We start from the raw sequence: 221325 nt of genomic DNA, 5'->3' as shown, positions 1-221325 counted from the left end.
GCAGTTATTCTGACAGCACATCGGATACCTGGAATATAAACAAGGTTGCTCACACTCCCTACCCCTACCCCCAACACAACCTCAGGATTGTAAAGAGAGTGCCTATTGTTTACCCCATAAAAAGTAATGGATGGTAGCCATTTGGATTTGCAAAAACGAGGAAAGGCCACATTCATTTACATCTCCACTTCTCAAATGATAAAGGATGTTTACCTGCACATCCCAAGGATAATAATGTTCACTTAATCCCCCAACAATAAAGGGATGTGCACATCCACATGCCTCAAAGGATAAAGAAGGATTTACATCTACACCTCGCCCTCACAGATTAAATGAGATTGTCTAGTTTACCAAAATAAGGGATAAATTAAGGTTTTAATCTGAACACCCCAAGTATAGGGAGTGGAACTATTCTAAATATTCCAAAATAACGAAGGTTGCACATTCACATGACCCAAAGATGAAGGAGGTTTATATATGTATCTAACCTCCACGTAAAATAAAGAAAGGCTCATTTGTGGCCTTTCCAGTGTAAAGAAGGATGTTTATCTGTATACCTTTCAATCAATGACTCTCATCAAAGACGCCCCCCCCACCCACCCACCCACACACACACACACACACACACACACACCAATAATGATGGAGATACCCATTAATATTGGCAACTTTCCATCCCCCTAAAATTATAAAGGATAACATGAATCTGCCTCTCCAAAAGAAACATGAAAGAGCTCTTATCACACATGTTTAACAAGGGATAACTTAGGGTCCACATTCTTCAATATATACGGGGAGATGGTCATTTGATATCACAGAATTAAGAAAGATACATCCTACAAAAACATGCTGAACAGTGATTCAAGGCATTAAGCACTCTTATTAACAGCACTTTACCTGTGGACTCAACACTTTTTTATCAGACCTTCAGTATAACTCAGTTGGGTTGTGTAATGTGTTATATAATCTTAGAGATTAATTGATCAAGGACAGTTGTTCATTTATTTTAAATACATTCATTCATACAATACAATACAATACAATACAATAGTCTTAATTATGCCTTCCTTTCCAAGCAATGATTTAAAAAAAGAAGAAAAGAGAAATGAAGAGACAAGAATAGTGCCAAATATGCAACAGGTTATTAACAAAATGACTTGAATTCTTACAGCTTTTGAATATGACCAACTATTGCTTTATGGAGTGGTAGTTAAGAACAGACTGGAGACCGACTGGAATATTCACTGCTTTGCACCTAAAAATATCTGGATACACTCCATCCCTGTGACCGTGAACTAGAAGTGCATGATGATGTCACATGTAGTCCATTAATGTCTTAAAGGTAATGTCTTCGTGTATGGAGTTGTATGTAAACTGTGTAATAAGTGAGCCTTCTCCTTGATGAATATTACCCAGGGTGAGGTATATTTCAAACTAATTGCTGAGTTGACATAAAAAAGAAGACAGGACTAGGGAAATCTGTGGCCTGTGATGTTTTTTTCTTGACTGTGGTAGTTAAGTGAGTGAGAAAATGAGAAAGAAGCTGTTCTTTAATCAGTTCAAGAGAAGTGCAAACTTGTTATTGAATACACTTAAGTAGCAGCAGTGTCAGCTGGTAAAAAGAATTGGATGAGGGTGTAGTTTTTGGGAGGTAAAACGGAAGCAGCACTTACATATTATGTAGTGCTTTTCATTCTTTCTGTTATATGGTGCCTTTCAATCTATCTATCTATCTGGTCATTCCACTTGCTCTCGTGATCCTCAGCATAGTGTCCATAATGTCTGCACTCCCACATATGTAATCTTCCAATAACGTGCACTTCCATCTATCCTATAACAAATCTATAGCATAAGTCCAATCCAAGCCTTATTCTGCCCCTGCTAATAGAGTGTCCAGTCCTTGGACATTTACACTGTATTCCATAAATCCACTTCATACAATCACTAATCATCTGATTTTTCTCAAGTCTTGCATCCCAGTTTATCATTTAAAAATATTTTAATTTTACACTTGCTGCCAGTATGCCCAGTCCTATGTAAGTTTGCCTCATCTGGGCACAAATTCATATTGCAAGATCCATCAAACCACCCCAGATCTTAAAACATAACTCACCCCCCAAGCTGTCTTGTACTACATCCACAGGACAACTCCAAACTAATGTTTTTCTGTCTTTACAATCACAATATCTATATTTCCTTGACCATAAATTTTGCCCTCCTTTCCTTCAGGCCTGAAAATATCTCAATTACTTTCTGATTAAATTGAGTCATTTTACTAAGCTTGCCAAAAAATGTGGCCTAAAACTGTTGTCTACATCAGTGTTTCTCAACCTATTTCTTTGGTTGTACATTTTTTGTAATCAAAATCATTATTTTACTAACCACAAACACATATATCGTGTATATCTCATACACTTGCTTGAATGCCCAAAGGGGTTGGAATACAGCAAAAGCTGATAAAAAAAATGAACTCCAAAACCAGCGTTCACAGACACAGGACTTAGTGAACAATTTGGTGGCATCTACAAGCCGCATCACCCCTTTGCCAGCTTCTCTTTGCCTTACAGTCAACTCGTATGCCCACTACACACCAGCCCTGTGACACTCGCTGGCAACCACATACCCAGAGCAGATGGAATCTAGCAGCCAGGAGACACATCCAAAGTGCTCTGACACGGTGATCACAGCTGCTTTTATGCAGTCTTCTTCAGGTAGACCTATCCTCCTCAGAAAGGTCTCAACCACCTGTGGAGTTTGTCTCTCTCAGGTTTAGACCCAAGTGCGCTACACTATTATTTTCATGGCACATCTACTGCATTACTGTGCCACAGCACACTGATTGAAATACTGGTCTAGATGACTACGGCTATTTTCATGCTGCTTGCATTTTTCAGAAAATTGTTTTGTGTCTCGTACCCCCATCATTGTTCACAACGCATCGGTAGGGTAATGACACTTTGAAACAGCAAACAGAAGGGAAAAAAGGCATTACTTACACCACATCCAGTTAACCAACACTGTTTGTCATAGCAAGAGTGGAAAAAAGTAACTGTGTAAATTTGTCCTTGATCTCTTGTTTGCTGCTGAATTCTTATGGATTTTTTAACTTACCACCAACTCCTATCCTGGATTAAGTACATTCAAAAATTAATGGATTCATGGGTTAAAGATGGTGTTGATAAAATGCTAAGGGCTTCCATACACTGAAGAACTGGATTCTCTGTTTAGTAAATTAATTTTTCTAATTTCAAGTAGTACCATTCATCCCTTTACCACCCTAATACAGTATACAGAAGATGAAGTGAGGTTCTCTTAGTTCAGCAAAGTAAGATATCTAATTACCACTGTAACAAGAACTTTTATGGTAGAGAGCTATTTGAGCAAAAACTATTCTATGGCTGCCTTATTAATGTTTTGATAAATCTGTAAAAATACCTCAGAAAGCAGTAAGCCAAAGCCATAGCCATGAGATGTGGAAACATTTCTCAAAGTTAAGGTCTAATCCTGGGTAAATTTTTCAGTCTAATTTGAAAGAAGTATTGTTATGACATGCTGAGTGACAAGGATTATTGTGAGCACAAAATAATCAACAGATTATTGAGACACTAGAAATAATGCTAAAAAGATAAGCAAGGGGCAGAATAATAGAGAAGCCTAAACAAGAATGAGTACCCAGAATCAAAGAGAGAGAGAGAGAGAGGGGGGTTAGGAGCACGCACTGATACAGCACATTGCCGCACCCACCAAATGACAAATCAACTCAGGATCCCCAGATTAGGACCTGAGTGGACAAAAAAAAATAAAAAATTAGATAATGAAAAAAGTTTTTAACCAAAACACAAAATCCTAATGCTGGGGCCTACTTTGAAAGAAAGTTAACCATTGCTATGAAGGTCAAAAACATTCTTTCATCCCACAAATGATAACATAAAGTGTTATCGGCACAATATTTAAACTGTAGCATCCACTACATATCAGCATGATGACTGAGGTCACATGACCTTCAAAATGGCATTGTGTTAATAAAGAAAACTAAGACAATGAAAATTAACCTTTAAATTGCAAATCAAGACATGAAAATAATAGCAGACATGGAATCATCATGATGAAAAACCCCAAAATAGACAAAAATACACATATAAACAAACATTAATACTACAGGTATACTCTATTGAATGAAAAATTTTGAAGCAGATTATCTATAATGACACATTTAGAGTATAAAGTACATTTGCTGCTTATTTACATTAAACTAGTACATGACTTAGAAGAGCAATGAATAGTACTGCCCCCTCATTGTTTCTATACACTGGGTAAAATTCCTTGCCCTGTCTTTAATACACATGACTCTAATTTTCTCTGTAAATACACAATAATTAAATTACAGAGGTTGTAAAGGGAGATAGCAAGATTTTGTTGAAAGCTGTTACTCCATCGTCTACTGATAGCTCTACCCAATACCAAGCCTTCACTTCATTAAATTAATCCCCTTTTGTCCTTCTAATAAATTGTACAATGTAACCAAAATGAAAAACAAAAATAAAAAAAAAACCTGTAAATCATTTAACCAGGCAAAACCAAAGGCCAAAAGGAAATCTCAAATTAAATTAAATTGCTCAAGAAGGTAATGTTTTGTGCCAAAGAGTCATTCTCTTAAAAAAAAAAGATTTTTGATCTTGATACAGTTTATTAATGTTAATGGCCTTGTTCGTGGGAGAAAATACGTGTTACCATGTAGTGAGCTAGCCATCTAACCCATTTAAACATACAGTACGTCAAAAAAGATTGAATATCCTCAGGCATTGATGAAAGTATGGACTAAGCACTGCTACCCGACAATGAGTTGTGGTAGATGCCTGACAGTTGGCTAGCTGAGCATGAAGCACGAGAGTAACACACAGACAGAACAAAGAAAATTAATTGCAGGGCACCAGTAAACAGAGCTCATACTGAGAGAGTATGCCATCTCAAATGCCACTGCCCAACTGTTGAATTTAACTATAAGGATGATTCTTATTTTCATTTTTGGCTACTCCACTGTAAACTACTCCCAAAACTTAGTACAGTAGTAGAATTGATCAGAAATGGCCATTGTAAAAATTAAAAGGACAATCCTGAATAAGGACAAAGCAGAGCAGTCACACAGGTAACAGTCAAAACAGTCAACAAATTGAAATTCAGCTAACAGAATAAAGTCAATAACAAAGAGATGAAACAAAGGCAAAAAGAGAGAACCAGGAACCCAGAACAAAACAATAAACACATCGATAAGACAACCACTGCAAAAAAAAAGCACCCACACAAAGGAAAAGACAATGAACTAGTATTTGTAAAACCTTTTTTAAACTATATAATCTCAAAAAAGAGCCTGACTAAGGTCATAGGTCATATGGTAGCCACAGTGGGATAAATATGATACTGAGTGGGATGAGTATGACCGAAAACTGAACTCAAAATATCACATCAGGAAAATGCATCTACCCTTTTCCACAACTTTTTAAAAGTAAAGCTCTGTATATATTGATTTACACTCATCTTCACTCAGAAATGTCAACCCAGCTCATGTCAGGTCCACACTGATCACTTGAAGCTATATAACAATTAAAAAATATTTCTGGACCAGGATTCTGCAACAGGTATAAATTTACATGCCTTATGTATTTTTCAAAATCCAAGCCAATGTGTATATGTTAAGCCTGAAATAACATCTAAGTGAACAATCCAAAATCAGTTTTCAGACATTATGTGAATAAAAGAGGGATGGAGTGATGTCATTTACTTTGCTTACAATGTGACCCTTGTTAACCACAGCCACAGAAGAAAAATTAGTAAAATAAATGATCTTTCATCCATCCATCCATTTTCCAACTCGCTGAATCAGAACACAGGGTCACGGGGGCCTGCTGGAGCCAATCCAAGCCAACACAGGGTACAAGGCAGGAAACAATCCCGGGCAGGGTGCCAACCCACCGCAGGACACACACAAACACACCCACACACCAAGCACACACTAGGGCCAATTTAGAATCACCAATCCACCTAACCTGCATGTCTTTGGACTGTGGGAGGAAACCGGAGCGCCCGGAGGAAACCCACGCAGACACGGGGAGAACATGCAAACTCCGATCTTTCATATTGTTGGTTGATTTCTTGTTACATTAAGTTTAATTGCTTTATCCATTGTTAATCTATGATTGCAAACGTATTAATTATTACGTCTTTTCACTTGTGGCAATCACTTTTGTTACCTGCCCTACCACACTTGTTGAACGAAAAGGTCCTAGCCTAATTTTACTCAATTACGTTGACCTCTTTTGTAAGTCGCTTTGGATGAAAGCTTCCACCATGTAAATAAATATACAGTAAATATATATAAATATATAAACCTATAATAAATAGCCTTTAGTTTCTCAAACATTTTTATATTCTTTTGTGATCATTAGGCATTAATGAAAAGACAGTAAATGCTGTGCAGCTTAATTAGGTTTGACACAGTGCCTTTTTGATTTTGTTCATTTTGCATAGTCTGTTCAAACGTTTTCACATAGCTGACCCTCCTTTTCACCCATTTAGTATAGACTTCTTTCAAGAGAAACATCACAGACTGACCAACTTGAGATCCCATATTTTTTTGTATTCTATTTGTGTAGGCAGTATATAGTAACAGAAACATAAATGGTTTCAAACTCTGTGACAAATAAAAACTGTCTAAGGAGCTGGACATAAAGGCACAAGGTCTCAGGAAGAAGTCCCACTTTTGAGTAAAGCTAACAGATCGACGGAGGATGCCATTTCCCACGTACTGCACACCACTCTCAGCCATGTGGACAACAAACAGGGGAACTATGGGAGATTGTTGTTCATTGACTATAGCTCAGCATTCAATACAATAATACCCTGTAGACCGTTTGCGAAACTGAGGGACTTAAGACTCAACAACCGCTTATGTGTGTTGGTGCTAGACTTCCTCACAGGCAGAACACAGGCAGTGAGGGTTGGTAACTGTGTTTCCAACAGCATCACCATCAACACAGGAGCTCCACAAGGGTGTGTTCTTAGCCCCCTGCTGTACTCTCTCTACACCCATGACTGCACGGTCACGTATTCCTCCAACACTATCGTGAAGTTTGCAGATGACACGGTGGTACTGGACTTCATCGTGAACAACGATGAGACAGCCTACAAGGATGAACAACTTAGAAGTTTGAGGTCTCTTCAGGGATTCTAAAGACTTTCTACTCTGGTGCTAAATTGGTCTGTCCTTTAACTAGGCACCTGTCTAACTTTGGTTTTGTATAATAATCACCGCACTATTACACCTTAACACTTAATTCTACTTTATTTTTTATTTATTTTATTTTAATTCTACTTTATTTATTTTACTTATTTATTTATGTTCTATTATATTGTTATCTTTCAATATAGGACTTTTTGTTAATCTAACTGATATTCTTCTAACTTTGCACAGTTTTTGATAAGCAGATCAGGATGCATTTCATTGCGTGTTGTCCTGTATAACTATGCATGTGACGAATAAAGAATCTTGAATCTTGAATGTTGAGCTCTTATTTTGAACTTGTTCTAAATTTTGGAATAGCTATCTCAGTAAAACTTTTTCATTCAATCTATATAACTTTGATATAGTAAATTTTCCTTTGACAATGTTAGAGTGCTGTACAAATATAACAGAGTTAAAAAACACTATACACACAAATGTTATACAGTAACAAGTATATTTCTAGACATCTTGCTTTTGTACTGTACTGAAAAATTAAGGAAGTTTTAATGGTAAAGGAGTTATTTGTGCTTTGGCTTAACAGCTCCAGAATCTTGGTTTGAAATCAAAGCTGACACACTCTGTCTATATCATTCTTACTATCTCTCCATTGTGATTGTTTTTTCTTCAGGTGCTCCCGTTTTCTCCCCTCATTGCAAAGGCAATATTTTAGGCACTTTGCCAACCCTAAATTGGTCCCATATGAGTGAATGTGAGCGTGCCCTACAGAGGTCAGGCATTCAATTCAAAGTTGGCTTCTCCATCTGCTTGATGCAGCCTGGCCCCCATGAACCTTTTCTAGACTAAGAGAGTTTTGATAATGTATATACGGATATGTAAATCTCTTTTTTGGGATAATGATGTATATTGTAGAGTTCTTTATCAAAACTGTTTTTTTGAAGGCTAAGTAAATTGCATCTCTTTTCAAGGATATTTTAAGGTAATTGTGTCTAATCTCAAAAATACAGGAAATTTTCTAAAACATTTTTGGGCAGATAAATAAACCATAGGCTAAATTTGTATTCATAACATAAATTTCTGATACCGATGGGCCTGAGTATGTTTACGAGTGCATTATGAAATTACTTCCATTAGGCAGATACATTAACAAAATGTATTCTTCTTTCAAAAATCCCAAAAAGTAGTTTAACTCTGATTATAGTCCACAGAATACAGCTTACTCCATGCTTAGCTTGCTTTCAAAAACAACATAGTGTGTGCAATACTCTGAAGCCTTTAAAATTAGAAGTGGAATTTCCCACAGTTACAGATATTTGAGTGTTTAGACCTGAGCTATTGATCGAGGCATTTAATCAAAATGAGGGGCTTTAGTCTCCTTATAAAACATTAAAAAACTACTAACATTAACTCTAGGTGGACACCTGCTTGTTCTGCTTTTTATGCACCTTTCAAATGAAATATCACATATTTTCTTTTTTTAACAGTAATATACATTAATGCTGGACTTTCCAACTCTTCGGAGAATCAGTTTTGCTGGAGGTTAAGCTAGCTCTCATTGAAATAATGCAGAAGAAACAAACCTCTAACAATTCAGAGTGGTCCACAGAACATATATTAATTGCTAAGAGTAGGAAAGTTGAATTTTATGCATTTTGCATACTTTTCTTATTTGATAAGAATATTAGCAGTAATTAAAATGATACTATAGAATAACACACTACAAGAGACAAGCACAAGCAAAACATGTAAAATGCAGGACCACATACATTATCTCTGGTGTCAGTTTCAAGCACTACTTGGTCACATTTGAATAACATAATATTCATCATACAACAAATCACTGGTCATTTCGAAGCCTTTTAAAGCAGCAAGGAAAGGATAGGTGAGACTTTGAGAGAATGAAACATTTAATTTAACTTCCAATTCATTTTGGATGTTGTCATTCACTCCAGTGCATATTGTCCTCCTTTCTGGGGTCATGTAAGTTGTCACCTAACAGCCATTCCTTATAGATAGATAGATAGATAGATAGATAGATAGATAGATAGATAGATAGATAGATAGATAGATAGATAGATAGATAGATAGATTGGTGCTATCAGTCCATGATCTCAGTCACTAGTCCACACACCCTGCCTTGCTCCCCTTGATGAAAAGATGGCAACCTTGTCCCATCATTTACAAGTTGTGTATGAGGTTACTCTCACTTCACCAACAGCATTTCTGTTAAAGTACCAACAGAAAGAACATTTAACTATGAAGTGACACTAATTGAACACTGCGGAACACGGTATCTAAAACAGGCTCCTCCTGCAAGTTTTTGTTTTTTTTCCAAATCATATTTTTTAAGATTCAAAGCCAAACTGTCATACCTCATTTATGACATTAAAACATGCACTGTCATATTTTCTTTTACAACAATAGGTTGATTTTCATGACTTTACCTTCTTTTCATGGCTCCATTTCTGCTAGTGGTGGGTGGGCAGGATACTTTGAATATCTGGTTGACACTTTGGGCACAACAGTTGTGCCGGCCATAAACTGAAATAAAAGCTCAAATTCCTTGGGTACACAAGCAGCACTTCCCTCTCCCCTGCACGACCATGATAAGCACTTCTTTTTAAACCGTCTTCTGGCTAGTAACCACGATTTGTAATTTGTCTTCATAATATACATTTTTACTAAAACTTTAGGTGCTACCCGTAATTTTGCTCCTCCAAATTCGTGGTGTGAATGCAGCGTGGAAATAAAGACGCTTCGATGACGCCACTGTGACGTCACTGCTCGGTTTGCCGCAAACACTTCAAGCGTTTCTTAGCGCGCTGTTTTGAAACACCCCGGGTGAAACGGTGTCGGGAGAAGAAGAGATTTAAAAAGCTGTCGAAAAATATGAGTGTTGTAATTTATTCAGTATCTGCTATGGGTACGTACGAAAATATTCATGGTATAGTTTTAACTTAATAATTGTACAAGTCAATACTTCATTTAAAGTACAGTATTTGTTTGTAGTCCAAAAACTCGTTAAGACCAGACCCTCGTCTTCTTTCCTGGCATTGGCTTTAGAAGCAAATGGACAACTGTCCTCAATAACGTAGCCATACGGTAGTCTGTATGCTTTCAAACGACTACCAACTTCCAGCTTATAAATTGGATACATGCAGTTCTCCTTTTTGAGTAGTACTTTGCGCTTTGCTTTACTGTCCAGTCAACAGCATTTCTGTCCAAGGTTAATTCACTAATTCGCTCAACGACATATCTAAGGCAGTGGCTCAGCGGGTTGATGGGATGGCAGTCTGTCCGAACTTGATTCCTGCCTTTCGCCCCGTGATGCTAACATAGGCGAGGCACTGGCTCTCCGCGACCCTGAACGAGATAATGGGCGAATAGATGGCTCAGTGCGCCGTTGAGAGATTTGAAAAGAATATCCATCCATTATCCATCCATCCATCCATTTTCCAAACCGCTGAATCCGAACACAGGGTCACGGGGGTCTGCTGTAGCCAATTCCAGCCAGCACAAGGCAGGAAACAAACCCCGGGCAGGGTGCCAGCCCACCACACACCAAGCACTCACTAGGGACAATTTAGAATCGCCAATGCACCTAACCTGCATGTCTTTGGACTGTGGGAGGAAGCAAGAGTACCCGGAGGAAACCCAAGCAGAGAACATGCAAAGTCCACGCAAGGAGGACCCGGGAAGTGAACCCAGGGCTCCAAACAGCAGCGGTACCCACTGTGCCACCGTGCCGCCCATGTTAAGAATATACTTTCTGAATTATTCAGTATTTAATGCTTTAGAATTCTGTCAGTTCATTGCAGTAAATTCGCTGCTTTGCTTTCTGAGTTGTTTAGCATTCTATTCAGCGGATCTTTTTTTAAATCTTTTCAGTATTCACTTCACTGTTGATTAACTTAAGCTCCACACTATCATTACTGTATTTTGCCCCGTCGCATTTTAAATCTGAAACCAATTTGGTGTATAAATAATTACAGTGCTTTACAGCACATGAAATGCCAATTTTTATCAAAGAGCAAAATACTGTACATTCATAGCATTGTAAATGTTATCGATAACAGTCCGAACTAGTGCAGCACGTAAAGGCGTTTACAAAGTTTAAATGATATGTTTAAAATTATGCTTATTTGCCTTTTTAATTTCAGAGAACAAACACATACAATAAGTACAAAGTTCAGGCAAGGATAAACTTTTAAAAACGGGCCAGTTATTGACCCAAAAAGAAAAAAACAACAACTTCCTTTCTCAAATCAGAGTTCTACAGAGCAAGGGCCCAATGTGTTTCTTCATATGCGTTTAAACAGCAACAAATATTACACAAAAAGGGAAAGAGTATAGTGAACAATGGCATTAAACACCTCCAGCAAAATTCAGGAAAATTAGTGTCTCACTCTTAATGAAAACTAATTTAATTTTCTTCCAGTTTAAAATATTATGAGGGGCGTTCAATAATTAGTAGGAAAGAAAGAGTTTTCAAAAAAATGTTTTATTTTTCAATATAGCCCACTGATAACTCCATACACTTCATCCACTTTTCCTGCAATGACTTTAACCCCTTTGAAAAAATCTTCTGTTTGACCTTCAAACCAGGACGTCACATCTGCCTAAACGTCTTCATCACTTGAAAATGGAGAGATTTTTTTCAAAACTGGGAACAGGAAATCATCTGAGGGAGCCAGGTTAGGACTTTAGGGTGAGCGGTTCAGCTGCTGGAACCCACATTCTCGGATGGCAGCCTGTGATGAATGTGACATGTATACCATCGCATTGTCTTGAAGAGGCAGCATGCCTGCTGTGAGTTTTCTCACGAGGACTCTCCTGACATCCTGTCTCTCGGTATCTTAGACTCCAACTGAACCACAACTGTGCATGAATAATCTTGAGACATTTCACATCAGGCCCAGGCTTGTTTCAACATGCTTGCTACTTTCTTTCATACTCAGCTAGATAAATTATTGAACACCTAAGACATCACTTTCTCACTGAAATCCCTATAGGATGTTTTAGGATTCTTCCAATTATATAAAATAAACCGTCATTGAGGCAGAATACAATGGATTTTCTCTTGGGGTGGTACGGTAGTGCAGTGGTGCCACTGCTGCATCGCAACAAGGAGCTATGGTTCACGCTCTTGGTTTGCATGTTTTCCCCGTGTGTACGTTGGTGACCATCCAAAGATTGGCCCTAGTGTGTGTGTAAGTCTACGTGTGTGTGTGTGTGTGTGTGTGTACGTGTGTGTGTGGTGTGTGTTCGTGTTTACCTTCTGATGGTCCGGTGCCCTGTCCAGGGAACTGTTTCTGTCTTGCGCCTAGTACTTGCTTGGATAGGCACCTGCGACTCTGCTCAGGATATAGCAGGCTTGGAAAAGGGATGTCTGAATATTCTTAGCATAGTGTTAACCCACTTGTTGTTACCTCGAATATTGCTGTTGATCTTAGTTCTGAGCATAGCTGAGAGATACAGAAAAGCCAAGAATTTAACCATATTGGTGTAAATTCTATAAACTTTTAGCAATACATTAAATCCTCTAACGGGATATTATCAACAAAGGAATATGTAAACAGTAAATAGTAAAATAGCAATAGTAATAATAATAATAACAATAATTATACATTTTTTGACACTGAAGAACTCTGTACTGTACAAAGGCTTTTAAAAACAAACCATTAAAAATTAACTTGTACACTTTCAATACTTGGTCTTTTGTTGTCAGGCATTGATTCATGTAGTTTCCCATCTTACAATATTGGAGAGGCCAACAGTGTTTAAATGTCTTTCGTGGAGTTGCCATGGAAAACGTTTGGAGTGCACTGCTATTTGCTATAGTAATGAAGTAATGAAAACTGCACTACTTGTATTTTTCAGACTTGAGAATGCATGACATCGTCAGAGGCCTTGGATCAAATGCATCACTGTAAGAACAATATAATTCTTGTTCATGAAAACAACATGTTTTCAGTAATGTAAAAATTTTAAACTGTTGTTAATGTTATAGAAGACTGCACTATTGTTCTATTTTGAGTTTTATTGGCTTTTGCATGTGTGGAGTCTCAGAGGCTTTAGAACAAGTATACTCCCTAAAAATGAATCTAGTTATCTTTTTTCTTGTTTATTTCAGTACACTTCAGTTTTGTCATGACGACCCTAAACTGATCCCCATCTTTTACTGATTTATTCAGAATCTTAGTACACCACGTGGTAATGCCATTGTAGAAACATTTTTGGTAAATTCAGTTACACTTTACTTTGTTTGTTTTTATATTATGGGCTGATCTTGTTTTCGTATTCAACACATTGCTATGGAACACATCAATTCTCAGAGTTATTCTGTGCATTTAATTAATTCAAATTATTAATTCAAAAAGATGATGTGAAAGTGCACATCAATGCAGTAGTTCATGACTATCTAATTTTCTGGCCAAAAAAATCACAGAGTACTTAGTTGGAAGTTTTTGCATAAACGTTTAAACTAGTTAAATTTTTATTTATGTATTTGTTTGTGTGTTTGTTTGTTTGTTTAGTACCTATATGCAAAGTTTCAACAATGTGCATTGTACGTCCGCTTCTTAACCATTTCATTCCTGTTCTTTCAATGCCTGCTGTACCCCTGACTGTATGCCTCACAGCTCCAGATTGTTCTATTCAATTTCTGTCATAGTCAGTGTTTTAATGGGATTTGTATATTCATTCCTTGTGTACAATGGTTTTCTCTATTCCTCTAGTTTGCTCCCTCATTCCAAAAGCATGAAGTTTTAGGTAAATAACATCTCTTACTCTGTGTTTTGCGAGTCAGTGCATGCAGGTGTGTGATTCCCTGATGGACTTACACTCCATTCAGAGATGGTTCTTGACTTGCAATTTGTGCTGGCATAATTAACCCAAGCAATCATTGGTTCTGTACTGTAATAAGATTAGAGGTTATAAAAACATTTATTATTACACGAGCGATATTGTCACGTAGTGGATCAAATTAGTCAGTTTCTTATTTTAATTACTATTCACTGCTTTGGATTGAAGCAGTATGTACAGCTAATCTCATCCCTATAGCTGTCTCTTACATGCAAGAGATAAACAAACAGAAGTCTTTAATACCTTGACTCAAGATGGTGTTAAAATTGTGCCTGGAGCTGCTGGCTAATGTCAAATCTAATCTGTTTTACAGTAACCTAGCTGCTTGTCTATCTCTCCTCTTCTGAACTGCTTACCATCACATTTTCCCAGAAGCTTAATTGGTCTGGCTCCCAGTATCAACTTACTGCAATTAACTGAATTCACTGTTGTGTGCTTTGAACCGTTCCACAACCTTAACTTGTGGCATAGTGTATCATTCTTCTAATAAAGCCCATTCACAGATTGGCACAGTTCTATCAATAAGGGCTGTACCAGATCCTCCACAATGTTCAGATATTATGTTAACCCGAAATGTTGTTGGCTGTGTTTTTGTGGCACAACTATAGCATGAGCCTGCACTGTTAAAATCTGACCAGATGAATTAGTGAATCAATGGGCTTTTCTTTGTATGCTCGTCCTTGCACTACTGTAAAAACTCTACAATCTAGTATTTATATTGTTTCACTCAGTGCATATACTGTATAACTTCTTGTTTTTCTTTGGTAGTATGTCTGCAACAAGCTATGACAAGTTATTCATTCTCATGTGGCTCTAGGGTTTTGTTCTAGTTACCAGTTAGCTGGAGGACTGTAGTGTAGCTTGTAGCTTTATCTGTAGTATGGTTTGTGTCAATGCAATTTATTGTAACTACAACAGAAAGGTGTTCCTGAATCTCATGGAATGTAATATATAGTACCCAATACTATATAGCAATTGAAGCAACTCGAGTTTTTATTATTTTCTATCTGAACTGCATATATTGTACACTCATTTCACTGGTCTCTGCTTGCTTGCTTTAAGTAGTACCTGTATATGTGACACTTTTACTAACTAAGCAATAAACTATTTTGAAGGCCAGGATCTCTAAAAGCTACACATGTTTATATAAATGTCCTTCATTGTGAGCATTATCACAAGGTGCTTAAAAATCAATTGACATCACAGTACCCAAGGTAGCTAGTCAGATGCTCCTATTTTTGAAAGATCTATACATGAATTATAGCTGGAATAAACACAAACATACTGGTTTTGGGTAGCCACCCTGTATTCTAGAAATAAGCAATGAACTGAAGCAAAAACGGTCTTTACAGACGAAGTTCAAAACTGAGTACACTAAGATGCTGTTTATATACTGGGTTGACCAGATGTGAGGTCATGGGAGCCGGAACAGGAAGTGAGGTCAGAACAGTCAGGCAGGATTTCCTTCTGTTGGTCTGCTGAAGAAAGAGAGAAGGCATTAGTGGACAGTGCCACCCGCTGGTCTGTTGTACAATTACAATTATATAAGCCCCTCAGCTGCCTATCATGCTCACGTGTGACAGTATCTCTGTAAATACAATATGCTATATACATTTGGTCCAGTCTGACTAAAAGAAGACTTTGCTTTAGAGGAGTCATTTTATATGAAGTCAACTAGTTACAAGGAAATCTGAGTTTAGTCTTTATATAGTTTATAGGGTCTTTATTGTAAAATGTACACAATACAGGTGAATTCTTAATTGAATTTGCTAGTCAACATGAACATTGGCACGTTATTCAAACAGGTATTACAGTTTATTAAGCAATTAGCAATCTTTATTTTATTTAGCACCTTTTCATAGTGGGTAAACAATTTTAAAATTTTAAAGATCAAAAGAGTGCTGCTGGGGAAAGCTCTGAAAATGTATTAGGTGGGCTCAGTAAATGGATGGATGGAAAAAACTGTGGATTTAATTATGTGTCCAGATTAATAGAATCAAGATATTTTTGTAAGCAGAGTAAAAAAAAAACTCTTTCTCTAATTTCAATGGTTTTGCTCCCGTAGTCTGACTAAACTCGAGTACTAAATGCTGTTTTTTATTAAGTTACTTTTTTAATAAACTTTCTGGAATTCAAATAAAAGTTTATTGTTTCATGGCTCTTTTCTGGTGTGTTTTGATCTGCTGTGTTTGGCCAGTAACCAAAGGTGTTGCCTGTCCAAACAGAGAAGCTGGATCATATGAAGTGTTTCGAACCCACACTCCAACCGCCCCTCACACCCAATGCTGCTGTTCATATGTTCTGCACCTTCAATGCAAATTGAGAAAGGCTGGCACAAAGAGTTGGATCAATCCAGACTCTGGAAAAATTTCAACAGTTTGCAGCCTTTCATATAATAGGAGCCTTTCATTTTTTTTTTAATTTCACTCTGAACAAACCAGCCAGCACTTATACCTGATCTTTGCAGTGATCTCTGGACTGGCAACATAAGTTGAGAGTGACTTCCAGGGCCTAATGCTTCTGGCAATAGGACTCATTCTATTATATTTGTCTATATTAGAGTTAAGAAATTCCAAGTAGGAATGTGATGATTGTGTAATTTTTCTTCAGAAGCATGCCACCATTCTGTGTCAAAACGGCATGTTACTTCTAATGTTTCCATGGAGCAGGGAGTCCTGGTCCTAGCAAGCCACAAAGTCCGCAGTTATTCGTTTTATTTAAATCCCACTTGTAACTGAAAATCTGTTGTATTAAAAATGCTGTTAATTCTGTTATTATTTCTTGATCTAATTTATCTAAAAATATACATTGCATTTTATTCACTTAGGATGTCTGTATCAATTAAACATGCTATTATTTAACTCTTTATGCATGCATTATGTTGATCCAAAAATTCTGATAATGGTTTAGTAACTTTTTATTGGAATTTATTAATTATGAGAACACATTGCTATTTCATTTATTTTCTTAAGCGTTTACATTTATTTAGATTTTAAATAGTGAAGAGGAAAGCTGTAATTTAGTATACTTACTACTTGTTTGCCTCTTAGTAAGCAATCCGCAGTGGCAACTGATAACGGAGCAGCCTAAAGAAAAAAAAGAAGAAAATTTAAGAAAAATAAAAAAATCTTTTCCTTACAGAAAGAATATCATGAAAACTTAATCATACATATTAAATTCTTATAGCAACTAAACTATGTGTTAATATTTTGTTCAACAAAATAAATATTTAAACAGAGAAATAACAATATGTCAAATGTCAGTTTTAATGGAATGGAGTCTATCTGAAGCAGAAATGAGGAGCACTGTAACTGGAACATATACAGTTTCCTCCCTAATGTTTGAGACAAAGACACATTTTTCCTTAATTTATCCTTCAGCTGCACAGTTTAAAATTACAAATCAAGCAATTCAGACACACATTGCAGACTTTAATCAATGTGTGCTGCCCCATTTCAGGGCATCATAATGATTGGGACATAGTAATGACAGGTAACAGTCATATTTAGTACTTTGTTGCATATCTCTTGCATGCAATGACTGCTTGAACTCTGGAATTAGACAGATAATAAGAAGTAAACAAGGTCAAAACCAGAGCTAACACAGACGGAAGGAGATTCACTCTTATGTGTTCAAATATAAGGGTAAAATTACCTCAGTCATAATAAAAAGCTACCATTTCAAATTATAACATAACATTCTCGAATCTTATTAATCCATTGCAAGGTCTGTCTTGGCAGCATCCAGGGACCAACTCTGAGTTTAAATTTGATTGCAATGCTCACTAATAAATATACTTAAACTCACTGTGGGCCAATTTAGAATTGCAAGTCAACCTAAATCCCCAAATTGTACTGTACATGTTTTTTTTCTCCAGGCAAAAGGAAAATAAATACATAGACATGAAGAGAATGTGCAAATGCTTTGTTCCCAAATTATTAAAAATAGTAAAATGCATTTATAAAGAGGAGAGATCTACATTATGTTTTAAAATTGAAATGTGTGCATACAATTTAATTTGTACTTCTCAAAAGTGCAGTCCCACTTCCTTCTTTAAGAATCAGTGTAGCCCCCAAGTAGTGGTGTCTGTGTACAGTTTGTTACTGCATTTATTCAAATCCAGTAAATATAATTATAAACACACAATAGACTGTTTTCAGATATAAAAAAACAATACTGTCCAAAGGGCTATCCACATTTTGCATATGTGTCCCTACTGATTAATAACACAATATTCCAAGAACTCAAGACCTACACCAAGCTGCCATACCACATGGACTTCAGATCAGGTAATCCACCTGGAGCTAAGCATGTTTGGGTGTGGCCAGTACTTGAATCGAGACCAACCAGGAAAAGCTTGGGTTGCTGCTGGAGGAGGTTGTTGCTGAAGCCAGCAGGGGATGCTTATCCTGTAGTCTGAATGTGGATCCCAATGTCCTAGTACAGTGATGTACATCCTTAGGATGAGATGTAAAATTGAGGTCCTGACTCTCTGTGGTCATAAATGTTTACTGGATATTCTTTGCAAAAAGTAGGGTGTGTCCCAATGTCCTGGCTAAACTGCCCACCACAGCCTGTGTGTCCTTGCCCCCTAATCATCCCATGTCTGTAATTGGCTAGCTTTCTCTCACCCTTCACCACCTAACAGCTAATGTGTGGTGAGTGTCTTGGCGCAAAATAACTGTTGTCACGTCATCCAGGTGGATGCTGTACATTAGTAGTAGTTGAAGTGGCTCCAAACTTATATGTTTAAAGAAACTTTTTCAACAATATTCACTTAATTATTTGAGCATGAATCTGAGCATTTCTTTGTGCAGGTGAAATTCTGTAAAAAGTTTTTGTTTATTATTAAAATAATTAAATTCTACAAAATTTTTAATTTAGTCTTCATGGCATATATATTAATGGATAAAAGGACATTTTAAAAATAGATCTTATTGATTATTTTTTAGTTTAGATTCATCACAATCTGAAATATGCATTAATGATAGCAAAATGTGATATGCATTCAGTAAAACAAATTAAAAATATAATATTATTGATCTGAGCCATTGTCTACATAATGTGCATGTTCCCATTGGGATAGCATGGTTTTTCTTGAATTTTCTCTCTTTTCCTGAATGTCTCCGAATAAACTGTTCTGTGACCCAAAACTGATCTCACATCATCAAGTGTCGGTGTGTCTGTCCATGGCTGTGACCTGTGATGGACTGGCATCCTCACCTAGATTCCTGCAAATTTCCCCAGGATAAACTCAACCCTCCCCAACCCTGAGCTGGAAAAAGTGAGTACTGGAAACATGATTATTAGGCCAACACTTTGGCACAGAGGTTAGTGCCACTGGATTTTGGCATGTTTTCCTCCATGTATGCAAGTGTTCTTCTGGTACTCCAGGTTCCACTTTCGCAATGAAGTTTAATTGGCAAATCATAAATGGATTATGCATGAGTGATTATAGATGTTTAAATCAGTATGCCCTCCAACTCTTTAGCATCCTTGATTGATTCCCTCTTTTTCAATCTGGTTTCTAGGATAATCTCTGGCTCCCCACAACCCTATTCCTGAAAACTAATGGGGAGAGTATAATAAAAGTGGAAGGTTTACTGTTTCTGGGTTCTAGAACTCAGGATCATTCGACTCATATTGTTCTCCATGTTAATGTGGGTTTTCTTTCCAGTATTTAATTTTTGCCCAGAACTTTAAAATGAGTAAGTGTGGCTGTGTTTGTGACTGTTTCCTACAGCACACTGGCTTTTCAGGAAGAACATTATAGGAGCATTTTTTCCAAGACTGAACCAGGCTGGATCACTTTAATAGTGTCAGGATAAAAATATGTGAAAAGAGAAGAGCTGTGATGAAGGATCTTTGGTGAGAGGAAGGTGGGATCGGAGATGTAAAGGAGAAAGAAACAGGAGGCAGAGAATGGATATTGTTTTGGTGGTACCTGGACATTGGACGAGTATAAAAGTCACTCTGTAAACAGACATTAGGTGATATGCTTGTATAGCAATGGCCAGGGAGGAAACCATTGGTGGTTTTGAGTCATCGTATTTATCACTCCCTTGTGTGCTTGACTGATGTTGAAAAAATACACAATTTGTAACACTTTGAGTATTGCTGACATAATTCCTAGTTTGGCACGTCATCATGAGGATGCTTTCAAAATGTATTAAAGAATAACAGGCAGCTAAAACTTTTTGTATAGTGGAAAAGTATTTATCTTCATATAGATTTTAAACAACTTTCAATTACAATACATTTACAGTGATTAAGTCAGCCAAGAAAAAAAACCTGAGGCTGCAGTGGGCACAGGTTCACCAAAACTGAACAGCTGAAGACAGGAAAAATGTAGCCCAGTCTGATGAATCTTAATTTCTACCCAGGTACAACAAGGTTCAGGTTCAGAATTTGGTGTCAACGGCCCATTTTGATTGCAGTGGTATAATGATGTGGGAAATATTTTCTTGGCACATTTAATACCAATCAATCATCACTCGAATGCCATGGCCTACATGAGTATTATTGCTGACAATGTGCATCTCTTAATGGCCACAATTTATTCATCTTCTAAAGGCTACTTCCAGCATAAAAATGCACCACGTCACAAAGCAAAGGTTACCTCAATCTGATTTCATGAACATGGCAATGAGGTCAGTGTTCTTCAGGGGCCATCACTGTCACAGGGATTGAATCAAACTCCTTTGTGATGTGGTAGAACAGGAATGAATGTGCACAGGACAGTTCTGCCAAACTTTTGTGACGCAATCATGTCAACATGGACCAAAATCTCAAAGGAATGATTCCAACATCTTGTGGAACTCATGACACAAAGAAATGAGGCTATTTCGAGAGCAAAATGTCTACTCAGTATTAGTATACTAATAATTTGCTCAGTGAATGTATATTTCAGAATTTTATAAAAAATTAAAATCTGAGCATTACTTGATTGGTAAGCATTCACATTCACATAAGCATTCACATTCATAGGATGAGGTATTCAATCACAATAAATCACACAACAAGAGTTAATAAGGTATACCTGTGTTCAACTGTATAACTGCGCCCACATTGTGAGGTCTCATATGTAAACAGCAGGTCAGATCAGTTCTGCAGTCATGAAGACTAAGGAGCAGCCCATGGAACTTAGAGATAATTTTCTTGGAAGAAAAAAGTTGGAGAAGGTTTTTAAAAGACTGACATCTCTTTGAATCTTTCTTGGTGCAATGAAAATTTAATTGTACCAAAATTAAAAAAAATAGGCAGTACCAGAATCAGGCTGTCCTACAAAATCTAGTAAATAGGCAAGAAGGAGGTTACCACATTCAGAAAGTTGCAGTGCTCTCTGGGTAAAATAAGAGAAACTTTACACATCAACAATCTCTTCAGCACTTTATAGATGCAGCCTCTTTGGAAGAGTGTCTAAATCTAAATCCTTTTGAAAGAGAATCTTATTATTTGATGAGATGAAAAGTTGAGCTCTTCTTCCTGAAAGCAAAGTACAGTGTTTGGCATAAAATTCCAAAACAGTCCAGCAGGAGAACCTGCAAATGGTCCAAGTAACTATAGTCCAGTAAGTGTAATGTGTATCACAGGTAAATAACTGGAAGCAATTATAAAGGAAAAGATTGATCAGCACATGTCTAGAAAAGTATTTGCAAATATTTAAAATGGATTCTGATTAGAAAGATTATGTTTCTGATATTCTGAAATTCTATGACGAAGCAACAAAAGAATATGGTCATGGGGTACATATTATATTATTTATCTTGATATTAAGAAGGCTTTTGATAAGGTATCACATATAAGGGGCTGCTGCTCTTTATAATTTACATAAACAATCCAGACAAGAATATAATCAATAAGGCTGGTTTGTAGGTGATACCAAATTAGGTGTAAGGGCAGATAATGTAGAATCAACTAAATTGTTGTGGAGGAATTTGGACATCATACATGCTTGTGCAGATTTGTGGCAGATGAAATTCAATGTAGGGAAATGTTAAAAATGTTAGATTTGAATACACAATGTAAGGCCTGAAACTTGAAAGTTCAACTTATAAAAAGGACTTTGGAGTCATAGTGGACTCATCACTTTCTACTTCAAGACAGTGTACAGAAGCAATCAAGAAAGCTACCATGATGTTAAGCTATATACCACGCGTACAAGTCAAGGGAGGTTATGCTTAAGTTATATAATGCACTAGTAACACCTCACCTGGAGTATTATATTCAGTTTTGGTCAACATATAACAAAAAAGACATAGTGCAAGAGAAAGTCCAGAGAAGAGCAAACAGGCTGATTCACTAGGGCTAAGAGTTATGAGCTATGAGGAGAGAATGAAGAAGTTGAACCAAACAGAGATTAAGAGGATACATGACTGAAGTTTTTAAAATTATAAAAGGAACTAGTACAGTAGGTCCCAATTGTTACTTTAAAATTGATTCTACAACAAGAACACAGGGACACATTTGAAAACCAGTTAAGGGCAGATTTCACAGAATTGTTAGAAAGGTTTTCTTCATGCAAAGAACAATACACACATTAAATAATCACCTTGCAGTGTGGAGTATAGAATTTTAGGGACCTTCAAATCTTGACTTAATGTTATTTTAGACAATCAAGTTGAATATAAGCGCTGCTGCCTCGCAGTTGGGTGATCTAGGGACCTGGGTTCGCTTCCCGGGTCCTCCCTGCGTGGAGTTTGCATGTTCTCCCCGTGTCTGCGTGGGTTTCCTCCGGGCGCTCCGGTTTCCTCCCACAGTCCAAAGACATGCAGGTTAGGTGGATTGGCGATTCTAAATTGGCCCTAGTGTGTGCTTGGTGTGTGGGTGTGTTTGTGTGTGTCCTGTGGTGGGTTGGCACCCTGCCCAGGATTGTTTCCTGCCTTGTGCCCTGTGTTGGCTGGGATTGGCTCCAGCAGACCCCCGTGACCCTGTGTTCGGATTCAGCGGGTTGGAAAATGGATGGATGGAAGTTGAATATACTGTAATTGCCAAGCTTGTTGGGCTGAATGGCCTGTTCTCATCACAACTTTTATAATGTTCTAATGTTCTCATATCTTCCAGTTTCCCACCACTCTTTCTTGGAAACAAATAAAAAGGAAGAAAACAGGAACTCCACATAGTCATTGGCATTCTAGACATGATTGGACCCAAAGAGTAATAGGATGTACTTAGCACAAAATGTAATTAGATTAAAATATCAAAGACCCAGTTATCATGATGCTGGTTCATTTTTGTAATAAATTCTTAACCAACATTTTTATTAACTATTAATGAGGAAGAGATTTAAGTATAAATAGGGTGACTATTTGGATGTGGAATTGCAGAGTCATCATAACAGTCTGTGGGCTCCCAAGAGAATGTATTCCCCAGGACTGGGACTAAGTGGAAATGATACAGCAGAATCCAGTGAAATTTTGAGATAGCTCAATGTAGTACATTTTGAGGTGTGGCAGATCACCAGAAGGGCTCTACACAAGGGTTGCCCAAAGCTAAGGAGACAACAGAACTCAGTCTTAAAGAACTTTGGAAATGCTGAAATTCCATCTTTGAGCAAAAGTATAAAGCAACAAAAGGTCTGATGCATTTTCCAGGTTTGGCAGGTCAGTATGAGCACCACTGGACTTCTATGTGTTGGGCATACTTATATTTGTATAAAATATGTTTGTTTTTTTAATGAAATGCCCTGAAGTGAAACTTAAGATGACAGCTTTAGAGTAATCAACACATGCAAATAAAATAAAATGTTTGAGGTTTTGCCCTATTGATACACCAGGTGATTTTTGGATTGCCTAGACAACCCCTAGTTTGCACCCCTAACCTTTCAAATCAGGCCTAGTTTCTACCAGACGGCAAGTCACAATAGCTAGCAGGATCTCCAGGTACAAATGGAAAGCCTTCCTTTTGGTAATAAAAATCTACTTCCTTCCTCATCATGTTTATAGCAGTGAACTGGCGCAGGCGCTGCTCTGCTGTGTCGCAGCTTGCAAACGGCTGTGAATGCTTTTTGACTTTGTTCATGTTGAGTCAAAGCCAAGAGTGCCTCAGGGAGAGCAAGCACTGGCCAGGCTTACATTTTGAGAAAGTGCAAACTTAATTAACAGAGCATCAACACCCACTCCCTTAATATAGGAACCCCCAACAACAAAAGTAAATTCAAGACAGGTGAGTTACAGACCTGACACGTACCACTGCTGCAGAAAATGACATCCCTACAAGTGCATTTATGAGACTGCCAGACCCTGAGGTGAAGACAGTGAACAGAAGGATCATCTATAATATTCTAATATCTGAGCAGCGTTTGTCTTTTGCAAATAAATGATCCCTTTCTGTTTTCCTTTATACTTTTATTTATTTGGGTGATTTGAAGAGTGAGAATAGAATTAAGGCATTGAAAGTTTAAAATATGTATAGAAAGCAAAGACATTTTGCACTATGTTGTTCATGTGTCTGTCTGCCTGTTTGAAACGTTTTCCTTACATACCAGAGAATGACAACTACACATAACACTAATGTGAAGAAATACTAGTTATCACTGAGTCCGTTTTGAGAAGAATGGATTATAGCTGACCTACTGAATCACTAGCAAGAGAAATATTACAACCAGCTGTGTGGTTTAACAGCAATGTTAAAAGCAGTGGAATAGCAAAGAGCCCCAGGAGATTAAACCTCCTCACGCTCTGCTTCCGACTAGCACAGCCACTGTAAATAAAGGTAATTCCTTGCTTTGGCTACCTTTTAGAATTTGATCTGTCTCGTGTTACCCATTTTCAGTCTGGAAAAATGTGTTGATGTGGCTCATCAAATAGAAGAAAGTGTTTTCATGTAGTAATAGAACTTTAGATGGGTGTTCTCCATGTAAGGCAGTAGCAGTCAGACTGAAGAAGTGTGACTTTCAAAAAATGGTTAGAAATCATTAATTTTAATATCAAATTCACAATAATTTTTTTTCTAGAAAATTCTGAGCTGGAAGACTAAAGGAAACTACATTAGCATGATGCTTAATTACTGTAATTCAAAGTAATGTTCTCTTCACAAAGTTCAAGATGGAACCCTCTTCCTTTCCCACACTTGTCATGCATTGCAGATATCTCTAGTACAACCTTGTGTAAGGCATCTCACAGCCCTCATGTCTATTTGAAGGACAAGTTCATTTTTTTGCTTTCACCTTATGTTTCCAAGATATAAACTAGCAGCCAAAATCACTGGATTTAACAGAACTGTGAACAGGCTAAAAGTTAGATGCCAGGAAGTCAGAACAACCTGGAAAACAAAACTCAAAATTCCAAACAAAAACATAGTAGAAATAAATTCAAAAAACAGAATAACAAAGATTTTCCCTGCAAAAAAAAAAAAAAGATTTTTCCATAAAATGGACTTGGAAAGGCAGACCTTGTATCAGCAACATTGTACACAACATATCATTTGTCAAAATTCTTATCTTGACAAATTCAAAGTTAATTTTGGGCTCTTGCACAATTTCTGATTATTTTCAAATGGATATTAATACAGGTTTGCCCCAAATTATGCACATACATTTTATGAAAATAGTTATATCAAGAATCTCCTTTAATAGTCTTTCTTGTCTTACAATTCATAATAAAGCTGAATTTATGCTGTTACAAAGACAATTTTCAAATGTAAACAGCGAGTGCTAACACTCAATCACTTTTATACTCTTTCCAAGTATGGTTCTCTGCAACCTTCTGAATAGAGCAGAGCTGGATGTTTGCATTTAGGGACTGAATATTTGAGATGGGGCTGGATTTTGGTGATCTGCAATCATAGTCTCAGTTCTTGTGGCTGATGCTGTATTCATATACTATGATTCAGTCAACTAGTCACTTGTCTTCTTACTTAAAGGGGAGCAATAAGATGGTAAAAAATTTGAAACAGTTGCAAAAGCTGAAGAAAGATCATAAGGTTATATTCTATTAAAAGCAGATAAACAGCTTTATTAAGCAGCATTTAATGAAACCTAAATTAATTATTAGAATTTGTTTTGATGACTAATACTGTTATTAAACTAAGAGTTTTTTTGTATAATTAGGTGTTATTTGATCAAAAATAAGGGTCATTTTTGCAGGCAGGGAAAGGTAAAAAATGTTATTCATTTAAAGTAATGAAACTTCAACTTATGAAGGGGTTTTCAGGAATGTAGTAACATTGCAAAGTGGGGAAAGCATTAATCATATTGTTATTTTGGGTTTTTTTATCTCACATTTATATATTGTGTTATATATGTTATCTGTTATTTTGTGGTGTTTTCTGATAGCTATGGTGATATAGCTTATAGCAATGGTACCCATTGCCAGTCATGTGAACAGTAAATCACATGATATGATGTCATTATTCCCGCTTATAAAGGTGGTGGCACACAGTAATTCGTGTCCAAGTTTTTTTTTATTGAATTCTAAACTAACAACATGCTGTGTAAATATTTTTGTTAGGAATTCTATTAATACCTTTGGCAAGGAAACTTTTGCTTTTGTTTTTGAGACTAGAGCTCCATTTTTTCTCTCACTTTTGACAATAACCTTTCTTCTGACTCCTCTTTTGGTATTCTTTCATATCCCAGTCCACTTGATCCATATCTAATAGTTCACCTAAAATTGCCATTGTCACCTTTCGGACAGAACATCATCAAGCACTAATTATGGGTGCAGACCACCTCGGGGCACAATCAGGCACACTGTTACTGTCATTCATAACAGGCCAATTACCCCCATCCATCCACCCACCCACTTATTCTGCTATCTTAATCTAAGTGGAGGTGCTTACTCGAACTGAAAAAGTTGCTAGACAGGATTTCCCAGCAAAATTTTTTAGAGTTGATTAAAAATATTCTTAAAAGGCAATGATGCAGAGAATCCAAAAGCTACTCTCAATGACAGCTATAGACAAGCTAAGTTTGTAAGGACTAGTTCTTGCATTACACTTGCCTTTATAGCCTCTGGCTGTTGATATATGAATATTTGTTTCTGAATATAATAATCTTCATACTTTTCAAAAAAATTATTTGAGATTTGGAACTTTAGGGAACTGAAATGCTTTGAAAACTAAGTGAAAACTAGAAAAATTTTATGAGGAATGATCTGGAGAAGATCATAGCAAAGATCAAAATCAGAGATCAAAGAAGGAAGCACCAAAACCTGAAATGCTAACTCAGAATCAAAGTCAAAGCACAGATCAAAAGTTTTATCCCAAAATTTCATGAAAAAAAGCAGTAGTTTGCAAATAAACTCAATCTCAGATGAACTAGAGGCCTAAATTGTGACCTTTAAATAGGCACACTAATGATTACATCAAACAATCCCAAAGTATTGTGAGATGTATTACTATGGTAACAAGTGCCACAAAACCCTCAAAAAGCAACCCTTGGAAAAAATATATAATGCAGTTTTAAAGCCTCAGGAAATCCCCCAAAAATTAAATGTAAATGAAACAGTTATCTTTTCAATTCTCCTGTGCCACCATTTCCTTTTCTTTGAGTGCCACCATTTTGTTGTTCCATAGCTATACCTGTAGTCACAGAAGTAATGCAACATAATATGTTCAGCACAAGCATATAAAGGTTGGTGAAGTGGTTAACACGTTGTCCAATATTAGGCATTCTTTCTAAAATTATTTTTTGGGAAGCAGCCCGGACACAGACAGACGGACATCATTTTGTCACCCAACACACGTTTATTTACAATATTTACAAGTCCTTAAATTGCACAAACCCCAGTGCCACAGCACCAATCACCCCAGTCCAGGCCAAAACCACAGTATGCCTTCAAACCACCTCCTTCTCTCTCCTCTCAGACCTTGACCTCTTCTACCCGAATCCAGCCCTGAATAAAGGGAGGTGGCCCCTTTTATTGTCCCCCGGATGTGCTCCAGGTGTGCTCGGGCAATCTTCCACCGACACGCCCCAGTGTGGCTGAAGTGACGGCTGTATCCCCGGAAGCACTACGGGTGTCCCTGCTCCTCTTCCCCCCAGCACTTCCTGGTGTGGCCGAAGTGGTGAGGTCCAGGGCTCTGTAGGCACCGGGGGGCCCCCTGGCGGTGACCACAGGCCCCTACAGAGTTGGGCTTCCAAGCCCAGCACCCGTGGTCCCCAACGCAACCAGGGCGGTCACCCCCTCGCGGTCTGGAGGAGGCGCAAGCTTGGTAATATTTATTACCAAGATTGCTTGGTAATAAATAGCAGAGGACACTAAGCACAGGATGTTACTAGAAGGACATGATGGAGAACATGTATAATCATATACTGTATGACCGTCCCATTTGAACAAACTTTATGCGCTTGGCTTAATGTCCATTCATATTGTTAATCAAAAAGATAGAGAGAACCTGCCTACTGACTAATATCAAATATTAATTCCTGTAAATTGAAAACATTATAGTGGAAAAGGCTGACAACTCAGTAAAATTATAGGTCAAACATATAAAGGATGGTGAGAACATTTCCTGTTTGTCTAGGTTTGACAGATTTAAAGCAAAGTGCTTTTGTTTAAAGTTGGTTGGTTGACAATTTGCTCCAGATTTCCTTCGAATACAAGTTAGTTCAGAGAATTGGGTTTTGATATTTGGTATTTATCTTATATTTTTCAACTTAGTTTTGTTTTTGACTATGCCTTACCCACGTTCCCTTTTAAAAATACTGTATTCATTGATCTTCCTGTACATCCTTGCACAGATCATAACAGACATTCCCAAGAGTGCTGAAAGTGCATCTCTGCAGTGTTAACCATTGTGTCACTTGGCTGCCCTATTACGTTATCCCCACCTCATGGTAAACGTCTTGGCTTTTTTAAGGCTTGCCCACAATCTGATTGATTTAAACTGTGTCATTAAAGTTAAATTATGGTAAGCAGCTAAAGAACAATGGTTCTCTCAACTATAATACATATGCCTACAAATTGTATTTCTGGTGAAAAACTATTTTTGACTCTAATTTTACTTAAATACAGAGAAGACATTTAAAACAGTCAGCAGGTGTATCAGATGACAGAGCAGATGTCGAGCTGAAGAAAATGCTGCTGTGCTTAAAAGCCTAAAGACATAGGCTCACTCCACCCATCCTACCAGGTGAACCGGAAAGAAGATCTTTTGTGATATGCATCTGGAATCTAAAGCAGAAACTTTTGCCTCTCCAGAAGGGCTGCACATAAAGCAAAGCCCAATAATAACTGATTACTTTTCACTCTAAAGCACAACACACAAATCTAGCCCTTCTTCTTGTATACAACATATGGGATTGATGAAAGACCCTCCACGACGCAGACAAGCAAAGGCAGCTTTCCAGGACACATGATGAGAATCTTTGAATATTATACTGTATAACAGTGTAATAAAGGAGATGGATTCTGACTTCAATATCCATCCATCCATTTTCCAACCCGCTGAATCCGAACACAGGGTCACGGGGGTCTGCTGGAGCCAATCCCAGCCAACACAGGGCACAAGGCAGGAACCAATCCCGGGCAGGGTGCCAACCCACGGCAGGACACACACAAACACACCAACACACCAAGCACACACTAGGGCCAATTTAGAATCGCAAATCCACCTAACCTGCATGTCTTTGGACTGTGGGAGGAAACCCACGCAGACACGGGGAGAACACATCTGGATCATACAAAAAACAAAAACCAACTCTGATAGGGGTGCCAATTCATCAGAGGGCACACTCACTCAGAGTGACCAGTTAACCTGATATGTACTTCTTTGGCATGTGGAAATGACAGCCTCTGTATAAGATTAAGATAGCTTAAGATAGATTAAGATAGGTAAAGATATCACCACAGAAATCTCTCTATTAACATAAATAATGTCTTTCTTTTTGTTTTGCCAAAAACTTCAGGGAAGTAAAGGTTCAATATAAGAAGTTTGGTGAAGTGGTCAACATATCCAGTAATTGTTTTACAAATTCATGTGCAACAGTATTCATGAAGAATGTTATATAATATACATATTTTTTTCTGTTGTGTCTTATGATAGTGTTATTTATTTGCCTTATGATAATATTAATGTTAATTTGTCTCTGTTTAAGAAAATAATATTGCTTTAATTGTATCATAAAGTTGTTTGTGAGGAATATAGAGACTGTATTCATCAATTCATCTTTTTATCCAATGGCTTAAAGTCATTTTTAGGTTGCAGGTACTTGTAGCCTACCTTAGCACTGGGCACAAAGTTCTCAGTTATGGAAGAATTTCTGACAGTTTTCATAAAATATGTTACATAAAGTTGAAGTTAATTTATTGCATTGTAAAGTGTTTTGTTACATTATTCATTATTAAGTATTATTTAAAAGTAAAGGACAATGAGGTGCATAAAGAGTTCTTGTTTTAAGTTTTGTCCGAGAACTCCATTTTGTACAATTAAAATAAAAACAGTCCAAATGAAAACCCCCAAGATAGACTTATATAAATAGTTTTTTTTCAGCTGGGATGTGAGCTTTGTGGATTTGGTGAGTCGAATGACAACTTTCTTTCTTATGTAATACTCATTAAACATGATAAGGATGGAAGAGGAGGGATCAAACTGGACTGTATGTGATGTTGTGAATTGTTCAATCTGGACTTCCTCGGGTTTGGGAACAGGAATGGAAACTGGTATTATAAACAATGTAACTCACTCTTCAGTTCCCATGGTGTTCCCTTAATATGGTTGTCATGGGACACTCACTGTGATGGACGCCAATCCATTCCTGCTCCCATGCCTAGCTGAGTGGCCAGTACAATGGGTGGTCAGAGGCAAGGCATTCTCTGCCTCAGTCAGAAGGTGGGCATGCCCTGCCAACATGGAATGGTGAATGGATGGGCTGGGGTTGAAAAGAAGACCCTTGCCCATCCAGGAAGTAATTTTGGTGGATGGACATGGGCTGACAGTGAGATGGGTGGCAGAAGTCCTGGGTTGGTGTACCCATACACACACCCACAGGGTATGCTAGAAACTGTAGTCTTGTGGGGGCAGCCCTGATGGGTTCCTTGGGGTAAATGTACCTACTGTGTGGGGCTTCCGTGTGACCCAGAAGTACTTCCTCCATGCAGAATCCTGACATCAGAAAAAGGAGCCACCTATAATCATTCAGGGAGTCCAGAACAAGAAGACAAAACTTGCCCGGAGGAGAGTTTAGAAGGATAAAAAGAATTAAAAATGTGACTGTATTGTGGAAAAAGAACCTGTAAATGGTATCTTTTTGGGTCTTTTTGCTTTTCTTTAGGCATTTTTGCCTAAGTTTCTATTTTTTTTCTAATAAGCCTGATACAAGCCGTGAGTTCCTGGCCATCCAACCTCTTGTGGGGCTTTCTTGATATTTTGAACTGTTAAGACAGTTTTCCTCACTTTGGGTCGAGCCAAGCCAAAGCTGACAAGTAGTAGTCTGGGGCAACCTGGTCTGGGCCGAGCCAGTGAAGATCCTTGCCTGCTTTTTGACTATATTTTGGAGGCCTCACACCCATTTTGCTATGCTCGGGACACCTAATTACAGCACTCCAAATAAGACCAATTAGTAATAATTAGCCAAGCCACAAACTTAAAATCAGGTTTTATGTCCTGCACAGACTAAAATGGACCTGACTGAAAATAAATGAAAAAAAAGAAACACTATAAAATCTCAGTTTCCATTTTGTGTTTCTATTTGTTTCATGAGGGTTTCGTTCTATCAGATAATCTGGCTTTTTAATTTACTAAGTATTTTTATTGTGTATGCACATGAAACACCACAGAAAGTGCACAATGCTGAGAGTTGATTGGCATTGTGAACTTGATATCAAGTGGAGGTGGCCTTGCCTCTTTCAAAAAAAGTTTTGATAAAACATGTAATTTGTATAGTTCAGATGTATTTTCATGTGTGCAAATTGAATGAAACTTGTACTGTATGTGCATGCTTGACTAAAGTTGTTGCTAAGCGTGAATTTCACTCTGTAGCGCATGTAAACTATATCAACAAAGAATGAAATAGGTGGAAAATAATTCATGCTGCAGTCTAACCACCCTATGCATTCCATTTGTTTACATGTCCTGTTGGGTAAAATAGACTGTATACAAAATCACCATTTATTTAATGTTTTTGCACACTCAAAGTAATTAGCACACAGCCTGCACCAATTTCCATGAGGAAAAAAGACAGGATGGCACAGAGTGGATGACACAAGCCATGTGTGAAGAGCACAATGCTGAAAGGAGCATGCTCACAGACACAAAAGTATGACAATGTATGAAAATGTGACAATAAATATTTATTTTTCTTTGTTAAATGCTGATGCACATTCTAGATTTTGCTGTGGCTGCAGTTGGAAGAAACGATGTAATGTGTAACTTGACAGTATATGAAGCATTACTTAAGGAAAAAAAATCATATTTGTCATCAAACCACTGGGTCTGAATGTGATTCTGGATGTGTGTTAGCACTGCATATAAAGGTATCGTTTGAGCACATATGGCATTAGAAAAATATCATTTGAGCATGCATGTGCTGCCAGAGATTGTTTACATTTTGAGTCTCTTTTAGTCCCAATGGCTTGACGACAGATGTTAAATGGCAAATGATTTAATGGGATACTGACAGCTCTGCTGCTATATGAGATATTCAGTGTACTTTTGTGCAGAGCTTTATTTTTTACAAGCATTGGCATAATTGGAGAGTTGAAGGAGGAAAACAAGTGAACAGGAATGTATCCTTACCTCAAAAAATAGTACCAACAATATGTGATAAAATTTATTATTTTCTGTTTACTTTTATGTCATAAGCATACCTCTGAAAAGCAAAAGGCATGTTGTCCTAAATCAAAATCTTTGCTGCTTTTAAGTGGACATATTTAGTTAGTTTTAGGGACTTCCTGGAATTGATAAAAAAAATTATTATACAAATTACAGCAATTCCATTTTAGTCACCCTCAAAATACTGCCCTTGAGATACAATACACTTGTCCCAGTGCTTCTTCCATTCCTGTTAACATTTCCTGTACATATCTTTTATTAAAATGTATAGTGCCTTCTGCAGTTTTTTCCGGGATTTCTTCCATGGTATAAAATTGTCTTCCCTTCAATCTCTGTTTTAATTTTGGGAACTAAAAGAAGTCACAAGGAGCAAGACGTGGCCAATTTTTGGGGGTGCAAAATAATAACCACATTGTTTTTTGTCAAAAACTCTTTTACTGACAATGCAGTGTGTGCAGGTGCATTGTCATGGTACAAAGTACAGCTTTGTGTGCATCACTGAGCCGGACATTTTTTCCTGATGCTTTCCAGCAGGCGCCTAGGTGTGGAGAAAAAAAATTGCCAAAGTCACATATATGATGGCAGTATAAATGTCAGAAATATGCAGAAATTCAAATCAGGACACTATCACTTGGTAGACTGATTAACAAGATTGTACTACATTTTATGTTATAATCGAAAACTAAAACCTATTCATATGGTATTGACCAGTTCCAGGAAAGGATCCTTTCTTAAATGTATTTTTAACAATTTGTAAAAAATACTTCACTTCAGAAGACAATTTAATGTGACCAATTAAAACATATCATGATTTTGAAGAAATACATTTAACTTGAAAAATACCAAACTTATCCTTTAATATATGGAACCATTTTAAAACTTTAAAGACAAAGCAAGTGAAATCTTGCTTAAAAGAAGAATTCAAGCTAGTAAAGAGTGTTACTGTGAAAATGCTCTTTTGGTACAGCCTTGCAAGACTCGTATTTCAGGATCCTGTACCAAATCTTTTTCTAAAATTACTCTGTTTGACAACTGTCTTGCCTGAATCCTCAAAATTCTGGAAATTCTTTCTGATTTGCCTGTAAGTTGCAAAAAGAGGTAATAAACTTCACTGAAAAGCTAGTGGCACATACCAAGAGTGACTGATTTAAACAGGAGAATTTGAAGCTTGTGCATCTCTAGAAGACCTTCAGGAGAACTGCATTGTTTATTCAAGAAGAAACTAAGAAGTCCAAAAGCAGTCACATAATGCCAGAAGGGGATGGGGGTGAGTGGATAGAATTAGATGAACCAGAAATACCATTCAGTGATCCACAGAGCCTAATGCGTCATGTGATGACTAGAATGGAATCCTCCCTAAAAATAAAACAAGCAGTAAAGACATGGTTAAAAGAAGAGATAGAATGGTGGGGGGTTGGTGGCTTTTGCAGATACTGCTGTTGCCTGAGAATTGCCATTCTAGGAAAATTTTCCATCATACACCACAACAGACATAGCCACTTACTGGAGCCAATAGCCCATTTTCACAAGACTCGGCTCACTTACTACGCAATGACTCAGATTGCACAGACGACGTGACCACAGCAATGGTACATTTCTTCTCCTCAGCGAGTTTGTGAATTTTTTTGCATACATTTCTATATTTCAGACAGAAGTGTAAATCTTTTACTCCCCCCTGAAAGCCCTGTAGTGACTGCATAATGATAATTCAGGCTGTCAAAAAGTATCCAAATATATCCAGATGTGCCATATAATGCAAGAAAGAATCCAGATGTTCTCTTGTATTGCTGCTGATCATAAAGGCTGGTATTTTCATTGATGACTTAAATAGTATAACTGAGACCAATGCGTGTTCTTTATGGAGGTGGATCATGATGTAAATATTTTTGGGAAACAAGGATATGAATAAGCAATTGGCAGATTTTTATACTAATGTGAATCAGCAGGAGAATTCTGCTGCTGCTGGTATATCACTATAGACATGTGGAGGAATGGCTGTAACATTAATCTCAATGGAAATGCATAATTATAACAAACTGACAGAGGATGCTAGCCCATAACCTGGGGTAAAGATTTTGTTCAAGTAATGGGCTAACCAGTGATTGAGCCCAGTCTGGGAACTTCAGTGCCTATTCATTTGCGTTAGGAAGAGTCCCTATGAAATGGCAGAATACACATCAAAGAGTGCCAACAGTGTGCTGAAGAAGACAACACCATATCACATAGAGGCAAATGACCACTTGGCAAAGACAATGAGTCCACTCCACTGCAAACAGACCTCTTTACATGACATGTAACTCCATACTGTAAAGTCACAAAACTTTTTATCATTGCCAACATCAATTTACTCTAAGTAGCTAGTAAAAAGTAAGTTAAATACCCTTTTATGCTTACTGAAAAAGCTCATGATTAAACTGGGTTGGTAAAGGTCTAACTTTTACAAGCTATTAACTAATCTGAGTCATAACATAGTAGTAGTTTAGCCCTCACTTTGTAGCTGTCACACACTAGAGCAAGGGCAAGTTGACTGTGATGTCACAATAAAATTCTAAAAGTGAAATGATAAAAAAAGGTTGTAAATTCAAAGAAATCCAGAAAACCTTTAAGTAAACAATAATAAGTTTTTGTGCCTCTCTTCCTAATGCATAAACAATGTAAAACAAGAAGCAGACAAGAAAAAAGGTTTGGGGCACATCTGTAACCCAGTATTATGACAATGCAAAAAGAGAGCTATATTTTTTATAAAGAAGTGTCAATGTCTTTTCTGGTGGTAGTCTGATGTAGAACTGATTCAAATATGGCTGAACCACTGGTCATATGGATGCCAGACAGAAAGGGGTGGGTCTAAGAGGACAGAAAATGAAAGAGACTTCAGAGGTGGAGCAGCCATCAATCTTCCTTTCCACAGAGGTAGGAAGACAGAAGGCATTATTAGCACACTGCACCGACCCCTGGTTCGGTAGGTAACTTCCATCACTAGAGCCCTTAAACTGTCTCCCTATGCACACATGTATGACAACAATTATCATATTTCTATAACCCTTGAGTTTATCAGTAATTTTTTTTCATTATTCTGTTTCTAAAATCAGGGTACTGTACTTATCTTGATGTAAGTTTTAACAGCTTATAGCTCCATCTAAAGCAAAAGGTAAGGAAAATAAAAGTGGGAGCTTTATTGACATGTTTTATTAAGTAACTGCAGTGGGTTGGCACCCTGCCCGGGATTGGTTCCTGCCTTGTGCCCTGTGTTGGCTGGGATTGGCTCCAGCAGACCCCCGTGACCCTGTGTTCGGATTCAGCGGGTTGGATAATGGATGGATGGATTTATTAAGTAAATGGCATTGTCAAAAGCAAAGACGAAAATTGATTAACAACAATTAATTCATTCATCTTTTTGTCCCACATTCTTATAATTGTTTGCTGCTGGTTGGTCTGGTAGCTGAGACACTCAGTGGGATTTACATTAATCCTTGTCATGCTGGTTTATGTATGAGAGATACCTAGTCTGCTTTAGCACCACGAAAAATAATGGTAACCTAATAAGATTACATTCACTGACGATATATACAATAAAATGTATTAGTTTACTGGGGATATGTTAATGTTGCAAATGTTTCCTTACCTAAACCAGCTCCAGGACCTCATCTAGGCCTCTAAGGTTTATAGCCCTATTCACATGTTGTCTTTTTCACCAGTTTCTTAATGAATTCTCCCTTCTCTTTATACACTGACTCAAATGGCATGGAATCCTGCCTATAAAAGTTCCTCCTTTTCTTGTGAGCATAGGTGACACCTTAACAACTTGAAGGACTGAGGTAATGTAATTTATGACATTTCTGTCTTGACTGCTCAACAACTTCAATAATTGTGCAGCAAATAAAATGAATAGAAGGCTTTTTGCTCAGAGTTGAAATGAAAATTTGGAACGTCTTTTCCATTACCCATTGCCCTCCACAGTCTACTTTACACAGTGCCAAGAATTTTAATTAGACAGCTTTCACTGTACAGTATAATAATTCAAAATATCAATTAAAGGCTTGGGAGAGCAGAAAACAGAGAACTGGTTAAAAGCACTAGACAATCCTAGACAATCAAGCTTTATGAAGGTCCTTATTGTGTTATAGTGGGATAAACTTGGAGGAAATGAGAGATTGATGCTTCACAGTAAATGTTCTGCATGAAAGAGTTTCGGATGTTTTGTCAAGATCAGTGGTGTCATTTCACCAAAATTACATGGGATTCAGCTACATAATTAAGATTTGTCTTGTCACTGCTTATATTCTGCTCTGTAACCTCCAAAGCATGTGTCACCTCTAAATAACATCCTGGCGCCTACATTTAGCTTTCTATTGGACTTGTAAATTGTAATCCCTATATAACAGTTTTATCATAATCCTGTTTGGCCTTTCTTTCTGCATCCTGTTTGAAAAATAACATAAGAGTTTATTAAACACAATACGCTAACAGATATGCATAAACTACAACAAAAACCACTAAACCACACTATTGGCAAGGACCTTGCACTGTGGTAGGCACAACACTGTATAACATTTAATCTCTGCATGAAATCAGCCATATCTGACTGAACTAAACTAGGAAAGTTGCCAATCTTGGATATGTAGCCAACTCAGAAAATGCAATGATAAAATATTGCATCTTTTACACTGTTTTAAGACTCAGATCCATACAATATGTACCATAATTTCATTTCCTGTTGAAATTTCAGTTCTTGGTTTTTTTCTAGAACTAGGCATAAGAAGACATCAAAATATGCCCCATATACCTGTTTGTAAAATGTCTGTTTCAGATTTATGCACCATGCATTCTCTGTCATAAAACTGGCAAAAGTCACTTTCACAAACCTGAATTTTATTGTATTTTACTTTATCATAAACTGCCACAGAATATATTTGAGTGTCCTAAAAGGGTGTCCTTGGTTACAGTTTGTCACAGATAAATTTAAGGATTTAAATTGAATTCTTGCCACTGTTGGACTTGGAAAATGGATGGATTGGTTCCTGCCTTGTGCCCTCTATCGGCCTGATTTTGGATTAATCAATGATGATAATTGATTATCTGATTGATTGTTGCTAAAACCATTTCCATTGCAAGAAGGAGACATCTGTGATCTTTTTTGCTGAACTTGAGGATACCCCAATTTGCATTTACAGATTTCAAATGATAAGATTTTTTTGTTGACCAAAATATCCAGCTCACCTGTTACATGAATGTAGCAATAAAATGCTACCTAGTTTAAATTTGCAGTGTGAAGATTTAGTTTTGTGTCTAATCATTTCCTAAATCAGTAAATCTATCAAAAACTGGACTAGGATAGTAAACTAGCAGGGCATTTACAAATAATGGGGAATAATAAGCGCAATATTGTAGACATCAGCAGCAATATGGATAGACTTGTAATTTGGCGATGGTTGAAATATGACATGTACTGCATTTGTTGTGCAGCTTGGGGATAAGATACATTTCCTTTTAATTCTTTAGTACAAAAAATTGCCATTACTTTCTACATTTTACACTTCATTAATTTGTCAATACTTTTTCATGGTTTATTCTGCTTCAGGATTGTGGGGTTGTGTTTTAGTAATCCTAGTATGATCTAGGGGTTTGAGAACATTCAGAACATAAATCTACACACCTTTTGCACTTTTTGAAGACGTTAATATTTTTGACATATTTTTGTTTTTCCCTCACTGTCATTTTGATTCTCATGTGAGCCACCATTTTATATGTTCAAAGCCCATTTCGTTGTTGGTAGTGACCTTTGGCTACAACTTTGTGACAACCAGAAGAAATAATGCAGGACATCATTATTACGATGGTATAAAGGTTAGCATTATGGATTTTCTGCCATTTGAGTTTGTAGATATTGCAGTTAACCTTTTATTGTCTTAGCAAAAAAACCTTATTAGAGCATTAGAAATCACATACTGTATTTTCTAATGACTATGTATGAAGCTTTGACATTCTGGTTTACAGAATTCTTCCTTATGACTAGACTTTTTGGCTATGACTTTTTACCTCTTCTTGGTCACTTTTCCTTATTCTTGCCTTTTGTGTCATTGGCAGATCAAAATCATTCAATGATAAGGCCATTTAGGAATCTAAAAACAGTTCTCCTTACAATGCTACTGCACTTGAGCAGACCTTTTCAATGTAAGAGACTTAAATTAGCCAGACAGGCTATAAACTGTGGGTGTTAGGACGTATGACTGGAACTCTTTTCTACTTTATTTTGCAGTAGTTCTTGACTGTCAAGCACACCTGAAGCTGTGTAACCCATTAGAGTCATCGTTTAAAAAACTTTACTGAACTTAGTAAGTTTGCAAGGGATTGATTTTCAGGGTTCTGGCTTCTCTGGTGTGCTCTTATATTGTCTAGCTTCCAGTGTTTAAAACCATTTTTCTTGCTTTTGTCTTATCTTGCAATTTTGTTCCATTAAAAATAATGCACTGCTACACAAAAAATGGCAATATTTAGATTTTGATCTTTCAGAGAATAAAACTACAATTGTACCTTCTATTGGTCCCTAGCCAATGTAAATCTCCTTGAAACAAAGTAATATTTTTACAATATATGCAAAACCCTATAACTTCAACAGATATAACGATAAACATGAAAGATTTGTTTAAATATTTTTGAGTGTCATCTCATATCGACATGATAGTAGTCAATATTTAGCCTATTGTTTAAGTCTGGTGAGCTAACAGAAATCAAGAAGTAGATTATCAAAACAGGATATGAGAAGACTCTACAGAAAGTAAACTAGACTCTGGGAATCTACTTCTAAACAAATATATATACAAGTAGCAGGTGAGTTGATACATCAGACTACTTTAAACAGGCACCAAGACCAATCAGCTTTTATGGGGAGGGTAATGTTTCTTTATAAAATGTTTTTTTCAGAAACTATATCCGACATCTGCTCAGGACAGATTTAGATCAAATGTAGTGTACTTTTATTGAATTAAAGTTGCAGATCTAAATCAAAAGGGCCCCCCTACATTTCAATTACATGAACAGGAAGATTATGTCCTCTGTGATCTCCTTTGATATCTAATAGGGTGTCAGTTGTAAAGCACAGCTGGGCATCTTAGTGAATGTTGAACTTGGACTGAAAGCTGAAGCCTGATCGAGATACAAGAGGTAAACACTTTCTTGGAGAACTGCCTAAGATCTGGAATGCCAAAACCAATAAAAATCCATGCTGCAGATAATCTGAAATGTTATTATTGTACAAGAAAGCGGCATTTTTGTTTCCGCTGTGGAACACTGATGTAGCAGTATAGATTTGGTTTATTTTCTTTGGAAATCATACCCAGAGACATGACATATATCCTGATATCATGCAAGATGTGGTGGGTAAAGAAGTCAGTACCGTACAACAGAAAACAACACAAAATATATTTTCACACTGTTACCATCATGTTGTTCTGCATCAGTTCCAAATGTAACGATTTTCTGATCCCCTTAATCTAATTTACGGTCACAAGGGGCTGTAAAATATCACTGCACTGTCAAGCATAAGGCTAAAATAAGCCCAGAGTGGTGTGTGAGTCATTCTAAATTTGTCATAGTTTTTTGTAATTAAGGCATACTTCCCAAAAATACCTTTTATTACCTTGTACCAAGTAAAAATAAAAAACATGTGGTCCTAAAGTTCATTACAGGCACTGATACTTACATGAGTAAATAGCCAATACACAGACCTAATTGTCAAGCCTACAAGGATTTATTTAATTCATCTACTCCTACATGGATGAAATCAGTCACCAAGCACGCTGTTCGCATGGAGTGGAATCTAAATAGTAAATAAACTTGAATTATATATGGTGATAATTTGACACCAAAGAGATATTTTTAAAAACTAAGCTCTAATAAATAGAAGGGACAAAGGGAAGATGTCTTTTCCACATGAATTTAATTGGTAATGAATAATGCCTTAGGACATTAGAAAAAAATCCAACAAGAACAGGCCAACAAGTTTGTTCATCTAGAATGTCCAAAATAACATCAAATTGAAATTTGAAGGCGCCTAAATTCCTAAACATTTGGATCTCATGTTGATTAGCCAGTAGGAAACAAAAGTATAGGCAAGAGGAAAATGCTCCACATGGAGTTAGGTGATCAACTGAGTCCCTCTGGGGTCTGTCCTGGGGCATTTATATTTTCTGATTTAAATTAATGACATAAATATCAGTATAATTAGTAAACGTGAAATTTGCAGATGCTACTAAGATTGGAGGAATGGCAGACACTGAGGAGGAAGCAAAACAATTCAAGAGGAACCATCTTCAGAACTGGGCATACACATGGAAAATACAGTTTAAAGTAGAAAAGTTCAAAGTACTATATGTGGGCAAAGGGAATATCAATTATAAGATAGAAAACAATATCCTTAAGGAAACAGCCTCTGAAAAGGATTCAGGGGTTTGTGTTGACCCAAACTTTACATTATCTAAACAATGCTCAGAAGCTATTAAAAAGGCAAATTAAATGCTAAAGTTTATATTGTAAAAGCTGATGAATATAAATGGAGAGATGTAATGCTTAGTTTATATAATTCACTATTGAGAATACATCTGGAATATTGTGTGCAATTCTGGTCACAAGAAAGACATACCAACAATTAAAGCTGTGCAAAGTAGGGTAACCGAGTGCAGCCAGGAAATAAGGACATACACAGTGCTTACATACTACTCCATCCGACTCATAGAATTAAACCTGCTTAGTTTCGAGTAGAGAAGACTTCATGGGAACCTAATCCAGTTCTTTCAAGTTAATTATGAATCATGTACTTACTTGAGGACATCAGTTGAAATGAAGGGGAAGTGCATTTATGACTGAAGCCAGGAAGCAATTCTTTACCCAAGGAGTTGTGGGAATCTGGAAAAATCTACTAAGACTTGTAGTCAAAACAGAAACCTTGACAAACTTTAAGATGTATGTGGCTGTGATATTTGGACAGCTTAGCTCTTAGCTAAACAAATTAGCTTGATGGACTGAATGGCCTCTTCTTGCTTGTCAGATTTCTTGTGTTTTTATGATTATTGCTATTACTCCTGCTGTAGATATGTGCTGCTCAATCTTTTCCTTAATATTGTTTCCATTAATTTACCTGTGATGCACATTAAGCTTATTGGCCTATAATTATTTGGATCAGCTCCATCACCCTCTTTATATATTGGAATAACCTTTTTCCCCAGTGTGGAGAGATGCTAAGAGTTTGTACATATACTCACTAACTTCATTATGTGTTTCTTCCTCTTACATTTCCAAATCAATAAGTACCTTCTTAGTAGTCCATGTTAATTTTGGAAGGTTATTGACTTCTTCACACTTATAAACTTCAACAAAGTGCACATTCAACATAGCATTTGCTGTTTCGCTGTCGGTATACTCTAGCTCACCTTTATTGTTCCTAATACTCCTTACCTCCTCCTTGACCATTCATTTACTCTTGAAATAATGAAAGAATCTCTTTCGGTCATCTTTCACCTTTACTGCAATATTTCTCTCCAGTTCTCTTTTTATTCTTATTAACTTTTGCTGTCATGCCTTCATATGCCCTACAGTTAGCACTGGAGGCACTACTCTTGTATACCTTATACAGCTGTTTTTTCCCTTTGAAACTTTTTTTAGCTCCTTATTTTTCAACCTGGGAATTTTCTTTAATTTCTTACCGCTTCTAAATTTTGGGATGAACTTGTCATGCATTATACTATGTAAAACACTTTTAAACATGACCCATATCTCCTCAAATTTCTCCACACTTGAAAGCCTATTCAAATTTGCCATACTTAGGCTTTGGTCCATCATCTCAAACTTTGCTCTACTAAAATTAAATTGAACTATTTTTGTTTAAGAATATCCACTCTGCCAGAGTACTGTGAAATATATTAAAATATGGTCACTCCATAGCATTGAAAATAAAGTCAACACTGGTTTCAAATAGGGAATAGTGTAAGTGAGAATTTGTAAAAAATTGTGGGATGTAAGAGCAGGCAAGAGCTTGAAAAACAGATAGAAGTTATAGATAAAAGAAGTAGAAAGAAGAACGGAGAGACAAGGCAAATTTTAGCAAGTGGAATGTTTGTGGGCCTGAGTTATCAAATATTTCACCCAGAACACTGTATGAATACCCTTTCTTACAAGCCCAGGGATTACCTCCAATACACCAAGGTTGAGTTTGTGGTGGATAAGGATCAATGTACACATGATAATAAACTTCAACTTTACTTCAAATATATAAAAAAATCTTCACCTAAACAATTCATATATGTATATAATCCACTATAATACATATATATATATATATATATATATATATATATATATATATATATATATATATATATATATATATTGTAATAATCTTAGATAATTGATACAAATCCTTCTTTACTATTATAAGCTGCACCCCTCTGGTTTTGGTAAAATAAGCACTCTCTTATTTATAACTTGTCACTTCTCCTGTACTTAGTACTTTGTGTCTTGTTGTACTCTCTGCTTCATCTGTAACTGGTGTGTCTGCCTTTCTGAACAACTTGGACAAGCCAATGCACTGTTTGAACTTGAACTTTGTTTTTTTGAAAGTCAGCATGTTTTTGCTATTCACTTGCTCCAGAGAATTTTCCAAATCCTTTGAACTTTCAGCTCAGGTAAGCACTTTGCTCAAAAACTGAAGCCATTTCCTGCGCTTTGCTGTTTTGCTTCTCTTCCTGTCCTTGACATCTTTAATCATTCTTTTCCTCTGTCTGTGCACACATACTGTCCCTCCATAACCTTCACATCATTCAGGGTGCAAAAACAAGAAGATATTACTGAATGGTCTGAAGTGTGAGCTTTGAGATTGCTTTCAATAGATGGCATGATTATATCTTTTTAGTGGTTATTAGAAATCAGCTAGGCTGACTTTAGACATGATAGTATAGTGATATGAGAATAAATAAAAGTTAATTGAAATTAACATAAAGTTAATAAACAACATATATATCCACAAACACGTGTTTTTGACTGAAGCATGCTTTATTAGCTGCAGTATGTATCTAATTTTTGTCTGTCTTAAACAATAATTTTTTGGCAACATGTTTTTTTTCAGTTACCAAAGTGTCCTTACATTCCCATCTTAACTTCAAAAATGCATTGTAAATTATTTATATTTCTCAGTATGTCATTTGGCCTTTGCATTGTCAAGTAATATATTTGTATAAAGATGATGGAAGTGGCTGTCCTGTTGAAGAATGGAGAGAAGGCTGTTTCTTTCCCCTCCTTGCCCCTTAGGAGCAGTTAAAAACATAACTTTGAACATTGACAAAAGCTTTGCTGCTACACTGTGACACAGAAGAGGGGAAAGCAAAGCATAATAGAAAACTGCAGTACAATGTTATTGTACTATTACATTGTTTATGTCGAGACCCAAAAGGCATTTTTAAAATTTTGCACTGCACACAAACCTGCAAAAAAACTACTAAAAATTATACTTTACCTGCATATGTTTGTGTGAACTGTAACTGACCCAGTGCAGGACTATGTACACCACATAAAGGAAACCTAATAAGCAACAGGAGATCAACAGCCAGACAAACAGCTTGAGAAGGCAAAAAAAAGTGGAAATTACACAGAAGAAAGTCCAGAACATGACTTCCACCTCCATATTTGGCAGATACAGTAGACAGTAGTGGGGGTGGATCTGGAAAGAAAAGTGGACTTGACTTTATATAAAATTCAGATGGGTACTGTTTCTCAATTGCTGTTTTTCCCATTGGTGACATGAGTAGGAAAATCTAGGCCTCTCTGGAATGAAACCCTACTATCGAGGAAATATACATCTTGCATCCTTGTAATCCTGCTTCTTTCAATAAAAAGTCATAGTACTGACAGGTTCAAAGTGAAAAAAAGTGTAAATATATTCTACAATACAAAAAAGATGCTTCAGTGTGCACTATCGCTTATGTGGCTGCATAAGAGAAGTGAAAAAGAGGGTCTTGTTAAGGACACTGTGTAAATCTGCAGCTTTAAGCTGAAATAGGTGGAGTCTGCCTGCATTCTTAATGTTGCCAGTTTCTAACTAAAAGTATAATTACACAAGAAAAATCTATATTTTCTTCCTTCTGCTATACAGCACAGTTTTTACACAGTTTTTCTTAAGATGCCAGTGATTAATGGGATCTTATTGTTCTTGTATCCACTATGATTTCACTTTCAGTCTTCTAAATATCTCAATATATATATATATATATATATTTATTTATGTGTGTGTGTGTGTGTGTATATATACATACACAAGTTTTTATAGGCATACAGGCATCCTGACCAGAAGAGGGAATGGTTGAGAGGCTCCAAGTAGACAGACAGGCATCTGGCCAACAGAAAGAAAGAGGCTTCTCAGGTGGATGGACAAACAGCTGAACCGGGAAAGAAGATTCTGCCCCAGGCAGATGGACAGGTGTCTCAACCAGATATATTTGTAGGTCCTTCCCTGACCAGGAGTAAAGGACAGAAAGGACTGTCCTTAGGGAATGTTAGATGGAAGCTAGATGGCAGTGGCCCTGGAGATCAGTGCTCGGTCAGAAACCAGCAGGAAATGTTAGGTCTTGTATTCCGCAAGGGCACCCCTGCTGGGTTCTGTGGGTGTGGCAAGAGGGCACTGCAGGGAGAGACTCTCCCTGTTATTTGGTTTTTCCATGTGACCCAGAAATGTTTCCAACAGGCCAGAGGACTAGCACCGGAAATACTCCCGGGTCCTTAATAAAAGGGACTGCACTGCCTTGTCCAGTCGGAGCTGGGAGGAAAGAATGCAACACTTGACTGGAGGAGATCAGTGCAGGGGAGAGAGAGGAGAGGAGGAGGAAATGGAAAAAAGAAACTTATTTTGGCATGGTAAAAGGTACTTTGTGTAATAAACATTCTTTATTTGAACCCGGGAATGTCTTGTGTGTTTGTGTTTGGGGTTTGGGGCTCTGTGGCACCCCTAGCCTTCATTCATATATATATATATATATATATATATATATATATATATATATATATATATATATATATATATATATATATATATATATATACATATACAGTATGTATATATACTTTGAAGTACACTCTGGAATTCAAACCAGATTTTTTGGGTGTAACTTTCAAATGTTGGCTCGATTTGCAGCTCTACTGCTTTAGCTTTGTGTGAAAAGGAGTTTACACCCAGCAAATGAACAGTAATTATGGATATGTGCATAACAACAGGCCATTTCCAAGTCCTGGCTGCTCAGCCACCACAAGTCCACTGCTTTGGTTAATGTAAGCTGGCTTCGCTGGTGTCCAACGTCTCCCAGAGCGCAAACGCCTCCTCCACAGCCTTATACTCCAGAGCAGCCTTACATATCAGGCAAAGTCATAGTTTTTTGGTTTCAATCAAACAAAAATAATACGCAGATAGAGGAATTTAAATGGAAGAAAATGCTCATTTCTATCCAAGCCACATGAAAGGGTGTTTCCTGTTTTCACAGTAGCTTCATCCAGTTCTGGAAATGAAATGCCTGACTCATTGTTTTGCACATTTCACTGGGTCTTCTTTTTTTCTTTTTGCTTTTGTTTTCTGAACCAGACAGCAATCTGCAAGTGTTCCCTGTAGAAGGCCTATATAAAATGTCGACATTGTCAAGCACTGCTGATAAACAGTAGTCACATAGTGTGCATTGTCCCATCCTATATAGGTGAATTCAAACTACATGTAGCACTCCTTTTGCTTAGTGAAAGCCAAAATGCATTCAGTCCCCTTCCTGTTTAATAAGACTTACATAGTCTGCAATCTCTAAGCCTTGTGAAAATTCTTTTTTTTTCTTCTTTTGGAAAATCAGCTTATACTGTAGAGTCACCCCAGTTTAGTGGCAGTCACAGAACATTCAGTACTCAGGCTGCTTAATTAAAATCACCCGACCAGTAATGTCCATCTTATTTCATGAAGTACCACTGCCTCTAGTCCACTTTCTTCTTAGTAAAACTCACAAACATTAATAGGATGAATTCTGCTCAGTAACTACTACACAACCTGTATTGTTCACGCTGTTAAGCAAATGATCCTTTTCAACTCAGTGACGCTTACATAGTCTGTAGCAATCAATCATTTTTCTCATGAATCTCACTCAGCCGACATTCCAGCTCAGCGCCTTCAGTCTACTTTCTGCTCAATGAAACTTAGACAACCGCAAGTTGTTGTCAGACACTATGCACTGCTTCTTGTGCTCCTTATTCCATAAGAGTAACAATCCACTTACAGCTCAGCGAAATGTAACAGTATGCTCAGTAACAGTAAGGCAGTATATATATCACCAGTCCTGTTCATTGAAGATTAAACAGCCTATTGCTCCCACTACTGGTCAATGAGAGTAAGATAGACTGCAGTCCAGTTTCTGGTCAGCGAAACTCACACTGCTTGCAATGGCTGATCCCATTTACTGACTGGAGTACAACATGGATCAATCAACTTGAGACTCACAGAATCCATAGGGTCCATTCAGCAGGGCTTGTCCTATAGCCAATAATGCCCACTTGCACTATGAGAGTGGAAGAGGGCAGCACTCTGCCTTCCACAGCAAGACCCACACCGCCTATAATGGTCCTCCTGCTCAAGAGAGTATCAGACTTCTATTCAGCTTAATAAAACTTGTACAGCTTGCAGAGCCCATTCTGCACAGTGACAGCCACACAGCCTTCATCCTACTCAATGCGCTTTCTACATCCTATAGTGCTTTTTCCACTCAATAAATGCCACATACCCTGTAGCTCACCTTCTTTTCAGTGAGATTTACACGTTTCCATTTCCAAATAAGTGAACTTATTTTTCTGTTTAATGACAGAATGACTACAGTATCTGCAGATTGACAAACTTAAAAAGTGAAGTGATTAAACATTGAATGCTGCTCAATTTTTAGTGACCCCCCCCCCCAACCAGTGATGAATTACCTAAACTATAAACATGCAAAACACATTTTAAATTCTAAGAAACGTTATTACTTGGCTGTAAATGAAACTGGCAGAAAATTACTTGGCATTAAATAAGTTTTCATAACTTTGACCATTACGCAATTGACTTAAACAGTCTCAAAAAATAGGTTAATGAGGTTTTCATGAAACATTTTATGGGGTTGCTTCATATTATTTTTTCTCTCACTCCGTGTTAGTCAGTCCAACTGATATTACACATTGAACACAAACAGAGCAGGCCTAGTATGTCAATGACTCAGATCTTAAACACATTAATCTCACATCTTGGAAAAATATTTGGCTTGGCAAGGCCCTGCTGGCTGAGTGAGAGAGGCTTGTTCACAGGCCACATACTTCTGTGATCAACGGCCCGCAACACGTATAGAAAAACCAGACAAGCCAGAGATTAGCGGGAAACTTCTATTGGCCCGAGGGAGTTGGAAAGTGAGGGGTGAAGTTTGTGAGGGCCCTTGACTTAGCTTCCAATCTGTCATTTTACCCTGATAGGTGAGTCCAGCCAATCACAGCACTAACAAGACAGAAATTGTCTTACCATATATGGCCATGAAAAGTACTGAAGATATTTTTAGAAAAACGCTTCCAAAAACAAAGGCATTTTGTTGAAAACAAGCGGCTTCTAACTTTACAGATAAAAAGCCTGAGCTTATGTAAATACCTTGTACTCTGACATTTAAGACATCTCGTTTTATTTGTGGGTCTCTTGTCATTGGTGCATGTAGCAAAGGATTTGGTAAAAAAAACTCCACTATGAAAAGGTCTATAAAAATGATTTGTTGAGTAATAGACACCATAAAAAGAAATCGGCATATAAAATTTAACTTACTTAAAAATAACTTAACCCATCATATATCAGAAGTCACCTTGGTTTTCTAAGGATAACTGCACAGAAAATAAAAAGTCACAGTGGCACAGTCTTTGATGCCACAAAACTCACAGCACTAAGGTTTATAGGGTCATTCTTGTCATGTGTACGGAGTACAGTGACATTCTTACTTGCACATACTAATTGAAAAAACTTCTGACTTCCTTATCTGAAAATAAGATTGCAACTTTTTTGTTACCATTCCAAAAACTGCTGTCACATCACCCATATATCCATCCATCCATTTTCCAACCCGCTGAATCCGAACACAGGGTCACGGGGGTCTGCTGGAGCCAATCCCAGCCAACACAGGGCACAAGGCAGGAACCAATCCTGGGCAGGGTGCCAACCCACCGCAGATCACCCATATAGTTTGCTGATAATAGTCCTTCTACCACTTGAATCCTGGCTTTGTCACTACATGTGTGTGGAGTTTTTCTCAGGTTGCTCCATAATGTTTAGGACAAAAACACATTTTTATTGATTTTCCCCTCTGCTCCACAGTTTAAAATTACAAATCAAACAATTCAGACATGATTAAAGTGCACATTGCAGACTTTAACTTATGGGTATTTGCGACACTCTTTCGACATGGTCCCCCCATTTTAGGGCACCATAATGTTTGGGACAATGTTTGTGATTACTCAGGTGTGTTTCATTGCTTCATTAGTGAAGGCATGATGTACCTGGGCTTGCTTCTAACCTTTGGAACCTGTAGTTGCCATTGTTCAACATGAGGACAAGAACTATGCCTTTGTGAGCCAAAAAAGCCATTATGAGGCTGTAAAACAAGAATAAAACTACAATTAACTTAATAAACCATCTGGAATATCATTAATAAGGAAGAACGCGCTAGTGAGCTCAGTAATTGCAAAGGGACTGGTAGGTCAAGTAAGTTCCCACTGCTGATGACAGAAGAATCCTCAATATGGCAAAGAAAAAGCCCCAAATGCTTGTCTTATAGAACAGAAACAGTCTTTAGGAGGCAAATGTGGATGTGTCAGAGACTACTATCTGCAGAAGACTTCATGAAGAAAAATGAGGCCAAACTGCTAGGTGCAAACCACTAGTTAGCCACCAGAACAGGATGGCCAGATTACAGTTTGCGAAAAAGTACTTAAAAAGGTCTGCAAAATTCTGGGAAAAGGTCTTTTGAACAAATGAGGCAAAGATGAACCTGCATCAGAGTTAAAAAGGAACTGCCCAAGAGCCAAAGAGTACCACCTCATCTATTAAACATGGTTCTGAAGGTGTTATGGCTTGGGCATGTATGGCTGCCACAGGTACTGGCACACTTATCTTCATTGATGATGCAACTGCTGACGGCAGCAGCACAATGAATTCTGAGATGTATAGAAACATTGTGTGTGCTCAAGTTCAAGTAAATGCCTCCAAACTCATTGGACAGCACTTCATCCTAAAACAAGATCATGATCCAACATACTGCTAAGGCAACAAAGGAGTTTGTCAAAGCTAAAAAATGGAAAATTCATGAATGGCCAAGCCAGTCACTCAATTTAAATTCATTTGAACATGCCTTCCATATGCTAAAGACAAAACATAAGGGGACAAGCCCCTGAAACAAGCAGGAGTTGAAGATGGCTACACTAGAGGCTTGGCAGGGCATCAGCAGAGAAGATCCTCAGCACCTGGAGATGTAATCACAGACTTCAAGGAATCATTGCATGCATGGGATATGTAACAACCATTATTGTGTCTTGAAATGGAGGGACCACATAGAAAAAGTGTTGTCATTTCTACATGGTGAGACTAAAATGTATGCAAATACCCTTAAATTAAAGTCTGCAATATGCACATTATTTACACTTGTATGATGTCTAATTTTAATCTGGGGATCAGAGGGGCAAATCAAGGAAAAATATGCATGTGTCCCAAACATCATGGAGGGCACTGTGTTAGGTTAGTTGTTGAATTGAAATTGGCTCTTCTTGTGTTTGATTACAGGTGTGTGTGTGTGCGTGAGCATGCCCTGTGATGAGCTAGTGTAATGTTCTAGGTTAGCTTCTGCCTTGGGCCTGAGAACCTGAACTGAAATAAGCAAGTGTGCTCAAGGATGGATACATAGATTACACTTCTGGGTAATATGAAGAGAAAGAACCCTAAAGAAACTCTATGCCCATCTTGACTGCTGGCATGCAAAGTCATTCACCTTCCAAGTTACATGCATTTCATTTTTGGAAAATACTTTTTATTTTTCTAAAGAAAGCTAGGTGGAAAATAAAGGGAACTGGACCAAAACATGCTTATAACATATGATAACGTGAGACTTAAGAGGAGCAAACCTTTAAATGAATTTAAATGTTGCCTCCTCGCAATAATAATAATAATAATAAATTTTATTTATATTGCACTTTATATTTTAGCAATCTCAAAGTGCTACAGAGTAAAAATAGAATAATAAAATAAAAAAGAACAGAAGAGTCTATAAAATACTTTAACAAAATGACTTTCTAAAAAGATGAGTTTTTAGGTTTCGCTTAAAGGCCTCAGTCGACCTTGGGGCTCTCAGGTAATCAGGGAGGGCATTCCACAGCCTCGGCGCCACCGATGAAAACGCCCTGTCACCCATGCTGCTGAGCTTAGTTCTGGGGACTTGAAGAGTGTTAGTGAGTACAGAGCGGAGGGAACGTAAGGAGTTATGGGGGGTAAGGAGTTCCTGTAGATAAAGAGGGGCATGTCCATAAATGCACTGATGGGTAAGAAGGGAGACCTTGTACTCTATTCTGAATGAAACAGGGAGCCAGTGAAGGGTTTTCAGGATTGGGGTGATGTGATCATACTTTCGCACCCTCATCAGGATCCTGGCAGCGCTGTTCTGAATATACTGGAGTCTCTGGATACTCTTGCCAGGAATCCCAATGAGGAGTGCATTACAGTAATCCAGCCTGGAAGAGACAAAGGCATGGACGAGCTTCTCTGCATCTGCCAGGGTGAGTAATGGGCGGAGTTTGGCGATGTTCTTGAGATGGTAAAAAGATGACTTACAGAGATATTTGATGTGGGTGTCAAAAGTAAGTTGGGAGTCCATTCTAACACCCAAATTAGTAACAGATGTGGAAAGAGGAATATTTTGGCCAGAGAAAGTAATACTGGTGATGGTAGAAGAGCGAAGATGATGTGATGTACCAACTAAGATGGCTTCTGTTTTGGATCTGTTCAACTGAAGAAAATTGAGCCTCATCCATGCCTCTATCTCCTCCAGGCAGGTAGACAATGTAGATGTTGGCAGAGGAGCAGTAGAGGAGGTGGGAGTAGTCCTGAGGTAAAGCTGAGTGTCATCGGCATAGCAATGGAACGATAAACCATGTCTGCCAATGACAGTTCCAATAAATAAAATAGAAATGAAAATTGGGAATGAATAAAAAATTAAATAAAGCACACACTTTTCATTTTAATAATCAAACAGTATAAAAATATGACATCTGACTTATATAGCCATTATATACAAAAATTACCCATTTTCTCATTTAATAACACAGCAGGATGTAACAGGTGGAGGGATGTCACTGTCTGGCCTTTGTGCCTTTTATGTGCATTAATAGCCAAGTCGCCTCTGCTTCATTGTATAGGCTTGCTATGTATTTACCATACACTTTACATGGCCTCTTCTCTCACCTTGGACTTCACTCAGCCGCCAGTGCTTGTGCAGCTATTAAACTAGGAGAACCCCCAATTGTTCCTTGCTGCATAGTGGCAACAAACAGAATTCCCAGGTAGTCCATAAGAAGATTAGACTGAGAAGAGTGCACTACATATACAATAAGTGAAATAAATAAATGTTGGATCAGCCAGCAGACAGTGACACCTTGTTACATGAAGTGGTGACAAGTTAAATATAACAGATATTTGTAGTTTGATGATGTGAACCTTCCTTCAGGGTTTCATGTTGGGCACATAATATAGGTGGCCAGATGAGCCCTGTGTGCCTTTTTAATGTTGTTAATAATAATCGATCCATAAAAGTACTACCAAGCCACAGAGTAGCTTTCAAAATGCTGTATTGCGCAGTCCACTCTTTAGCAATCTGCCATTTTGTGAGTGACTTTAGTTTCTGGGATAAGGCTGATGTAAGCAGTTAAACTGCAGCTCCTTCCATTCTGGCGAGAGATCACAGACTGATAACATAGCTATAGAGACAGGCAGTTCAGGATAGGAAATTACTATAGCGTGCAGAAATGTGCAGCGCTGACTTGAACTCATTTTAGGGTCAGATGGGCCAGACCCCAGAGGCAAAGACTTGCAGAACCACAGATCCACCCCCATACCTTCTCGAAATCTTAATACCCAGACTTTCACAAACATATTTAAAGCAAAACCTCTTTAGAGAAGGTGAAACTAGAAAAATGTACACTTGGCACAATTATCGTTACTATTTTTCACATGTAGAACAATAAATATATATTAAATACATTATATTTCCTTTTGAAACACCCACCATTTTCTGAAAGACAATGATGAGTTTACAAATGTGCTCACATGTTTTCAAAATCATGAGTGCCAGGTTTTTAAATGCCATCCTAGAATCTCTTTTCAAATTTGTTTTTATAAAAATGTAATCAAGTACAGAAAGTCCTGGAATAGTAACCATTCTTCAGATGGAGGTTTGAATGCCTAAAAACAGGAGTTTGTTTTCATCCTTCTCAAGCAAGACAATTATAAAAGACTGAAGGAAGACAAAGAGGCTGGGGGTACAAAGCTGGGGGTGAGGGGACGGGGTATTGAAATGTGGGAAAGCGTAAAGGGGCAGAAACTGGCTGAGTTGGGTACCTTGAATTGGGTGGGCTCTGAAACGGGTCATACTGTGGAAGTGAAATTTGAGTCTGACCAAGTGGGACCTGCTTCTTCATCAACTTGTCCTTATCCTGTCCCTCGCTCTTTTTCCATTTAGTACGACGGTTCTGGAACCAAATCTTAACTTGCGTTTCAGAAAGCTGCAAGGTGCTGGCGATACCAAACCGCTCATAGACTGACAAGTAGTGATTGAAACGGAAGTGGTTCTCCAAGAAGCGCAGCTGCTCCAGTGTGAATGCTGTGCGGATTCGTCGAGATCGGCAGGGTCTTGTCTTGCTGTTCAAGTCACTCCTTGAGGAAGTGTGAAGCGTTTTATTTTCAGTCTGAACAACATCACCGAGGCCTGGCTTGGCATCAGCTGGGGTTGAGTCAGCCTGCACTTTCTGCCCTGTTCTGTTCCCAATTTCTGGAAGATCAATTGCCAAGGCTAAAAAAAAAAACAAACGACACGCAAAAACATTTCTTATTCAGAAGGTCACGAAATTCATAAATGAAATATTGAAACCAGGATACAGTCTGAATGTTAAGAGCCTTTGAGAAAGACTTATTTTTCAAGCATAGAAAAGTACATTGTTTTATTCTATTGCCACAGCTTGCTGTTCTCTCATTACTCAGCATTACATTTAGAGACACTGTATAAGGTAAAATAACAAAATATCTATCTTTGTATGTAGTGACTTTAATGCAAACAGTACTGTCATTTGGAAAAGTGCCCTGATTTGACTAGATTTCATGTTTCATATACAGTAAGCAACACTTCAATGCCTCACTACAGTCTTAAAAATAAACGTGCCATTGTGATTCTTCAGAGTAATGTCATAGGGGAAAAATGTTTGGTTCCCAGAAGACTCATCTACTTGAATGTTCTAGAAAGAACCTTTATTTATTTAGATCAGTAACAGAATCCAAACTGTAAATAACCATGAACAGATGGCAACAGATTTGTGAAATACCAATACGCCACGATTTAAAAAGGATTTTTGAGGCATGTGTAAAGTAACACAGGCTAGGTGCAGGTTTTTGTTTGTTTTTTTTTTTACATCAGCTAGTGTCCTGCTAGGCAGCCTACCATACAATAAAGATTTGGGTTTTTTCTACATATTAGTTTTTCAAATCAAAAACAGCCAACATCACCTTCCCAGAATGAAATGGTGCTTTGTTATGCAATAATTCTATGAGGAACCACACAGTCCAATAAAGAACCATAAAGTGCCTTGAAATTAAAACATTGTTTTTAACAGTGCGTTCGCATCTTGAAAATAAAACAAAGCGTTCAGACATTTCAAAAACCTTTTTGAAGTCTTTGCTACGTCATTTACATGTAGTTATCACCGTTCAGAACAAGCCCAGCTCCAAGAAGAGATTTAGTTGGGCTAAGACCCCCCTCCCCCCCGTATCATGTGAAGCTGCCCTACACTCGGCCTGAACGGTATACTTTTAATAGTTGCATTTTTGAGATTATAATATTATTATAAAATTCTATGCATATCACACCATGCCTCCAGTATTTCAGGGAAAACCGTTTTGTTCTCAAGTGGGCTGCTTTAGACAACATCGGCATAAGAGACCGAACGTCCCTCTTTTTTAATCTGTATAAAATGCCTTATACTTATTAAAAGCTCATTAAAAAACAGAACATGAAAAATATAAATGACATACATTTTCTCTGTTGCTGTACTAATCTTTACAATTAGTGCCTCAAACATACCGTACATAACATGAGTCCTGCTTAAACCGAATCGGGCGTGGCGAACAGCGCCTATCATGGCAGCAGTGAGTATAAGGCAGGAGAACCCTGGACAAAGCAGAGCTCAGTCAAACTCGCTAAATTCAAAAGTTTACTTAAGAAAGAAGCGAAACACCCAGACATGTGGTGACGTGGTGATCTGGGCTAATGCTTTATCTCTTTCGGAATCAGCATTTGAACCCCGATTGCATGTTCCACGTGTCTACATGGGTTTCTCTCCCACATTCTAAAGACGAGCAGGTTGCAGTGATTAATGACGACAAACAAGTTACGTGTGAGGTGCGATGCGACACACCCCTTTCTGTATTGCCGACACACCCCTTTCTGTATTGCCGACACACCCCTTTCCGTATTGGGGTTTGCCTTCCGCCTGTTTCTATAGGTGAAGTGTTCTGACCCCACGCGTGGATTGAATATTGCCTTAATTACAATCATTCGATTCTGATAGAAACTTTCATCGGTTCCTGCCCACGGGAGCAATATATTCTTATTCTACACACGCCTTTAAAAATCAGCCAATAACATCGTGGTATCCTTCCAGGAAATCGGCGAATTGGAATTGCTAAAAATAAATAAGTAAATAAAGCAGCAGTCCTGTACCTCCAAGCCAACACTGACGACAGATTGCCGACTACATGTAAGCGTTGACCAGCCCAAAACTGAGAGGGTGTTAGAGCATGGAGTGCACCCCGTGCGAGCGTGGCACTGGCCCGTGATAACAGTACAGCACCCTCCACGCTCTAACTACTGCTCTCGAGATCCCACCGCTTACTGGTCTTGACCACTAAGGTTACAGTAACGATTTGCTCAGGACAATGCTGATCACGCGCAGTACTCTTATTTTGTGTTCGCTTGACGCTGTGCACTGGTTGACAAAGTGGGGCGCTGGGGTATCTGGACCTTTTGTAATGTAAGCCAGAGATCCACCAATGGGTTAATGTTTGTGGTGTAGGTTAGGTTGGGGGAAATTTATTGAAACCAATTACTGGGTTGTGAAATGCACAGGCCCAGTGATTCCACCATTTCTCCATGTTAAAGAAAATGTCTGTAATTTATAAAAACATATTAAAGCGATAAGTTTGTTCCTGCCTTGCACCCTGTGTTGGCTGGGATTGGCTCCAGCAGAGTCCCTGTGTTAGGATATAGCAGGTCGGAAGATGACCGATATATGACTGACTGATAAATTAAAGTGATTAAGTGACTTAAACTGCGACGACAGCAACCATGGAAAGAGGGAAAATGAAAAAGGTTAAGAAAGCTTAATAAAACCTGTCAAAAAAATCTAAAAGGCGCATATACACCCCTGTAATTAAAACCTTAATTACCTTTTATAACCTTAGGGTTTAAAATTAGTAAAAAGCCCCAAGTGAATGGTTAAAATAAGGATAAAAATGATGGAATTGCGCTATATAAATATTTATAAAAAAATGGGTCTTTAAATTCTATGAACCTAAGACGTCTATAAAAGTATATTAAAACCTTAGGCCAGTACAGTATTTAAGATTAGGGTAGGGGTTGTAAAATTTTAACATTAGGGTGAAGGTTTGGCTTTCGATAAATGTTAAGCACTATACGCTATACAGCAAGCACCGTTCTATAAGGAGAAAGAATTCCTGTTAACAGTAAAAGGAAAGCATAGCCTGTAAAGTGTGGGCGAGGTTATGGTGTAAATGAATTTAAAATCGGCACATTGACACAACAGCGCATTCTTCCGTTTGCTAAACCTGCGGTGTGAGATTGTGCGACTGCTGTGAATATAGCGCCACATTGCGATCGTCAGTGGAAACAGACGCTAATTCACCACGTCTGTATTTAAACTTGAAAACACGACACAGGAAAACACTGCAGACTGGGGTGTTTAAATGGCAACTTTCTTCACTTGCATTCTAATGATACATTTTTAGTGGTAAATGGTAACTAATAATAAATGTAGACATCTGACTTCTGCACCTGCTGCATGCCCCTCGTTCATCATGTTGGTTTACAGAAAACGCACGGAACTCTAGTTTTTCAGTTTCACCGTGAAAAGCGCCTTGAGCATGGGAAAGGTTCAATATAAGTAAAAACATTTATTATTATTGTTGTTGTTGTTTTAGCTATTTGGAAATGAGCGGGCATCTGTGACACACGCACACATTTTGAAATTATAGGAGGTCAATTTAGAGTTTCAAATTAACTTAAAGTGCACGTCTGTTATGGGGAGGTCACCCATGGATCCACAGGGAGAACATGCAAACAGCATTGTAACAGTGGCGTATATTTAGGTGTATTCTATTCTTTTTAGCAATTTAGTATCATTTTTACCGTTGCAGTATTGTTGATTTACACTTTTAATTTTAATTTATATTCCGATCCTATTGACCAATTCACAGTTAACGTCATCGGGAGCGAAGCAGGGGCCAATCCTGGCTGCCAGTCTCCGAGCACACACATATTCACAGGCTGGCCTTTCCGTGGGACGTGTATCGTAAAACAAACACACAGACAGCCAACGGAACTGGATTTAACCTTGAAGCTCAGACGTCAGATCGCTGTCTTTGTTTAGGTTTGGGGAATGAGTTTCAGACGCAAAAAGTAAGCACTGCCATTGTTAGAGGAGCCAAAGAACGGTTTAGACTTCAGTAACTGAAGTCTGAAGTGGGCGTGGCTTTTGTTTCTTGAGCAACCCCAACAGACCGTAGAAGGATCCGGCAGTCCGAAAAGAGAACACGCCCACCTTTTGACACGAGGGTGTGTAGCGCTTGGTACAGATTTCGTTTGTAGTAAATTGAAACAATTATCCGTGCGTTTATCATATAAATGCGATTAAACAGAAGACTGCGAGCATTGCAGCGTTACTGGTTAAGTATGGTTTGCTACATTTAGCAGTTAAATGCTGAAATTAATAAGACGGAGAACATCCTAGTCGGGACGACATTCTAACGGGATGCGCATTCTGTTCTATTCTGTTCTGTTCTAACGAGGATGATGCCTAGTCAACGCTCCTACCACATGTTCCAGTGTCCCCACGACCGACTACCACCTCCAGTTCTTGTCCGTGTGGACATTTCTCCCACATCCCGTTTAGGTGATCTGGCTTTAGCACCTCATCCCACCTGCCCGCCAACCATAAAGTGCATTTAGCAAGTTTGAGGCCGAGATAAGAGATGATACTGTAATGACCCAAACTTTCAAAATTAGTTTAGAAAGATTAGTGCAACTCAATCTGAGTCTTTATTCGTCGTTTGGGTAATTAATAAAGACGTTGAAAACAAAGCACGTATTGAGTGCCTTTGAATGTCGTGCCTTACCTTGACAGTACACGCGCCTTCTTACTTGCCCTCGGTCGTGTCCCATGGCTGTTACACAACGTCGCTCGCACTTTCCCGTGAATTTTTCGGGATCCAGTATATTTTGAACAGAAAAGTTGGTTTTAGCTGGTTCTGAGATTTTCCCCGCCGGCATATTAGCTCTTTACATGCACGGGAAGTTGAAGGGTGTGCGGGTTAAACTGCTCTTAGGCTACCCGCACTGGATGCGCAGTTTATAAAGCGCCCACTTGAATGGCAACACACGACCCTTACTTTGTATGATTAACATGTAAAAGAGCCACCCACTAAATGATTTACAAACCGTGTCAGCAGCACAAACAAGTCGTTTGCTACAGGAAGCCTCGTTGAAGTATAACCTCTTCAATCGAAATGCAAAGTTACCGACAGATGAGGGGCTTGCCTTCTCGGGGTAGGTGTCTTCTCATTGTCACCAGCAATAACGTATCGCTCCGGGGGGTTACAAGCCGTGTGCTTTATTACCGCCAAGTGGCAATTTCAAACGTGTTCTCTTTTCAATGAAGGCGCCTGTTGTTTATTGTCCTCTATTTGCAATCTTCTGATTTTCACGCGTTTATGGTGCAAATGCTGTAATCGAGGCAGCGTGTCTCTTTTCATAAGACAGGCGGCTTTTTATCGAAAGAAAAGGGTGATCATGTAGATTTCACTCTTGAAAGAGTTTTAAAATACTCTTTTCATTAGCATAAAGGATATCCAATTGCGTACACAAAGGCAGCTTTTTAGGGTTTGTTGTGTCTTTTTTTTTTGTGGTGCGGTCGGGGTGCAAAGGGTCACTTTTACTTTTCTTTGAAATTCTTCCAGCTGGATTAAGAAAGAAAATTTCTTGCAGCATAACAGATGAACAAAGTGTATGAATTGGGCATTTACTTTAAAGTGTTCTCCTTGGATATTTTCCAACATCCAACCTGGATAAGAATTAATCTGAAGAGCATTGGCAAAGACTGTTTACTCCGTGAGACAGAGCGTAAGAAAGTAAAGGACAGGACTTTAATAAAGACGTTTTAAGATAGGGCCAACCTGATCCACACATCAAATCCCCACACGCAGATTTTTAAATTCATTAGTTGTGACAAGTATAGTGGGGCACTTGTATTGTGCAAATGACTGAGTGATATGACAAACAATAGTTTGATTTGTGTAATGTCTTACTTCATGCAGAGATTTATGGTATACCTTTAGGGCTTTGTGTTGCGCTCTGAGCTTTGAACTAACATGAAGAGCACTTACTAACTTAAAAAGCTATAAATATTCCCATTAGTAATGCTTGCACCAAACAAAGTGGTGTAGACACCTGAGATCTTCATGACATCCTGAAGTCTCTCAGCTGTGCTCATGAGGAGGTCTTCTGCTCTGCGGACCACTCTACAAGGTCTTTACTGAAGCCCACAGATTCCCTGCCTCAGCTGCAAGCCCAGTCTGTCTCTCTTTCACTTTTCCCTCTTCCAGTTTAATTTTTTTATATAATTAATTCTTTTGTTTACTCAGTACTAATGTTGATGCTTCTTTTCTTCAACCTTTCCAAATCCTATAATATGTCTGGGATAAGCACCAAGTTCATGTGAATCTGAAGTCTGCAGTTTGCTTATCAGACACATTTAGGTGTGGAGGATGCTCTGATCTGCATGCTCCACAGAGCCAGCTCCTACCTGGACAATGCTGGCACCACAGTCAGGTTAGTATTCTTGGACTTTTCCAGTACTTTTAACACCATTCTGCCCCCATTAACAGGGAAAAATGCTCAAAGTTTTGAGTCTTGATGCTTCCACAATCTCCTGGATCATGGACTTCCTAAACAACAAACAGTGTGAGGCTGAGAAAGTGTGTGTCAGGAATGGTGGTGTGTAATACTGGAGCACCTCGGGGAACTGTCCTGTCTCCTTTCCTCTTCACCTTCTACACAACAGAATTCCAGAAAATTACCAGCAATTTTCACCTAAAGAAACATTCACATGACTCCTCCATCATAGGCTGCATTAATAATGGAGATAAATCAGAGTACAGGAAGGTTGTGAAGGACTTTGTCTTGTTGTGCTGGGAGAACCAACTGCAGCTCAGCATCAGCAAGACAAAAGAGCTGGTGGTGGACTTCCAACATGCCAAGGAGCGTCTGAAACCAGTCACTATTCAGGGGGAGGATGTGGAAATGGAGCAGAGCTACAAGTACAACACAGTGGAACAGTACAAGAAGGGCCAGAGCAGACTGCACTTGCGTAGGAGACTGAGGTCTTTTGATGTGCACAGCAAGCTGCTGGAAATGTTCTAGCAGCCTATAGTACCAAGTGTGTTGTTCTACACCAGGGGGTCCTCAGTCCCAGTCCTGGAGGGCCGCAGTGGCTGCAGGTTTTTGTTCTAACATGGTTTCTTAATTAGAAATAAATTCTTGCGAATAATTTAATTTCCTGTCTTGTTAGTGCTTTAATGCTGCCATGTCAGCTCATTCTCATATCCTAGATTTTCTTCCCCTTTCTAAGGATCTCATCCAAATGATTTGAAGGCTAAAATGGAGGAGTAATTCTCAGTCCTTCACTTTGTTCTCTTCACTTTCCTTCCAAGTATTTAATTAAACCCAATAGTGCATAATAAATAAACACAGGAGTACAGTAAATGGTAACAAGCTAAATGGAGAAATGCTGGTCTCTTTTGTCATTTTCATGTTATTGCTAATTAGGAGCAATTAAGACTAAAATAAGCAATAAGGGTTTAAAATCTTAACAAGCAAGGCAACTAAAGTGAAGCAGAAGTGTTACTTGAGCAATAAGGGCCTCTTATTAAGCAGTTGGGATGAAGCAAAAACCTGCAGCCACTGTGGCCCTCCAGGACTGTGATTGAGGACCCCTGTTCTACGCTGTGGTCTCCTGGGGAAGCAAATGAGCTCAAATGATGCACAATGCCTGAATACACTTATCAGAAAAGTCCACTCCATCACAGGGCGAACTCTGGACACACTGAAAACTCTTCTGGAAAAGAGGATGATGGCAAAATTGGATGCCACCATGAAAAATCTCCATCCCCTCCAGTAGGCACTCTCTTGGATTTCCTTGAGCCACGGGCTCATTTAACCATGGTGTGCTAAAAAGCACATCTGGAGGTCGTTTCTGCCCACTACTATCAGGCAATTCAATGCTCCATCCCAAGTTCTTAAGTTCATTTTGAAATGTCTGCACAACATACGTTCATCTATTTTAATTGATTGATTGATTGACTGACTGGCTGAATTATTTGTCCTGTGAGTCTGTATTCTTGTTTTTTTTTTGTTTCTGCTGCTGTATTCATCTGAATTTCCACTTGGGATTAAGAAAGTTTATCTCATCTAATCTAAGAAGATTTGAAAAACTGACAGACAGCTGCCTTTTTGTCTTAGCTTGTTATGTAATCATGTGTGTTAGGAGTAATATGGTGGGTGACTAGTGCTGCCGTGCCAAGGATCCAGCAACTTGGGGGGAGTTTTACATTTTCCACATGCATGCTTGGGGTTTCTTCCAGGTATTCTGTTTTTCCTTTCAGAATTGAGAGATGTACAGTATGTGTTGGGGTAAATGGCCATATCATATTGGTTGTGTTTGGGTATATGCATGAATAGGCCTTATGATGGACCATCACCCTTCCCATGTTTGTTCCTCTCCGTGATAAATAAATGACTCTGACTTGGATTAGACAGGTTTGGGACTTTGTTGAAGTTTTTTAAAGCACTTTAGGATTGAATTTTCTGTGAAAGGTGCTACATTAAAAGAATATTGATCGAATGTTTGTTCACAAAAGTAATATGATCACACAAAAACAATATTGATTGCATTTGACTTAACTGTTTTACACAATTTAATCAAATCACTATAAAAATTTACTGTCATTACACAACTATATCAAACAAATAAGAATAACATAACACATACAGTTAGGTCCATAAATATTTGGACAGAGACAACTTTTTTCTAATTTTGGTTCTGTACATTACCACAATGAATTTTAAATGAAACAACTCAGATGCAGTTGAAGTGCAGACTTTCAGCTTTAATTCTGTGGGGTGAACAAAACGATTGCATAAAAATGTGAGGCAACTAAAGCATTTTTTTAACACAATCCCTTCATTTCAGGTGCTCAAAAGTAATTGGACAATTGACTCAAAGGCTATTTCATGGGCAGGTGTGGGCAAGTCCGTCGTTATGTCATTATCATTTAAGCAGATAAAAGGCCTGGAGTTGATTTGAGGTGTGGTGCTTGCATGTGGAAGATTTTGCTGTGAACAGACAACATGCGGTCAAAGGAGCTCTCCATGCAGGTGAAAGAAGCCATCCTTAAGCTGTGAAAACAGAAAAAACCCATCCGAGAAATTGCTACAATATTACGAGTGGCAAAATCTACAGTTTGGTACATCCTGAGAAAGAAAGCAAGCACTGGTGAACTCAGCAAAGCAAAAAGACCTGGACGTCCACGGAAGACAACAGTGGTGGATGATCGCAGAATCATTTCCATGGTGAAGAGAAACCCCTTCACAACAGCCAACCAAGTGAACAACAGTCTCCAGGGGGTAGGTGTATCGATATCCAAGTCTACCATAAAGAGAAGACTGCATGAAAGTAAATACAGAGGGTGCACTGCAAGGTGCAAGCCACTCATAAGCCTCAAGAATAGAAAGGCTAGATTGGACTTTGCTAAAGAACATCTAAAAAAGCCAGCACAGTTCTGGAAAAACATTCTTTGGACAGATGAAACTAAGATCAACCTCTACCAGAATGATGGCAAGAAAAAAGTATGGAGAAGACGTGGAACAGCTCATTATCCAAAGCATAGCACATCATCTGTAAAACACGGTGGAGGCAGTGTGATGGCTTGGGCGTGCATGGCTGCCAGTGGCACTGGGACACTAGTGTTTATTGATGATGTGACACAGGACAGAAGCAGCCGAATGAATTCTGAGGTGTTCAGAGACATACTGTCTGCTCAAATCCAGCTAAATGCAGTCAAATTGATTGGGCGGCGTTTCATGATACAGATGGACAATGACCCAAAACATACAGCCAAAGCAACCCAGGAGTTTATTAAAGCAAAGAAGTGGAAAATTCTTGACTGGCCAAGCCAGTCACCTGATCTTAACCCAATTGAGCATGTATTTCACTTGTTGAAGACTAAACTTCAGACAGAAAGGCCCACAAACAAACAGCAACTGAAAGCCGCTGCAGTAAAGGCCTGGCAGAGCATTAAAAAGGAGGAAACCCAGCATCTGGTGATGTCCAGGAGTTCAAGACTTCAGGCTGTCATTGCCAGCAAAGGGTTTTCAACCAAGTATTAGAAATGAACATTTTATTTCCAGTTATTTAATTTGTCCAATTACTTTTGAGCCCCTGAAATGAATGGATTGTGTTAAAAAAATGCTTTAGTTGCCTGACATTTTTATGCAATCGTTTTGTTCACTGAATTAAAGCTGAAAGTCTGCACTTCAACTGCATCTGAGTTATTTCATTTAAAACTCATTGTGGTAATGTACAGAACCAAAATTAGAAAAAAGTTGTCTCTGTCCAAATATTTAAGGACCTAACTGTACAACAAAATGCTTCAAAATCAATCCAAAGGAACTGCATATTATTAGTGAAATCGACATTCAGCCCCAACCAAAATAGGGAGCAACACAAGCAGACAGCACCATCTTACCCAGTTCTTTAAACCTGATGGAAGCGTAAGAGTGTTAGTCACAGGCCATGTGTGCTTATTCTAAAATAATATTACATTCTTGCCACATTTTGGAAGTATTTTGAACTGATTATCTTAAAACAAATTAGATTTTTTTCTAATTTAAGGAAATATAGAACATCACTCTCCAACTGAGTTACAGAAGGTGGATTGTGATTTTTCAAGTAAAACAGAATAAGCCTATGTGCTGGTAGGTATTTACATCTGGTTTTTCATTACATGCTTTAATCCCATCTGGTAGTTCACCAGATTCCACCATTAATGCATTGGCAGTGATATTAAATTCGTGACTAGGAAATATGCAGATTTTTGTCCACTAAATAATGTTAGTTTAGGACATTCTCACCACGTACAGCCTAGAGATGAAGATGCTAGCTGGCAAAGCTCACAGGTCAGCTCTACATGTTAGACAATTTTAAGCGAGAAAAATGTGCTTTGCTGTTTTAAAACACAAAAAGTACCAAGAAGTGCAGCACCTAAAATAAAGATTGACCGATGTACAATTGGAACATTGGAAACATTGGTATGGAATAGTTCATACACATTTTTCTTATGCTAAAATTACAGGACTGTGACCATTGAGGACAACCTGAACTCTGGTATACATCATTTAAAATGCCATTTATATAGGAATAATAAAAGGACATATAAGTGTCCCCATTTGCATTTGATGCCTTCATAATACCTTGTAATTGCAAGGTAATTTAATTCCTTGACAAGTGTTAGCATAGGTGTATAACAATGAATTTAAGATCATAAGAATTTACTGCAAACACAAAAGACTCCACTCATTAGAACGTGTTGTTCTAGTGAAAGAGAAGAAGAAAAACAAATTCAAAGGTGCTCTTATTGAAGTTCAGTTCTGGGTGTTCTTGGGTATGAAGTTGTCTGTTCAGTCTCATATTAACTAGAGAGTTCCTAAGCTTGAAAGTTCCAAGCTAAAAATGCCCATTATACACTTAAAAATAATGGTGGCATAGCAGTTCTTCAGAGTGATGCCATATTGGAACCAATTTTTGGTTCCAAAAAGACCCATCCACACGAAGTTTCCAGAATGAACCTTTATTTATTTAGATTGGTAACAAGCTCCGTACAGTGAATAACCACAAATAGATGGTAATGGATTTGTGAAGTATCAATGGGTTATAATTTTAAAAGGACACTTGCTGCATACATTCAGCAAGACAGGCTAAGTCCAGGTTTTCTTAATCTGTTAGTGTCCTGAAGTTCACCATACATTAGCAAGGGAGCTATGAAGAACCACCCAACACAGTAAACAACCATATAGTGCTATTAAAGAACCATTATTTTTAAGAGCATAGAGAAGGAAATGCTGTCCACCCCCAGCCAGTAACAAAATGGTCAACAAAGGATCTTTATTAATAAAAAGATTTATTTAAACAAAAAGCTTTGTTAAGCAAAAATAAATCAAGGAGCACAAAGGGAAAGGTGTTGGCTGAAAAGTATAAGGGAATCCAAGGCAAACAGTGTTCCAAAAATGTAAATTCAAAGCACAGAAGTAAAAATTCCAGGAAATCCTAAAGGGCACAGAATAAACATAAGACCACTGACCACATCACAAGCGCATTCACAACCGTTAGGGACTGGGGGCTTTCCTCAGCCTATGAGGGCAGTCATTTGTGGTGATGGGCAAGTGGCCCCACCTCTTGGGGGACCACCCACAAAACACACAGAACATTAAAGAAGATACAGATACATAGAAACTAAGAGACCACCAATATTAAGATAAACAAAAACATCTAGAATGAAAAAAGACATAAAAATGATATTTGAACCCCAGCTACAGGATAGATAGATAGATAGATAGATAGATAGATAGATAGATAGATAGATAGATAGATAGATAGATAGATAGATAGATAGATACTTTATTAATCCCCAAAGGGAAATTGGAAATTCACAGTTAATTAATTAAATTCACAGGAGGAACCATGGCTGAAATATAACACATTCATTTACCAAATCCAGTTTTCCCATTGATGATGGAGGTTGCAGATCACAACACTGAGTGCAAGGCAGTAATAAAACACATGCATCTTCTCCTACATTCACAGAATGAATTCACAGTTTAAAATATTAGTTTACAATTTACAGAGAAAAAAATTTATTATTTAATATCCACCCATCCATTCATTTTCCAACCCGCTGAATCCGAACACAGGGTCACGGGGGTCTGCTGGAGCCAATCCCAGCCAACACAGGGCACAAGGCAGGAAACAATCCTGGGCAGGGTGCCAACCCATCGCAGGACACACACAAACACACCCACACACCAAAGCCAATTTAGAATCACCAATCCACCTAACCTGCATGTCTTTGGAATGTGGGAGGAAACCGGAGTGCCCGGAGGAAACCCACGCAGACACGGGGAGAACATGCAAACTCCATGCAGGGAGGACCCGGGAATCGAACCCGGGTCCCCAGGTCTCCCAACTGCGAGGCAGCAGTGCTACCCACTGCGCCACCGTGCCGCCCCTATTACTTAATATGAATTATTAAATTACTAAATCAGATTATAGTTAGTTTTACATTTTAATCTAAACAATCTAAACATTAAATATGAATGTGCTAAGTGAATGGCAGTGGACTGGGCCAGTGGTTACCATTTCTTCCTCATAACTTCATTTCAGGGTTTATGTGGAGTTTGTACATTTTCTCTGTGCTCACTTTGATTTTCTCTCACGTCCCAAAGATCGCACTCATTATTGTTTTCTTTCTGTTGTTTCCTGGTGAGGGTTGTGAACAATGACCTCTGCTGACCAGGACTCCCTATTTCCAACAACTTCCTTCTGCCTTTTACGGGGAATCCCTCCACCTTGTCCTGGCTCTGCCCTTTGGTCTTCTATTGGTGGTCTGTGCCTTGTACACCTCATGCAGCGAAGTTGTTTAGGGGTATTCTAACTCTGTGCCCAAACCACCACTGGCTCCTCTCGATCCAGAGAAGTACAGTGAGGTCCATAAGTATTTGGACAGTGACATAATTTTGGTTCTGAACACCACCACAATGGATTTGAAACAAAGCAATCAAGATGTAACTAAAGAATAAACTTTCAGCTTTAATTCAACGGGTTTAAGAAAAATATTGCATGAGCTGTTTAGAAAAGACAGACATTTTTGTAAATGGTCCTCTTATTTTCAGGGGTTGAAAAGTATTCAGCTATGAAGAGGACAAAGAATGGGAAGGCTGTTGGTCCAGATGACATACCTGTGGAAACATGGAGGTGTTTAGGAGAGATGGCAGTGGAGTTTTTAACCAGATTGTTTAATGCAACCTTGGAAAGTGAGAGGATGCCTGAGGAGTGGAGAAGAAGTGTACTGGCTAAGAGGGATAAAATTGATGAGTTATGGGAAAGAGTAGTGGAAGCTAGGTTAAGAAGGGAGGTGATGATTAGTGAGCAGCAGAATGGTTTCATGCTGGAAAAGAGCACCACAGATGGAATGTTTGCTCTGATGGTGTTGATGGAGAAGTTTACAGAAGGCCAAAGGAGTTGCATTGTGTCTTTGTGGACCTGGAGAAAGCATATGACAGGGTGCCTCGAGAGGAGCTGTGGTATTGTATGAGGAAGTCGGGAGTGGTAGAGAAGTACATAAGAGTTGTACAGGATATGTACAAGGGAAGTGTGATAGTGGTGAGATTTGTGGTAGGAGTGATGGGTGTGTTTAAAGTTGGAGGTGGGATTACATTAGGTATTGGCTCTGAGACCCTCCTTATTTACAATGGTAATATACAGGTAGACAGAGGAGATTAGACAGGAGTCCCCGTACACTATGATGTTTGCTGATGACATTGTGTTCTGTAGCGATAGTAGGGAGCAGGTTGAGTATACTCTGGAGAGGTGGAGATATGCTCTAGAGAGGAGAGGAACGAAGGTCAGTAGGAACAACACAGAATACATGTATGTAAATGAGAGGGAGGTCAGTGGAATGGTGAGGATGCAGGGAGTAGAGTTGGCGAAGGTGGATGAGTTTAAATACTTGGGATCAACAGTACAGAGTAATGGGGATTGTGGAAGAGAAGTGAAAAAGAGAGTGCAGGCAGGGTGGAATGGGTGGAGAAGAGTGGCAGGAGTGATTTGTGACAGATGGATATCAGCAAGAGTGAAAGGGAAGGTCTACAGGACGGTAGTGAGACCAGCTATGTTATATGGGTTGGAGACGGTGGCACTGACCAGAAAGCAGGAGACAGAGCTGGAGGTGGCAAAGTTAAAGATATTAAGATTTGCTCTGGGTGTGACGAGGATGGATAGGATTAGGAACGAGTACATTAGAGGGTCAGCTCAAGTTGGACGGTTTGGAGACAAAGTCAGAGAGGAGAAATTGTGTTGGTTTGGACATGTGCAGAGGGAAGATGCGGATTATATTGGGGAAAGGATGCTAAGGATAGAGCTGCCAGAGAAGAGGAAAAGTGGAAGGCCTAAGCGAAGGTTTATGAATGTGGTGAGAGAGGACATGCAGGTGATGGGTGTGAAAGAGCAAGATGCAGAAGACAGGAAGATATGGAAGAAGATGATCTGCTGTGGCGACCCCTAATGGGGGCAGCCAAAAGAAAATGAAAATTATTTAGACAAACTGACATAGTCATAAATATAATGATAGTTTTCAATATTTGGTTGAAAATCCTTTACACTCCATGACTGCCTGAAGTCTGGAATCCATAGTCATCTCTAAGTGCTGGGTTTCCACCCTCGTGATACTTTGCCTGGCCTTTACTGCAGCTCACTTCAGTTGCTGCTTGTTCATTGGACTTTCTGCCTTCAATTTTATCTTCAGCAAGTGAAATGCATGTCCAATTGGGCTGAGGTCAGTTGATTGCCTTGGCCATTAAAGAATATTCCATTTCTTTGCCTTGATAACCGCTTGATTCACTTTTGCAATATATTGCGGCTCATTGCCGACCTGTACTGTGAAGCATCATCCTATCAGTTTTGCAGCATTTGTCTGAACCTGAGCAGATAGTTTAGCCCTGTACACTTCAGAATTCATCCTGCTACTTCTGCCCGCAGTCATATCATCAAGAAACACTAGCGACTGACTTCCATTGGCAGCCATGCATGATCATGCCATAAAATTGCCTTCACCATTTTTCAGAGATGATGTGGCACTCATCATTTCATGAGCCATTTCTTCTCTTCTTCATCTTCTACTCTTTCCAAAATTCTGGTATATATTGACCTTTGTTTCCTTTGTCCAAAGAAAATTGTTCCAGAACTGGACAGGCCTTTAAAAATGTTTTCTGGCAAAGTCTTCTCTGCCCTTCCTATTCTTGAGGTTTACCAGTGATTTTCACTTTGTGGTAAACCCTCAGTCTTTACTTTCATGAAGTGTTCTCTTGATTGCAGACTTTGGCAATGATAGGTCTGACTCCCGGAGAGTGTTGTTGGTTTGGCTAATGTTGTGAAGAGGGTTTTCTTCTTCAGGCACTGACTTCTGCAATCATCCAGCACAGTTGTCTTCTGTGGTTTTCCAGACCCTCTGGTGTTGCTGAGCTCACCAGTGTATTCTTTCTTTCAAGAATGTACCAGATGGTTGATTTGACCCTTCCTGGTGTTTCTACTCTCTCTCTGGTGGGTTTGTTTTGTTTTCTCTGTCTGATGATGGCCTGTTTTTATTTGCATGGACATCTCTTTGGACCTCATATTGAGAGTTCACAGTGACAGTGACACACTTGGAATCAGTTCCAGACCTTTTACCTGCTTAATAGTTAATGAAGTAACGAGGGACCTGCTCCCACCTGGCTATGGAACAGCTTGTCAATCAAATGTTCAAATAATTTTGAGCCCATGGAGGTCGGGGTTGTTGCTATGCAGAAAAATGGATGTAATTTCTAAACTACTCATATGATATTTTTGGTAAATCCCTTAAATTAAAGCTACATTTCAATCACATAACGATTATTTTATGTAAAATCCATTGTGGTGGCGTACAGAGTCAAAATTATGAAAATGGTGTCACTCTCCAAATACTTATGGACCTGACTGAGAGGTTCTCCTGTAAAGTTCTCCTGTATTACAGAGCTCTTCACCCTTTCGAGGACAGTAAGCACAGTCGCCCCATGCAGGAACACCATTTCAGCCGCAAATCAACACCTCTGCATCTGCATATTTAGCTTCTGCGTCAACAACAACATATTGGTACGATATCTGAAATCTGCTGCCACTGTAGTTAGCTAATCAGTAAGCTAATTAATCTCGCAATCTCTTATTACAGTCACCATGAATAAGAACCCAAGGTACTTGTACTCCTTCATTTGAGGCTGCAGCTCACACCTTATCTCCTGAGATCAATCGGTTCTTTTCCAGGAGCCGGACATTATATGTTATATTTGGAGGGATGATTCTGATCCCATCAGGGTGGCAATCCCAGGTCCTATTGGTGGACACCAACGGTAAGCGAATATGGTGAAGCTGAAAAAAATAGGCCATTTGGTACCTGTAGTTGCAGAGCTAATGTTAAGCCAAGATCAAAGATGGTCAGGTGACCACATATTTCCTCAGTATGAGTGAGAATGAATCAGTGTAGTTGTATTCCATGGGATTCACTGGCATCTTATTCAAGGCTTCTTCCTGACCTTTGTCTGTTTCTGATGGAATAATCTGTAGCTCCACAGAGACCCTGTAATGAAAAAAGTAACAACAAATTTGAATTCAGTTGAATATACTTTGAGCTGTCTGGTGAGGACAATTCATAACTGATTACCGTAGATACTCGCGTATAAGTCGAAAAATTTATGCATTAAAATTCATTCAAAAAAACAGGGTCGACTTATCCGCGAGGCAACACGATTGTCCATAGAATTTAGGTAATAACATTGTACACTCAATGCTTCACGGTGTTAAGTCACCGGTCATCTGCCGTTTCCCATGGTCTTTGAAATAATTATAAGCCAGCAATACTATTGCTAATTAGCTAGTTTTTTTCTAATTTCATTAAATAATTCTTTAAACTGTGAAATACTTGAATTTGAGCAGTAGCTTTTGCAGGTTTTGGATAACAAACATACCATTAGCTGTCACGTGCAATCCAGATTTGGAATCAAAAGAAACAAGGCAATGCACGCTATCAATGCGATGCAAGCGCAGTCCGTGATTCAAAAAATTTCTCTGCCTACCTGTTTGTCTCGTCTGACAGTAGCTGAAAAGCAGCATCAGGAGTGAGCAGCCTGAAGTAGTCCAGCAGTGGGTGATCTGTCGTGTCCAACAGCAAGCCATACTGTCTTGTGAAGTCCGGTAGCCAGTTCGGCTCCCATGGATCAATGTCTGGGTATTCCTCCCACACGAACCATGCTGTAGGTGCATCAGCTGGCGCGGCATCGGCTGGTGTCCGATCAGCTGATGCCAGCTTCTCACTCTCTTGCTCGATTCCTGATCACTGTCAATAAAATCTGATTCTGAAAAATCAGAGATAATGTGCAAAACATCGTCTGCCGAGTGTTTTCTTTTCTGCACTCGCTTCGCTCCCTTGTGACATATCGACGCCATCTTGCCTTTGTTTACATTTGTTTACATTTTCGCAACTCACGCACACGCAAGGATTAGTTGCCGAGTCAACGAGTCTAGCATTTCTCCAAGCACAGAGGGAATGCCTGTGACATGACAGTGAGTTTTGTCGTCATTAACAGCTGATTGTTGCCCTCTATCTCTGATAGCTGTCAAGTTTTACCCTCAACTTATACACGGGTCATAACAAATTTCGTAATTTTCGGCTTAAAAATACACTCGACTTATCTGCAAGATCAACTAATGCGCGAGTATCTATGGTAATCTAGAGAAAAGCCAAGCAAAATGACACCTTTTATTGGCTAACTAAAAAGATTGCAATATGCAAGCTTTCGAGGCAACTCAGGCCCCGACATCTTGCCTGAAGAAGGAGCCTGAGTTGCCTCGAAAGCTTGCATGTTGTAATCTTTTTAGTTAGCCAATAAAAGGTGTCATTTTGCTTGGCTTTTCTCTACATTCATAATGGCTAACACGGTACAACACCCTAGTACTACCTGATTAATCTATAGAGAACCTTTTTATCTTAAGTTTCTTTTTAAATTCTACATTCTCACAAGACAGATTTGAATTAGGGAATCCTTTTGGAATTTAATTTATCACAAGTTATTATGTGCTTTGATTCATAATGTCTCTTTTACAATTACATTGGTTGTGTTTAACATGCTCAAGGTCTACAATAACCTGAACTGGATTAGGGAGGTTCAATAAAGGATGAATTGACTGATGTTTGTAACAATTTCTTTTCAAAAGAGTACAACAAATGCCTCCGCTGCTACCAGTCAGAAGTTGTTTTTTTTAATGGTAGAAACATCAATGTGAAATGGTGGCTCCTAAACTGGCCCAGTTTGAGTGAGTGTGGCTGTGTGCTTGAGTATGTCATGCGATGGAATGGCCGATTCCTGTCATGTGCCCAGTGCTGCTGGGATAGGCCCAACCCCAAAATGGATCAAGCATGTTAGATGATGGATGGATGAATCAGTATGATTATCATTTATATGCACTCTATTAAACATTTACAAAATAGTCAAGTGGCATTCAGCGGAGAACCAAGAGCTTATGTCCTTTGTACCTAACTTCATTCTTAATGGTGTCCAGCAAGCTGAGAGCACGATTTGTCACACTGTTGAATTTGTCTTTGTGAACCGATTGGAAGTGCAGAATTGAAGTGTGACATGCAGCCAGCCCACTGGGCCAATTAGCAGATGGTACAACTTGTCACGACCTTTTACGACCTGGCCTTTTGTGTGGCACTCAATGGCAGGGATAGCCAGGGGTCTCTAGGAACAGACAAAGGCTTGTCGGCTGGAGTGTGCCTTTGGGCTGAGCTTTACTGCCGGAATGAGGCCTCTCTGTTGGACGGAGGGCAGTGCATATTGGTTTACTGGTGAATGGCCCCATGTTGCATTCCAGCTGAGCTCTATGGGTGATGCTAGTCGGCCTGATTGCTAAAGTGTGACCCTTCTCCAAAGCAGCTTGCTCGTCTTGGATGAGTTAAAGCCTGCTATGAAAAACAGTTTTATTAACTGTACCTTATATTGAAAAATTAAAACATTCAGTCTTATATAAAGCACACTTTGCTGATTTCCGACAAAATCGGATTTTATATTTAATTCAGTGTGACCACCACCACAAAGTGTTCTGAAACATAAGGATACTTTATACACCGATATGAAAGGCACATTTAAAAGAGTATGGAACCAACATGTTAAGAGCAAGAATAATGTGCTGATGTGAGCTCAGAAAACAAATGAATAACTAAAGCGGAGTTAGGATCAGTATGGTCAGTGCAGATTAAGTGGTTGTAAAGTAACTGTATCAAAGGACAGCAGGCCTCAAATCCTAAAGACGAAAGGTGAGCATTGAGCTACGCCCAAAGAAGGGACACAAACCTCACCATTTTGCTTCTTGGCTCTTTCCATTTTACATACATGCATAGTTTGCCTTACTGCCAGTTAGTGGGTTCAGGCAAGTGCCGGCTTTGAGAACATACAGCTATCTGCTTATCCAGCCTGGTATCCCTGTGAATGGAGGAACACCTGAACTACTCACAGTAAGGGTATACTTACAGCAGGGGACCACTCAAGGTAGACTGCCAAAAGTTTACTGCACCCCGGGACTCCAATGCTCTTCATTTCAAACATGCAGTGCAAATGTTACTGGCAGTAAAAAGCTACAAGGAATAATTTATTTTGTATCAGTCGATCATTGTTTTACAAAGTGCTGCTCGTGGTGCTTTTGGGAAAATATACATTTACTGGATACAACAAACAATCAGTTTTCATTTTATATAGTGCTATTAACAGGACACACTAGGCTAAGGTACAAAAAATGAAAATATCATTCATCCTTTTTTTCTACACCCATTTATTCCAATGAAAGATCATGAGGCACCAAGGACTTTACTGGTAGCAGACGCATTTACAGTAAGTAAGAACCAGGTCTGGATGGGGCAGCAGTCAAGTTCAGGACTCCCTTGCATTCTCATGTGGCCAACTTAGTGTTAAATAAACCTACATATCTTTGGGATGTTGAAAAAGACCAAATCACCAGCAAAAGGCCCAGGAGGACATGTGAAGAATGAGGACTTGCATCAGTGTGAAAACACAAATAACATTTCTAATTGAATTCATTGTCAGTGGTTTAATATATTCTTTAAACTTCCGAATGATAGCCTGCAGTTAGTTTGTGAGGATTACCAGAATCCTCATTCATTGATTCATTCATTCATTCGTTCGTTCGTTTCCCTATTGTATTGGGTTTAGTTTTCCCAGTAAAAACCAGCCACGGGAGTGTCAGCAGTCCACCTCTGGACACCAAGTTATACAGGCCTTCTGCCATAACAGCTATAAAACACGTGATGTGATGGCCCATTCAGAGAATTTATGATGTCATTCTAAAAAACTAGTATGTCCATCCATCCATTCATTATCAACCTGCTATATCCTAACTACAGGGTCACGGGGGTCTGCTGGAGCCAATCCCAGCCAACACAGGGCGCAAGGCAGGAAACAAACCCTGGGCAGGGTGCCAGCCCACCGCAGAACTAGTATGTTATTCTCCAAAAGTTTGAAGGCATTGATTCCTGAAAGCATGGAATATTCTGAAAACTGGCAGTTCTGGAGTCTTCAGTTGACTTGCCTGACTAGATAGATAGATAGATAGATAGATAGATAGATAGATAGATAGATACTAGACCTCGGTTCACGAACGTCTCAGCACACGAACAAATCGGTTTACGCCCAAAAAGTTCGCCAAACTTTTGCCTCGGTTCACGACCACACACTCGGTATACGAACAAGCCAGGTTCCCGTTCGGTTTGTACATGTTCAGTCTCTCCCTGTGCATTTCCTGTGCAGCGAGCAAGAGAGCGAGAGAGCGACACACACACACACACAGGAGCGCAGAGAGACACACACATGGGAGCTCCAGGCTCGCAAAAGAGAGACACACGCACACACACACAGGCGGCGAGAGAGAGAGGAAGGGACGCATAAGGTAGAGAAGGCTTGTTTTTGTTTTCAGTTCTGTTTACAGCGATCGGTTCGTAGCCTGCATTGTTGCAATGTTACTTTTCTTGGTGGTTTATTAAATTACAGATTTTTCAAATGTTAATTTTTTCCCCTGTGCTTAAAACTCATTTAAAAAAAAGTGTCCTAGCACTATAGCGCGAACTATTGCAGTGTTAGTTTTCTCTGTTGTTCAACGTTTTTAGATTCAGTTTATGCATTCTATGGTATAATTAACTATATTTGTGCTTAAAAATATATATATTTACATACAGTTTGTACTGTCTGAAACGGATTAATTGTATTTACATATAATCCTATGGGGGAAATTGCTTCGGTTCACGACCAAATCGGTTTACGACCGATTTACGAGTTTTGGAACGAATTATGGTCGTGAACTGAGGTTCCACTGTAGACAGATAGATAGATAGATAGTGTGGCAAAGGCACTATATAGGCATCGACCCGACACAGACTGACATCAGGGGAACGTATAAAAATAAACAAAAAGGTTTAAATTTTGTCCTCAGCTGTGGGGCACGTCTTCCCCGTGTCCCACAGGCCCAATACAGAACCAAAAACACCAAAAGAAAAAAACACATTACGCACGCGCACACGCACACTTCATTCTCCTCCACCCCTCCCAGGCAACTTTGTCCTCCTCCTCCCGACTCTGGCGCTCTGAGGAGTGGCTGCAGGCTCCTTTTATAGCCCTCCCAGAAGTGCTCCAGGCGGTAATTGGTCTCATTAGGATGCACTTCTGGGTGTGGCTGCATTCCAGTCCAGACGGGTTCGTTAAGCTGTGCAGCTCCTCCCGGTGGTGGCCAAGTCCTAAAGTCCCACACCTGTGGCCCTGATGTAACCCAGGAGGGCTGCCACCACGTGTTCTGGGGGACGTAGTGTGCATCCCATGGCTGCTCAAAGGGGTGTCCTGGCTGGGCATGGGTCCCAGCCATCCGCCACAATAGATAGATAGATAGATAGATAGATAGATAGATAGATAGATAGATAGATAGATAGATAGATAGATAGATAGATAGATAGATAGATAGGCAGGTACTTTACTTATCCCAAGAGTAAATTTAACTTTTACATAAGCTTAAGAAATATAAAAAATAATACCAATAACAAACAACAACAACCACCCTCTGAAACACTACGACAAAAGATGAAAGAAATAAAACAAAACCTCTGACTTTCCAGTGAGGCATTATAAAGGAGTATGTCCAAAGCTTGATACACTTCTGGTGAATGATTCATTGTATTCAATGTTAGTACCGGTATGTAGTGTGGCCTCTCTTGAAGTGATGTTATCAGCCCAGCATACTACAGCATGGCCATCACAGAGTTGTAGAAGATGTGCCACATTAAAGGAAAGCAGCCTCGTAAGGAAAAACAGCCCGCAGTGCCCTTACTTGTGTAGCTCCTCTGTGTTCTGAGACAAATCCAACCTGTCATTAATGTGGACCCCCAAGTACTTGTAGGAGTGGACCACCTCCACATTGTCACTGAACAGTGACCAGACTTTCTGGCTGTTTGGTGCGGTGAGTCAATACAGTTCCTTGGTTTTGCTGATATTTAGATGCAGGCAATTTCCTTTGCACCAGAAAACAAACTTTTCCACCTGACTCCTCTACTGTAGCTCATCCCCTTTATCAATACATTCCATAACTGCAGAATCATCTAAGAATTTCTGCAAGTGACATAACCTGGGGTCACATTTATAAATCTTGTGTACAAACAAAAAGAGGTTTGAAGTGTGTGTGCACAGCTTTCCATACAAACATTGGGATTTATATGAGAAAACTTCATGAGAAAGTTTGTGTATATTTACAGCAACTCACATCCATCCATCCATTTTCCAACCCGCTGAATCCGAACACAGGGTCACGGGGGTCTGCTGGAGCCAATCCCAGCCAACACAGGGCACAAGGCAGGAACCAATCCCGGGCAGGGTGCCAACCCACCACAGGACACACACAAACACACCCACACACCAAGCACACACTAGGGCCAATTTAGAATCGTCAATCCACCTAACCAGCATGTCTTTGGACTGTGGGAGGAAACCGGAGCGCCCGGAGGAAACCCACGTAGACACGGGGAGAACATGCAAACTCCACGCAGGGAGGTACACACAACATTTCAGGCAAAATTGGAAAAGATGACATGCTTGATCAATTAGGGAAATGCGGTCAAACCAGCTAAACGATGAGTCACATGCATAATAATTCATATCACTGAGCCACTATTAGAATATGCGTTAACATGACAAACATATTAAAGCTCAAATGTAATGAATATGATGGACATACTCAATTTGAATTCCCTTTTAAGAGGGCTGATGCTGAATATTTGCACTGAAGAACTTTTAGTTTTTTCTTCTGGTGGAGTGGTGGCTCTGATGCTAGAGATCTGCACTGGCAATCGGAAGGTTGCCGGTTCGAATCACGTAAATGCCAAAAAGAGACTCTGCTCTGTTGGGCCCTTGAGCAAGACCCTTAACCTGCAATTGCTGAGCGTTTTGAGTAGTGAGAAAAGCGCTATATAAATGCAAAAGAATTATTCTTCAGTTTATATCGGCTATTTCTTGTCACTTCTCAGAGAACTGGTCGACAGATCGGGAATATCTTGGCCAAGCTTGACTCCATCATTCCCACCATGCAGGAATCAGTTAACTTCCTGACAACGTGCAACATCCAGTTCTTGTGTGGTGTGGGTACAAATACATATAACATAACATGTTATGACATAAAAAGACAATTTGCAGAAGTGTGTGGTTGTTCTAACGTAATTGGATCACTTTAAAGCATTCACATTGCAGTAAGGGCATCAGGTGAGAATGAAGCGGTTTTTGTTAACTGTAAGCAGTGACATACTATTAACATGCCAAGTCATCTGTGGTGCCATGATGAGATTTGACAATCGTCAGGACTGCTCCATCATAATACTGCATAAAAATCATCTCTGATTACAGATAGACAGATAGATAGATAGATGTCACTTATAGAACGAAATCGGAGATCATAAATGTGTTTTTCCTCCTCCCGTCACACACGCTGCCAGTGACTAACGATCTGCTTAGTGCCAGACATCAGATTTTCTTTTTTGCTTCTTTTTATTTCAGGCATGTTGTGGCTGAAGCTCACGAAATAAAAGTTCTTTGTGTGCCTTGAATTTAGAGACAAGTACTGGATGTGTTATGGAGGAGGCTGCTCTACTAGCCAATGAAGGTCTGCAACATCGAGATTGCATATGTATGAGGTTGATTAGCATTGACCATATATGGTAGATTAGGAGTAGAACTTGGCAGGGTTTGAGACGGGCTCAAAACACACATTTACAAGACGACTGTAATATATAAAGGGTAAATTATGTAGAAATGTGCATACACTAGATTTTTTTATAAATCTGATGGGTGTTTTTTAGTATATGCATGTTCCTCATTTTTGGCATATGCACATTATCACGCTCGTAATATTTTACAAATGGGGTCCCTGGTCTCATTACTGTTTGTGTATTCAGCAGAACGGGTAAGGATGTTTTATAATTATTAGTCAAAGTCCTTTTCAATCTCATTTTTATTTTACCATAGCATTTAATCCTAATTAATAATTTATATGACTGAAATTTCACACATATTTATATTTATAAGGCACCATGGTAGTAAAGTGGTTAGCACCTGGCCCAGCCTGGCCACCAAATCCCAAATGCATCACAGATGAGGCTGATTGCTGGCTCTGAAGTGACTAACCATCAGTGAGGGAGTCCTGTACTGGGCTGACGTTTCACTCAGTGCTGTCAGGTAAGCTCTGGCCCTCTGTGGCTCCATGTTGGATTAATTGAGTTTGGACAAGGAATATGTAATGCTCTATGTGACGTTACCCTGCATCTCTGGTTCTCAGACTCAGTCCATGCAGCTGTCTGCTTTTGTTCCAACCAACATCTGCTTTTACTTGGACTCATAGACTGATTGAGCAAGCTGTTATTGCCCAGTTTCTATGTTTTGGGCTCAGTGTAGAAATAACAAAATTAAGTTTGGTAAATTGTTATTAAAAAGCACCAAGAGTTTATGTACGCTACAGGTATGTGAAAAAGTAAGTACACTCCGAGAAATGGTATTTCTTTTTTAATATATGTAGACAGATTAAGATTCACTTAAACAGTACCTTTTGATAAATGTGATATGACAAGATCATTTATATCTTATAGTCCATTTTATAATTTAAATAACCATAAACACAAATTTACCACATGGAAAAAGTAAGCACAGCCGTACATTTAGCACTGCCTCAAACCCATAGAATAGTTCTGAACATGATTAGAAAAGATCTTATCTAAATCTGTCTTATATAAACCTCAGACATTTAGCCTGGGTTCCACTTTGTTTTTGAAGAGTGTTTTTTCTTTCTGAGGCCTTCAGAAATGAGGTTATAGATTCCTATTAGACTGGGATCGGATTAAAACAGCTCCAAACAATTGGAAATCAACCATTCCACTTTCAGGAACGGTCATCTACAAGTGGAGAAGATTTCAAACAATTGTCAACTTGTCCAGGCCAACCTGCCCCAGCAGGATCAATCGAGAGCAGAATGCAAGATCCTGAAGCAACGACCCCAGAACTTCATCACATGACCAACAGGGAGCTGTTACCACTGTTGATGTTAAAGGGCATGAGTCAGCCATTATAAAGCAGCTTCACAAATGAGTTTGGAGTACCAGAAGGAAACCTTTGTTGTCCAGACAGAACATCATGCCGAGACAAGTTTTCCCATAAACACCTAGGCAAAGACCAGGACACTTGGGACAATGCATTCTAGACAGATTAGGCAAAGACAGAGTTATTTGGTCATAGTACCAGAAGGCACGTTTGATGAAAACCAAAGACAGCATTTGTCCAGAAGAACCCAGATGGAAATGTGATGGTTGGGGATGTTTTGCTGCATCAGGGCCTTGGCAGCTCACCAACACAGAATCCACTATGAATTCTTCATCGTACCACAGGGTGTTTGATGATGTGAAACCATCTACCAGAAAACTGAAGCTCAACTGAAAGTGGACCTTGTAACATGAAAATGACCCTAAAGATACTGGTTAATCCACCAAGGAATAGCTGAAAAGAAACAACAACAGAGGGTTCTGGAGTGACCAAGTTAAAGCCTGGATTTGATTCCAATGGAGATGCAGTGGTAGGATTTGAAACAGAACGTGCAGAGACACCCCTTGAAATTCACACAACTAAAAGAATTTTGTATTGAGGAGTTAATGTCCGAGTCTGCTAGACAGTAATAGGAAATGCCTACTTGAGTGGCCAATACCAGCTATTAGAGCCATGGATGGACTTGCTTTTTCTAGAGATGGAAATGGCATAACTGTTAATTTTGCATTGAAAATTTATATATTATAAAATTTAATTACATTACCATTATCTGATAATACAGTTTAAATGAAGATCTAATTTTGATATGTCAACAAATTTTAATTTCAGTGGAGGTACAAAACTTAATAATTTAGTGATTTTATTAACTTGGTCTTTAAGTTTTTCATCATTATAACCATGTTTTTCCAGGTGTTCCAGTTATGTAATCCATTTTTTACTAATGAACATGTCAGTGGGGCTGACAATGAAGTAGCTGAAGCCTTTTGGTGTCCAGTGTTGTTTGCCTGGCTGTCTGCTCTACTCTTTGTTAATTGTCATTACAGTATTAGGATACAATTAAGGGGGCAAAATACACAGAAAACATTAATAGAAATACTACAAGAAAGAGTGAAGCATATAAAGATATAGCTATAGTAATGAGATCTATCAGTGCTAAAATAACACAAGGATTGTGAACTGGACTGGACCAAAAGCCTTCAGCCACAAGGGGCTACCAGGAATGAGTCTGATAACCACACACTAACATGATCCCAATCAAATTTACTTTAAAGATTCTATTCTATTATTATTCAAATAATATACATTAAAAATGAACAAAGAGGCCACAAATGAATGTTATTGTCCCTTAAACATTATTAAAAAAATAAAATAAAGCTACAAACTAGAAAGCAACACTTCAAATGAATGGTTCTCCTGTAGGATTAGTCCCTCCATGACCCTGCATTGGACTAAGCAGGATAAGAAATAGGGTAGACGTTTTTGTATTCTTAAATGACCCAGTGCATTAGTCATTTTTCAGGCCTTGTAAGTGTTTTCAAAATGACAATATTTTAACATTTTCTGCTGTGGTGACAAAAGCTGGGACTCAAATCTGCATACATAAACCAAAACCAGACAGAGCCACCGTGTCCCCAGACATCAGTGTGTTTGTAATGCTTCGCTCATCTGATTACTGTTGCAAGCTCAGCAATTTCTTACTTTCCAAGAGCAAGCACAAGGGAAAAAAAGTATTACTGGCTTTTCCATAATTTATTAAACTTAAATGTCTCAAATGGAAACCTTCGTATGGGGTCGGAAAGTCATGCTTTAATCAGTTTTATGAAGGGACAAGGTTGGCTTTGTTTGCTTAAACTTTCTTCACTACTGAGAATATTAAAGACTGCATCAGTCCAAATATAAATGTGACTTTTCACATAGAACTTCCTTGCTTAAAAATAATGTAAAAGCTAAAACAAGCAGTAAGTTACTAAAATATTAATTAGTTTGGGAGGACAGTTCAGCAAGGATACCAGATACAGCACAGAAATCCACAGATTCAGCAATATTTGAATAAAAAAAATTTATTTTAACATTATTTGTTGAAAGTGGTACACAGATCAGTGAAGCTATCAATGAGATATTCACCAGTCCAGGTCACAAATTAGAGAACTTCCATCAACTTGGGGATTGCATTAGCCACTCATTAAAGCATAGAGCTAATTATTTACAAAAAAAGGAATCTGGATAGAGGAAAAAAAATATTTTCTTACGTTTGAAGAACAATGAAAAGAAGAAGAAGGAAAAAAAAAAAAAAAAAACAACAACAATGCATGCCCTGAAGGTAAATGCTGGAGGATTGATTCCTAGCTAATTTGTACTAACAGACACTACAATAAACCCACTGAACACAATTCAAGGGTCTTTATAAGCAAAGTTTAAAGTAATTCTCTGAAACCAGCAGCGGCTAATTTTACATTTGGACCCCTAACTGCTCACTCTTAAAAAGAAGCCCCCTGTGGAGGTGCAGCCAAGACAAAACCTCTATCTGCTGTTCAGCAATCTGTTCTTTTTACAAAGAAATTTGGTCTTCAGCAGCAGGTGACCAGGATGCTTGATTTCTATAGTACCTAAGCTACCATGACACTAGAATTCTCTAAGAAAGAACTACCATTTTGCACACTTTAATGTCATTTAAAAATGTGAACTTGATATATAAAAGTTTTAACTATACCTTTCATTGACATAGGGGTTTGGTTTTTCTAGCTGTGCTGTTTGGCAGTCAAGAGCGCAACAGGCTGACCACCCTAAGGAAATGTTTGTGATGACAGTTTATATTTATTAAAAGGAATTTCAGCACAGCAAAAGGGTTAAAAAGCGAGAGAGACACTGCTTTATAGGATGCAAAAAACAAAGAAGGGAAGGCTGTGAATGGATTCATATTCTGGTTACCATTTTCAAAGCATTTTAAGTATTGCTAGATAGCTGTTTAATGTGACATAAGTGGGAGCCTGTACTTCATACAAAAGTACTGTAATAGCCCACATAGAAGTAGTGCGTTAGGTTTTACCCATACTGGAGTGTTTTTGTACACAATGTTACATAAGTTAGATACAGGAAAAAAAAATACAGTCAACAATAATAAATATTTGATAGCACTGAACGTTCGGTTAGAATTAAATCAAGAAGGTGTAATAGGCGGACATTGGCACATGGCTCAGTCAGCACAGCCTGTAGAAATGGGACATCCGTCTTCAAGATCATACAGGCAGTCCATAAGAGCAGCATTCTGGTTCTCTCTCAAACTTATTATTATTTCTTTTTCTTCAGTGATATTCTGCATTATTGTACATTATTGTCATTAAGATACATCTGTGACACAAATTCTTAAGTATTTTTGTCAAGTGTGCAACTTTAGCTAGTACCTTTTTAACTTCTTAGATGTAAGTTTTAAATCCACTTTTTCATCGCCAGCAACACAAAGAGGTCAAGCCTACCCTAGCAGCAAAAAGAGCAAGGCAGTAAGTACTCCTGGATAGGTCATTCAAAGGGGATTTATTAATTTATACAATTATTATTAATACTCGGATCTCGACTAAATTCTCATCATCATTCCACTCTAAAGTATGTTACATTAGTGAAAAATGCCTTGAATTAGTTCTATTCTTGAGGGGTAGCACAGTGGTTAGCACCTAGATGAAACAGATGACCATTAGAAGGATTTGTGGCATCAATCAGAAACATTACTTTTTGTATAATAAAAATATATCCCAATGAAAGCATCTCATCCAAACTATGAAGGTCAGAAGTTGGGAGTACACTGATTTGTAGACTACCTTGTAGCTTCAAGATTCAGAACATCCTTTCTGTCACTAAGGGAATGATAACTTTTGTATTGCATCAACAGCTTGTATACATGAATATTTATGAACTGAACTTTAAAAAATGTTGGCCGCGTAGCAAGAAAATGATACTAACCAGCTGAAGCATAAAGTTTATGTTTTAAAGTTTAAATTCTGACCTTAACCTAGCTGACGTCCTGTACCTTGACATGAAGTAAACACTTTATGGGAGGCAACCTAAACATTTCAATGAGGTAAAGCAGTTTGTTCTATAAACCGGAGTAGCTTCAAGGAATTTGTAGGAATGTACAGCTACAGGTAATGTTTGATTTAGGAACTGTTCCAATGAAGGTGCTGTAAGTTACTAAATCTAAAGGTTGACGGTTTTCCCCAACAGATAGTGAATTTTGCATTAAGGCGTTCACTACACTACATTTAATTCTCTATGGGTTTCTTCAAAAAGTATGTCACTTTTTGACCATTGTGGTGTTCACTATTTTAGTTTGTATTGTTGTTTTGCTACCTTGTGTTTAAAATTTGGCTTATGTGATTGTCATTAATTTTTATTCCTGATTTTTTTTTTTATTATTAAAAGGCAAGCCGAGTAGAATTGAGATATGCACAATTAAGAAATTAAATAATATTGGAAATTGGAAAATAAAAAACTGAACAGACACATAAAGACCTTTTCTTCTACACTGTAGCGAAAAGTCTCTCACACTTGGCTGAAAAAAGGCATGATGTCAGCATTTTACTTCTCCTTGATCTTACTGTGTTTTGCTCTGGTTGTCTGATTCACTGTACAAGAGTAAGCCCTGAGTAATCCTCGATATATTTATTACATGGGTGACTTTATGTACGGAGATGTGTATATGTTCATTCATTTAGTGACAACTCAATATATTTAAAGGCAGTTTTCCTCTTCCTCTTCACTGAAGACTACAGTATGTCCTTTTGAAAAACAAAGACTCGACAATATAAGAGTCAATGCCATGCTTTATAAAACCAGTTCTAAATACAAACCAGTACAGGTGACTTATTATCTTTGTGCATTTTCCCTTACTGGAGTAATAATTTACCATCTGCAGCTTCAAATTTAAGCTTTACCAATTTTTTATTTTATAAATTAAGAGTTATCCCACTGCTTAATTTTGAGTTAGTTTCACAGTTTACTAATTTTGCACAACTCACTGTGCGGCCCTATAACTAAAGGGTTAGCAAGCTAGAAAAAAACTACATTGTCTCCATCACAGTGATCATGCAACTCAACAACAAAAATTGAAATATAAAACTTACATTTGTTTCTTCATCTAAAAGTACTGAGAACAAACATCTTATTACACAAATACATAGCGCATTTATTAAAGATATCCAAGCTGGAAAAAGCAAATAACACTTTCATAAAGTGTTTGTGGTTCTAACATAGGACTATTAAAAAACATTCCTTAGGCTGATAAAACAAAAGTGCGTTTGCATTCAAGACGTTTTTCCTTCACGTGACTAAAATTAAGGAGATTCCTGATTCATAACAAAGTATCTCTTAAGCATATTTAGTTTTCTCACAGAATATTAATATTTACATTAATATGATCTCAACAGCTTTGGCTAGAATGATTGGTATAACAATGTAAAAAAAGAAAAAAGCTAATATTTTATATTATTATAAATATTATATTCTGCAGGTAAAACAGAACCTCTGGTGGTTTGTAGACAAGATACTATTAAAACATAAATAGCTGATCATCACAAGCATACATTAATGCTGGTTTGACTGAGCTAAAGACAAAGCTTTGTGGTCTTGGACTAAAATTGGTAACAAAATAATCAGAATGACGGATTGGAGAGGTTTCTGTTACTAGTAACTGCCATGCCTTTGCAATGAAATGTTTACAACAAAAAGTTTGTCCCTGAAATCCAAAATGTCAAGAGGTGAAGCGAGATCAGATGAGTCTTGCCTCACCTTCCATCTCAGGGGGTAGCTCACAGACACCAATAAATTTTAAATCTTTGCTACTAGAAGATGAACTCAGCCAAGGATCACTGACTCTTAAGTTTGGAGAGGGACTTGGAGATGTCACTTCCAGGGCCGATGCTCCAGATTTCTGCTCACTTAGATAGCTCTCAAGTCGTCGCAGCAGCTGTTTTGGATTCTTCTTGGCAACTGATTCTACCTCTGGAATACGCAGTGACATACACACAAAAAAATAATGTACAAGTTAACTTGAATTGTATTTTGAATAAGAATTTAAAATCTAGTTCGAAATGACCAAAATTCTTTTCTTTTTGAGACACATCTTAAATTACTCTCAGTAAAAATCAAATTACTGGAAATGTTCACAAAATAAGCACACTGTACCAGGAGACACAAAAACAGAGCTATAGGCTTTTACAATAATCACATTTATTTTGGCTTCTCTCCACTCTAAGTACTTTCTTGCTGCACTTTAATACATTTGTTTGTTCGGTTTCTAAAAAGGTGTTGGTGTTCTGAAGGCATGCAATAAAAGGAGAGTAAGAGGAAATTCATTTTTTGTATATGCTGGAATCAAATTTGAATTTTTGTTTTCCATCCATCCATCTTCCAACCCGCTGAATCCAAGCACAGGGTCACGGGGGTCTGCTGGAGCCAATCTCAGCCAACACAGGGCACAAGGCAGGAACCAATCCCGGGCAGGGCACCAACCCACCGCAGGACACATGCACACACACACCAGGGACAATTTAGGATTGCCAATCCACTTAACCTGTATATCTTTGGACTGTGGGAGGAAACCAGAGCACCCGGAGGAAACCCACGCAGACACGGGGAGAACATGCAAACTCCACGCAGGGAGGACCCGGGAAGTGAACCCAGGTCTCCTTACTGCGAGGCACCCACTGAGCCACCGTGCCACCCAACTTTTGTTTTTCAGATCTTATAAAAAACAGTTAATTTAGCAGCAGAAAAAAATATTTTAGCCTAAGTAGTTTTAAAATTGGATCTTAAGTTATGCAAAAATTACTGTATGCCAACCAGTATTACCTGACTTAGCAGGGGTATAAATATTATACTCCTCTTAAAAAAAATTAAAAAACATTACAGGAACAAGAGTAATAAGGAAGACTGGTTAGCCCCTATACATTTACCTTATAGATTAAATTAGAAGGGGAAATTTTGAAGTTTATATTAAATTTAGAAATATATATAGTATTTATAGTTTGTAAGATATACAGCTTTGGTCAGTTTAATAAATCTTAACATTCTCGATTAATATTGAAATAATACATACATTGTACAAAAAAATAATCCATACTCGAAACACTCAATGTAATTTATAAACTTAAAGAAATAGGGAAGACTTAACATTTACACAATAATTTTCTTTATTAAAATATATATGTATAAAATATGACTAATCCTCTTATATTTGAACACATTTTTATTGAATCAGTTTCTGCTTGTCTGAATAAAAAAACATTCAGTCAATGGGCGAGGTGCACAACTGTTATGTCTTGACACAACCTTAGTGTGTGATTTGCCCCATTGGCACTTCCATGTTAAAACACTAGAACAGTTCTGATGAGAACCCAATTCTGATTCAGTCCAACAAGCTTGTCAATCATTTTCCTTCAAAATACATCAGGTTTTGAAGGTCCTCAAAGTCTTACTGTCTAAAGTTAAAAAAGTAGTTCCTTCAACCATTCCTCATGTGGCACCACAGCTTATCCTGGCACCACTGGGCAAAAGAAGGAACAATACCTTGAATTGCGTGACTGTCCACAAGCCAAAAATGAAGTAAGGATAAGAATTAGTGAGTTTTCTTAGGAATTCTTCATTAAAATCTTACCTTTCAACACAATGCCTGAATCTGAGATGGTTTTGTGTTGAGCTTTCCAGATTTGGTACAGTTGCAGAAATGTGGCCACATAAAAGTCATTTAACACCCCCACCACCTGCTGTCTTTTATTGCATTCCCTGTGGATCAGAGCAACAACATACAAACAAGGAGAAGTAATCAGACATTCAATTGCTTTAGAATGGTCTTTTATAGTGGCCACCCAGTGAAATTAAAAAAAATCTCCTTTAACACAAGTACATTGAATAGTCAATTTAGTTTAATACTTTATTGTATTTATAAAAAAAAAAAAGAAAAAAGGGGGTTAAAGCAATATGAAACACACACAGGGCAGACACAAAAAGGTGTGCAAGTACTTTCCTGCGTAAACATGGACTATAACATTTTACCGTTTTACTTTACTTAGCACATTTGCCTTGATCATTAAACATGTCTCCACAGAAAATTAGAGTAATGACTGCAGCAAAAGTTGTTGTTTGCCAATAATGTTTTGGATAAGAAGATAATAAACATTTTAAAATGTTTAGATTTACTATATTTCTGCACAACATTCAAAGCACAAACCCTTCTGAACTGGCTTGATGTTTTTTACTGGAGGTAACAAACCATATAGTATATGAAGATAACACTTGATATATTTTTGTGTTTAACAACATCTCTTCATTCTTATTGTCTCTGGTTCCTCAACCAAGGATAAAATTGCAATAAAGGAAAGCTTGACTGCTTTATGGATCTTTTTAACTGTGTTCACTAAGGCACTAAAGAATGATCTGGAATGAGTCATTCTGCATACACCAGTAAGGAACTATGCAGAGAGAGTGTGTGCCTCATCTGCATTACAGAAAACTGGCTGAATGATCATACACCAGTGAGCATAATTTTCCTGGATGGTTCCATTTGTTCGGACAAGCAGAGTGTTGTCATAATTGGAGAGACTAGAGACGATGGACTTTGTTTGCATGTTAAAAATCTGGGGTTCACCACAGCATGTTCTCCTTAAACACAGCTGTTCCCAAAAAGCTTGCATGTAGTTCCCAAAACAATAAATCATGTGAAAATAAATACTTAATACTTAAGTCAGATGTATGCAAGAATCTAGATAACAAGCAAGTTAAAAATAAAAGTGAACCTGGAAGTAATCAGCACATACATTTTATATAAAGTGGAGTAGAACGAAACTAAAGAGCTACAGATTTAAGAACTCTTATTTGTTACTTGTAGGGATGCTGCTAAATTCTACATTATTACTTTATGAACTGTTAAAAGTAATTCTTCTTTGTACTAATCTTGAGCCTGTGCATATTAATTACGAACTATGACGCACTCTTAATAGTCGGCGACTTTAATTTTCATGTAGATAATCAATGTGACCAAAAAGTAAAAGAATTTATGAACCTCCTGGACTCTTTTGATTTGAGACAGCTCGTTAATCAGCCTACACATAAAGCAGGTCATACGTTAGACTTAGTGATTACTAAAGGACTAAAAGTTGATATAAAGCAGGTCATTGATACGGGTCTTTCAGACCATTTTCTTCTACTTTTTAATATAGAAATAATGATAGAAAACACTCATGAGAAGCATATTGTTAAAAAACGCTTCTTTGACTCATCAGCAACTTTAAAACTTACAAACATTCTAACCAATCAGTCCGTTTATAGTGCCAACTATAATAGCGAGGAGAATGTAAATAGTAAGGTGGAAAGATTTAATACTAAAGTGAGGGCTGCTGTTGACATAGTTGCACCTGAAAAGACAGTTAAAAAATCTTCTAGCATTGTTATACCTTGGAAGACCCAAAGAGTGTCTGATTTAAAGAGAACATGCCGTAGAGCTGAGCGTAAATGGAGGAAGACTAAACTAACTATTGACTATGAGATATTAAAAGTTAAAATAACAGAATACAATAACACAGTCCGTCTTGAGAGGCGCTGCTATTTCTCTAAGCTTATAAATAACAATGCTAGTAATCCCAGAGTCTTATTTTCGACAATTGATCATCTGTTAAACCCAGGTAACTCAAAGGAATGCCTCCTAAGTACTTCCAGTAAAACCTGTGAGGCTATCGCTGTATTTTTCAATCAAAAAATTAATGATATTAGAAATAACATAGTATATCTCCCCAACACTAAGGATCCCCCGAAACCCCAGTACTCCATAATAAATAAATTAGAGTCTTTCACTAGGATAGATTTACCTGATTTGCATAAAATAATTTCTCAAATGAAACCATCCACCTGTGCCCTTGACCCAATACCAACAGATTTTTTCAAAGAAGTATCGGGTGTGCTTATTGATAATGTTCTTGACATAGTAAATTCGTCATTAGATACGGGGGTCTTCCCAGACTGTCTTAAGACTGCGGTAGTTAAACCCCTACTTAAGAAAAATAATCTCGACCCCTCTTCTCTTGAAAATTATAGACCCATCTCTAACCTGCCTTTCTTAAGTAAAATTCTAGAGAAGGCAGTCATTATGCAGTTAAATGAGCACCTCAATAAACATGCTATTCTTGATAAATTTCAGTCAGGTTTTAGAACAAATCACAGCACAGAAACTGCACTCGTTAAAGTAGTAAATGACTTGCGGGTAAATGAAGACAGAGGCCATTTATCTGTTCTCATCCTCTTAGATTTGAGTGCCGCATTTGACACTATTGATCATAATATTCTTAAGAATCGCCTTAGTCAATGGGTGGGCCTCTCTGGCAGTGTCTTAAACTGGTTTGAATCCTACCTGGCAGGGAGAAAATTCTTTGTTAGTTGTGGTAATTATAACTCAAAGACACATGATATTCTATATGGTGTTCCACAAGGCTCTATCCTGGGTCCGCTGCTCTTCTCAATCTACATGCTTCCATTAGGTCAGATTATCTCGGGACATAACGTGAGCTACCACAGCTATGCTGATGACACACAGCTGTATGTATCAATAGCACCTGATGACCCTAAATCTCTTGATTCGCTAACACAATGTCTAACCTGTATCTCAGAATGGATGAATAGTAACTTTCTCAAATTAAATAAAGAAAAAACCGAAATCTTAGTGATTGGTAATAATGGATACAGTGAGGCTATTAGAAATAAACTGGATGCATTAGGATTAAAAGTAAAATCCGAGGTAAAAAGCTTAGGGGTAACCGTTGATTGTAATCTGAATTTTAAATCGCATATTAATAAAATCACTAGGACAGCATTTTTTCACCTAAGGAACATAGCAAAAGTTAGACCTCTTATATCATCGAAAGATGCAGAGAAATTAGTTCATGCGTTTGTCTTTAGTCGACTAGATTACTGTAATGCACTCCTCTCAGGACTACCCAAAAAAGACATCAATCGTTTGCAGTTAGTGCAGAATGCAGCTGCTAGAATCCTTACCAGGAAAAGAAAATCCGAACACATTTCTCCAGTTTTGATGTCACTACACTGGTTACCTGTGTCATTCAGAATTGACTTTAAAATTCTGCTTATGGTTTATAAAGCTTTAAATAATCTCGCCCCGTCTTATATATCGGAATGTCTGACACCTTATATTCCAAATCGCAACCTCAGATCCTCAACTGAGTGTCTCCTTAGAATTCCAAGAGCAAAACTTAAAAGAAGTGGTGAGGCGGCCTTCTGCTGTTATGCACCTAAAATCTGGAATAGCCTGCCAGTAGGAATTCGCCAGGCTAATACAGTGGAGCACTTTAAAAAACTACTGAAAACACATTACTTTAACATGGCCTTCTCATAACTTCACTGTAATTTAATCCTGACACTCTGTATATCCAATTCATTATAATAACTATTCATTCAAAATTTGTACTAACCCCTACTCTCTCTTCTGTTTCCTTTTCCGGTGTCCTATTGGTGGTGGCTTGTGCCACCACCATCTACCCAAAGCACCATGATGTTCCAACAATGATGGATGGATTAAAAGCCAGAAGTCTGTATAACCATCAGCATCAAGTGACTCCGTGAGAACCCTAACTACAAAGAGGACTATTTCATTTATGTTAGGTAGAATGCCCAAAGGGGACTGGGCGGTCTCGTGGCCTGGAACCCCTACAGATTTTATTTTTTTCTCCAGCCTTCTGGAGTTTTTTTTTGTTTTTTCTGTCCACCCTGGCCATCGGACCTTACTCCTTTTTATGTTAACTAAGGTTGTCTTATTTTAATTTCTTATTTGTCTTTTATTCTTCTTTTCTTCACTATGTAAAGCACTTTGAGCTACTTTTTGTATGAAAATGTGCTATATAAATAAATGTTGTTGTTGTTGTTGTTGTATATGATAACACTTGTTGTCAGTTGTTGTATCTCTGTTTATTTTATTGGATCTGTGTAACAATGTCTTATGTCGTTGTACTTTCCTGCTGCAAACACATTTTCCTCTAAAATAATACATTCTATCTAACCTATCCTAAATACTGGCCAGGGTACACACAGGTTGAGATGTCCTACCCATGGATGAAACCAGAGGAACCAAATGAACAAAATTCTTTTCTTTAACAGTCAGATCTAATTCTCAGTATGGAGCAGATTTTAGCAATGCAAGTTTATGGCTTTCATGCTAATTCCAGGACAAGTCATGACAGTGATGAATCACAACACAAAACCTTACTGAGAAGAGTCCAAATGTACTGAAAATTTGTGCAGATCAGCTGTATTGCATTTTGCAGTTTTCATTCAGCTTCTTATTTAAACTTCCCTGCAACAGATCTGTAGAAGAGTGATTATTTTCTCATGTTATGATTTCTTTTGAAAAAGTTATTTAAGTATACATAAAAAGGAGATTAATGAACATTTGGTTTCTCTGCTATTTGCATATGTTCAGGTGGTAAAGTTGTATCAGGATAAAATAATGATTTTGTTTCACAGTCTACATATTTGGGGAAGGCAGATACACAAGTGGAAAGCCTAGTTTTCACTTCTGAAATGTCTTTCACACCATGCAATCTTATCTTCACTGTAGATTCAACCAGCTCATTTCAACTGAGCATTAAATTGTTGGGAACACCACAATCAATGAGACTTAATATAGAGGTTTCACATCTGCTCCAGAGCAGAAGAAAGGCATGTCAGTGTTTTTTCTGATACTCAAGTGATGTCAAGTATAAAATTCATCCTTGCACCCTGGTTTCCTGATCATTTTTTTTATTATTGACCTCATTACTGGAGATAGTGATACCGATATAGTAACATATTTGTAAATTTGAAGTTTTACGCAAGGAGGCTACAATACAACACAACATTTGCAAAACTAAAGAACTGGTGGTGAATGTTAAATGATATAAATCAGTTGCACCAAGAATCCAATACGGCAATAGTGATGTTCAAAAAGTTCCTTGGTGGACATCTGGCCAGAAGTCAATATAGCATTTTATGCCTTGAGAAGCTGCACTTTTCAAAATTTGCAGGAAATCCTGGAAACAGTGAAAACAAGGATTTTTTCCACTACTTTTCAGTAACATGCTTTGTGTGTATCTATGTGTTGGAGAAGATGCATGGCCAGAGGAGGCAGGGTGGGGGAAGAAACTTGACTGAACAGACTTACTAATTGTATACATTTTTTGAGAACAGCCTTTTCAGCCCAACAGCCTTGTCAGTACAACTCACTTCATTTCTTTAAAATACAATCCAGTCAAGTTGTGAAGATCTGCAAAGTACTACATACACCATACTACTTGGTAAGCTATTGCAAGTATCTATGGTTGTCAATGTGAAGGATTAACATTCTAATATTTTGTGATTTCACTCTTAACCAGTTTCCATTTTCGCAACATGGTCTTGTTGGAGACTTCCTTTTAAAGTAAAAGCAGGAGTCCATTATAATAATTATTTTCATAATTTTGAATACTTCAGTCATGTCACCTCTTAATCCTTTACCTACACTGAAAAGGTTCAGCTCCTTAAAACATTTCTCATAGCTCATACCTTGCATTCCTGGTATAAGTCCCATTGCTTTTCCCTTTACTTTTGCTAGTGTTGCTGTTTCCTTTTCCATAATATGGAGGTTCACACAATACTCCAAATAATGTCTTACACGTGTACTATATAGCTCAGTAGTTGTCAACCCTTTTGGCATTGTGTACAGTTTATTTTTGTTCAGTGATGACCATTTATAAGCAGTAATTTTAATGTAAACTACCTAACATTTTACCCTGGATGGTACATATTAACAAGTAACAGTAAATATATATTTGACATTTAAATACAGTGTACATATTAAATTAAATAAATTGGCACATGGGTATTTAATACTGAATCAAATATAGTGTCTATTTGTCTTTTTAATGAATAACATGGGCTTTTCTGATTTTTGGCAAAATTGGGGTAAGTGAAAAGAGTGCACAGAGGAATAATATTCTTGAGTTTGCTGGTGTGTGAGTTGTCCAGCACACCTCTATTATGTAAAGCAAGTCGAGCTGTTCTGCAATTGTGTCAGCTTTATATTTGGCGTTTCGACGTGCAACAAACACGCAAAAAGGTTTTTGTGAAGCCTCAAGATTTTCATTTTTACGATTAAAAAAAAGGATTCACTTCAAACAATTTACTTTTGTAAGTAGCATGCTTTGCTTACAAATGTTTTTATTGCTGAAGGCTTAATGCCTATGTTTGGTGGTACCACTCCACAGATAACCTACAATGACCATTGCTCACCATGCTTCATAGTAACAGTAAATCTATACCTCAGAAAACATTGGCAGTACTGTATGTTCTTTTGACATTCCTGTTTGGTTCAGGGTTTTGGAATTAATCTTGTATGGCTGATAAATACAAAACCTCACACTGTTCCATACCATCTGAACTTGTGTGGTGCTGAGGTGTCACCAGTTCAAGGAAGGTGATACTATGAGGCATTTGAGGAACTTGTCCATGTTTGTTGGAGTTCTTAATGAAGCGTGCAATGTGGTGCATGCAGGTTGTCATCTGCTCATAACTAGACTGGTGTCAGTTGTTTCAACTCCCCAGTATACAGGAGCAAAATGTCCCTTTTACTGGGTCAGCAATGAAATCTGCAATCAGCAGCACCCTAAAATATGTTTTTTTGTTTCTCACATCCTAAGTGTAATATTTTATTTTGTTGGGAGGTTATCAGCTTACATGTGGAAACCTCAGAAAAATGCAATAACTGACTGGATGCAATTGATGCTTCAGGAAAATTAACTAGAACCATTTATGCACTGGAGATTAAGATTATCAGACTTACTGAACTATATACTGTATGCTCTTGGAGTGATTGGGTACTTTTATAATTTCTTCTTTTATGCTTTAATTAATCATATTAGCAGTTTAAATTGCCTTTCTGGACTGTGTCATGTATTTAAAAAATATATATATATATAATCCCATATAATGTTCTGACAATCTGCTTTATGAGTACACATTAGGCACTATAAAGTCGCTAAATAACCCATATCTAAACTAGAATACATAACTACCGGTATATGGAAATTCTTAGCATATAAAAAATCAAATTACATACTGTTGTGGTTTGTTTAAAGAAAGGTAATAAGCAAAGCTGATGTTTTTTTTTTTTTTAAAATTAGTAGTAGTTTACATTATGCCTCTTTTGTAGTGAGTGTTATTTTTGAACATTTTATTGTTTTAACTTGTTTAGGAACAATATAAGCTTATTTTACTTTATTATTTACTGAACAGAATTAATGGTCATGTGACAGGGACGTATAAGCAACGTCCGGTATAAATACAGAAATGACAACTGACCTTCAGTTGGATAAAACTCAAACCTTTAGTGTAGTTAGCTACTTTTGCAAGTACACCAAATGCTAGGATCTTTTTAGTTTAATTCTCTTTTTTGAGTTTGATTTTGGTTTGCCCAAGTGACTTGGTTGCTCACTATATTTCTGATCTTTTAGTTTTGACCTTTGCCTGGTCCTGACAGTATCAATATCTTAAAATAATTATTGTCTATTTCACAAATATTACAAAATGAATTTAATTATGGCTCGATAAACAATACTTTCAACAATTATACAGAGAATGCATACTAGACACAAACAGCTAAAACACATTAAGGAATATAGAAGAGCAATGTATTTATAATCATATAAATGAGCGAGCATCTGCCCTAATTTAACATTTTTCCATTCTGAACAGATGCTTTTACAATACCTCGGTTACAGTGACACACATAGTTAAAGATAAACAGAAACAAAATTCAAGCCAATATAGGGGAGACTGTTAGCAGTACAGTACTTACTTAGTAAGGACCTCTTCTCTGAGAGCATGTATGGCAATTCGAGTGACATTAATGGACATAACACAGAATGGGAAATTCTGTAATAACCAAAAAAAACAATTAAAATAAGCAGGAATACAAAAATAGGAATGTAGTTTTTTTATCACGTGGCTGGACTCATCTGTTGAATAATAACATTGAGTTACTAATTGTATTCAACAAAAATGAATTACTACTTTCTCCAGTATTACTGTATATCATCAAATTAACCTGATGAAATACTGAGTAGGGTCTTCAGTAGTTAAGAATTTTATAAACACAAATAGACAACCAGAAAAGTACTTGTAACAGCAACCCTGTAATCTTTTTAAAATTACACATACAACAACAAAGTGTTTCCACATAGCAATGAAATTCAAAATAGATCTATACAGTTAATAAATATGGTAAGCACTAAACAAACCCAGCCACAGGGAATGCACAAACCAGTGTGTTTCTTCGTGTCGGTCCCAAGACTGGATAAATGGGGAGGGTTAAGTCAGGAAGGGCATCAGGTGTAAAATTTTGCCAGATTAATATGCGGAAAACGATACAAATTTCCATACCGGATTGGTCGAGGCCCGGTTTAACAATGGCCGCCACCAGTACTGTTAGCCAACAGGGTGCTGGCGGAAATTGGGCTACTGTTGGCTGAAGAAGGAGAAGAAGAGGGGGGAGACGTGTCTGGAGGCAGAAGGAACTTTGAATTTTGGCAGTATGACTGGTAAGGGAGGAGAGTTAGCTGATATGATGGAGAGAAGGAAGGCTGATATATTGTGCATGCAAGAGACTAAATGGAAGGGGAGTAAGGCCAGGTGGATCAGAGGTGGATTCAAAGTGTTCTATCATGGTGTGGATGGGAGGAAAAATAGGGTAGGGATTATTCTAAAGGAGCAGTATGTCAAGAGCGTTTAGGAGGTGAAAAGAGTGTCAGACAGAGTAATGATTATGAACGTGGAAACTGAAGATGTGATGATGAATGTTGTCAGTGCATATGCCCCACAAATTGGGTGTTCGATGAATGAGAAAAAAGATTTCTGGAGTGAGTTGGATGAGGTGATGGACAGTGTACCCAAGGGACAGAAAGTGGTGATTGAAGCGGATTTCAAAGGATAGTGGATTTTGCAAAAAGGATGAGCATGGCTGTGGTGAATATGTATTTTAAGAAGAGGGTGGAACACAGGGTGACATACAAGAGTGGAGGAAGATGCACACAGGTAGATTATATCCTATGCAGAAGAGTCAATCTGAAGGAGATTAAAGACTGCAAAGTGGTGGCAAGGGAAAGTGTAGTTAGGCAGCACAGGATGGTGGTCTGTAGGATGATGTTGGGGATCAAGAAGAAGAGGAGGAGAGGGAGGGCAGAGCAAAGGATCAAATGGTGGAAGCTGAAAAAGGAAGACTGCAAGGTTGAGTTTAGGGAGGAGGTGAGACAGGCACTGGGTGGCAGTGAAGAGTTACCAGATAGCTGGGCAACTACAGCAGATGTAGTAAGGGTGACAACAAGAAGGTTGCTAGATGTGACATCAGGACAGAGGAAGGAGGTAAAGGAAACCTGTGGTGGAATGGGGAAGAACAGGAAAGTATACAGAGGAAGAGGATCACGAAGAAGAAATGAGAGAGAGATGCAGAAAGTAGACAAGAGTACAAGGCAAGGAGATAAGGCGTAAATTGAAGAAAGAGGTGGCAAAGGCTAAAGAAAAGGCGTATGATGAGTTGTATGAGAGGCTGGACACTAAGGAGGGAGAAAAGGACCTGTACCGATTGGCTAGATAGAGGGACCGAGCTGTGAAAGATGTGCAGCAGGTTAGGGTGATAAAGGATAAAAATGGAAACGTACTCACAAGTGAGGAGAGTGTGTTGAGCAGATGGTAAGAGTATTTTGAGAGGCTGATGAATGAAGAGAACGAGAGAGAGAGAGAAGGTTGGATGATGTGGAGATCATGAATTAGGAAGTACAACGGATTAGCAAGGAGGAAGTAAGGACAGCTATGAAAAGGATGAAAAATGGAAAGGCCGTTGGTCCACATGACATACCTGTGGAAACATGGATGTGTTTAGTAGAGATTGCAGTGGAGTTTTTAACCAGATTGTTTAATGGAATCTTGGAAAGTGAGAGGATGCCTGGGGAGTGGAGAAGAAATGTGCTGGTACTGATTTTTAAGAATAAGGGTGATGTGCAGAGCTGTAGTAACTACAGGGGGATAAAATTGTATAGCCACTGCATTAAGTTATGGGAAAGAGTAGTGAAAACTAGGTTAAGAAGTGAGGTGATTAGTGAGTATGGTTTCATGCCAAGAAAGAACACACAGATACGATATTTGCTCTGAGGATGTTGATGGAGATGTACAGAGAAGGCCAGAAGGAGTTACATTGCATCTTTGTGGACCTGGAGAAAGCATATGACAGGGAGCTTCGAGAGGAGCTGTGGTATTGCATGAGGAAGTCGGGAGTGGCAGAGAAGTACGTAAGAGTTGTACAGGATATGTACAAGGGAAGTGTGACAATGGTGAGGTCTGCGGTAGGAGTGACGGATGCGTTCAAGGTGGAGGTGGTATTACATCAGGGATCGGCATGGAGCCCTTTCTTATTTGCAATGATGATGGACAGGCTGACAGATGAGATTAGACAGGAGTCCCTGTGGACTATGATGTTTGCTGATGACATTGCAATCTGTAGCAATACTAGGGAATGGGTTGAGGAGACCCTGTAGAGGTGGAGATATGCTCTGGAGAGGAATGAAGGTCAGTAGGAACAAGACAGAATACATGTGTGTAAATGAGAGGGAGGTCAGTGGAATGGTGAGGATGCAAGGAGTATAGTTGGTGAAGGTGGATGAGTTTAAATACTTGGGATCAACAGTACAGAGTTACTGTTCAGTAAGAACAAGACAGAATACATGTGTGTAAATGAGAGGGAGGTCAGTGGAATGGTGAGGATGCAAGGAGTATAGTTGGCGAAAGTGGATGAGTTTAAATACTTGGGATCAACAGTACAGAGTTATGGGGATTGTGGAAGAGAGGTGAAAAAGAGAGTGCAGGCAGGGTGGAATGGGTGGAGAAAAGTGTCAGGAGTAGTTTGTGTCAGACGGTTATCAGCAAGAGTGAAACGGAAGGTCTATGGTGGCACGGACCATAAAGCAGGAGACAGAGCTGGAGGGAGCAGAGTTAAAGATGCTAAGATTTGCATTGGGTGTGACATGGATGGATAGGATTAGGAACAAGTACATTAGAGGGTCAGCTCAAGTTGGATGACTGGGTGACAAAGTCAGATTGCGTTGGTTTGGACATGTGAAGAGGAGAGATGCGGAGTATGTTGGGAGAAGGATATTAAGGATAGAGCTGCCAGGCAAGAGCAAAAGAGGAAGGCCTAAGAGAAGGTTTATGGATGTGGTTAGAGATGACGTGCAGGTGCTGGGTGTCACAGAGCAAGATGTAGAGGACAGGAAGATATGGAGAAAGATGATCCGCGGTGGCAACCCCTAATAGGAGCAGCCGAAAGAAGTAGAAGAGTTGGTAATGCAGAGTCATATGAAGAATCAGAAATAAACAAGAACAGAATATGAAAATTGCTATATAAAGCACATCTTAACTTGCTTTCAGACATATAATCTATGGCTGCTGTTTGAATAAAAACATTTAATGTCGATTAACTGCACAATTAAAATTTTTAATCAAAATTAATTGCATATTAATCTCAATTAATCATATTTCTTTCAAGCATATCAATATTTTACTTTAAAGCAGAAATAATTAAGTGATTAATTTCTAATACAAAACAGTTTTAATAATCACTTACCTATGCATATCATTCCTGTTAGTTTACTGAACAGTTTTGTGTAGCAGAAACAATGATAATCAAACTTCTCTCCCCGGGGGTTACAATAGTATTCGGGAAAAATATTGCGTATGATTGGAACTGCTATGGGCAGCACAGTGGCACAGTGGTAGCGCTGCTGCCTCACAGTTAGGAGACCTAGGTTCGCTTCCCAGGTTCTCCCTGCGTGGAGTTTACATGTTCTCCCTGTGTCTGCACCGGTTTCCTTCCACAGTCCAAAGACATGCAGGTTAGGTGCATTGGCGATCCTAAATTGTTCCTAGTGCGTGCTTGGTGTGTGGGTGTGTGTGTGTGCCCTGCGGTGGGCTGGCACCCTGCCTGGGGTTTGTTTCCTGCCTTGCGCCCTGTGTTGGCTGGGATTGGCTCCAGCCGGCCCCCGTGACCCTGTAGTTAGGATATAGCGGGTTGGATGGATGGAACTGCTATGCAACATACCAAAACCACTAACAATTACACAAACTATTAAAGATTAAAAACATCAAATCCTGGTTCATCTTTTCTGAACAATCAGCATTGTTATAGCTCAGATGGTGCTTAACTGCGTGATACACACAAGTCCACTCCACAACTGTTACCTGGAAAGGAGGAGTCATTAATTAGACTGAAATTGTATATAGATTAGACTGAAAAAATTCTGCTAAATACAGTATGTGCATGTCCCGTCCTGTTCTGGACGTAACTTTTTTCATTGTGTGAATGTAGAATAATGTCTTATCCATCTGCAACGTTAGTGCAACACAAAAATGAAACTCATTCAATCCGCTTGTACAACTGGTTTGATTTGAATTGTTCTCATGTTATTTTCTGCACTTTAAAGAAGCAGGTGTATATAATAAAATGATGTGTATGAATATATGGGATAAATTACATCCTTTACTGATTCAATGCGGTAGGCAGCAGTTTATGTTCCAATATGTAACAATATCATACTATAGTGGATGGGAGGCAATCTTACTGATGTGTGGGGATGAAGATCATTATCAAGAAACAAAGGAAACGATCAAGTGCTTAATAAATAATTCCTTGAAGATAAAGATGCTATATACCATACACTTTCTGAATAATAATTTAAATTGGTTTATTAAAATGATGTTTGTTTTTGCAGGATAATAAATTTACCTAAGAAAATAAGAAAGCTTACAAACAAGATGACACTATTCAGTTCATCTGGCTATTTTGGTAATTGAAAAAGTATTCCAGTAACTCAAGCAGTCATAAGGTAGGATATCCACTTTAAACTACAAGACTGTCTTAAACTACCACAAGAAGTTAAGAAGTGTTCTCTGGTTTCTCTATAGATAACTTTCCTCATTTTATGCTAATTCCTTTAAGTGTGTGCTTGCCCAGTTATAAAACAAAGGTTTACTAGACCTGCACGGGGTGCTGGGAAAGTTTATATATTTCTCGAGCAAGAGGTAGCATCTGGGGGTCCATCACTAAGTAAAGTGTGTTCATGAGTCCAAGGAAACCTGTCCCACGCAGATCTGTTCCTGGGTCCGTACCTGAAGAGAAAGGTTCCATTACTGTTTATAGTCATATCAATTTCCCAATGAGGGTATAACAATCAATCAATCAATCAATAAATAAATAAAATATTCCTGAGCCATATAATAGTAACATAGAAACACAGAGTAACACAAAATTTAACTGAAAGTGATTGTTCATTAAATTTGTGTATAAGACTGAATAAAAAATAAATAAATAATGAATGCTTATTAGAATGAAAACAAATCTTAGTCATATAATACCTAATTGCTAATAATTTTTACATTATAAATCTCCTCTACCAAAATGTATTTATAATCTAGACATCAGGATACAGGAATGGAAATCTCTTATATAATTTGGATAAGCAGGTATGGAAGTTCAAGATTTTAGTAAACAAAGAAGTAATAATAAGTGCAGTGTAAACACGTTTTGTGGGTTGTTAATAAGTAAGTGATAAGAAGGAGGTGTACTTGTGTATTCTGCTTCTCGTACAATGATAACTAGTGCCAGTTGTCAAAGGAACTCTTACCTTGAAAACCCAATTGCTCCCAATGTGTTCCATACCGGGGACAGTCAAACCTGGCTCCTGTCAGCTTTTTATAGATTGTTTGCAGTACTCTGATATGAATTTTTTGATTGTTGTCCAGAGAGCCTAGATTAAACAAAAAGAGACATGGGGAGGAAAGTCGGCAATTACATAAAACTAAATGGCAGAAAAAAAAAAAAAAAAAAAAAGCGGGTTTGGGTGAACATTTTACACAATTTTAATAAAATCCTGACAGTTTTATAATGGCAAACTCACATACTAATAAATTGTCTTATTCTCTAATCTGTAACATTTGTATAATATTTTTAAAAAAGAAGAACTGGATTACACTTAAATTATAAACTACAAAATTTGAATAGTGACACCAGAAATAAAATTTTTTATACCCATTTATCTATTTTTAAATCTGCTTAACCCAATTTAAGATCCAACGAGCCAGAATCTATCCTGGAAGAATGGCGTGCAAGGAAGGAACCAGTACCAGTCCATTTAAATTGTATACTCCTGCATACACAAGGACTTTATCATATCTGTCCAGTGTAGAGCCTCAAATTAACTTAACACACGCAAATATGTATTGGTCAGTAGCAATTTTCACCTTGTGGGGACAGGATTAATGATATGAATAATTTGATATAAAGAACTTGAAAACATTAAGATATGGAAAAAAAAACACAAAATTAATCAAGACACCATTGATAGCAGTAAAATATTTAAGTCTAACATGCCTAAAAGTAAATAAAAAAAAAAAAAGATTTATTTGATTAGTAATGAACTTATTAACATAACTTGGTGTCAACAGACAACTTGAAAAAAATGCCACATAATTAGACTTTTAGACCTCACTGCTGCATTTAATCCACTCTCACTCATTTCACATGTATTAAAAAATCTTAAATGGAGATAGATGTCATTAAAGGACAGTGTGAATATAGACACTAGGCATATTTGGTGTAAAGCAGCTTAATAATGTTTGTAAAGTATAAATGATACCAACTGAAAGAGAAAGGAGACAGGCAACTCATCTTGAAGATATGAGAAGAGGTGAAAACCAGCAATATTCTATACTTTTGCAACCACATGTGCATTAAATAATTGTAAGCTAAATTTTTCAGCAACTGTTAATTTTTGCACTACGAAATTTATTACAGCTTTGCACTTTGTTCTGAAGGAGCAATGACTGGACAACAAGCATTTTTTTTAAATTCTTGTAGTTTGTTACTACCATCAACACATTTAAACATTGGTTATAAAAACAGTGACAAGCATGCATGTAAATCTGTTCGTTTATTTAAAATTCTTGATGTTAAGTGCTTTGAGCATGGGAAAGGTGCTATATAAATAAAATGAATTATTATTACTTTTTGTCGGCAATCTTTCCACTTTTTCACAAGCAACCTGTTTTAATCAGTAGGTTACCACAAGTATGCATTAATAATTCATCAAAATTCTTTTTTTTTTAAATTTTACTGATTTTATTGTAATCATTCCATACAAATAGATCAATTTTTACAAAAAAAAAATAGGACTGAAAACAAATCAACCCCCACCCCTGAGAAAGAGAGCATGGCCAACAGACTAAAACTTAAAAATAAATAAATTGAAGAGTTTAATAGGCAGATACAGATAAATGGAGAAGAAAAAGAAATGGGGAGAGAATCTACTTCCTCAGTGCTTTAAGAGCTTATTCTAAAATATTATTGATTAGATCCTGCCAGGTTTTGAAAAAGTTCTGCACAGATCCTCTAAGTGAGAATTAGATTTTTTCCAATTTCAAATAATATAAAACATCGGTTTCCCACTGACTTAAAAGAGGAGAGTTAGGATTCTTCCAGTTTAGCAAAATAAGTCTGCGTGCCAATAGTGTAGTGAAGGCAATCACAGTTTGTTTGTCCTTCTCCACTTTAAGCCCATCTGGAAGAACACCAAACAAGCTGTTAGTGCATTAGAAGGGATTGCGACACCAAGGCTGTCTGAAAGGCACTTAAAAATTTTTGCCCAGAATGATGTTAATTTGGCGCTGGCCCAAAGCATTTGACCCACTGAGGCTGGAGCTTGATTGCAGCGTTCACAGGTTGGATCTTGCCCTGGAAACATTTTGGACAATTTCAAGTGAGACAGATGTGCTCGATATAAAATTTTGAGCTGAATAATTGTATGCTTTGTGTATATGGAGCGCGAATGAATTCTCTGCATTGCTACCTTCCACTCCTTTTATAGTAATGATGTATTGATTTAAAAATGAGTTGTTCAGTTTTTTTGGTTGTTAAGAGGTTGAGCTCTGAATGCAGAGCCTGTCTTTTCCTATGAAGAGTTTCACTTGGACACCTGGCATGTTCTTGATCTATTCTAGTAATTTCGGTGGTTAGCTCTGATACCTTCTTGGTTTCTAATTTATTTCTGTGGGAAAGATATGAAATAATCTGTCCTCTTAAGAAGGCCTTTAGAGTTTCCCCAGAGTATTCCCGCAGAGACCTCTGAGGATGTATTTGTCTCTAGGAAGAAACTGATTTGTTTTGATATAAATTCTGTAGTTCTCAACTGCTAAAAAAAAGCGGGTTAAGACGCCATCTGCGAGATGTGTATGTGGGGCATAATGATTTCAGCTACAAGATCAGAGAGGTATGGTCAGAAATAACAATAGCGTCATACTTGCAAGATTTAATTGCAGGCAAGAAATTATTATCTATAAAGAAATAATCCGTTCTTGAGTAGCAATGATGTACTGGTGAGTAGAAGGAATATGTTCTTGAGTTTGGGTTTAGAAACCTCCAGGGGTCTGATAAGTTGTGGTCAGTTAAAAACTGTAATTGTCTTAGCAGTGTTAGATGTCATCCCCCCTGTGACAGGAGACCTATATAGGAGTGGATTTAAAACACAATTGAAGTCCCCAGCCATTATAATTTTATGAGTGTTCACATTGGGAATAGATGCAAATACATTTTGCATGAATTCCCTATCATCGACATTGGGTGCATAAACATTTATCAAAATAACTTTACAGTTAAATAAGTTGCCCATGACAATCACATATCTCCCTTCAGGATCAGATACTACATCTGATGCTACAAATGAGACTGTTCTATGTATAAGAATTCCCAAACCTTAAGTTTTCTTTGTAAAGCTGGAATGGAACATTTGTCCAGACCAGTCTTTTTGCAGCCGGAACTGATCTTTGCTTAATAAGTGGGTCTCCTGTAAAAATACTATTTTTGCGTTTAGACCTGTTAGGTGAGAGAATACTTTTTTTCTCTTTAATTCATGATTCAGGCCTTTAACATTCCAGCTCACAAAGTTAACTGTCCCATCATGGAGACATTGATTCTGAATTTTTGATGTCATTTTGTAGTCTTAACTGAAAGTGAGACAGCTTTACCCTTAATTTACAATTTTCCCACAAGTTATTGCCATGAAGCCTACTGTTACGTTGGAAGTTATAATTATAAGGATTTAAAGGATAGATTAGATATAGCTTGCTCTCTTTCTCTACCCCCCTTATCCCCCCACCCCCCCATTTTGCCTTCCCACGTGAGGCTGGACCCCCACTTCACAAAGTCCCAGTCCTCTGACATACCTAGAGAGAAAAATTCTTTTGCAAAAGGCTCTGTGCAACAAGCAAATTAACTTCTGCTAAAAATGCTGTTTCAGACATAGGAGGCAAAGAGATAAAATGGAAGAAAACTCTGCACTGCAGAACACTTCATAAGTGGCATTCAGGATAACTCGCACATGGCTTTTCCAGGGGCCTGCTTTTCTAATTAAGTAAGGGCAGCAAGATGTTCAGCCTGTCTGCACCAACATACATATGTTAATACTTTTTAATGCTAAAACTAGGATTTTTCTGAACCGTACGGACTGTGCATTTGCAATAACAACTGCACCAGAAATTGTGTTTCTTTTCAAAGAAGCCAACTTACCAACAGCAGCATCAGCTTCCCTGCGAGTGGACTGCTGTGCCACAAACTTTCTATTAGTATTGATAAACAATGTCGACTGCACTGGATGAATAAAATGAATCTTACAGAGTCAATCTGCTCAGTTATTGAATGTGATTTATTTACAATTTAATAGTTGGGGTACATGAAGAAAAAAAAATAAAGCCCACCTGTGCTTATACTGTATAAGATGTTATTAGTGATCAATTCTGAAAGCTGCTGATATGTAGATTTCTTTAGGATCCACAAGGTGACATTGAATGAATTACAGGTTGCCAGCCCGGGTGTAAATATCTAGTGGAAGGTGAAAATGCAACTCTGCTTGAAATATAACTGGCAAGTGTTTTTAACAGACTAATCTATAGTACTCAGCTAGTCTATCTACAGAAATTACTTAAGTGCCAAGTGAATTTAGCAGACAATTTACCTGTTGTGTCTGAAAATATACTGTTGTTTTAACTAACTTTTGTCCCAACTATAGGCACTAACAGGAATTTCTCAAATTAATCAGCTTCTTAACACTAAAAGGACTTTTGTCGAAAAGCTAAGTATAAGTGAGTTACTTAATGGCAAGGTTCTGTTTACTGTGGTGTATTTCCCATGTGCTTCCTCTTCAGGTGTTCATGCATTGAGGTACTGCTGTTATACAATACCATCTTTTTTTTTACTTGATTAACAAACAATCATTTTCTTAGATTTTCGGGTGAAAAGCTTTCTTGTGAGTTTCTAAACTTGTCAGTCCATTAAACAAAGGTCTACTTCTCATTTTTACATTATCATCAATGGAGGAGGGGGTAAAGAAAGTTTTGCCATCTTATCAAATCAAAAGTTATGACAAAGAAAGGCAAGTTCTTAGTGGAGTTTGAAATATCAGTGTTCCCTATTGGGTTAGGTGACCATTTTAACCAGACGATTTAAGTCTTATTCTAGTTCTACAGATGCATTTCATAACCCATTTTGACAGGGAAAGATTTGTCTTTGTGTGTTACAGTATGTAAACTGGACTTAAATGTTATTTATTATGACCACATGCAATAATATTGTCACAGTCAAGGAGTGTGCAGGAGCTGGGTTAGAAGAGAACCAGCCTTATGTCACACGTTGGAAGTATGGCCTTGCAACAGTTAGAAGCTATTTCAGCATGTGGATAATATAGCTGGTTAATAATCTTAAGACCACTGGTTAACAACTGGCTTGCAGCAGGCAGTTCTGTTCTATGAACTCCTCAGAGCAAAATTCCTAAGCAGAAACAACTATCTATATGATAGAAAATTCCATTTGTTTTATTTCAAAAAGAGGTTTGGAAGGGTGTGGTTATGCTTGTATGCAGGGTATATTTGGGGGAATACAGTAGTGAGCCACACCATTATACTTTCCATCCTATATGCAATCACTTTCAATGATGTTAAATATTTCCTAATAGTGAAACTGCAAAATGCTAAGATGCCAAAACATTAGAACTCCAGACAGCGGAAAAATTTAAAGTAAAAACTATTACAGAGACAAAATGAGATCAATATATTTAGTTCCTGCCCTTGTCATATTAGTGTTAGGGGATCAGAAGTAGCCTATTAGCATACATACACTTCTGGCACATTCGCACTATAATAAGGTGCTACAGCTCAACAAATAATGCAGAGCAGATCTACAGTATCTGGCACTGGTAATGAGTCTTAGTATAGTCACCCCTCCAGTTTTGCAGTTTTGGTTATTTGCAAATTGGCCTTGAACAATTAATACAATTGGAATAATTTAGGAGCTTACTAAAGGATCACAGATGACGTGTAAGCTGAAAAATATTTAAAAAAAAAACAAAACACTGAAAATGATTTGTATCACGTAAAATGATATATTACACAAAAATTAACCAGTGTAGAGCTCTATCCATCCTTCTCGGCTCTGGCCTTACTTCAGCGCTTGCTTCTTGATATCATTCCTCCTTTCTATCTGTGCAGCCAACCTCAGCTGACTCACGAAACTGCTAAATGGCAATCAACTCATTGCAACAAGTGTATGTGTGTTCTAGCATCAGTTAACCAGCAAGGTAAGTTAAAAAAAAAAAAACATATTTGCAGGGGTCTTCTGCCCCTAACCCTCAGGTATGTAAAAGGGTTAACTGTACATTAATTTCACAAAGTCCAAATCACTATTTTTCAAACATTCTATTTCAATTAAACAGATATTACGTCTTCTCTAGAGTATATTAATACTGTTTAGAGAAAGACCAAGAGCTCAGACTGAAATAATGAATGACTAAACAATATACTCTATGTCACAATCTACTTTGTTTTTGTATCTGTAAAAGGTAAACATTGTTTCTTACACTGTGCAATGGTGAACACCAGATCTCTTTCTTCTTGAAGTTCACGATGCAGGCGTGGTGGTCCAAACAGGAAGTGTGCCACAGCTGCCAGGCCTCGCCTTCTCAAGGTAGGCTGGATATTCCCCTAAAAAGAATACACAGAATATAGAAATCTAGAGCAACATATCAAGAAAATAAACCTTTAATGAGGTAATAGCTATCCTGATTGAACGGTTAAATAATGATTAATAAAATATTAAATCAGATATTACCAAGGCACCTTGTGTTAAAGTAATGCTACAAAGAGGCCAAGCTCCCTCTTTGTGGCCATTATAACAGATGGCAATGCAGTATGGACTTCAAGTAGGAGTATAATTCTAAATGGCCTAATGCAGTTGCAGAAAATAATTAAATGACCTTACCTAACAATTTCTGTAATTCACCAATGTTTTAAATATTTTAATTAGACAATGTTATTTTAGAAGAATTAAGTGGATAGAACTGGTGAGCTTTGTTGGGCTTAATGGCTTGTTCTCATCTAGACTGTTCTAAAGTTGAACACAATTATCAGAAATCAATTAGATATAATGCATTGGAATAAACAAAATCTAACTGGAAAATATCAGTAACCCATATTTTTGCATGGGTATTGCACTAGAGGTTTTCCTTTGTTCATACTCCAAATGGTTTTGTGACACCTTTGCTGGTAGAAAAAGATTTTGACTGCAGAAGCTTGCCTGCATATTATATTTATATTTAAATTATTTACACTATGTCCCACCTTTATATCAGATAGGTCTGTAGTTTGGAAGTGTTGCAGTGCCTCATTGAATGAGATCAGAGAGGAGCAGCTACCGGAGTGATCTGAAATAACTAAAGAATAAATACATTGAAGAATGTACATCTTTAGGCAGTGATCACTAATCAAACATTTATACAATGCTACTCTTCAAATACACATAACTTAAAATAAGCTCTAAATAATGATGCATAACAATTTAAGAACATAGCTTAAATAAATCATAAAGAACCTGTTGTTTTCATCCCACATTCCAAAGAAGACTACGTTTGGTTGTACTAGTGATATTAAATTGTCCCATTGTGAGCGAATTTGCATTGTGAAGGACTAATGCCCTGTCAAGGACTGGTTTCTGCCTTGATTCCTCCCCTTGGTGCTGGACTAGATAAGTAGACTAGAAAATAGATAGATACATTCACATATTTTTTAAACAATGAAAAGTTATTTAGAACCATTTTTCAAGTGGTAATGAACAGTTGATTTCCAACCAACTTTTTAAAAAAGTCATGGCAGAAAAATGTTTTGCACCAATCACGTCTGATATGCTAAAATACATTTTAAAAAATATTGCTTACATTTTACTGTCTTTCTATTCATCTACATCTGACATCCTTACAACCTTGGCAAGATATATCAGCAACTAATAAACTGTGTACATTTAATAACAGATAGTTCTCAAAAATTTAATTGCATGATTTGTTGTTTTTAAAAAAACATTTTTAATCTCTGTAATTAAATCATACCTAGAGGGCATTCAACTGAGCACAGTTTTTTAAAGAAATAAGTGTAGGCTAAATTAAGCAAATTGTTTAATCTCAGCTAAGAAGACAATACAAAATTTGCCTTGACATTTCTTGATTTTCCTTCCCAGCCATCAGTCTAACTTTAAACATCAATTACCTTCTCTTGATGCCTTAAAAATACTTATTAGTTGCAGCAACTAATGCAAATGTTTTCCTTTACAGTTGCAAACCAACAACCGAGGATCACGTGCAAAGAAAATTAGAAGGTCAAAAGTAACATTCGACTTTAACCACAGAGCTTGAAAATATGAATTACTATACAACACAAATTTAAAATGCATAAATAATTAACACAAAAAAACTGCAAATAATAACTGAATATTTCACTAATACAAAAAAATCAAATTAAAAAAAAATTTACTTGTATTTAATTCCCATACCTCACAAAAAATCTGTCCGTTGCTTACAGTATTTTCACCTTCAGCTGTAGAACATTTCAGAAGCCATATGAGCAGCATAGAAATTAACTGAGGTTTAATGGATAATCACTGTCAGGCTGCCTTAGAGACTTTGCTGCTATGCTGTTTCAAACAAAAACTAGAGTACAGTTATGAGGTGAATCTTTTGATTATTTTCCAGATTTTTTAACTTTTCTTTTTAATAAACAGTTCACGACAGTTAGAAAATGACATATACTTTTCTGACCACTGCTTGTTTAAATATATACATATACTACCAGTACACATAGGAGAAAAGTAACTTTTTGGAATTGGTTTTCCATTGCAATGCTATAGCGATGTGGTGCTGATGGTATAGGACTATGGCCTTCTACTTGCGCTGAAATCTCACACCAGTCTCTATGCAATGTTTGCATAATTACTTTACGTCTAAAAGTTGCACATTTCAGATTGAATTGTGCTTCCAATGTGGACATTAATGAATAAGTATGGACGAGTGCATGTGTGTAAGATGGTATGCCTGCCTTCTTCCTTCCCATCCAGAGATAGCTTGTGGCCACTGATATCAAAATGAACGCTGTCTCCATGTGAAGGACAACACTAGCTTGAAAATAGATGGCTGAAGCCAGTCCTACTGGAATTATTCAAAATGTGCATATAAAACTGCAGACCACAGTATTTCTCTTTTCCAATACAAGATATGTTATGATGCACTGTTATATAGTGTGAATGACAAGCAGTATATAAAATGAGTTTTTTTTTTAATGTTTTTTTTAACCATTTGGTGCTACAAAAGAAAACCCTTTAAACTGTTTAACAGCCAGCTCCATTAGACCGACCTAATAATATATCAGTTATATAGCTGTAACAGACATGGAGCGATAGGATGGCGTGGTAGGTAGCACTCCTACCTATTGATCTTGCATCCTGATTTTGAATCCCACAGGTAGACATCGATGTTGAGTTTGCACCCTCTACCTGTGTTTATGGAGGTTTTCCTCCCACATTCCCAAAGACGCTCAGGTTAGGTTAACTAGTGATTCTGTAGTGGTTCTTGTGTGAGCATGGGTGCTTGACCGAGTAGACCCTGTAATGGGCTGATGCTCTGTCCAGGGCTTTTTCCCTCCTTGTGCTCAGTATCACAAGGACAGGCTCTGCCTAAACATGACCCTGAATTGGATTGATCAGGTTTGAAAATGAGAAGGAGCAGACATACAAAGTCTACTGATGAAATGTGCCCTTATAAATATTATAAACAATAATGGGGTTGGGTGGGTACCTGTGAGTAAGGAACTTTATTTTATTTTTGATGTTGCACTTTTCTCATTTGGTTGTTCTCTTTTCTTAATTAATAATAAAAATATTTAAATGTTTTTTACTAATTTTATTGCATATGTAGCAGTGCTAAACAAATGAAAATTTCTGTTTTGGCAGGTATTTGAAAGAAAACATCACTACCACTTTATCAACAGTTGCATATTATAACATATCAAACCAACTTAACACAGGTCAGGATGACATTGCCAGATTATATACCAGGAGCAATGCACAGAAGGCATGAAGAAGATTCGGATAGGGCATCTATCCATTGCAGGGCCTACTAAAAAGTACATTCAGCACTCACATAAGGTCTATTTAGAGATGACAACTGATGTAATCTTTATGTTAGTGCTGGACGGTATGACCAAAATGCTATACCACGGTATTTTTCAAAATTATACCGGTTTCATGGTATTCAACGGTATTTTTTTCCCATGCATGAGTGGATGGTAACCACATTTTCCACTGCAATTACTGCAGCAGACTGGCTAAGAATAACCTATTCCACTGTCATGAGAATTGTACATTGTATAAAAAAACATTTTAATGTGCACACAAGTATAAATACAGGTTTGCATGGCCCCATAAAGTGATAGTTTTCAAGGGGGTGGCAGTAATGAAGAGAAGGAATCACATTGCATGACAGTTGCTGTCAAAATATGGAACCTTTTTATTGAACAAATTTTGCAAACAACTTAAACTAAAATTTTGACATCATATTTTCAACCATCCAAAGAGGCATTTAGCCTTAGTAAAATATCCAGAGGTGCTTGTCAAAAGTTGTATTGCACTGAACATGTCTTAGAAAAGGAATAAATAGTAAATATTTTTTGTAAACCAACTACACTTTCTGTTAATGTTAACAATCTCTGTCCACTGACACGTTAAAGTTACTTTTTAAACAGCTTTACCATCATTAAACTGCATAATATCTAAACTAATAAATAATAACAATAAAATACATAACAGTGCAACTTCCAGTAATGATACTATTACTTCAAGGTTTCAAGCCCAGGTACATTACACAGTATTCACCAAATAAAAATAAAATAAAATAAAACAAGTGCAACTTGGTGATGACATCTTTACTAATTGAACCATCATTTAGGCAAACTGCATTAATATGGACCTTGTTTCAAGCTAAGCTATATACATAAATAATAAAACTGCAACTTGCATTTATAATGCTATTTGTAGTATAGCCCTACAGAAGCGTATTAGGGCCACGGGGAAGAAAAAAAAAAATACAGATACAGTGAAGAAAAAAAAAACTATATGTCGAGAATACTGTAAACTCGACATGTTGACTTTATTCTCGACATTTTCACTTTAATCTCAATGCTTATGTTGAGATTAAAGTCGACATTTCCACTTTATTCTCATAGTTTATTTTGTCATTAAAGTAGAAAGTCATAAACTAAACTTCATCCTAAAATCAATGTTTAATTTGCTAGATTTTCTCAAACCCCATCATAAGTTAATATAGCAAATTAAAAGCTTTGTGTTAAGTGTTCCCCGACCCAGTTGTTAATCGATACGTGCTTCTTAAACTAACTTCCTCCTGTACTAAGAGGAGACGCAGGTAGCAATTGCTGCACAGAATACATTCACTTCATGATATTCCTGCTCTCTGAAAATTTAGAATGCTAAGATAAATACTTGATATCATTTTCATGATGAAATGCACTAAAGCAGGTATTAAACATGCACGGTAGTGAGGCGGTAGTGCTGCTCCCTCACAGTAAGGGGTCCCCAGGTGTACATTCAATGTAGAGAACTTTATGGCAGGTGTGACAAGGCTCCAAAAAACTGGATGTATGAATGGGTATTGCACAGGTTTAACTTAAATATTGTGTACATGTTGGGTTCGTGATCTGGTGGTCGGAGACACGAACACAGAATTCAATGGATGTTCTTCTGAGCGGGCTTTCTTTATTGCATGTGCGCGGTCTCTGTCTAATGTACCAAACCCCCAGTTCCTATCCTTCCTTTTTCTTTCTCCACATAACCAATCACCACACAATAAACGTCTTTGTGAAATTAAAACTAGTTATAAACTTAGACCACGAAGTGTTCAGAACTTTAAAAAAAATCTTTGTTATACATGTTTAATTATGCCATCCATTCAGGGTTGCACCTATCCCAGCAATCATCGTGTGTGAGGCAGGAGCAAATCCTGAACGGGGCGCCAGCACATCATAGGGTGAATATGAGCAATACATACACTAGCAGGGTCAATATAGCATAACAAAACCCCACATCCTACATGACTCTGAAAGGAAACCGAAGCACGCCGAGTAAACCTACCTGAAAAACATGCAAATTCAAGGCAGAGAACACCCGGGACCCCCTTGCTGCGAGGCAGCAGTGCAACCCCCATGCCACCGTGCCCCCACATGATTAATACATGCTTTAATGCATTTCATCATGAAAATGATATCATGTAATTTATCTTAGCATTCTAAATGTTCAAGGAGCAGGAATAGCATGAAATTAATGTATTCTGTGTGGTGATCACTGCCTGCGCCTCCTCTTAGTGCAAGAGGAAATCAGTTTAAGAAGCACGTAGCGATTAACATGGCTCAGGGAACGCTTAATACAAAGCATTTAATGTGCTACATAACTTATGAGGGGGTTTGAGAAAATCTAGTACATTAAATATTCATTTTAAGATGATGTTTAGTTTACAATGTTCTACTTTAATGACAAATTACAAGAATAAAGTGAACATGTCAACTTTAATCTCGACATAAACATGTCGTCACACTATTACACAGTACCCAGGTACATTACACAGTATTGAAAAAAAAACAAACAAAAAAAACAAGTACAACTTGGCTTGCAGTATTATCCAGTAGTACAGAAACAGTATTCACACATTTGAACATAATGGCCCATATCTGACTTTTTAAAATCAATGTATCTCCAGACAACAGACACAGCTCGTTTTTTTCGACAAAAGTTCTTCTGTGTCATCATGTTCAACTTTATCGTCTGCTACAGCTTCAGTTTCAAAATGTTCTCTGTCCATTTTCACCATTCAATACCTCCACTAACGCACGTATTCTGTTGTGTGTGTGTTTAGCGGTGCAGCAGTGAAAAAGGTCCCCCCCTTAAACAGTTTCCTGTTGCGCCACGATCCGAACGTTGTTTAGGCTATTTAAACCAGTGTTGCGGTATAAGAAAAATCCATATCATAACAAAAATAAAAAACGGTTCTTGGTATGAACCACTATACTGTCCAGCACTGCTTCATGTCTTACGAGATATGAAAAGAAAACAACAATCTTGAGGAAATGCTACACTTAAAATGTATAAACTCCACATGAACAAAAAACAGGCACTATATTTGAACTCAGATACTAATCTGTGAGACAGCATATGCAATAGACTTTATACTGAAACATTCATGTCACTGGCTGTGTAAGAACAAGCTCCTCTTGTCAAACACTTCATAACTAAGTTAGACCAAACATCCATATTACTAACCGAGAAGAATGCTAAACCGGATGATGGACGCAGGCACATCCGGCAATGGGCCGTAGCTGCAAAAAGACGTACTGCGCAGGCGCAAAAAGAGTCCGCGAGAGTCGGCTGAGGAGCCGAGAAAGGCGGACAAAAGAGGACGAGAGAGGCGGATGAGGGGCCGCGAGAGGCGGACAAGACCACAGAAAAAAGGAGTGAGCACACGAAAAATGGAGAAATGAGGCGCAAAGAGCAACGAAAAAAGGAAAAGGCACATAAAAAAGTATTCAAACGCAAGCAAAGCACGAAACACATTGCACACGAAACTAGACCCAAAAAAAAAAAAAAAAAAAAAAAAAGAGGCTCGCGCACAACAGCAAGGCACCCCCCCCCCTACAGGCACCGGACGGGTGACACACACCAAGAGGGGGATTCAACAAGCCCATGGAACACAAAAAAAAGAACACAAAACCACCCCACAGACCCTACAAGCAACGGACGGGACACACACAAAGAGGGGGATTCAAACAAGACACAGGAACACAAAAAGAAAGAACACGCTCGCGCAACAACAATCCTCACCCCCCCCCCCCCCCCCCCCCACACACACATCCATAAGAAGTGACACCCAAAGCCACATATTCTAAATTGAACGTCATCACCTTCACACTAGACAGCATAGGTGTCAGCATTGGTGGATCTCCTTACAATAAAGCACTATTAACCGTTCAACTGCAGAAAAGGAAACATATTAACAGTGACTGCGATCGTCCTTATTACTTATCCATATTTCGCATGCTGAGAAAGAAACAAGTCATGAATACACGGTCACGGGTAGAAAACGAAAAGGAAATGATAACAGGAACAAACACACGAACACGAAAGAAACAACAAAATAGACGGCCATGCAGCATAGGTGGATCTCATTACAATAAGGCACTATTAACCATTCAACCGCAGAAAAGGCTCCATATTAACAGTGAGTGCAATACTCCTTATTACTTATCCATATTTCTAAAAGAAAAAATGTCTCGACTCCAAAAACGCAAAGCTCAACTAAAGCTTCTAACTAACGATGTACCTAAAAGTAAAAACTTTATGATCACACTAGACAGCATAGGTGTCAGCATTGGTGGATCTCCTTACAATAAAGCACTATTAACCGTTCAACTGCAGAAAAGGAAACATATTAACAGTGACTGCGATCGTCCTTATTACTTATCCATATTTCGCATGCTGAGAAAGAAACAAGTCATGAATACACGGTCACGGGTACAAAACGAAAAGGAAATGATAACAGGAACAAACACACGAACACGAAAGAAACAACAAAATAGACGGCCATGCAGCATAGGTGGATCTCATTACAATAAGGCACTATTAACCATTCAACCGCAGAAAAGGCTCCATATTAACAGTGAGTGCAATACTCCTTATTACTTATCCATATTTCTAAAAGAAAAAATGTCTCGACTCCAAAAACGCAAAGCTCAACTAAAGCTTCTAACTAACGATGTACCTAAAAGTAAAAACTTTATGAACTGCATTAGATCCTACAATAGTTCATTTGCTTTTGCATATACCGGAGTAAATATCAGGCCACCAAAAGGCAATGGACCATACTGCTTTCGCATATGTGCACAAATACTGCATCGCATTGGAACAGTGCACCCTGAAACAAATCAACAACGCAAATAAGCGCAAATCTACATCCTAGATCCACATTACGCAATCTATCAATCAAAGTGCTGCATCGCAACAGGCACGGATTCAAAACGAAACACCTCCCGTCTCAGACATACGTTAATGGCAGCGAAGGCTACAACGGGCTTCTCACACAGCACAGGCAAATCGATTACAGCTCCAAAACAACACGTCCCAAATACTACACATGCAACAACGCGCCTCTCAAACGGCACAAGGAAAACATACACCAGGAAAATTCATTCGGATTAATGAATGTCATTTGCAATCATTGTCATTCAGTTCACTTCCCTGAAGAAACAACTGGCAATACAAGTTATACATTTACACGTTGTTGTCAAAAGGGTCAAATTAGACTGCCTTCTTTACATTCATATACTGAATATCTACAGAAGCTTATAACTGATGATGTACCTGAAAGTTAAATCTTTATCAACTGCATTAGATCCTACAAATCGGTATCCACTATGAACATTAACGGTGGCACTGCACGTGACATCCGTCTTGAAAAAATGTTGTTTATTGATGAATGTTCAATGACATGAAGTCACTTACTCAACACCATTCATAAACTTCTACAAACGTTTATGAATAATAATATTCGATTTGGAGGAAAGGTACTTTTATGAGGAGGAGATTTTAGACAGTGATTAGCTATTCTTCCAGATGCCATGCACTCAGCTATTGTTCAGTGCACCTTAAAATACGCAGACAATTGGCATTACTTTCAAAAGATACAGTTAGTAAAAAAGATACGATGTCCAGAACCAGATCATAACAATTGCTTATTACAACTGAGAGATGGTACACTCACCAATACAGATGGACATCAGCCACATATTATTACAATTCCTCAAGCCTTTATCTGCGACGACTTAGTTACAGAGACATTTGGAACAGCAATCTCATTAGACCAAATGCCCCTTTTAACACAACGCACCATATTATGTCCAAAAAATATTAATGTGGAAAACATAAATACCCAAGTCATTCCATTACTTCCTGGAGAGACACAACTCTTTCTAAGCTCTAATAAACTTGACTCTGATCACAACAATAACCATCTTAAATGACCTTACAAGTTCTGAGCTGGAATTACCTTTTACACTTAAACGGCGTGTACAAAGACATTTTCAAATAAACCTTTACACTGTGCCACACACTTTATTGTTTGATTTCTATTTGCATCATCTACACCGTCACACTATTCTATATCTCATTCATACATTACGCTCTTTGTCATTCCCAACACCAGGGGTTGGCGAGCGAAGCGAGCAGGGGGCAGAGCCCCCTAGTATAAACATATAGTACATGTAAATGAATTTGTAAAGTAATGACACACAAGAAAATAAATCTTTTTAATAATCAAAGCTCACACTTGAAGAAAAGATCAGAAAGCATGAACCACCAAATATTAATAGTATACAGTGCATCCGGAAAGTATTCACAGCGCATCACTTTTTATACATTTTGTTATGTTACAGTCTCATTCCAAAATGGATTAAATTCATTTTTTCCTCAGAATTCTACACACAACACCCCATAATGACAACGTGAAAAAAGTTTACTTGAGGTTTTTTGCAAATTTATTAAAAATAAAAAAACTGAGAAATCACATATACATAAGTATTCACAGCCTTTACTCAATACTTTGTTGATGCACCTTTGGCAGCAATTACAGCCTCAAGTCTTTTTGAATATGATGCCACAAGCTTGGCACACCTATCCTTGGCCAATTTCGCCCATTCCTCTTTGCAGCACCTCTCAAGCTCCATCAGGTTGGATGGGAAGCGTCGGTGCACAGCCATTTTAAGATCTCTCCTGAGATGGTCAATCGGATTCAAGTCTGGGCTCTGGCTGGGCCACTCAAGGACATTCACAGAGTTGTCCTGAAGCCACTCCTTTGATATCTTGGCTGTGTGCTTAGGGTCGTTGTCCTGCTGAAAGATGAACCGTCGCCCCAGTCTGAGGTCAAGAGCGCTCTGGAGCAGGTTTTCATCCAGGATGTCTCTGTACATTGCTGCAGTCATCTTTCCCTTTATCCTGACTAGTCTCCCAGTCCCTGTCGCTGAAAAACATCCCCACAGCATGATGCTGCCACCACCATGCTTCACTGTAGGGATGGTATTGGCCTGGTGATGAGCGGTGCCTGGTTTCCTCCAAACGTGACGCCTGGCATTCACACCAAAGAGTTCAATCTTTGTCTCATCAGACCAGAGAATTTTCTTTCTCATGGTCTGAGAGTCCTTCAGGTGCCTTTTGGCAAACTCCAGGCGGGCTGCCATGTGCCTTTTACTAAGGAGTGGCTTCCGTCTGGCCACTCTACCATACAGGCCTGATTGGTGGATTGCTGCAGAGATGGTTGTCCTTCTGGAAGGTTCTCCCCACTGTGCTCATTGGGACCTTCAAAGCAGCAGAAATTTTTCTGTAACCTTCCCCAGATTTGTGCCTCGAGACAATCCTGTCTCGGAGGTCTACAGACAATTCCTTTCACTTCATGCTTGGTTTGTACTCTGACATGAACTGTCAACTGTGGGACCTTATAAAGACAGGTGTGTACCTTTCCAAATCATGTCCAATCAACTGAATTTACCACAGGTGGACTCCAATTAAGCTGCAGAAACATCTCAAGGATGATCAGGGGAAACAGGATGCACCTGAGCTCAATTATGAGCTTCATGGCAAAGGCTGTGAATACTTATGTACATGTGCTTTCACAATTTTTTTATTTTTAATAAATTTGTAAAAATCTCAAGTAAACTTTTTTCACATTGTCATTTATGTGGTGTTGTGTGTAAAAGTCTGAGGAAAAAAATGAGTTTAATCCATTTTGGAATAAGGCTGTAACATAACAAAATGTGTAAAAAGTGATGCGCTGTAAATACTTTCCGGATGCACTGTATGTTACACAATGAGGAGTGTGGGACTAAAACAGAGTAAACATATATCAATAAGACTGAACCTAACTATAGAAGTCACAGTATTCATGCATGGTATTTTAGAAGAAACCAAAGTAATAAAATAAATTTGTCTAAAAATGTATAAAGAATTTTAAAAGGTTAACATTTACACATTTAGGTACAGAATATAAATTCTGGGCATGTAGCTTATAATATGGGAAACTGACAGTACTGCTTCCATTCTCAGACAACAGAAGAACCAATGATGACACTAGTGAAGAAGCTTTAAACAAAATGACAAAGACATTCTCTTTTTTCCAGATGTGTGTAGCTAAATTTGAACTAGTGTCAGGTGGCTTTCACTAAAGCAGGAAAGTTTAAGAAATAGTCTCTATTTGAGAGTTTACTACTGGAAACAAGTGGGCATATTGGAATAGAATAAAAAGAGATTTGCAGATCTCAACTTTGCCGTTATTATTTATTTTTTGTAAATCTTAGTTTTTTTTCACTAATTTCTCACTAATTTATTAGTGCAGTACAAGAAAGTTTACATATTTTGAACTGCTTACTTGTCTTTATTTAAAGCCAAAAGTCAATATTGCCCACAAACAATGGTGGGTAGGCCTATGTTACATGTACTCCAATATTTGCACTTAAGTAAATTTCTGAAGAAATTGTACTTTTCATGGTAGTTTTTAGAAAAATACTTATTTTTACTCAATTACATTTGTAAAAGAAAAAAATGCAATTTTACTCATAACATTTGAATTTTTCATGTTTAAGGTTTTAACTTCCTCAAATCTTTTCTGCTGTGAAGAACTAAAAATATCTTTTACCTGTCAGCTGGCTTATTCTGTAGATCTCACTGGTCATTTTTAACTACCAGTCTTTTTCCCTTCTAGTACTTACTGACAGCCAATAGTGAAGCCTTATCAGTTATGGATCACTTATTGAGTGGATTTCATTGTCCATCAATGACAGATGTTCCACTAGTAGTGAGAAATATGCAACTCTGACCATACTGTGGAATTTAAAGGCGGTCAAACATATGTTCCCCATTCTACTTGAAGATCCAGCTATGTAAAAAAACAGAGCCATGGCTTCAATGAACATCCATAACCTCAAATTCAGTCAATGTTTAGACTGAAAATGAAAAAATAAACAGTTAAATTTGTCATCTTTGTATGCAAAAAGAGGTAATTATTTCTACATACATGAGCTCCTCCTCCAATTAAAAAAAAAAAACAAAACAAAAAAAAAACTGTTACTAGTTGCTTTTTCCCTATAGTCTAGCTAGTTTGCCAACTTATTGTTTAGGTTGGTAGCAAGCTTTCCTTTTTTTCTCTCAATACCATTTCAATATCAATGTTAGACGGGGAAAATCACAAACTCACTAGCTGTAATGGACAATATAGCTAATTTCACAAATTAAATACATAATGTTTTCAATTTGATCCCAGCTACTATCCTATTTTGTTGCCCTAAATAAATAATTATTATTAGTAACAGTAGAATTAAGTAGGTATCCAAATAGTAAAATAAAATAAAAAAGGAAATGTTCAAAATGGTAATTCAATGTTTGTTTGGTCTGAAAAATAGAAATGTGTACTTTTACTTGCCCTACGTGTAGCCTTTTGTAAACATTTATAAACAATTTACAATAAGGTTGATATTTGTAAAATGTATAAAGCAGAAGTTACATTTTGTTAACTTTTTTTTTTAATCACTTTTGAGCTATTCCAGTTTAGGTGAAGTGGTAGAAAAGAAATGCTGTATGTTTTGTTTTTTTTGAAGATTTTTGTTTCACTATGATAAAAAACTACTTAAAATTAACTTGTGTACTTGAGTAATTTTTTCCAAAAAAAACCAAAACACACACATGCTAAACGTAGCTGTACTTTTACATGTTTGGGCTACTCTACCCACCTTTGTCCATAGTATATACTGCTTTTACACATAGGGTGCAAAGCAGAGAATGAATTTAGTGTAGATACTTAATGTTGTAAACAAGAAAAGAAGACAGCTTACTAATAATGAAGCTGAAATTCTCCCATTTGACAAAACATATCTGCTTCTCCGGAATATGAATTGTGCATATACAAAAGTTACAAAGATGAAATTAAATACTCAGACATCTGATTTGATAGCTTACTCCAACTGTTGGTGTTCATACTCTGGATTATTCCATTTTCATGTTTAGGATTGTTTATCTTACAAGATAAATATATATTAGGTAGCACACTGACACAGTGGTTAGTGCAGACACCTTACATATCCAGCATCCTGGGTCTGAACCCCACTCTAAATCATTGATCTATATAGAGTTTTCAGATTCTTCCTGTACTTTCAAGTTTTTTTTTATTGGCTAATTAAAACACTGAATTGAACCAAGTCTGAGAATGAAATGCCAGAAAAAGTAGGTGCAAAAATTTTTTGATTTTTAAATACATTACATTCGGTTTTTCAAATAAAAATGAGTTGTTTAAAAGACTTTTTATGCTTTATTGCCAAAGAATACATCATACAGTATTAAATTTCCCTTTACAAATTACCACTGAAAACACTGGCTAATATTATATGAAAATAACTGACAATTGACTTCAGTATACATAAATCTATAGTGTATTGAATGTATTTTGTGAAGTACCAAACCACTTATTACTGGTCAGTTTTTTGATTTCCTTATAAAATTAGTTCTGATGCACATTAAATAAAACCAAAATTCTCTTTCCCCATTTCTTAAAAATAAAAACTTAATTTATTTGTAAGCAGCACAGAGTTAAAGTTTTGTATCCAGTACTCAAATAAACATAGGAATCAGCATCTCTGTGCACTACACAGTATTTCCATCTATCTTACCTGGTTGTACAGCCTCTAAGGCAGCCCATTCGTCCTCTGCCTGCTGCACTTCATGATTTAGCTCTGTAAAAATAGAAACATCATGACCACTACCACACGACATTAAGTCTATGCAATTAAGTAAATTCTTTGTGGAACTGTACAAGCCTGACTCCACTAGTGAACTTAAAAGGCTTTTAATATTATATATATATATATATATATATACACACACACACACACATACAGTAAATAAATATATCATACACAGACATATTTATATACACATGTATACAAACACTTATACACATAATTATATATACAGATACTGTATATAGTTTCTTGACATCTTTCATATGAACCATCATAAGCACTGCAAACACTAGTACAACAGTAAGGCAATAATTTTCTCTTGAAACAAATATAACTTTATACCACTAAGACTACCTCCCTCATGATGATCTACCCCACAGGGATCAACAACCTACAGTAACAGGAGACAACTTACCTGCATCAGCCTCTTCTTTTTTTCCTGCAGTGAGAGACTGCAATATGCCATTCTGCTTAAGAGCTGAAATCTACAAAAGGAATGCATTGTATATTTTACAATCTAAAAACAACAAAGAGTATTGTTCTGAACACTATGATTAAAGCAGGTACCTGCAAGGAACTCTTTCTGAATAAAAATGGATGAACCATCTTACCATCTGCAACCACGACAAAGACCCTGTAATCCTCTTAAAATGTTATTAACAGGTACACATTATGTTGTTAAATTTATAATGAAGAGCTTATAAGTAGAATAATTTATTTGCTAACATATCCTTAGAAAGAAAACCAGCAAGTATGCACCTCAAGGCAAAACCGCTGGTGCTGTTCTCAATACTCACAGGGGCCAATTTGTGTGCTGGTTTTCCACTGGCTTCATCTTCTTGCCTGTGAGACTTTAATGCCAACCCATTGATATCCTTCTGAAAAATGTGATAAATGAAGAACAAACAAAAGAGCATGAGACATATCAAACAGTGTGGCAAAACTACACTTTATAAATAGTACTCTGTAATTTCAATTGGTACTTGTTACAAACAGCCAAAAAAAACACAAGGCAACTGCTTCAAAAATGAAACTTTAGAGTGTAACATGGTAATGATTTAACTCACAAGTTCCTTTGTTTCAATGGCCACCTCTTCTACACAGAGACATTCAGATATTCCACCATTCAGGCCCTATTACAATAGCAATAAGTGACATTTAAAAACATATTTTTACATTTCCAAGATTTTCAATAGAAATGGTTTCATCCTAATATTTTGTAGCTATAACACTGTACTTTACATCATTTTACCGACGTATGTATTATATTGTTGGTGACAAGATCTTATTAAAATATGAAAATTCATCTTGATTTTAACCTACACATTAACAAAACTGTAATTTCAAGAAGTGTGATATCCACTGTACATACTTCTCAACAATTCAGTATCATTTCACTTTTTTGCATTCGTTTTCTTAAACATATCTGCATAGTTTTTGTTTCCACTGATCCCAAAGACATAGGAGTTAGGGTGATTGACAGCTCTAAACAGGCTTTTAAGAATTTTAACAGCCATTCATTTATTTTTATTGAGGCAAAACCACAAAACACCATGACATAGCCAATGTAAATAGGGGTGGGGGTTGATTTGTTTCTAACCTATTTTTGTAAAACTTGAGTTATTTGTATGGAATGTTGTTTGATTTTAATAAAATCAATAAAATCAAAAAAGGGGGAATATATTTAAAATTAAAGGGTCCTTGCTCCAAATAAAGACTTTCACACTAGTTTTACTTTAGTTCAGCTGAAGTGACCAATTCACTAAATGGAGGTCCCCGTAACTACTCTAAGTTTTAGTGGCATACTACAGTACTTAGCATCTGCTGCATTAAAAATCAGTAAATTTTAAAGGGGAATTGTAAACATATGTTTTACTCACATATCAAGTTAAAATATCATGAAAAGCCTTTCAGTAAACTTCTGTGTTTGCATTAAAGGCTACCATATCATCTCCACTTCCCCTTGTCACTGCATCTGGCTTATCCTGCATTCAGCCTTTGGCACCCTCTGCTATTACCGGTTATCTCCAATATATACTCGCTGCTATATACGAATATATCTGCTCCTTCCACCTTTGCTGCCCTTAGAACCTCAAGGTATTTATAAAGATGAAATACAAATATGACACTAATCACAAGCAACACTTTCACTTTTTGTGACTGAATTCAGTAATGTGCTTCATATCCCATACACAGTTGGCTCCTATCTTGTCCGTGATGCTGCTGGAATATGCATTAGCAACCCAACCTCCTGAATCCAAATAAACACATAAAAAAGGGATGAATGGATAGGGGAGAAATATGAAAACAGCCACATAAAAACTGACATTTCACTAAAATTTACACTATTATTATTGAGGAAGTTACTTATAAAATCAAAACAAAGAATAAATACTAATGGTCAGTACTTGTTTGATACATCAAACTTGGAATGTTACTTTTAAAAAATGGCTGTCGTACTCCCATTTTTCTGTTTTACTAACTGTTAAGTTTGCAAGGAAGGAGACAACATGGTTTTATATATCTTCATTTTTAAACTTTTTTATACATCCCATGAATAAGTAAAATGTAGCAATGGTTCTGAGACAAAATCAAAATTTGATTTCAAGTTTATAATACATTTAGCAGGATCCGTAAACATGATTTGATGGTTTTTACAATGAGGACAATCCATGTGTCTAATAATTAACAAGATTTTACTTTACTGAGTTTGTGAAATTACAGCTTAATATAGTGAAAGTCAAGCATGCTGGGCACACACTTTTTTACATTCTTCAAACTTAAATTGTAAAATTACAGAATTATCAGACTTGTCAGAAAGATTTGTAGTTGGATATTTAGAACATTCATTGGGAATGTTTGTTACTTTCACAGAATCATGCTTATATCTGTAAAAGTAATCTCCTGTAGAATACGCTTTTTAGCAGATGAATGGAGTTCTGGCAAGGTGAGACAACAACAGCACAGGAGGCAATGAAATGTCAGTTTACCTATAGAATGTGGCCCTTGTTGTTTATTTTCAATGTGAAAGAAAACAATTTGAGAGAAAAAAACACCTCATTACCAATCAGCATGGTATTTGCATGGATTAAATTTCATAAAGCAATTTATACTATCATTACAGGAGTATGTCCTGCGGTGGGTTGGCACCCTGCCCAGGATTGGTTCCTGCCTTGTGCCTTGTGTTGGCTGGGATTGGCTCCAGCAGACCCCCGTGACCCTGTGTTTGGATTCAGCGGGTTGGAAAATGGATGGATTACAGAGTAGCAGCATACAGGAGCTACAGTTGCAAGGCCTAAGGCAGCAGAATGTGGTTTCTTTCTGCTTGTTTACACTCCCTTGCATACAAGTTGTTTATACGATTAAGCCACATTCAAACCTACACCCCTTTGTTGTTTCTATTGCTTATGCAAATGGTTTATATAGGGTGGTATGCCACCTCTTGTGCAGAATTGCTAATGTAGACAGATAGCAATGAAAATAAAAAGAGACTGTACAGTTGCAGTTTGCATTGCTGTGTACATATATCAAGCTCCACAGCATCATGCATGAGTGTTTTGTAGTGGAGTTTGCACTTTCAGTCTTATAGAAAGGAGGATACCTCTGAACCAGAATCAAACGTGAAATACAGTACCTTACACTTTCCTATATTGAATGTGTTTGTTTGAAGGGAGTTTTCTCTGTCTGTTTCTCGCAAAAGATTTCTCTTTCAGAAGATAAAGTTGTACACTAGGTCATGCTTTTGCCACCTAGGATGACTTTTAGCTTCACTTTAATGTCTTTTTGGATTTTAAAATTACCAAAGGAAGAATTAATAAACTTGTCTGCACAATATTTAGCCTCTCTTGTAAAAGGTAAGCCATCCTATTTTATTTAGTAGTTAAGGTTGAGATCCATACAAATATGTACAGTAATTATTGTTAATCAGCTTTAAAAATAATCACATACTTTGAGAACCTGTGAACACCAAATTTATGAAAGGTGAAGTACAACATTAACAAAAACACTTCTAAAATTTTGTATTATGAGACCGATTTTAAGCTTTACAAATTTGCCAGGAACAACTCACCTCCACTTCTTGAATCAATTTAAAATTGTATTCCTCTTCAACGGCATTTCCAAAGGTCTCTTCCATCCTCAAACTGGCTGCTTGATTGGTTTTTCAGTGCCTGCCAAGTAGGTGATGGAGTAAGGCAGCAGCTACAGCTGCTAACACAGGGATCTGCATGGCATTGAAATCAAGCATACTTATAATAATGCTTGTGTCACTAGAAACACAAGCAAGTGGGGGTATTGTCATCTGAGTCGACTTGTTTCAAGAGAGAAATGCAGGAAATTACAGAAGACGTAAAAAAAAAGGACTACCTAGATTTTTTTTCTTTTTGTTAAAACGATGAGTATAGATCACAAAAGGGATTTCCAAAATAGTGCGCAATTCTTGAGAGAATTGTTTCAGAAAGTAGTAAACCAGCTTTGAACTGACATTTTTCCTGCACAAAGGGACAGTTTTTGATTGAGGAACTCATTGCTATTAAGCCTTCATTTCCATCTCCATCTAATCCTTCTGTAATGCTTGAACCAAATACATCAAGATACACACTGTAGGTTAAGTTTCATACAGTACCAAGGATTTTCTTAAACCATTTCTCTCTTCTTTCACAGGAATTGCTCTTCGATACAGAAACCAAGACACAATACTTAAAAAGATCCAGTTCTTCACATAAAATGCCTGTATATTTCACAGATTCTACTCCTCTTAGTGGTGGGAAAGCATGCTTCAGTCTTCTTTGCAGCAGGTGCTTATGGACAGCATTCAAAGTGAACCTTCCACATGCTAACAATACTTCACAGAGCCTTAAACCAATTAACAAAAACACAAAACAAAAAAATAAATAAAATTATTCTTGGAAAAAGATACATTTCTTAATTTCAACTATATTTATAAATGACATAGAAACCATCATGCACTTCTCTAAATGAGCATATTCAAACTGGCAACATAAAATGTTAAATAAATGTTAAATAAAATGAAGCACAGCATGTATGTGCAAGCTTCGTTATTCTCCAACAAAATTACAATTTGTTTACCTGGCAATCCACCATGGACTTTTTTTTTTTACTGCTATTTATAGTCTATGTAGAATGGATATTAAACAGAAAAAAAATGTGTCTATGAACTAAACATAGTATGAAATATTCTGCTATCTTTCACTATACACAAAGCTAATATTTTGTTCATATCAAGATAAACAAATGTAAATATTGAATTCAAAACACAAATATTTTCTAAAGCAATGTCCATATTAAAATATAAAGTGGCAATTCTTACTTTTACTTTGAAAATGTAACATTATTCATTAAAGTAAACAAACATTTATTTCTGAAAAATAGCACTGCATTTTTATTTTTTTAAATCAGAATGACAACTTTATAGTATATGTCAAATTTGTACTTGGTTTAAAAATACAGCATCTTTATTTAAAAAAGCAAAAATATTTTAGCTGTGAATTTTTTATTTCTGTTTATTTTACTGCTATTTCCAAATCCCAGTTGGAAATATGATGTACTGTAGTCTATGTTTTTCTTACAATATTTGTAATTACCTGTAGTTTCATTTTCAACTGGTAAAATATATTGCATGACCTAGTTAGCATAATCAATTTCAAAAGTAAAGAGAATTACACAATATAAATTATTCTCATAAAGTTCACGTGTATTAAAAGTATATATGTGGGTCATATATAAATCAGGGATGAAGGGGGTATGTGGGGGGGGAGGGGGCATCAAAAGCAGTAAGCATAAGAGAGGAAACATCCCCAGACAAGGTGCCCGTCAATCATAGGGCCGTAATTTAACATAACATGTGGGGTTGATATATATTTTGCAGTTGTAGTCAATCCAGTGCTTCCCAGACTCGGTCCTCTGGACCCACTGTGGCTGTAGGTTTTTGTTCCAACCAGATTCATAATCAGTGACAACACCTGATAAACACTGAACTCACTTAATTAGCTGGTATTTTTTCTCTTATTCAACTTTCAGAAAACCACAGCAGCATGATTTTTACATTTATAAGACATTTAGAAATATTTCTGCTTCTGCTATAGATTTAAATGCTGAACTCTCTTTTGTTGATTATATTTTGCCCTTTGTGCAGTTTTCCCCCTGCATTGTATCTTATTAATGACAAACAAGCAAAGCAGATAACAGGCAAATAATACTGAATAATCAAAGGTTGCAACTACTTTAGTGTCAGAACCACTAATTAGTAAATAATTGATTAATTAAACAATTAGAACACTTGGGAAAAGTAGAATGAACATCAAGATGAAAATATTGTTAAAAAGAGAATATATACAATATTCCCATGCTTGGTACATTTTATTTATTTATTTTTACCAAACTTAGTTTTCTAATTTCTATATTGTTCCCAAAACACAGAACTTGGGGAAAAAAACAGTTCACTTAATTAGCCCAGGAGTCCAATCAAAAACATAAGCTAGTTGGCACAAAAATCTTTAGCTTACAAGGTAACAAATTTCAATTCAACAACTATATAAACAGAAATGTTCCAATGATCATAAGATTAAACAAACAATACAGAGTAAGTCAACAATTTCCAAATTACAACTGATACTGAAGTTTAATGTTCAAGACTGTATCGGCAACAAAATAGCCTAATAAAATTATTTTCTGATATGTGGCACTGTAAATAGTAAATATGATTATTGATGAGAGCAGCACTTTAAACTGCGAATTTTTCTTCTTCTGTTGTTACAAAAAGAAATTGTATATGATGTTGACTTGAATCTATCAATTGCTCTTTTATGGTGATATTAAAGGCATGCAACATCATAAGTCACTTTACAAGGCAAATAATAGAAAACACAGTGTCACACTCATGCAGATAATAAACATTAAACATGTGGAGTCAAAATATAGGATCTAAAAATGACAACATGTCAAAGATAGTAATACACCTTAAATAATGGAAGGTAAAGCATATTAAAGCAAACCGGAGCCCATTTCGGTGAATTTAGCCATTCTAAAGAAGATATGAACAAAAGATATGCAGTCAAGCCTCAGTTTAAATATTAAAATGATAGCACATTGTAAAAACTGACAAAGAGGCTTTACACCTTAGGTTCCACAAAATGAAATCAATGGTCACCAAGAGTGGTGCAGTGATACTTCATGACAGCAAGATCTGATTCATCTCAATGGTTTGCTTTTTTTTGTTTTAATTTGCCTTGTTTCAAAAATTTGTGCCTAAGTTTCAAAACAATTTTAAGATTGTTGTGCTTAACAATTCTGTAACTATTTACAGTATGTGACGCACTTTTATGCATCCATCCATTCATTAATTAATTTTTCAGAATTTTCTTATTTCATTAGTCTCCTGGAATCAGAGCACTATTATGGTAAGAGGGAGTAAACTTTTTTTTTTTTTTTTAACTGTAATAGCAGATACTGTACAGTCTTGAGCACAGGTTATGTAATTAGTTTCCTTGGGATTAATAGGCACAGGACTTTAAACCCCAGCGTTGACTCTTTAATTGTCACCTCTGACTCAATGTGTGATCAGCAGGTCCGTTAACCTGCCTGTGCTCCGACTGTAAAATACGTTAACAATTGTATTATACATTTATTGTATCTGTAAAGTGCTTTGCTTGGTGATTAATTAGTGAAAGGCTGTAAATAAACCAAACTCACTTATTTGAATAATAAAACTTTAAAACATATTCCCGAGAATCGGTTTAATTAATAATGCAAGTGCATTTCAATTATTTACACAATCTCCAGGATAACATTTCATATAGTATTTTCAAAGCATATAAGTGTCAGGGACCCTGCCGAAAATCCTCAATAACATAAAAAGCATTGATTTGAGTTAATCATACAGACTAATACTCATTTGTACAGGCTTTCTTAAATTGCAATATGAAATTAACATGAAAGTGCTTAGGCTAAGGATCGATTCCAAGATAACCGGTTAGGCGCTTTAACCACAGAAATATGGCCTGTGTTGGGATGTGTTAAATATGTGATGGACTGGTGTTCCTGTTTACGATCATTGCTACTAGCATATACTTCAGCTTCATTAAAAGGGTTCATACAATTGATGGATCGAGTAATTTAAAAATGTAATAGAACCTAGGATGGTGAAGAATACAACATATTATCTATGCGAGTGTCATCTAGATTTCCATTTTTGGATAACGCAGAAGATGCACCGTTTCAAAATTCCAGCTCCGATTTAAAATATCATTGTTAAATGTTTAACAAGTTAGCTGCCAATTCGGTTTACTTTTAGACACGTTTAGCAGTGCACATATCTACATTGGCGCTTCTAATTTTAACTACAGCACTCTCTCTCTCTATTTAATCGAAACCTGAAAAACAACTGTTAGTTAAAATCCGTATGTCTATATGCGATGAAGACTCATAAATCCATTTAAAACTAATTGATTATTTTCTGAAACAGAACTTTGCCGAGACTATGACTGTTACTCATCCACAAACGTACTGCAAACTTATCATACATTATTAATATAAAGATTGAAATAAAGATATTGCGTTTGTTGTTTTAGGTTGTTGCTTGTTGTTTGTTTTTTTTACCTTAAGAGTTTAACTCCCTCCAATCTCGGCTCCTAAACCGTCAACCGCTAACCCGTCAACAGCCCGCATTTTGCTTCTGGGAATTGTAGTTTCCTAACGGAAGTAACCAACCAATGTTTGTTTTTCCGCCAAGCTATAGCTACATTCTCAGAAACTATATTTCCCGACATGCCCCATTCCAGGTTACTCGGAAGGGGTCGATAAATGAGGCATGGTGGGAACTGTAGTCAAAAATTGAAATCAGAGTGAGAATACAGAGGGCCAGTTCTTGACCTTACGTGGAATTCCCACAACTGACTGCGCAATCAATTTATAAGCGCTTTTTGATAACGATGTAAGTATCAACCTGCGATGCAGGTTCAGAGGAAAATGGGACTCATTTATTACCAAAAATTTATAATTACTTATTAAATTTCCTTGGTCTAAATAAATCTCTTCTATTCTAACATCACATTGAAAAGCATTGTCCTTCCTATATGTCATGCAGTATCAAAGGTAATACTAAAACTGTAACAAAATCTAATATGATCAACATCAGTTAACTAAAAAATGTAATACTGTTTTCAGTTTACCAAACTATTAATTATAATTACTTCCTTTACACTGTCAATTGAAAAGAACATTTTATAACAAACTCTTTCACGATGTCTTTTAAATACAACATTATTATTTGAATGGTAATTTGATATAGTTCAAAAGATTAATTGATCAGAGTTTATGAACATTAGAACATGTATCAGGTCAGGTCAAGTTGGGGAACAGGTTAGGGTGCAATGATACAGTGCATTGCCACACCCACCACACAACGAAACAGCTCGGGATCCTGGTTGGCAACCTCCCATGCAGTCATCCGGTCCAGTCCCACCCTCCGGAAATGACCATCTATCTGCTGCAGCCAGTGTTATGTGGGTGCCCCCTTGGCATGGTCCAGCCGCTTCGGTCCTCAACAATGAAGATCCTGTGAGCCAGATCACCCTCTGGGAATCGTACCAGATGTCCGTAGTGCCGTAAATGATGCTCCCTCATAATGCAGGTAATGTACCTAATTTGGAACTCCATGAGCAACCTTCATCTGACACAAATTTTCACCCAAGGATTCTCCGAAGAGACACAGTGCCAAAAGAGTCCAATCTTCATCTCAGGTCACTTAGCGTTCATGTCTCGCAACCATATAGCAAGACAGGAAGCACCAGGACACTATAGACTTGGACCTTCGTTCCTTTTGCATGGATATCGGGAGCGCCACACACCACTTTCCAGCGACCTCATGATCCACCATTCTTTCCCATTCCATCTAATGATTTCATAGGTAGAGTCACCAGAGACAAGGTCAACACTCTCTCTGCAGATGGACACACTGCTGATGGCTGTGCCCAAGAGGAGTTTAAAGGCCTGGATCTTGTTTTTTATCCAGGATACTCGCAAGCCCAGACACTCAGACTCCTCACTCAGCCCCTCGAGAGCCCTGATCAGAGCCTCCATTGACTCCACGAAGATCACTGCATCATCAGCAAAGTCAAGATCAGTGGATCTTTCTTCACCAACAGATGCCCCACAGCCGCTGGACCCCATGACCTTGCCCAACACCCAGTCCATGCAAGCACTGAACAGAGTATGAGCAAGGAGCAAGAACACACCCCTGATGGACCCAAGAATCGACTGGGAAAAACACAGAGGTTCTGCCTCCACTCTGTACATTGGTACTGGTAGAACTTCTATACATGTGTTAAAGAGTCTACTTATTAAAACCAGTAAATCAAATAACTGAATTGCATTAATTTATAACTCTTTTAAGGATGCCACTGCCTAACTTAACATTATATCTATTGAAATGAATATGGAATGTTTATTAATAATCATTAGCTTGGTATGAAACATAATTGAATAATCATATTTAAAGTAAAAGACAAACAATATGTAAGAATGTTGGGAAAATGATATTAATAAATTCAAGCTATTTCTAGAAGTTGTATGCCTTTTAGCTTAATGCTATATTCTTGTGCTGTATGCTATAAAAGCCCCTTTCACAGCCTGGCTGTTTTACTTTTGGTGATTGTTTTTTCACTCTAGGGGCTCTTAGTAGGGAATTTCATTCCCGAAACTGCTGTAATTACCAGGAAAACGGGAACAGCCAAGCTCGCATATATAGCGTGTAAAAGTGTAAAAATCGATCAAGAAATAACAGAGTTATAGTTGAAAATAATTAAGGTGGTGCCATTGCTGCAGTTTGCACTTCATCAGACAACAGCTTTGAACAGCATCTTCAAATTGCAATGTGTCAGTCTGTTGCATCTGTATTATCTGTGCCAAGAAACTTGCCATCACAGAATGATGACAAGAAACTGGATGCATCAGTAAAAGCTGAAATGGTGGTGTTTCAGAGCAACGGCAAGCGCGGGTGTTGTTTAGAACAAGTGTATCAGTATCTGATGACTGTGCTGCCTACTTTAGTGGAGGCAGAGTGTGCTTTCTTAGCGGCTGGCGTAATCTGCACAAAGGTGCGCTCTTGCCTGGACGACCGCACGCTGGACACGTTGTGCTTTCTACGCTCTTATTACCGCAACTAAAGATACATGTACTTATATGACAGCATGAACTGCTTGTAGATAAGGTTAGTCTTTTATTTGTGTCAACAAATTGCAGTAGTGTTATAAAAATAAGTGTTGGTCGTTCTACAATCATTCACATGTGAGATACCCGTGCACTGTGTCATCCCCGGGAGCCCGGGATTCCCGGGAATGAAATGCGGGATTCCCGAATTCCCGGGAATGGATAAACCCGTCCGGGAATGGATTTCCTAGCCCTTAGTCTGGAACTGTCTCTTTATATTAAACTCAATTTGACACCATTATCAACTACACACTGAAAGCAAATAAGCAAATAATTTTTTAAATATATTCATGTGTAAGGTTTTTCAGATTTGAAGAGGGTTCAATAACCAACAGACATAATATACAGTAAAAAAACAACCCGATGAATTGTCTGGAAGAGACTATAGTCCCAGCTGTAAATCCCCGTGTCCACTGGGAGAACATTTATGTACCTAACTGAACCATCCTTGGCCCATATTCAGTCCATGCTACCTGAATAAGCAATATTAGCTAACTGTTTTGCAACCATATATGAGTAGTTCATGATCACCTGATCTTTAGAAACAGACTTTTGTCATTTTTAATTTATTTATTTTCAATCTACTATAAAAGGTCCACACCCCTGGAGTTAAACTTGTATCCTTAATATGATCAGTGTGGCTATACAGCAGAAGCACAGGCAATCAAACCTGATGAGTTAAAGGATTATTTTGTTTAGCCTTGGAACCTAAATTCTTCTCCTGCAGTGTACAGTTCTACAGATTTACTGCTTAGCCCTTTTAAAATTTTGTTGACTTATTTGCCATTGATTTATAAATTGTTTTGTTTTTCTATGATAACTGCAACATACAAACATACAAATTTGGACAAACAATAGGAAAATATCCATTTCATCAAGTTTGTTTGGGTAGCTGCTGATAAATTTTTGTCAGAGTTTCCACTTCCACTTCTTGCATCATATATTCTCCTTTTAATATACCGATATAACTGTAAATAACTTTGTAGGACTGAGTGAAGTAGTACCGCTGAAAATTGTGCAGTATACTTTTCTTAATTTAAAACTGAATAACTTTTTAAATTACTAATTAACCAAAAATTTTACAATAAATAGAAGACAGTTAAACTTTTTTTGATACTGTTCCAATAATGACACAGAATATAAGAAAATAAGAAAAAAATATGATAACAGTATTGCTTAAAAATATGAAATGTTTGCTGTTCCAACCACAATTACAAAAGTGTCTTCCACTGTCCACGGACACATTTTTATACTGACCGAGGTCTATAGATCGTTCCAGTACGAATTTTTACCATGGCTACAATCAGGAAAAGCTAATATACAATAATCCCAGGAACTATGAGCTACAGGCTGTAAACTCGGCATTGTGTACATAATCATAAACTTTTGTATAAATAAATTTCTATAAAATTGTAAATTATTGTTAAAATAAACAGTGAACGACGCCACTATGCTAACGGGGCGTGACACATAGGCATACCATGAAATAAGTAGCGTTCACTGATGTATATTAAATTTCAACAAACAATAGTTGTACTTTATGGCACTTTGAGAGCGAATCCAGTTCAGGATAATCATCTATAATCATGTTTTATAGTAAATCGATACCTGTATAAAGTGCAAAACGTTTTGGACCACAGCTCTTATATCTTTTTGTGAGAATTTGACACACATTTCAATACTGAAGGAAAGGCGCGTATTAGCGACACCCCTGACCTCGCTCTACTGTGAGATTTGTCTTTGACGTCGAAAGACTGTCTCGCGAGCTTTCAATATTTGAAGATGGCGGCAGAGAAGGAGTCGACCGGTGCGGCAGTAACAGAATCAGAGGGGCAGGAAGGGTGAGAAGAGTTGTTCTTTCTAAAAACAAATTAATGTAGATCTGCTGATGTAAGAGTTTCAGTGCTCTTTAGAAGGCATCGGCCAATGAGGGACTAATGTTGTAGTGGCTTGCTGGTCACCAGTATTTTGAATGGGAACGATGTGGGCAAAACAAAAAAGGCATGCCAGTTCGTTTTCAAAACATGTGCATGCTTTAAGCAGAAGTACATATATACTGTATTGTAATGCTTAATGTCGTAGTAAACTAAATTATTACTTAGCCTGTAGTAGGATGCGCAAACGATAAGCTACATTAAAGTCTCCTGATCACCTTTTACTGAATTAAAAGGCACAGGGGTTGGAGATGAATTCTCTTTTTGCTGTGCGAGTGCTAATGTGAAATGAGTTGGTTTTATAAGTTCTGACTTTCCGTGAAACCTCTTAAATAGATTTTAATTCATTTGCTTTTTAAAAATGTAATTTGAAGGTTATTTTAGAACCACAAGCCTGTTGTTTTATTCTTGTCTTTTAATAAAGTTGTCCTGGTGCTTATCATGTCGATGCAAAGAATACAATTTTAAGACCACGTTTTTATGACGTTAGAAGTAAGTTAAGATAACACAGTGGTTGGCACTGGGGGCTCAATGGCTTCAAACCTCTGAGCTCATACATGGATGGGTGGTGACAGACACCAACTGTCTCTCCCCCCCGAAGGACATTACTGGTTAGAAGATGGAGAGAGCAAAAGCCTTAATTAATGGCAGAATAATTCGGTATTTTGTATATTTTAATGCATTTATTTTTCGCATTCATAAATTTAGCTGTTATGTGGGATTTGCATGCATTGTTTGTTGGAAACTTGTTTAATGGATAGTAAGCAGCACTCTGTACTGAATAAATCAGATTCACAAGTTTGTATTGATGTACTAGTTAAAAGTCATCAGATAAACCATTTCAAAGAGAGTGATTAGTAGAAGGAGATCGGAGTTCACATCCTGGGTGCGCCCTGTGTGTATGTTCACCCCATGTTCGTGTGGTGCTCTGTCTTTCTCTCACAGTCCAAAGACATGAAGGTTAGGTGAGCTGGAAGTGTTAAATTGGCGCTTGTGTGTGTGTGTGTGTGTGTGTGTGTGTGTTCACCCAGTGATTGTCCACCATTCCCTCCAGATGCTTGCTGGAATATTCACCAGGTTTCCCGTAGCCCTGCCCTGGATCAGGCGAGTTAGGAAATGGGTGAATTGATGGAGTCAAGTCAAGTTGGGGAGCATGCACTGGTACAGTGCATTGCCGCACCCACTACACAATGAAACAGCTCGGGATCCCGGTTGGCAACCCCCTAGGCAGACACACGGTCCAGTCCCACTCTCCGGAAATGACCCTCTATCTGCCTCAGCCAGGTGTTACATGGGCAACCCCTTGGCCTGGTCCAGCCACTCGGGTCCCCAACAATGAGGATCTTATGAGCTGGATCACCCTCAGGGAAACGCGCCACATAGCCGTAGTGCCGTAACTGATGCTCTCTCACAATGAAGGTAATGTGCCTCATTCAGGACTCCATGAGCAACCGCTCATTCGACACAAAGTCAAACCAATGGTACCCAAGGATTTTCCGGTGGGACACAGTACCTAAGGAGTCCAGTCTTCGTCTCGGGTCACTGGATAGCGTCCATGTCTCGCAACCATATAGCAAGACAGGTAGCACCAAGACTCTAAAGACTTGGACCTTCGTCCTTTTGCATAGATATCAGGAGCACCACACACCCCTTTCCAGCGACCTCATAACCCCCATGCTCTCCCAATCCGTCTACTGACTTTATAGGAAGAGTCGCCAGAGACATGAATATCACTGCCAAGGTAAGTAAACCCCTCGACAAGGTCGACATTCTCTCCGCAGACAGACACACTGCTGATGGCTGTGCCCAAGAGGTCATTAAAGGCCTGGATCTTGGTTTTTATCCAGGACACACGCAAGCCCAGACACTCAGACTTCTCACTCAGTCTCTCAAGCACCCTGAGCAGAGCCTCCATTGACTCTGCAAAGATCACAGCATCATCAGCAAAGTCAAGATCCGTGAATCTCTCTTAACCAACAGATGCCCAACAGCCGCTGGACCCCACGACCTTGCCCAACACCCAGTCCATACAAGCATTGAACAGAGTAGAAGCAAGAACACACCCCTGATGAACCCTAGAATCAACTGGGGAAAAATGCAGAGGTCCTGCCTCCACTTTGCACAGCACTCAATAGTATTAGTGTATATGCTGGCCATGATATCCAGCAGCCTCGAGGGAATCTCGCAAATCCTCAGGATGTCCCACAGGGCAGTTCGATCAACTGAGTCTAATGCTTTATGAAAATCGACAAAGGCTGCAAAGAAACACTGCCGATATTCGCATTTGCTTTCCATGAGAACCCTCAGTGCCAGGATGCGGTCGATGGTAGACTTCTTAGGTGTAAAACCAGACTGTTCCGGTTGCTGGTAGATGAGCAACTGATTGATTGATTGATGGAGAATGGTTATTAATTGACCTTTTTCTTTTTATTCTGAAGAAAACCACACTAACATTTTTCAACCTCTAGATGGAGATAGCTTCCTTCAGTTTTTTGCAGTTTCTTTTTTTGCAGTTCTTGTAGCTGGCAATCTCATCTTCAATTTAGCTAAATTAAATGGTATGCAAGTTCTTCCCTAGGCATAGTGGTGAAACAAATGGTATATATGGTGAATTTTAAAATACTATACACCCTTATTGAAGCTTCAGCTTTTGATTATATCAAGGCAGAAAATAAGACAAGCTCATATCTGATTCCTTCACCTTTAGTAAAGTCTTTTAACCATCAATAATTAAGTGAACAGTACAGTACATGGAGCATTTTAGGGGAAAAAATCTAAATAAATTTAACATTCATAAGCCTGCCTATTCCCAATCAAAATACAATAAAATAAGTCCTCTAAATGCCTTGGCTGTTCAAGCGTGCTACCACTTTGGTATCTGCAGAAACATCTTTATACTAATTAAAGCACTACATTTTGATAGGTCTTTATTAAGGTTGAAGTACACTTTAACACAAATAAATTTCACTATTTTATCCACTTTTTAATTAAACTGAGTTCAGTTTGTTTTTGTATAGCACTTTTCCTTGAGGCACAGAGCTGTGTGACAAGTTCTCAGGTAAATGTAAATGCAAACTTTACAAATTATATAATGAGTACCATACATATAAAGACAAAGCTTTGTTTAAACAAACAGGAAACAATGTAGTTTGAAACCGATTAATATAAATAAAACCCGAATATCTGTCCATTAATTGTTGAACTACTTTTCTCGGTAGGAGTTTGCTCCCCATGTACTTTTACTGATTTTCCTGTAGGACTACGGTACTCAGCCTTTCTATATCTTTAATATATTTTTAAGATGTTTCTTGGGTTAGTTGGTTGTGTGCAGGTTATTGTGTTGAAGTGAATTGAAATTACTCTTTAATTTTAGTCTTCTAGCAGAAAGCAATAGGTTTTATGCAAAACTGATCTTTTCATTTTACTGCCATTGCTGACAAGCTCCATAGCATGATGGTAGCACTACCATGGTTGTACCCTCCCCACTCTGGAACAAATCTACACCTCCTGGTGCCGCAAAAAAGCAATAGACATTTCACAGGATTCATCACATCCCGGTCATTGCCTCTTCCAGCTTTTGCCATCGGGTGAGACATACAGAGCAATGAAAACAAGGACAAACCGCCTTAAAAACAGCTTTTATCTAAAAGCAATCATGGCCCTGAACTCAGAATAAAACCTCTCCATATCATTCTCCCAATGTGCAATTTAGACCTTAAGTCAACCAGTGCAATTTGTATATATAACAAGTGCAATTTGTATATTTTGTAAAGTACTTTTATTACTATTCGGCTTGTTATTATTTTCTCTCTTCTTGTCTTTTTAACTCTTATGCCTCACACTGAGTCGACTGCACCTTCAATTTCGTTGTTCCTTTGTAAAAGTAACAATGACAATAATCATCCATCCATCTACCTGCTTGACAATAGGTACAGTGATCTTTGGGTGAAAGGCTGTGTTAGCCTTGTATTGATGTCTTTTTTGGGGGGGGAATAAGGCCACAAATATTTGTCTGTTTCGGGGTCCCGCAATCCAAATGAGAAAAAAACCCACTTTTTGGGAATATTATTAAAACAAACTGAAAATGATTGGAGGCGAGCAATTTGCTAGAAACAGAAATTTATTCTAAACAATTTAGCAGGATTTTTTTTTTTTTTGAGATTCCAATAACAAAGTATTAGCACGTTATTTTCAATGTTTCATCAACATTAGTATGATTGCCCTCTTCGATGGACTTTGCAACAAAATTATTTGCAAGTTTTGATTCACTTTGTACAGCAGTAATCTACTGTAAACATTTTAGTTGCAGTTTTGATTTTTTCATGTAGGAAAGCTGTAACGTGCTCTAAGCAGGCTGCAAATCGTTTCAGCACCTGTCCTTTTGGAAAGCCATCGGACACTGTTGTGCATGAGAAAGTTGGAATATGTGCCGTCTGTGTAATTGAGTAATTCACAGAATTGTCTCTGGTTTAATCTTTTTGCCATAATTTTGTTTATAATCTGTACAATATCATTCATCATGTCATGAAACTCCGCCAGAAATGTTTGGTCAAGCGGTGCTTCTTGATAAACTATGCAATTAAAGATATACTGTACCATCTTTTTCAAGAGTGTTACAAATCCCTTTTGTGACTCTCTCATACTCTGTGCAGTCTGCATCATTTTTTGCAACAGAAATCAGATTTTCAGTACTGGTATTATTGACACTAAAACAGTCAGCCACAGCCTTGAGTAACTCTTCTTCCCGTGTTTGGCCTTTTAGGGGGGAGCAATTCGAAAGTTCTTCTTGGGGATCATTTAATGTAGCACAATGACAAAGAAGAGCAATCTATGCAGTGTCATCTACATCTCGTTACTCATCACATGCAATGGAGAAATATGGAGATGACTGTAAATGTTTTATTTTCTGCCTGCTGATATTGTTAGCCATTTTCAGTCTTTGCATAAAACTGGATTTTAAAATTTTTTTTAATTGTTTTTTTTTATTAGTAGCTAGTTCTGCTATTCTAATAAAACACTCCTTAACATATTCAGCATCGGTGAAGGGCTTTCCAAATTTTATAATTTTCCAAGATGACTCAAAACTGGAAGCAACTATCCAGTTAGATAGCATTATCTTACTCTGCTCAGAGTTTAGCTTAATTTCAATGATTGCTGTTTTCCTAGAATCTCTAGTGGGATACTTTTCAATGAAGATGAATGTTTTCATGTGAAATGTTTTTCAATGTTGAAATTTTTTGTTTTTGAAAGCTTCCCTTGCCAAATTAAGCACATGAGAAAACCTGATGAAGTAGCTGTGAATGTATGTGCATCTGTCTATTCATCTGTAAATTCTGTATGTTCATCATTTATTTTTGTGTTTTTGTCATTTTGAGAACTGTTGTACCTGACTTGTGACACGATTTCTTTAGAGTTTTTTTGATAGTTTTACTGTAGAGGCTACTTTCCAAAACTTTTTTGCCCTCTATTGTGGATGCCAGGCATGGGCTAGAGTCCCCGCCGTCATGGTTTCTTTCCTGGCCAGGAGGCCAAGGTAGTGAGTTGGCAGGAAGAAAGGCCTGTTGTTTCCTGCCTTAGCCAGGAGATTGGCAGGAAGTGCCAGCATTGAAGTGGATACACTGGTGTCCCTGTGAGGCCTGGCCTAAGATCTTTACGCAGCTGGGAGACCAGTATAATAGAGGGACAGGGGGTGACAACCTGCCTAGACTATATGCTCCTCCGGAGTGCTTGATGGCAGCATCCCTGGGCCCTGTGTGCACACCTACAGGACATGCTGGGAATTATAATTGTGTGGAGCAACACTGTGTTTGGTTGTGCAGGTGCCGCCAGAATGTTTTGCAGAGATTACTAGCAGTGTTACCAGGTCTGACCTGGGAAACTTTCAGTTGAGTCAGTGGACCACAGTTATTGTGTTATTGGATAATCAAATGTATCAGAAGTATTGTGTAACAAAGTACTTTTCTATATACAGTATTTTCATTTTTTTTTTTTCAAGGAGCTAATATTTTTGATACATTTGAGCTGCCTACAGTTGAACATGCTAGTGGTATTCAGTAATATGACAAAGGTGATGAAAAGTTGATTCATTCATACACAAAAACTGTTAACTCCATTAGCATCAATGCCTAAAATTAGTATTGCCTTGTTGTACGTACAATAAATTTCTACCAAAAAAAGCAAATAATTACTGTTGCTCACTCAAAAGTAGGGTTGGGTATCAGCACTGATATCCTGATTTGATCCCGATTCACAGTGCTTCGATTTGATATCAATTTTATCTTGACCGAATTAGTGTGCACTGTTGTATTTTAAGTACTGGCTTTTTTAGTAATTACTTAACTATCCACAGAGAACATTAATTTCAATAACACTTTGTTTGAAGGGTGTCTACATAGTGACTTCATAACATATACATTAGCATGGAATGGCATTTAAGAAGAAATAAATATGTGATTAGTAATGAACAGTTAACATCACTATTTGGAAGATGTGCAACAAAATATCATTGCTCTTTAAAAAAAAAAAAAAGAACTTTTTCACAGCATTGAACTCATTTGAAATTCACAATAATTTAATAATTATAATAATAATTCAAATGCCTTCTCCAGTGCAGATTGTTTAGGCTCTACTTGTTTGGATGTCGACTGAGACGACGTTTCTGGGTGACGTCAGAATAAGAGATTTCTCAAATTGGTTGTATTACAACAATAATTAACATATGAGTTGCACAGCTTAGATATGGCTTTGCTTTTATCCAGTTGTTCTTTACCAATGCACCGTCTGAATCCGTAGTAAGTCAGAAGATCTCATTTAAGTGTCTAAGACCCTGATTTCAGTTAAACAGGACACACCATTTTATGTAAAGTAGTAAAGTGCTTTTTCCATAAAAAAAAAAAAAAAAAAAAAACCCTTAACAGGAGCATTAGCAGCATCTACTGGATCGGATGACAAAAAAGAAGATAAGCAAAAATCTACATATAGTAATTAAGCAGGACAGAGATTCACAAGATCATTCTCAAGACTTTAAGAATAGATATTGAATCATTTAAACAAAAAAATAACGATTAATAAGAAAATTGATATTTTTACACAAAAGCACCGCTCACATTCAGACAAACAGTATCTCCATTAGCTATAGCTCACTTCTGGCTTGGCTTTGTTGATTAATTTGCTGGGTTTTCTTTTAATTTCTTTTAGTTCAGAAAGAGGTTAATGCTGATCATGCTGACTGCTGGCTCTCATCCTGGTTATCTGTTGCACTCTATCAACCTCTAGCCCCAAGTTGTGGCACTGAAAACTGGCCCTTCTCCAATGTTCCCCCCCATTCTTTGATCGCGGTGCTGCACACACAATGGGAAAAACCATTGGTCTTACATATTGTCACTTGAATTGGTAATAGAGAAGTGCTCCTCACTGTTCACATTAATACATCAGTGAAACATATAATATATCTGCACCTATGTATAACCATTTTAAGCACTGCTTTGCATATACTGTACATTCACGTCTTTGGACTTTTTAACGGGAGACGACATACAACTGACAACAACCCTGAAAATAAATACATACTGTACTTGACTGCATGGAATAAACAAATGAAAATCATAAACCTCCAATAGTATTAGTATTTCTGTATTATAAGATGCCAGTCAGCAGTGCAGGGGGCGGTGTTGAAAGGGATGGCTGCTGTGCTTTATATATTCACATCCATATAATTTGAGGGGTGAAACCTCCAGAGGAAACTGCACAAACAAGTACCAGACACCATAAAGGGGTGAGCAGTGCGGAACAGGATGTCACTAGAAAAAAAACTGTAGCGAACAGACCATAAAAGGAGGGCCATTATGCAGCAGGATTCTCAGGTGGAACACTCTCCAGGAAGCAGGTGTGCTCTGAGGCCAAGACATCAGAGCGAACTTGAGGGATTAATATTACTATGGTCTGAAGTTGGAACCATGGAGAGACATTCATGGCATGTTCTGGGACCAGGATGCCTGATCATCTTGTGGAGAAGCATATGGCGTACTCTGGGATTGGAACATTGGAACAGGCCAGGTGTATTCCTGGCCTGGAACACCGAATGACACTGTGTTCGTTTCCTTTATCCCACTATAGTGGTTCATTACAATGTGTACTCAGATTTCACATTATTCCTACTGATTTTCTATTTCAGTTCAAAAGCATACACCTTCCTGTACAATTGTATTTCGCAGTGACCATCAACAAAAGCCAACTCACTAGGAAAAGGAAGAACTGATCTAATATAGGAATGTTTTCCTTATGTGCAATTGCGTATAGCATTTTCAAAAGTAAGCAGCTTCAGTATTAGCCCTTGATTAAAACCAAATTAAATACAAATATTGTACTGTACTGTATATGAAAAGCACTTTGTGCTTCTGGTATGGCTGATTAACCAATGGCACTATAAATGATGGCCATTGTCTTACGAAGTTTTCCGGGTGAAACTGGGTAACATAGCTAATTATATCATAAACTCATCTATCGTTCTATGTGAAATCATGCGATTAAAATTTTGTTTCTGCCATCGCTACAAACTACATGGAATAAGAAACTTAAAAATATTTTTCTGTTGAACATTCCTTTAATATGAATCATTGAACCATTTTTATGCTTAAATTTGTTTTATTCTATGGACTCCTGGTTTTCAAAATTATCTTCATTCTTTTTTCCTCTTTTCAGAGACTCCAATTTAGGAGACATTGTTCCACCTGCAGATGCAGAATCTTCTAATGGGAAAGAAGCAATGGTATGCAGTTAAAGAGTTTAAACTATTGTATTTCATACATACACAACTTTTTGACTTTTCTGTATCTTTGATGTAATTGCTAAGCAGTATTGTCTTGTACTTTTTAGGCTCTAGGATATGACTAAATTTGCATTAAAATTGTTTTGTGCAGTGATATTTAAAGTGTATTGTCAAGAATTGACCACCGTTCTAAGGTACTGTGTATAGACTAAGTTACATGGTGGCACAGTGATTAGTGAGGCAGCCTGGCTTTTGCTTGTGTACATTTTACACATTGTTCCTCTTTCCTCCAGGTGTTTTGCTTTTTATCCTATATCCTAAGGTTAATTAATGACTGTAAATACAGTATTTCACACTGACTCATTGTGGGTGAAAGTGTGATCTGTGATTGGCCGGTTTTTGCCCTGTGTCCAGTAAGGTTCCAGGTCTCCATGAAACTTGCCGAACACCTTTACAAGTGTATTTATTCAGGTCTTCGTTTTTCTCTTCCATGAATTACTTTCAGAAAGAATTATTGGCAGTAAGGGATGGAAATATTCTTTGCCTGCTTCTGTAGTGCAGATAGCATGTAATTAGTTATGGGACTTAAAGGTGTTAGATCACCTTGAACTGCCTTTTTCTGTCTGCATGGTTTCAAAAAGTGGAACTCCAATTTAATGTGTAATCTTCATTTTTCTACAAAAGGGTTGTCGCGCTACCTGAATTTCAAACTTCGATGCAATAAGTATTTGAATTTGATAACCATTTTTGATGCTGAATACAGTATATTGTGTAATTCAATAAAAAAAAAACTTAAATTATGTATTAAAATCTGTATATTGATTAAACCAGATAATAGAAGTTGTGGTAATTAAATGCAAATAACTTGAAGTAGTGCAATCTTATGCATAAGGTAATAGTTAAGTTCTGTAAACAATAAAAGGTAAAGAAGCTTAAATCCAGTCAACAGTTTTCACTTTGATGATAACAAGTACTGTTACTGGGGTAGTACAATTAAATGTTTCATATGTATTTAAATGTTAATTAAATATGTATTGCAGACTTTTGTAAGCGATAAACATAAAAACTTGAAAAGAAAGATTCAAGTTAAAAGAACATTAATGTTGTCTTTCATAAGCAATTTTTTGGAAAAGCAACACAAATGAACCACAAACACATTTAAATGCAAACCGTGCATATTGCGTTTGTTTAAATAAACTACGATGTCTTTGTAACTTCCAAATTTTTGCAATAAAATGTAGGATATCAACATGCCCTTCCATGTGGCATGCTTTTGTTGGGTTTCAAATGTACCAAATGCATACTCTGGAGCACAGCTAGAAGTGTATGAGCACATTGTGGCACCACTGTTTATGCAATTGAGCGCTAAAAACTTGTAGTGCCTTTTAAAGTTAATGTGATGAAATGTAATATTAAAATTGCACATATTAAAATAAAAGAAAGTAATGCACTATGGCAGCACACCTTGTGGCGACAGTTTAAAAATCAAGTGAACGAAGGAGCCCTAGTGCTAAAGACCGTTGCCCTTGAATGAACAGCTCATAATAAAACTGACACACAGGTAAAAGTAATAGCAGACACCTGTCTTAATGCATTAAAAGTTTACGTACAAAAAAATATTTTAACCTGTAGAAATTAACATCACATCCTTCAGGTTTATACTTATTAATGATTCCGTAATTTAGAAAAGAGATATCTCTTGGAATTCTTTGTATTGACTTGCATGTCTGACGATTAAGCAGAGCCGGTCGACTTACTGTATTAGGTGACATAACTGCCCACCTAGGCCACTGTCATCCAAGGGGCTCCATTTAGGTGAGTTATGGGGCTTGTGCCCCTGAACACTGAGGGGGACTATCCAAACCCACACCACTTCCCAAGCCCCCAAATCAATGTCTCATAATACTAACATTGCACTCTGGACACTGAGGGGCTCAACTGCTGAAATTGCCATATTAGCACCAGTCAATGGGTGAAAACGGGGTTGCATCTTTACGATGCTTATTGATATTTCAATACTTTTGACATCCGAGGTTAGTATAATTTAGACATTAGCAAGTAGCAAACTGAGTAAAAATACACATAAAATGTTACATCTTTTGTATTTTGTATTTTTTTAACCTCTTCTTGTACTAGAAGACTGGGGACACACATTACATGTACAGGTTCATTTAAGTTTATATCATTTTTGAACTGGGAAGAATTAACCCTTTGCAGTCGTATTTAATTGTCAACGTCACGCTACATTAGTCGTAATTAATTATTGAAAAAACGCCAATAATTACAGCAGTTATTTTTTTCAAGCACATAGGAATAACACAGGCCACTTTTCTCGACCAGGCGACTGTGCAAATCGGTCAGAAACTTGCAGGGCCACCAGCGGTGGCCTGACGACCTATAGCGCACTTTTTACTAAGGCCAGTTTTCTGGCCTAACGACCGCAAAGGGTTAAGCTGAATTTAATTTTCCACACAGAGAGTAGATTTTCATTGTTTTGTTCTTACTTTACATCACGAGTATATGGGACACTGATTTGTAAAGGTCTTTATCAGTTTTGGATACATTAAAACATTATTAGTTTTCCTGTTTTTATGCCTACACATTTGAGTTTATATTCCTTTTTTTAAACTAGTGTCCTGTCCTGCCAAAAGAAAGTATGTGATTATCAACAAAAAAGAGAGACAAAATTTCAATGCCATGTAGTTAGCTCATAAAAAAGTATTACATTCTAAGTTAAATTAGGTGTCAGACAAAATTGTTCCGAAAAAATTTGTTTTAGTCTGCTTCCTTATTTATTATCAAATGCTGTGACCATCCATCCATCCATTATCTAACCGCCTATATCCTAACTACAGGGTCACGGGGGTCTGCTGGAGCCAATCCCAGCCAATACAGGGCGCAAGGCAGGAAACTAACCCTGGGCAGGGCACACACACGCACACACTAAGGACAATTTAGAATCACCAATGCACCTAACCTGCATGTCTTTGGACGGTGGGAGGAAACAGGAGCACCTGGAGGAAAGCCACGCAGACACGGGGAGAACATGGAAACTCCACGCAGGGAGGACCCGGGTCTCCTAACTGTGAGGCAGCAGCGCTACCCACTGCGCCACCATGCCACCCATGCTATGACCAGTTGGTAGTGTATTTTAATCAATTTATTAGTCTTCCTTTTAACCACACCCAACACAATACCAAAAATATATTCATAATACTTCCTTTTAATTTCAATAGAGAAATAATTTGACATCTGCTTAGTTGTATATGTGGCATTATTTCATATATGCTGAATACTTTGTTTCCTGTCACTCTCTTATCTAACATGCTAGACTCCAGGCCATATTTTTTTGTCCATCAGAAATAACTGCTGTATGGTTCAATTTGGTTGAAAACTCACTCTAAAGTCCAATAGGTACATTAAAAGCTTTTTTTTTTTTTGCGTAAATTCAAAATTAGGACTAAATGTTCAGATTTGTTATTGTAGGTAGTCATTTTGTTGTATAATCAGTTCCATTTGTTAGTTGCCTGTTACTCACATGACTTCTGTATGGTCGAGTTCCTCTAGCATAGTAGTTCACATTTGCACATCTTAAGCTTAATTTAAGATTAATTTAAGAAATATTATTGGACTGTTAATGAAAAATAGGGAAATGATTGTAGTGATATTCATTAGGTGCAGTGAAATATATTTTAGTATAAACCTGATTTTTTTTTTTTTTGGGGCATTTTTTTTTATTTCCAACATTTAGATGTTTTCACTTTCAGGATGTGCCTGGAGATCATTCAGAGCCCATAGATGTGCAAATGGGTTCTATGGAAGAAGAGAATGGCCGGCAGCTGGGTGAAGTAGAACTGCAGTGTGGTATCTGTATGAAATGGTTCACAGCAGATACATTTGGCATTGATACTTCGTAAGTTTCCATCCAGTAATTTTCTGTGATGTGTGTTTTTGAACATACATATTGTAATGTGTGTATGTATATGTATGTGTGTATATTTCTATTTTTACACACACAAACTGGATTATTACTGAAATTCATCTTCTCAGTCTGTATCAGGCTTGTATGAAATGTACAAGTTTTTACAGAATAGCCCATTTCCTTTTACGTAAAGTATTAAAAAGAATCCTTACTCTAACTTCAAGAAATGTTTTTAAAACTCAGCCTGCTTTGGCCACATGTCCTGATTGGCTTACACCTGGACTGACTACAATTTGTGCTTTTTTTTATTTATTTATTTATTTTTTTTAAATCAATTCCTGTAGCAGGTACCATAGAACCTTATCCTCTTTCTCCCCTTTTCAAACAGGTTTGGATGGCACATACTTACTAAGTGAGCACTCTATTATGAAAACCTCCATTACCTGCTATGCAAAGCACATTTTGTAATATTAAACCTATTCTATGCATGGGAAAACAATGTGTTGTATTATCTAATATTAGAGACAAAATACATTTTTCCTTATTATGAGTGGTGAAAAGCTTCTTCAGAATTTGGTAGAAATTTATTAATGCCGTTCTTAAGTTTATTGACGTCTACGTCTATCTGTTTCTATGATTTCAATTTACATGAACAACACAGCTGAGCATACACTAAGCATAGTGGGGGTTTTTTTCCGCCCACAAATTTCCATGAATTGGGGGAAGTGAGTTAATTATAATTTTGAGTCATTGCGTCTTAACATATTATCACTTTTCAAATTAGTAGTTTAATGTTTAGGTAATTTTGTGTATTTAATAGTTTAAATGAAAGAACATTTTGGCATATGTATCATTGCAAATTAACATGGCTTGCATCATTGTTCTAGACCATTTTTAAATATGCTATATTGTCTTACTTTTTTTTTTTGTTTCGCTTATGATATTTTTAGTGACTTGACAACCTAGAATTTTGTTTGTTTTAAACCAGTATTCTGAAGTCTTCTCTCTTTGCCTTCATAGGACCTGTCTTCCCTTCATGACTAACTATGTCTTTCACTGCAATGTGTGCCATCATAGTGGAAATACTTACTTCCTAAGAAAGCAAGCTAGTAAGTAAAAGCAGATTTTCTCAATGCAGTTGCTTTTCATATTTCTTAATTTGATGATTTTGGAATTTTAGAGAGCAGGCTGATACTGTGCAACCTGAAACATTAACTTCCAGAAAACTGCACCAGTTTCTGCATGGTGTTTAATTTTAACTAAAAGGACATTTTTTTTAAATAAGGGTGAGTGTATGCATGATTTAGGCTATACTACTACATTTTTGTTTAAAATGCAGACTGTAGTCTCAGTTTTCATTACACTACCTCAGCATTTTAAATCTCCAAAAACTGAGACTTTTGTATACTTATGAAAATGTGAGCTTGGCGTTGCACTGTGGTGAAAATGTAGAGTTTTGAAAAAGCACACTCTGATTTGTTCATGCTTATTGTGAAGGTCCAGATTGGCTGCAATTGCTAAGTCCCTCCTGAACCCAGACTGTCAATAGTCATAAACCGAGATGAGCAAGTGCATTGAGAACTTTCACACACAAGAGATGGTGCAGATTGTTTGCTTTTATTCCAAGAAAAAGAAGTGAAGGGTTCAAAACCATAAAGTGCAAATGTTGCAGATCATCTTAAGAAATAAGTAAATAATCCTGTCATAAAAAAAACGATGCTTCATGTGTAGGATTAAAACAATAGATAATTAAAACCCACCTAGGAAACCATCTCAGGGGGGTCATCACCAGCCAGTTCATCATGGCTCTCTCCTCTGTCTCCTCAGCTTACCCCGACTGGTCTTCACAGCTGGCGGAGACACCAGAAACTGCGGCCCCTTCATCCACTCTCTTGTCCCTTCTGCCTCTAACAGCATCTGCCTGAACACACTGAGCAAGACCTCAGTCATCTTTTATGCTCACCCACTGTTTCTTGAGACCCTGGGAGGCTTGTTTACTTGTCCTTGCTCGAACGCCATTGTTCGGTGGGGTCAGCACTTGGCATGCTCACAGGGGCCTGATCATACTGCCTCCTCATTTCTGTGCTCACTCGCTAGCTCATACTTTCATTCTTGCCTCTCATTTCCCTTGCAAAAGACCTCTCCTTTTCCTAGCTCAGGCTCTCTTATGCCTCGTGGATGTGGTGTCTCAGTTATGACCCACAGAGAGTCAACTAGAACCAACTGCACACTCGGGTGCAAGCACAATCAGCCCCAATAACCCCATTAAAAAACCTGCCTTCAGCCATTATCGTTGGCATGCATCAACACACTTACAATGCAGCACTTCCCTAATTGCATCCTATTCATTACAACGTTTCATTCCCTGATTGGTCACTTTTTATGGAAGATAGCTATATTCCATTAAAATGAACATAAAGGGATTGCTTTCTATGACTCTTGCTGTTTTGCTTACCTGTATCCATCTAAATTTTGTTTTTGAATACTACATACACTTGCAAACCTCTGGTGAGGATCTTGGGAAATGACTGTTCAGTGTGAGATAATGTCCATGGAAAAAATAAAACGGGATTGTGAAAGCATTTAAGGTCATTGTGGTGTTGTCCACGTTTTTTTGCACCAGAATGAAAGATTTACCCTTGCTTAGTAGTGATTGCTTATCTTGTGAAATAGGGAGATTAGAGGGTATAGTTACTACAAGATTACTGTTGAAGAGAATGAGGGAAGTTTCCTTCTGTTGCTTGTATTTCAGTAAGGCGTTGAGTTTGCTGTCCTTATTTTTGTTGAGGAAGTTGTAGAGTCTGGAATTCAAACTTCTAATGAGGTTGTTAAGGAAAGAAAAATACTGAGAATCAATGCAAAGTAGGTGGCCCTTGGCTTCCTTGATAGTACCCACTATGAGTGTATGTTGTTGTGCCAGGGAATGTATGTTGTAGAGCATGTGCGTATGGGAAAATTGGAGGAGGAGACTCTTCATATTGTTCTGGTATGTGACAGACCCAAAGGATACTGGGTTAAATTTTAGTTGGAATCCTTTGTATAGAACCCTCTACCCATGACACCTGTACAGAAAAACTAGATGGTTAGAGATCCGTGCTTTAGCCTGAAAAAAATGCAGATACAGATATACAAAGGCGTGCAAAAGTATTCAGTCCCTTTTGAAAGTCATCATTTTCTGCATGACAAAAGATTTTTACACATTTATCCATTTAGTGTTTTTTATGTGAACTCATATGCCGTAACAATACATTTCCAAAGTCAAAATAAACCATTTTCTGTAGATATTTACCTGAAAAAGAAAAAACTCAAAAGATAGTGTTTACACAAATACTGTATTCAAGCCCTACAATAGGGCTGGGCATTGGCATTGATGTCCCAACTCGAGTCAATTCCGATTCACAGTGCCCCAATTCAATTCCATATCAATGTTATCTTGACTGAATTAGCGTGCACTGATATATTTGAAATTGTAGCGTTTTTAGAGATTACTTAACCATGCGTAGAGAACATTGATATAATGTGACAAAGTTCAGTAACTTTGGTTGAAGGCTGTCTACAATGTGACTTCATAACATGAGGCAGATGTCAACATCCGGGGTAGAGGGTAATAATCGGCTGTAAACATCGACAAAACATGCACTATGTTACAGTTCGGCTGTATTTGCTAGCTGTATGCTGCTTTCAATATGTGTTACACTGGTGGTGCTGTCTCAGGCATCTGTTGCTGCATAGTGTGATTGATGCCACCACCAGCTGTATGAAGAGGGTTGCTCAAAGGTTGCCGCTGGCCACCACCAGCTATCACGGTGATCACTGTATGCAGCAGCAACAGCTACACCAGTGTAACACATATTGCAAGCAGTATAATATAGTAGTGCACACTATTGGCTGCTTCTAACGTTACCATACCTTGTGGGACTATGTTGTGTAATAGGTTTGTGAATTCACATAGTGTAGAGGCTCATTGAAAATAACATACAGGGGCATTTGTCGATAATTATTTTATGTTGATTTATGTGTGAAACTATTTTTTGGAAAAAATATTCAGCCTTGGGCCAAAATGGAAAATAAAAAATTAGCCTTCAAAGAGTTAAAGATACAGTGGGAAGACTCCTGCCTTTGTATAATTCTACAATCAGTTTCTAAAATGTGTCCTCACAGTTCCTCCTTGTACAAAAAAAGAAGAGTTTTAAAATGAGGATCTAGTGCTGATGCTTATTGACAGTGATGTGTGAATGAATGAAATGAAAAAGAACCGGCCATTGTGATTGACAACTCTGCTAATTTGATCTGTGCAGTACAGCTTATGGAGATAGCTTCACATCTGCTGCTTTGTACACACGCTCACTTTGGTATCACAGACCTGTTGCAAGCTTTTTCCACCATAGCAGTACAGCTAGCCATGTGCTTAAAGAGAAGCAACGTTTATTGCACTTGCCAACACTCATACTTGTGATTGATGCAGTCACACAGTGGATCAGCACATTGTAATTGCTAGAACGGTTTTTTGAACAACAGCCAGCCAGCCATCTATCTTAGCAGCTCAGCATAATATATAGGCAGCGAGGTTGCTCGCAATGTGACTGGCATGCAGTGCGCTTGTCTGCAACATATCCTCCACAGGTGCCCCATAGCTTCTAATGTAGTGACATGTGATTCCTCTCATAGGATTCTGCTGCCCTGGCTGTCCAGCTGTTGCATGTTAGGGCTACTCTTGCTGCTGACCCCGGAGTCGTGATGATGCTTTTCTTAAGGTCTCCATAAAGCTTAGGTACAATAAACTCACTCTTTTGCTTTCTGTTTGGTATACCACAGTTCGAAACCTGTATCATTTGTCAAAAGTACTTATTTTCAACAATCTCCAGTGTAGATTGTTTAGGCTCTGCTCGTTTGGATGTCGACTGAGATTACGTTTATTTGTGACATTGTGATAAATGATTTCTCAAATTTGTTGTGTTACAATACTTCTGAGTTCCACATCTTACACATATGGCTTTTATCCTGTTGTTCTTTACCGACTCACCATTTGAATCCACAGGAAGTCCACACCTGTGATTTAAATGTTGAAGGTGCTGATATCAGTGGAGGAGGACACACCATTTTATGCAGTCTACCTGGAGCCAAATGTTTCTTATATTATGTGATGTAGTAAAATGCTTTTTCTATAGAAAGCCATTACAGGCAAATACGCAACATGTACTAGATCGGATGCCCAAAACGCAGATAAACAATAATCTACTTAAAGTAATTGAGCAGGATAGAGGTTCACAAGATACATCTTGAGATTTTAAGAATCGATGTTGAATCTTTTAAACGAAAAATAACAATTTTATCAGAAAATCAATATTTTTACCCAGGCCTATTGAACACATTAATACTTTATCAAGAACTCTTTTTCTGCAATAACAGACTTAATTCTTTTGAGGTAAGTATGTACCGGCTTTGCACATTGTTCAGGAGTGATTCTTCTCTTTTCTTCTTGGCCAAATTTATGAAGATCCTCTAGATGTGTGAGATGGCACATCTGGATAGCAGTTTTTAAATAGTGCCACAGATTCTCAATGAGGTTAAGATCAGGGCTTTGACTTGGTTATTCCAAAACATTTACATTTCTGTTTTTGAGCTCCTCCAATGTCACTATGGCCTTGTGCTTAGGGTCATCGTCATGTTGAAAGTTCACAGCAGACTGCAACAAGTTCTCCTACACTATTGTGCGGTATTGTGTCCATCCATTGTCCCTTCAAAACGGACAAGATTCCCAGTCCCAGAACTTGAAAAGCATCCCCAAAGCATGATGCTGGCAACAACATATTTTGCTGTAGATATGATGTTTCTTGAGGCATGGGCAGTGTTACATTTATACCACATATACTGTACCTCTTTGAAGTCTGGCCAAAAACTCAGTGGTCTCATCTGATTGTAAAACCCATATCTTAACTGTGTCTTTCTCATGCTTTGCAGTAAATGCCATAAGTGTTTTTATGTGGACCTTCTTAAGGAATGGCTTCTTTTTTGCTGCCCTCCTATAGAGACCTGTTTTATGGTGATCTCTTGAAATTGTGGACCCATGCACCTTGACTCCAGTTTCAGTCAAAGAGCATTGCAGACTTTTGAGAGTGATGGTTGTATTTTTTTTTAATTTTATTGTAATCATTCCATACAAAAAGATCAATTTTTACAAAAAAAATAAATAAATAAGATTGAAATCAAATCCACCCCCACCCCTGAGAAAGAGAGCATGGCCAACGGACTAAAACTTAAATAGTAAAAATAAATAACTTGAAGAGTTTAATAGGTGGATACAGATAAATGGAGAAGAAAAAGAAATAGGGAGAGAATCTACTTCCTCAGTGCCTTAAGAGCTTATTCTAAAATATTATTAATTAGATCCTGCCAGGTTTTGAAAAAGTTCTGCAGAGATCCTCTAAGTGAGAATTTGATTTTTTCCAATTTCAAATAATATAAAACACCAGTTACCCACTGACTTAAAAGAGGAGAGTTAGGATTCTTCCAGTTTAACAAAATAAGTCTGCCTGCCAATAGTGTAGTGAAGGCAATCACAGTTGGTTTGTCCTTCTCCACTTTAAACCCATATGGAAGGACACCAAACACAGCTGTTAATGGGTTAGGAGGGATTGGGACACCAAGGCTATCTGAAAGGCACTTAAAAATTTTTGTCCAGAATGATGTTACAGTAATCCCTCCTCGATCGCGGGGGTTGCATTCCAGAACCCCCTGCGAAAGGTGAAAATCCGCGAAGTAGAAACCATATGTTTATATGGTTATTTTTATATTGTCATGCTTGGGTCACAGATTTGCACAGAAACACAGGAGGTTGTAGAGAGACAGGAACTTTATTCAAACACTGCAAACAAACATTTGTCTCTTTTTCAAAAGTTTAAACTTGCTCCATGACCAGACAGAGATGACAGTTCCGTCTCACAATTAAAAGAATGCAAACATATCTTCCTCTTTAAAGGAGTGCGCGTCAGGAGCAGAGAATGTCAGAGAGAGAGAAAAAAAAGCAAACAATCAAAAATCAATAGGGCTGTTTGGGCTTTTAAGTATGCGAAGCACTGCCGGACAAAGCAGCTGCAAGGAAGGGAGCAATGTGAAGGTAGTCTTTCAGCATTTTTTAGAGGAGCGTCCGTACCCTCTAGGCCATTGTGCAAACAGCCCCTCTGCTCACACCCCCTCCATCAGGAGCAGAGAATGTCAGAGAGAGTGAGAGAGACAGAGAAAAGCAAACAATCAAAAATCAATACATGCCATTCGAGCTTTTAAGTATGCGAAGCACCATGCGAGAAGCATGTCTCTTGACAAAGCAGCTGCAAGGAAGCCCAGCAAGGAAGGGAGCAATGTGAAGGTAATCTTTCAGCATTTTTAGATGAGCTAGGGGTGCGAATAGCCCCCCTGCTCACACCCCCTCCGTCAGGAGCAGAGAATGTCAGAGCAAGAGAGAGAAAAGCAAACAATCAAAAATCAATACGTGCTGTTTGATCTTTTAAGTATGCGAAGCACAGTGCGGGAAGCATATCGCTTGACAAAGCAGCCACAAGTAAGCCCAGCAAGGAAGGGAGCAATGAGAAGGTAATCTTTCAGCGTTTTTTGAGGAGCGGCCGTATCCTCTAGGGGTGCAAACAGCCCCAGTGCTCACAATATATTTGAGGAGTTTTATTTAATACGTAATACGCGCTCTGGTTGGGTAGCTTCTCAGCCATCTACCAATAGCATCCCTTGTATGAAGTCAACTGGGCAAACCAACTGAGGAAGCATGTACCTGAAATTAAAAGACCCATTGTCCACTGAAACCCACGAACCAGCGAAAAATCCACGATATATATATTTAAATATGCTTACATATAAAATCCACGATAGAGTGAAGCCGCGAAAGTCGAAGCGCGATATAGCGAGGGATTACTGTAATTTGGTGCAGGCCCAGAACATGTGACCCACTGAGGCTGGAACTTGATTGCAGCGTTCACAGGTTGGATCTTGCCCTGGAAACATTTTGGACAATTTCAAGCGAGACAGATGTGCTTGATATATAATTTTGAGCTGAATAATTGTATGCTTTGCATATATGGAGCTCGAATTAATTCTCTGCATTGCTACCTTCCACTCCTTTTCTGATATGTTGAGTGAGAGATCCTTTTCCCATTGTCCTCTTGGATCTTTGAAAGTGAGGGACTGTAAAATATTTTTATATATTGCAGAAATGCTGGCTGAGTCCTCGAGACTGAGCAATATTTTTTCCAGCATAGAGGAAGGTGGGAGATGGGGAAAATCGGGCAGGTTCTGTTTGACAAAAAGTTTCTAATTTGAAGATAGTGAAAGAAATGTGTTGCTGGAAAATTAAATTTGGAATGTAACTGTTCATAGGATGCAAAGATGTTGTCTATATAAAGATCTCTAAGCAATTTTATCCCAAATGTTTTCCAGATATTAAAAACTGCATATGTTTGCAAGGGTTGAAAAAGGTGGTTCTCATGCAGAGGTACTACAGATAAAAGATTCTCCATCTTAAAATGCTTTCTACATTGGTTCCATATTCTGAGTGAGTGAAGCACAATTGGGTTAATGGTTGTATTTTTAGTAGCCTCTAACACCAGTCGATGTCTTACTCTAATGTTTAGTTTCCAGGGACGGCCTGCTCTAGTAAGAGTCTGGGTGCTGTGATGAATCTTCCACTTTCTGATGGATCCAACAATGCCTAATGGGGAAATTCAAACTTTTCAATATTTTTTGTAGCTCTTTCCTACCTTGTGCATTCAGTTACTTTGTTTCTCACATCAGCAATGTACTCCTTTGTCTTATTTTTTGCAGTGATTGTCCAACAAAGACTATGGCCCTTACAAAGGGTGCATTTTATATCCAGAGGGATATAAAGGACTCACAAATAGTACCTAATTGTCTTTTTTTATGGTTAAATGACACTCGCCTTTGTGTCATTTGTGATTAGTCAGTCATATTTGTAAACCTGGAGCTTCCTAAGCACAGAGGTTGAAATAGTTAAGCCATCACCAACTTTTGACTTTAAATTTATACAGAATAAAAGGTTTATGTTGACTTTGGAAATGTATTTTCACAGTATAAAAGTTCAAATTAAAAACAGTGAATTAATAGATATGTATTTGTATGTATGTGTGTGTGTACGAGGGTGTACCAAAAGTAACTGGAATTGGGGGAAAAAAAATTGTTTTAATGATTTTTACTTACTGAAACTTTAGTCCACTTCAAAGTACTCTCCATGTGAATGAGTACACTTGTCCCAAAGGTTTTCCCACTGGTGAAAACATTTTTGGATTTGCTGAAGAGGAACGTTGTCCAATGTCTGCAGCAATTTTTCTTTGACTTAATTAAAAAATTATTTTTCACCATTTCTCTAAAAACAAAAATATATATACTGTATGTATATATAAACTGCTCAAAAAATTTAAAGGAACACTTTGAAAACACATCTGATCTCAATGGGAAAAATCATGCTGGATATCTATACTGATATGGACTGGGTAATGTGTTAGGAACAAAAGGATGCCACATCGTTTGATGGAAATGAAAATTATCAACCTACAGAGGGCTGAATTCAAAGACACCCCGAAAATCAAAGTGAAAAAATGATGCGGCGGGCTAGTCCATTTTGCGGAAAATTCATTGCAGCAACACAAAATCGTACTCGGTAGTTTGTATGGCCCCCACATGCTTGTATGCATGCCTGATAACATCGGGGCATGCTCCTAATGAGACAATGGATGGTGTCCTGGGGGATCTCCTCCCAGATCTGGACCAGGGAATCCCTGAGCTGCTGGACAGTCTGAGGTGCTACCTGGCAGTGTCGGATGGACCGATGCATAATGTCCTAGGGGTTTTCTATTGGATTTAGGTCAGGCGAGCATGGGGGCCAATCAGTGGTATCAATTCCTTCATCCTCCAGGAATTGCCTGTATACTCTCGCCACATGAGGCCGGCCATTGTCATGCACCAGGAGGAACCCAGGACCCACTGCACCAGCATAGGGTCTGACAATGGGCCCAAGAATTTCATCCCTATACCTAATGACAGTCAAGATGCCGTTGTCTAGCCTATAGAGGTCTGTGCGTCCCTCCATGGATATGCCTCCCCAGTCCATCACTGACCCACCACCAAGCCGGTCATGCTGAACGATGTTACAGGCATCATAACATTCTCCATGGCTTCTCCAGACCCTTTCACGTCTGTCACATGTGCTCAGGGTGAACCTGCTCTCATCTTTGAAAAGCACTGGGCACCAGTGGTGGACCTGCCAATTCTGGTATTCTATGGCAAATGCCACATGAGCTCCACAGTGCCAGGCAATGAGCATCGGGCCCACAGGCCACCCTCATGAAGTCTGTTTCTGATTGTTTGGTCATTGCCTGCTGGAGGTCATTTTGTAGGGCTCTGGCAGTGCTCATCCTGGTCCTCCTTGCCCAAAGGAGCAAATACCGGTACTGCTGATGGGTTAACAACCTTCTACAGCCCTGTCCAGCTCTCCTAAAGTAACTACCTGTTTCCTGGAATCTCCTCCATGCTCTTGAGACTGTGCTTGGAGACAAAGCAAACCATCTGGCAATGTGCCATCCTGGAGAAGCTGGACTACCTGTGCAACTCCTGTAGGGTCCAGGTATCACCTCATGCCAGTAGTGACGCCAACCGTAGCAAAATGCAAAACTTGTGAAAAAATAGAAAAGATGAGGAGGGGAAAATGTCAGGGGCCTTCACCAGTTAAACCATTCCTGTTTTGGGGGTTGTCTCATTGTTGCCCTTCTAGTGCACCTGTTGTTAATTTCCTCAACACCAAAGCAGCTGAAACTGATTAACAACCCCCTCTGCTATTTAACTGACCAGATGAATAGCCCAGAAGTTTCATTGACTTGATGCTATACTCTGATTAAAAACTGTTCCTTTAATTTTTTTGAGCAGTTATATATTCTCACACAATTAAACACTGCTTAAATGTAAATATACATGCACTTAGAGGCTTTAATTATTTTAAATTGTTAATTGCACTACAACTTTTTGCTGTTAAAATATACATTTACTGTGATTTATACAGGTGATTTCCTTCAGTGTATCAGCTAGACATTCGTCATTCTTGAGGTGTACAGTATTTATAAAAATATGGATTGCATTCTGAAATTCTGAAAGTTGCACTGGTCAAGTTGTGGGTGCATTCTGGTGTGAATCCAACCAGACCGCAGTTCAACATTTTCACATCATTGTTGAATTAGTCAGTAATACCCTTCTAAAGTGTTGTCTCTGATTAAGCTGTTTAGTATAGGAATATCAAAAAAAAAAATGTTTATCAGTGCAATTTTATGGGGACCTTTCTTTAGCTGTTATTCAGGTTTAGAGTATTAGCTTTTGCATATTCAAAATTATTTAGTATAGTGACCCCAGAAATCATAGTCTAAAACTTGTTCAAAAATTTTTCCCATTCTTTAGATCTAAAAGAGATGTGTCTTACTGCTCTTGCCAACTTGACATGGCGTTCCAGAACTGATGATGAGCACCCAAAAACCATGTTTTCTAAAGACAAGGTATGTATACTATAGGGGCATGGTGGGAGTTAAGACCAAATCCAGTGTTGGTGTACATAATTTAATGTTCATTATTTGTATTCATAATGTTTATTGTTTGAGAAGTGTTTTGTGTTCAGTTTGTGTTTAGAAGATAGCCTGCTTTTTCTTACCTATAGTAATGTGCTTTCCTTACCAGTGGATGAGAAGAGCTTAGAATTCTAATTTTGTACAACTTTAGGATTTTAATTCTAATAAATAATTACATGTACGTAACACTGTTCTAACATACTCAAAGTTCTTTATATAGACAGTAAGGAACCACTTCAGCCATCACTAATGTGTAGTGTCCACCTGAATGATGCAATGGAAGCCATTTATGTACCAATACGCTCACCACACATTAGCTATTAGGTAGTAATAAAGTGAGAGAAATATCTAACAAGCAACAGGTGATGATTAGGTGGCCAGAATAACCAGGCTATGTTGGGCAATTTAGCCAGGATATTGGGAAACCCTCTACTCCCTTCAAGAGATCTTCTATGACCACTGAGAGTGAGGAACTTGGTTTTGTGACTCATCCAAAGAATGGTCCAAGTTTTCTTTACAACACAGTGTCCCAGTCACTGCACTGGGACATTGGGTTTCACACACAGACTACAGGGTAATTTCCCCCCTAATGGCCTTGCCTCCACCATGTTTGACTGTAGGTACTGTGTTCTTTTCTTCGTAGGCCTCATTCCATTTTCTGTAAACAGTAGAATGATGAGCTTTACCAAAAAGCTATACCTTGGTCTCATCTGTCCACAAGACGTTCGCCCAGAAGGATTTTGGCTTCCTCAAGTACATTTTGGCAAACTCCAGTCTGGCTTTTTTATGTTTCTGTGTCAGTATTGGGGTCCTCCTGGCTCTCCTGCCATAGCGTTTCATTTCGTTCAGATGTCGACGGATAGTTCGAGCTGACACTGTTGCACCCTGAGTCTGCAGAACAGCTTGAATATGTTTTGAAGTTGATTGGGGCTGTTTATCCACCATTTAGACTATCCTTCGTTGCAGTCTTTTATCAAATTTTCTCTTCCGTCCAGGGAGATTAGCTACAGTGCCATGTGTTGTGAACTTCTTGATTATCTTATGTTATGTTATCAGGTAATGGACCTTTTTCAGTCAGGCTTTAGGCCCCAACACAGCACAGAAACCGCGCATTTACGTGTCCTAAATGATGTCCTTTTGGCATTGGACTCAGGACTCTACGTGATTATGGTTCTTCTCGATTTATCTGCTGCCTTCGACACAATCGACCACGACATCATGATCTCCCGACTTGAATCCTGGACTGGTGTATCTGGCTTAGCCCTCGACTGGTTCAGGTCATATTTCTGCAACAGGACTCTTAGAGTCATGCTAGATGATTTTTCGTCTGAATCAGTCCCACTCCCATGTGGTGTCCCCCAGGGTTCCATTTTGGGGGCCACTACTTTTTTCAATTTACATCCTGCCTTTAGGTGCAATTTTTAGAAAACATGCAATCTCGTATCACCTATATGCTGATGACTGCCAAATTTATTTCTCCCTCAAGTCAACTGACTCCACTAAACCTCTTCTCGACTGCTTATCTGACATTAAGGACTGGCTGGCTGTAAACTTCCTTCACCTGAATGATTCAAAAACCGAGGTCATTGTTTTTAGTCCCAACCGCAAACAGATCCTACCCCTTGGCCTCGACTTTCTTCCCATTCCAGTAACTTCGTCTGTTTCCAATCTTGGAATCAAAATGGATATAGTCCTGAAAATGGATGCTCAAGTCAACAGCACAGTAAAATCCTGCTTTTTCCATCTCAGGCGAATTGCCAAACTCAAACCAATTCTGCCTTACCACCTCCTGGAATCAGTAATCCATGCATTCATTACGTCCCGGCTCGACTATTCTAATTCCTGCCTATATGGTATTAGTAAAGCCACTCTTTCTAGACTCCAATTGGTTCAAAATGCGGCTGCAAGGCTTTTAACTGGAAGCAGCAGAAGCCAACACATTACACCGATTTTAAAAACCCTACACTGGCTGCCGATTAGATTTAGAATTGATTTTAAGATACTCCTCTTAACCTATAAGGCACTAAATGGTCTAGCCCCTGCCTACTTGAGTGTCTTGCTCCATCGTCACAATCCCCCTCGTGTTCTTAGATCCGCAGATCAGCTGCTCCTAACCGTTCCCAAGGCACATTTTAAAGTTCGTGGTGAAAGGGCTTTTTCTGTCTGTGCACCTAGGCTCTGGAACTCCTTACCTTTAGTGGTTAGGCAAGCCGCTTCAGTCGCCACATTCAAATCACACCTAAAAACGCACTTCTTCACATTGGCTTTTAATTCTTAACCTGTCTTATTTCCACTTGCTTTTTGCTATTTCTCTGTTTTATTGGGTCCCCTGACCTGTTTTTAGTGTCTCTGTTTTAATTCTCTCTTAATGTTTGTTTTTAATATTTTGCTTTTAGTCTTGCTTGTTTTAACTGTACAGCGCTTCGGTCAGTTGTAATGCTGTGTTTTTAAGCGCTTAACAAATAAAAATGGTATGGTATGGTATGTTGCGCACAGTGGACAAAGGAACATGAAGATCTCTGGAGATGGACTTGTAGCCTTGAGATTGTTGATATTTTTCCACAATTTTAGTTCTCAAGTCCTCAGACAATTCTCTGCTCTTCTTTCTGTTCTCAATGCTTAGTGTGGCACACTCAGACACACAACAGAAAGGTTGAGTCAACTTTTCTCCATTTTAACTGGCTTCAGGTGTGATTGCTATATTGCCAGCACCTGTTTCTTGCCACAGGTGAGTTCAAACGAGCATCATATGCTTAAAATAAAACGATTTACCCACAATTTTGAAAGGGTGCCAATAATTTTGTCCGGCCCATTTTTGGAGTTCTGTGTGACATGATGTCAGATTTGGCTTTTTTTCTCTTGTTTTTTTGCATTGTTCCAATGCACATAAAGGAAATAAACATGTATATAAAAAAACATTTGTAATTGCAATAATTTTGCAATTAGAAATGGTGCATTTTCTGGGAAAATTCCAGGGGTGCCGATAATTTCGGCCATGACTGTATATTCAGCATTTAGTAAACTTTCACAGTCTGTTAGTCAACATTTTATGATATAGGATAATATTATGATCCTAATTTTCCTATGAATTTCTTCTTTCTGTTGCTTGTGGCAGCTGTAGGTGTTTGGTAATGACTGTTCTCCCTGTAGATTATTAGAATACAAGATACATTTTACTTCATTTTACTTTTTATATTTGTCATTTTCATATATTTTTGCACTGGCGTTCAATCAGGTCCTGAATAACCGCTCTCTGACCCACATGATACTACTTTTTACTTTATTGCATGTGGCCATAATTTCTTACTACATAAGAAAAAATATTTTCCAGCGTTCAGCATTCTGGCAAAGATCTTCCAGCAAATTCCATGAGCATGATGTTGTATGAGAGTAACTCTGTTTTTCAAGTTAATACTGCACTGCATCTATCTTCTTGACACATTTATTTGTTTATTTTGAGTCAAGCATTTTAAAGCATAACAGTAGGGTACAAATAAACAGTAATTTTAGGAAGGCTAAAATGTAGAAGCAATAGATAGTTAAATTTATAGTAAATAATAGCATGTTTTCAAACTGTTTTTTTCTATTGTTTTTGGCACTTGCATTTTAGATATTAAGTCTAATGATGTGTCATATATATCAGTGTATTTTTAAATATTATGTAAATATTGTAAGATTGAAATATTTTTTTATTGAGACATTTCTATTGCCATATTCTACAGAAAAAATACGTTGTTTAAAATTAGTTGAAAGTGTTTACAATGTTCAGAATTTTAAATGTAGTTTAATTCTACTTGATTGATAAAGAAAAATATGAATTGATGATTTTTGGAGAGAACGTTATCACTTGAACTGGTCAGTTTGCTTAATTATTGAAATAAATGCAAAATATCTCAATGTTTAAAATATGTGTTTTCATTTACTATTTTTCAGGATATAATTCCTTTTATTGATAAATACTGGGAGTGTATGACAACAAGACAAAGACCTGGGAAAGTTACTTGGCCAAACAACATTGTAAAAACAATGGTATATATTTTTTTTTTTTAACTAATTTGCTTGACAAGGGTGTTCTTTATTTATGTTGCTAAGAAATACATATTAGAATTCCACATGAATTTGTTCCAAAAGTAATCTGTTACATTCTTATTTATCCAGTGTGTTTCATATTTCAAAAATAAATATTAGTTGATGATTGTTGTGCCTTACATAAAAATGGCTTGTCCTGAACAGGACATAGGCAGGTGGACCCAAAGATGAAAGTACCAAAAAGGGATAAGGCAAAAGAATCATCTGAGAGCATTTAGAAGATAACAACAGGAGACCATGAAGCAAAAGCCAAAATGAGAATTAAAAATTCATAGTCAAAAAAGAAATTGAGCGGAAGTTTAAAACCACAATTCTAAACCATAATTCAGAATGCAAATAAACCATGGAGAGTTGTGAGTACAGTAGAGTCTCGCTTATCCGACATAAACGGGCCGGCAGAACATCGGATAAGCGAAAATGTCGGATAATGGGAGGTGTTAAGAAAAAGCCAATTAAACGTCAAACTGTGTTATAATTTTACACATTACGAGCCTAATACAGTGCAACCTCAGTTCACGAACATCTCTGAACACGTACAAATCGGGTTATGACCAAAAAGTTCGCCAAACTTTTGCCTCTGTGCACGACCACACACTTGGTATAGGAACAAGCCAGTTTCCCTTTCGGTTTGTGCGCGCCAATGATTTCCGCACGTGTTCAGTCTCTGCCTGTGCAGCGTTAGCGAGAGAGAGACACAGACAGACACGCACACACACACACACGCACGCACACGCACGAGAGAGACACGCACACACGCGCGTACGTGAGGGACACGCATGCCAGAGAGAGCCAGCCACATAATCCACTGTAATCATGTTTTACAACAAAACAACAAACATTTAACTGAAAAAATGAACTTAGCAACAAAAAACAGACTACTCGCGCTCGCAACTTGCATTTCTTGTTGCCGATTGATGCGTTTTTTTGTTTGTTTTTTTTTTTTTTTGCGGTGGGACGTCGGATAATACAGAATGTTGGATAAGTGAAGGTTGGATAAGCGAGACTCTACTGTATTTGGAAGATCCAAAAGCTTGGGCACGCTGATCTGTGTACCACCATAATTTTGTATGATGGCTGCCGCAATGTCATAGGCCACAGGACCAGTGTGTCATGTGCATAGCAATAGCCATAGTAACTGAAAACAGTATGATGGCATGTTTAAAATATTAAAAGTTGCTTTTTGGTAATTCAAATCTCTATTATAATAAAAAAATCTTGGGTCGAGACGTGATCTTCTCTGAAAGACACTTTGACGTCCGGCGAGAGACACTTTGACATCCCGCGAGACAAGACAGTGAGACAAAAGGACAGCTGCTGTACAGGCTTTTAAATGATCGATGCGTGACAAGCAGAACATGCAGCTTGGCAGCAGCAGCAGCTGATCCGACTGCATCTCCTTAGCGTGCATTCAGGGGGGCTTCACAACATGAGTAGCAGAGACACGAAGTGGCTAGTTATTAAATAGAATAATATTGTATTATATGTAAAGAATTAAAACAATTCAAAATATACCCCAGAATAATGACAGTAATGTTGCTGGAGAAAAGCATTGTCAGGATAGGGCTGCCTAAAACAATTATTTTGTAAAAGATTAATCTATTGACTATTTTTTCGATTTATCTAACAACAAATTTGGCCATATTATTCAAGTAGGCATATAAGTGAGTGCTGTATTTAAATATTTATTGACTCATTTTATATTTACAGTTTGAAATCATTAAAATATGAAAAAAAAACATTTAACTCCAACAAGAAGACAATGCTTTTAAAAATAAAATATCAAAGTCTATATATCTGTAAAGTATATCTGTAATTGAAGATACCTTATTATGTGCCATTATGCTGTAGTAGTTCTGACATTTGTCAGTCTCATCTTGGCATCATAGATGGCTTGTACTTTACAGTTAACAAAAGCAGCTTTATTCTCAGTAGGTGCAGTGCAGTCAATTGCGCATATTCTGTTAGGAAAGCCAGACATTGCTGCAAATTGCCTTTTTAAGCTAGCCTTCACACCTACACTAAAAAGAAACTGACTGTAGCGCCTCATCACTCGATTTATGACTTCAAAGCAGTATGGACATGGCAGAGCTGAAGTTTGGCTGAGATATTCCTGACGTAAAGACCAGTTCCCCCTGCTAGGTGCCTGTTGCCAGAAAGCTAATTGTTGTTAAAACCTGATTATGAACAGGTATAGATTATGGGCATCTTTCAAATGCTGAGCTCAATTCATCCCATAGTTCCAAGATAATGACTGTTGAGGCTATTCATCATCATGGGCAAAAAAAAAAAAAAAAACTTGCTGGTTCCTAAAAGCTCACTCCCTTTGCATGTGGCTATTTGAGTACTCTTCAAGTAGCACCATACAAACCATGTTGTGTCAAATCATTAGGCTATGAATAGGACATTTGTAGCTTGCTGTATTTAGGGTGTGAATCACACTTATGTTTTTACTGCGCTTTGGTTTCTAATCCAGAGAAGTGATGACAGATAGGCTATTTGAACTGACAAAAAAAAGTTCTTCGCTGCAAATATGCAGCACTAGCCCTATTAAAAATGAAGAAAAAATGATCTACATGATATTCATCTCTTTTGAAGTTTAATGTTTGTCCTGTCAAAGACACACATAGTAAAGTCTTAGTGATGGGAATTATTACACGTGTGAGTCATCATTTAGCTGGTTTCCCTGCATTTCCCTTCCTTATTAAGGTTGTTGTCATTTCCCGCTTTGTCTGAAATGTTGTGTACACATGGGTCAGAGTTGCAATAAATACACACAAACACTTCCATCAAGTGGTCTTTTATAAATCCTGACTTTTGCATGGAAAGCTGCGTGTGCATATTTCAGGCCTGTTCTTGTGCATATAAAAGTTTTATAGAATAGCCTCCCCAGTCAAGTATAGAATTAGAATAATTTGCCAGATATATACATCTTACTGTACAGCCTCTAATGTCTGGTAATTTAGGAATTGCATTTATTTTCCTTGTTTTCAACCTAGAAGAAATGAGAATTCATGGGAAGGCAGTCAAAAGCTACATACAATTTTCTATTGCTTGTAATCCACTGCAAAGGAAACAGTTATTCAAGGTCAATTACTGTTAGTTGTTAACAAACCTGTGAATCACAGCTCACTTTTGAATTTCCTTCAGAGATTTCTAGTAACACGTTTTTGTTTTTTTTGTTTTTTAATCTCATAGATATTACACAATTAAAACACTGTCAGATAAAACCTTTAGCCTAAATTCTCTTTGTGTTTGTAATTTATAGATTTAACATAAGCTCAATTTGCATCTTGCCATTTTTGTTATAAAGGGGAATATTAGAAAATCCACATACATTGCCTTGAGCAGAGAAACTCGAAGGGTGCTACACGTACAGTATATGGTTCATGTTTTGTACTCTGCTATTAATGTTTTGGCAAATATAAAGCTTAAGGTATTTTTCCATGTATAAATAGAGCAAAGAGCGGGACGTGTTTTTGGTGAAGGAGCATCCAGATCCTGGAAGCAAAGACTCGGAGGAAGACTATCCAAAGTTTGGCCTTCTCGATCAGGTATTAACATATTTTTGCACCAAGAGCTTATTTATGCTTACATGACACTTTTGAGTTTGTAAAAGCCTGCAGCAAAACTAGTTCTAAAGTGACAGAATGACTAAAATCACTTTGTGGTCTAATAAAATCTTGAAAAAAAATACTTTATGAAAAATTACTAATTTTCTGTGATGTATTATTGCAAATTGTAGTACAACTGTGACTTTATAATGTAAGCTTTGTATGGAAGTGATGCTGGTACACTTATGCACCAAAATAATTAAAATGCACAGTGTTTTTAATACATACCTATTTTTCACTGTGGAAGTTCAAAACACAGTGTCTTTTGTAGAGTGGCACATGAATTTAGCATGACAATGTTTTGAAAGAATCAGTGAAGTACAGTAGAGTCCAAGCTTTGATTTCTACTTGCTGAAAATCAAAGCTGATAGGAAAAAACAGACAGTATTTTGTACTACCTACGAGCTAAAAATTTTAGTTATCCAGTTTTCAATAAACATAAAGTAGGCAAATACAGTGCATCTGGAAAGTATTCACAGCGCATCACTTTTTCCACATTTTGTTATGTTACAGCCTTATTCCAAAATTGATTAAATTCATTTTTTCCTCAGAATTCTACACACAACACCCCATAATGACAACATGAAAAACGTTTACTTGAGGTTTTTGCAAATTTATTAAAAATAAAAACACTGAGAAATCACATGTACATAAGTATTCACAGCCTTTGCTCAATACTTTGTCGATGCACCTTTGGCAGCAATTACAGCCTCAAGTCTTTTTGAATATGATGCCACAGACTTGGCACACCTATCCTTGGCCAGTTTCGCCCATTCCTCTTTGCAGCACCTCTCAAGCTCCATCAGGTTGGATGGGAAGCGTCGGTGCACAGCCATTTTAAGATCTCTCCAGAGATGTTCAATCGGATTCAAGTCTGGGCTCTGGCTGGGCCACTCAAGGACATTCACAGAGTTGTCCTGAAGCCACTCCTTTGATATCTTGGCTGTGTGCTTAGGGTCGTTGTCCTGCTGAAAGATGAACCGTCACCCCAGTCTGAGGTTAAGAGCGCTCTGGAGCAGGTTTTCATCCAGGATGTCTCTGTACATTGCTGCAGTCATCTTTCCCTTTATCCTGACTAGTCTCCCAGTACCTGCCGCTGAAAAACATCCCCACAGCATGATGCTGCCACCACCATGCTTCACTGTAGGGATGGTATTGGCCTTGGTGATGAGCGGTGCCTGGTTTCCTCCAAACGTGACGCCTGGCATTCACACCAAAGAGTTCAATCTTTGTCTCATCAGACCAGAGAATTTTCTTTCTCATGGTCTGAGAGTCCTTCAGGTGCCTTTTGGCACACTCCTGGCGGGCTGCCATGTGCCTTTTACTAAGGAATGGCTTCCGTCTGGCCACTCTACCATACAGGCCTGATTGGTGGATTGATGCAAAGATGCTTGTCCTTCTGGAAGGTTCTCCACTCTCCACACAGGACCTCTGGAGCTCTGACAGAGTGACCATCGGGTTCTTGGTCACCTCCCTGACTAAGGCCCTTCTCCCCGATTGCTCAGTTTAGATGGCCGGCCAGCTCTAGGAAGAGTCCTGGTGGTTTTGAACTTCTTCCACTTACGGATGATGGAGGCCACTGTGCTCATTGGGACCTTCAAAGCAGCAGAAATTTTTCTGTAACCTTCCCCAGATTTGTGCCTCGAGACAATCCTGTCTTGGAGGTCTACAGACAATTCCTTTGACTTCATGCTTGGTTTGTTCTCTGACATGAACTGTCAACTGTGGGACCTCATATAGACAGGTGTGTGCCTTTCCAAATCATGTCCAATCAACTGAATTTACCACAGGTGGACTCCAATTAAGCTGCAGAAACATCTCAATGATGATCAGGGGCAACAGGATGCACCTGAGCTCAATTTTGAGCTTCATGGCAAAGGCTGTGAATACTTATGTACATGTGCTTTCTCAATTTTTTTATTTTTAATAAATTTGCAAAAACCTCAAGTAAACTTTTTTCACGTTGTCATTATGGGGTGTTGTGTGTAGAATTCTGAGGAAAAAAATGAATTTAATCCATTTTGGAATAAGGCTGTAACATAACAAAATGTGGAAAAAGTGATGCGCTATGAATACTTTCTGGATACACTGTAGGATAAAGTTGATGATTTTAGCATGTTCCTTGATAAGCGGAAGCACAAACTAAATGAAGAAGCTATTACTTTAAATATCTTCATTCAGTTAACTAATACAAATCATACCTGCATTATTTCTTTAAGTAATCTGAAAAATCTTCAACCATCTTTTCTAGTTTTTGATATTAGTAAGATTTCTTTAACTGATCCTAATTCCTTCACCACTAAATTAACTGCATATTATAACAATTATTTATAACATTGTGTTGATACTCTAGCACCTCTTTAAACACAGACAGTATAATTTAAACAAAGGGGCACCTTGGTATACCCCTGAGCTACGCTTTATAAAAGCAGCTATGCATTGATTGGAACGCATGTCCTTAAATAACTTCTGATTGGACATGCTCAAGCATATGCTGACCATCCTGTTAGATATTATTCTACCATCATTAGTACTGATCTCAGAAATTACAAGGTTCTTTTTTTCAACAGTTAATAAGCTTCTATATTCTCACTGTAATTCTTCATTTTGCACTTCTTAAGAAGTTTGTTGATCTTTTAAAAAAAATTTCAAATATAAATTGCTTCCAGTCATCAGCAATTCAGCACTGCACAACTGCCTTCACTTCAGTCTGGAATCAGTACTGCCTAATCTGTACTAACATCTTTTCAGTCTTCTCTTCTGAGTTAGTGAGGTTTTAATGTCAGAGATGATCTGTAAATCTAATGTATCTATATGTAATTATGATTCTGTTCCCATTGTTTTAGTCAAAGCTTGTTTAACTGCTCTCATTCCTATATTGACTACATTTATTAATTCTTCCCTATCCTCTTGTGCAGTCCCTTATTGTCTGAAAATTTCTGCTGTCATCCCAGTTTTCAAGAATACTGGTAGTAATCTAAAAAAATTTTACAATTATTGTCCAATTCTAAACATCCCTTTCTTGCCAAAAATTTAGAGCACCATGTTGCTTCCCAAATATGGGGCCATTTGAATGTTAAGTAAATTTTTTGAACTTCTTCAGTCTGCTTTTCATCCTGAACATAGCACTGAAACACCCTTAGTTCAGGTAACAAATTATTTGCTTTAGGCTGCTGGTTTTGGATTACAGAGTATTCTTATACTTCTTGATCTTAGTTTAGCATTTGTCCCTATTTCTAACACACTACTAGAGTGCCTGTCTTCACTGTGTGTAACTGGTATTGCTCATTTCTTGTAATAGATTTCAGTTTTTTAAACTGAATAAGTGCATTTCTCAGAATTCATGTTTTATTACTTACCTCCTCCCCTTGGTTCAATTATGCATCATCATGTTTTTCAGTTTCATTATGTTGACGACATCCAGCTTTATATATTCTACCAAACTATCTCAGGCTTGTTCCCTCTTTGGTTAGTTGCTTCCATGATATTAAAATTAGGATGAAGCATCATTTGCTCAAGTTTATTAATGCCAAGTCTGAAATTCTCTTTGTAGGTTGTAAAGCTTCCCTTTCAAAAAAACATCTGTGTTGATGACACCCGTATTCCTTAACTCTAGAAGTTTGGTGTTGTTTTGATGGCACTCTTGTCTTTTCAATCTCACATTAACACTACATCTCCATCCATCCATTTTCCAACCCGCTGAATCCGAACACAGGGTCACGGGGGTCTGCTGGAGCCAATCCCAGCCATACAGGGCGCAAGGCAGGAACCAATCCCGGGCAGGGCGCCAACCCACCACAGGACACACAAACCTACACACCAAGCACACACTAGGGCCAATTTAGAATCGCCAATCCACCTAACCTGCATGTCTCTGGACTGTGGGAGGAAACCGGAGCACCCAGAGGAAACCCACACAGACATGGGGAGAACATGCAAACTCCACACAGGGAGGACCCGGTAAGCGAACCCAGGTCTCCATACTGCGTGGCAGCAGCGCTACCACTGCGACTCCATGCCACCTACACTACATCTCATATTGCCTCTTAACTGTCCTAATCTGTGGCTGAAACACTAATTCATGCATTTGTAACATCAATGTTGTAATGCTTTATTGAAAACAGACTGCAGTTAATTCAAAATTCTACTGCACACTGAGTCAAACTAAGGCTCATTGTCACATCACACCTATTCTATACAAACGTCATTACCTTCCAGTTAAATACCATATTGACTTTAACATTCTTGTCCGCACTTGTAAAGCACTCTATGATCTGGTTTCTAGGTATTTAAAACACCTTCTTAAAGATTATACTCACTGCGCTCTTCTGCTTCTGGACTTCTTGTTGTCCATTCAGTCTGCCTGTTTTCCATGTGAGGTTGGGCTTTCAGTTATGCTTTTGGAACTCCATCCCTCATTATATCCAGACTCTTGATTTCATTTCTTTATTTATTAAATAATTTTACAGCCCTCCTTAAAAATGCCTTCTTAGTGCTTTACATTTTATCTTTCTAAATTGTTCCAAGCAGGCTTATAAAATAATATGGTATTTGTTTAATATATTATACTGTTTTATGGTTTTATCTTGTAATGTGTCCTTGAGCATTTAGAAAGGTACAGTTAAATAAAATGCATTATGATTGTTTTTGGTGTGTGCTTTTTTTACTTTACCCATACACTAAAAAGCTTTCAAATTTTGGATTCTGGCAAGGACACCAGTCATTGTAGGCATGCTCGGGAGTTTTAAGATGTAAATGTTTGGCATGTCAGAAGAAACTGAAGGATTCAGACAGGGGAGGAACATTTACACTCAATGTAGTAGACTCCAACCATACTTAACTATACAGGGCAGGTTCAAGAAACAGATGGAATTCTTCAGATAGAAAACACCTAATTGAATTGTTTGTGGTTTTTCAGGATCTTGCTAACATTGGACCAGCTTATGACATTCAAAAACAGAGTGCTTCTGTCAACAGTAGTGGCAGCCTCAATGGTATGTAGCACTAAATCTGATGTTGATGGCATTTTTTTTAATGTGGCTTGGCTTTGAGTGAGTTTCCCACAAAAACAACAAGTTTATATTTATACCTGTTGGAATGTTTGAACTGATGGAAACGCTAAAGTGACTTTTTTGTTGCTACCTGCATAAATAAATTGTACTTTTTATTTGAAAGTTTTTCATATTGTGTTGGATAAGAGTATAGTTTAAGGATATTTTGTAATACCTTTATATTGTTTTTATTTAACTACTTGAAGTACCGACATTTACATTTTTCTACAATTTCATCTTTGATAGATGATGTGATTTGAACAGGGTAACACCATGAATTATAATGGGGATTGAACTTAAGCCTTGTGCTATGTATTTCAATACTTTAATTATTAGGCCACATTGTATTTATAAACACATGTTGTGGATATTGGTTATAAAGTGCAACAGGATAGCAATTTTTTTTAAATGCATAACATTTTTTGCAAAGAAAAGGTAAAGATCAGATTTAAGTTGATTTGAATTTTACAAGGAACAGAATTTCTTAAGTCATTTCACTTCATTTTTTATAGTGTAGTTGTGCTTATTTAAATTATGCATTAGTTGCTGAAAAAGCTCTTTTTCAGATTGTAATTAAATGTCATTGTAGATGTGTAGTTTTTTAAACTTGTAAATTTATGATAACACTAAAAAAACTGTAACTTATATTCCAGGTGGATCATCTTTTACAGGTGAATATTTGACTTGGATAGATTGGATTCAGAGATGCTTTTTGCTTCTTTTGTTGATTTTCTTTGCCTGCTTGCCTTTTTCCAGATTCTTGCTAACTATTTTGTGTGTAGTAGGTTCCCTTTTCCTATCTTCCCACAGTCTACTTGTTCACGTTTGTAACCCTTCCCCTTCCTCAAGACAGAATGATGCTTTTGCTTTTTTTTCATATCACAGATGATGTGATGCAGTCAAAAGGCATAACAAACAAAAGATGTTATTATAGCAATGCATACAGTAATGTTTATGATATTGTGTGTGTGATCTGTTAAGCAGTATGTGTCAAGAAATAAAAAGGACAAGTTGTTAGGACTAAAAGTCATTATAATTCATAAAATGTAAACATTTGTTTTACTTTTTTGTGCATAATTTTTCATTATTTACAGTACTGTGCAAAAGTTTTAGGCAGGTGTGAAAAAATGCTGTAAACAAAGAATGCTTTCAAAAATGGAAGTGTTAATCATTTATTTTCATCAATCAACAAAATGCAGTGAATGAACAAAAGAGAAATCTGAATCAAATCAATATTTGGAATGACCACCCTTTGCCTTCAAAACAGCATCAATTCTTCTAGGTACACTTGCACACAGTTTTTGAAGGAACTCGGCTGGTAGGTTGTTCCAAACATCTTGGAGAACTAACCACAGATCTTCTGTGGATGTAGGCTTCCTCACATCCTTCTGTCTCTTCATGTAATCCCAGACACACTCGATGATGTTGAGATCAGGGCTCTGTGGGGGCCATACCATCACTTCCAGGACTTCTTGTTCTTCTTTACGCTGAAGATAGTTCTTAATGACTTTGGCTGTATGTTTGGGGTCGTTGTCCTGCTGCAGAATAAATTTGGGGCCAGTCATACGCCTCCCTGATGGTATTGCATGATGGATAAGTATCTGCCTGTATTTCTCAGCATTGAGAACACCATTAATCCTGACCAAATCTCCAACTCCATTTGCAGAAATGCAGCCCCAAACGTTCAAGGAACCTCCACCATGCTTCACTGTTGCCTGCAGACACTCATTATTGTACCGCTCTCCAGCTCTTCGACGAACAAACTGCCTTCTGCTACAGCCAAATATTTCAAATTTTGACTCATCAGTCCAGAGCACCTGCTGCCATTTTTCTGCACCCCAGTTCCTATGTTTTTTGTGCATACTTGAGTCACTTGGCCTTGTTTCCACGTCGGAGGTATGGCTTTTTGGCTGCAACTCTTCCATGAAGACCACTTCTGGCCAGACTTCTCCAGACAGTAGATGGGTGTACCTGAGTCCCACTGGTTTCTGCCAGTTCTGAGCTGATGGCACTGCTGGACATTCGATTTCAAAGGGTAATAAGCTTGGTGTGTCTTTCATCTGTTGCACTAAGTTTCCTTGGCTGACCACTGCGTCTACGATCCTCAACGTTGCCCGTTACTTTGTGCTTCTTCAAAAGAGCTTGAACAGCATATCTTGAAACCCCAGTCTGCTTTGAAATCTTTGTCTGGGAGAGACCTTGCTGATGCAGTATAACTACCTTGTGTCTTGTTGCTGTGCTCAATCTTGCCATGACATGAAACTGTCTTCCACAACCTCACCTTGGTTGCAGTGTTTGGCTGTTCCTCACCCAGATTTAAGCCTCCTACACAGCTGTTTCTGTTTCAGTTAATGACTGTGTTTCAACCTACGTGTGACATTGATGATCATTAGCACCTGTTTGGTATAATTGGTTGATCATACACCTGACTAGAATCCTACAAAATCCCTGACTTTGTGCAAGTGTACCTATAAGAATTGATGCTGGTTTGAAGGCAAAAGGTAGTAACACCAAATATTGATTTGATTTAGATTTTTCTTTTGTTCGCTCACTTTGCATTTTGTAAATTGATAACAATAAACAATCATTATTTATATTTCTGAAAGCATTCTTTGTTTACAGCATTTTTTCACACCTGCCTAAAACTTTTGCACAGTACTGTACATCAAGTAAATGACATTGCTTTATGAAGTACCTTAGTGTTTGAACATAAGAGTAATACATTTCATTGGTGCTGCCTAACACAGCTTAATTTTTTAGGTGTATATACTTTAATTTAATTTTAAATATTTAGTGTCAACTGCTCAAAGTAGAATTATAAAGAAAACCATTGTCTATTTGCCAAACAATTGTACTTTAACTGTCTCTATAGAAAACAGGAGGTAAGTCCTCTAGTAACACTAGCACCCTTACAAAGAACACTGGAAGCAGTTTACATAGTAAAGGGTAGACAAGTGGATGTTTCTTGCATTACATCTTAACCAAAATTTCAAGAACTGGCATCAGTCTATTTCTAATACACATATACTTTGATTTCTTTATATTATCCAAAGCATTGTGGTTTTAATTGTAACTGTGTACTGAGCACCCATGTGTTAGGTAACCTAGCTGCTCACACTCCACATTCTCACTGTGAAATCCAAGAGATTATTTCAAAAGTCTAGTAACTTCATCCTTTTTGATCGGTTTGCCCAATAATAATAATAGTAATAATAATTCTTTACATTTATATAAGCTTTTGCATATATTTTTTTCTCCTTGTAATATCGAATCCAAATGTAGTTAAGCTATTAGCTGCAATTACATAAAATGCTAAAAGCACCTATTGTTTGCTGTTCTCATGTCTGTCTCTCTGTCCACATGAAACAACCCAGCTCCAAGTGGACAGATTTTGTTGAATTTTGGTACAATTACTCCTCAGGGAAATTTGTCTGAAAAGGTCAGGTATTGTTGAGATACTTTGAACAGAGAGTGCTGTACAAATTTTTTAAACATGAAAAGCTGTCATATAAATAGCATAGAAAAATTGTTGAAATTGTTTAACTTAAAGTAAAGAATAATAATTCTAATTCTGTGTGACCTTCATGATTAGTTACTTATTGTTTTAAATTTGCCTTTGAGAGAGGTTATTTCATCTTGTATATTTTTCTTTTACACATACGATAGTCACTCCTGATGGCAAAACAGACTCTGTATTCAAGTTATTGAAACACCAGCAGAGTTTCCCTTGCAGGAACTCGCTGTCACATCAACATCTTGCATGAACCGCTCAACACCAAATCACTACTGCTGCTGCTTGAAGTAGTACCAAGTAAGTTAAATGATATTCGTAACCATAAAAGTAAACAAAAACATCTGTTTGAAAACAGAGATGTACTTTGCATCCTCAATTACTGATTTATTGTTTCAAACTTACCTTGAGTGAGAATATTTCCACATGTATATTTTTCTCTTTTACACCCAAAATTGTTGCAGACCAAAATTTTATTGAAAGCCATACAGTTTATTAGATAAAATGCCAATCTCACTGAAGAATTTGCTTCAAATTTATTGGTTTCCTGAGGTTATTCAATATAAATTATACAAATGGCTACATTCAACATAAGGCTTCAGGTATATCCATATATATCAAATTACATTTTGAAGGAAGCTTATCTGAAAAAAAAGCTTTTATTTTAATAATTTTCAAGAAAAAACAATAAACACCATGCTTTCATTTTTCCGGGAATAAAATTTTTGACAATATATTAATTTCCCGCAAACACTAAAAAATTCTCAAAAATATCTGTGAAGAAAATTCTAACACCATTATAGTGAACAATTCTAGCTGCCGACTTGAAAATAGATTTTAAGTCTGCATTGAGTAATTGTTTTAAAATATTATGCTTAAGAAATATGAACTACAATTAGCCATAGACCCTTAGACCCTAAACTATCAACAACGAGCAATAGTACATCAATCAATGCAATTTTTATATCATTTGATTTAAAGTCAGGTATCTGTGAAATCTTTTTCAGACACCACAAGCATTTCTGGCTTTGGTTTTTAACTATATGCATTCTGTGCAGTCTACTAATACATGTCATAATTTATATGGTCATTATTGTCAAATGAATAAAGTACAGTGAGAATCATATTTGCGTGTAATTAACAACATGTAACATGTTGCCACTCTCCCATACCATGATAAAAAAGTGTAACTACCTTACCTTGAAACTTGATTTCTTTATGTGAAAAATCTCAGAAAAAGTTTTTCAGAATCTATAATAAAACCTAGGCGTCTCATAAAAACCACCTTTATGTTCTGTTAGCGCTGTTATTTTTTAATGTGACTTGTATTTATGAACATATTTAAGTAGTACTAGGGTGCTGTACCGTGTTAGCCATTATGAATGTAGAGAAAAGCCAAGCAAAATGACACCTTTTATTGGCTAACTAGAAAGATTACAATATGCATCTTGCCTGAAGAAGGGGCCTGAGTTGCCTCGAAAGCTTGCATATTGTAATCTTTCTAGTTAGCCAATAAAAGGTGTCATTTTGCTGGGCTTTTCTCTATGAACATCCATATTACTAACCGAGAATGCTAAACCGGATGATGGACGCAGGCACATCCGGCCATGGGCCGTAGCTGCAAAAAGACGTACTGCGCCGGCGCAACAAACAGTCCGCGAGAGTCGGCTGAGGACCCGAGAAAGGCGGACAAAAGAGGGCGAGAGAGGCGGATGAGGGTCCGCGAGAGACGCAGGCGCAAAAAGAGTCCGACAAGAGCACAGAAAACAGGAGTGAGCACATACAGAAAGGAGTCACAAAAATGAGGCTCAACAAGCACCAAAATAAGGAAAAAAAACATTACAGAGTACTCAAACGAGGGGAAAGCACGAAACACATTGCACACGAAACTAAACACAACAAAAAAAAAGAACAGACGAGCGCACAATAGCAAGGCACGACCATACCCCCGCCACCCTACAGGCACGGGACGGGACACACACCAAGAGGGGGATTCAACAAGCCCATGGAAGACCAAAAAAAAGAACACAAAACCACCCCACAGACCCTACAAGCAAGGGACGGGACACACAGAGGGGGAGAGAGGCGGATGAGGGGCCGCGAGAGACGCAGGCGCAAAAAGAGTCCGACAAGAGCACAGAAAACAGGAGTGAGCACATACAGAAAGGAGTCACAAAAATGAGGCTCAACAAGCACCAAAATAAGGAAAAAAAAACATTACAGAGTACTCAAACGAGGGGAAAGCACGAAACACATTGCACACGAAACTAAACACAACAAAAAAAAAAAGAACAGACGAGCGCACAATAGCAAGGCACGACCATACCCCCGCCACCCTACAGGCACGGGATGGGACACACACCAAGAGGGGGATTCAACAAGCCCATGGAAGACCAAAAAAAAAAACACAAAACCACCCCACAGACCCTACAAGCAAGGGACGGGACACACAAAGAGGGGGAGAGAGGCGGATGAGGGGCCGCGAGAGACGCAGGCGCAAAAAGAGTCCGACAAGAGCACAGAAAACAGGAGTGAGCACATACAGAAAGGAGTCACAAAAATGAGGCTCAACAAGCACCAAAATAAGGAAAAGGCACATAAAAGAGTACTCAAACGAGGGGAAAGCACGAAACACATTGCACACGAAACTAAACACACCAAAAAAAAAAGAACAGACGAGCGCACAATAGCAAGGCACGACCATACCCCCCCCCCCCCCCCACCCTACAGGCACGGGACGGGACACACACCAAGAGGGGGATTCAACAAGCCCATGGAAGACCAAAAAAAAGAACACAAAACCACCCCACAGACCCTACAAGCAAGGGACGGGACACACACAAAGAGGGGGATTCAAACAAGACACAGGAACACAAAAAGAAACAAAACGCTCGCGCAACAACGATCCCCCCCACACATCCATAAGAAAAAATGTCTCGACTCCAAAAACGCAAAGCTCAACTAAAGCTTCTAACTAACGATGTACCTAAAAGTAAAAACTTTATGAACTGCATTAGATCCTACAATAGTTCATTTGCTTTTGCATATACCGGAGTAAATATCAGGCCACCAAAAGGCAATGGCCCATACTGCTTTCGCATATGTGCACAAATACTGCATCGCATTGGAACAGTGCACCCTGAAACAAATCAACAACGCAAATATGCACAAATCTACATCCTAGATCCACATTACGCAATCTATCAATCAAAGTGTTGCATCGCAACAGGCACGGATTCAAAACGAAACACCTCCCGTCTCAGACATACGTTAATGGCAGCGAAGGCTACAACGGGCTTCTCACACAGCACAGGCAAATCGATTACAGCTCCAAAACAACACGTCCCAAATACTATACATGCAACAACGCGCCTCTCAAACGGCACAAGGAAAACATACACCAGTAAAATTCATTCAGATTAATGAATGTCATTTGCAATCATTGTCATTCAGTTCACTTCCCTGAAGAAACAACTGGCAATACAAGTTATACATTTACACGTTGTTGTCAAAAAGGTCAAATTAGACTGCCTTCTTTACATTCATATACTGAATATCTACAGAAGCTTATAACTGACGATGTACCTGAAAGTTAAATCTTTATCAACTGCATTAGATCCTACAAATCGGTATCCACTATGAACATTAACGGTGGCACTGCACGTGACATCCGTCTTGAAAAAATGTTGTTTATTGATGAATGTTCAATGACATGAAGTCACTTACTCAACACCATTCATAAACTTCTACAAACGTTTATGAATAATAATATTCGATTTGGAGGAAAGGTACTTTTATGAGGAGGAGATTTTACACAGTGATTAGCTATTCTTCCAGATGCCATGCACTCAGCTATTGTTCAGTGCACCTTAAAATACGCAGACAATTGGCATTACTTTCAAAAGATACAGTTAGTAAAAAAGATACGATGTCCAGAACCAGATCATAACAATTGCTTATTACAACTGAGAGATGGTACACTCACCAATACAGATGGACTTCAGCCGCATATTATTACAATTCCTCAAGCCTTTATCTGCGACGACTTAGTTACAGAGACATTTGGAACAGCAATCTCATTAGACCAAATGCCCCTTTTAACACAACGCACTATATTATGTCCAAAAAATATTAATGTGGAAAACATAAATACCCAAGTCATTCCATTACTTCCTGGAGAGACACAACTCTTTCTAAGCTCTGACAAACTTGACTCTGATCACAACAATAACCATCTTAAATGACCTTACAAGTTCTGAGCTGGAATTACCTTTTACACTTAAACGGCGTGTACAAAGAAATTTTCAAATAAACCTTTACACTGTGCCACACACTTTATTGTTTGATTTCTATTTGCATCATCTACACCGTCACACTATTCTATATCTCATTCATACATCACGCTCTTTGTCATTCCCAACACCAGGGGTTGGCGAGCGAAGCCCACCCCACAGACCCTACAAGCAACGGACGGGACACACACAAAGAGGGGGATTCAAACAAGACACAGGAACACAAAAAGAAAGAAGACGCTCGCGCAACAACAATCCTCACCACCCCCCCACCCCCCCCCCACACACACACACACATCCATAAGAAGTGACACCCAAAGCCACATATTCTAAAGTGAACGTCAACACCTTCACACTAGACAGCATAGGTGTCAGCATAGGTGGATCTCCTTACAATAAAGCACTATTAACCGTTCAACTGCAGAAAAGGAAACATATTAACAGTGACTGCGATCCTCCGGAGTGGCAGCAAATCTGTTAATAAATGGTCGTACATGTCACTCAATATTCAAAATACCGGTCCCAATCACAGAGACATCAGTATCCACTATGAACATTCACAGTAGCAATGCCCGAGACATCTGTCTTGCAAAACTGATAATTATTGATGAATGTACAATGGCATCCAGTCACTTACTCAACACCATTGATAAACTTCTACAAACGTTGATGAATAATAATATTCCCTTTGGAGGAAAAGTTCTTTCATTAGGAGGAGATTTTAGACAATGCTTAGCTATTGTTCCACATGCCATGCGCTCAGCTATTGTTCAGTCCACCTTAAAATACGCAGACAATTGGCATTGCTTTAAAACAATACAGTTGGTACAAAACATGCGATGTCCAGATCCAGAATATAACAGTTGGCTAATACAACTGGGAAATGGTACACTCACAAATACAGATGGACTTCACCCAGATATTATTTCCATTCCACAATCCTTTATCTCAGACGACTTAGTAAAAGAGATATTTGGAACAGCAATCACATTAGACCAAATACCCCTGTTAACACAACGCACTATATTATGTCCAAAAAATATTAATGTTAATCACATTAATAACCAAGTCATTTCATTACTTCCTGGAGAGACACAGATCTTTCTAAGCTCAGACAAAGTTGACTCTGATGACGACAATGAACATATAAATTTCCCCTTAGAATATTTGAACACTATTAACCCTGCCGGATTACCACAACACGACCTTGCCCTTAAAAACGGAACAATAATCATGCTATTAAGAAACCTTAACACAAAACAGGGTTTATGCAATGGCACACGGTTAGTCGTCAACACCATGACACGCAATGTTATTCAAGCGACAGTTCTTACAGGATCACATGCTAACAATACTGTTCTCATTCCTAGAATTGACCTTACAAGTTCTGAGCTAGAATTACCTTTTACATTGAAACGCCGACAGTTCCCCATTAAACCTGCATTTGCCATGACCATCAACAAATCACAAGGACAAACCATGGACAAGGTTGGCATCTACCTCTCTGAACCCGTTTTTGGACATGGACAACTTTATGTTGCCTTCTCACGTGTTCGCCGTTCATCTGACGTTAAAGTTAAAATTATAAATAATCCATGCCAAGGAAGACTCATTCAAGGACAAGACACCATCTTTACTGCTAATGTTGTATACAAAGAAATATTCCAATAAAACATTAATATATGACAAACACTCTATTTGTTATTTCTATGGGCATCATCCAAAGCTGCACACTATTCTATATCTAATTCATACATCTGACTCTTTCTCATGTCCCAACGCCAGGGGTTGGCAAGCGAAGCGAGCAGGGGGCGGAGCCCCCTAGTATTTAATAAACAAAAACTGATACCACCCTTTGATAAAGTAAATAAACAAAAATTAAAATTCTCCAAGTTTTAGAACATTACCTAAATCTCTGAATGCACCTGGAATTTTATGCTGTGCATAAATTTTCTAGCGCGTTTTGACTTGTACGCAACACACTATGACACATTTTAAGTGCAAGTTATGAATTCACAATCATTATGTACAAGAATTGTTAAAAACTTGCCCATGCCTTTACTTCCTCAGATGTCTGATTAAACTGTGATTTCTCTGTACATTCTCACCGTTACGAGTTCCCGGTGGAGTCTTCATATAGACACTGGACAGACAGCAGCTTATTTGTTGTCAGAATGCGTGAGGCTTACAATACTTTGGAAATGTACACTGTGCTAAAAAGTCTGCACAGAGTTATGTAATTTGTCATCGATTGAGATTTCTTGTCAAAAAAATAATCCACAAGACTATGAAATCCATCAGTTTTGACGTCCCCTCCAACTTAAAACCATTATGGCAGCTTTAATACCCAATTCTGCATACTTATTTATTGTAGCCTTCATGCAAAATAGTTTACAGGAAAACTTTAAAAAGGCATCTTGTTACTCAGAAAAAAGTTACCTGTTTGTGTATGGACCAATTTTCAGTCTGCGGCTTATGCCAAGGAAGACCTTATCTGAATTAATTCATTCATTAATTTTTCAAATCTACTTAATTTGGTTCAACGTTATGTGGGGAATTGTCTATTTTGGTAACAGTTGGGCACAAGCTTACAAAGCCTTTTCAACAGTTATCATTTAATCAAGCATATACAGTATGTTTTTGGGATGTAGAAAGGAAACAGAAGTACCTCCAAATAATTCCATGTTGACACTGACTTACACACGGACGCTATGAGATCTAGACGCTAGTATTTTAGAGCCGTTAGGTAGCAGCACAAAGCCTTGTACCACCATGTTGCCTAGATAAGTAAAATTCTCGTAAAAAATGATGACATCTCTTGACTCAATAGAATTTTGCAGGTTTTTGTTCCAATAAGATTTACAATCAATGATAATAATTGATAATAACGGATGTTATTTAATGAACCAGTCTTTTTTTTCCTCTTATTCTGCATTCAGAAAAGCACAGCAGTATGATTATTACATTTCTAAGACATTTAGAAATATCTGTTTTTGCCATAGCTGTGAATGATTATCTCTTTTGTTGGTTTCCAAACATTCTGCAGTTTTTCCATGTAGTTTGCTCCCTTAATTGTATCCTAATTATGGCAATTAAAATCAAGCAGATCAGACACCCAGGCAAACAAAATGGAGTGATGAAAGGCTGCAACTACTTCAGCATCAGACCCAATAATTAATAAATAATGGAATAAATAACCAGATCACTTGGAAAAGCAAGATGAAAATATTTTTAGAAATAAATAAACTACATTATCCCCATATAACTGCTTAGTACATTTTAATAAAAATTCAGCAAACTTTAATTTGTTAATGGATATGTTCGAGAGATATATGTATGTATATGCTCTTCATTATTATATGTAAATGTGTACTTTCTATATTTACTAAGAAAAAAGAACACTGTACTGTATGGCATTTTGCTACCAGCCTCATAGCATATCGGGCACCTGCTGTTTGCATCCAATTTTGTTTACTCACATCTCCAATGTCCATTTCGTAGTTCCTATATTTTTGTAAAGGCATGTGCATCATGGCCCTTAAATACCTCAAGCTTAAAAAGAAGTATGATTAACAGCGCAGCAGGTCAGCAATGGAAAGAAGGTGGTGTGAAGGCTTATGAGAACACTGATCTCCCTTGAAGACGAAGATGATGAGCGGTGTTTCTTGAAGTTAACAACTGATCAGGGTTCTTTCTTAGTGACACAATAAATGGTCCATTCAAGGATTGTTAAACAGCTGCTTATATCCATGTGTCACTCTGATGCTCATCCTCTTTGTCTTCAAGAGGCATCACTGTCCTCATGAGTTTTCACACCATATACACCTCCCCCCTACAGAGACTCACACCTGCCACAGGTCGAGTCGTTACACAAACTTAAAAGATATCAAACAATATGAAAGTGACAAAGTAGTGAATGTTATCGCACGTGACTTGTCCCACTCAATGATCGCGACAATTTTGAGAAACAAGGAGATTTACTTAAATGACTGATATCGTATCTTATGCTATAATACATATTTGACCTCTCCCATATAATTATTGAGATATGTCCAGTAGCAGAACATAACTTGTACGCAAGTTGATAAATACCTGTACTCATAATATTCTCATTATGGTCAGCTAATATGTTTGTCAAATGAAAATACTTCATGGAGTCGTGACATCACACATGACCAAAGCAGAGTGGTAACGGTCTTAAAAGTACACACATATGAAAGTTTTGTGCATGGCTCATACAGCTCAGTGATGTCACCTTTTCCTCACACAGCATCATCGGGCAATGGAGAACAATGTTTGCTTAAGCCAGACCCACAGGGAATTTCTGGAATCATATTCGGAAAACAAGGCAAATACAGCATATTGACTGCGAAAAACTCTTCGGCCACTTTCTTTGATCAGCACCAGTTTTAAAGTGTCTTAATAGTTCTTCTTATGTTGAAAAGCTAACCAACAAAAGTTGCAACTTTCTGTTGGCGACAGCAGGATTTTTTGTCCAGAATGTTATGTATGATGTTCAGTTATGTTTATAATTAATACATATGATCTTTACATTGTGCCAGGACTAGTTCTACAAAACAGCCCCATAGCATCAATCTTGTTTCTCAAAATTGTCGCGATCTCCTATAGATATTTCAGCTGTTGTTAGCAAAGTGAAAACAGAGAAGCACATACTTAGCAATATATGTTATATTCTGTACAAACTCTTCCACTTAGCCAGATTAATAGTCATTTTCTGGGTTTGCCTAAGTTGGCTGGTTGCTGCCTCAAAAGTAGTATTGGAGAACAAATTTATTCAGCTGAGTGCCCGTCAAATTCCCTAATGAAGTCAGTCAGTCAATCAGTCATTTTCCAAACCGCTATATCCCAACACAGGGCACCAGCTCACCGCAGGGAACACACACACCCACACACTAGGGACAATTTAGAATCGCCAATGCACCTAATCTGCATGTCTTTGGACTGTGGGAGGAAACCGGAGCACCTGGAGGAAACCCACACAGACACAGGGAGAACATGCAAATTCCACGCAGGGAGGACCCGGGAAGCGAACCCGGGTCTCCTTACTGCGAGGCAGCAGCGCTACCACTACGCCACCGTGCCGCCCCCCTAATGAAGCAAAGACACAAATTTAAGAGTACCCCACCTGGTATGGGTTTACTGGGGCCTCATCCTGGAGCCAAGCCCGTTAGGAGTGCTTGCAGGTGAGTGAGTGATGGCCGGGTCTGCCACAGGGTCTAGGCCGGCACAGCCTGAAAGCATGACGTGGGATTGCCCTACCATGGTCAACCACCTGTAGGAAGAATAGGGACCGGGTGCAGTATGACCTGGACGGTAGTTGAAGGCAGAGGCCTTGGCAGACTGGAATCCAAACACACAAACTGACTCTCTGGACATGGAATGTCCTCTCACTTGGGGGAAAGGAGCCGGAGTTAATGAGTGAAGTGGAGAGTTACCGACTATATATAATTGGGCTCATGTCCATCCACTCACTTGGTTCTGTAACCAAACTCCTTTAAAAGAGGATGATTTCTTCTTCACTCTAGAGAGGGGAAAGGTGTCAAAACAGGAATGGGCTTCTTATTGAGCCCTATTCAATGCCATATTGGAGGTTTACCTGGTGATTGAGGGGGCTGCCTCCTTGTAGCTGAGGGTTGCGGATGGGAGGACTACACATGCTTATGCACCAAATATCAGTTCAGAGTACCAGACCTTCTTTTAGTGCCCGGAGGGGATTCTGGAAAGGGTCCCAGCTGTGGACTACATAATTCTGCTGGGCGACTTCAATGCCTACGTGGATAACAATGGAGACTCTTGGAGTGGTGTGATTGGGAGGAACAATATCCCTAATCTAAACCCGAGTGGTGTTTTGTGATTGGACTTCTTTGCTAGGCACGGTTTTTCCATAACAAACACCATGTTTGAACATAAGGTGGCTCATAAGTGTACTTGGTACCAGAGCATCTTAGGCCAAATGCCGTATCTTTGATTGATCTCATAATCGTATCATCATTTTTGCAGCCATATATTCTGGACATTTGGGTGAAGGGAAGGGCAGAGCTGACTGCTGGTCACCACCTTGGGGTGAGTTAGGTCAGATGGTGGGGAGGAGTGTGGCCAGACCTGGAAAGTGCAAGCAAGTAGTGTGGGAGGACTAGGAAGGTCTGGAGGAGACCCCTGTCCAGAAGACGTTTAACTCCAACCTCTGAATGAGTTTCTCATCCATCCTGGGTGATGCTGGGAACATAGTCTAAATGGGCGTTGTTCAAAGCCTCCATTTTGGAACCCACTGCAAAGAGCTGCTGCCTGAAAGCCATTGGTACCTCTCTAGGTGGCAACTTAAGGATCCAGTGGTGGACACCAGAGGAGAGTGATGCCATCAGGCTAAGGAGCCCTTCTGTGTATGGTAGGCACAGGAGACTCCTGAAGCAGCAGAGAGGTACTGAAAGTCCAAAAGGACTGCGGTCTTGGCAGTCAGGGAAGCAAAAACCCGAGTGTTAGGGGTTTTGGAGTGGCCAATGGAAAGCCACTATCAATCCGGCTCAAAGAGGTTCTGGCAAACCATCGGCAACTCAGAAAGGGAAGGCAGGGATTCGTTTAGGCTGTTTTTAGTAAAGGTAGAGAAGTGCTGACCCAGACTGAGGATGTTGTCTGATGGTAGATGGAACACTTTGAGAAGACACTTTGAGAAGATCCTGAACCCAATGGACACGATCTCTGTTAAGATGACAAAGCAAGAAGGTGATGGGTGATCAATGTCCATTTCCCTTAAGGAGGTCACTGAGGTAGTTAAACAGCTATGCAGTGGCAAGGCCCCAGGTATGGACTGGACTGTCATGGCTGACATGCCTATTCAAATTTGCGTGATCATCTGGAGCTGTGTGTCTGGAGTGGCAGACTAGGGTGGTGGTCCTTATTTTTAAAAAGTGAATCATTAGGATGTGCTCCACCCATTAGGGAATCGCAATCCTGAGTCTCCCTGTAAAAGCTTATGCCAGGGTACTAGAAAGGAGACTCTGCCCAGTCATGGAACTGGAGGAGCATCCAGGAGGATCAATGTTCCATCCAGACAGTGGAACAATGGACCAGATCTTTACATTCATAAAGATTCTATAATGGGGCATGGGAGTATGCCCAATCAGTCTGCATGTGTTTTGTGTACTTAGAGAAAGCATATGACTGTGTTCCTCAGAGGATTCTATGGGGGGTCATGGGAGAGTATAGGGTTCCAGGGACCCTAATAAGGGTTAATCAGTATCTGTATAATCACAGCGAAAGCTGTGTCTACATACACAAACAAAAACAAAAGCACCATTTCCAGTGGTGTGGTAATCTGCCAGAGCTGTGCTTTGTCTCCTGTCCTGTTTGTGATTTTCATGGACATAATATCAAGGGGGTCCCAGGGATAGGGACCAGTTTGGTGGCCTTAGAATTGCTACACTGCTTTTTGCAAACAACATGGCCCTGTTGGCCTCATCAGACTGTGAACTCCAGCATGCATTGGCACAGTTTACGACTGAGTGTGAAGCGGCAGGGATGAGGATCATCACCTCCTAATCTGAGGCCATTGTCCTCAGTAGGAAAAAGGTGGACTGTCCTCTTTGAGTGGCAGGTGAGTTGCTGCCTCAAGTGGCAGTGTTTAAGTACCTCAGAGACTTGTTCACAAGTGAGGGGAAAAGGGTTGGTGACATCGACAAATGGATTGTGGCAGTGGCACAGTTATGTGGTCACTATACCAATCTGTAGTGATGGAGAAGGAGCGGAGTCAGAAGGTGAAGCTTTCAGTTTTCCAATTGACGTTCATCCTTACTCTCACCTATGGTCATAAGCTTTGGATAATGACCAAAAGAATGAGATTGTGCATATAAGCAGCTGAAATGAGCTTTCTCTGCAGGGTGGCTGGGATCTCCCTTAGAGATAGGGTGAGAAGCGCAGACATTGGGAAGAGGCTTGGAGTAGAGCCAATGACCCTTTGCATCGAGAGGAGCCAATTGAAGTGATTCAGGCATCTGATAAGGATGCCTCCAGGACATCTCCCTGTGTCCCTATGGAGGTTTTACAGACACAACCAGTTGGGGTTAGACCCCGGGGAAGAACCAGGGCTTTCTGGGGAAAGGGACACATTGGCCTCACTGTTTCCCCCGTGAGCCAGTTTCAGAAAAGCTGTGGAAAACTAAAGTACTTCCTCATGTTAGCCTAGTCACCTTTTGTGAGAGTAACAGTGTGCTTGTACTTTAAAAACCAAGGTTACAGGGGTATTTCATAATCTGAAATAACAATAAATTTTGGGCTACTTTCTGGGTTTTGCAGATGTCATCCTGATACAGGGAAACTGTTAGAGGTGGAATTTGGTAAAGCATACAGTTGCAGGCAGGCATGGCTTTTGACATGCATAAAATTATGGGTGAAAAAATGCATTTAAAAATGCTAGAAATTCATCAGCCAAGCGAGTACTGCTTTGTTTCCCCTTTATTGTGCAGAAGTAATTAGTGTCTTGATTATGTGCATAAACTATGCAATATATAAACCATCTGTCACATAAAAGTATAATATATGGCATATAGTGTGGTCTTCATGAAGAAAATGGAATTTATGAAAACATTTAAACATAGCAGAGTTTTAAAATGTTTCTAATTAAATTAGTATACCTGCACATAAACCATGTGCAGACAGAGGATGACTAGGCGAACACAGGACACTACATTTGTTTGGCATAGTAGCATCATATATAGCCTATCTACAATACTGAAGTTTATGAGTAAAAAAAAAAAAAAAAATTAAACTTTATGGGTAAATAATTTTAAAACTTAAGTATGCAGTATTTTTTTTCAATTATCACCCAGTGTCCTTTGTAATAAATATATACTGTAGGTCTAGTTGACTATAGGTGAAAAAAATCATGTAACTCATTGGTTAAGTATCTTAAGATTAAAATACATGCACTCCTTATATCACCAACTCATTATACAGTACATGTGACTTACGTGAATAAAGCTAGAAATTTTATACATGAGACTAATAAATAGCAGAGCCCACCAAATGATAAAACCCATACTGTTTTAATTTAGCTGGCTTAATTATAATTGTATTGTAAGGTACATGTTCTCAAGGACAGAATTTGATTACATCTTTTAGATGACTGTCTTTATTTTTAATTTGTCAAAGAGGAAGTATGCCTTAATGAGACTGGTCCAGTTTTTTTTTTTTTCTTTTCTTTTCTTTATTTTGGCTTGGTGTTACTTAAGCATGTGAATGAAACCTATCCTCTTTCCTTATGCTCTGAAACACTTTCCAATGTGTGTATTCTTTCTGTGTGGTTAGCATTATTGGCAGAATTTAAAGATTCAAGCTTTTAACAGTTCTAAACATTTGACGACTATCTGTAGGTTTTTGTAAGTCATATGTTAAATTTATGTATTAGTCAGTTTATTTATGTTTCAGTCAAGGTAGGAGGAGTGGGCTCTACTAAATGCAGTTGTTGGAAATCTAAAACAAGCCACTCTAGTAATTCAGTATATTGCTCACTGTCAAAATGGTGTAGAGCTCTGTCACGAAGAAAAGAAGTAAGGAATATTGTATAGTTGCTTGTTGCCTCTCTGTTATTTATTATACTACATTATAATATGTTGTTTATGAATGTTTAACTTGGCATCAGCAGGACAGGAGAGATTTTCCTATTTAAGGTGATAGAGGTGTTTTTATAAATTGCTTTTTATTAGATCAGTATTTGAAAAATTCTACTCTTTTTCTGTTCTCTGTTTTCAATTACTATAATTTATAGTAAAATCATGTTGTATGTGTGTTGTAATAGAATGGTCTTAGCACTGTGACTGAGTGTCTTTCATGCATTACATTTTATGTGAGATTGTGTCTGTCTTTAAGGTGGCCTGGCACCAGGAGGTCCTGGAAAAGGAAGAGGTGCTAAACGGAAGCAACAGGATAGTGGATCACAAGGAACTACCAAGAGAACACGAAGGTAAGGGTGTTTTATTTTTGTATTTAAATATATTATTTTAGAGATGTGGTTGCAGACTACTTAGCTACAGAACCTCCTTACAGTTTTTAGAAACATCTCTAATTCTTAACCTGTAAACACAATATTGTGCCTTTATGTTCATATTCTTAGCATTTTAGCCCATGTAATTTAAACTTTGTTTTAATTTTTGATGATGCTGGTACATACAACACTGCTGCATAGAAGCTGTTGGGTATAGTTTTAAAATTATTCTGTTAAGTGCAGCTTTTATATTTATGTGCAAGTGTTCATATTTTAATTGAGGTAAACAATACTATTAATTATCTTAAAGCACATTTGGACAAGTAGTCAGCTTTTCTTTTGTTTCCATCTTACTTTTTGAAATCGTCTTTCAGTAATGAAGGAATGTAAGAATGAAGCAGCTGGGTTTGGCTGTGATGCCCTGTGATCATGAATTTGAATAAGTAAATTGTAATGTTTAATCAATGTGGAAAACCATAGCTGTGCTTTATTATTTTGAATTGTCCACATCACACTTGCAATCGGTATAGTGCCTGTAAATAGTCACGAGGATTCGAAACAGTTTGATTTTCTGTGAAACAAATTCAGAAGAGGTCAAAATAAGCCCTAGCAATCATGACATCTCTTTTTTATAGACGATTCTTATTTTTGTAGAAGTGGTTGTTGGGGAATGTTTTTGCATCAAATGTAAACCTCTAACACACCATGTAACACTAGTGAAATGTTAATGAGTTAAATATCCCAGAAATTTAATGGGATTCACACTTGTTAAGAGGAATTCATTATTTTTCAATCATAGAATTTATTTACAGAATCTTGTCAACATCATGGAAAGCTATGGACAGTAGAAACACACAACCACAATATACAATCTGACAGCCTAAGCAACTCCATCTCCTGGCTTGATTTTATGGTAGTAAGCCACAAAATGTGGAGGTGGGTGGGTCTTTGTGTCTGCAATCGTTATCATCACTTAACTGGATGTACGGTGCAGTGCCTACAAAAATAATGATTTTTGGCTACTGCAAGGAAGGAGAGTGTTTTGCTAATAGAGGTGAGGATGTTCCAACTTAGAGCCAGCACAGACTCCTGTTCAACATTGTATGTTTGCTATGTCATGGTAGAGTGGAAAAAGAGAAAAGATGGGCAGATTGTAACTTATTCTGGTGTTTTTCTTAGTGACTGGCTGCCAAAATGAGGCACCATAATTCTTTAGCAGTGCAATACAAGGTTTGTAACTGTAATGAAAAGTCAAAAGGTACTCCTGTAATATCATTTAATTAGTCAACAGCCTTCAGTTCCTTGTTGTGCAATTTGACAACACCTGAGGTAACAAGATTCCGCAACTGTTGTTGTTAAATTGGACATGCTTTCCAGCTAGAGGTCTTGTCGAGTCCTATAGTGTGATGCTGGCCAATTGTAACATTATTATATGTTAAAAAAACCTAAATCTTAAAGGGTGAAAAGGGGAAATATACTGTTTGGTTAGGTATTTACCCCCACATAGTAATATTTTGTAGTGACACATTTTGTACTAGTAGTAGGTTTAGGTCTTTTACTATATGTAACAGCTTTGCAGAAATTACATTTTGGGGGTAATTACCAAAATTCTGCCAGGCAAATTTGCTCCCAATTGCCCAGGTTAATTGGAGGATGCTTATGAACTACAATATTCAAACAGTACCACAGATTTTCAATCACATTGTGGTCAGTGCTTTGACTAGGACATTGTAGGACATTCACCTTTCTTAAATGATTCCAAATTACTTTGGGCTTGTGTTGGGAATCACTTTCTTACTTAAAGATTAATTTTTGCCCACGCTTTGGTTTTTTAGGTGACTGATATAGATCGTCTTTTAGTATTTGTTTATAGTTTCCACGGTTCATTTTTCCTTGTACTTTAATCAGATGTTGCTTATTAAGGTGTGAGCAGTGTTACATTTGCACCACAAGCATATATTTTTAAACCTTGTCAAAAGAAACCTTTATGTTGTGGAATGTGACCACAAAACATTCTAACAAATTATAACTAGTCGCTCGCATGCTTTTTGATAAAATTGAAATGTGCTTTCACATGGCTCTGTTTGAGCAGAGTCTTTATTTTGTGCCAGTCTCCTATACTGGACACTGTTATACAGCTCTTGATGTGATTGACTGGTGCACCTTTACTTGTTTCAGCTGCTGAACACTTTAGTGCCTTCAGGATGATGGTTGGCCTCTCTGTGGCTTCTCTCTCAAGATTCCTTGTTTACATTATTGAATAATGACTCTTTCTAGGTGGCATTTAAGTTTTTTGATGTAGCTTTCACTATCTGATACTTAAACCATGATGATGAAAGATACATATCTTGCATGAGACTCATTATCAGTGATGTAACCTGGGGTCATTGGGTGTTTTGAGTCTTTCATCATCAGACATCCTCTCCCATGTAGCTACCTGGTGGCTTTCTTTGTGGCTTTAGTTGCATGTCTAATGGTTCTTCTCTTTGCCTTCCCAGTTATGCCCAGAATTGTGAATGCTTTGCAGAGTGAATGCCCTGCAAAGCCCCAGCAGCCATCCTCCACAGGTTCAAACCACATTCACTAGCCTCTCCTTTGGCACACATCTTCAAGCACCTGGTACTACTTTCTCTAGTTGGCCTCTTCAATATGCTTTTCCCATGGCAGTGTCAACTCCAGCATAATAAGTTGCTTAGTGAATTCTGAAACAATAAGCATGTCTGGCCGCAGCCATGATGATGTTCTCAAGGCTGGGAACTTTTGCATCCTGCCCAAATCCACTTCCTTATGCCAGTCATTGGCAGTATTGAGGAGACTGACTTTCAATCCAGCTTGTGAGCAGGGTTTCTCTCTGGCTGTCAGGAAGGAGATTTTGTCCAGATGATGGTGGCCCTTGAAGTTTTTAATGGATGTAGCTACGCTGTCAGCGATTGCCTTTAAGACCTGATCAGGGCACCAGTGATAGCATCAGTTTACATGGGCCTTTAGGCAGATTCTGAGGTGTTCCAAGGATCCACTACCAGAGCACTGAAGAAAGGAAGGTAATTCACTTTTACCCCAGACATGGAGGTTTGCCACCCTGGGTAGGATGTGATAGACAGTTTGTACCAGTAACCTTATCCGATGGTAGTCTGTTTGCCAGATATTACCACATGTGATCTTTCCCTGCAATGCTCCTTCCTATCTCGCCCATGCTGCTTGCTGCCCCACCACATCCTGCTAACTCGAACTTCCTCCACGCCTGCTTGCACTTTTTCCTGAATGAGGTGTTGCCACTCCTTGCCCTGGTCTCTGTCAACCCTGGTCGCCGGGAAGTATCCGATGCCCACTCGTCCTACTGCAATGGAACCCATCAGAACCTTCTGCCTCATTCGTGTTTCCGCCATCTCTAGAGATTTACTTGTACTTCTCTTCCTGCATCAAGCATGGATGCCTGCAGTTGGCACTTTCAGGTCTCTGGATTCCCTACACTGCTGAGCATTCCTTGTGTCTGACGCTATGAACTCTTCTGTGATGCCACTGATTGGGAGCTGTAAAATGTTGCTGGTACCACACAAAGCAGTACTGCTCAGGCTACGTGGTAATCCTAGCCACCTTCACAAGTAGCTGCTGATCTTTCTTTCCAGAGACTCATATGTGGTGATTGGCACCATGTACACCAGCAAGGGCCACAGAATTTGGGAAGTACTGAGTGCTGGTAAATTCAAGCCTTAAACTTCCCAGGCAGCCCCAACTTGTCCACCTTAGTGGAAAAGACCATTATGACATATATAAATACTTGAATATTGCTTTGCTTATTAATAACTTGAATAATCTTCTATTAGAGATTCCAAAACACAGAAATTGAATACTTTTGCAAACAGCATATTTCTTTTTTATCCCACATTACATTTTTTCCCATGTAAAACAATGTCAAATTAAGAAAAAATATGATTTTCAGTGATTTGAAATAAAAATCTAGGAAACAAAACTTAAGTTAATTTATTATTAATAAGTAAAATGAAATAATTAGTCAAGGAGCTGAATATGCATTACACTGTATACAAGTTCTTTAGTTCTTAGACTGTAATTCTAAGTTTCTTTTATGATCAGTTTACTAACTGTATAGTCAGTGTGTAATATTTTCTCTGGCTTTTATGATATTTAGTATGCTTGACATAGCAATTTTACATTGTTCACATATAAGTACGTTCTTGGGAATCAAACTAGGTCCAAACCTAAGGCAAGCTGATTTTTAACATTTATTAATTTGATTTTTGTTTATATATGAACTTGATTTACCAGTAACTTTCTGGAATAATGTGCATGTGAGAATCTGGATAGAGATTGGGAGGTGAAATGACTTGGAACTGATACATTTCTGGGCCAAAGTCAGGTCATATACTGAAAGACAATGGAGCTTTGCTTCTTCGGGTTTGATTCTTCTATAGTATCTGAAAGTAAAGCTGCATTTGAAGTAGTTATATCTGTGCTGTTTTGTCTTGGATGCTTCAAAATGTAAATATTTTTAATATATCACTTTTGTACAGTGACCCCCTCTTTGCAGCTCAACGTTTGCCCCCACATGGATACCCTCTAGAACACCCCTTCAATAAAGATGGTTATCGTTACATTCTTGCCGAGCCAGATCCTCATGCACCAGACCCAGAGAAGCTTGAGCTTGACTGTTGGGCAGGAAAGCCTATACCTGGAGATTTATATCGAGCATGTTTATATGAACGAGTTCTTCTTGCTCTTCATGATCGCGGTAAGTAGCTCTTTTTTTAATATATAGAAATGATTCATATTGTTTTGTTGGCTGGAGAACAAACTTACCTGGCAACCACACTGGTCTTTTCTTTAGTCATTCTTTGTGACATTATCCTTTTTATGTATTTGAGTTGATCAGTGTCAATATTTATTTATTAATAAGTGAAGCTATTACTTAAACTACATAATATTTAATAGTACATTATTTAGAATATTGTGACTCTTGCTTGAAAGAGTATGAAGGTGCTGTTCAACACATTGGAACTGAAATGGTGTGTTTTCCATTTTTTTTTTTTGTTTGTTTTTTAAGATCCCCAATGTATTAAAAAATGCTTGGTAATTAATTAATTACAAAGCAGTTTTCTGTGGTTTTGTAACCTTTGTAGGACTAGTGATAATTTTAATGCACTTCATTAGGTTAACTGTAGTCTTTAGATTGTGTTCTTGGTGTACTGTTCAGCCTAGACCAAAGCAGGCTGGTTTCTTGTCTTCATATTTTATTAAGTATCTCAATTATTGTCCTGGTGAATGATTTTTTTCTTTTTTTTATCCTTATGTTTTAGCACTTTGTTATTTTTGTTTACCTGTATTTTCTATAGAATGTATGCATCTCAGTTTAAAAAATACTTATTTTATAGAGAGAGACATTTTTTTCTAAGAGAAGTATTGATTAGTTTTTACTAAACAAAGATTTCATAGTCAAAATATTAAAAACTACAATTGAGAAACTTTTAAACTGTACTGTTTATCAATAATGGAGATGTGGGAGGTATATAGTCAGTTTCATGTTTGGCTGTCAAATCTGAATTGCTTAAATGCAACTTAGCTATTGATGCATTGTACATTGAACTCGGTGTCATTGCAGAAAAATACAAGAGTGGATGATGAAAGAACTATTTAATCATTTTTTGTGAATGGTGTACAGACCTTCACTGTTGTGTCTCATGCCCCCAGAAAGGTTAAAAATTTGATTTTTCAAAAAAAAAAAAAGAATTACTCTACTGCACAAACAGTAAAAATATATTCTTAGAATCAGCCAAAAGAAAAGCACGGTAAAGGACAAGTTAGGCATGTTTCACCCTGGTACCCATAAACTCCATTATAAAGTGCAAGAGTAGGTTAGTTATTGTTTAAAATATATAAAATATGCTTTACTTTAGAACGCAATTGCATGTGACAAATTAATATATAGCATGATTGTGAATGAATAACTTGGGGAAAAAAACACTAAACTTATCCTTTACTATCCTATGATCCTTGAGGAAAAGATGGTAAAATTTGAGTAAAGAGATGCTAATGTCTCTAATTTGTAAATTTGAAACTGTTCTGATTGATGCTGGAAGAAAAAAAACTTTAAATCGTCTCAGAATATATAAAGCTGCTGTACTACCTGCAGAGCCAGCTGCTAAAATGTAAGTGAAATTGCTTTATTATTCATGATTTACTTTTTTCAAACATTTTCATTACTAAGTAGTGTCTGCAAGTGGTTAGATACTATTTTACCTGTCCCATTCATTGCTGTTTTGTCTGTACTGGTTATTTTGTTTAAAAATCAGAAATACATTGTATTTTATTTAACTAGTTATTTTTTATTTTGCTCTGCAACAGCTCCACAGTTGAAGATATCAGATGATAGACTGACAGTTACTGGAGAAAAAGGCTATTCGATGGTCCGAGCATCTCATGGTGTAAGAAAAGGCTGCTGGTATTTTGAGATAACAATTGATGATATGCCTCCTGAAACAGCTTCAAGACTGGGGTGGTCACAGCCATTAGGTAAATAAAATTAAATTCACAAGGCAGTTTTTGTGATTACTGACTTTAGGCATGATTGTGCATACAATGAATTCAAAATTAAGCCATTGATTCATCATTTTATTAAAAGCGATTTATTATATTAACAGACACATTTTATTTCCCAGTGCAGAGAAAACACTTTTCTTCCTGCTGTTAATTTCGTCTAAGTCCTTTGCAATGGAATACTTTTCTTTACTAAAATTTGAAGTGATGGTGAATGAACCACTAACATGCTTTTAATTATCAATCACTAAGTCAGTACTGAGAGTTGTGATTAGTAGCTTCAACTGAGCTACTAAATCAATTAAATTCTGATTCATCAATCATTTTCCCTGTGCACTCTTTTGTGAAAATGCACATTTCTCTGTATTGCACTAATATTCTGAATCAGCTTGACAAATGTGGCTGGGATAATTACAATTGGATTGTGCAATATATGATCACCTTTAAAACATGTCTGATACAGGGTGTTAGCTTTGAATACATATCATAATACCTTTATTTACTTGAGCGTTTTTCATCATCATCTTAAAGCTGAGGAGAGCAAAAACAAAATGTTTAAACCATTGGTCCTGTAGTGATGAGAACCCTGAGTGACCATTTATATTAGACGAGATCGAAATGGTACTGATATACTAAGCAGAAATATGTTGCGATTCCATCCTAGTTTACATTACTGTACAAACCGCTGTACACAAAAATGGTATTGTGCTCAAGTTAAAAGTCCTGCTTCTTTGTTGCAAATAGTAAATAAAATAAACTGCACACTTTGTGTTTATTTAAGGAAATTTACAAGCACCACTTGGTTATGATAAGTTCAGCTACTCCTGGAGGAGTAAAAAGGGCACGAGATTCCATCAGTCAATAGGCAAGCATTATTCAGAAGGCTACGGCCAAGGCGACGTCCTTGGCTTTTTTATTGAATTACCTGAAGATACAGAAACTGCCAGATCACTACCAGACACCTACAAAGACAAGGTATTGCAATATTTATTTTCACTAAATGTATTTAAAGGTATTTTCTTCTGTTTTCGTAGCACATTAAAATAAAAAGTTGATGCTTATTAGAGAATTTTTTTTATTAAATGTTTTTTTTTCTTGAACTCTTGAGACACAGTTGTGACTGCTGTTACATTATATTCAGCTTTTAAGCATATGAAGAACTGAGCATGGATCAGTAAAAGTGTGTATCTGCAAAAAATTTAAAAAAAAAAAAAAAAAAGAAAATAAGCTAGGACCACTGTTTAATTTTATTAAAGTATACACTGCTACTTCATGTCTCTTAATATTTTCTCGTTCTGCCAGGATTTTCATTTTGGTATGACGTGTACCTCAGCAGTCCTTAGAGTGTTGAGAGCCTTTTGCTTCTTTTAGGTTTACCTTTGACAACCTAATCTTAACAAGAGAGTTTAGATAAAGAGGAATCCACAGATTGATCCCCATGATACTTCTCAGCTAATCTATTGCAGTCTCTTCTGGAACAGGGATATTAGGACCTACTGCTGGGACCAGCTCTGGCAAATCACCTGCTGACCATGCAACCCACATAACTCCGATGCCCACGGACTGAAGAAGTCAGGAAGTGGCATTCTTTTGGCTCAAAACCCATAAAGTGGGGAGAATGTGTTTTGTATTATGTATAGCTATGGGACAGATACAGAAATACTAATCACTTCTATAAACAGGAAGGAGTTATAGATCATGCAGGAAGTTGATAAATACAAGCTAGTTACAGTTAGACTCAATAGTGTACACAGCATGGACTTTGGATTTAGAGTTGTTGATTGGATGTGGTTTCTCGTCTAAATGGATTTTCTCCACATGAGTCATGGAGTGAGTCTAGGGATACTCACAATCAGCCTGGTAATACACCACAAATTTACATTTTTACCAGCAAATGAGAAAAAAACCTCCAGTGATGTTTTGAATATTGTGAATTCAGCCATTTCACAGGGGAGTGATTTTACATAGTTAAGCAAACTCTTGCTCTCCTAGTGACTTATCATTCCTACTGTGAGATGTGGGGAATAGTGTGGCTGGAAGGTATGGCCCAGGTAAACACAGGTTGATGAGCATCCAAATGGTAAGCTAGCTGAGATGCATGGAGCATAAATTATCTAAACAGATAAGACTGAAATATGTAGCAAGGGAGTCAAAGAAACCGCTAGAAACATGTCTGTCTTCAGTACTTATAATCTCTAAAATACCTCCTGTATGTTACTACAGGCCTGGAACAGGAAGCTTGAGTGGATCCTGTCGAAGCCTTAATAGGGGAGACAGCCACAATGAACTGTACATGGGCGGGGGTATAGCCAGTAATGTCTGGCATCAGTAGTTCTTGTAATGAATGCAGAAAACTGAGGAAGCCAAAAATATAAGAAGGCATCTCCTAAATGTTTAATAAATTGTGATAGGATGAAGGTCTAACAGTTTCTATTTCTCTGCCACTTCATTTTCCACTGTTCATTCTACCTTTTTTAACCAGAAAGCAAGGCACTGATGATGAAAAGCAGATCTATGTCTTTCTACCACCATTGTAGGTATTTTATGTTGTGAGCTGTTGGCAGGGTTACATTTGTGTCACACATACCTGTTTTAACTTTGGCTTAAAAGAAGTTTGAACAAAATCCACATTTTCCCAGATCACAATTTGGTCACTCTTCTGCTTTTTTGGCAAACCCCATATATACTTTACTTTCACATGGATTTTCTTAAGTAGTGGCATATAGGCCAGTGTTGCAGAACACTTGATGTGGCTAAGTAGTGCACCTTTGTTCTGATTTCTGCTGCTGAATTCTGTAGTTCCTTCAAAGTGATTGTTACCCTCTTTGTGGCTTTTCTTACAAGTCCTCTGTCTTGCTTGAACAGAAAGTGTTGAAGAATGACATATTAGACAGTATCGGAGTGGTTTCATTTAGCTTCCACTTTGTAATAATTGAAGCTACAGTGCCCATTGGAACACCAAAACAGTTTGATATTGTTCTGTATTATTTCATCTGTAACTTCTTTTTATTAATGCTCTTTAGTCCTCATTTGCTCAGATGTCTTTTAGGTTCTCAGGTTAAGTAACTGATTCCTGAACTGTGTGCTTTATTCAAAAAAATTTGGCAGTTATTATATTTTAATTGGTTCACTGATGGAAGACAACTTTAAGGTATTTTTGTTTTCACTAGGCCACGTTCTTTTACCAGTGTAGATGTAAAGCTTTCACAACACTGTAGCAGAATACTTTCACAAAAATCTTATTTCCTTTCTTACAGCATAAGACAATGTCACATTCAAAAAAGACATTGAGTTTCCGTGCAATAGAGGGTTTTTTTGTTCATTAAAACAAGAGAATTGGTCAAAAGAGTGAATGCTTAAGCAAGGCATTATGTATACATTGTGGTGGGCGGCTGGGGGCTGTGCCCAGCCTGGACGCCTAGAAGGGCTGGAAGAGGGACTATACCTCCCCCGGACCACGAGAGGGCAGCCTTCCTGGTTTGTATGGGGGCCACGGAAACTGAGCTTGGAAGCTCAACCCTATAGGGGTCAGTGGTCACCACCAGGGGGCACCTGGAAAACTGTAAAGCCCTGGACGTCAGCACTTCCGCCACTGGCAGAAGTATTACCAGGGACACCCGGAGTGCTTCCGGGTGCTCATGCGGCACTTCCACTACAGCAAGAGGTGCCGCAGGAAGCTCATCAGGGGGCACCTGGAGCACGTCTGGCTTGGAGATAAAAGGGGCCGCCTCCCTCCAGTCATTAGCTGGAGTCGGGTGGAAGAGGACGAAGCTCAGAGGAGAGGAGTGGAGGTGGTGAAGGCTGGATAGTGGAGAAGCCCAGACTTGAGGGTGTGTGATGCAGGGGCACTGGGTTGTGTGCGGGACTTGGACAATTGTAAATAGTAGTGTAAATAAACGTGCTGTGGGTTTGAACCATTGGTGTCCTCCTGTCTGTGCCGAGGCTGATCTTCCACAACATGTATGTATATACATACAAACAAAATAAAGAGTTGTTCAGAGTAATAGGTAAATGAACTAGAGCAATACTGTATAGTTTATAAAAAGTAATAATTCACAGATACAGTACTACTCTGGATAATATACAAATTCCACTTTAAAAACATTTTCCAAAGTTTTAATTTTGTTTGCTAACAATTGTTTTATGGTGTAGTTGTCTAAACTCTGGTAAAATTAACTTTGTTTTAGGCTTTGATAAAATTCAAAAGTTACTTGTACTTTGAAGAAAAAGACTTTGTCGATAAAGCCGAGAAGGGCCTGAAACCAGTAGGCACGAGTAAGGTCAGTTAAATTTGCATTTTACTGCCCATTTGAAGATCAGCCAGTGTCTGGCTAAATTACAATATCTTCTTCTTTCAGATGATATTTTATAAAAATGGTGTAAGTCAAGGTGTTGCTTTTGAAGACCTTTTTGAAGGACTCTATTTTCCAGCCATTTCATTATATAAAAGTTGCACTGTAAGTGTTTGTTTTTTTTTTGTTTTTTTTTTACATGTATCTTAATTCTTGATGTATTCTAATTACAGTATTCTAGACTTTAACCTACCCAGCTTAAAAAAAAAAGAAAAAGGGAAAAGCTATGATCAATAATTAAGTGCTTTTCCTAATACAGCATTTCTGTCTGTTTCGCAGGTTTCTGTGAATTTTGGACCAAATTTTAAATACGCTCCAAAAGATATTAAGTACCAACCAGTAAGTTATTGCATCTTTTTATTGTATGTGTTTTTACCTTAATTATTTGTTACACTTTCCTTCATTTAGCAGAGCTTTATAATCTAAATTTACTGAACATGGCACAAATGCAGAACAGGTGTTTACATTTTTCAATACTTGGAAACACACAGGCAAGTTAAATTATAAACACAGATCACAGAAATCCATAGCTAGGAGGCTACATTGCCTGTTCAAAAACAGTTTACCGGGTGAATATGTTGTTTGTTTGTATGAGCTAAGAAGCACTCTTCTTCATTAAGGTATCTCTTTTGCCTTTGCTTTATGTGCTCGAATAAAACAAACTCTTCAGGTAACTCTTCGTAATTAGCTGCATCATTTAAAACCTCAAACCTCAATCCTATTTTTTGTAGAAATTGATCTATATGTACTGAATGATTACAATATAGTTAATTAAAAAAATAAATAAAACCTCAAACAATAATTACAGTTAAGAAAATGTACAGTGACATTTTTTTGTAATTGGTAACACTTTATTATGTACAGTTTGCACAGACTTCACTGATTAGTAACTATAATAAGCTCTTACCTGAAAGTATATTGCAGATACTGCATAGAGGCTAAATCTGTGAGTGCTGTTATAGGAGTGGAGTGCTGTTATGTTACTGCTAACTGACAAATTCTCAAGAAACCCTAATTTACTAATGTGGCCTTGTTGCTGTGCTATTTGAACTGGCAAACATCAAATTTGAAATGTGACCTTGAGCCAATCACTTTAGGAAAATGGAAATAATTCTATTATACTTTGATATTTGCAGTTCATTTAGGGGAAAATATAAGTTAAACTGTTTGTTATAATCTTGGTATTATAAAGTTATAATAATAATTGTTGCAGTGCATGACAGTTTTATGATGAATTTTGAAAATTAAAGAATTAGCTTGATATAACACTTTTTCACCCTATCACTTCAGAAATTACTATATATGTGCGGTTACTTTTACATTTTCTGCAAGTCACTGGCAACATAATATGAATAAGGTGGCAATCATCTACCGTATATACTCACATGTAAGGCGGGTCTTGAAACCCGAAAAATCGATCCTAAAATCAGACTCAGACTTATACACCTGTTCAAAAAATATGACACTTTATTTATTTATTATTTATTTTTACATCATCTTGCTTTCTCCAATCTCACACCAGTTTCTCAGACACATTGAATTTTGTTGCAGCAGTGCAGTTACCAATTTCTTTTGCCACTTCAACGACTTTTAATTTAAAACCAGCTTCATATTTTCTTCTGATCGAACACTCCATCGTAGATAAGGGATGCTGTTATGATAAAGGTGTATGAGGGTGTGACATACACAAAACACTGAAAACATCGCTTTGGAATCTTTCTGGTACTACTGTGTGGTCATGTAGGCACAATACATAGAAAAAAAAAAAGGCAGTGTGCTCCGCGGTTACTCTCTCAGGTGGGTGTTAGCATAGCATATCGTAATCTCCTGGGCCAACAACATCAGTTTTCCGCATTCAACTTACAGTATATGACTGATATTATAAAATAACGGAAATTATTCAGTAAAATCAACCCCTGACTTATCCGTGGGAGAACTTAAATGTGAGTATATACAGTATTTATCCAAATCCCCTAAATCCTTGGGAAGTGTGCCATTTTTTTATGCTCTACATCAAAATTCCAAGTGAAATAGATTGTTTTCTGTTTTTCTTGATTTTGAAAGATAACATTTCTAGCATCACAATAACTGTGACAGCAACTATAAATCAAACACATATTTAAAATTTCTTCCTCAGCCTCTTATGTTATCTTGAATAGTTTACAAGAGAAATACATAACATTTACAGAATTTATGTTATGAGTGCAGTTTGCATGAAAACAATACTTTAGTTTATTAAATATTGAAATAAAATGATTATTTAGTACACAAGCTATTAGGAAAACAAAAAGGGAGTGTTAAACATAGGAAATACTGTAATATATGCGTTTCTAGAAATAACCTTATGTGTCCATTGAACTTTTCAGTGAGACGTAAGTAAGCATTCTCAAGACCATGTTAGACTGCTTACCTCCATTTTACATTTCAAGAAAGAAGACAAAAATGTTGTTTCTTGTATATTGATGATGATATGATGGATATTTGCTTATGTACTTACATAGAACATATTGAGTAAGCTATTATGTGCTGTTTGTTCCTTTTCCTTTTTTGACTGTTTATTTACTTCATTCACTTTTTATCTTGGCTCTGTTTTGCACAGTTCTGTAATGTTAATATTTGTATCTCTTGGTAGTCTATTGTGTTTCACTTGACCTCAGGTGTTGCATTTGTATTATTCTGTTTTGGAACAAGATGACTTTGGCTAGATAGTAAGGAGTACATTTACCCAGTTTTCAGGCTTTGGCCTTCAACCTGAAACAAGCACTTTATGAAAATCAGTTTATAAAAAGAAATATTAAAGTGTACCTCCGACCCCACAATTTAAACTTTAGACAGCAGAATACCACATTGTTGCAATACTGTACAGATTTATTATGGCCTCTGTGTTGTGTGTCTCCATTGCCTCTAAAATTCCAAAAAGTAGGTATACTGTCTAATAGGGCTGGGTATCCGTACTGATGTTCCGATTCGATTCCAATTCATAAGGCCCTGATTCGATTCAATATCGATTTTATCTTGACTGGATTACTGTGCAATGACATTTTTGAAGTGGTGGCTTTTTTAGAAATTCATTAACCATTCATAGATAACATTAATATAATGTGACAAATTTCAGTGACACTTTATTTGAAGGGTGCCTAAATAGTGACTGTGTAACATATGCATAAGCATGGAGTAACATTTAAGAAGAAATACTGGATTAGTAATGAACAGCTAACATCAGTATTTGGAAGATGTGGAACAAAATATTGCTCTTTCTTTAAAAAAAAATTAAAATTTGCACTCATTCAAAATTCACTATAATTTAACTGACATTTGTATTGCCATATCAGAGTCCACATATATTATGGGGCAGACAAAAAAGAAGGCGTTTAAAAATGAGGATCTAGAGCTGATGCTCACTTTTGTATCGCAGACTACTCTGAAAATTCCAGCAATTGTCAGCTTGCTTTGTCGGGTGAAACACTTTGTCGGGTCTCTTATCTGTACAGATAAAAACCGCCATAGATTTTATTTTTTGGGCATGAGGCGACTTAAGTGGAAGCTTGGAGCTACCCGCTGTCTCCAGTGTAGAGAAGGCTCTACTTGTTTGGATGTCGACTGAGATCACGTTTATAGGCGACGATGTTGGCATAAATTTCTCAAATTTGTTGTGTTACAACAATAATTAACGTATGAGTTGCACAGCTTTATTATTGGCTTTGCTTTTATCCAGTTGTTCTTTACCAATGCACCGTTTGAATCTGTAGTAAGTCCACAAATCTCATTTAAGTGTCTAAGATGCTGATTTCAGTTAGAGGATATGCCATGTTATGCGAAGTAGTAAAGTACTTTTTCTGCAGAAAGCTTTAATAGGAGCATTAGCGGCATCTACTGGATTGGATGCCAAAAACAAAGATAAGCTAAAATCTACATAACGCAATTGAGCAGGGTAGAGATTCATCGGGCAATCAATATTTTTGCCCAGGCCAGCTACACTCTGGTCCTAAATTGGGTTTGTTGTGTGATGGGTGCGACAGCACGCTGTATCAGTACATGATCCTAACCTACTGTCTAGTGCTGTTCTTATACATCTTCAGCCGTATTTTAAACTTCAATCTCTGTCTTATAATTCGAATCTCGTAACACATAATAAAAAATGTAACAACAATAAATCCTTTAAGAACACTAATTGATGGCACATTTTAAAAAAGAAAAACTACTTGTTACCCATATTTTCAATTTTAGAATTCAAAATGGATGTCCTTGATTGATAATAGATTTATTAATACTTGGAACTCACTAATTCCCATGTATTATTTAAGCAAGATATAGTGGAGTCTTCTCTTGGTCTGTCTTTTTAGTTGCAGAAGCATTTTGATTGCTTGGACACCATATTGCTACTAACATGAAAAGCAAAATAGTAGTTGCTTAAAATGCCTATTATGGGTGATGGCAAAGGCTGTGTGCTTTTAGTCTGATTTTGCTGAGGTACGTTGAATCCATGGATGGTGAACACAATTAATAAATAAACAACCAAAAAAGCAGTATGATCACAATGTAATATGTTTTTTGTTTTTGATGTGGTGCAAGAGGAGAGATAGTGTTTGCAACTTCCAAGTTTATAATGTCACCACAAAGTCCAAAAAAGGTGTTCTGTTTCCATGTAAAGACCAAAGTTACACCCCATCACGGTTATTATTACTCACACCACATCATAAACCGATTAGTAAGCAATTTAACGAATGTAGCCGCATAACAATATATATTGAGTTATAGACTGGTCATGCAAAATTGTGTCACAAGGTAGAGCAATTCGCACACTTTACATTGCATACTGTGCCATCTGGTCCTTATGCCAGCTGTCTTACGTTCTGTGCCCAGTTGTACTTAAACCTAACGTTTCCAAGATGCTTTTTTCCCATTAGTATAAAAGAGTGTGTCAAGCATAGTTTGGATTAGATTTAATTAACTTTCAGCACATTTTTCTTTCTTATGCAGAAAGAAATATGTTTATAACAGAAGATTATAGTCAATTTTTTTTTGCAATTCTAAGCTGAATATAATAGAGCTGAATAGAGATGAAACGAGACAGCTTCACTTGTTTGTAGCTAGTTATTTTATTTCTTGTGTCCCATTGCTAAAACCTAAGGTGCTTTACTTGATCTTCTCTTACAGTAAATTATGAATTCAGTTAAAATATATATAAATATGAATGTTCAGAAAAAAATGGTACGACTCTTCATTTTTACCTGACACATGGATATCTTTTAAACAGATGAGTGACATGGGCTGGGGAGCTGTGATTGAACACACTCTGGCTGATATCCTTTATCACGTGGAGACAGATGTGGATGGCCGGCACAGTCCTCCCTGGGAGCCATGAACTTTGTTTTCTGTTACCTGATGTAAGGTGAAAATCATCCAGTCCTTTATGAGACATCTGCGTTTATAGGGTGAACACCATAAAGTAGATCTTGAAAGTACACTGTACATAAACTGTTACGATTTGCATTGGAATTCCTAATCACGTCCAGTCCTTAAACTTTAGTTTGTAGTTTTTTGTGTTGCAGGTAAATGAACATTTAATCTCAAGAGTCTTTGCAGAGTCCATACAAACATGCTGCTCAATTTAAACAATAGTTACATATCTATCTTTGTAAACCAAGCTAGACGTGGACATTACTTTAATAAAAGGAGCTAACCAAAGGTAATAAAACAATGTGCTATTGAGACTGTAAGATAGTGTTGATTATTTTGATGCACATTTATTGTTCTATTCTATAGCCATTGTATTGCAATTATTTTTTGTATACAGGTATATAAGAAATAGTACTTTTTGTCCACTAATATTATTTTTTAAATGATCATAAAAACGGAGGAATATCAAGAGTTATCCCTGTGTGTTTTCCAGATGTGTGCACCTTGGTGACATTTTCAGTAAAGTAAAAGACTTTCACTTTTACATACAAATCATATTTTCAACTAGTGTTGAGACATTATCTTTTGCAAAACCTTGCTTCCGTGAAAAGAATTTGGAATAAAGCTTCTGGTAAAATGTCTATATCTTGTTTTCATTAAGTACCATGACCCTTTATTATGAAGGACTATAAATCAACACATACCAGTTTTCTTTCAGATACTGTGAAAATTTAAATGTGGTGCTGGTGATTTATGTTCATTTTACTTGCAATGTCATTTTTTTTATTATTTCTGTGTAAAGTAAAATAAGTAAATTAATGTTGTTTATTTTGGTTGTTAAAGTTTTAAATAAAATACTTGAAAATCCTCAAAACAATTTCATGACATACAGTAACTCATGGTGTTATTTTCTCCCTGACTGAGCAGCTACAGCAGTTGCTAAGATGTCATACTTGAGGTTCAGTGATGAGCAAAACAAAATGACGTGCCAGCCACATGCATTTGATAATATTTTTCCAAACCTCTTAGTACTGCTAGGAAACTTTGTTTTAAAACATATTCTCAAATAGGAGTTTGCATACAATGTGTTGATCATCAATTTGTTATCTTTGAATGGGTTTCAGTGTTCTCCTCTGGAAAGCCAGCTTGAACTCCACATTGTGTTCAGTTTTGTGTGCAGAGGTTGAGCATTCAAACAATTTATCATAACTGCATGCAGAATTTGCATAGGACGGTAAAGGTGAACACTGGAATATTCTTTACTGTACACGATCTGAATGTGTCATTCACAGTCTAATGTTCTTATATTAAGTTGTCTTAAAAAAGAAAATATGCTGTGTTGTTTTACTTTACTTGGTCCGTATGTATTTACTAGCCATAGAATCCAGAGGGAAATTTAATTCAAGCAATTGGCACATTTTAATGAACATAATGTTTTGCTTAGATGAAGTGGGACAAAGAGTTCAACTCCACATTGGCAGGTACTTGGAAGATAATGCATTAAGGTGAGCAAGTAATTATGATGCTGAATGTACACAGAAATCACACACTGGAAGGGATATATAAACCAAATCTGACAAAATGTTCTCATCACAGATGTAATTTGTCTCCATGTCAATGAGCTGTCACACAGTATGTCTGCTGCCTTGTGTATTCTGTTGGACCCCCACGTTGGACTGTTTATAGTCATGAAAGGCACGGTGTACAAAATACACACAATTCACTTTTATGCAAATGTATTTAAACACTTTTATTAAAAAGATAAATAAATATTACTTATGAATATAAATGGAAAATTTGCATTTCTAGGATATTTAAGGCAAAACACAATTGATTTTAGCATTAATTCCATTCTCTTATGACTGCTCAGTAACATTCAGTTTATTTAGCGTTTGTGCTTCGATTAAAATACTTTCAAGGGCCACTGAATTCTTTACTTTGTTCTCCATTTTTAAGTCATCATAAAGTCATTTGGAAAAGTAAATTGACCTTGCTGCAAACTTTTTCTCTCTTTTTCTCAGAATTGATTTGTATTTGGAACTGACATAAATCACTGCATGGCAAATTATTTACTAATATCAAAAATGCGTATTCTACTGACTAAAAGCTGTTTGCTTGTCTTTCAGTATTAGTTTTGACATCTGCTCCAATATCACTGAAAGGCATCAAAGTCCGTCCATTTCGAATTGTCAGGGCTAATGTGATTCTGCCTGCAAAGTTTGAATTTCTGTCTAATTCAATAGAACCTTATTAACAATTTTGAAGGAAAGGCCATTCAGCCCAACAAAGCTCAGTAGTCTTATCTGCCTAATTTCTCAAAAATTCATTATAAAGTAACAGCTGGGATCCACTGTACTAATTTGTTTCATAATTTTATTAATTTAAACCAAGTTTTTTTGTTCTTTATTTCGCCTTATACAATTTCTTGTATTAGGAATTTGTTAGTTTTCGCATACCCCTTGGGGTCAGAGCGCAGGGTCAGCCATTGTACAGCACCCCTGGAGCAATTACAGGGTAAGGGTCTTGCTCAAGGGCCCAGCAGAGTAGGATCTCTTTTTGGCAGTGACAGGGATTCAAACCGGCAACCTTCGGGATACCAGCGCAGATCTTTAGCCTCAGAGCCACCACTCCACCCTCTGCCTCTTAATCTTTGTTTGCTTAAACTGAAAAGGTTCAGTTTCTTTAGTCTTTCCTAATATCCATGCAGTTAATGTTTATAAATGAGTTATTTGCTTAATTACACTCTCTGCTACATTTTTGTATTTTCTGCCATGTATCGGACAGTCTGAGCTTTTGCTTTATACAAATTTTTTTTCTTTTTTAAAACATTTTCTAATAAATATGGCTTCTGGGATGATTGCATTGACTTTTATACATTTTATCCTTTATTATTGAAAAATTACTATTTCCTTCAAAATCATCAGCCTCAAACTAATCAAACTGACTACAGTTGCTCTAAAACATGGCAAAGCAATATTTATGTTTTAATGTAAAACAGTACCTAAAAGGAAATTGATTAAGAAAGAAGAACTTTTCCAGTAATCCCTTTAACTGTGATTGTGTGACTGTTTGTAAGAAAAGTGTATTTTCCACAGTGGTCATTCAGAGGTTTATCTGCACCTCCCCTAATGTTTGAGTGAGAAGTTTGCTTTAAATATTACAAGCTATGAAGCAATTGATCTTTATGAAGGTCTATGCACTGGTCATCTTTTGTCTTTGCAACCTAAATAATGTTATACTTTTGACATCGCTTGCTTGTTGATTGTCATGGTATGATATTAAGTGCAGTGTTATTAGTTAGTCTGTAACTTTTAGATGTTTCAGGCTTGTTGCATTTCACCTAAAATAATTGGACCTTTCCTTCAGATAGGTCTTAATAGAGCAATCAGTTTCATGCTTCTTTTCAGATGTGCCACAGTCCTAACACTAATTCATCAAAGCACACTTAGTTTAAAAGCAATTCAGAGGCTAAAGCAAATTGGCTTATATTTGTTGGAAACCTATTAAGCAGAGTAATTTGCTATTCTTTTTGTGTCATCACCTTGAATGGTTTAAGGTGGTTTAAATTTACAGATGAGCTCAGCAGGCGACAGCTACAGAGGGTGCACCTTCTTGCATGTGAGTTCTCAGATTCTGTGCAAAGTCCAACTGTGTTTGGGACAGAACTTGATTGATGATGGTTTTCGGGAGCCAACCCTGAAAGAAACCCCCCAAAAATTAGATTATTATAAGCCACTTTAGCTTTCTTTGCATGTCCATAATGTTGCATTTGAAGCGTCATTGAACTTGTAAACCGGGGCCACACTGCCTCAAGTCTAAGCTAGAAACATACTCTTCCGTCATTATAGAATACCACACACCTCATCAGCAGTGTCCGAATGAAATTATTTATGAGTAGATTCATACCTGGTGGCATGGATCGTGGACTATCTTACAAACAGACCTCAGTATGTGCGTCTCTGGAACTGCAGGTCTGACATTGTGGTCAGCAACACAGGAGCGCCGCAAGGGACTGTACTTTCTCCGGTCCTGTTCAGCCTATATACATCGGACTTCCAATACAACTCAGAGTCCTGCCACGTGCAAATGTTCGCTGACGACACTGCTATCGTGGGCTGCATCAGGAGTGGGCAGGAGGAGGAGTATAGGGACCTCATCAAGGACTTTGTTAAATGGTGCGACTCAAACCACCTACACCTGAACACCAGCAAAACCAAGGAGCTGGTGGTGGATTTTAGGAGGCCCAGGCCCCTCCTGGACCCCGTGATCATCAGAGGTGACTGTGTGCAGATGGTGCAGACCTATAAATACCTGGGAGTGCAGCTGGATGATAAATTGGACTGGACTGCCAATACTGATGCTCTGTGCAAGAGAGGACAGAACTGGTTATACTACCTTAGAAGGCTGGCGTCCTTCAACATCTGCAATAAGATGCTGCAAATGTTCTATCAGACGGTTGTGGTGAGCGCCCTCTTCTACGCAGTGGTCTGCTGGGGAGGCAGCATAAAGAAGGACGCCTCACGCCTGAACAAACTGGTGAGGAAGGCAGGCTCTATTGTAGGTATGGAGCTGGACAGTTTGACATCTGTGGCAGAGCGACGGGCGCTCAGCAGGCTTCTATCAATTATGGAGAATCCACTGCATCCACTGAACAGTATCATCTCCAGACAGAAGAGCAGCTTCAGCGACAGACTGCTGTCACTGTCCTGCTCCACTGACAGACTGAGGAGATTGTTCCTCCCCCAAACTATGCGACTCTTCAGTTCCACCCTGGGGGGGGTAAACGTTAACATTATTCAAAGTAATTTTTGTTTTTACCTGCATTTTTATCACTATTTAATTTAATATTGTTTTTTACATCAGTATGCTGCTGCTCAAGTATGTGAATTACCCCTTGGGATTAATAAAGTACTGTATCTATCTATCTATGACGTTACTGATGTTCTTGCCATTCACTGATGCAGCTGAAGCTTTTACGCAGCATATGCTTGGTTCATGGCAGTGGAGTAAATGTAGGGCTGGTAACATGGCTGTTAAAATAAGGGCGGGGGGGGTGGGGGGGATACGTTTGCCAGCTTAAGCCACTACTTCTCTCCCATTTTTATCAAGCTGCCCTTTACTTGAGCTCATCTAAGGATCTCCCCCTGTGCCTTCTACTTTTTTTGCCTGTTCCTTGTAGTTTCCCACCATGAAATTATATAAATTATATAGATAGAACTCACCTTTAAGTCTAAACTGAGGAGCCATATGAATTTTGTCTTTGTCGGATCTTCTGCATTTGGCCGCAGGACAATGCATGTGGGGCCGTTTTCAGCCCTGGAAAACACAAAGTTTGGGGTTTGTCATGGTTTGGTTCAACAGCCCCCTCATGACTCTGAAATTGTTAACTAAAAAGATATTTTACAGAATAAAAAAATTAAACGGACAACATGCTTATGGATATATATCAGTAAGTAAAGATATTAACATAATCTTTAGCTTTACAAAATGTTACAAATGTTTTATTTGGTGCAAAAGTTAACAAAAGTAAGAAATGGTGATTTGAAGGAACTCAACAGGAATAGACTGAAAGGGGTAATTGACAAAAATGTAAATTATGCATGATTGTCCTCCTAATAATAGATTAATATCACTCATAATATATCTTTATTGAACTGTTTAAGTATTTATTGCTGTTGGTCTTGTGTTGTACTGTTAAGGTGTGATGTCTGGTCATGCTCAGATACGGCCAGGAAGGTCCTTTGCACACCTGTATGCATATTTCGTATGAAATATCCACATTTAGGTAGATCTTTAATTTCTACTTTATTTCCATCACAGTAGTCTGGCAAGTTTCAAGACATTTTATTTGTTTTACGTTTCTTCTTTTTTACGAGTGATTGGCTGTAGGCAGCTTGGTGTAGAGGCTAACACACTGGTCTTTAAACTGTAATGCTGTTGGCTTATTTCCCCACCTCTAACTCTCTTTATAATCCTCCTCAAGTCGTATAACTTGTCTGTGCTCCAATTGTTAATGCATTTTTAAAAAATGAACACCAATGCTGTATGTTGTCTTAGCTAAAGACATCAGACAATTCAGAATAATTACAGTTTTTAGTTTTTAGATGTCTTTTTTTTTTTTTTTATCTAGCCTAATCTTTTCAATCACTGTAAAACTCCACAGTTCCTCTTGATGGATATCCTACGTAAATGTGAACTAACTGTCCTCAGGGTACCACATTGAGTAAGTGTTGTTCTCTTGTCTGCTGTCCGGGATGACAAACAGGCTTTTATCACATTTCTGGTGAGTTTTACTGTGGCCTCCTGTTAACTTTTTTTCCCAGCAGGTCTTACTTACCTCACAACGCCCTTCTGCTCTGGCATGCTGGAGTATTTAGTCGACATGCCAGCAAGGAAGCAGGTAGATCCACGGCGTTTGGCACAACGCACGCTCACAAAGTCTCTGGGGCCGACAATGTTCCCAGGAGTCTCGGAGGCAACTTCATGAGTCACCATAGTATCTTGGCCAATCTTTTGAAGGATCTGCAGGACCACAAGTAAATAAGCAGTTGATCTTATTTCATGCACTTGCACAGCTATGTCCAGAAGCTACAAAATGGGCCAACGGTTAATTCAGAACAGCATCTAAACCTTAAGTTACCTTCACTTGTTTCACATTGGGGTTCCAGTCTCCCATACTCTCCATGTTATCCACCAGTTCTGTGTAGAGAGTGGCTAGAGGCTGATCCAAGACAGCCTCAAGCTTGAACACTTTGCCAACATCAGGCAGCACTTTGCTTAGGACCCGGTCACCATTAGGCTGTGGGGGGAAAAAAAAAAAGAAACCAAGTCACCCTGTGGAAACTTAGAAAAGACTAGAAATTGTGTTGCGTAATATCCTGTTATGTCCTTAGTAAGGTGCATGAGACTTTCATTGTAACTCAGGCCTGTGCAGCAATGTGTTACTGCAGACTTCACATCAAATCACAGCTTAAGTGAAATTCCTCAGGAAACTAAAGAACTGAGAGAGTGGGAATCTCTGGGACACAACATGAGGTGATATCAAGCACAATCAGATGTCATCCCCAGCACTTGGACTGTTTGATCACCTTTTTATCAAGGAGGGAGCTCATAACTTTGGTGGAAAGCTTTGTCCATCAGAGTTGACAATTATCAACCAAAAGGTTCAACCTTTATACACCCAAGAAACCCACACTTGGCGCTAGCCCTGGCTTTCTGTGCACCGGCTTCAGCTCCCTGTAGCAGTCTACAGCCTAGGATGTCATCTGCAACAAAGGCCTGAGCCGCCATCATCTGCTCAACAGCACAGTGCAATCTAAAGGAGTTCAACCGTGTTAAAGAAATCAAAGTGGATTACCGAGAAAAGTGGTACATGCTGTAAAACCAATTGAGCAAAGAAAATTAAACAGACCACTAATCCTCAGCAGACATTTTATGCTGTCAAGAGAGGACTGACATGTCAAAGTTAAAGGACTGTGGTATGCAACACGACGTGTGCTCACCTTCTGCATGTAACAGTGGCCCTTAAAGACCTCGGGACAAAGCCTCACCTCCAGCCTTTGAGACACCAGAAACCAAACAAAGCGGAGATGTCGTCGTACTTGTGGTTAGCACTGCTTGATTTGGTAACTTTGGTGGTGGAATAAAGTCAAAGAAAGTACAGTAATCCCTCACTTATCGCGGGAGATAGGTTCCAAGGCCGACCGCGATAACTGAATTTCCGCGAAGTAGGGACACCATATTTATTTAATTATTTAACATGTATTTGGACGTTTTTAAACCCTCCCTGTATTGTTTACAACCCACCCTTTACTCTATTAATAACAGGGACAACTGCTAAGCAATATGAAATCGGTAGATAAGTTTACACTTACTGTATAGCAAAGTACACGTAGCTATATATGACGTGATGATGGTGATGAATATACTGCGCAGTAAAAATGATGACGATGAAGGTGATAATCCCCTGAATGCAGTAGCAAGAGCACGTTAATGGTGAATGAGTGCGATGAGACTTCCTGGTTAATGCAGCGCTCCGTCGCGGAGCCAATCAGCAGCACACAGGAACTTAACTGCGTGCTCTGATTGGGTAGCTTCTCAGCCATCCGCCAATAGCATCTCTTGTATGAAATCAACTGGGCAAACCAACTGAGGAAGCAAATACCAGAAGTAAAAAGACCCATTGTCCGCAGAAACCCGCGAAGCAGTGAAAAATCCGCGTTATCTATTTAGATATGCTTACATATAAAATCCACGAAGTCGTGAATCCGCGAAAAGTGAACCGCGAAGTAGCGAGGGATTACTGTATTAGCAAATGTAATTCAGATTGCTGCAGCTGAAAGTAGTAACGTGTGTTGGGGAGATCTTTAAAATATTTCTTTCTCCAAATATAAATAGAAAAGCAAGCTAAGCTCAAGAGAATAGAAGTATGTGCCTTCCAGTAGACCTGCAGCAGCTTCAAACTGCGTGGACACAATCCCATACCCCCTCACTGAAACATCCTGCGAGGAGAAAGGCCACAACTTGGAGAAAAAGGCCTTTAAACGCAAGTCCATCATTGCCTGAAAAAGAACTAAAAAGGAGAAACGTAATTCCTGTGCGGCCTCTTTACTGGACAAAGAGTGAAAGAACACCAAGTCAGGTAAGATTTATGATGTACAGTATGTTGTGTGTACAGCTGCATGGATTAATCCATCTTCTTCAATGCTTGTGTTATAAATAAATTGTATTGTTAAGTTTGTTGACACAAGTGTATTACATTTTAAAACTGTACCACCTGACCAGCCCAGAACACCAGAGGACGTGAAATTTGTTTTTGTGACACTCTGCCATTTTTGAACTTTGCTCGTCTTTTCCCCACAATGCTGTACAGCGACCGAGGCCTTGGACTGTAAACCACAAGGTTTTCATTTGAATTGTCACTGGCTGGATACGTTGGCCTGAGCGAGACCTGCTAGGGCTGCAGTTACTGAAACATTTGTGTTGTGGTTTGTATGTGGTTAGGGGAGAACTGTCTTGTTAAAGAAATAAATGTTAAGTGTGAAACCTTTGAGGTAAATGTAGGAAGATGAAAAATAATGTGTTTGTAGAACATCTTTCACAGCATTCACCATCACAAGGGGCTGTGAAATGCAGGAAAGTATAAAGTACAAGGCATATAATGTATTAATCTTATATGGCCTTGATTAGAAGGTGCATCTTACAAGAGAAAAATTAAGTTAGATTGTCACGATTATTAGAAGACCACTGGATTCAGAAATTGTCTGTAGGCAAACCTAATAAATCTGAGCTTTACTGGGCATTGACGAGCACAAGGCCAGCTTAACGTGAGTGGGGTGGCTGTGTGGGTCAGTCAGGCCTGTGAAGAACTTTGGCAGAGAAGCAGCACACGATCAGCAGGGACGGAGAGTTCTTCTGTTGTATTGATGATGTGATGAGCTTCATACAAACGTATTCTCTCGAAGATTAGTCCACATGAAGCTCATTAGAGTTTTCTTTTTATTATTTGTAAACCGTGACTGTACCGACGTGTTAAGTTATCCCTGAAGTTGAGTTCACAATCAAACTGAACTGGTTACGTGGGCAGTTGGTTTTTCAGGCTCATTAATTTTCGCTCTTGAGGAGCTACTGGGTTTTGCACCCTTTTTTCCTCCCAGAGATTAAAAATCGTCAGATGCCAAGGGCCTTGAGTACAGAAAAAGGAATTGTGATGGAACAACAGGAAGGTCACTTTGTTAGCAACTCCATCAAACAACAACCCAAGGTGTGTTAGACTTCATTATTCTGGAATATCTTAACAGGATAAAACTTTACTTGATCAATTCACCAAGTAAGTGAGCCACACTACTTACATCTGATACCCTAGACCAGGGGGCCTGGTGGGCCGCAGTGGCTGCAGGTTTTCATTCTAACCTTTTTCCTAATCGGTGACCACTTTTCACTGCTAATTAATTTCTTTTTCCCTTCATTTTAATAGCCCTGTGTTTAAGGATTCGGTCCTCTGAATTGATTCTTTTCTTTATTAAATGACAGCCAAGCAGAAATGAGATGTGAAACAAGCCAACAGATGACCAGCTAAACTGGGGCTTCAAAATCCAACCAGGTCCTTAATGAGAAGCCGATTCTTGCTGTTATTTAAACCCGTTACTTAATTCCTTGGCCTGTTGTTGCCCTCATTCTTCTACAGCAGACATTTATAAAACTGATTTTCTGTTTTTTCTAAGAACACCATCTAAATGTTTGGGTGACCGGAGAGATCAACTTTACCGAGACCATCACCGTTCTTTATTTTCAGATATTGTGTGAGGAGTACAGTGAGCTGGTCATATGGCGGCTTGTTTTGTGTCTCGTTATTGGAAAAGGAAAAAGAAACAAACTAAGGGGCCTGAGTCAAGTTAATTAAAACTAAGACAAAAGAAGTTAATGAGCAGCAAAAACTGGTCACTAATGAAGAAGATGGTTCGAATGAAAAGCTGCAGCCACTGCGGCCCTCCAGGACTGGAGTTTGACACCCGTGCCCTAGACAGTGCTTAGTGTCAGCCCAAGGACGCGGCCGAGATACTAACAAGAAGCCTACTTACAGCCACAGTCTCCGTCTTCCAGCCGTCCAAGTCACCGAGGATGTGCACAGACTTCTGCATGGCCTCCTCTCCCTGTCTCACATAGGACATCTCCGCCTCACCGTACGGCCGCTTCTCCTCCGTCCTGCAGCCTGAATGACAAAGTGGGGTGTAGTCAGCTCAGCAGCCACGTGACAACCATGTGACAATGGTGACATCCAGGGCTTAGAAAGGGAGCTTCATGACACTGAGCTGTTGTGGAAGCCTAACGTCTTTAAAATGGGACAAGTAGGAGTGAATTTTTTTCCAGCACTGTGTGGTTTAATGTTTATTGTTTGGACAGGCAGGTTGTGCAGCTTTCTAACCCTAAGAAGATTGCTTTGTGCCACTCGCTATCTGCATGCACAGCTTTTATGACGCCAAAGCCCCCCTCTGTTCTGCTGCCGCTCCGACTGCGCTAAAGCAGGTCTTGAGGTGAGTCGTCTCGTTCCTTATCACAGTCTCCTTTTCATAATGTTGATTTCTTTGGCCATTTGCTTTATTCACATTTAAATGTATATTTACTTGATTTTTTTTTTGTTCTTTTTTGCCAATAAGAATGATATACCAAAAATATAAAGGAAGACCCTGCGCCTTGACCCTTCGTCTTTTGATGGTTGGGCCATCATCAATTTCATTTTTGGAAGCCCCAGTAAAGACTCGCTCTCTCATTGACGGGAACGCTGGGGGCATCGTCATTGCATTCTGTCCTAATGCTAAAGTGGGGTCTGCAGCTGCCATGCACAGCCTGGCATGAATCACCGCATCCCCATCTTTTCTGTTACGGCCGCCCCCTTTGATTAAAATGGCTGCTTTTTGACAAACGGTGTTGAGTCCTGCTGTGTGCTGACCTGTGATGTCTACTCACATGCGTTACTAGATGTAGGCTGGGCAGGGGAGATTTGTTTGGCTTTGGTGACCTGCGTCTCCATCGCTCTCCAGTATCTGCAAGTCACTTCTCGGTCGTGCTGCTAGCATAACAATGTTAATCAACTGTGCTTTTTTGTTGCTTTTATTGTTAGGAGAAGGAAATGAAGGACGTCTAAGACAGTGAAGGAACCTGCTAGGGCTGAATTACAAATGGCTACTCCAGTGCTGGTTCGTGTTTGCTTGCCAGTGTGAGAGTCGGCCATGTTCATTAAAATGTAAGAAAAGCTAAAATGCAGGAGTGCTAAGCCATCTTTGAACCTGCATCTTTATCACAAGCTGCTAATCACTTCTGGCACAAGAGTGGAGATGACGAAATCATCAAGGACGTGCATAGCTGGGGCTGCTTTAGTGGGACTTTTATTCTTGATTTCTTTCAAAGGTGTTTCATATTTCAAAAACAGCTTGGGGGCTTAAACACGAGCCACAGGTCAGGGCCAAAGAATACTGGAGCAGAGCCTTTCAGTCGCTCACTCACACACTCGCTCTCACTCTCACTCATGCACTCTCACTCTCTGTCACTCTCATACACACTCGCTCACTCACACACACTCACTGTCACTCTCTCTCTCTCTCTCTCTCTCACACTCGCACACACTCGCTCTCTCTCTCTCTCACTCACTCGCTCGCTCACACACTCACTTTCACTTACACACTTGCTCTCTCACTCACATGCTCACTCACACTTTCTCTCACTCACACACTCGCTCTCTCTCTCTCACTCACACACTCGCTCGCTCGCTCACGTTGTCTAAACTCGTTGTCTTTTCTATACTCACTCAGCAGAGAGCTCCTCCTGCGCACTTGGCTGATCCAATTCCCAGGTCCCGGGTCAGCAAATCTCCGCAACTTTTGGCTGAGGGCGACGGCTGCCGTCTTCTGAAGGCCTGGTAAGAAACGGAAGAAAGATGAAGGAAAAGTGAAGACTGCGGTACGGTGGAGGTGTGCTGCCTGTGCAAGGCACTATACAAAGTATTTGCAGTTTGGTTCAGCCCGTCTGTTGATATGTCACAATGTGTTTGAGTGCACTGAAGGTGGGGGGGGAGTGGGGGGGTAGCAGTTTTCTGAAGGTCGCCAGCTGTTTATCCATCCATCCATTATAAACTGACTTAATCGAGTTCACAGGCGTGGGGTCTTAAATGACATGAGTGCTCAGGCTGCACCAGTAAAGACCTCCAATAAGGCAACTGGAAAAAATAAAAAAAAAAAACAAAGAAAGTGACCAGCAGCCAGTCAAACTGGGGTCACTGTGCTGTCAGGCAGCCCCCCCAACCCACATGTGCTTTAGATCAGGAAGGAGTTCAAAGCCCCGTGTAATTCTGAGATTGATCTTAAACGGAATGTGCAGGAAATTACATTTAAAAATAAAACGCTGAGATCTCCTGATGGGATTGTCCAAAGCTGCAGCTTGTGGTCACAGCACAGACGGCCAGGATGTCAGCTTTGATTGAGAAGGTGCTAAAGACGCTTCATTTTGCTCGTCATCTAAGTACGTTTCACCTGCAGGTAATGTTCCAGTTGTTAGATATCTAACGTAACAACATCGGACCTTTTTAGTCTTATTCAGAGTCTCGGAGGGCCAGTAGTTGGCCAGGAACCAATTTAGAATCTCCAGTTTACATCTGTGTGAGGGGTTTGACTCTGACCACCCTGTCCGCAGCGCCTCTAACCTCTGTGCCCCCCTGCGCCTTTCACACTTGTATTATTTTCAGTAGTCCATCCATTTTCATTATCGGTGATACCTTGTTGACAGACACCTGGCACCTTCTTCCTCACTCCTCTGCTCTGTCTTGGTGTTAAACTGGTGCTGCAAACATTTTCTTTCTTTCTTTCTTTCTTTCTTTCTTACACTGGCCCACCCAGTCCTCTACAGCCTTGTCATAACAGCAGCTCTGAAGGAGCCACACAGCTTACCCTGCACACGTCTTAATTCACAGGGCATGCCAACAAGCGCCATGGCAGACCCTCACCCCGCCCCATACCTGTCATATTGCGCAGGTGCCTGTAGGAGATGCCCGCACAAAGCTTGAAGGTGGCTGGAAGCATGGCTGTCGCTTTAGGCTGTGTGGTCTTCTCTCGGCTCTCATGCAAAGCTGAAGGCGTTTGCCAGCCGCTCCGGCGTTTCGCTTTTTATGCGCTCCCTGAAGGACACGGCTGTCTCTGAGAAGATAAACAGGCGCATCATTTGAACAGCACGCCAGCCCCAGGACAAGGACACCAGGCCTTCTCAAAGAGCCAGTCACTGACCCCCATAAACAACACAGATGGGCTGATAACACAGTTGCTGACTGACTTTGCCTTCTCCACGCCGGAGTCTGTCCACGTCAGCTCCTGCTTGCCCAAGGCTCATGCGTGACACACTTGGCGGGGGAGGCCCTTAAGTCACAGCTGGAGATCCACCCTGGAGAGTTTGGTTTGGTTCTGTTTTAGCTTCTTATGAATTGTTGTTACTCTTCTTTTTGGATGTCTTCTTGCTCGGGGAGCCTTACAAGTTCAGGACTCCGCTGCTTACAGGTTTGGTCCACCTGAGCTACACACACCAAGTCGAAGGCAAGTATTGAACTGGCAGCCTGATGAACTCTGATTACAGGGGGAGTAATCTGAGACCCCATGGGTTCCTTCCTTCCTTCATTTATTAGAACATTAGATAAATTGTGAAGAGAGCAGGACATTCAGTCCAACAAGCTCTTCAATTTTATCCTTCTAATTTCTCAAAAATAACATCCCTCCAGAGACTCAGCTGACCTGCCCGTCCACACATAAGGGTAGATACGCTTTAAGTCCTCTTCGTTCATTAATTCATTTGTTTAGAGGGTTTACATTTTAAATCTCACAGGATGAGAAAGTGCCTGGTCAACAAGATCATCCCCCATGATAGTGAAGCTGAACACAGTCTGGGACTAGCGGGTGGCCTGGCAATGGACATGACCTGCCTACAAGCCAGGGATACAAAAAACTCGAGGAGTAAACCTACTGAAAGCTCCTGCCAGTTGAGGTCTGGTAGACACACAATGTATGGAAGTAAAGCCCCTGGCTGCTAAGGCTGGATGAGACCAACTTCCAAATTAAGCAGTAGCCCCTTGAAGTGTGAGGTAGTGAAGCGGCTGGCATTATGGATGAAGGTCAGAAGTGCAGCCCATTGATGTCTGTCATGGTCAGCCTCGTGTGCTGGTGGAGCTGCTGATATGAAGGTCCAAGAATGGCAGCTCTGACGACAGC

General features: G+C 38.1%; 4 protein-coding genes across 10 annotated transcripts; 1 reads left to right on the top strand and 3 right to left on the bottom strand.

The window, feature by feature from the left end:
- Nucleotides 1-52102: 52102 nt before the first annotated feature.
- Nucleotides 52103-58831, bottom strand: pnx (posterior neuron-specific homeobox). Of its 3 annotated transcripts, none has more exons than XM_028799860.2 (2): nt 58542-58831; nt 52103-53931 (listed from the first exon to the last, which is right to left on the bottom strand). In XM_028799860.2, the coding sequence occupies exons 1-2, from the start codon at nt 58693-58695 to the stop codon at nt 53354-53356; spliced, it is 732 nt and encodes a 243-aa protein (XP_028655693.2). In that variant the 5' UTR covers nt 58696-58831; the 3' UTR covers nt 52103-53353. The 3 variants fall into 3 exon arrangements, 2 of the variants coding, with proteins under 2 accessions (XP_028655693.2, XP_028655700.2); XM_028799867.2 differs by lacking the exon at nt 58542-58831 and adding an exon at nt 55213-55321; XR_007934958.1 differs by lacking the exon at nt 58542-58831 and adding an exon at nt 55852-56010 and having other exon boundaries at nt 53844-53931.
- Nucleotides 58832-81989: 23158 nt separating this feature from the next.
- On the bottom strand, nt 81990-130961 carry elmod3 (ELMO/CED-12 domain containing 3). Of its 3 annotated transcripts, none has more exons than XM_028799839.2 (13): nt 130870-130961; nt 126323-127107; nt 123321-123386; nt 123051-123131; nt 122669-122738; nt 122182-122244; nt 108715-108806; nt 107955-108078; nt 101679-101801; nt 101033-101163; nt 95807-95883; nt 87593-87720; nt 81990-85938 (listed from the first exon to the last, which is right to left on the bottom strand). In XM_028799839.2, exons 2-13 carry the CDS (start codon nt 126386-126388, stop codon nt 85706-85708), a joined length of 1254 nt encoding a protein of 417 aa, XP_028655672.2. In that variant the 5' UTR covers nt 126389-127107; nt 130870-130961; the 3' UTR covers nt 81990-85705. The 3 variants fall into 3 exon arrangements, with proteins under 3 accessions (XP_028655672.2, XP_028655680.2, XP_051783610.1); XM_028799847.2 differs by having other exon boundaries at nt 123051-123128; XM_051927650.1 differs by lacking the exons at nt 123051-123131; nt 123321-123386; nt 126323-127107; nt 130870-130961 and adding an exon at nt 122865-122975.
- Nucleotides 130962-135223: 4262 nt separating this feature from the next.
- On the top strand, nt 135224-207758 carry ash2l (ash2 like, histone lysine methyltransferase complex subunit). Of its 3 annotated transcripts, XM_028799814.2 has the most exons (17): nt 135224-135320; nt 144114-144180; nt 147948-148093; nt 149123-149211; nt 159566-159660; nt 163663-163758; nt 167274-167369; nt 172348-172423; nt 173134-173151; nt 190166-190259; nt 194810-195027; nt 196638-196805; nt 197611-197804; nt 201017-201109; nt 201188-201286; nt 201461-201520; nt 206439-207758. In XM_028799814.2, exons 1-17 carry the CDS (start codon nt 135262-135264, stop codon nt 206544-206546), a joined length of 1776 nt encoding a protein of 591 aa, XP_028655647.2. In that variant the 5' UTR covers nt 135224-135261; the 3' UTR covers nt 206547-207758. The 3 variants fall into 3 exon arrangements, 2 of the variants coding, with proteins under 2 accessions (XP_028655647.2, XP_051783519.1); XR_007934895.1 differs by lacking the exon at nt 206439-207758 and having other exon boundaries at nt 201017-201104; XM_051927559.1 differs by lacking the exon at nt 173134-173151 and having other exon boundaries at nt 206439-207756.
- A 1626-nt stretch (nt 207759-209384) lies between these two features.
- Nucleotides 209385-220488, bottom strand: star (steroidogenic acute regulatory protein). Its single transcript, XM_028799827.2, has 7 exons — nt 220089-220488; nt 218886-218993; nt 217162-217292; nt 213222-213380; nt 212919-213103; nt 211804-211897; nt 209385-210277 (listed from the first exon to the last, which is right to left on the bottom strand). Exons 1-7 carry the CDS (start codon nt 220150-220152, stop codon nt 210161-210163), a joined length of 858 nt encoding a protein of 285 aa, XP_028655660.1. The 5' UTR covers nt 220153-220488; the 3' UTR covers nt 209385-210160.
- Between the last annotated feature and the right edge of the window lie 837 nt (nt 220489-221325).

Source organism: Erpetoichthys calabaricus, chromosome 1 (assembly GCF_900747795.2).
Source record: "Erpetoichthys calabaricus chromosome 1, fErpCal1.3, whole genome shotgun sequence".
Lineage (NCBI taxonomy): Eukaryota > Metazoa > Chordata > Cladistia > Polypteriformes > Polypteridae > Erpetoichthys > Erpetoichthys calabaricus.
This window is presented reverse-complemented; position numbering and strand designations above follow the sequence as displayed.

Excerpts from the sequence above, each read along its gene's own strand:
- ash2l (XM_028799814.2), top strand. The coding sequence starts at position 135,262 with ATGGCGGCAGAGAAGGAGTCGACCGGTGCGGCAGTAACAGAATCAGAG. Across the intron at positions 135,321-144,113 it reads GAATCAGAGGGGCAGGAAGG|AGACTCCAATTTAGGAGACA; the intron begins GTGAGAAGAGTT and ends TCCTCTTTTCAG. Across the intron at positions 197,805-201,016 it reads CAGACACCTACAAAGACAAG|GCTTTGATAAAATTCAAAAG; the intron begins GTATTGCAATAT and ends ACTTTGTTTTAG.
- pnx (XM_028799860.2), bottom strand. The coding sequence starts at position 58,695 with ATGCCGGCGGGGAAAATCTCAGAACCAGCTAAAACCAACTTTTCTGTT. Across the intron at positions 53,932-58,541 it reads AAGGCGCGTGTACTGTCAAG|CCTTGGCAATTGATCTTCCA; the intron begins GTAAGGCACGAC and ends TTTTTTTTTTAG.
- elmod3 (XM_028799839.2), bottom strand. The coding sequence starts at position 126,388 with ATGGAAGAGACCTTTGGAAATGCCGTTGAAGAGGAATACAATTTTAAA. Across the intron at positions 101,164-101,678 it reads GGAGCAATTGGGTTTTCAAG|GTACGGACCCAGGAACAGAT; the intron begins GTAAGAGTTCCT and ends CTTTCTCTTCAG. Across the intron at positions 95,884-101,032 it reads TTTCCCAGCACCCCGTGCAG|AATTTCCCATTCTGTGTTAT; the intron begins GTCTAGTAAACC and ends TGGTTATTACAG.
- star (XM_028799827.2), bottom strand. The coding sequence starts at position 220,152 with ATGCTTCCAGCCACCTTCAAGCTTTGTGCGGGCATCTCCTACAGGCAC. Across the intron at positions 218,994-220,088 it reads GCACCTGCGCAATATGACAG|GCCTTCAGAAGACGGCAGCC; the intron begins GTATGGGGCGGG and ends GTTTCTTACCAG. Across the intron at positions 210,278-211,803 it reads TCCTCAGTTTAGACTTAAAG|GGTTGGCTCCCGAAAACCAT; the intron begins GTGAGTTCTATC and ends GGTTTCTTTCAG.